The sequence below is a fragment of the Nelumbo nucifera genome, chromosome 1 (genome assembly GCF_055504915.1).
Source record: "Nelumbo nucifera cultivar China Antique chromosome 1, China Antique-T2T, whole genome shotgun sequence".
Classification (NCBI taxonomy): domain Eukaryota; kingdom Viridiplantae; phylum Streptophyta; class Magnoliopsida; order Proteales; family Nelumbonaceae; genus Nelumbo; species Nelumbo nucifera.
This window is the reverse complement of record NC_142649.1, coordinates 208,512,459-208,784,516: the sequence shown is the minus strand read 5'-3', so window position 1 is coordinate 208,784,516 and position 272,058 is coordinate 208,512,459. Positions and strand designations below refer to the sequence as shown.

The 272,058-nt window shown below is 38.8% G+C and overlaps 5 protein-coding genes, 1 long non-coding RNA gene and 2 pseudogenes across 7 annotated transcripts in view; 7 read left to right on the top strand and 1 right to left on the bottom strand.

The window, feature by feature from the left end:
* Positions 1-16,382: 16,382 nt before the first annotated feature.
* Positions 16,383-19,138, bottom strand: LOC104585646 (uncharacterized). Its single transcript, XM_088896029.1, has one exon. The coding sequence runs from the start codon at positions 17,529-17,531 to the stop codon at positions 16,602-16,604; it is 930 nt and encodes a 309-aa protein (XP_088752155.1). The 5' UTR covers positions 17,532-19,138; the 3' UTR covers positions 16,383-16,601.
* Positions 19,139-39,786: 20,648 nt separating this feature from the next.
* On the top strand, positions 39,787-45,853 carry LOC148804436 (protein FAR1-RELATED SEQUENCE 5-like; annotated as a pseudogene).
* A 25,182-nt stretch (positions 45,854-71,035) lies between these two features.
* On the top strand, positions 71,036-72,582 carry LOC104585613 (uncharacterized). The gene has a single exon (XM_010242547.3). The coding sequence runs from the start codon at positions 71,067-71,069 to the stop codon at positions 72,414-72,416; it is 1,350 nt and encodes a 449-aa protein (XP_010240849.2). The 5' UTR covers positions 71,036-71,066; the 3' UTR covers positions 72,417-72,582.
* A 3,609-nt stretch (positions 72,583-76,191) lies between these two features.
* On the top strand, positions 76,192-81,860 carry LOC104585611 (uncharacterized). Of its 2 annotated transcripts, XR_016081004.1 has the most exons (4): positions 76,192-76,460; positions 76,530-76,600; positions 76,722-76,775; positions 80,181-81,860. It is a non-coding gene; the product is annotated as an uncharacterized LOC104585611 (long non-coding RNA). The 2 variants fall into 2 exon arrangements; XR_733327.2 differs by having other exon boundaries at positions 76,193-76,600.
* A 6,352-nt stretch (positions 81,861-88,212) lies between these two features.
* Positions 88,213-99,654, top strand: LOC104585610 (signal transducer, putative (DUF3550/UPF0682)). The gene is made up of 10 exons (XM_010242545.3): positions 88,213-88,853; positions 88,940-89,534; positions 89,745-89,987; positions 94,065-94,131; positions 94,223-94,438; positions 94,643-94,734; positions 96,839-97,027; positions 97,306-97,442; positions 98,280-98,571; positions 99,180-99,654. The coding sequence occupies exons 1-9, from the start codon at positions 88,747-88,749 to the stop codon at positions 98,560-98,562; spliced, it is 1,929 nt and encodes a 642-aa protein (XP_010240847.1). The 5' UTR covers positions 88,213-88,746; the 3' UTR covers positions 98,563-98,571; positions 99,180-99,654.
* Positions 99,655-113,622: 13,968 nt separating this feature from the next.
* LOC148804435 (gibberellin 20 oxidase 1-like) lies at positions 113,623-114,912 on the top strand (annotated as a pseudogene).
* A 2,518-nt stretch (positions 114,913-117,430) lies between these two features.
* Positions 117,431-250,194, top strand: B73 (molybdopterin biosynthesis CNX1 protein / molybdenum cofactor biosynthesis enzyme CNX1 (CNX1)). The gene is made up of 13 exons (XM_088896028.1): positions 117,431-117,849; positions 145,699-145,825; positions 151,473-151,603; positions 164,421-164,522; positions 164,600-164,683; positions 192,350-192,577; positions 192,791-192,981; positions 193,151-193,255; positions 193,337-193,642; positions 212,123-212,280; positions 212,387-212,493; positions 246,991-247,047; positions 249,255-250,194. The coding sequence occupies exons 1-13, from the start codon at positions 117,631-117,633 to the stop codon at positions 249,468-249,470; spliced, it is 2,031 nt and encodes a 676-aa protein (XP_088752154.1). The 5' UTR covers positions 117,431-117,630; the 3' UTR covers positions 249,471-250,194.
* An 18,307-nt stretch (positions 250,195-268,501) lies between these two features.
* The window catches only part of LOC104610345 (ubiquitin carboxyl-terminal hydrolase 21), a 5,065-nt gene continuing 1,508 nt past the window's right edge, over positions 268,502-272,058 (top strand). The window contains exons 1-6 of the mRNA XM_010276905.3: positions 268,502-269,055; positions 269,150-269,270; positions 269,354-269,464; positions 269,812-269,984; positions 270,308-270,646; positions 271,547-271,669. Of these exons, the coding sequence (XP_010275207.2) occupies positions 268,723-269,055; positions 269,150-269,270; positions 269,354-269,464; positions 269,812-269,984; positions 270,308-270,646; positions 271,547-271,669 (1,200 nt within the window). The 5' untranslated portion in view covers positions 268,502-268,722. The remainder of the gene's footprint in view (positions 269,056-269,149; positions 269,271-269,353; positions 269,465-269,811; positions 269,985-270,307; positions 270,647-271,546; positions 271,670-272,058) is intronic.

Here is a 272,058-nt window from a genome sequence, read left to right as displayed (position 1 = left end):
CAATAGTTGAACCTCCAAGTGGTTTTTTACCAAGTCAACGGTCTTTGACAGTTATAGTTTTGGTTTCTTTGCGGATTGGTTCTGATGGTATGCAATCTAGATGCTTCTAGCTGGAGGACGACCTAGAACTTGGCTGCATGGCGAGCTGGTTTAGTCTGTAAAACAATGAAGCTTAGAGAACTTGGGGTGGTTAACCCAGCGAGGTCGCTCTGATACTTAAGTTAGTATTGCGAGCTAAAAATTGAATGATAAGTGTACTAGTGAGCAAATAGTCGCGTGCACTTGGGCCCTGGAGGAGTTGTTGCCCTTATGTAGCTGAGCTGCCATGTGTCTCACGAAACGGTTCCGGGATCTTCGGCCTGAGTGGATGGGATCCCTTTCCGACTTAGTTGGGGAGTAACATATCAGCTAATGAAGTCTATCATTTCCGCCCGATCCGGGAGGGGAGAGGATAAGGCCAACCATTATGCGGCGTGATCCTGTGAGGTTCGGAGTCTGCTAGGAAGCTTCTGGAGTTGATTACGTGTCGCTTCGGTTCTTGGGCCCCGAATTAGATTAGGTACCGAGGTGACTTTATGCCGATGTGGCTTTGTGCCGAGGTGACTAAACACCTGAGCTCTAAAAACCACTGATTAGGCTCCTTTTGCTGAGTTGTCATCCTTCGGGTAGATCATGTCCACGTGACTTTTACTTATTAGGTCGTGCCAAATCACCCTTCATCAGGTTCGGAGTGGGCGGAAGTTATAGATATTGGCTTATGGCTTTGGAAACCTGCCTTGTCAGTTATGCTCGCCAGTTATGGTGGTTTAGAGATGTACTTATCCACTTCTGTTGGTGATTTTAAGTCACCTTGCTTCAATTGTAGGTTGCAGAAGGTCTTTCAATTCTCCTACTTCCATCTTTTTATTTTGTTCTTCTTGAGATTTGTCTTTGTACTTTAATTAGCCTTGTTGGCGTCTCTTTGTATCAATCTCTTGAATGAATGAAATATTTTAAGACTTAAAAAAAAAAAGACGGTCCATGTCACCATGCCTCTCCTTGCTCCATTACTCCACCTTGCGTTCTTCTTCACTCACTCTCTCTCTCCTCTCCCCTTCCCACCACTCCCAATAAGCCAAGTCACCAAACTCTCCCTCTCTATTCCCAACCCAATTGCCGAAAAATATTCTTAGAATCTCTCTCCTAAGATATCTCCTCTAAGTTATTAGGAATTATACCACTCCCCAATCAATTCCTAAAATCTCTCCCCCTAATCTATATCTACTTTCTCTCATTTAAAATATTCATATTAATTAATTAATAAAATACAGTTAATATTTAATCCAAGCCATATTCAATGAGTATTAAATATTATTATTACCAAAAATTAATAAATACTATTAGTAAATTACAAAAAACTAATAAATACTGTTATTAATTAATTCATCATGACTTTTTAATGTATTTTGGGTAAATATTGTTATACTCATATTAATTAACAACATTTTATAGAAATTGAAAACTCTTTAACTAATTTATATAAAATTTAGAGTTATATTTAACAACTATCAAAAAGCATAAAATTTTAGTTATTCCTACTATTATAGTTAATAACCAAATGTAGATAGGGGAATAAAATATTATAATTTTGGAAAATGAAATTATTAATTAATTTATATTAGAAATAAAAGATATATTATTATACTTTTGGAAATTTTTGAAAGTTTATTTAAAATGTAGTAAATAATTATTGGAATGTTTTGGAAATTTTAGGAAAATTTATTACATTTGATATATTTTAGAAAATTTTTGAAAATTTGTGTAATTTTCATTATAAACTATTGAAAATTATTAAATCTGAATGAGTATGGGAGAGGGAAAACTGTAATTTGAACCAATAATTACACAATTTATTAAGATAAATTAGTATAATATTGGAAAAATGAAATTATTGATTAGTTTATATTTGAAACTATAAGATAAATTAGTTTAAATTATAATAATAATTTAAAAATAAATTTCAATAAGTTTTCAAATTTACAAAAATGTAATAAATTTTCCAAAATTTTCATAAAATTATATTTTTGAAAATTAAAGATAATTTACTATACTTTTGGAAATTTGAGGATTCCCCCTCCCTAACAGGGAGTGGTTGCCTTGCCTTGAACCTGCTTTACAGCGGGAATAGGGCGATGATGGGTTAGAGTGTCTTCATTATGGAACTGGGACAAGGAGGGGGTGCCCTGTCCTGAACCTACCTCATTGCCATTCCTATATAATTATTCATTATTAGTGAAATTAATAAAATTAAATGTTAGCTTTTGTAATTAATTTTATTTATTTGTAGTAAATCAAATTTTTATTTAAAAATAATAACAATTATTAAAATTACTATAAATGATTAATAAAATTAACTTTATTGAAAAATATTTATTTTTATTAAATTAACAATAATTATTTTTTGTAAATCAACAATAAATAAAAATATAATTATTAAAATTTTAAACATTAACAATAACTTTAAATAATTTTAGTTAATTAACAACAAAATATTATTATTAATTTATCAATTAATTAATAGTAAATAAAATTTATTCAATCTTTCGGATCTTCCCATGCCTCCGCTAGTGGGAAATAAGACCCCTCTCCCTTAATTGATGCTGCATGCACTCTCTACCACCACCTCCATTCTTTTGTGTTCCTATCAACACTATTGTGGGAGAGAGAAAAGAGCCATAATCAAGTGACTATCTTGGTGAGTGGAGATCTACCACCAACTTTATAGTATTTTTTATTTATTTAAGTATTCGATCGTGGCATTGTGGATTGTATGACCGACTTTCAGATATACCATATTTGGATTTTACTTCTATAATCTTCACGTAATTGAACGCAAATATTTGCTTCATGAGATTGATGCATTAATGTTTTGCATTACAAACAAAATACACCTTATTGCCTAATACCTTATATATATATATATATATATATATAGTTGGTCTACCTATTAAACCAATAAGAAAATCACCTATGTTTAACTATTTCTAACAACCATAAAGAAAGAGGGATTTTCTTTTCTAATGTTTAGCCAAGTGACACCACTTTCCCCCACTTCCTCCTAAATTGTCTCTAATTCCTATTTATCTCCTAAATTATCTCTTAAATTATCTCTAACTTAGTAGAGAGATTCTCTCCTAAACTATCTCTTAAATTCATATTTATCTCCTGCCCACAAGAACTCTGCCCACGTTTATCGGAGCCACACATGGAGAACATCTCATCCTTTGCGTAGTATTATGCAAGGGGAGATGTTCCCAATTCAAGGGGGGTAGTGTATTGTGGGTAGGTGTGGGCAGAGTTCTCGTGGGCAGGTGATCCAGACTCATCTATATTTATCTAAAGAAAGTTTCAATTAAAAAATTTAGAACTATTTAAATGTTATAACGAAATTATATACTAAATTTAAAATATTTATTCAAAACACAAAAAATTAATATATTTAATAATATTCATATTATTAATAATTCAATGTTTTTACAAAATCCATCATCAAATTATGTAGTAACAATATAAATTATAATTTTACGAATTATTCAATTTAAATTTTATTCAAAAAATAAAAATTTAACATTAAAAATAAAACATTATTTAAATATTCCAATAACTAAAAATCTTAAATATAAAACATTAAAAATATCTAAATAACATAAAAAAACATTTAATATTACATAAAAACATTAAAATAAATAAAATTCAAATAATGAAAAATTTTAAATATTTTATATATTATTTAAATATTTAAATAAGAAAACATTTAACATGACAAAATTTTTAATAGTTAAAATAACGAAATTATGTAATAAATTTAAAAAAATCATAAAGGTAGAAAAATAATTATAATAGAATTCATAATATTCATATTAATAATAATTTAATATTTTACAAAATTAATAACCAATTATGTAATAATAGTACAATTATAATTTTATGGATTATTAAATACAATAAATAACTAATATTTTATGAATTTAAAAAACAATATTATTTCAATAACTAAATAATATTGTAAATAACAAATTTCACTTATATCAATTAATAATTATAGAAAATAACTGTCAACAAAATTATATTTATTAGTTATAATTTTACAATAATAGTGTATATTCATTATATATTTATATATACTATAATTAATATTTATTTTATTTTCAGTAATTATTTATTGTTTTTTATAAATATGCTTTCAATAATTATTTATAAATGTATTTTTATTATTGTTATTTAATAGAAAATTAACAATAATTATTGGAGATTAAACAACTATAGTTTAACTTTTGAAATTTAACTTATCGTATTTATTGTATTTTTGTTATAAATTTATTTTTAGTAATTATATACTTTTTTATAATTTATTGATTAATACTTATTATAAATTAAACTATTTATTGACTAATTTAGTATATTTTCAGTATTTATTATATATATATATATATATTATATTTTCATTATAAACTTATTTTTAATGATTGTGTATGTTTGCTATAAATTTTCAATAATTATTAGAGATTAAACTATTGTTATTTATTAGAGATTAGACTACAAATTTAGTTGAAATTAGGAGTGTTCAATGATTGGTTCAGTTCAGTTGGAGGTTGTTTCGCCAACCAAATCGATCTAGTCAAGTCTGTAGTTTGTCACTCGAAACCGATTGACCATTAGCGAAAACCCACCAAATCTGGTTGTATCGATTTGGGTTTATTTTTGGTTGTTATTTATTAGAGAATAGACTATAAATTTAGTTGAAATTAGGAGTGTTCATGATTGGTTCAATTCAGTTGTACGCTGTTTCGCCCACCAACTCGGGTTGTATCGATTTGGGTCTATTTTCAGTTTAGTTTGTTTTTTCAAAAGATTTAACCTTAAAAATTAACTTTAAATTTCACAAATTACAATCTCTCTCTCTCTCTAATAATTTTTGTGTATGGATTTATTAGTGGAATTTAATGATGATAAACAAAAGTATAAATGTTGGATTCAATGAGAGAAAATATGATTTATTTAATGATTTAAAAGTGAGACTTAATGAGAGGTAATTGAATGTACTTAATGGTATTCTTTTACTTACATTTTCTACCCTTTCAACGGAGATGAACTAAATTCAAGAGGAGGGGTATTTTAGTAAAGAAAAATTCCAAAAGCCAATACCTCCTCATTCACATTTTTGTAAGTAGTATAGATATGTACACATATATCTATGTGTTAATATTTTTAAAAATATGGTTGAATATGTTTGAATCCATTCTAATAGGATTGTAAATTTTAATTATTTTATTTTATTTTATAAATAAAATAAAAAAACATAATGGTTAACATTATAAAGAATCAATCAATCAAGGGGAGTGGGGATCCCCGTGGAGATGGGGATGGTGATAACTTTCTCCCCTTTAGTGGGGATGGGGACAGGGACGTGGATGGGGATTTTCATGGGGACGGGAATGGGGAAAGGCTCCTTGTCCCTGCCCTGCCCCGTTGCCATTCAAAATCAAACTAATGAAACTGACCAACCCGATTTCTAGTATTTCTAGTCAGCTTTAGTTCAATAATTTCCCAACCCGACTAGGTTGGATCAGTTTCGCTTTGACCATTTGTAAACTAACGAAAATTGAACGACCCGACTATAGATATATATATTAATATTTTATATTTTAAATATATTTTTTTAATACGGGAAAGTGGGAAAATTCCAATATTTCTTAGGATAAAAGTTTATATCATAAATTTAATTTTTAAATAATGTCATTGTAATTTTTCTTAAATATATTTTAAATGTATTTTTAAATTTACTATTTAAATAGTGTCATTGTAATTTTTCTTAAATTTTTTAATTGACCGACCAAACCAAAAATTGACCCAAACTGATATAACCTGAGTGACCAACCCTCCAACCTGACCAGGTCAATTTGGTTGGCAAAACAACCTACAACTGAACTGAACCAACCCGTTCACAATAGTTTAATCTCTAATAATTATTAAAATGTTATAGCAAAAATACACAATAAATTAAAATCAAAAAGCTAAATAACAGTAGTTTAAACTCCAATACTTATTGAAAAATTTCTATTAAATAACAAAAGAAAAATAGATTTATACATAATTATTGAAAATATATTTATCACAAAAAACAATAAATAATTAATGAAATACAATAAATATTAATTTTAGTATAGATAAATATATAATAAATAAAGATTAAGTTTTTAAAATTATTATTAATAAACAATAATTGTTTTGAAAGTTATTTTCTAGAATTATTAATTGGTATAAATGAAATTAGTTATTTACAATATTATTTATTTATTGAAATAATATCATTATTTATATTTTAAAATGTTAATTACTTGTTGAATTTAACAATTCATAAAATTATAGTACTATTAAAACATAATTTTTTTATTTTAGTTATTTAGCTGAATATTTAAAATCTTAATCTATTTATTATAATTGAAAGTTATTCATTAACTATTTAAAATATACTATTAATTGATTTAAAATATTAATTTTAAAATTTTGTTATTGAAGATATTTAGTTATTGAAATATTTAAATAATATTTCATTTGTAATGCTAGATTTTTATTATTTGAATAACATTTAGATTGAATAATCCAGAAAATCATAATTTATATTGTTTGTACATAATTTCCTGATGAATTTTGTAATTATTAATAATATGAAAATTATTAAATCAATTATAATTATTTTTGTCTTTTTAATAAATATTTTAAAGTTATTATATAATTTTGTTAGAAAATTTAAGTAGTTCTTAAAATTTTCAATTCAAACTTTCTTTAGATAGATGTAGACAAAAAGTGGGGGAGAAGATAAATAAGAATTAGAGATAATTTAGGAGAGAAACTCTACTAAATTAGAGATAACTTAGAAGAAAGTTGGGGATAATGGGGGAGGTTGTTTAGGAGAAATTTTAGGATATTAGATTATTTAGGTTATTGGAACTTGTGTGGAGAGAGAGAGAGAGAGAGAGAGAGAGAGAGAGAGTGAGTGAGAGTTTAGGAAGATTTTTTGGGGAAAGTAGAGTTTCTAATTGGTAGTTTAAAACGTGACATGGATTAAAAAAATTCAAAAAAAGAGGAAATTTTCTAGACTTCCTTGTTTTTACTGAAACTTTCTTTAGATGGATGTAGATAAAAAATGGAGGAGAGGATAAATAGGAATTAGAGATAATTTAGTAGTGAATCTCTCTACTAAATTAGAGATAATTTAAAAGATAAATAGGAGTTAAAGATAATTTAGGAGATAAATAGGAATTAGAGAGAATTTAGGAGAAAGTATAGGAAAGTGAGTGCCACTTGGCTAAACATTAGAATAACAAATTTACATTATGGTTACTATAAGTCATGAAGCCTATTTTATTTCCTCATTGGTTTAATGTAATTACTAGTGAATGACTCCGTAATGTTAAATTTACATTATGGAATCAATAATGTTAAATTTATATTTATTAATATTTTAAATAATTATTAAAATTTTAAGAAATATTTATTTAAGCGGAAGTGGATGTGGATAACCACTTTTGCATTTTTTAGGAATGGATTGAAAATGGTGGTAGTGGGTTGTGGGCTTTAGCAACATTTCTCAGAAAATGCCACGTGTTTAGCTTTACAGAAAAATGAGAATGCCATGTGTCTGAATGGTGGGTTTTAGTAAGAATTTCTCAGAAATTGCCACGTGTCTAACTTTCTATAAAATGAAAAGGCCACTTATTTGAATGGTGGTAGTGGGCTGTGTGCTTTAACAACAACTTCTCAAAAGTCTTCCTTATATATATTAGATGTGAAATTAAAAAAAATAAAAAATTCAAAAAAATAGGAAATTAGGATGGGGTTGGGTTAAAAGTTATGTATATGCACCCACAATTGTATGCTAAAAGTTATGATTCTTTTGGTCTTAATAGTTAATATAGTATTCTTTTGGTTTTGCGTTATACATATTTTTATTCTTTCCAAACTAAGCCTTAATTTATGAACAAGTGAGAGCATTCTTTTAAGGTTATGTTTGGTTTAAAGGAAAAGGCAGGGAAAGGAAGGGAAACCTATATAGGCTTGTAAAGGTTTTCCTACATTTCCCTTCCTTTCCCTATTTTTTCCTTCAAAGCAAAGACAATCTAAAGGCAAAAAGAAGTGGATAAGTTGGACTAACCTTAACACAATCCAACCCAATGCCACCTTTAGGTTGGGTTGGGTTAATAATAAGAAATTTTAGATACATTGGATTAGATTAGGGGGGCTGTTCTATAGTGTGGTTGAGAAATTGAGTGGTGTGTTCCAACTACACCATAGGTATAGCAAAATAGGCTTTTGTACTGTGGTCAAAATATGGTAACTTGAAGCACACCACACCTGTATAGACGTTCTACAAGTTGTTGTGTGGTTTAGGCCACACCTTGTATTTTGATTCCGCGTATCTCATATACATAATTTGAGGTGATCTACACCGTCAATCAAGAGAAAACTTTTTTAGTGTTTTTAAGCAAAATGCAAATCAATAGTATGAATTCTTAAAAACAATAATAATAATACTAATAATAAATTTAAAAAACTAAAAGTAATATAAGATATAAAATATAAAATACATACATAAGAGCAGTGTTTTAAAAACCAACCTGGAGGCCAAACTATTTTTGCCTTCGGATTACGGGTCACCAGTTCAACTATTTGGGTCAAATGGGTCAAACCGTTCCACATTAGCAATACATTAATTCATACATACATACATACATACATACATACATACATACATACATACATACATACATACATGCATATGTGTGTAGGTATGTATGAACATGTATTTTATTAATAAATAATGTATAATTATGTTCTATATAGGACCATCAATGATACCCAAAAATCTGAGGTCCGATTTAGTTACCTCGGATTTGGATGAGGTACGATTATATTATAATATTTATTGATTTTAATATATGAATTTTATATAATTAGATTTAAAATTATAAAAAATATATTTTGATATAATATATTATATATAATTTTGTTTTAATTTTTTGGATATTTTAAAAATTAAAGTGGAGCCGGATTAAATCCAAATCCACTCCGAGTCCAATCTGATTACAACCCTAGTACTATATGTAACATATGTATTATTTTATTTAACTTATATTTTTTAATTATGTTTTAATTTTTATTTGTAAAAAATATTAAAAATTGCATTTTGAGGCCCAAAAGGGTTTTTTTTTTGACAAAAACAGTAGGGCGGTGCCTATGGCATCTTGGGACGTATAGATATCAAAAAGTTACCAAAAAGAAAAAAAAACCACCTCAATTGAACATCAAAATGCAAAGTTATGGCCTCCCAAAGTTTGCATACACAATTAGTGTGCAACCCGTGACCTGATCACTAGGTCGAATGGGTCAATGGCCCAACTGTCCAAGTTAGGTTGGGAAATTGCTGAACCAAAACCCACTAGAAATACTAAAAAACTGACCAACCCGAGTCGAGTTTGTCGATTTTATCGGTTTGATCAACAACCTAACTGAAATTAATTATTGTTATTTTTGTATTGTAAAAAAATATTAAAAGTAGTATATAAAATATAACTAATTGTTAATTATTTAAAAGTTTAAAATATAAAACAATTGTCTACTCTTATGTGCTTTTATTGATTAACTTTCGCTTAACAAAGCTCGTGCATCACTCGGGTCCTTGCTAGGTGCAACTTGAGTGGGTTGGGTCGGGTTCATGGTCAATCCAATCCTATGTCTCAAACCTCAAGCTCAAGCTTGGTCTAATCCAAGGTTAAGCCTGAGTTTATCAACCTAGGCCAACTCAAACATAACTAAGCATCTCAGGCTTAGGGAAGGCAATTTCTATCCTACCTGGTAGGTATCCACCCCTACCCACCTCAATGGGGCGGGCTTTTTCGTTTGAATGATGGGTTTGGGGCAAGTCAGGTTTTGGGAGTCTACAATCCGTACATTATGGGTTGGGTACGATATTAAGTTAAACCCGACCACCTCAACCTATTTATTGTTGAAAAGCATATAAACTTTATGTACTAGGTTTTGAATTTAATAATAATAATATTTTGAAATAGATGTAAAGGATAATTGATAGTTTGTGTGTTCTTTTACATATTAATCAAATAATTGGAAATTTTGTTGTTTACTTATGTTATTTTACTTATTTATTACTTTTATATGAGAAGAAATATTAGGAAATTAGATGAGGGTTTTAAACCCAACCCACCCCTACTCTTGAATACGGGGAGGGTTTTGCATTTTCATATGCGGGGAAGGCTTGGATTCTCAATATATATATATATATATATATATATATATCATAAAATGTTGGCCAAACTTAAATTGCATCGGATCAGTACTCGAGGCCTCATCTTAAGCCTAATCTGAGTTTATTTTAGGCCCAAGTTTTTTGGCTAAAGTCCATCTTAAAGTTAAAAAACTCAAACCCAACCTATGAAAAAGCTTTGATTGAACCGGGTCGGGCTTGAATTGGGTATGTCCCATTTGCACCCCTAGCTCTATTGCTTGAAACTATTTTAACAAAACTCATCACAGAGGTCCCCACTAGTTTATATATATTGACATGTGTTAAGAAATAGGTGTCACCAAGCACCAAATATGGCTTTTTCAAATTTAGACACATGTCATTTTCTGTGCTGTTAAAGCCCACAACCCACTACTACCATTCATATAGGTGGCTTTTTCATTTTTTAGAAAGCTAGACATGTGGCAATTTTTGAGAAATTCCTGTTAAATCCCACAACCCACTACCAAGCTATAGTTCCTCACCATTCACACACATGGCCTTCTCATTTTTTTGGAAAGTTAGGCACATGACATTTTTTGAGAAGTTGCTGCTAAAGCCCACGACCCATTACCACCATTTTCAATCCATTCATAAAAAAATGCAAAAAATGCAAAAGTGATTATCCATAACCACTTACGTCTACATTCTATCAATTTCAATTAATCATTAACCCTCTATGTATCATAATAAAATAAAACTATCCATATTCTAATAATTATTGAAAAGTTATTTTTTGAAATAAATATTTCTTAAAATTTTAATAATTATTTAAAATATTAATAAATATAGATTTAACATTACTGATTCCATTCACTAGTGAAAACTAAATCGTGAGAGATACCCATTAACAAGAACATATACTATATCCTTAATAAACTAAAATTAAGGGGAAACCATAATCATATTTGATTATGGTTTATCACTCCTAAGGTATTGAGCATAGGCCCCATGATCATCTTTAGCGTCGCTCCCACCACCTCTGCTATACGCTTATAACCAAAACCACCATGTACCCTGCAGCAACCATCACTACCACCATCACCATGGCCACCTTCATGTTCTCCTCCGGCACACTACCTTCAGTGTCTCTACCAGCTCTCTTACCACCACTGCCGTAATCACTACCATCGCCACTAGCAGTATTACCACCACCACTAATTGTCCACTATCATAATTGCTTCCATGTTTTCCACCAGCACCATAGCCACCACTATGCTCACCACCACTATCCCCACCATCTCCGTGTTCTCTATCAGTTCCATAGCCAACGCCTCCACCTATGCTAGGGTTGTAATCCGATTGGATCATATTCAATTTGATTATCAAACCCTTAGATTCGAATCTGATCTAAAACCCGAAATGTTAGTTTCAGATTGGATTTGGATTTAATGTGTCTGACATTTTATGCTTAAAAATGATAAACAAATTAAAATTTTATAAAATTAATAAGTTCTAATTTATAAATATATAATGGATATATATAAATATAAAATATTAAATTTATTAATTATAAATTTTATATAATTGTACATAAAATCTGTATACATATTTATATTACATATATATAACAATATCTAATCAGACTCGAATTTTAATGGGATTGAATAGGGCTAAATCTGCATCCAATGCAATTAATCAGATGTAAGTTCTAACGATAATTGAATTTATGTCAAATCAGATATTTGACTTTCACCACCATTGCCACCATCACTAGCTATCATATCCAGTATAACCATGTTATCCTACAATTCCGTAGCCACCTTCTTCGTCCAATTCAAAGTAAAGAAAACACCTTTGCTCAATAATGGAAAGGAAACAAAAGTAAATTGCTGAAATCAAAGTAAAGAAGATGTTCCACTCCCCACAAATGGATTAATCGGTATGAATTTATAGGGTAAATTGCTGAAATCTCCCCTGGAGTTTAATAATTGCAATCACATTCTCTAAACTTTCTGGTACAGTTGCAAGTAATTCTCTTTGGTAGAATTTTTTATAAAATGTCCAAAATGCCCATGAAGGTATTATTGAGGTTAGTTTCTACAGAAAAAATAAACAATGCAAATTTTATGAACAATAAAATAAAGAAAATTAATTTAAAATTGCAACTTTACCTTTGATTGATATGAAGGAAAAATTTGAAAAATAAATTGATTTCAGAAAAGAGATGGAAAAGGCTTGGGGTAGTGATTCATATGAATAGAAAATTTGGAAAATAAACATTATTGTCAAAACTCAAGTAACTGCATAAGTATTTTTGACAATTTTATGTCATTCTTAAAAAATTCTACCAGATGGAGACTACTTGCAACTATGTTAGAAAATTAAGGAGAGGTAATTGCAATTACCAAACTTCCGAGAAAGTTTCAGCAATTTACCCAAATTTATAAACTAAAGAAGGTCAAAAACCGAGTGGATGCTTATGGAGTGGTTGTAACCTTTATTTCAATTCTCAACACATACAGTCTTAAATAACTTTTAGTTAGCCATAACAAATTAAAATCTACCTCTTCCATACCTTTCCATACTTCTATTAGAATCCCATCAGGTGTCTTCACAAATATTTTATATTTATATTACATGTCATATAACATAAATTATTATATATACTAAATATGATGTATTTAGTAACATGGGCCTGAATCTTGATCTGACTCGGATCAGCTTAAGCTTGCATGCTTGGTAGATCGTTCATGGGCCAATAACCTGACGGGCCCGTCCCTGCCTAGCCATTATTTATCAGGTTTGGACATGATTTTAGGTCCCTGGGCTAAGGCTTGAGCCTAAAACACTAGGCTTGACTTTTTTTCTAGGTCGGATTTAGGCTTTCCAAAAAAAAAAAAGTTAGGACCAAGCCTAAGCTTAATCTGATAATATTTTATATAATAAAACATAAATTTTATTTAGTAAAAATATATTTTATATTTTTTTTCTTTGTTATCACTTTTCTCAAGCCATAGTGAGATCTTTCAATATTTTTTTGGCTCCAAGGTTGTTTAATATAAATAAATCAGTTTTGTACTTTTGATGTTGAGTAAAAAAAAAAAAATCTTCTTGACCAATTTCTATATTGGGCTTCGTGTTTGGACCCAAACTTAAAGCTTTATATGAGGGTTAGGCTCGGGCTCAATATCTAGGCCTGATAGTTGGATTATGCTTGACCTCAGGCCTAAACACATCATGTTAATAGAGACAAAGCTCAACCCAATCCGGCCCAGCTCAGCCATGAATAGGGATGGCAACTTTCCCTCTCCAACCCCATCGGGTTGGGGTCAAGGACGGGGAATGAAGTCCCCGCCCTGCCCCGATCCCGGTTATATATATTATATTAAATATTATTTATATTATATATATCAAATTATATTTAAAAATAATATTTATATTTTAAAATTTTCTTTTATTTAATTAAGTAAATTTAATTTTCAAATAAAATTTGTTAATTAAAAATTTTAGGGATTTGGATCCCATGGAGAACCCACCTTCATTGAGGATCAAGGATAAAGAACAATTTTTATTCCCAATGGGAATCAAGGTCAATAATAAGAATTTATCTCTAAATCAAAATTAGAAACAAGGAATATGATCCTGCTCCAAACCCACCCTGTTTCTATTCCTACACATGAACAGGTCTAATACTCATAGTCTCAGAGTTCTTACTCCTTTGATGATCCTTTACTGAGCAACGGAGATCCAAGAATCCTTGGGGCCATGCAACATGTATCACCTGGCATTTATCATATGAAGTATTATAGCGCTACAATCCTTTTTATCTACTTGCATGTAGGGGTGTCAATTGAACTGGATTTGGTCCAATCTAATTCAGTTTAATGTGAGTCCATTATAAATGGACCAGGTCCAACCCACTCCAATGAATATTTTGGACCATTTCGGACCGGTCCAGTTCAATGTCTGGACCATTCAATTTGTTTAAATTCATTTTGATTTAGATTGGTTTCAACCCAAACCTGGTCCATTGAGACCTATATTCTTATCTTATATCAATGAATCAGATATTGGCTTAATTCCACCCAATCCAATATAAATTTATTACGGATGGACCAGGTCCAATCCAATCTAATAAATATTTTGGACCGAATTGGTCCAATCCAATATGTCTTGTTGGTACTTTCCAATCCGTCCAAATTGATTTTGGATTGGACGGATATAATCCAAAACCGGTTTAACATCGTACACTGCAGGTGGATCTCGTCTCATTTTACCCACCCAAATTTCCATCCGAGAAGGGCTGCTTGATACAAAATATTTGTATAATTTATCTTTCTATAGAACAAGATCCCAGCTATTTCTTTACAAGTTTGTTAACAAATTTTTACAAATCCAGCTGGACCTCTCTCTCGTTCTCTCTCCCCTTTATCACCAAAACCATCCTTTGATTTTATCTAGTAACGACGGTCTCATTGCCATCATTCAAAACCACAAGTCAAAAGATAGAGCCTTATCTATATTATTTTAGACCATTTTGGATCGGTCCGAATCAATATCTCTAACTGGACCAATCAATCCGTTCAAATTGGTTCCCATCCAAATCTGATCCATTAACATCTGTATTCTTATCTTTTATCAATGAATCATAATCTTATTTCAAATATGATCTAATCCAATATAAATTCATTAGGAATGGATAAGATCCAATCCAATCTAATAAATACTTTAAACCATTAAATATAAACCGATCCAACCATTTTGATTTTGATTTAGACATAGTCCAACCCAAAGCCAATCCCTTCTCACCCCTATTTATTACATGCTCTATTCATTAATGGTTCTTGGCCCGGCTAAATGTCCCCACTGTAGTTTCTCTTTGCAATACTACTATTGTTTTTCACATTCATATATTTAGCATCTAAGCAGATAAAATCTTATAATACTACTATTTTGTTTTTTCACATTCATATATTTAGCATCAAAGCAGATAAAATCTTATAGCTAACTGAGGGATAATTCGATAGTTAGATGATTTGTCTTAGCAAAGATGTGGCTTCTTCAACTCTCGCTATCATTGTCTTTGAAAGAAAAGAATTGAGATCATTGGCGCCCTACTGATACGCGTTTCAGCGTGCATTGAGAATATTTCCCACACTATCTTTGAGAGATGTTTCCAATACACATCTTTTAATACACAGTTGAGATGTATGTTAAAAAGTTTATGCAAATTCAAGAGGGAGGATATAAAGCATGTTTTCTTGCACTTCAACATTGCTAAGCATGTTTGGGGTTGTGCTGATGTCAATCCTATAATTTTAATGGGGAAAGTAATCATCAAATGGTTCATTGGTGGATTACTATTCACAAGAGGGACATTACAGAGAAAGATATGCTGAAGGAAAAGTGTGTGTTCATTCTATGGCAAATATGGAAGAATAGAAATGGGAAAATATTTGAAAACAAAGAGGATGATCCCCTGCTTATTGCTGAGAAAGCAGACAAGGCGTTTGCAGAGTTCCAAGAGCTTTTAGATAAGTTGGATCACAGCATAGAAAAGAAAAAAATGTAATCTTTTTACTTGGATCCCCCCGCCCCCCAAGTATGGTGAAATTAAGATAAACTTTGATGCCTTTCGTTTGATAAATGATTTTTGTTCTGTTATAGCAATTGTAAGAGACCATTTGGACAGGGTATTGGATTCCAAATGCTTCACTCTTGACAATACTTCTATTAATGCGGTTGAGGCTTGGGCTGAGTGAAAGGCGGGGACTCAAAAATTGTTATTAGCTACTTAAAATAGCAGATATCTTCACTGTAAAATTTTAGGAACATCATCTTAGATTGCTTAAAGTTGAAGCAATTGCTGGAGCGAGGTGTTCAATATAGACATGTGTTTAGAGAGGCAAACCTAGCGGTGGATTGGCTCACTCACAAAGCATGTATTCTACTCATTCTGTTTTTACTTTTAACTCTTGTAATCTTTAGAAGGATCTTTGTTTTATTTGTTTCAGTGACTTTTGGGGTCGTGCTTCCCCCGGGTTGTGTAGCACATATGACGCGTGTAAGGAATTCAGGCGTTGATTAATACCAAAAAAGGTTAATAAAATCTTCTTAAATTGAAAATAAAAGTAGATAATAATTCATGCATAACAGATCCAAGCACAACTGAGTTGATACAGAATTACTACAATGCTGCCCACTTACTCAAGACGTAAACCCTTTGATTAGGCTACGTGTGTGACCTTCCTCTTACTTATAACAACTTTATTATATTTGAAAAGAGATACCACTTGCTTAGGCTTCCCGAGGGTTTTTCTCAAGGGGCATATCCACCATGGCCACCTCCGGCTCCATAGCCACCACCGCCCCCACTACCATAGCCACCTCCATGTGCTCCTCTAGCACCATAGCCAGTACCACCACCGCCTCCACTGCCACCTCCACCACCATAACCACCACCACTTCCCCCTCCCGCTCCCTCTCCACTACCATAACCACCACCATGTGCTCCCCCAGCACCATAACCACCGCCACCACCGCTACCACCACCTCCACCATAGCCACCACCATGTTCTCCTCCAGCACCAAACCCAGCACCTCCACCAGCTCCTTCTCCACTACCATAGCCTCCACCTTGTGCGCCCCCAGCACCATAGCCGCCACCACCGCCGCTACCACCACCTCCACCATAACCACCACCATGTTTTCCTCCAGCACCGTACCCAGCACCTCCACCAGCTCCTTCTCCACTACCATAGCCTCCACCTTGTGCTCCCCCGGCACCATAGCCGCCACCACCGCCGCTACCACCACCTCCACCATGTTCTCCTCCAGCACCATAGCCAGCAGCACCACCACTTCCAGCTCCACTACCATATCCACCACCATGTTCACCTCCAGCACCATAACCAGCACCAGCACCACTGCCAGCTCCACCACCACTACCAGAGCCAGCACCACCCTTTTCTCCTACAGCTCCATACCCAGAACCCCCACCCGAGCCTCCACCCCCGCCAGAGCCTCCTACAACTCCTCCCCCATAACCAGCACCTCCTCCACCTCCATAGCCTGAACCGGCACCGATGCCAACACCAGCACCAGCACCAGCACCATGGCCGGCAACACCCTGTGAGCCCAGATCATAGCCAACCCCCTCCTCTAGAGTGAGAAGGGACCTAGCGGCGGAGCATATGCACATGCCCAACAACAAAAACAAAACAAAACTAGAAATTCTGTGAGTAGCCATGGGAAGATGTTCAAGTCCCACAACCACGGGATGGGAAGAGAGGATCGGTATTTATAGGGATCGCGAGGGTGTCCAAAAACCGCGTCGCATGATCTAAGCAATGGTTGAGGCACATGCAAAGGGTCCCACAGTGTGGTCCATTAGACCAAAATATACACTCACTCACTCACTCATGCTAGGAGTCTCTCGCTAGTGTGGTTTCGCTGTCGTCCATATCGGATCAAATGTATCAACTTTTGTTAGGTAAAGCTTCGGACGTCGTCATTTTTCTTTATTCTCTACTTTCTGATGAATGTACGTCGATCGACTTATTTCCATATCGTTTCACACCAAAACTTCATGAACTTGAGTTGTTAGTGCACAAATCTCCCAGTGCTTCTGCATATATGGCATTTTGGGCCCATCGTATAGCCACTTCTTCACCATGGATTCTGTGTTTAGAGCCATAGATGAATTCATGTCTCAGTCGTTGTTCGCAGTTTTTGGGTCTTTTTAATGTGAACCAGTTTTAGATGAGCTTCACAAGGCAATTGATGATGAAGAAATTTGGCCTCTTAATCTTGGATTGAGGGTGACTAGAACATTATATTCTACTACTGCCTCATTAAGAAATCAAATATATGCTTTCCCGTCCTTTCGAAACTCGACCATGATCACAATTCACAACTCAATTGAGTTTTGTGTGGAAGGAATACAAATACAATTATGTTGCGTGTAAATACAAATAGTACTATACATATTTTAAATACATTTGTATTTATATTCTTAACGAACTGAACCTCGTACAAATACACAAATATGTAGGTGCAAAATTTTGTTTTTTATATTAGGGTTATTTATTAAAATACCCTTATAGTTTTATTAATTTACTAAAGCCTACCCTATATATAGTTTGTGTTTTATTAAAAACATCCCTTACAGTTTGCAATCAATTTATTTAGTGGACCTTTCATTAGATGAAAATAGAAAATGATAGTTTTAATCCTAATACCCATTCAATAAAATTTAATCAAAAGAAACTAACAATAAAAATATTATTTTTGCCCCTGTTAAAACATGGACAATCACACTATCATTTTATACAAAAAGTGTTTTAATCTTAATGACTAAGTACTTGGTCAATTTTGTTTTTTATACAAAAAGTGTTATGGGTACTTTTGGAATAAACAATCATGGATCTATATCCTTGAACATTTTTCACTCAGTTTAGGGGGTACTTTTGGAATAAACAACCATGGGTCCATGCCCTTAGCATTTTTCAGTTACTTTAGGTGATTATTTTACTATTTTTAAATGGAAAAACAAATAGTCCTTCAAAGATCCATTATACAAATAGGTTGCATACTATAAGAGGTGTTTCAGTAAAATGCAAACCATAAGGTAAGCTTAAGTAAATTTGTGAAACTATAGGAGTTATTCTAGTAAATGACTCTGGCCAAATTTCTTAAATTACCTCTATGTTATTAGCTAATTGACTAATTCTACCCTTACTGTTTAACTATTATCTTAAAATACCCTAAGTTGTGTGACAAATGACTAAAACCTCCTGTATTATTAACTTTCTGTCACACTCAGTCATATATGACATCAGGTGACTAATATTTTTTCAAAAATTTTAAAAATACCCTTAGTATCTCCATGTTGAAAAATTCCAGCTTTCTTACATACGAGTATCTCTCAAATCTCAGATCTCAGACTCCATGCTGTCTCTCTCAGACTCCATGTCGTCTCAAATATGAGATCTAGTGAGAGAGATGGCATGGAGTCAGTCCAGATCTCAGACTCATGCCGCTCCTACGGTATCGTTTGAAGCTCACCAGAATTGTTGGTCGAGACCCAGATCTTAGTCCAGACCCCCTTTCCGATTTGCACATCGCAACCCAGAAACGGGCATCAACATCGGACTGAACCTCCTTTCTTATCTCTTTCTCTTGCACAAATTGTCGTGACCACCCCCTTTTCCAATTTACACATCGCAACCTAACCGGGCATCACACTCCCTGTTCTCGGACGTGCCTTGTTCTGTGGCAGTGGATTGTTGCTGCTGTCACCGCTAGTTTGAGTTGTAGTTGCGGTGGTTGGAATGAGGTCGGTGGTGGTGAGGAGCAAGGGCGAGAGAGAGAGAGAGTGTTGAGAGAGACAGCTTTCGGTAGGAATAGGAGGTGACCCGTGAACGTGAGGAGAATGGTTGGCACTAGGGTGATGGGTCAACGTGCCTCACGTTTACCGAAGGACATTAAAGAATGGGATTATTCTCCGGCGAAGAATCATGTATGGTTGGCGTTAATAAAGGAACAATGGTCCAAATTCTCTATCTTCTGGGTTCAAATGAAGAAGACAGTGAATAGTAGATTTGTTGATGGAGAGAGAGACATTGATGCAGGAAAAGGCAAATCTGGCAGTTACAACTTCTAGATGATAAAAGCAATGTTTAGAACAGAGGTCGTTCAGGGATGATGGGTTCTTTGCCCCAATTCGTTCCCAATAATAGAGGTCATAAACATAAGTATACGTCTCAACGTTGCCTCCACTTCTCCAAGTGGATTCTTCGTCAGAGAAATTGGGAGGGTACAGATCCCCTGTTAAAATCAAAACGTTTTACGCACTAGCTAGGCAGTATTCTGGGCCACGCAATGGAGAATTTGTAGAAATCAACACCCATGTTCTTCAACAACTGAACATCTTCCTGTTAATAAAGTGGTAAGAGATTGATAGTTATTTTAACTCGATCTGATTTAGAACAAAATGAGTAATTTAATTTAGAAGAACTGACGTCTTCCTGTAAATAAACAGTCCAGATTTTATATTATGAGACACAATGGGAGAGAGGGAGAGAAAAATGAGAGAATGAGAAGAACATGGGGAAGAGGGAGTTCATATCTTAAAGAGCAAAAATGACATTTTGTCCTTTTCCTTATGATTTAAATAATAGCAATTATCAGAAATAGGGGTATTTTAAGATAATAGTTAAATAGTAAGGGTAGGGTTAATCAATTAGCTAAACAGTAGGGTCAGAAATTTGCCCTTATATTATTTGTGTGTATTTATACAATGCTATGATATTGTGATATTATTGATATTTGTACTTTCCAAATTGAACCAATGCCATAAGTAGAGGTGTAAATGGGGTTGTGCCGCTCGCGGCCTGACATGATGATCCGTGGGTCATGCCAGGTCCAACATGATCATGCGGGCTGTATTGGACTTGGTGTTTTAGGTCCACAGGCCGGCACGACACGACATGACCAAGAGGCGGCATGACCATATATATTATATATATTTATATAATATTATATAAATTATAATTATATAATAATATATTAATAAAATAAATATTTTTTTTATTTTATTATACTAATTTATTTAATTATTGTATATATAAATAATTTTATATACAATAACTATACTAATTTATTACACCTCTAGCCACAAGTCTCCTAATGTCTCAGCCAAGCCAATATGGCAACTTACGAATCTACTACATCTGAATGTACATTTCCTGAATACGTCTCATGAAATGACTTCCCCCATCACTGAGCAGACTCCACAAACTCGACAAGTCAGTATTTCAAGCCAACTCAAGCCTTTAGGCATTAAATCACTATTGTAGGATGTAGCAAATATTTTGATTCTCTCAGAACCGGGTAGACAGTCAAAGTAATCTTTGATTTCAGTGCAATAACAATGATAATTTTTTATTAGAAATAGGGTAAATTGTGCGAAGAAGTACGGATAGGCTAAATGCAGATTAATGACAATTTTTCCCATCCTCGGCGGGATCCGACTTCCCCAATCTCATGGGGATTGTTTTGGCGGAGCGAGGACGGAGACGGGGATTAATAGGGATCCCCGATTAGGGTCGGGGTCGGGGATGGGATTGAGGTCCCCGTCCTGCCTCGACCCCGGTTATATATATCAAAATATATTTAAAAAATTATTTATAATTTAAAGTTTTTATTTATTTTAAGTAAATTTGTTCTTCAAATAAATACTGTTATCTAAAAAACATTTTTGGGATTCGAGTCCCTACGGGGAATCCATCCCTGTTGAGGATCGAGGATGGAGGACAAATTTTATCCCTGGCGGGGATCGAGAACGGGGACAGGGGTTACTTTTATAATTAGGGTTGGGGATGGGGAATATGATCCCCGCCCCATTGCCATTCCTAATGCAGATTCCTGATTTCCATGCAGAACTATAAACATTCAAAAGGTCAAAAACCCACACTTTATGCACCCATACCCGCCTGTGAATTGGCATCAATTCTGAACTGACGCCTACCCCAAATGTACTTTTAACCCACAAATTCTGACCTTGGGCTGAATCGTCATTCTCCCTAAATTGTGAAACCTCCCTTAAAGTTTTTGATAGTTGCTGAAAGCTTTCTTAAATTTAGAATAAAGGCAAATTTAGTAAATAAATCAATTTTGGAAAAAAGATCTGAAGAATTTGAGGTAGTGGTTCATATGAAAAGAAAATATGGAAAATAAACATTTTTATTCAGGAGAGGTGATCACAATTACCAAACTTCAAAGAAACTTTCTGAAGGGGATGAGAGATCCATCGTATGGACGCCCAAATCTTGCGGAATAAAGGGGCGAATTTCAAAAATTTTTCTCTCCCTTTCAACTGAGAATCGCATTCCCTGTTTAGAAAATCATATTTTCAAGGATCAATCTTGAACTATAAACTGAACCAGATTTGAACCAAAAGAAGTAGGAGAGGATTATACTTGATACGGAGAAAAAGTATCTCCCAACGAAGGTGTTCATGCCCAAGGAAGGATCCAAAGACTGCTCCCACTGAAGATGGCGCAGTGTAGGATGGAGCAGAATCAGCAGTATTCATCTTCAAGATCTGGTTCTGTGGGCAGATGCAAGATTAGCCCATAAGATATTATCCTCAATGGTCTTGCACTTAATCTCTTAGCCCATAATGATCATACACTGCCCGACAAGAGAGGACATCGTCCTCGGCTGCAAGGAACAATGTTGCATTCTCTACTTATATGGATCCCAGGAATTAAAACCTTTTGCAAACATTTTAGAAACCATAATATATATACTTTTATATCTCATATAAAATATACTTTGCAAAACAAATCTCAACGATTGAAATCGGCTGCCGGCAGTCTTGGTTTCCATCAGTGAGAGTGCATCCGCGATCATTACCTTTGTCCGACAAAGGGGCTGATCCTGTCACTATGATCACCCACTCAGATGAATTCTCAGACTGTCCCAACATACCCAGGTTTTGACCCCCACTAAGGATCTCACTGATTGGTACATCAAAGACAGCCCAATCCGACACCTAGTGCAGTATCATAATCGAGTCTAGGGGTCGAGTGTAACTTTCCAGTTTTGCCCATCAATCTCAAAGGTCCAGGGCAATACTGAAAATCTGGTCCAGTTCAAAGATTCAATTAATCATACACTGTATGTGCCTAGGGTCTCACCCTGGCAGCTGAGACAGGCCACCCCAACCGGCTTGGTGGCACAACAGTGTCAGCCTTATCAGGATAGGTCTCCCTAGACCGACCCACTGGCTGTGAACATTCTAAACTAACACGAGTCTCATTAAGTGTCTAGTTTAAGGATATTACACAGAAACATACCAATAGAACATGAATCAAATATGCATTTTTATTCATTTACAATAAACTCATAAAGTACATCATTTTGATTGAAGCTAAGGGCATACAAAACTGTCCAACACTTTCAGTAACAACCAGAAACATCAAGGGAGGTTTCAGCAATTTACCCAACAATAAAGAAAAACAATATCAATTTGTTCATGATGTGGATCATGTACTTCGATCAGTATTATCTTGTAATTAAGTCAATTAGAGGAAACAAAGAAATTTTAACTTTCAAGGGAGACAACAGCAAATCAATTGTTTATCGGAGAGTCTCTTGTTAGAGAAAAAGTGGAGCTCCCACTGTCTCAAGAGGGAGAATAATTTCAATGGGGTGGGCCTTAAAAGTAAAAGAAAATCTGGAATAAAAGCTGTTATGGCTTATGTAACCTTTCTTAACCGACAGTTTTTTTTTTTTTTTTAAACCCGACAGAGTTGATTTATTCTAAGAGAGAGATGCTATACATCCGACCATATTGACTTAGGTGAAAAGAGATTTCCGTGTACGACTCTGGCTCATGAGATCGCATTTGTATCTTTTACAGACCTTTTAAACTTCCAACCAGAATAAAAGCTGGCTCCTAGCTGCAGCCTCTATGCCTGCTAATTTTTGCTTGTCTTGGGTTTATGTTTGAAATTAAAGGCAGAATTAGATTTATCATACTTGTAACAAAATTACTACAAAATTGATCGGATTTAATCTGATTAAAATTCGAATCCCATTCTTATATGGGATGGGACAGGAATGAGGAAAATATTTTTGTTTTAAATTGGGGACGGGTGGAAATGGGATTTGTATATAATTTCCTAAAATCGCCTTGAACCCGGTGGTGAACTATTAAAATATTATTAAGTATAATATTAATTTTTAAAATACCTTGAATTTTCCCTAAATTTCAAAAGACCTAAGATCCCATTTTCACATTTTTAAAATATCCCAAATTTTCATAGTCCCATATCTATAACACCCCTGAAATTTAATGTATTTTTAGGTAATTTCTTTTGAGTGGGGAAAATGTGGAGATTTCCCATCCTTGACGAAGAAAGGGTGGCCTGCCTCGAACCGACCCCGAACTCACCCCATTGCTATTTCTAGATCTGAATGTCCATTTAGCTAGGGATGAGCAAACGGTTTGTTCGGTTGAAAATCAAACTTTTCAAAGCCGAACTACTGGAATTGAAAACTGAACCGAAACCGAAGTTTGATTAAACCGAACCAATTGTTTTGGTTAATTCAGTTGTTTTGATTAAACCGAACTTCAAGCAGGTGGGTCATTCACTGAGAAGTGAAAAAAAAAAGAATAATGGTTTAGTCTTGCTCACCATTGCAGTCTCAAAGATTCACAGATGCTCACCGTGGAGAATAACAGTTCAGTCTTGCACTCTTGCTCACTATTGTTATTGTAGTTTGAAGATTCACAGTTGCAGTCTTGTAAATTCGCAGATGCTCACCATTGTAAAATAACATAAAAAAAAAGAATAGATTCTTATATGCTCACTGTTGCAGATGTTCACAGGGTGCGTGCAATTGTAGAGATAGGTGGGTTCACTCCTCAGTCTTCACTCTCCACTAGAGAAGTTAAACTGGAACTCGCCGCTACCGTCCGCTGCTGGATTAACTGATGTAGCTGCTCGCTGGTGGTAGATGATGGAAGATGAAGCCCAGCCAAAAGGTCGCCGACACCTGGGTGGGAAGACAAAGTCTCAAAGGGGAAGCAGGAAGGGGTTTTGCGTTCTCACCGCTTTCACCCGCTGCTAGATTAACTGATGTCGCCGCTCGTCACTTGCTGGTGGTAGATGACAGAAGATGAAGCTCAGCCAAAAGGTCGCCGACGCCTGGGAAGGAAGACAAAGTCTCGAAGGGAAAGCAGGAAGGGTTTTTGCGTTCTCGTCGCTGCCGCCCGCTGCTGGATTAACTGATGTCGCCGCTCGCTACTTGCCGGTGGTAGATGACAGAAGATGAAGGCTGAAGCCCAGCCAAAAGGTCGCAGATGCCTAGGTGGGAAGACAGTCTCGAAGGGAAGCAGGAAGGGGTCTTGCGCTTTTTTTTTCGAAATTTCTATTTCTATTAGGATAGGATTTGGGAAATTACTAATTAAGAGTTAAGACTAAGACTTAAGAGGAAAACTATTTTACCTACTTATCCCTATAAATTTTTTCGGTTAACCAAATTGCTAAATGCCATAACCGAAACCGAAAACTGAACTTTAAAAACCAATATTTAAAATTGAAACCGAACCAAATCCCTGAACTAACCGAGCCGAAATTCCAGTTCGGTTATTCAGTTTTAACCGAAGTATGCTCATCCCTACATTTAGCTACAATCAAATCAAATCAAATATGAGAGACATGATCTATTTATTAATTAGGTTTAATTCCAATGCTACTTGATTTGATCTGATCCAACCCAATTATATTTATTAAAGGCAAAACCAAAGGTGTAGGAACTGCACCTTAGAACAAAAATGTGAATTAGTAATAAAATGATACATCATATATAACACCTTTAATGTTGTTAAGACTGAATATACTTTGTAAATCATGAATTAATAAAAAGCAATTAGATCATATGACGTTTTTAATGTGATTGATTGAAACCTTGATTTAATGTACATTAAATATTAGTAAATACATTATAAAAAAATCAGATTTGAATCTATGTTTTATATATCTATTAGATATTGGACCAAATCTCGGTATAATATATTTGCAGCCCAACAAAATAAGATTGATGGGTGGTTTATATTGAGGCTAAGACATACATGAACTGGTCGGTCATCACTATAATTCACAAGTCTGGATATTTTGCTTTTGAGTAATCTCTCGTTTTATGCTGCGGATGCATAAGGTCCTGTAGTGAAAGAGTCTATTTATTACTTATTAGTACACAAATTTTAACTAAGTGCTGAGTTTGGAAACGGGGAAAATAAAGTATAAATCCTGGTTCAGGGTAAATTAATTTGCACTTTGATTCATTTTTGTCTGTGTTTGGTAATATTATATTTATGCATTAACAAATGATAGACCAGTGTATATTTACATTGATAATAAGATGTATTTGGTAAGAAATATATGTTTTATTGATAAAAAAAGCATATGCTTTATTGAAATTCATGTTTGCATTCATTACAGCTAAAAATCTATTTGGTAAGAAGATAAATTTGTCAGTCCAAAATTAACCCAACTTTATAATTTATATAAATCATTTTACACTCTACATATTTGCATCGTTTCCAAACACAGCCCAATAAACTTTGCAACATGTATTAAATGAAGGATTTTAATTATACAACATTATCAGTTCATCATCCAAAGTGGATTCGTTTTTAGATGGTATCGGCACTCTTGTCTTCCCCTACACTAAATTGTGTTTTTAAAGAGGGCGACAGCGAAAAGTGGATACCACATGAGGCTTATTTTTTTAGGGTGCTCATAAAAACCCAAAAAAAAAAGTCAAACAGAAAAATATGATTAATTGAATTAATCGGTTCTGTGTTCTGAAAAAATATCGAGGTATCATTTTGGTTTTGGTTAAAAACGATTATCCAATATATATATATATATATTATTATTATATAATTATGTATTTATTTATAATATATATTTTCTCATTTTTTGATCTGTTTGCATTGTAGAGGAAGCATAATATAAAACCTGAATCAAAGTTCAAATCAACGGGATACCGCCGTTGTGTAGTCTCTTGGAGGATTTGATTAGTTACCACCTATTTTACCAACTCCCCTCCCCCAGGGGTTGAATTTGGTGGACAGCAGCTGATTGTTCATAGGTGGACTAACATTATCAGTATATCGAAGAATGGAAGATAATAGAAATAGACTCTTTTCTTTTGAGGTTTGGGTTATGGAAAAGTCTTTTGGTAAGAATCACTTTCAAAATTTGATGTGGTTTCAAGTCTAAACAATTCTTAAGCCCACATGGACATAAATATTTGATGGAAAAGTATTTATACTATAATTAAACAAAATAAGCTAAATTTTAAAATAAAAATAAGTTAGAATTTACACTCAAATCATTTACAGTGCCATAATTTTGCATTAACACAACCTTTATATGTACTAGGAAACAAAAGGCAATCCAACTATGGCTATATGCATTGTGGATAAGGATAAGCAATGCAGTGGTGGATCATTATGTATCTAAGCTAAAAGAAAAAACCACCTATTTCCTTAAAAATTCCCACTGAAAGAAAAGACTGAGAAATGATAGAGACATTCCATAATACATACAATGAATTCACTCCCTAACCAATTCGCCCATTAAGCGGGGTGTTTGGCATCAATGTATTTCACAACCGATTCATTTCTCCTGATCTGTCATGTGTGTCACATCAACTAAACGGAATTGGCTAGAAAATGGCATTTTGGAGTCTTAAGAAATATTTTTGTATTGATTAACTTTGGAATTCGGGAAAGGAGGGGTTTCTTGAAACATAAAAAATGCCATATCTTGAATCACCACCGTGATTCCGAGTGGCCCTAATGATATGACATATAAAAATTTGAAAAAGATGGTTACTTTTTTGAAATATCTATAATTATCATTATATATATGTTATAATATTAATGTAAATCACTTTAATCGCCCCATCAGCTTATATCCCAATTTTTCTGCATTTGTAATGGAATAAATTGTTTACATTTCCTCAAGCGTTTTCGATTTTCCAAAAAATGGATGGTTTGTGAAACGCCTCGATGCCAAACAACTAGTAATTGTCCCAGTACTTATGGTAGGAAATGAATGCCAGTCAGATCAACTACTCGTATACTGTATGTTCATGCTGGTTTTTCTTTTTGGTGGCCTAGATTGAGACCTTACGATTGAGGTATGGTGTCTCACCAGCCATTTGAAATAACAGATGGGTTGGGTTCAATTTCAGTATCTGTGATCAGTGGATGCCTCTCTAATTCTCATGGTGGAACCATGCATTCGAATCATGAAAAGGATGCAGATGCATATATAGAATAGAACAAGGATCCTAGCAACTCCCTACGTCTAACTAATTAATAAACTGCTTGGACATGAAAACAAATCTGGGTTCTCATCCTTTCGGATCCAAACATTTCATGAATCATGACCCTACTTGTTTTTTTTTTTGTCTGTTAAAGTCGACATGGGTTCAAACTTCGTCTTCACCTTTTTCTAGTTGTTAACAGGTCGACCACAGGACCACTGCCCACAAGCAATGCTCGCATGGGCCATCTTACGCAAAAAGCAAATGGGCAGAAGAATTACATTAAACGGCACCAAAATGGAATTCCAAGTTCGCCTTGGCTGACCAGGACTATTATATATAGGCGATCGAGTCAGGTACATACCAACGAGGGGTGGCTCATTGATATTTTAGCCGGTTCGATCCAGAAGAAAAGAGAGAGTTATTAGTGGTGCATAACATAGCTTAAATATCAAACAAAAAACATAGCTTAAATATATAAAAATAAATAAATATATTTATCTCATCTCCACTAATGGAAGACATAGAAATATTGAACAACTTCCTTACCAAAGGCATGTGGGCCTGATCTGTTTCTTTTTGTTTTGTATAGTGGGAACTACTTTCTCCGAACTTGAAAACTAGGTTCCTTTTTCATACATAAACCCGGCTTGGTACCAGCTTTTCTTCTCCATCTAGATCTTATATGGTAGACCCAGAGCATAAATATTCATAATTCACGAATCCAAGCCAAGTAGAAGGACGACAGGACGGATGATTTTCTTCTGATGGGAAGACAGATGTATTTAGTGAAAGATTGCTAGCCTTTTTCTCTTTCAATTCCATATCTGATTAGGTTGTTAGTGGGGTCGTGTCAGCTGTCAGGAATGAAGTATAAAGTTATCACCACAGGGCATCTCTTCTCATAGGGCCATTTAAAATTTGGCTTGCAATTTGCAACTTGGGTTTGGTCAGCGTATAGGTATAATGTGAGCCGTGTCAGGCCGGCATGAAACGGTTTTATCGTGCTTCGTGCCGCCTGCATCGTAATGGGCCATGTTGGTATGGCCTAATAGATCAGGGATGGGGCCCATGGCCCCTGGACCGGTACTAATTTTTTTATAAAGGAAAATCAAAAAATATATTCATACATACCTCTCTTTCTCTTTCTCTCTCTATATATATACACACACGTGTGTGTTAAAACTGGTCCTGCCATATCAGCATAGCTCTCATTTGAGAGAAGTTATTTATCTATTTTCTCTATTTTTGTATTTTTATATTTTCTTTTTTTTTTTAAAAAAAAATATAAATCAGTAATCATTCCTTATCTTGATTAGATTAAACAACCAATGATGTCACTTTTCCAAAACCTAAATAATCTCTTCTCCTAAAATTTCTCCTAAACTACCTCCCCCACTTTCCCCAAAATTATTACTAATTCTTATTTATCTCCAAAATTATCTCTAATTTAGAATAGAGTTTCTCTCCTAAATTATCTATAATTCCTATTTATCCTCTGCCGTACTTTTTATCTATATCTATCTAAATAAAGTTTGGATTAAAAAATATAAGAATTAATTAAATACTCTAACAAAATCATATAATCATTTAAAATATTTATTAAAAAGACAAAAAAAAATTATATTTTAACAAAATATATCACGAAATTATGTACTAACAATCTAAATTATATTTTTCTGGATTATCAATTTAAATGTTTTTCAAATATTTATTAATATGTAATAGCTTTAAATAAATAAAATTCAAATAACAAAAAATTTTAAATAAATAAAATTCAAATAACATTAATATAGTTAAAATAACATAATTATGTAATAAATTTAAAAAAATTCTTCAAAGTAGAAAAATAATTATAACATAATATTGAAATTACTAATAATTTAATATATTACAAAATTAATATGAAATTATGTAATAATAGTATAAATTATGATTTTATGGATAATTAAATTCAATAAGTAATTACACAAATTATTAAGATAAATTAGTATAATATTGGAAAAAGGAAATTATTGGTTAGTTTTTATTAGAAATTATAAGATAAATTAGCATAATTCTGTAAGTACACCATTTAAAAGAAAATAAATTATTTAATAAAAATTTAAATTAATTTGAATAAATTTTCAAAATTACACAAGTACAATAAACTTTCTAAAATTTTATAAAATTAAATTTTTGAATATTAAAGACAATTTAGTGTACTTTTAGAAATTTACCATGTGGTTGATACTCAATATATCCTTTTGATCATTTCTTTCATCAAATTGAAAATTGGGTTAACGGGGACAGTGTTTTCAAAACTAGATCAAACCAGATGGTTAGACCGAAAAAAATGGGGAGCTGGACACCGTTTCACATCAAAACCGCTTTTTGTCCAAAGACCGTTTATTTGGTTAGCGAACCGCTGACTTGGGCAGTCGAACCGTTAACTTGGACAGCAGTTTTTGGCCTTTTATTGTTTTTCTAAATTTTTATTTTTTTTGTCAGAACGGGTCATCCGTTCGAACCAAACAATCAGATCCTTTGACCCCAGAACGGTTCCTTATTCGGTTCAATTTTAAAAACCTTGGAAAGGGAGTGGGTCCCTTGCCTTGAGCTTGGCTTAGTATCTGGCATGGTCTAGCCCAAGGTCTGGCCCATGGACCACCCCAACCCATAGCACAGCACGGGTCCGTGCAGGCTCGAGATATGAAATTATAACATAAATTATGTAATAATTATAACAGAATTACGTAATAAATTTAAAAAATTTCTTCAAAGTAGAAAAATAATTATAACATAATATTGAAATTACTAATAATTTAATATATTACAAAATTAATATTAAATTATGTAATTATGATTTTATGGATAATTAAATTCAATAAATAATTAATAATTTAAAATTTAAATATTTTACATATTATATTAAAATATTTAACATGACAAAATTTTAAATAGTTAAAATAACGAAATTATGTAATAAATTTAGAAACAACTCTTAAAAGTAGAAAAATAATTATAGTAGAATTCATAATATTCATATTAATAATAATTTAATATTTTACAAAATTAATAACGAATTATGTAATAATAGTACAATTATAAGTTTATAGATTATTAAATTCAATAAATAATTAGTATTTCAAAATTTTAAATAAAAATATTATTTCAATAACAAAATAATATTGTAAATAACTAATTTCACTTATATCAATTAATAATTATAGAAAATAAATTGACTAATTTAGTATATTTTTATTTCCAATGACTAATTTAGTATATTTTCATTATAAATTTATTTCCAATGACTAATTTAGTATATTTTCATTATAAATTTATTTCCAATGATTGTGTACTTTTGCAATAAATTTTCAATAATTATTGGAGATTAAACAATTGTTATTTATTAGAGATTAGACTATAAATTTGGCTGAAATTAGGAGTGTTCAAGGTTTTGTTTAGTTCAGTTGCAGGCTATTTCGCCAACCAATTGATTTGGTCAAGTCAGGAGTTTGTCACTCGAAACCAATTGACCATTAGTGAAAATCCACCAACTCGGGTTGTATTGATTTTGGTCTATTTTCGGTTTAGTTTGTTTGTTCAAAAGATTTAAACTTAAAAATTAACTTTAAATCCATAAATTAAAATGATATTATTAAAAATAAATTAAAAAAAATTAAATCTATGATATAAAATATTTTAGACTAAGAGATATGGGAATTTTCCTACTTTTCTGTATTAAAAAATTAAATATAAAGTATAAAATATTAATATTTATTTATGGTCGGGTCGGTTCAGTTTTGGTCGGTTTACAAATGACCAAACCGAAACTAATCTAACTTGGTCATGTTGGAAAATTGCTAAACCAAAGTTGATCCGAAATACTAGAAAATTGACCAACTCGATTTGAGTTTGATCGGATTGGTTATTAAAAAGTTAAAATATAGAACAATTATATACTCTTACGTATTTCTATTGTTTAACTTTTTAACTTTCGCTTAACAAAGCCCATACATCGCATGGGTCCCCGCAAGTATATATATATATACCAAGACGGTCCACGTCACCATGCCTCTCCTTGCTCCATTATCCCCACCCTACATTTTCTTTGACTCTCTCTCTTCTCCCCTTCCCACCACTTCCATTAAGCCATGTCACTATTCTCAATCCAACTACCTAAAAATATTCCTAGAGTCTCTCTCCTAAGGTATCTCATTTAAGCGATTGGGAAAGTATCATGTTGTCGCACTCCCCAATTAATTCCTAAAACGCATCCCCCAATCTATATCCACCCTCCCTCATTTAAAATATTCATATTAATTAATAAATAGTTAAATTGGTTAATATTTAATCCAACCCATATTCAATGAGTATTAAATAATGTTATTACCAAAAGTTAATAAATATGGTTAGTAAATTACCATAAATTAAATATTCTTATTAGTACAGTTAGTAAACTACCAAAAATTAATAAATATTGTTATTAATTAACTCATTAACAACATTTTATAAAAATAGAAATCTCTTTCACTAATTTCTATAAAATTGAGAATTATATTTAAAAAATGATAAAAAAGTATAAAATTTTAGTTATTGATATTATTATAGTTAATAACCAAATACAAATGAGGGAATAAAATATTATAATGTTAGAAAATGAAATTATTAATTAATATAACATACAAGATAAATTAGTGTAATTTTGTTAGCAAACTACCAAATAAAAATAAATATTTAATAACAATTTAAAATAATTTTCAATAAATCTCCATAGTTGCACAAACGTAATAATTTTTTCAAAAAATTTCATAAAATTACATTTTTGAAATTAAAACATATATAATATTTGAAAATTTATTTAAAATAAATTAAATAATTATTGAAAATTATTAGAATATTTTGGAAATTTTAGGAAAATTTATTACATTTGATAGATTTTGGATAATAATTGAAAAATTATGTAACTTTCATTGCAAATTATTGAAAAATATTAAAGATAAATGACTATGGGAAATGAAAAACTGTAATTTGAACAAATAATTACACAAATTATTAAGATAAATTAGTATAATATTGGTTAAAGGAAATTATTGGTTAGTTTATATTAGAAATTATAAAATAAATTAGTATAATTCTGTAAGTAAACCATTTAAAAAGAAAATAAATTATTTGATAACAATTTAAAAATAAATTTGAATAAATTTTCAAAATTACACAAGTGTAATAAATTTTCCAAAATTTTCATAAAATTATATTTTTGAATATTAAAGACAATTTAGTGTACTTTTAGAAATTTACCAAGTGGCTAATACTCAATATACGCTTTTGATTATTTCTCTCATCAAATTGAATATTGGGTTGACGGGGACAATGTTTTCAAAACCGGATCGAACCGGATGGGTAGACCAGAAAAATGGGAACCGGACACTGTTTCACCTCAAAATTGCATTTTGTCCAAAAACTATTTATTTGGTCAGTGAATTGCTAGCCTAGGCGGTCGAACCATCAACCCAGACAACGAATTTTGTTCATTTTTTTTTGTTTTTCTAATTTTTTATTTTTTTTTGTCAGAGCGGGTCATCCGTTTGGACCGAACAATCGGACTGTTCGACCCCAGAATAGTTCCCTATCTGGTCCAATTTTAAAAACCTTGGACGGGGAGTGGGTGCCTTGCCTTGAGCACGCTCGACAATGGGGACAAGGTGGGGAAAATTCAAGGATTCCCAATCCTTGATGAGGAGTGTCTGCCTTACCTTTAACTCATACGACGTTGAAGACGAGGCGGGGAAATTCGAGGATTCCCCGTTCCTAACGGGGAGTGGGTGCCTTGCCCTAAACCCACTTGACAGTGGGGACGGGGTGAAGATGGGGTAGAGTGTCTTGACTACGAGGTAGGGAAAGGGATGGTGTGCCCCGCCCCATTGCCATTCCTATATATTTGTTAATTATTAGTAAAATTAATGAAAATGTTAGCTTTTGTAATTATTTTTATTTATTTAAAGTCAACCAAAATTTTATTTAAAAATAATGAAAATAATAACAATTATTAAAATAACTACAAATGATTAAAAAAAATTAAATTATTCAAAAATATTTGTTCATATTGAATTAACAAAAATGATTTTTTGTAAATCAACATTAAATAAAAAATATAATTATAAAGTTTTAAATATTAACTATAACTTTGATTACTTTTAGTTAATTAACAACAAATTTTTATTATTAATTTATCAATTAATTAATTGTAAATAAAATTATTCAATCATTCAGATTTTCCCGTGCATCACACAAGTCCCCGCTAGCTAGTATATATATATATATATAGCAAGATAGTTCACATCACCTTCTTCTTGCTCCAATACCCCAACCCTGCATTCTCCTTGACTCTCTCTCCTCTCCCCCTTTCCACCACTCCCAATTTGCCATCTCAGCACCCTCTCTCTTCATTCCTCTTCCTTCCCATTAGGTTTTCTCTCTCCCCCACAACTCATGTCTCTCACTTTCTATAACAACCTAACTTCTCTCCTTAATAAGCTCAATATATGTTTTATTTCCCATAAAAATAGGGCTGTAGATTTATTAAGATTTCGTTTTCCAAATCAAACAATATTTATACCCATAGACGAGATTTCAAGCAAATTAAAGAGAGGCGAATAAGGGGAGTTTGATATTTCCTATATATTCATGACATCTTCCATTATTGTTAAATAATCCATTAGTTATGAAAGTTATTCACAATTTTTGGAAAATATTCAACCAAAAATTCTGAAATAATTATTTTAGAAATAATCCATTATTTGACAAATATTAAGTAATTTAATAATCTACCAAAAATTAAAAAATAATCAATTATTTAATAATTTTCATTAAATTTTTACAATAATAATTTATTGATAAAAGATATTACTAATTAGCGTAATTTATGAATTTCTATAAAATCAATAATTATACTTAACAATTATCAAATAATTTTGGGGAAACTCTTTAACTAATAATCCATAATTATTTTTTAAATAAGTAATTAACAAATTAAGAAATTAATCTATGAAAAAAAATTCTCCAAAACTATTTAAATAATAATCTATTATTATTATTATTCAACTAAATAGTTATTAAAAAAATTAGTAAAATTAAATTAGAAAATTAATCTATTAGAAATTGTTTCATAATTTTTAAATAACAACCCATTATTATTATTTCAATAAATAATTATTAAATAATTTAGGAAAATTATTAAGTCTATCCACACTGATCTAGACCACTTGGTTGACTTTGATCATACATGGTTTTACATTAATTAACAACAAATGGTTTACTTTTAATTAAAAATAGTGTAATTTACCATAATTACATTAATTTACTATAATTACATTTACTTTGATTAATAGTAAATAATGTTGGCTTAAAGTGTGAATAATTTACATTAATTTATTGTTATTGTAAATAATTAATTTACTATGTATTACTACTAATCAATAGAAATTTCAATATTTTTTTGGAAACTATCATAAAATATTGTAATTTAATTTACTGTTAGTTAATTAGTTATAGAAACTTATTAGAATTGTAGGGATGGCAATTTTCCCTATAAAACTGGGACCCTACCTTGCCTCACCCCGAATGGGGCATGTTTTCTCAAATCTTAAACGAGGATGGGGTAGAGATGGAGTGGGGACAGGAAAAATATTGTTGCCCCAAATTAGGGATGGGGTTTGCATATAATTTCCTAAACTCGATGGTAAATTAGTAAAATATCCATAAATTTAATATTGATTTTTAAAATATCTCTATGTTTTTCTCATATTTTTATAATCCTAGGATCCTATAATTTCTTTTATAAAATACACCCAAATTGTCATAATCAAATTCCTAAAATACCTCTAAATTCCCATAATCCTATTTGTAAAATATCCATAAATTTGATTTTTTTTAAGCAGTTGCCTTGGTGGGGAAAATTTGAGAATTCCCCATCCCAATGGGGATTGGGTGCCTCACCTCAAACCTGCCCCACCACTGAGGTCGGAGCAGGGATGGAATAGAGTGTCTTGGCTTATGGGGGCGAGGGACAAAGATTGGTGTCCCATCCCGTGCATCACATGGGCCCCACTAGTATATCAAATTTTCAATCCAAGCTTTTGGCCCAAAGATCGGATGATTTTGGGTGAAAAGTTGAGTTGAGATCAGGTTCAGATGGACTTAGGAAAATCCTAGAATAGACCCAACCATAGCTTTTAGATAATATTTATTATTTGGGTCGGACCTCTGCTTGTTTGCGAAACTATTATATTATATTAATTAACTAGTGGGAACCCGTGCGATGCACGGGATTTATTAAGCGAAAGCTAAATAATAGAAATGGTCATTTACTAAAATACCCCTTATAGTTTCATGGGTTTACTAAAATCTACCATATAGTTAGCATTTTACTAAAACACCACTTATAATTTGCAATGGATTTAATCAATCTTCCATTAGATGACAATGGAAAATGACAGTGTTGACCCTAATGCTCATTTAAATAAATTTAATCAAAAGAAAATAAAAATTAAAATACCATTTCTGTCCTTAATAAGATACGGGCAACCACTCTATTGTCAATTTTGTTTTATGTACAAAAAAAGTGTTAAGGGTATTTTTGGAATAAAAAATCATGGGCCTAATGGCAAATAAGTTGTAAAACTATAAGGTGCATGTGTTCTAATAAATGACCCTAATAGAAACACATAAGAGTAGAGTTCACGTCTGTGCCCCACGAGGGGGTGCCCCACAACATCCCACATCATATCTCCACCATGTATTGGGAACATCTCCCGATGATAGTATTAGAACCGATGATGTCATCATCAAGAGATGTATCCAATAAATGACGGGGATATGTTGTGGGATGTTCTCGGTGCCCCCTTGTGGGTGCAGATGTGAACTCATAAGAGTATACAATTGTTTTATATTTTAAACTTTTTAAATAATTAATAATTATTCAAAATTTGTATACTACTTTTAATAAATATTTTATAATACAAAAATAACAATAATTAATTTCATTTAGGTTTATTCATCAAACTAATGAAATCGACCAACCTAAACAATTCGACCCGAGTTGGTTGGTTTTCTAGTATTTTAGGTTGTCTTTGGTTAAAAAATTTCCCAATTCGACCAAGTTAAATAAGTTTCACTTTGGCCATTTGTAAACCAACCAAAATCGAACGACCTAACTATGGATATATATAATATTTTATATTTTAAATATAATTTTTAATATGGAAAAGTGGAAAATTTTCCATATTTCTTAGTCTAAAATGTTTTATATCATAAATATAATTTTTAAATTTATTTTTTAATAATTGCACTATAACTTTTAAAATTTAATTTAATTTTTAAGTTTAAATCTTTTGAACTGACCGACCAAACAAAAAAATCGACCCAAACCAATACAACTTGACTAGGTCGGTTTTCACAAAAGGTTAGTTGGTTTCAACTGACTAACTCCCCAACCTGACCAAGTCAATTTGGTTGGCGAAATAGCCTATGACCGAACCGAACCAACTCATGAACACTCATAATTTCAACTAAATTAGTAGTCTCATCTCTAATTAATAACAATAGTTTAATCTCCAATAATTACTGAAAATTTATAGCGAAAATACACAATTATTGAAAATATATTGATAATGAAAAACAATAATTACAAAAATACAATAAGTACTAAAAATATATTAGCTTAATCAATAAATAGTATAATCTCAAATAATAGTTTAATCTCTTATAAATATTAATCAATAAGTTATAACAAAAATACAATAAGTATAATAAATTAAATTTAAAAATTTCAATAATAGTAGATTAATCTCCAATAATTATTGAAAGTTTCTATTAAATAACAAAACAATATAAATTTATACATAATCAATAGATTTATTACAAAAAGAAATAAATAAATACTGAAATACGATAAATATTAATTTTAGTATATATAATTATATAATAAATACAGATTAAGTTTAAGATTTTAATAAATATTAATTTTTTTGAAGTTATTTTCTCGAATTATTACTTGATATAAGTGAAATTAGTTATTATATACTTTCATGATATATTTTGTAAAAATATAAAATTATTTTTTTGTGTTTTTAATAAATATTTTAATGTTATTATATAATTTTGTTAGAATATTTAAATAACTCTTTTAAATTTTTTAATCGAAACTTTCTTTAGATAGACATAGATAAAAAGTAGGAGAGAGAGGATAAATAGAAATTAGAGATAATTTAGGAGAGAAACTCCCTACTAAATTAGAGATAATTAGGAATTAGAGATAATTTAGAAGATAAATAGAAATTAGAGATAATTTTGGAGAAAGTAGGGGACAGTGGGGGAGATAGTTTAGAAGAAATGTTAGGAGAAAATATTATTTAGGTTATTGGGAAAGTGCATCTAATTGGTTGTTTCAAAAATAACATGGAATAAAAAAAATAAAAATTCAAAAAAGGAGAAAATTTCTTCACTACCTTGTTTTAATATATACTAGCGGGGACCCGTGCGATGCACGGGATTTGTTAAGGAAAGCTTAATAATAAAACACATAAGAGTATACAATTGTTTTATATTTCTAACTTTTTAAATAATGATTAATTATTTATATATTTTAAATACAAAAAGTGAGGAAATTCTCATATTTCATAGTCTCAAATATTTTATATTATAAGTTTAATTTTTAATAAAGTTAATGTAATTTTTAAAATTTAAAATTAAGTTTTTAATATAATCTTTTAAACCAATTGAGCAAACCAAAAATCAACCCAAACCAATACGACCCGATTTAGTTGGTTTTTACTAATTATCAATAGATTTCGGGTATCCAACTCTCCAAACTGACCATATCGATTTGGTTGGCCAAATAGCCTACAACCGAACTAAACCAGGCCATGATCAACACTCCTAATTTCATCTAAATTAAATAAAAGTAGTTTAATCTCCAATAATTATTAAAATTTTATAGCAAAAATGCACAATAATTGAAAATATATTGATAATAAAATAAAATAATTACAAAAATACTAAAAATATATTAAGTTAGTCAATAAATATTGTAATCTCAAATAATAGTTTAATCTCTAATAAATAAATATATATATATATATATATATTTGTGTTTATTAGGCAATAAGGTTACATTTTGTTTGTAATGCAAAACATTGATGCATCTATCTCATGAAGGAGATATTTGTATTCGGTTACGTGAAGATTATAAAAGTAAAATCCAAGTACAGTATATCTGAAAGTCGGCCATACAATCCTCAATGCCATGATCGAATAAGATTTTTGCTTTTTTCTAATAGATTTTGCTTCTCCGGATTGAACCATTATACCTAAACCTTATCTATTTTTTTTGCTTCACTATCCAAATTCAATGAAGTTAATTTTTTGAAAAAAAAAGAAAAATCATTCAAATGTTCTTGATGAATAAATTTGCCTTGTATATGCAATTTTACATAATTTGCCTATATCTAATGTAGCTGAATAGCTAATGTCCTTGTTGAAATTATCCAAATATGTTCTTTTGCATACTTGATTTTAGTTGTTCATTGTTCATAATTATAAATGGGGCGACTGTTTGATTATACTATTCTTTACTTGTTTATTGTTTATAATTATAGAACCTTGACATGAGTACCCAAGTTGAAGATTGCACTCAGCCATGTAACAAATATGATGATTTTATAAATGATGGGTGCCAAGCTGTGCATAAATTGGAGTTTGACGATGAGATAAATGATAAGAAAGAAGAGCCACAAGTGGGAATACTCTTTGAAACACTGGATGGTGCATAATACTTTTACAATGAATATGATAGAAGTAAAGGATTTAGTATTAGAAAGAGCACAGGCCATAAAACAAAAAGTGGGTTAATAAAAGATAAGTTATTCTGTTGTTTTTCCGAGGGTCTTCGTCAAGAAGTTAAATGATCAATTAATGCAAAACATCGTGACAACACAAGAAGTGGTTATAAGACACACATGTTGGTTGTATTGCAAAAAAATGGTCAATATGGAATAACCAGATTTGTAAATGAACACAATAATGAGGTTGTAATTAACCCCAAATAAGACATTCATGTTAAGGTCACATAGAAGGATGACAGTGGACCAAAGTTCTTAGATAGATCTTACAAATAATTCAAGGATAACCCCAAAAGAAATGATGGAATATATGGCCAATCAAGTTGGAGGAGTAGGGAATCTAGGATTCACTCATGTTGACTACTATAATTATTTACGTACAAAGAGGGAGAAAGATATGGAAATGGGAGGAGTTGAAGCTATTTTAAAACTTTTTGAGAAGTTGCAATTGGAGAACTCATCATCCTTTCACTTAATACAACTTGATGTTGTAGATTAAATAACAAATGCCTTTTGGACAGATGCAAGAATGGTTGTTGACTACCATTATTTTAGGGATGTTGTTTGTTTTGACGAGACTGAAGAATCTTTTAAGTGGGTATTCAAATATTTTCTCAATGCAATGAGTGGAAAAATGCCAAAACAATTTTGACAGATCAATGTGTAGCAATGGAAAAAGCAATACATTATGTCTTCCCAAAAGTTAATCACCGTCTTTGTATTTGGCACATTTAACAGAATGCATGCAAACATTTGTCTCATATTTTTTGTGGTTTAAAGACTTTTGGAAAAGACTTTAGTAACTTGATATATGACTTTGAAGATGAGGGTGAATTTTTAACATCATGGGAAGAGATGCTTTGTAAGTATGATATAAAAAAAAATACATGGTTGAAAGGATTGTTTGAGGTGAAAGAGAAATGGGCATTAGTTTATGGGAGGAACCACTTTATTGCCAATATGAAAAGTACTCAAAGGAGCAAGATAATGAATAGTGTCTTGAGAGGTTATTTGAGATCATCATTGAATGTATCTCGATTTTTTTATCATTTTAAAAGAATCGTTAAAGAAAGACACAAAAAATAATTGAAGATGGATTTCGAGATGATTCATAGTAAGCCCTATTTAAGCTTACTAGTGGTAATTCTACAACATACCATTGAGGTTTATACTCCTATGATATTTAGGGAATTTGAAAGGGAGTATTTAACTTCTTTACATTGTGTCATAAATGGTATTTTAACTTCTTCCGGTGGTTACAACAGCACCGGTGAATGCAACGGTGGCCTAGACAGAGTGCTAGGTTGCCGATTCAGAGGAAGAGGGAAGAAGAGGAAACAAGAAAACTGGGGAGAGAGAGAGGAGTAATCGTCACCGGCGGTCAGTGTTCGGTGGAGCAACTGTCACTGGTGGTTGGTGTGGAACAGGGAGGGCGAGAGAAAGATAGAGAGGGCAGAGAGGAAGCATCGAAAAAAGACTAGCGAGTTTTTCAAAACATAGTAAAAATAATAAAATAAAAAAATGACCATTAGTTTCAGCCTTCCACACCTCCATTACAAGACAAGATGTGTTAAATTTGCATTGGTGGTTGCAGAGTTTTTTTTTTGCAACCACGATGTAGAGGATGTGAACCCGTGGGGTAACTCCTAATAGCTTACAGGAGATATCTTAGGAGAGATGTTTTAGGAATATTTTTAGGTAGTTGGGTTGGTAATAGAGAGGGAGAGTCTAGTGACTTGGCTTATTGGAAGTGGTGGAAAGGGGAAAGGAGACAGAGTCAAGGAGAATGCAAGGTAGGGGCAATGGAGCAAGGAGACACTATAAGAAAAACGGTCAAACGGCTTAGGCCTTCAGACTGCCACCATAGATCTAAGGTGACGGTTAGGCACCCGCCCCCTATTCCACTGTCGGCCTAGATCAAGACTGCCGATTCAGCTGAAAAAGACCACCACCTTTGGTGGCCAGTCTGAGATGGTTCAAAATGCGCTAAAGTGGTGGTTAGTCAGAACTGCCGACTTAACATGAATAAAGGCGACGGTTTTCGACCACCATCTTAGGTTGTGCCAAACTACTCACACTTTTAGGTGGCAGGCAGAACCGCCGGCTTAGGTCCCATGTAACCACCGCCTTAGGCTATGCCATACATCACTTATGATTTTAGGTGGCAGTCTGAACCGCCAGGTTATGTTTCATATGACCACCGCCTTAGGCTTTGTCAAATGTCGCTTGCACTTTTAGGCGGCAATATGAACCGCCCGCTTAGGTCCCATATGACTGCCGCCTTAGTAAACCTAGAATTGAATGACCACCGGTTTAAATCTCATGACAATTGATACATAAAAACAACTTAAATAAAAAATGTAATTTAAAACAAAATCTATTAATTTAAAAATTAATTTTTATAATATCCAAAACAATTTGTTCCAATACAATAGCCAATTGACATATAAAAAGTAGGACTTTAAAAAATCAATTTATTGAATAATGCAGCACATCTTCCAATGCAAATCATTGTTGAATATTGCAGTACATCTTCCGATGCAAATCCACGTAACATAATGGTTAAACCTATAAATCATAATATATAAATATTAGAATTTATATTGAAGTATTTTAACTACAAAGATAGACAAAAATGACATGACATTTTTTATAAAAGAAATGTCATCTTCGAGATACACATCACTCCAATTTTAATGGATGAGGTCACTAAATTGATTTCCCAAATTTGGTGCATATTTGAAGGTGTATATTCTATGATTACTTGATTAGTATTAACAAGTAATCCTAAATACAACCATTCTAAGAAAGAAAACAAAACAGGTGGTAAATGCAACAAAATAGCCATAGTATGCATGCATTTGACAACTGTAGCCCTCTGTAAGAGTTTTTGTTGGGGGTGTGATCTTAGGAGAAATAGTCTCTATATAGAAGAAAAAGAAAATTAGAAGTTATGACAAAAAGGTAAAAGGACTATCCTAGATGCCAACTCTTTTATAAAGAAAAAGACAAAGCAAAGACAATAAGCCTTTGGAATCATCAAATACAATAGCACATTCTTTTACAACGTTAGAGAAGAACTACCATATATGTTAGATAAGAGCAAAAGAAATGAAAATCATGGTTTAGAAATTTAGACATGAGCCCCATGTTGGCCCTGTCTACTTCCATGGAGATATGAAAATTCTATAGTGAATTTCCCTTGTTCTGTATTCACAAGGTGAAGGTTTCAGATTTGTAAATTTAACAAGAGATGTAGAGTTTAGTATTCCAAATAAGTCCAATGTTGTTTCAACATAAGCTTTGAATAGCTTTGTTGTTTGCTAACATGATAGTTCATGATTTTCTTCTTCATAGTCACGTTAGTTCATGATTTGTTTCAACACAATCATTATCAATAAGTAGTTGGAAGAATGTTATGCAAATCATCATTTAACTAGTAGTATCATCCCCTGAATAGAAATTCAGCGTTTAGTTAAGACAAAGTGGAATGACAAAAAGAAGATTCTTGCAAACACAACTACCTTGATTGCCCCAGCCCCGAGTTGTCTAAGCACAACTATCAAAGTTAAATTTTATCAAAAACATTTTCTGCAGTACTCCAATCTTGAATTGGTCTTTGCCTTTGTTGTCAGTGTGCTATAATCACCTACTATCCTTCTAAAACACTCAATTGTCTATGGTGTATTCCCTTCCTTTTCCTTTTAAGAAAATCTATCAATTCATAGCTGCATTTAAACGGGTTAGAGAATAGAAAACAACCTTTAGATTTTCTTGATGGAAAGTAGGGTTGATGATCCTTCTATATTTAACCCATTTTTCTCCCTCATATCTTACAAGTCCACCTACTAACTGATGCGAATAAAATTTATCATATTTTTATCTATGAAAATTCAGTCTTTCTACACTTAATTTACATTTAAATGGACCCATTACTCTTGTATTTCGGTTCAGGGCATGAAAGAAGACATCAGGAGAAAAGCAAGGCAAATCGAATGATTTTTCACAGTTTTGGCACCGATCAGTAATCTGAGCCTAACTCTCGTATCCGAAATCCGATTGGGCTGATTCAAGACTCACTGGAAAGATAAGAGAGAAAGCTACAATTTTCATGTTTTGGAATTTCGCAGATTCGGCCTACATCGAAGTCAAATCCGGGCACAAAGTCGGGCCAAATTCGTAGAAAGGCCCGATTCGCAACTGAAGCCCAACTGGTAGAGAAGACTTGCAGCAGCCCAATTCGTAGAGGAAGCCTAATACGAATACAAGGACAAGAAACTGAGAAGAATCCTACCAGATTTAAATTTGTGATGTAATTCTAGAAAGTTAAAGATTGAGATCATTAGATAAGAGATAAGATAAGATAGGATAGGATGAGTTTAACATGCATTATCTATTCTAGAGATAACTCCAAGTGGTTGTAACAGCCCCCTCTCCCTAAACTATATCAAGGGTTGGGCGAACTAGCTTTGGGGATCAGTCATTCAATAATTGAATTAATCAATTACTGAAGTCCCTCTGAAGTGAATCAAGAAGATCATCAAGAAACTCCAAGAAGGAGATCAGCAAATCAAGAAAGCTTCAAGAAGGAGGTGGCGGCAAGAAGAAGAGGAGATCTCAGCACCATGGGCGAATTCATGAGTTCTTTCTTTCCTCTTGTTTGCTTTATTTCCTTTATCATGAACTGATTTGTTTTTAGGTAGGGCTGTGGAAAGTCTAACCATGACAATGGATATATTTTTATCATTATGATTTATCCAAGATCGTGATTTTCATATATCCTATGAATTATTTGCTTAATGCGATTAGGAGTGGCCATCTCTTAATTGATTTGGTTTATATGAATGAATCGGGAGAGGAATTTATATATTCGACCACATAATTCATGGTGTGAATTGAATGGTATATAGGGATATATACACATGATTCATCTGAATATATGAGTTTTTCTTGCACTTAATGCATTCCTATCATTGATAACTCTTGTCGAGGGATCGAGGGGTTACTTGATAGAAATAGGTTTAATATATCTTGGGAAAGAATATTAAACAAAATTGGGAAAAACTTCAGCTTATGGAAATGACAAATGATCTTGGTTAATCGCATCCATTAATATTCATTAGAATGGTTAGGTGGACCAATGGTCCTAGCGATTTCACTCATTGCATATTCGGTTATTGATTGCCTTTTCTTTTATTTTCTTTTTCTATTTTTATTTTCAGTAGTTCTTACTCTTAAATTTGAATTTCAATTGTCCAAATAATTAGGGAAGACTGTAGTTCTAATACTTATTTTGTTAAATCCCCGTGGGAACGATATTTTTATACTACTTGATAACTAGTGCACTTGCTAGGGTTATAGTCATAGCTATCAAGTTTTTGGCGTCGTTGCCGGGGATTTAATCCTAAAATAATATTAAAACTTGTTAACTTTGGTTAATTTGGATTTTGCTCTTTATTTAAAGAGATGCTTAGGAAGTGTCCTCACCATGGAATACTAGTTTGGCATCAAATTCAAACTTTTTTATAATGGTATTACTCCATCTAATCACTCCATTATTGATGCAGCTGCAGGAGGCACAATCATGAGGAAAACTCTAGAGGAAGTCTATGATGTAGTGGAAGAAATGGTATCAAACAGCTACCAATGGAATAATGACCGAGCTGATCGAAGGGGAATGCATCATATAGATTTTTTTTCAGCTTTATCTGCTCAGCTTGCTAGTTTGAATAAAAAATTAGACAATCTTAGTGTTGCTTCAATAAATTTGTCATCTTATAATCCATGTGATCTTTGTGGCCAAATGGGACCAAGAACCAAGATACAATGGTGACTGCATTTTAGTCATGGAAGCATTACTTACCAGCAACACTATAGACTTTGAATTGGACTCCATATTGTTGTTTTTTGTGATAAATATATTTTCAATAATTATGTATAAATCTATTTTCCTTTTGTTATTTAATAGAAAATTTTCAATAATTATTAGAGTTTAAACTACTATAATTTATCTTTTTGAATTTAATTTATTGTGTATTTTTACTATAACTTTTTAATAATTATTGGAGATTAAACTATTGTTTAAGGGTTGGTTCGGTTCAGTTATAAGTTGTTTGGCCAACCAAATCGACATGGTTAGGTTGGAGGGTTGGTCACTCAAGTTATATCAGTTTGGGTCAATTTTCAATTTGGTTGGCCGTTCAAAAATTTAAATTTAAAATTTTCATTTAAATTTAAGAAAAAATTACAATGATATTATTTAAAAAATAAATTTAAAAATTAAATTTATGATATAAACTATTTTAGCCTAAGAAATATTGGAATTTCCCACTTTCCCAGTTGGGTCATTCGATTTTCGTTAGTTTACAAATGGTCAAAGAGAAACTAATACAACCCAGTCGGGTTAGGAAATTATTGAACCAAAGCCAACTAGAAATACTATAAATCGGGTTGGTTTGTTTCATTTTGATTCGAAATGGTAACGGGGCAGTGTGGGGACGAGGAGCCTCTCCCCATCCCCGTCCCCATGAAAATCCCCATCCAATTCCCCATCCTCATCCCAGCTAAAGGGGACAAAATTATCCCCATCCCCATCTCCACAGGGATCCCCACTCCTCTTGATTGATTGATTCTTTATAATGTCAACCATTATGTTTTTGTTTTTTTATTTTATTTATAAAATAAAAATGAAATAATTTAAATTTACAATCCTATTAGAAAAGATTCAAACATACTCAACCATATTTTTAAAAATATTAACATATAGATGTATGTGTACATATATACATATATAAACATATGTGTATATATACATATATATTAGCAGGGATAGGGGTCCACATGGGGCAAGGAGTGCTCTCCCCATCCCTGCCAATGAGGATGAAAATTTCCCCATCTCCATCCCCGCCAATGGGGATGAAAATTTCCTCATCTCCATCCCAGCGAGGGAAAATTCATCCCCATCCTTGCCCCATTTGGGGAAGATCCCCATGGGGATCAAGGAAATGGGGGAAATTTCCATCCCTAAGTTTGATAAATAATCCTATCTAAAAAATTATTGTTATTTTTATATTGTAAAAAATTATTAAAAGTAGTATATAAAATATAGATGATTATTAATTGTTATATAAAACAATTGTATACTCTTACATGTTTCTATTGTTTTTCTATATATATATATATATATATATATAAAAATATGTAGAAAAACAGTCCATGTCACCATGCCTCTCCTTGCACCAAACCCCCTTCCCAATTTCTTGTTTTTTTTAAATTTTTTTAATTTCATGTAATTACCCATTAAACCAATAAGAAAATAACATAGGCTTAACTATTTCTAACAACCATAAATAAAGAGGGATTTGGTTTTATAATGTTTAGCCAAGTGGCACCACTTTCCCCCACTTTTTACTAAATTCTCTTTAATTTCTATTTATCTCATAAATTATCTCAAACTCCAATTTATCTCTTCAAATATCTCTAATTTATTAGAGAGATTTCCTCCTGAACTATCTCTAATTCCTATTTATCCTCTCCCCAACACTTTATCTACATCCATCAAAAGAAAGTTTGAATTAAAAAAAAAATCAGAATTATTTAAATATTATAACAAAATTATATACTAACTTTAAAATATTTATTCAAAACACAAAAATTAATTATAATAGATTTAATAATATTCATATTATTAATAGTTCTATATTTTTACGAAATTCATCATGAAATTATGTAGCAACAATATATACTATAATTTTATGAATTATTCAATTTAAATTTTATCCAAATAATAAAAAAATAACGTTAAAAAATAAAACATTGTTTAAATATTTCAATAACTATATATCTTAAATAACAAAACATTAAAAATACCTAAATAATTATATAACAAAATATTTCATATTACGTCATAACGTTTCAAATATTGAAAATTTTTAAATGTTTCACATATTCTTTAAATAAGGAAATATAACATGACTAAATTTAAAGCAGTTAAAATAACGAAATTATGTAATAAATTTTCATATTAATAATATTAATTTATTATTTTACAAAATTAATGATACTAATTTCACTTATATCAATTAATAATTATAGAAAATAGCTTTCAGAAAAATCATATTTATTAGTAACAATTTTACAATAATAGTGTACATTCATTATATATTTATATATATACTAAATTTAATAGTTATTTTATTTTCAGTAATTATACATTGTATTTTTCATAAATATATTTTCAATAATTATTTATAAATATATTTTGTTTTTTTATTTAGTACTAAATTATCACTAATTATTGGAGATTAAACAACTATTATTTAGATTTTGAAATTTAATTTATCGTATTTATTGTATTTTTGTTAAAAATTTATTTTTGAAAATTATGTATTTATTATAATTTATTGATTAATATTTATTAGATGTTAAACTATTATTTGATATTAGACTATTTATTGAGTAATTTAATATATTTTTAGTATCTATTGTATTTTCATTAAATGGTCATTCCCTCAAATGGGGGAATGCCATTCCAGAAGGAATAGGAATGGAATTCTGATTCCATCCAACTAAACATTTAGAATTGGAATAGCTCATTCCGACTCCGATTCCTGACCCTATTCCATCCAACCAAACAGAGTCTTATATTTTTACTTGTTTTTTATTTTTATTTTGATTAAAAGAATATTGATTGTAATTATTTTTGACTCCACACGCATGCTTAACGTGTCCTACAAACTTATGATTTTCCACCCAAAGTGGGATTCAACTTCTCTCAAATGTCATTAGAAGTAATTTTCAAAATCTATAAATAAATACTTTAACTCTTTATGTTGTCTTTGGTTTGAAAGAAAAAAGTAAAGGACTGCTGGATCACATCCTTTTCCTACATTTTCTTTGAAGCGAAAGACAGCATTAGGGTAAGTAAGCAAACAAAAATAAGCAAAGGAATGTGGATTTATTACTAAAGCACAAGAAAAAGAAATAATATAAGAAATGGTGTCAAGACAAGTAAAGATAATTTTAAGAAAGAAAATGAATAAAAATTGTGTAAATTACACTTGGCTCCCTAAGTTTTCATTTGTAGCAAAGACCCACCTTGAATTTTTCAGATTTCAACAGTTCATAGGCTTGGTGGTAGAAGTAAATTTACTAAAATGCCAATATCAAAATAATGAAAGTAGGCGTGCATATTAAAGCATGGCATGTCTTGGTTGTATTTTCTAGAATACTCTGTTTCTCTATGTGTCATCTTTCTTCATTTTTTGTTGTATTTCTCTATTATCTTATTATCTATAATTTCCTACCTTTCTTCTATATCCCATTTTTTGTTATTATTAGTTTTTTGTAAAAGGGTTTTAAAATGTTAAAACCACTCCGAACAGTAGTCACATAAGAATATTTTCTGAAATTAATTGATATACTAATGGCAATGGCAGAGCGCTTAGAAAAGCTAAGTGTTACTGCCCCCAAAGTGTTGAGTGGCAGTCTGTAATTCATCCTAAAAATTTGTATTGAAGTTTTCAATTCAAAAATTATAGAATCAAAAGGAGAAAAAGAAATAATAGGTGTGCCACTACTTCCCCAACATATTTTAATAGACACAACCCAGGGATCGTGGTTGATTCCTCAATCCTCATCATAGCCTATGTATCCTACCTTCATGTGTGATAAAAGCAATCAGTTAGAGTGCTGGAGACCATTATTTTTATTCCCTTATTGTACTAATTATCATACGGAGTTGTAGGCATGTACATATTGAATCTCTATAATGGTTGGAAAAGAATTGGGATCCAACTGCACAACCTAGGATAGACTCCTTATATATGCCTGCCACTAGTTGTTGGAAATTTGGAATAAAGTCAATAGACCCTTATTATTTTGGGATGCATAGCTTATACTAATTTATATACATATAATAATCCTGCCTTTAAGTATTGATGAAGGGAAATTTGGCCCAATCTTGCGATCGCCCGACACGTGGCAAGGGCAAGCAATTCAGGACAGTGGAGCGCCCAAAGCGAACATTGGAAGTAAGTCCAAGCTCACTACCGAGCCCGAACTCCAGAACGCTATACTTAGTTCGAGCTCCTTGTTAAGAGCGAGCTCCCTGTTAAAGGTCCGAGCTCCCTATGAACCCGAGCTCCCTAAGCCCGAGCTCCTTGTTAAGAGCGAGCTCCCTGTTAAAGGTCCGAGCTCCCTAAAAACCCGAGCTCCCTAAGTCCGAGCTCCCTACTAGGAGCCCAAGCTCCCTGTCGAGCGAGCTCCCTGTTAAGAGTCCGAGCTCCCTATTAAGAGCGAGCTCCCTACTGAGAACCCGAGCTCCCTGCAAGGAGCCCGAACTGTACTGGGCCCCGAGCCTCACAAAGCTGACCCGAGCTGGCCCATGGCAGCTCAGAACGCCCCAAACCGAACTCGAGGCACCTCGCTCGCCACTCCAACACTTCACTTCCAAAGCACCAGGCCAGCCAAACGTACTCGACACCAAGGACGTCCGTATCCAAGGACGACGCACCTGACTGATTTGGGATCTGATGCCTGACAGCCGAATTTCAAACGGCTTCCTGCCACCGCCACCTGCAACCATCGTCACTAGCCGCAGAGACGGCTCCGACAAAAGGAACAGTGGCGGTTCCGTCCGGCCAGAGGAAATGACACCCGAACTGGCAGGAGTTCAGAATTAATCATGCCCGACCTGACGGAGGCCTGGAAGTGAGTGCGCGAGGTGGTTATAAAAGGCTTCTACCCCCCAGGAACGAAGTATGCTAACTTTTGCGCTATCTGGTTTATCTTGCCTTTGGAGGATTCTAACTTGAGCTTTGGAGCCCTTACGCCGGGTTCTCCCCGGAGCTTCTCTTCTCCTTCCGTTTCAGGTCCCGGTTACTCAGTTCAGAGGCAAGATCATCGACAGCTAAGACCGGCCAGATTGTGCATCATCAATTGGCGCCGTCTGTGGGAACGCTTCAAAAGGCCTCCCTCCAAAACTTTCATACCCTTTTCTTCTTCTCTGAGAAACTCAATACCCATGGCCTCATCCAGCAACGTCGGACGCGGCACAGAGACAAACACCAACGGGGAACAGCCCCAAGTTCCCGTGGTGTGTGTTGGGCAGTTCACCATCCCCCTCTCGGTGGATGGGATCCCCAATCTGACTACGCCACAAGCAGTGGCACCTGTAAGCCTACCTTTCGCAAACATCCCCTTCCCTCTTCCCATCGAGACTACCTTCACTGAACCAACCGCCGTCCCCCTGGCAGCCAACCAAAATCGGTTGGACGACTTAATGCAGTGCATGCGGGAAATGCAAGCCCAGATGCAGCAGTTCCAGCAACACCAGCTTCACCAGCACCAAGTGTTGCACAACCTCTCCCAATACCACTATCAACAGCAGTTCCCCCAACTGACACCGAACCAACCACTGCTTCCACCTCGCCACCCTGCCCCGAAGCCAATAAAGGCCTCTCCGCAGGATGGGCGCCTCCACCAAGGAAAGGCCTCTAGGCCACAGAATCCCCCGAACAGCCAAGCCTCATCCCCAGGCCGGAGAGAAAGAAAAGTCATCCCCGCCTCGCGCCTCGCAGGCGGATCAGGAACCTCACCCGCAAGGTCGGCACCTCGGGTCTCCAAACCATAGTCCCCACTGGTGGAAAACCGATTCGGCGCACTGGCAGCAGCGGACTACCAGCACTCAGAGCCCATCGAGCTCGGCAACACGGAGGCCAGCAGCGCCAGTACAAGGCCCACTCAGCAGCGAAGCCGCCGTCGAAGTCGACAAACCGCCACCCGCGTCTTATCCGAGCTCAGAGGCAAAGGCGAGACGAGCTCGGACGAGGTAGGAGTCGCCCCGATTCTCTCAGTGCCTTCCCCCCTCGCCTCAAAACTCCTGGCAGTCTCCTTGCCCAGAGATTTCAAGCTCCCGCCCCTAGACAAGTATGACGGGTCCTTCGACCCCAACGACCACGTGGACGCTTTCCAATCCCAAATGCACCTCGCCAGAGCCAGCGAATCATGCATGTGCGTGGCCTTCACCACCACCCTCAAGGGGGTAGCCCGCACTTGGTACAGGAACCTGGCCCCCGGATCGATAAAGTGTTGGGCTCAGTTCGTGCCGGTCTTCACTGCACACTTTGTCACCAGCAAACGGTGCCCCAGAGCAGAGGAGAGCATCTTCACGGTAGTCCAGAGAGAAGGAGAACCCATATGGGGCAACATCAAGCGATTCAATGAGGCATGCTTACAAATACTGCGTTTACACCCCGCGGTGCAGCTCGTCGCAGCAAAAAGAGGGGTGACGCACAAGGAGTTCAAATGGCACATGGTAGCCAACCAGCCCGCGACCGTGGCCGAATTCCTCAAGCTCGCGGACAAGTTCATGAGAACGGAGGAGGAAATCAACCAGCGAACCGAGGGCGGAAACGAGAAAAGAAAGAGGGACGGCGAGCCATCTAGCTCGCCCGACCGAAGAAACCCGGCCCGGGATCCAAAACCGAACCAGCCGTTCCGAGCCCCCCTGCCAGTTCAGACGGATTACACGCCCTTGAACACGAGGCGGACCGAGATCCTAATGACGATCAAGGACGCCCCATACGTGAAATGGCCACCTCGCCTAAAGGGAAATCCGAACGAAAGAAACAATAATTTGTATTGTAGTTTTCATAGGGACCACGGTCATAGTACGGAGCAGTGCAATAACCTCCGAGACGAGATAGAGGGGCTCATCCATCGCGGATACTTAAGAAACTTTGTACAGCACAACAATAATAGCAATAAAGCGGACCAGTCGGGCGAACACTTAAAAGATGCCCCGGAGACTAGCAGCAGGCCTGCCGAGACGATGCAGCGACAGCCTCCGGCCGAAAGGCCAGTTCGGGGAACCATCCATGTGATTGTGGGAGGTTCGGTGGTGGCGGGGTACACATCAGCGGCAGCCCGGACCTCAGTTCACGAAGCGGTCCTCGAGGAGCGGAACCCCCCAAAAAGGCCGAAGACCGAGGAGCCAATCCTCTTCACAGAAGACGACGCGCGGGGAGTTCGCTACCCTCACGACGACGCACTTGTCATTAAACTCAGGATCAGCGACTTCGAGGTTAGGCGCGTGCTCGTAGATTCAGGCAGCTCGGCGGACATCCTATTCAGGTCGGCGTTTGATCGGCTACAGCTGCCAAGGAGCGAACTAAAACCTGCAAGCACTCCCCTGGTGGGCTTTAGCGGGGAGGAAGTCAGGCCCCTTGGAAAAATAACGGTGCCCGTGGAAGTCGGCACATGGCCTTGTGCGGTCAGACTCAACCACGATTTCCTGGTGGTCGCGACCCCCTCCCCATACAATGCCATAATAGGGCGGCCAATCACGCATATCCTGCGAGCGGTGGTCTCCGCCTACTATTTGGCGATGAAGTTCCCTACGGACTTCGGTGTGGGGGTAGTGCGGGGCGACCAGCTCAAGTCCCGCAAGTGCTACGTTGCCGCCCTAAAGGACAAGTCCAAGCCGGCCGGTGACCTCGATCTGGAGCGGCCTACGGAGCAAGGCGGAGAACGAGCCTCGCCAACAGAAGAAACAGTCGCGATCCCGACCTCACCTACGGACCCAACTCGCGCACTCCAGATTGGTGCTTCTGTCAAAGAACCCCTACGGACCGAACTGGTAAGTTTTTTACTCCAAAATTTAGATATTTTTGCATGGTCCGCGGCCGATATGCCCGGTATTGACCCTAGTCTTATAACTCATAAACTTAACACTGACCCTTTCGTCAGACCCGTTAAGCAGAAGAAACGGAACTTAGCCCCGGAGCGCTGGAAAGCGGTCGACGAGGAAGTCGAAAAGCTCATCGCGGCAGACTTCATAAGGGAAGTCCATTACCCGAACTGGGTGGCCAACCCTGTGCTGGTGAAAAAGGCGAACGGCAAGTGGCGCATGTGCGTCGACTACACCGACCTGAACCGAGCTTGCCCGAAAGACTGCTTCCCCCTTCCTAGGATCGACCGCCTAGTGGACGCGACCTCGGGACATGAACTGTTAAGCTTCCTGGATGCCTACTCAGGCTACAATCAAATCCGGCTGGACCAATCAGACGAGGAAAAAACCAGCTTCACAAGAATTAATACAAGACTTAGATTCCGTCTTCCAAATCCTGCGTCAGTATAACATGAAATTGAACCCCAACAAATGTGTCTTTGGCGTCACCTCGGGCAAGTTCCTGGGCTACGTTGTCAATCAACGTGGCATCGAGGCCAACCCAGACAAAATAAAAGCCATCCTAGATATGAGACCACCTCGGAAAATAAAAGAAGTCCAAAGGCTAAACGGCCGCATAGTCGCTCTAAGCCGCTTCATGTCCAAGTCGGCAGATCGCTGCCTACCCTTCTTCAAAGCAATCAAAGGCAAAGGGTTCGAATGAACCCAAGACTGTCAGCTTGCGTTTGACGAACTAAAAGGCTACCTCGCCAGTGTGCCAACCTTAGCTCGGCCCGAGGAAGGCGAAGTCCTAGAACTGTACCTCTCGGCTAGCGACGAGGTGGTCAGTTCGGTACTAGTAAAGAAGGCAGACCGGGTCCAACGACCCATATATTATGTTTGTAAAATCTTGCAGGGAAAGGTAGCCGCAGATAGAAAAGCTAGCATATGCCCTGGTGGTAGCAGCACGGAAACTCCGCCCGTACTTCCAGGCCCACACCGTCATCGTCCTGACCGACAAACCTCTGAGACAAGTTTTACTCAAACCCGAGGTTTCCGGCCGGCTGACAAAATGGGTCATCGAACTCGGCGAGTACGATCTCCAGTACAAGCCAAGAACTGCCATCAAGGCCCAAGCCTTGGCAGACTTTATCGCAGAGTGCACCTTTAGCCTCGAAGCCCCTGAGCCGGTCGAGCCCGAGATCCCCAGTTCAGGCGAACTCGGAGCTCCCAAGCCAAACGAGTCCGAACCCCGTGAAGTAGCAGCCAGTGTGGCTTCCCTCTTGGTTAGACCAAGCGCGAACTGGGATGAGGAGCCCTGGATCCTTCACGTAGATGGCTCCTCGAACCAACAAGGCAGCGGGGCAGGAATAGTGCTACGCGGCCCGGGCGGAACAAAACTGGAATACGCACTACGCTTTGAGTTCGCGGCATCCAACAACGAGGCGGAGTACGAGGCACTGATAGCCGGGCTAAACCTACCGCGCAAGGTCGGAGCAAAGCACATGGTCATCTGTAGTGATTCCCAGCTCGTGGTCAACCTAGTTACAGGCGAGTACGAAGCACGCGAGCTCACTATGATTGCGTACTTGGCAAAAGTAAAGGAAGCTCTGCTCAACTTCCAATCACATTTCATCAAGCAAATCCCAAGGTTAGAGAACGCTGAGGCCGACGCCCTGTCCCGACTGGCTAGCACGAGCCACAACGCTAGGAGAACCGTGTACATAGAGGACTTGCCTCGGCCCAGCATTCTCGGTGGGGCAGAAGAGGTCGCTCCCGTCACTGAAGCAGAGCCGAGCTGGATCGACCCACTCGCGAGCTTCCTGTTGGATGGAATCCTCCCCGCGGGCCGCAACACAGCCAAGAGGGTGCAGTGCCAGGCAGCCAAATACGTCATGATAGATGAACGGTTGTACCGACGATCCTACACGCTCCCCTATCTGCGATGCTTGCGCCCAGCCGAAGCCAAGCGGGTACTCCGCGACATCCATGAAGGCTTGTGCGGCGGACACCTAGGGGGCAGAGCCCTCGCCCAAAAGGCACTTCGATAAGGATACTACTGGCCAACGATGAAGACAGAGGCAATCGAGCTCGTCAGAAAATGCGGCAAGTGTCAGAAGCATGCCAGCATCCACCATCAGCCCGTTGCCGACCTCAAATACCTCACCAGTCCATGGCCATTCGCCCAATGGGGCATCGACCTCCTGGGGCCATTCCCACCAACGACAGGCGGGAGAAAATTCCTAGTGGTGGCAGTAGATTATTTCACAAAGTGGATAGAAGCCGAACCCCTAGCAATAGTTACAGCCCGAAACATACAAAACTTCTTTTGGAAGAACATCGTATGTCGCTTCGGGCTACCTCGGGTACTGATCTCCGACAACGGCAAACAGTTCGAGGATATCAAGTTCCAAGAATGGTGCCGAAGTATGGGAATTAGTCAGAACTTCACATCGGTCGCACACCCGCAGGCAAATGGCCAAACAGAAGTAATGAACAGAGCCATCCTCCGCGGACTGAAAGCGCGATTGGACTGAGCCCAAGGTTTGTGGGCAGACGAACTACCAAGTGTTTTATTGGCACACCGAACCACGGAAAAGACCGCCACAGGTGAGACCCCCTTTAACCTCACCTACGGCACCGAAGCAGTGATCCCGGCGGAAATCGAAGTGCCTACGTTGCGACTAGAAGCTTACGACGAACGGACAAACGAGGGCGAGTTACGCACCAACCTCGACCTACTGGACGAAGTGAGAGACCTCGCGCACATCCGAACTGCGGCCTACCAACAAAAGGTAGCTCGGTACTACAACGCGCGAGTAAAGAAGAGGAACTTCCGCGTCGGCGACCTAGTTCTCCGTAAGGTCATGGTGCCCGAACCCGGCGTAGGGAAACTCGGACCAAACTGGGAAGGACCCTACAGAGTAATGAAAACACTCGGTGGGGGAGCATACGAGCTCGGAACCCTAGAAGGGAAACAAGTACCCCGAGCATGGAACGTTGTCAACTTGAGAAGGTACTATCTATAGGCCACCAAGGCAAGTACGCCGAAGCCATTTCATAAAACGAACTGAAGGACCGAAATGGTCAATTCGGCAAAAAATATAGCTCGAAGACCAGTACATGAACAAAAAGCCATTTCATTTCAAAATAGATGTGTACAAAAAAAATGTACATTCACAAGCCAGGGGCTACTTCATCGTTATCAGAAGCCGCTTTGACAACACCCGAAGGACCTGCCTCCCCCTCGGAGTCCGGTTCGGCATCCGCAGCGTTAGCCATCTCTTGAGTGATGCGCGAAGTGGATATGGCGCTGGTATCGAGGTCGGGGTACGTATTCCGGATCATCCACCGACTTAGCTTGAAACCCCTCCTGTAGGAGTCTACCATCAGATCATCGAAATCCGGCGAAGCAATGTAATCGCTGACAGCTTTCTTCTTCGCGTCTTCGATGCCTTATGAGAAGATTTGAGTCCTCTCCCTGATATCCTCCTGAAGATACTCGACCCGGTGCTCCAAGTCCAGCTTCATTTCCGCCATACGCTGCACCACCACTCCCATGGCCTCAGCATCCCTCTGAGACCTCGCCTGCCTAGACCACGCAAGGCGAGCAGCAGCATCAGCAGCACGAGCATTCTCCTCGGTAGTCCGAGCAGCCTCCTCAGCTGCCCGCGCCTGCCTCGAGCATTTCTTCACCTGGTTCGCCAAGGCGTGAATGGAAGAGTTCACCTATCAAAGGAAAACGGGATCAAAGAAACGAATAAAAGAATAAAAGCCGAGCTCTAAAGAAGGGATCACTTACCACCATGGCATGAGTAACGGCACGGCAGGCCACTTGGTGCAGAGGGAGCTCGGTCCATGCCGCAACTTCCTCGGGAAACATCGCCTCCTTACTCCGTTGAAGAGCATGAACAGGCGACAGCACGCTCCTGAAGTCCCCCGGGGCCTCCGAGCCCGACGGCCCAGCTCGCATATGAGCGGACTCGGAATAGGTGGGAGCCCCCGTGTGTGTGGTTTCAGCATAAGGAGCCCCCGCCGGCTCCTGCATAGGAGGAACCATCTCAGGCTCCTCTGCCGGATAATCCGGCACCTCGGGCTCCGCAGCCCGGGATGGCTCGGCGCGAGCTCGCTTAGCCACCCTCTTTCTCCTCCTCATGCCCTCGAACAAGTGCCCACCTCGGGTCCCCCGAGAATCCATTGTACCTGCGAAAAGGAGTTCGGCATCAGTAAGACACGTAAAAGAAGAGCAAGACAGGATCACTAGGGAAAGAACCTGCCCGAACTCAGACCCGCAGCAATAAGCTTGGCCTCCGTCAAATACCATTGGCAATCCAGCCCAAGCCGTGTCCATTGCCGGAGGCCCTTCGTCGTCTCCTCATCAAGTGTGATGCCAGAATCAGGAGCGGCCATCCCCCAGCCGGTCTGAAACGGCCACCCCAGCGCACTTCGCACCCCGAAATAGTCCCGCTTCCACGCCGGGACCTTATTGGGGAGTCCATGTAAGAGCTTGAAGCCTGGGTGAGGGGACAGGTAATATGCCCGCCTACGCCCAGGAAGGGGACCCACTTGCTTTTTCAGCATTAAAATGGAAGAAAAAATCTCCAGATCCAGAGGAAAATTGTCGTCACAAAATAAAGAGATCGTCCCCACTAAGTTCCTAATGGAGTTCGGGTGAAGCTGGCCGACCGTCACACCGAAGTGGTTTAGGACCTCGACAAGAAGAGGGTGGAAGGGCAGTCGCAGCCCCGCGGCGAGTTGTTCCCGGAAAATCACGATCTCATCAGGACCGTGTTCCCAAGCAAAGCTGCCCGTAGGGATAAAGTAACCATACTCATTGGGCAAGTCGTAGTAGTCCACGAGGGTTTGAAGTTCCTTAGGCGTCATAGTCGAAGGGCCGAACTGATCTACAACCCGGCCACGACGGGAGGTGGACGCCGACCTACCCGAAGCACCTCGGGCTGTAGGCCCGACCCCCTCCTCAGGACCTACATCGGGCTCACTTGAACTACCGGGAGACGCAAACTGGTTCGTAGAACCTACATCAGACCCGCTTGAACAATCTGAACCCTCCAAACCAGACATCGGGAAATGGAACGGGATTCCAAACACTCACCCGGGAAGAAGACTGAAGCAGACCGCGAGAGCTCGAACAAACAAGGAAACCGGGGACGCGAGCTGAAAAGCCTGGACGCGAGCTGAAACTTTGGCGCGAGCTCAAGATGTACAACAGTAGCAAGGACGAGCCCCCCCCCCCCCCCCCCCCCCCCCGCGCACTATTTATATCCACAGCGGCCGGAAAGCGGCGGCCCAGATCGGAGCCAATCCAATGGCCCACAGCCGCGCTAAGCCGCACGTCTTCCAAGACCAATCAGCGCACGTCTTTCCGAAACTGACGGAGCGTCGCGCACGTCTTGTCAGGGGACAGGTGTCGGCACGCGTCTTCCCGAAACTGACGAGGTATCGGCGCACGTCTCCTCGCAATAAAAGCGTCTGCAGCGCAACTCCCGAACAACTGCCGTCACGACTCCCAAACGCGCCCCTTTTTTTTTTGAAAATCAAATTAGAGCAAGCGCGCTCAGCACGGACCAAAACCCTCCTACTGCCTTATAAAAACTCCCCGCGCCAAGATGGGACCGTTGTCGCAGGGAGTGGGGGTCAATTGATGAAGGGAAATTTGGCCGACCTCGCGATCGCCCGACACGTGGCAAGGGCAAGCAGCTCAGGACAGTGGAGCGCCCAAAGCGAACATTGGAAGCAAGTCCAGGCTCACTACCGAGCCCGAACTCCAGAACGCTATACTTAGTCCGAGCTCCTTGTTAAGAGCGAGCTCCCTACTAGGAGCCCGAGCTCCCTGTTAAGAGTCCGAGCTCCCTATTAAGAGCGAGCTCCCTACTGAGAACCCGAGCTCCCTGCAAGGAGCCCGAACTGTACTGGGCCCCGAGCCTCACAAAGCTGACCCGAGCTGGCCCATGGCAGCTCAGAACGCCCCAAACCGAACTCGAGGCACCTCGCTCGCCACTCCAACACTTCACTTCCAAAGCACCAGGCCAGCCAAACGTACTCAACACCAAGGACGTCCGTATCCAAGGACGACGCACCTGACTGATTTGGGATCTGACGCCTGACAGCTGCATTTCAAACGGCTTCCTGCCACCACCACCTGCAACCATCGTCATTAGCCGCAGAGACGGCTCCGACAAAAGGAACAGTGGCGGTTCCGTCCGGCCAGAGGAAATGACACCCGAACTGGCAGGAGTTCAGAAGTAATCATGCCCGACCTGACGAAGGCCTGGAAGTGAGTGCGTGAGGTGGTTATAAAAGGCTTCTACCCCCCAGGAACGAGGTATGCTAACTTTCGTGCTATCTGGTTTATCTTGCCTTTGGAGGATTCTAACTTGAGCTTCGGAGCCCTTACGCCGGGTTCTCCCCGGAGCTTCTCTTCTCCTTCCGTTTCAGGTCCCGATTACTCAGTTCAGAGGCAAGATCATCGACAGCTAAGACCGGCCAGATTGTGCATCATCAAGTATTATTACCACCTTAGCTTGTCAGGTAAGGCCCCGTTTGGAAGCGATAGCATTATTTTAGCTTGTTACTAATTGCTTTCTTCAGCTGCTTTTAAGATGTTATTAGCTTGTTACTAATTGCTTTCTGCTTTACATTTTGTGCAAATCCAATACAGAGAGTTTAAGCGTCTCTTTTCTCAATGCAACGGTTGCAACCTTCTTAGCTAGGTTGATACATTTTATATGCGTAACCTAAATCAATTTGTTCATGATGTCATACTGAGCAGATGAAATGTGTCGACTGATGGAGTTTGAAACTTCGGAACCATTACTTGATTGTCCTTGTCTCCATTAATCCTTTGGCGAGTCCACATACAATGATACAATATGCTGTCACCTCAAAACCAGTGCAAACTGCATATAAAGAAGAATACATCACACGTTACGTCTGCACTTGTTTGTGAAGATTCCTACGAAATTCACTCTTTCCAATCAACCATATACAACGCTAGTCAATAAACCAATTTTTGTAACATTTGAATTAGGTATACTAGTTAATTAATGTTTTTTTCTGATTTGTGTTCAATTAGCTATTTAATTAAGAACATACATTATACGTAGACCAAATAACATTCCTCTATATATGGACAATATGCAGACAGATTTCGCTGATGAATTTCTTATTGATTAATCCTTATTACTACATTTTTACGGTGGCCATGCGGTACACCGGGTTGTTTTTTAAAAATATACTTTTAAGGGAAATTTGAAGTAATAGTGATTTACTGAAATTGTTATCCATTTTTTATTTTTTACATATAAAATAGTAGAAAAATAATTTTTTTTCTTTTTAGTTATTTAGTTTTAAATTATATAGTCAAAAAAATTTGTTTAACATGAGATCAATAACCAAGTTAAAATTGAACTGATGAAGATAACCAAAACTTTATTTTAAATGCTTTTTATTGTTAAACCAGAAGAATCCATGAAACAAATCTATATTAAATTAATAAAAGAATAAAGAAAAACCTAATAACCTATAGAAAGGAGAAATGATTTTTTAAATTGTTATATAAGAAGAAAATTGATTCACCCCTGTGTATTGATGGGCAAATTTAGGTTTTGACTATTTAGGGTCAAAGCTATGATATATGAATTTTATGAGAGACGATAAAGACCCATAAGGATTAGAAGAGATTTAAGAGGAAAAGAGAGATTTAATAAAGAAGGAAATGCATGCTACAAACATAAAATATTGTAGTGTGTCTATGTGTGTGTGTTAGATTGAGAAAGAGAATAATGGTATAAATATATACACATATGAGAAATTAGAGTAGGAGAGGGCACATGTGAGCTTTGTGATGAAAGGACCCATCACCTCTATGTCTTTCCTCTTTCTATTATATATTAGCGTAGGAGAAGGCACAGATTTTAAAAAGGACAAATTTCTTAAATTATTCTTAGGATTTAGGTAATTGACTAATTATACCCTTCCTGTTTAAGTAATATCTTAAAATACCCCTTATTTTTGACAATTGTCACACACTTATGTCACAAACCGTTTATATGTCACTTCACATATTTAGATTAATTTTAAATTATACCCAAAATACCCTTTGACAATTACAACACTGTCTCAAACATTTGATCCTCCTCCTCTACCAACTCCACGTATCCGGCCAGCATCACACCTTATCCATGGCTTCCACCACTTTCCCGAAACAAAGCTCGAAAGTAGACACTCCAAAGAAATCGAAGACAACCCACTTGTACATTCTCTTTGTAGTCCTTTTCTTCACGTATATCACATATATTCTCTGCCTGTTATCCGGTGCCGATGCCACCGCCTCCTGCACCGTCTTTAGTTTCTGCTGCTATCTTTCGCCACCACAAGTTGGCTTTCATGTTCTTAGGCCAGGAACTACAAAAAGTACAGAATAAATTAAAGTGTAAGACAACTGTAGAGCAACAAAAAAGTACAGAAGATCCCGACTCTTGACATTTGTCTTGCTTCTCAGACAATGGGAATCAGACACAGACAACTCCCAATAGATCCATTGTTGGAGCCTGGGCTATCTGTCCCGAGGTGATATTAGTAATGTCTCTGTTAGAATGGAAGATTGAAGCTGATACAGTTGTAGCTTTTGGCGAGAGAAAGTATTTTGCGAGTGATAATTCAATTGTATGGTGGTAGCTAGCCTTCAATTGTCGGAGCCAGAGCAACACACCCCACAAGAAATGCAAACGAATACTCCATGACTATGGAGCATGGTGGGTAGTGATGGACGTAAAACCCAAATATGAACATGAGAGAGAGGGAGAGAGAGAAAGAGAGAGAAGTGGGGGGGAGGGGGGCATAGTTCTAAATTGGAATGGAGGTTGGTGTGGGATGATCATGCTCTTCTCTGTTTTTATCGGTTGTCACCGATCACTGCATTCGATCTTCTCCTTTTGGTCCTGTAACAAATCACTTTCTACTCTTTGGCTGATTGGATTCAGTTGATGGTTGTCTATGATTTACGTTATTTATAGCCCGATACCAAGGAGGTGACCATTAAAGAACATTATCAAGAGTCGAGATCTTCTGTCTTTCGCCACTTTAATTTATGCTGTCTTTTTTATAGTTCCTTTCCTAATGTCTTCTTTTTCAACACCATGGAATCGTTGCCAGGGAACACAGAAGCTGATGAAGCCGTCAACATGATCGGTCGGGTTCTTTTTCAACACCGTAGCCTCCACCTATGACGTCGCAGTGTTACGACTTAAAGGGCAGTCGGCGAGGTTCAACTGCTCAACAGTGTTACAGCTTTGAAACTGCTATGGCAATCCATCATTCTTCTTCCGGCCATTGTTTCCGACACCTTCACCTTCTGAAGGTTTCTAGTTGCAAGAGACGAATTTTGCTCGAATTGGTTCATCGTATCTCCAACATCAGACAAGTTTTTTTTGTTCTCACTTTCAATAAGGTTTCAAAAGTTTCATTTCGAAATTTTAAAGGAGAATGATGGCAAAATAGTCTCTTTAATGATTTTTTGGCTAATAAAAGCCCGTCAGATTGGAAGACAAAATTCCAAAAAGACCATAAAAGCCAGAATGGTCTAGATTTGATAAGCTCCACATGAAGCTTATAGTCTTTTTGAGGTTTGAGCTTCCCGATGTATGTGGCAAAAATTTGAAACTCGTGATACTTTTACGACAGAACAGGGGAGAGAAGAGGAAAGAAATTTGCAGGAGAGAGAAGAGGAAAGAAATGGTTCGGAAGAGGTGATTTCTCCCCAATTCGTCGCTGCAACTCGTTGCAGCAGCAATGACAGAACAGGGGAGGGAATGTCAGACGAAGAGGAAGAGAAAAATATATATAGAGAGAGAGCGATAGATCAGCGAAAGGGAGAGAGAGAAATGGGGATCTATCGCTGGGTTCAGATCTACCGCCGTTGCAGCGGCGGTAACGAAACGAAGGGAGAGAGAGAAATGGGGGAGAGAAGAAGAAGAAGAAGAGAAAAAAAATATAGAGAGAGAGCAAGAGATCGGCGGAAGGGTAGGAGCAGGATTCAGATCTCCCGCCGTTGCAATTTGCAGCAGCGGTGACGAAACCAAGGGAGAGAGAGAAATGGGGGAGAGAGGGATGACCGAGAAAAGAGAGGGAGAGATAAAAAATAAAAAGAAAAAAACTAGAGAGGAGGAGAGTAGAGATCGAGGCACACCGTTCCGCCGCTCTGAAATGAACAGTATATTAGTTGAAATTAAAAAAGTTAGTTTATATTTATATTAAGGTATTGGTAATTTTATAAAAAATTAGGGGTTACTTTATAATTTTAAGAAAGTTCTCTCAAATTGAGGGAAAGATGGAAACATGAGGGAATCTTTGGGGCTTTTGAGCATTCTGGACCTATTTGTGGGTAGACCTATTAATGGGACAGGCCAGGCCGGGTTGGGCTTTTACTCTACATTAACAGATTTTTTTAAGGCCTAACCCCAAGCTTGGCTTGGCCATTGGACCTACAACTTCAGCCCGAGCACAGCTTTCATAAAAAGCCTAAAGCCCGGGCCTGGGCCTGAGCCCGAAATCTAGCTCATGCTGCTGCTATTGCTGAAGCGGCTGAATAGAGAGAGATAAATTATATAGAAAAAAAATAAAAAAAAATGTATATATAAATTATTAAAATATATTCTAATAAATATTATATATTTTATATAATATAAAATACATATTATATATTTTATAAAATATATAATGTTGAGTCGGGCTAGGCCGGGTTTGGGTTGGGCTTTTTTGATAAATCTCAAGCCCGGCCCGAAACACAATCGGGCTTGCTGTTTTGGGCCCGAGGTTAGGCCCACGAGCCTAGTTACATGTCCAACCCCGACTGAGGTGCAGGCTGGGCCATCGGGCTACCCGACCCATGAACAGGTAATATTTGCATGTTTGAATGTGTTATTGGGTCCCACACATAACATTTAACTAACATTTTCGAACTGCCGTTGACCCAGATGGTCGAACCGTTCGACCTAGGAACCGTCCAGGCAACTGGTTCTGTTTTTGCCTAACCCGGAATCTGGTCAAAAACCGTTGATAAAGTCAACAAACTATTTTGACCGTCGACCCATCGACCCGTTCAACGGTTTTGACCGTTTTTTATTTTTTAATTTTCCTATTAGAATGGATCGTCTATTCGAACCGGTCGGTCGGACAATTGACCCAGAAACCGCTGACCAAAACAGTTCCTTTTCCTAGTCAGTTTTTAAAACATTGCATTTAACATATATGTGAGAGGGACAACAAGTATACTTGCCAAACGGTCTTTTGGTCTTTCTAGCTTTTAAGATCTTTGAAAAAAATTGAAACCAAACGGTCTTTGGTCATCGAAGATCTATCTATGAAAGCTCATCAGTCTTTTGAGGTCTTGAGCTTTTAGAAAATCTTCCTAAAAAGACTTGCCAAACGCCTCCTTAGTTAATTGTCATAAACAGTAAGGTACTTTAAGACAGTATTGAAACAATGGGGTATAATTAGTCAATTTTCTAAACTTTAAGGGTATTTTAATAAATTTGCCCTTTCAAAAATGTATTTTTAAGGGAAAAACATTGAATCACCAAAGTTTTTATATATTTCTAATTATTTACATATAAAATAGTTAAAAAAATCATTTTCTTCTCCTTTTTAGTTATTGAGTTTCAAACTTATTCCTTTTTATATAGCCAAAAAATGTGATTAACTTTAAACCAATAACCAATTTAAAAAACAATTTTAGAATTGAATTGACGAAGATAACCCAAGGAATCCATGAAGCAAATTTACATTAAATTAATAAAAGAATAGAGAAAAACCTAATAACCCATGGAAAGGAGAAATAGTTTCTTTAGACTTTTATACAAGAAGAAAATTGGTCCACCCCATGTATTGGTGGGCAAATTTGGGTTTTGATATTAGTTTGGGTCAAAGCTAGGATTAATAAGGTTGGCCATTAACCTAACTCAATCCAAACTTGATCCATTAACACATGTATCCTTATCTTCTATCATCAAACCAAATATTAATTTAATTCGACCCAATCTAATATAAATCCATTATAGATGGACCATGTCTAATCCAATTCAATATTTGGACTATTAAGTCTGGACTGGTCTATTAATACCCCTACTACAGATTGAGATTTCTGAAGCATCATTGACAACTTTGATAGTTCAAACTTTCCATATATAAATAAGCTGACTCCTCACGTTCCAATGAAAGTTATTGAAGGCACTCCCGTCTGTTGGTTACCTATTAATGGCATCACTCAGGATCTACTGCTTATTGCACCAACATGTATCACTTGCTACATAATCAATCATGAGTGAACACACACTAGTATTAATGAGTGAACACACACCAATGTACTGTATACATCAGTATACAGTACATTGGTGTGTTCACTTGTGATTGGCTACGTAACAGGTGATACATAGCAGTGCAAGCTATGAATCTAAGATTGATTGTTGGATCTCCAATAGACATGCACCTTATGCAGTAGTTTGTTTTTACACACTGGAAGGTGTCGATCACATTGCTAAAAGGTAACCAGCAGATCCTAAAGCATTGGAGGTATGGTTTGCAGTTGACATCTTCCCCCCCACAAGGCCATATTTGTTCTATGGGTACCAACTTTTTGGAAATATGAAATTCTTATTTCTTACGAAGGGAGTCAAGAGAAACAAAAGAAAAAAAAAAAGAAAAAAGTGGAAAATAGAGAGCTCAAAAAAGTTGTGTTTGTTTTTACCTAAATCGTTTTGGGTTGATCAAATATAAATTGGCATACGACTGTTATCTATGGCTGCTCATAATTAAAACATATATACCTTAAAAAAAGCATATGTGCGAGTAGGGGTGTCAATGGACCAAATTCGGGTTAGACCCTATCTAAATCAAAATTAATTTGGACAGATTGGATGGACCAATATGACATTGAATTAGACCAGTCTATATTTTATGGTCGTAAGTATTTTATTGGATTGGATTGGACCTGGCCCATCCCTAATGAATTTATATTAGATTGGGTCAGATTGAACCAATATCTTATCCATTGATAGAAACAGGTATCAATGGATCAGGTTTGGGTTGGAACCAACCTAAATTAAAACCAAATTAAACAGATTGAATGGTCCAAATATTGAATTGGATTGGTTCAAAGTATTCATCAGATTTGATCGAACATGATCTATTTGTAATGGATTCATATTGGACCAGATCGGATTGGATCAAATCTGGTCCAATTAACACCCCTATGAGAGACTATTTGTCAAAACATCAAATTGGCATTTCTTGCTCCAAGAGAGATAAACTCTAATCATTCTAGTTGGAGTGATTCTCATATGGATGTGACAATACATACTTTTCACCAATTTTGTGGAGTTCAACATTTTTCTGTGCCTTCCACTATTCTCAGTTCAACAATATAGAACCCCAGCAAATAAGATATCATCAAATTAGGTTTACTAATTCGGATACAATTGAAAATACCCCTGCCTAGGAATTGCAACGGGGTAGGAATCATATTCTTCATCCCCAACCCCAATCCACCTAGAGATAAAAGTTGTCATCCATCATTGATCCCCAATGGAGATGGGTTCTTTGCAAGGATGTGAATCCCCAAAAAAAATTAATTAATAGTATTTTTGGAAAAAATTACTTAGAATAAAGGAAAATTTTTAAAATATAAATAATATTTTAAATATATTTTGATATATATCCTATCTCCATCTCGAATCCCTAATCAGGGATCCCTATTAATCTTTATTCCCATCCCCGCCCTACCAAAATAATCTCCATCCCCAACCCGATGGGGTCAGGAATGCCAAGTACCTAACAAGGATGGGGAAAATTTCCATCCCTACCATTGTCTTGCTTAACCTATCCTTTTTTAATACAAGGCACCATTCTTCAATCTCGCAGCAACAACTGAGATATGGGTAATTTGGATGCTTGAGAAAACTTACGATACATTTTCATTCTGCCTCTATAACCTGGTAGAGATCAACTTTATCTACCTTTTCAAAGAGAAAGTTAAACATAATAGCCTTACACCCTACATATATGTCAAGGTCAATATTGATGTTGCAGCCAGGCTGGTTGTACACAACAATAAGGCCTTGTTCGTTTTTCAGTAAGTTACTTACTCGGGTAAATGCACTTAATTACTTGGGTAAGTGTTTCCTAGGAAAGACTTACTCGGATAGTCTTTTATTTCCCATGTAAATAAGGCAATGACCATTTTAGTTATAAAAATTCATTATTTAAAGGGGCATTTTTGTCCCATTCAAGTGTTAGTGACTTTCCCCCAGGTGGGAAAGTTATTTACCCACTTAGGAAATGGGTATCACTTTTTTGGATAAGTGATACCCAGGAAAATAAACTTTCCCTAATCCCCACATATATCTGATAAAAGAACATAGGTTTCTTGATCAATGGGAATCAAAATCCCATTGACCAACTTTCCTCCTCTCAAAATCCAAGAAAAGAATAGTGACTTTCCCCCAGGTGAAAAAGTTATTTATCCACTTAGGAGATGGGTATCACTTTTTCGGGTAAGTGATACCCAGGAAAATAAACTTTCCATAATCCCCAAATATATCTGAAAAAAGAACATAGGCCCTAAGGGTAATCAAAAGCTTATGCATTCTTTGAAGGAATACTTTTTGTTGATTCCTTTAAATTTACACATTATTTTTGAAGGCGGTGCTCTTTCAATTGTAAGCCTATTGTTGGTGGCTGATTCTATTCTATTCCATTGTGGAGATTACATACGTGATAGTCAATTGCAGAGGTCTTCTTCCTCACCAACCTTCATTATCAATACATTTAGTTCTCTGGCGGCAAATTCTGTTGCACATTGTATTTCCCGTCATGGATTAACTCTCAATTGCCCTTGTACTTGGCCTGTGGTCCCTAATTTTTTAAAGCATGTATTAGTATCTGATTTAAACTGATAATGAATATATTGCCTACGGGCTTTCCTCAAAAAAAAAATAAAAAAAAGTCTTATACCTCTACAATATGCCGTCAACTTTTTGAAAGAAGCCTGTAGGCAGAATTCCATTAACCCGATGAAGAGTCCATTTCAACAGTATTACATAAAAAATCTGGAATAGTAGACCAAGTAAAAAAGTCTAGACAGAGATAAACCCCGTCTAGCAACTAAATGAGCAGCAACATTTGTCGTCCGTCGCACACAGTTCATCGAGCAAGAATGGGTTTGATAAAAGGCTCTTGCAAGCAGTAATGACATGGATCAACTGCTACGGTGGACGGATATTATCCACCAACATGAGTTTAAAAATACTATAAGCAACACCTTAAATAATAACATATGATGATTGAAGCTCTGGGACTAAAGCAGACCATGATAAAGAGCCAAAGCTTCAGGCTTCAGTCATGATGGAACTTTCACATTTAATAGGCAAAGTTCTTGCAAGAAGAAAAGTACCAATATGATCCTGAATGACTAGTCCAACAGAATCCACACCATGTTTAAAAGTATCATCGACTTCACTTTTAAAAAAAAATTATAAGGGCTAAGAGTGTCGAATTTCAGTGTGAGCCTTGCGTATAACAACAGTAGGATCGAATTGAACACCATCAAGTAAATGAGCAATTCGGGCATACCATATTTGCTTCATAATAATTCCACCTTGAAATAGATAGCCATCTATCAAATAATTGAGTTGGCGATCTCGCTGCCACCAACAATAGAGAAGCGTCGGTATATCTGTAATTAGCAAATCATCAATTCTGAAATTCAAACATGACCCAAGCCAAATTGTTTGAACCGCTGAACATGACAATAAGGAGTGCACAATATAATAGTGTCTTGTGAATGATTACAGAACGGACAGCTTATATCAATATGGATATTGTGCTTCCATAACAGCTCAGCCGTAGATAGAATATTGTGTGTACAACGCCATAAAAACAGTATGACCGATGGAGATAAGTACTTCTGTGACCAAAGATGATTCCATTGCAAATCAAGTAAAATAATAGTGGGAGAGGAAGAGCTGGGCATGCTTTATTTTTACCCAAAAAAATATTGATGAAGTGTTAGTTGTTACAGGCCCGAGTCCTGCAGTGAAAGTATATGCATTTCTCCCCACAAACGTCGGATTCTGCCGGAGTAGTCCAACAACTACTGGCAATATTGAATTTGTGCCAATCATCATGGAGTATCTCAATTCTATGACCATTTAGACTGATTGGTCCAATAAGAACATGACTTGAAATGATGTGGTGGGTAATGGTTGGCCCAATACTATGATCATCTAGATTTTCCCATTTACTTTTTCTACCTCGGTGCCCCAACCCATCCTATCAGCCACTTTGCGCTAAAAACCACAAACACTATATGAGAAAATGCATGATGCCGGAAAAGTATGATACCGAAAGAACATTGATCAATCAAAATTCACTGTGAATCCTGATGAAAACCACCCTAATTATCACTTAATTTCATGATATCATGATACCAGTTGATTGGTTCTAAGGTTTTTCTATATCATAATGTAGTAACGTTTTCATTTGTGTAATTCTTTTAAAAATGGATGAAAAATCATAAATCATGTTTGCTAACATCTATGTTATATGAAAATAAAAAATCCAAATTCTGCTAGGCAACGGTTGTCTCAAACTCTTGAATCAGCATTTTTTTACGATATCGGAAATTGGGAAGAGACACGGCATAGGTGTTATTGGAGAAGGGGCTATGACCACATGAATCTGGCCCCATATTTTTTCATAGAAAATATTCTTATCCCGTATATATTTAAATGGGCTGTGATGCAAAGAAGGCAACAAAGCCATGATTTAATTACATATTATTGCCATTGAAAGTAAGGCTGAGTTTGGAAGGAATACAAATGCAAATATGCAGAGTGCAAAATCTTATATTTTGTATATATTTACGCTGTACATATTTGCATTTGTACTGCTTCCAAAATGAGCTTAAGGGATAAAAACATGAGTGTCTCTTGTTCCATAATCTAGATAGCAAATTTAGTGTGAACGGGGTTCAACTAAAGTCCCCATCAATCACCAACTAGATAACAAGGAAAAGAAGGGCCTATGCTATGGAAACTTTGGGCATAAAAAGAAAATGGAGATCCTATATGGACGACAGCAAAATCACACTTAGTAAGTATACTATTGTGAGTTGGGGAATATTGTGTGTGTGTGTGTTGGTAGTATTGGGCCACCAGTGGGGAGCACAATCTCCATCTGCATGTGCCTCAACCACTCCTGTCCGGAGCCAACAACGCGGTATTGGACCCCCTATATTTCCTTATAAATACCGAACCTGTCTTTCTTTCGCATTCCATGGTTTTGTAACTTAAAGACATCTTCTATGGCTACTTGTAGAATTTTCAGCGTTATTTTCTTTGTTTTGTTATGTGTAGGCATATGTTCTGCTGCTAGAGCCCTCCTTACTTTCGAGGAAGGAACAGGCTATCCTGGCTATGGCAATGGCCATGGCATTGGTGGTGGCTTGGGCTATGGTGGCGGAGGTGGTGCTGGTTATGGGGGAGGAGTTCCAGGAGGCTATGGGGGTGGTGGAGGCTCTGGCAGTGGTGCTGGCTACGGAGCCGGCGTGGGAGAACATGGTTTTCCTGGTTATGGTGTAGGGTATGGTAGTGGTGGAGGTGGAGGTGGAGGTGCTGGTTATGGCGCTGGTGGAGAACATGGAGGTGGCTATGGTGGTGGTGGCGGTGGTGGTAGTGGTGGTGGTGGTGGTGCTGGCTATGGTGCTGGAGAAGAACATGGTGCCGGTTATGGTAGTGGAAGTGGTAGTGGTGGTGGCATTGGCTATGGTGCTGGAGGAGAACATGGCGGAGGTCATGGTGGTGGTGGTGGTAGTGGTGGTGGGGTTGGCTATGGTGCTGGAGGAGAAGGAGGTGCCGGCTACGGCAGTGGAAGTGGTAGTGGTGGTGGCATTGGCTATGGCGCTGGAGGAGAACATGGTGGGGGTTATGGTGGTGGTGGTGGTAGTGGTGGTGGGGTTGGCTATGGTGCTGGTGGAGAGCATGGAGGCTATATACCTTACTATGGTGGCTATAGTGGTGGAGCAGAACATGGGAGTGGGTATGGTAGTGGTAGTGGGAGTGGTGGTGGTGGTGGCTATGGTGCTGGTGGAGAGAACGGCGGGGGTTATGGAGGTGGTGGAGGATCTGGTGGTGGTTCTGGCTATGGTGCTGGAGGAGAACACGGTAGTGGCTATGGCAGTGGTAGCGGCAATGGTGGTGGTGCTGGCTATGGTGCCGGTGGCGGTGGAGAGCATGGTGGTGGATACAATAGTGGTGGCTATGGTTCAGGAGAACATGGAGGTGGTTATGGCAATGGTGGTGGTAATGGCGGTGGTGCTGGTGAAGAGCAAGGTGATGGTTACGGTAATACCGGAGGAACTGGCTATGGCATTGGAAGTAAACATGGTGGTGGCTATGGAGGTGGTGGAGGAAGTGGGGGAGGTGGTGGCATTGGCTATGGTGCAGGAGGAGAGCATGGAGTTGGCCACGGTAGTGGTAGTGGAACTGGTGGAGGTTCAGGATATGGAGCTGGTGGTGAACATGGTGCTGGTTATGGCGGCGGTGGTGGCGGTGGCTCCGGAGGTGGTGCTGGTTATGGAGCAGGTGGGGAACATGGAGGCGGATATGGAAGTGGAAGTGGTGCAGGAGGAGGTCATGGTGGCTACGTTCCATGAGAATGGCTTCAAATTGGCCAGTCAAGTTATCACTCTCCTTACAAATAGGAGGAGTGTGATAGTAATAATAAACTTAGAGTATTGGTACAAATATATTGTGAGCAAGAACTTATCAGCGAAATTAGGTGTCTTAATTAAATAAGATGCTATCTTCTTGTCGTCGCCTCGTCGATGTATTTACGTGTGATGGTCTTGATTCTTGGGCTCTTGGGTACCCTTTTGAGAGTCCTTAATTTGCATGGAACGTTTGAATTAATGCTAAATGTCTGTCGTTTTTTAATGGAGACTATATATGTTCTTTCGGTTTTGTTTTTATTTTGTCTTTTGTTTTGGAGAATGTTCTAACTTCCTTTTCAGTTATTAAGTATTGTGTTGTACTTAATTTTCAATAGTTGGTTGGTGAGCAAGAACCAAGAACAGGGTGCCTACTGTACTGATGATAGCTTCTCTGTCACTTCTTCTGTCTTCTATTACAGTAATACTGTCTTGCTTTTAGCGCGCATGAGCTAGGAAACTAACTGAGCCACTTTCTTAGTGCGTTAGAAAGTCTGACTAGAGATTACATGGTGGGATCTTTAGTCGGTTGGTCCCCAGACCCCACCATATATAAAGGGTCTCTTCAACTTCATTCAACCCTTCAACCAAATCAAAGAGGTGGGAACCATTACTGGTAGATGGTTGAGGAAATTAATGATGCTTTGTCAATTTGGATGAATGTCTCTGCAGGGATTTTCGATCCATATTTAAATTTCTGTTTTGAATATAATCTGGAAACTAAAATGAGAAACTGCCAGTAGCCTGGATGGATCAGAGTTTCCATCTAAATGGTTAAACAATCCAAAGAGTCCATCTCCACCTGGTCAGATATTTGGGGAGTTTAACTTGCCGAATTCATTATTCTATATAACCTGTTTATGAGTAGATTAGTTTTTCATATATTTCAAAATTCATATTTCTATTCTACAAACATTTGAGTTAAAAAAAAAAAGTCATACATTTTTGCTAAACTTTTCACTCAATACTTCTAGCCTTTCTGTCAAAAAAATATGCAAAGTTCATTGTAATACGCATTCTACATAAATTTTCCAAGGTTGACCCCTTAACACAATGAAACAAGGGATCCATGCACGGTTCTGAACCAATTCAGCATATGGGTTGGATTTGGGGCCTAAAGACGATCTAAGATGGCTCTGTAAACAAATTGTTGCCAGTCGGGGAGAGAGAGAAACCTTTCTTTAATCTATATGGGTTGTTCTACCAGAACATTGTACATATCAATTAAGATAAGGATAACTGTACTAATTAGGATCAATATTTGGGAAAATTGCTGAAACCTCCCACAAAGTTTGGTAATTGCCATCATCTCCCTTGAACTTTCTAACAGTTGCAAGGAGACTCCCTCTATTAGAATCCTCTCCTATAATAAGAAGCATGTAAATGTCCAAAATACCCATTCAGTTCCTATTGAGCCTGGTTTCTACAAGAAAAAAAAAACAATACAAACGTTATGAACAACAAAATATAAAATGTTTAAGGTTTCAGCTTTACCTTTGAGCAATTGGTATAAAGGGTAAATTTGGAAAATATATCAATTTCATAAAAGAGACAATAAGGGTTTGGGGTGTGATTGATATGAAGAGAAAATTTTGAAAATAAACATTTTGGTCAAAAAATAATTGCATGGGTATTTTGGACATTTTCATGCCTCCTGTTAGAGGATTCTGGTATAGGATGTCTACTTGCAACTGTGTCATAAAGTTTAAGGGAGGTGATTGTAATTTGAAAACTTCAGCGGAGGTTTCAACAATTTACCTATATTTTTTAGCCCAAAGTATAATACATATATACATATATAAGAAGGAAAAATCTATGATATTGGAAAAACATGGTACAAAAGAGCTTTGACCAATCAAAACACCCTATGAATTTTGATGAATACCACCTGATCTTTTATCATACTGGTTCATTGATTGTAAGTTTTTCCACTGTCATATCTTATAGGTATCATATAAGAAGGTTTTATAGATTTTCTGGAAAACTTACCCTTTAAGTATTAGCTCTTTTGTGAATCAGAGAACCAAATTTCTTACTCATTGGGAGAATGGGAGTGCAAATTTTGCATCTCAAAAATAATGCGAAATTTCCACCACCTTCCACCTACTTCAATTCTCTTTCATATGAAGTGGGGACCACATCATCCAGCTCCCTTCCTCACAAACATCATTTTGCTTCTTATTTTACTCCACACAAACAAATAAGGCAAAGTCAAATTTGAAGGAGATCCAACAATTTGTGAATAGGAGATCCAAAGTGCATTTAAAGCAAAAGTAAACCAGATTTTTCATTCAGCCTATTTGCACTCTTATGCATTTACACTAGTTGAGCCTTAGGAGTACAAATACAAATATATACAAAATATAAGGTTTTATACTCTACATATTTGTATTTGTACTCCTTCCAAACTGAGCTTAGTTTGGAAGGAGTACAAATATAAATATGTAAGAGTGCAAATACACATATAATAATACAAAATATAAAAGTTTTTCACTTTACACATTTATATTTGTACTCTTTCGAAACTGAGCCTTAGCATTTAAGCAGCACTGCATATTTTCCTTAAAGAAACTAGAAAGATCATCATTAGCATCAAAATTGGTTAAAGACCTGATAGTGGTAGGCAAAGGACGTCTCTTTCAGTCCTCTACAAAGCTGGACACAACTGACTGGCAATCTAGTGGCTGAGAAGATCCAATTGGCAGCCATTCATAGTCCTTATGGTGGGAAGAGAAATTCTGTATGGTCCCCTCCCTCGTCATTAAAAAGAGTAGTTGTTAACATCAAGGTCTCAAAAAGGCCAGAGGTAACAGTTGAAACTCAAAAGAGAGGCATAAAGCTTAAGACATACCTCAAGATATCACTAAATTCAAGTGTAATCCTATAGGTCAATTGGTATATGGCAAAATCTATGGTGCAAAAACTGCACTGTAAAACAAAAACATAACTAGTGGAAAGTGAGACATTACAAGTGATATATTTAACATTATTAACGTTTTATTGTGATTGGTAATTACATAACATGTTTAATATGATTGGTTTTTCTGATTTATTGGGCAATTTTTGCAGGACTCTATAAGGATTAATTACTTGAAAGCGGTTCATATCTTTAACCAATAAGCTTTTTTTAGAACACCTAAGTTTAGTCCAGGTGGAGGGGCAGCCCCCTTTAAATTTTATTAACCATTGTCAAAAGGGAGGAATCTTAGGCCATGTTTGGGGCTGTTTAAAAATAAGTGCTTATTTGTTTCATTAAGTACTTATTGGTATTTTGGGAAATAAGTCCATAAGTGCTTATTTTAAAAATAAGGACTTATTTTTTAAGCTCAAATTTCTATCTTTTTTAAGTGTTTAACAAAAAGCACTTATTCAATTTTTTTCTTCCAAAATTATCCCTACTTGAATTTTATAAAAGTACTCTTATGAAAGCATTTTTACAAAAGTACTTTTCCGAAAGCACTTTTAAGAAAATGCTTTTATGAAAGCACTTTTATGAAATTACTTTCGTAAAGTGCTTTTATAAAATTACTTTCTAAAAGTGCTTTTGTAAAAATACTTTTATAAAAATATTTTTGTAAAAATACTCTTATAAAAGTATTTTTGTAAAAGTTCTTTCATAAAAATATTTTTATAAAAGTACTTTCATAAAAGTATTTTCCAATGAATATTTTTCCAAGAAGGATTTTTACTAGACATTTAGGCCATGTTTAGTTCACTGTCACTGGCTTCATTCTTTTAATTCTTGCCCATTTTGAAAAAGAATGGGCAAGAATGAATGAGATACAGGTGTTTGGCTAATCATTTCTTGCCGCAAGACTCATTCTTCCCAAAATGAAATTTGGGTCTCAGCAAAAAATCTAATATATTTTGTGGCACGAAAATTTTTCATGCTCCATCTTACCAATTCTTCTTTTGTTCAAGTTTGAAACTCGAATCCTCTCGGCTAAAGTCACTAAACCCTCGTCCCCCCTCTCTTTCTCTCTATACAAGGTAAAGTTGAGATTGATCTCGATCTTTTGAAGTCCTAAAGCTAAGATCGACTCTCTCTCTCTGTACCAGGTAAAGCTGAGATCGATCTCAATATGTTGAAGTCCTAAAGCTAAGATCGATCCAAAGAGCTCAAAACCAAGGTAATCTCTCTCTCTCTTCTTCTTCTTCTTCTTCTTTCTCGTCTTCTTCTTCATCTCTCTGTGATGGATACCTCCTCTTCTTCTTCTTCTTCTTCTTCTTACTCTGTTTTTCCCCTTTTAGGTTGACCACCAATATCAGTCCTATAACCATTAAGAGAAAGCAGCATCGATTAAGGTAATTACTTGAAAATGAGAAAATTACAGTGTCAATTTTACATATGTTGTTTTCACGATGCTAAGACGTTTCATCCAAAGGATTGATCAGATTCGTTTTACAAACTTACTCGAGTTCCTTGTTGGAAGACATGGCGTTGGATGTGTTACCTCCTCTGTGAAAAGTTGTTTGTATTTTTCTTTGTTTTTTGTTCACAGAGTGCTCAAATGATCATTTAGCAAAAACAGAGAGTGCTCAAATGATCATAGAGATCCAAGTGGTTAAAGAGAGTGTGCAATTTTCACCCAATTAGAAACCTTGCCACCAAGACCGGATAAGGAAGAATTGGTGTGGTATGAGAGAATAGTCTTGGATTTTATGTCCATACAATTTGGATCCAGAATTTCATCAGAAAGGTGCATTAGTTTTGTGAAAAGCATTTTCATTGACTATTCTTGTTGAAGAACTACAGCATTTATGTGACGAATTTGGTGAGGGTAGTTAAAATATCATATATCCCCTCTTCATGATTGAAACTAATATTATTGACTAAGGTTAACTTGTCTATTTTTTATTGGTTGTCCTATGGATATTTTCCTATTTAAATAATGTGATATATTGCTCTTTCCATGGCCAAACAAAATAAGGAAACAAAAATGGTAGCTATTGTTTATAGAGAAAAGATAGTCTAATTGAACCTTCTAGATTGGCCATTTTTTCCAGGAAGAAAGATGATACTGCCAAAATTGTTTTGCATCCTTTAGTTATCTAGAGTAGTCTAGACTTTGATGGTTGACTATGAATAGTGTGCTATGCTAGGATTTTGAGAGTGTAAAGGCTGTTAGTTGACTGAGGAGATAAGATTTATCACAGAATTGCTTGCAACACAGAAGCTGTAGACTTCCAAATGCAGCCTTTAAATTATTTTCAGTCCCTTGTCTCCACCATTCCATGTATTGGAACTATTACTGAATTGATGCTTAAGCATCATGAAGATTGTTAGCTTGTTAAGATCTTTTTCCCTTTTACTTTTTACCTTCAGTTGGATGACTGAAGAGATCCAGATGTGTGCCATAGCTATTGTCTAGAGAAGGACCATTGTCCTATGCCATAACAAATTCCATCTTATAGCCAAAACCCAGTGAGTTGCGGTCCTTGAATATCCTAAGAGAGAAGGTTGTAGAGATAATAGCACACCAAGCAAGTAGGGGATGCCTACATAGAACCCTTCCCATGTTGTTGAGTGGCAAATGATGCTACGTGTCATTGAATTGTTGACTTGTAGGGTTGATGTTCACATACAATTGCCTGTTGCATCAGAACTCAAGCACACAAACTTACCAGCCTCATCAAGGAAAAGAAAACAGGATCAATGAAGTTAAAGAGCTTGCTTCTAAAAGCTAGATAGGATTAGAAGCATAAACATGGTGGTAGGTGAGAGAAAGATCATAAACAGACCCCATCTTTCATTTGTGCATATATAGGTGTATTAGCAGTAACTTGTCTTTAGTGATTGATTTATCTGAGAAATCTGGTCTTTCATAGGATCAAGCAGCATCAAACGTGAATGTACTATGACATCCACTTGGTTGAATGTATTTGAAAATTGTGGCCTTTAGGCAATTTGTTGGTGACAACAAAGATGCCTTTTTTTTGTCCCCGCCTCCTTTGAAAATAATAAAACTAAAAAATGATGCCAAGGGAGAAGCAACTGGGTTGACTAGAACTATTTGACCAAGAATAATCCCAAAAGTGGTGAAAAGATATTTCAGACATGAAAGAACACAACCGAGGAAAGAAAAAACAACTACTATATGTTAGTAACTTACCAAGTGAAGACATCTAGATCTCTGATCACAAAAAGCAGGTCACCTTTCACCTTGGTAGTGAAACAGGCATTACAATCCCCTTAAAATAGTAAAATGTTCCACCATTTCTATCTTGATATTGAGTAAGGCCTTTTTCCCACACATTGTAAAGGAAATGGAAGATGAACCTGCTTTTCATCATCCTCAATCCTAATCTTGTATAACAACCACTGCCTTGATAAATGATTATTTAATGAGTTGCATGAAGCTCCAGATTGTTGGATATCTTCTCTGCTTAATGAGGTGTAGGTTCTAAAATAATGGCCTACATGAAGCACCTAAACAAAAGCATTGCCTATCAACATTCCTCCATTCTAGAATTGATTAGTAAAGTGAAAAAAAAAATGTACAAATTTGTAAGCAAACATATCTCATACAGAATTTGAGTAGTTGCTTTAGTGGAAAAGCCTACCTCTCCCTTGAAAGGGGTTAGTTTTATTTCCTCATTATCAGCTTCAACATGTAATGGTCTACATATTTTTCTAGTATACAAACAAATTTTTGAACAAATTGTATTTACATATAATTAATTACTTTCACAATTCACATGGTCCTCTAATAGCTATGTTACACATCTGGATCTCTTCAATCAGCCAACTGAAGGTAAAAAGTAAAAGGAAAAAAAGGTCTTAACAAGCCAATAGTCTACATGATGCTTAAGCATCAATTCAGTAATAGTTCCAATACATGGAATGGTGGAGACAAGGGACTTAAAATAATTTAAAGGCTGCATTAATTTGGAAGTTTGCAGCTTCTGTGTTGCAAATATTAATGATCTACATGCCAAAAGGGTGATATCAATTGCCATCTTGGAAAAATTGTTTTACAACAGTATGATAATACAAATTTAAGCTTCAAAATATAGATAAAGCTAATCTGGTCGGTCAAGACTGTTAGTTGAATGAGGAGATAAGAATTATCACAACCGATGAATCTGAGATAAGTCTAACAGTATTTTGTATGTGTACTCTTTCCAAACTGAGATTAACTACAATGTAATTAGGTAGCTAGTTCAAATGATTATATACAGTTATGCATCGGTGTTGCCTTTTCTAGTTGGTGAGCAAATGTATAAGTGAGGTCATTACCTTTTCTAGTCAATATTGTGACTCTATTCAGTCTTTGTAAAGTGTAACATGATTAGGATTGTATCCAGAAACCTTTAGTGCTTCTCCTAAGTAAGGCCTTTTGTTTAATTATTTAACTCATTTAGTGATTTTTAGCTATCAGAAACCTTTAGTATTAATTAGGACTAATACATTGTATGTTCTCCAAAGCTATTAGAAACCTTTAATGCCATATAGTGTTATCAAATGCATCTTAATTCAATAAGATTATGCTCATGATTTTTTTTTTTTTTTTGAAAACCATGTTCATGGTTATTTTTGTTTGTATATTGAGATGAATTATTTATCTTTAAATTTCCTTGTAAGCAAGTAGTATGGATGCATTTTTGTGTAATGGATATGTCACATTTATGTTCAATTTTAATTATATAGAATATAAAATTTAAGAAAAAACTGTATAATTTTATATGTTTGTATTTATTGTGTTTTAGGTAAATATTATGTAGCGGATTTAGGTTTCACCACCATTACAGGATTTTCCACCCCATTTAAAGGTGATTGTTATCATTTGCAAGAATATAGAACAGTGAGACGACGACCGAATGATGCTTGTGAACTATTTAACCTTCATCATTCATCATTTTGTAATGTAATAGAACGATGCTTTGGAGTGTTTAAGGAATGTTTTCAAATTTTGAACCACATGAAGCCTTACAGTATTAACACACAAAGGCGTATAACCATTGCATGTTGTACACTTTATAATTTCATTAGGCAAGAGACATTACTTGATCAAGAAGATCCATTGTTCGGAAAATATGAAAATGAAGAAGCTATCAGAGATAGCAACACAATTGCATCATCAAGCACACAAACACTAAACTTAAGGGTTTGTTTGATTGCTGAGAAAATTGGACTGAGAAAGGATGGGATGAGAAATGTTGGGATGAGAAGAGGAAAATTTATTTTCTCAGTTAGTTATAATGTGTTTGTTTGCTGAGAAAATTTTTGTTAGAAAATCCACTCTCTAGTGTTGTTTTGCAAGAAAATTTATAGGAGAAAATGGTTGAGCTTCCAGCCATTGAGGGAAAAACATGGGGTTGGGGAAAAAAGAATATAATAATAAGAGTCTTCGATCAAACTAAAAGAGTAGGATGATCTTATTTTCCAGATATTGTTAAAGATTTGTTCAATCCTTTCGGTTGCAAGATTAAACAACATTTTCAATGTCTGGACTTGTGGAATATCCTTCACCAATAACGCCTTTTTCTAGATAAGAGTCTGTTGATGCCTTTTTCTCTGATCGTTGTGAAGACGCTCTTCACCAACGACGCCATCGCATGGCAAGCTGTGGTAGAGGTGCCGTCGTAGACAAACGCGGCGACGCGGGACACGGGCGACCGACCTTACGCCATCGCATGGCGTGCTTTGTCGATACCCTCTTCTCTTTGCTTTTGATTTTGGGAAGGTCGGTCGCCCACGTCCACGTTCGGCTGCGATTGGGAGGAGTAAGGTCGGTCTCCCTCTTCTGTTGTGCTCTGCAATGGTGATTTAGGGTCGGGACGTGGGCGTGGTGCGTTAGGGTCTTGGCGGAGGGCGTGGAGTGGGGGTTCAATACAGAGGCGGCGCTTCCGGTGGCGACGCTCAGCAGCAGCCTCCTCCGCTGAGGAGTAAGCGAATGAGCGAACAAAGAGGAGGTTATGGTTGGGATGCTGCAGGAGGATGTGGTGATGATCGGCGGCGGTGGTGGAGGTGCTGATAACAGGAAGAAGATGGTTAGTGGTGGAGAGGGAGAGGAGATGATCGACTTCTTGCTCTGACAAAGCCCGAGCAATTTTCTTAGCGTTTTCTTTTCTCATCGGGGTCGCACTGTTTTGGTGCGACCCCGCTCACTTAATTTTGGGATCCCGCATCTCTCTTGTTTCTCATCCCAAAATACTGTTTACCAACAAACAAACACAAGAAAGGGATAATCATTCGGGAATATTCCCTTTTCTCATCCCTTTCTCAGTAAACAAACAGAGCCTAAGTGCTCGTGATCAAAATGAAAATGTTAAGGATTGATATTGCTAACCAGTTGGTCGATAAACATGGATATGAATGACTTTCAACATGTTGATAAATAAATTTAATGAAACTAATAGATATTTTATACTTTTTTGTATTATTCATTTTGATGTTATACATTGCTTCTTTTCATTTTTTATATATATTTTTAATGCAACAAACTACAAAAGCTTCTCAAGTTTTTTGGTCCTTTTTCATATTGTGTTATTAACATGGGGCCCACATGATTCCATGATTTATATTTTCCATCAAGTGTTCTATGTAGGGGTGTCAATTGGACTGAATTTGGTCCAATCTGATCCAATCCAATGTGAGTACATTATAAATGGACCATGTCTAATCCAATCCAATGAATATTTTGGACCATTTTGGATCGGCCCAATTCAATGTTTAGATTGTCCAATCTGTTCAAATTCGTTTTGATTTAGATTGGTTTCAAATCAAACCCGGTCCATCGGCACCTATATTCTTACCTTATATCAATGGACCAGATATTGGCTTAATCCAACTCAATCTAATATAAATTTTTATTACGGATGGATTAGATGGTCCAATCCAATCTAATAAATTAGTCCAATCCAATATGTCTTGTTGGTCCATCCAATCCGTCTAAATTGATTTTGGATTGCATGGGGTCTAATCCAAAACCAATCCATTGATACCCTTATATTATTATTTTGATTAATGAAAAAATGAATGAGAATGAAATTTGTAACCAAATTTACTCTCATTCTTGCTGTAAAAAAAAAATCATTTTTTGGGAAAAAAACGCTTGGTTCGTAGCAATATTTTTTCATTCTTCCCATTTTTACTCATTTTTTCCATCTTGGAATTTCATCTTTGATAAGAATGAGAAAGAATGAGAATTGAACCAAACATGGCCTTATTATCACTCTAGCTCCAATTCTACCTCCCATATTCCTTTAGATAGAAATAAATTAAGCCCATCACAAAGAGCCAAATCTTCAGCAAGAATTGAATACCATCACCATAGTAGTTACGAAAACAAAAAAGAAAAGCACCAGAACCATTTCTCACAACACCACTTCCTCTGCTTACACCCAGATTCCCACAAAAAGCTCCATCAACGTTTAGGTTGAACAAAAGGATAGATGAGGATTGCCAATATATCCAATGAATAGTGATCCTCCTAACATGCTTGATAGGAATATGAAGAACATTTAAGATAAAAGTGTTGCTTTTAGAGGATGGGCTTGCACGAATCAAGTTTAAATTCATAAGGCACTTGTTGTTCCTTCTAATGATTGTTGGTGCAGGGGCTCCTTTCCCTTCAAATCTTCAACTGCATTTTTCTTTCCATATCAACCATATTATAATCGAGGGGAGGATTTTAAAGAAATGATGAACTTGAGAGTCATTGTTAGCAAGATTCCTCCACATATAAATTATTGGAACATTGAAGAGGCCACTATAATATCTCCATACTTTAAAAGCCACCGCAACAACAACATTTGGAAGCTAGCTGGATCCCTTTCTTCATAATCACATCATCAAGAGGTAATGCACCATGAAGAAATTTCCAAACAAAAATGGATACTTTAGTAGGAAGGCCCACTTTCCAAATATACTGAAACCAACTTACAACGTTATCATGGATCCTAATGAGATTCCAAACTAAAGAAACAGAAAAACCACCATTTGGGTTTATGTTCCAAATGAGCTTATCATCTTCATCATTGAGAGTGACTCTCAAATTTTTAGCTAAATCACAATGAATTGAGGAATAGAATCAATCAACTCAAAGCACCAATCACCATTAACACTTAGAACTTGGTTGACATTGAAATCTTGAACCTGCTCATTATCTAATTCAAAAATAAGAGGGCAAAGATCAGTCCAATTATCATACCAAAATGAAATTCACCTTTCCCACTCAACCATTGGCAATGAAGAAGAGATGTGTCTTTTAATTCAAACATATTTTGCCAAAATCTTGAACTAACTCTTGGTTTTGAAAGAAGAAGATGAGGGGTTGATTTAACATATTTGGAATATATGAAGTTAGCCCAAATGCTACTCTTCTGAATAAGTCTAAACTATACTTTAAGCATAAAAGCTTTTAATATATCATAAAGAGATTTGATACCAGGACCCCCCTCCTTAAGAGGTTTACAAATTTTGGCCCAACCAATCCAATGCATTTTGTTTCCATGAACAGTGGCTCCCCACAAAAATTTAGAAAAAATAGAATGAGTTTTGTTTATAACTGCTTTCGGATGTAAAACCACACTAAGAATACGTATCGGCATTGATTGGAGAACATGTTTTATTAGAATCAATCAACCTCCTGAAGACAATAACTTTCCTTTCCACTCTTCAACTTTATTTTTAATTTTCATCACTAAAGGCTCAACATCAACAATTTTCAACCTTTCGAAACCAATAGAAGCTCCAAGAAATGTAAAAGGAATTTGCTTTTACTTAAATCTGGTGACATTCTTGATCATATTGATTGTCAAACTATGCATTTTTTAGTGCACTATAAAGCAAGATTTCTTTTTACTTACTAGTTGACTAGAAACTTTTTCATACATAGAAAGAAAAGACTTGAGATTATAAGGCCTCATTTCTCTCCTCTAGAAAAGATCATTATATCGTCTGCAAAAAGACTATGAGAAATAGGCATACAACCCCTTCGAAGAGCATAGTAAGGAACCTAAGCATTTCTATAAATAGCATGAAGGCCTCTACTTAGCACTTTCTCAACATGGATAAAAATACTAGGAGAGATAGGGTCACCTTGTCTCAAGCCTCTTGTAGAGTGAAAGTATCCTTCTGGAGAACCATTGATCATCACAGAGAACCAACACATACAAATGCAGAGCCTCACCAAATTAATCCATATGCTATTGAAACCAAATTTATGAAGGATAGTGAATATAAAATTCCAATTCATCCTATCTTAAGCCTTTTCCATGTCCAATTTGAACATAACATTACCACGCCTTGATTTTCTAGTAATTTCAATAGCCATTTCCTAAACAATGCCAATATTATCACCAATGCTCCTCCCTTTAATAAAAGCACCTTGCTCCAAGGAGATTAACCTTGATAAGATAGTTGAAAGCTTGTTTGTGAAAATTTTAGCATAAACCTTGTAGCAAAAATTGCATAAACTTATAGGTCGGTAATCCAAAAAACTCTTAGGGGTATCCTTCTTTGAAATCAACACAATAAAAGTGGAAATATAATATCTAGGGAGAGATTTAGTGTAAAAAATTTCTCTAATGGAATTACAAACATCTCTTCTAACAATATCCCAACAATGAGTGAAGAAACTTCCACCAAAACCATCATGCCCATGGGCACTTTTAGGGTTCATAAAGAAGACAGTTGACTTTATTTCATCCAAAGATGGAACTCAAGTAAGAAACAAATTGTCATCATTGGAAACCAAGAAAGTTATAGTATCAAATAATAGTCATGCATTTCACTTCCTTCATAAAATAAGTAGTTATTGGTTAAGTGTCTCTTCTATCCAAGGATTAAAGTATCAGTATTGGGTATCATATTGGGCAACTTGGATACGGATACGCTTGGGAAGCGCATGGGAATGGACGAAAAAACCTGGAAACACTTGGATACTCTAAGAAAATGCACACAAATTCCATAAATATATTAATGGCATTAAGTTTAATGTCAAAACAACTATAAATAATATATAAATATATAGGAATTGTATATTTAAATATATAAATATATATATATATATTTAAATGATATATATACATACATATGAAGAAATATATTATAATTAATATAATAGGACATGTAGATATTATACAATTTTATTAATAATGCTTCAATCAAGAGTCCAAGGCAAATATTATATAGATTTTTATAAATTAATACATGCAAAAAGCCAATATTATTTTATCATCTATTAAAGTGTAAGGCATAAAGCATATGCAACTATTATATTCAAATTATTATGTCATTTTTTTCTAATTTACTACTTTTATTTTTTAACATTAACAAAAAACTCAACCAAAAAATTAATTCTTAAATGTTTGATAAATAAAATTTATATTTTTGTAAACAATAAATATGTTATTATAAATGTAAATTAAAATATCAATTAATAATTTATAAAAATATATAATATTAACTTAAAATATATCAAATCTATTAAAATTTTGAAAATGCATATCATATGAAAATTCATAAATTTTAATTACTAAAATAATTATTCCATTATTAATATTTTATTTTTATAAAATTTGGAAGTAAAAAATTATTTTTATATAAAATGTAGATCAATGGATTTGATAGATTCAATTTATATTATATTTTCAAATACTTTGTAAACAATACTTTATTTTGTAAATAATAAAAACATTGTTATTTAATGCAAATTAAAATATTAATTAATAATTTATAAAAATTTAAGATATATACCATATGCAAATTTGTAAAATTTAAGTATTAAAATAATTATTCTATTATGAATATTTTATTTGTATATATTTTGAGATTAAAATTAATTTTTGACATATATATAATACTGATTTTGAATATTGTTCTTTTTAATTTATAATTGAAGTTTTTGAAATAAATGCATGTTGTTTTTTATTTGCATGTAAACATTAAGTTTAATAAAAAATATTTTATTACACATATTAACATGAAATAACAAATGGCTTTGTGGTTAACGTTGAATGTTGAATGTTGAAAAGCATACCCCTAATGCTTGTTCGTTGCTTCTTAACATTGAATTTTGAAAAGCATTCATGCATTTTAAAAGGAAATTAGAGCGTTCAGTTGCATTTTTTAATTTCAGCCTTAACGTCTAATCCATCATTTATTTTCTCATGATTTCTTTTTTAACTTTCCAAAAAGTACCCCCAAAAGCTTTCTCCTTTTGTGTATGCTACAATTTGAAAACCCTATGTATGTTATTTAATTATTTATTATATAGTAATATTTATTTTATTATTCATTATTTTAATTAATTAATTGTAAAATGCATAATTATTAATTGTTAATTATTCAATTAATTAATTAATTAACTAATAATTATATAATTATTTTTGTTAAAATATTTATTAATTAATAATTGATTAGTTCTTTAAAAATATTTAATTATTTATATTTTTATCAACTCCATAATAATAATTATTATTAATTATTTAATAATTATGAAAAATAATAATAATTTGTCATTATTATTATTATTATTATTATTATTATTATTATTATTATGAGTAGTAGTAGTACTATATAGGAATAAATTGCTTAATTGATTTGTAAAATTTAAAACAATGTTTCTCACACGTCCAGTCAAAATAGTCAATTGCTACTTTTTCAGAAGTCAAACTTTAGAGTTTAAATCAACATGATGGGCTAAATGCTGAAATCTTAAAGTGCACAATAAACCTGCACTTTAGTAGCATTTGGTTCACTCTTTAATCTTAAACCTTAATGTATAGATCATACCAATTTTTTCAATAATATTATCAAAACAATGATATTAACAAAAAATAATAAAATTAATGATAAAATACTAGAAACAATATTAAATATTAACACATTAATAAAAATAATAAAATAATAAAACCATTTTATAAGTAATATTTACTATTTATTAAATGCTCATTTATTCAATTATTTTTAATAATTATTTACTAATAATTAGATCTAGTTATCGGGTCGGGTCAAGCTCGAATTGGATTATTAACTTAATTAATTTGTTAAATATGTAAACAACCTTTCTCATATTAGGGTCTAAATGGTCAATTATCATTTTTTAAAGCTCAATATTTCAAATAACATTCTTTAAATTCATAATTCAGAAAAAAAAATACATTTCTTAAAATAATTATTACAGCTTTAAAGACATTTAGTCTAAAATCCTAAACCTGTTTGAGATAGTGTATGATTTTGATAAGCGGTTTGATTGGGGACCCTAATCTATATTTATACTATCTAAAAGAGTGAATGTCCCTCTTCTATATAGAATTTTCATTGGATGTTTTCTACCCCTTGTGTAAAGATAGAGTAGACATAAAGATGGCATAGATGTTTTTACTCTCACTTAGTTAATTTTGTCTTAGATATAATGTCACTTGCACATTTACTAATTACTACAAAATTGTCGTCCCTAAATTAGGAGTCTGACTTTCGAGCAGCCTATACATCCTTCCTTGCATTGCCAATATCTCCCTAATTATGTTCTTTACTTCGTGGCGATTCTCGATGCAAGGTTGCAAAAGGCAAGATGCTGTTGTGACGGTGTGAGTACGGACTTCCCTTGACCGAAGCCGATACCCTAGAATTAAATCCGTTTGCATCCCTTTCAATGAGTCCGAATCTCAGAGGATTTTCTGGCCGCACATCGGAAAACATCTCCCATACTCATTTTTATTATCTGGGGAGATGTTCCCAATTCAGGGTGGGATGTGGATGTATAAGGTTGGTGTGAGGCGCGCTCTGTCAAGAACAGATCCCAATTCCTTGCAATGGTGTGTGGTCGTGTGGAGTGTCGACTATGCGATGAATTCGTACTCGCCGGACTCTGAGAGCTCATAATTAAATTGCGATTAGTCTACATTTCAAATCCGCATTCCATCATCTCAAGTCTCAACTCAAGTCTAACTATTTCCCTTTCTCGTCTTCAGCCTGAGAAAAAAAAAAAAACTGACGATTGCATCCTCCAGACTGCACCAGACATTCACCTTGAACATTCCAACCTCATTCTAACAGGATTTTTCAGGATTCTTTTTCAATATTTCCGTGACAAGTTTTACATTCCCTCGCTTTTTAAGATGGTCGATTCGGTTAAAATGCTCGAGGAAATGTCTTACGATGATTGATGAATTTCTGGCTGATCAATCTCAAAACCAGGAATATTCAATGCTCGATCTCTTTCTGGAACTCGTTCCAGGAATGACCTTTCCAGAAATCGATTAGCAGGAGTTTGACGGGAATTTCACGCGGGTGTACCCGAGTTCGTGTCAGAACCAAAGATTGATGGCCCAAAGCAACATTCCGGTCAGCGAAGCTTACTGGTTTCTGGTGGACAAAGCCGATAAGAAGTTCTCTAGGGTTAGGGATTTGCCTTGCTATGGTCGGAACAGGTGCGACCTCTCTCATCGCTCCTTTCTCGCTTATTTGTTTTACATATTTGAATTCGAGTAACCTTGTGATCCTATTTCTGTACCAGGTATGACACTTATTTCAATAAGGTCTTTAAGGTCTACACGGAACTTTGGAAATTTCAACAGGAGCATCGGCAGAAGCTAGTCGAAGCGGGGCTCAGGAGATGGGAGATTGGCGAGATTGCGTCTCGCATTGCTCAACTTTATTACGGTCACTATCTCAGAACGAGCGAGGCCAGTTATCTGTCGGAGGCTTATATCTTCTATGAAGCTATCTTGAGCAGGGAGTATTTCAAGGATGGTTCATTGCAGGAGCTCAACTCCGCCAATAAGCAGTTGAGGTGCATCGCCAGGTTCTTGATCGTTTGTTTGATTTTGAATCGGAGAGAAATGGTGCACCGACTGGTCAATCAGCTAAAGATGTCTGTAGACGACTACAAGAGGAATTTCCAGGATGCCGACTTTAAAGAGTGGAAGCAGGTGGTTCAAGAAATAGTTAGATTTCTAAGAGCTGACACAGCTTTTATGAACATAAGGCCTTTAAGATATAGTTTAGTGATTGACACACCTCCAGATTCTTTACCACATGTTGCTTCCTTAGAGGGCAAGAGAAATCTAAAATTGCGAGATGCAATACTGAGTAGCTATCATCACAATGAGGTTGGTTAACACACATGTTTTCTTGTCTTTAAAGTCTCAAAGTAAAACTTTCATTAATTCATAGTCTATCACTGGTTAAAGGCTATTCTTCTCATATTATGCTTTTGGAATTCATGGCTTTCCGCCTTTCTCTTGTATTTGCTTAAATGTTGTTAATCTGGTACACTGTTCATTTTTTTTTTTAAATCTTTCTTTCCCTCTTTCAATCAGGTCAAGTTCACGGAGCTTACCTTGGACGTATTTAGAATGCTCCAGTGTCTGGAGTGGGAACCTAGTGGTTCTTTCTATCAGACAAGTGGAACTCTTGCCAGCGGGAATGCTACTAGCATTGGCCAGAATGGAGGCTCAGGGCCTAATCGGATGAACTATTTGCAAGACATAAGGGACCAATCGTTGGAACCAAACCCACGAAAGGCCATTTTATATCATCCATCTGTTACCCATTTTCTTGCAGTAAGTATGACATGATGATTGTTCTTTCAGGGACATTTTGCCATTGCTTGGTGTTATATATATATATATATATATAGAACATGTGATAGCCTTTGAATTTATGAGTTTGAGTTCTAGATGAATCTGTTTATGAGTATATGATTGGCATTACAATGTTTTCTCCAGAGAACCACATAGTTTATATATGGGCCAGAAACCTTTTTTTTATCAGCGCCAGAAACAATTGTAACTATAATTAATGATAAAGAAGCAACTTACATAGGACACCTTGTGTCCAAGTTTACAAGTTTGTCTTCTAGATGAATCTGTTTATAAATTTATGATTAGTGTTTACAATATTGTTCTCATAGAACCAAATCATTGTACATGGGCCAGAAACAATTGCAAATGGTTAATGATAAAGAAGAAACCTACATGGAACACCTTGCACCCAATTTTATGTGGTAAGTAGTACAAATTTAATTATTTTTTTGAAAGGTAAGCATAAACATTGTATTATTGAAACTTATCATAAAAAAGAACATTGTATTATTGTAGGAAGGGGAACCTCCAAGATTACAAAAGAGACCCCAATGAGATGAGGGGGTGACACCATTGTGTGTTATACACAGCATTAAAAAGTTTCTTTTTTTGTTTTTGTAAAAGTCAGCAGTTTGACCCCACTGATTACATAATGCTGAAACAAGATACCACTAAATTCCTTTTATAGAGAACAACAATTTGCTAGTAAGCTCTCTGCTTCACTTATTATGGCCTACACTTTTTACCAAAGGAATAGACATGCTTCATAATGCCCTTCCAGCAGCTTGTTCCATAAGGTTGAGCGATTGGATTTGTAGTCTAACCCAACTCTGCTTCACCATATTTGCTTTGAATTGTTTTCCTCCAAAAAGCTTCCCTTTTAGAGTCAAAATGCCAAATCCACTTACTTAGCAAAGCAACATTCAAGGAGAATCTAAGGGACACAGTCCAATTCATCCTTTCGACTTGGGCAGACAGATCTGGTTCCAAGACCAAATTTAGCTTCTTTTGATCATCAACCCCTTCCCAAAGGAAATTGCATCTTAATTTCTCAAGTTGATTGATGATCTCTGATGGTCCTCAGAAGAGAGAGAAATAATAAATAGGTAAGTTTGATAAGGCACATTAATTCAGTTAACTTTACCTCCTTCTGAAAGCAAACCTCTCTTCCAGCTCGCTAACTTCCTATTTCTTGCACTGCAAAATAGGGTCCAAATCTCCTTCACTCTATAGCTAGCACCTAGAGGCATTCCCAAATATTTGGATTTTAGGGACCCAGTTCTGCACCCCCAGTGTAGCAGGAAAGTTTCAAATTTTGGTATCAGTGGAAGTGTTGATTGTCCAAATATTGGAAACATGTTGGAAATGTTGGAAATATCATATGTAAATATTGTAAAAATTATAGACATGGTGGAAAAAATATGTAAAAAAATACATAATGATGTTATATGAAATGATAAAAGATGCATGTGCACACCTTTTTAAATTATTATCCTGCTCCAAATCATTAGACAAAGCTAAGAAATTAAGGTTATAGAGAAAAGAATATTTTTTGAAGTTGCCCTGTAAACCTTAAGATTAAAAACTCCATGATAGAATGAGTGAAATCAAAAGTTAAACTCATAAAAAATGTAAATGGTTGTAATAGATCAACCAAATAATCTATTACACACACAAAAAAAAAAAAAAAAACTAATATTTAACTTCATGTTTGAAATGAATATTGAGATTTCTAAAAGTGGTAACCATGCAAGTTAGGCGGGCAAAAACATTGTTACTCCACACATCTCCAATATTGTCACCAACTTATGTTATATAATACTATCTACTGTACTCCTTATAATGCTGGTAGTGTTCACTGGGAAATATATCGATTCCTGTAAAATTTTATGTTGCTACCCATAGAAGTGCAAATGGAAATATGTCATGGAAACTATGTCTTGTACTCCACATAGTGCTAGTAGTGTTCATTGGGGATATGTTGATTTATGTTTACACCATGATGTCCAAATTAATCCATGCACACATTTTCTTCATATCCTTTTCCAATATAACCCAACTACAAGATTGATTCTTTTTATATCAATAATTAGAAACATTTTATTAATCAGAAAAGATTAAAACAAAATGCTCCAGAAAACTTTAGAGTGGTAACAATGATAATAAACAGCCAAAGGCTGGCAAACTGTTACAAGAGATATCAAAGACTATATGTCAGAAAATTACAAAGGGGCAGTTTGGCAAGTCTTTTTTGGGAAGATCTTCTGGTAGCTCTGACAGTCAAAAGATGCATTGAGCTTTTGCATTAAGATCTGAGCAGCCTGAAGCCCGTTTGGTTAAGGTGTGTCTTTCCGCATGAAGACGAATAAAATAAAAAACAAAAAAAAGCGCAAAAGCTCCATTTGGAGCTTCCCGAAAATCGCCTGTTTTGGGCTTCTCGCGTCTTTTCGGCGCGTCGGCTTTTGGTGGCTAGATCTACCACGAACCAAATGGGAAAAGACTGAATTGGGGCCTGCCGGGCTTGTAAATAGCTGACAGACCATGCGGAAAGTGGCGCCAAACGGGGCCAAACTTTTTCCCTATGCCTGGCATTACCTATTCTGAGGTATTTTTATTTACCTCCATTGCTAGACTGTTGGCTTAACTGTTTTCTGATTAGATGTTAAGGCTTTGACTTCCCTGATTGCAAATCTAGTGTCCAAGGCCCATTCATCCTTGAAAGGAACCAATCAACCAACTGATAATCGCTTGACAATCCTGACCAACAACAATCTTGTTCAATACTTCCATCCTACATTAACAGCTAAGTTGAACCCTTTGAAGAAGTGCAAGAAGCTCCACCCTCAAAGAATTCCCACTTCCTACTGATCCTGAATATCTCATTGAAAATTTCTCTTTATAGCCTCTGAGAAAACCTCCAGCTCCAGCCAAAGACCCAGTAGTTGAGATGGTTGCTCGGCATCACTCTCATAGTGGAGATGTGGGACCAAACTGATGGAACTGCAGCTTCTCCTGTATGGCCAGTGGTGTCGTACCCTGGTCTGTCCCAACCCTTGACCCTACTATGATACCCAAATACCTGTATAAGGGTGCTGTATTGTGTTGGATACTTCAACTTTTAGTGTAAATTTCATATTTGATACTATATCCAGCTGTGCCCTTCCTGTTTCTGGGTAACATAGGCTGCTAATCTTTGACTGACTAACCCAACTATTCACATTACCAAAAAGGTACCCCTGACTCCAGAATCTCGATTATCCTAGATTTCCAATGGAACAACTATCAAAGTTCAGTCTTATTTCTCTGTTCAGCTCCCAGGCTCTAGATACTACCTGTGTTTGTTGAGAATAGCTAGCCATCATAAATCACCATGTGGGATTGGATAAACTATAATCTCCTTTAACTATCCTCTAGTCATACTCAATGTGCCACACACAACGTGCATAGATGAATGATAAATAATGCTGATAAAAAATGATAAATAATTGTTTCTTGACTTTTGTTCTCTATTATACTTAAATTTCTTTTACACAATATGCCCCAAATAACCATTCACCTAGTGCAATGCCAAAGAAGCTTCTCCCTTTAGAGTGTTAGTAAGACAGATTCTTATTTACTCTTATGGTTTTATAATTTTTTTTTAATCTGCCACCTGACGAAAGTCATCTTTGTAGATTCTGTTTCCTGTCCTTTTTTTTGTTATTTCCCTTTTAAGATATTTCCATGTCACTGAAAATATACCTCTGATTATCATTGTGTCTCCAATGTTTTATAATTCACATGTGTGAACATGTAAAGAATGTCTGTGGTTGGTTTGTAATTGTCATACATTTTCATAAAGTACATTGGTTCATGATTAATAAATATATTATCTAAAAAAAATGTTAACACTTGACTTCCTGCTCTTCAAAAAATAATAAAGAGAAATTTCTTTAGAAATCCAAAAAAAAGAGACATGGAAAAGAAAAAAAATGTCAACTGAATATTGAAGAGCTGCTTTTGTCAGCATCTCAATCAGTACATAGGATTTACTTGGACGTTTTTTTTTATTGACAGGTTCTTGCCACGATATGTGAGGATCTTCCTCCTGATGGAATACTTTTAATTTATCTATCTTCATCAGGTATGCAGTCTTTCAATCAGTTTATTCTCTCATGTATCTTTTGTTCAGGATGTTGAGATTTCATGCTCTTTCATCAATCAAAATACATCAGGAAAGGGTGTACGGACTTTTTCTTTGCCATCAACTTCTAATGCTACTACAAACAGTTATGATATGGGAACCTCTAATGAAATGGCTTCTGATGCACAATCTACTTCTCTACCGGGTTCTCCATGTGACGCCCAGGCCTTTTCACCTTGCCAAAACAAGGAAAATCATGAGAACAGCAATGCTGGGTTTTTGCGTATGGGCACTCGTGGGAATGGAGGTATTCCTATAAATCTCCATTTAATACTTTTGTTATGATCATCTGGAATTGATCAAAAAAATGATCATCCGGAATTGTTTTTACTTTCTTGATATTGTTTTCACAATCTTGTATCAATGATGCATTGCATATCAATTAGCCCTTATTTAATCCATGAGGTTACTTTTAATCTAGATTTTAACATCAAGGTCATCTTTTTTACAGGTTTGAACTGTCTCTATCCTTGTGACTTAATTCCATTCACAAGAAGGCCTCTTTTTTTTATTGTTGACAGTGATAGCAGTCAAGCATTCAAGGCAGGTTCCTCATCTCTAATTTATCTGTTTTTTAGTCCTACAATTTTTGTTTTCTGCAGATATATAAATTTTCTTGTTGTTGGACTTGTGAATCCTGTAATTGGCGTTCATCAGATGGGCAAGTTATTATCTTGATGATGAAATGCCAATTATTTGGATTCAGAACCAGTGTTGTCAGACTCACACCAGACTAGGTGGTTAGCTTGTCAGTACTGGGAACTGGCATCCAAAATGATTTTTAGGCTGCCTGGTTCTCAGAAATGTTTGCTTGGTTGAACCTAGTACAAATAAATGATAAATGTTTTTCATACCTTGTTGTTTTAACTTTAAAAGACATTCTTGAATGTTTCCTTTTTTTTTCTTTTTTTTTTTTACATTTTGTATTTGAACTAGTCAAATGGTTGAATTAGATTATACCTGTGACCTAGTACAAGTAATTGTTGACTTGGTCAAATTAATGTATAAATGCTTTTCATATCTCATAATATCTATTGTTTTATACTTACTTTAATATAAAGCAGCTTTAAAAGACATTCTTGAATGTTTCCTATTTATTTATTTATTTTTTTTTACATTTTTCATTTGAACTAGTCAAATGGTTGAATTGGATGATACCTGTGGAAACTGGGCTTCTTCATCTAGAAAGAAGATTTCCAGAATGGAGACCAGACTATTGGAGTTGATTATTGAAATTATACAAGTTAGGATTCAATTGCTGGCAAGCCTCAATCAGTTTCTAGGAACAAACACAAAGAAGGTTGGTAAAACTCAAGAAGAAATGTTTTCATCAGAATAGTGCAAGCACTTTTTCTGTTTATAGATAATAGATCATTCTCTTACAATGTTGTCACAACTAGGAGTAACTATCAAAAGAATGGGTCATGTACAGTGAGAAACTATACACAATTAGGCTAGAGACAGAAAAAGGGCTCCTAATAAAACAGAAAAAGCCAGCGTCCTCAAGTAGAAATATATACAAATAGTGCTGTGATTAAAAAAAAAAAATTATGTGGAATCTTAGGCTGCCAGCCCAGAATGGAGGGTAAGCTACATTACCGCCCACATGACAACTTGGGGTATTGTACTCTAAAGGGCCTATCTTAAAACAGAAATTGGTATACAAAGGTAGTAGAAACCTATTATGGATGCTCAGTGTGAAAGGAAATTCAGAAAGTTTATCCCTTTTTATGAAGGTCTGAAGTACGAAGTTGTCAGTGGGCAGAGTCTTTTTTTGGAAGGATTGTTGGCGTGTGGTACTGTGGTTGGACCTCTTATTGGAAGATTGCTCTGAACAAAAATGCAACAGTATCCAAGTGTATGAAAATGCAAAATGGATGCAGAATTTGGAACCCTCAATTCCATATAAATTTAAATGACTTGGATGTGAATTCCCTAATTAGTATGCTGAAAATATTGTACAACATGAGGATAAGTGGGGCAAGAGAGGATAAAAGGTTATGGGACATTGAGAATCAATAAACTTACTATTAAATCTTTTTATAGCAGTTTGTGAAGGGAGGAGATTATTGATTTTCCAAACAATAAAATATGGAACAAGAATATGCCATCTAAATTGTCTTCCTTTGTTTGATTTGCTGTGCTGAACAAGATCTTGACTAGAGATAATCTGATCAGAAGAGGTGTAGAGGTGGATGATGAGGGGTTGTTTTGTGCAGCAAAAGTGAGGAGTCTGCTAATCACCTTTTGTTGCATTGTGACTTTGCTTATTGGATATGGAGTAAAATGTTGAATTGGAGTTATGTGAAGGGTTTTATTACAGCTTGGCACTTGAAAGGTTTGGGCAAAGTGGGTAGAGTGGTGTGGAGCACTGTTCTGGTTGCTGTCTTCAAGGCAGTATGGGGTGAAACCGTGAAAGAATCCTAGATTTTTTTTTTTTTTTTTGAGGGGAGACAAAGTACATGAGAGGAGGTTCTCAAGAAGGTGATGGAAATGGTGATTTCATGGTTGGCTAACCACAATTTATTTAATGGAAGATGTAAATCTTTAGAATGGTCTTTCAAGTGTTTTTTTTTTTTTTGTGTAAAGGTCTAAATATGGTTATATTTATGTAATATAGGTTATTCTTGCTTTAAAACTTGTGCAGGCTATACATGAAGCTGATAAAGGAGAACCCGCTGCAATACTTCTCTCTCCTAGCACTCTATCTCCTTCTGCTGCTACTATTGTTGATTCTTCTCGTCATCCAAGTGGAAGCCAGTTCACCATGTTCCTCACAGCTCCTTTGCAGGCATTCTGTCTCTTGCTTGGTTTTTCAGGCACTAACATTGAAATGGTGAGTTATCTCAAGTTGAAATTTGACTTTGTGGTATTCCTTCTGTCACATCGTATTGGTGAATGGTAGTTACTAGTATGCTGGGGCTGACGAGTAATGTGGATTCTAGTCTGAGAGTGTCCATTGTGTGCCAAAAATGCCAAAGGTTAGGTCAGCCCTCCCAATACCCTGGATAGAGCACCAATATTGGGTAATGGTATCTGTGGCCTTTTTTATACAAGTACATGAAAAAGTTTCCTTGACCTCTTTTGGTGAATTTGTTTTGAGAAATTGCACAGGATGTGTATTACAAGGCTGAGAAATTGCTTGCTTCATCATTAAACGACTGGGGATCAACTTTGGCAACATCAGACACACTGCATCCTGTTTGGGCACAAATCCTGTCTGATCCATTCTTAAGACGACTTCTTTTAAGGTAATTATTGGATCCTTTTGCTAGATTTTAATTCAAGGAGACCGTGTATCTGTACTCTAAGGAATACTGTTATTTCTGACACAGTAAAGGATGTAGGTGATTCTAGGCAAGGAAATTTTACAACGTATTGGCCTGTATTAGCAGGTCATCAATACTCTAAATAAGGGTCTTTTGGGTTTTTGACGAGTTTCAGTGGGTAGGCAGGCCTAAGACCGACCCCCCCCCCCCCCTGCAGAGCAACTGCATTTACATCATCCTGAACTTCAACTGGTGCAGTCAACTCAATCTATACTTTTTCAATCTTTAACCCAACCCAACCCAAAATTAGAAAAGGGTTGGGTTGGTACAACAGGTTTCTTCACCAGATTTTGCTTTTAAAAAGAGGTCTCCACCATGTAATCCATTATTTCTCTGAAACCTACTATAAGATACATAAAATATAAAATATTGTTGCACCAAAAATCAACATTTTTAAAATTTAAATTATTGGTGCATATATAATTATATTGCAGACCATTCTAGGTATGTTTCCCATGGTCTGAACGATCTATCAGGCCAGTTGACCTGTTAAACCACAAACTAGTGGGCTTTCCGGTTCTGCCCAGTCCAAGTCGGACAACACTTGTACAGGAACCATTGAAGTTTCACATGCTGCATTTTCGCATGTAAAGCCATGGTTTAATGTATTTCAGAAAAAATTAGATGACATAGCAGAGCAGTGATTGTTTTCAATGGTGTAATAGATATACAAGACAAAGCCACACAGAATTAAATTCCATTCTATCAAAAAAAAAAGGTTTTTTATGGTTGAATACCAATATGTCCTCATTTTTGCAGGTTCATATTTTGTCGTGCTGTGCTTGCACTTTATGCTCCAACATTCAACAAGAAAGAATTCCTTCCTGAATGCCTGCCCCCCCTCCCAGCAAACATACTTCCCACAACGCCTGCATCTCAAACTGTAATTCTGCAAATTTCTAGAATTTTTGGGGCAACTGATCATTTCATCTTCTCCGATGGAATTGTAGTTCCTGAAAATAGACATGACGTTGAAGATTCAACAGCCATAAGATCACCTGAAGCCCACAAGGCACATGTTGGTGAAGAAAATGGACATTGAAACTTGAAGGTAAAAAGTATTGTAAATAGGTTTCAGAATATGCTTTTCTTTTTCTTTTCCTTTTGGCCTGTTAGACACATTCTATAAGGTTTATAGAGACCATGACTACAGAAATGGCGATTTGGATGATCATGTCTTTGGGGAAGAAATGATCATGTCCAGTGGCAGGGGGGGTCACAAAATTTTGCCTCTATTGTGTTAATCACTTGCAGGCCAAAAGTCTTGATGCTAGAGTAGTAGTTGCCAGTGCCAGTGGGATTGAATCCATATTTGATATGATTATAAACGGATCACATTTGGATCACCTTTAGTGGGATTGAATTAGAATTTAGACAAAGGAATACCATTTGCAGCCCTACCTGACCGTCAGAAGTATTTTCCCTCAACTTTCTATTTCTCGTAAAATAAACATAGCTAGTTAAAACAGTACTAATAAAACACATACACATACACGTACAAATGTTTAAAGTTCAAACAGATTTTTGATTAGCCATAGGTTAGGGGGATTCCTGACCTGAATAAACCTATGCTCAGTTTCTTTGCAGTGTAAATGTATGCGAATTTAGCCAAGTATAAATTCTGATTTGCTCAGATTTGACTGTCTTATTTGTTTGTAGGAAGTAAAATGATGTGGCCCTCATCTTATATAAAAGAGAATGGAGATAGCGGAGAGTTATTTGTTTGGGATTGACGGTTGAGGTAGGAAGCAAGATGATGCGATCCTCCATTTCATATGAGAGAATCGAGGTAGAAGGGAAGTTGTGCAAATTGTGCATCAGTTTTTAGGATGCAAAATGGGCACGGTCAGTGCAAATGAGAATAAAAAAATGTAAATTCCGCATCAGGTAAGACTGTAAGAGTGCAGATTATAGTTACAAATAAATGGATATAAAACTGTACTGGGTGCATAATTTGTATTCAGTCCAGATTTGCACAAATTTGCTCTGCAAAACGATTGTTGTCAGATGGGTTTTGTGCAAATGTCAGGGCTGAGTGAGTACTAGCAACTTATTGGGTTTGGGCCAACTCAGCAGTGTCTATACTACTAATAAAAGAGCGAATAGTCTCATTTTCTGGACTTTTCATTAGACATTTTTACCCCTTGTCTAAGCAATGTACAATGGGTATAAAAAGGGCATATATGTCCTTTACTCTCACTCTAAAAACTGTCCGCTTATAACAGTTAAGAAATTATTCATTTGTAACTGTTCAAAAACTGTCCACAGTTAAGAAACTGTCTATTTATAGCTGTTCAAAAACTGTTCATGAATTGTAAATAGTTTTGTTTTGCAGATACCATCAAGTGTAAAATGCACATACATGTTTACTAGTGTATAAATATGTAATGATGTTAGACTGGACTAGCCCGAAGGCCTGCCAAGCATTGTCACCTACCCAACAAACAACCCTATCCCAGTCACAAGTTGGGCCAAGAATATCGTTGGGCGTGAAACCTTCTAAATAAAGCGTTCAAATGTGAAATTTAAGTTAAACATCTTGTTTGTATATGATGTCAAATTGTAAAAATATTTTAATCTTCAGGCTGTTTGGTTGCAGTTTGGATTTCATTTGCACTGGTGTCAATGCATAGGAATGCAAATTGATGTGGTCCTCACTCCTCACTTTATATGAAAGGATTAAGGTAAGAGCAAGTGATGTAAATTTTGCATCAGCTTTTCAGATGCAAAATTTGCATTGCTAATGGAGCATCTGGTACAAGCACAAATCATAGTTACAAACAAATGGATGCAAAAATGAACCTGGTGCAAAATTTATTTCCAATTACAAACACAGCCTTAAATTCAACAAATGAGAGCATTTAAAGAAACATTGAAAAAATGCCAAAATCTAAATGTTTTTTTCTTTCAACTTTTTAGTTATTAACCCTTCTACCTTTGCTTATTCAGGTATAGCTTGGGCCACGCACAAGCAATAAAAAGTAAAGACACATTATACTAATGAAAATGTTTGAAAAAATGAACCCAAGTTATTTGTAAACTTATTACCGTGAAAAAAGTTGCCTCTGGAAGTATGAAGGCAGCCATGTATGGAACTATCGCCATTCGCGTTCAATATTAATGTGTTTTCAAAAGTAAAAAGGCAGTTACCAGAAGTGTGTTTTTCCTTGTGCATCCAAACCCTGCACTCTAGGGGTTGTAACACTTTTCCCAGAAAATTTGTTTTGTGATATGGACCCCAAGTTTCTCGATTTAGGTACTTTGCCCCCTAACTTGTTATCAGGGGTATAAATGGATTGCATCATGATTCGATTTAAATTTGAATTTGATTCTGTTTCGCTGGATTTGGATGCCTTTTTTGTCCTTGATTTTGAATTGGATCGGATTGAAAAATAAGGTCTATTTAAAAAAAAAAGGATCAAATTCAAATCACCCCTATGGCCTGATTCCTATAAGATTTAATATTCTTGGATTGGATTGGATTTGGATATACCCCTATCTAAATTTGTCTGATCCATTTGCATCCCTACTATTGATGTTGTATCATCCCTACTATTGATGTTGACGGTGAAAGTAAAATTACTAAATTGTTTATTTGAGATTTTATGGACTGAAAGCAATAAATACCAAAATGATGAAAACAACCATTCTCAAACACAGCATTCTAAAAGCAAAATGTAAAGGAATATTTCATGATGTTGATGGTGCCAGAATTTTTACGTTAACCAAAAATAATACATGTGAAAGCAAATGACCGTTGACAATAAAAGCAGATCCCACAATTCATCTTTGCTCTTCTATTAATAATGAGTCAGGTTTTACGTTTTAGTTAATGACCCTCCAAAAATCAAAGCGCCTATGTTTCTCGGTAGAGGGATGACAAAGAACGAGCAGGAGCTACATCGCCTTTGTGTGTCCTGTTAAATCTCCAAACCCACCAAATTCTTCTTTTTTTTCTTGGTTTTATTCTCGGATTGATCCATTTGATAAGTGATAATTCTTTTTTTTCTACATCGTGATCGTGGACTTTGCACACACTGTTAAAGCTTGGCAATGTCACTCCACATTCTTCATGAATTTAAGATAAATGTAGGGGAGATATTATGTGAGCAGAATTTTTTGCTTGCAAGAGATTGGATATCCCCCTCATTGGATTTTTGAATTGAATCAATAGGATCAATTTAAAAAATGGATCAAATTTGAATATATAGACTGTTTGGATCTTTTTATTTTTCTTTGTATAAACTATTTTATTTCCTTAGTTGAAAAAAAAGGGAAATTGTCTAAATTTTCAGCATTTCTCTTAAACTCACTACAACTTTTCAAAACATCTAAAATTCATCATGTCGGTAAGTTTTTATTTTCTAAAACTCACTTCCGTTAGTGCACCGTTAATGTTTCTTAACAGAGGTGTCCACATAACAATTTTTATGACCAAATCACCCTTGAATGGCGAGTTAGAGGAAAATGGGGGTCTTTTTCATTTTTTTATTTTCTTTTTTTACATTTTAGTGTTTTTTTATAATGTCTAATGTTTTTTATAATTTCTTTTTTTTTACATTTTTCTATTTTCTACAATCTATAAAATCTTCTGTATTTTTTGTTATTTATTTGCAATTTTTGTGTTTTCTATAATTTTTAATGTTTTTTCTAAAATTTTTATTTTCTGGTTTTGTTTTTCAATTTTCTATAGTTTCTATAATTTGAAAATAACTTTTTAATTTGTGTGCAATTTCTATAATTTTTTATATTTTTTGCAATTTCTGTGTTTTTATGTATTTTATATTTGAAAATATTTTTTGAACTTTTTCCTTTTTTTCATATCTAAATATTAAACTATATGTATATATTTTATATATGTATATATTTTAATATGTATATAATTTATATTTTTCTATAAAGGTTAAAATGGTAATATATTAACAGTCGTTAGTCTCTTTAACGTCAAGTTAGTGGCATGGTGAGTTTTAGACATTTTGAAAAGTTGTGGTGAGTTTAAGAGGAATGCTGAAAACTCATGGCGAGTTTTTGACAGTTTCCCAAAAAAATAAAAAGCATAACAGTCCCTATGAATTTAACACCATACGAAAATTATTTATGCGAGTAGAATTTTTGTTTGCAACATCTGCCATCCACTGTTTGATGGGGATTGATTGGGCTCTTTTAGGTTTGTTCTCTGATTGTTATTCTATTAAAGGCTATTTCTTTTATGAAAAATGCAAATGGGGGTATGAACACCGGTGTGTTCACTGGTGATAGGTTGCCCATCCTGTTGTACACAATTTTGTTTTCAGTTAACCCAGATATCCAATTAAAACCCCTCAGAGTCCAAATGCCGAATCAGAATTCTTAGTCCTACAATTCTTTTTTTGTTTTTTTTTTTTGGTAAAAGAAAAAAACCCTCGGCTGGTCTGTAAGATCCACTCTATTAGATTTGATAGAATAGTATTGAATTCGATTTAAATATATGTGATCATATATACTTAAATTTTATATTGTATCTATTTGTAAAATTGATTTGAATGTTGTGTTTTTACTTAAATTGTCATAGAATTAAGTTTTATATAAATATTTTTCAATTCATTTTATTCATGAAATACAATATCAAAATCACTTCTAATTCATTCTATTAATAATATATAATGTTTTTGAATTAGTTTAGTTTAATTATACTGTTTAATATCTCATTACAATAAAAAAACGATTTTAACAAAATTGATTTGATTGTCATAGATTCAAGTAATTGCCAATTCATTTTGTTTGTGTAATACAACATTAAAATCATTTTTAATCTAATTTATTTATTCAAAATCTGATTAAATCCAAATTCGTTTTGAATCCGACCATGGCCAACATCCCATTTGAATTGGAATAAGTGATTCAGATTTGGATCTACCCATACCTGATTCAATCTGTTTGCACCTGCTCTATAGTTAGGGGTGGTCATGTGTCGGGCTGGGCTTTTATGATAAGGGTTATAGTTTAGGCCCCGGCTCAAGGTTTCGGGCCTAAAACATAACCTCGAGCCCAAGTTTACATGGGCTGGGGCTGGGCTGGGCTGGGCCTGATTCTGGGCCTATGTCTTTCATATATAAAACATCACATATATAATATTTTATATTAAAATATTAAATGACATATAACACGCATATAAATTATATGTCATATTATAATATTTATATATAAAATATATAATATAATATAATATAATATAACTTGTGTACAAATATATATATATATATATATATATATATGTACACTACTTTGAAAAGCACCAATGGCTTCAAGAAATATTTCTGGAATTTTCTAAGGACAAAATTTACCCCTCTATATTTATATTTATTGATAAAAAATGAGGGCAAATAGGGTAATCGATTTCTGATATTAAATGAGTTGAAAAGAGGTAATTTAAAGATATTCAATGCATTCAATTCCCTCTCATTAAATCCAACATTTAAGTTATTAACTTGCATTCATGTTCATGGAATCATATATTTAAGTCAATTATGTTTATTCTCATCATTAAGTTTTATTAATTAAATCCATACTTAATAAATCAATAGTTCCAATAACATAGAAGCTTATACTTTTAAAATCTACCTAGCATAAATAGTGTTTTCATCTAGGTGGTGGTAAAAAATTAAATCATTTTGAGTCAAATGGGTTAATCCATGTTGCCACAAGAAATTATAAAATTAAAAATAGATAAAATGAAAAAATTTTAAAAATTAAAAAAGTTGGGAGCATTTTTAACATACATATTAAATGATAATAAGTATGATAAATAAGAAATGTTTTTATTAATGATGGAAATGGAATGTAAAATTTAAAATCAATTGGAAATAAAAATATTTTCCTATTCTCTCTCATTAAATCCTATATTTAAGTTATATTTTTCTAATCATTAAATTCTTGTAATTAAATCCACAATATTAATTTTAATAGTATAAAAATAAATATTTTGAAAAGTAATTTGAAAATAAAACCATTTTCTTCCCTCTCGGTGGTGTGTAAGCAATTCGACCACTTGGGGTCAAATGGATTAATAAATAATGCCATAATTAAATAATAAAAAATTAAAATAAATAACTATAAAATGTAAGAAGTATTTTTATTAATGATAAAAATAAATGCCAAATTCAAATCTACCTAGAAATGAAATGATGTCATAGTCAAATAATAAAATTTTTAATAATAGAAAATGCAAGGAATCACAAAAATAAAAAAAAAAGATGGAGAAATTTTGGGCACATATCTAATGTTATATATTTATAAAAATAAAATATTGGGTACATCTCTAATATTGTGCATTCATTATATTGAATAAAATAAGTTTTATACTTAAGAAATAATTTTATCAATGATGGAAATATAATACAAAATTTAATGTTAATTTAGAAATCAAACAATTTTTACTTTTAGATGGTGGGTTAGTGGTTTGAGTCAAATGATACCATAGACAAACAAAAATTAAGTGTTATAAGTAAAAAATATTTTATATAATGTAAATGAAATATATATAATTTAAAGGGAAAATTATAATCAAAATCGGTTGTACATTTAAAATTAAATTTCAAGTTGGTCTAGAAACCAACAAAACTCTGACAAGGCTCTAAATTTCAAATTATAAAAACCCCCGCCATGTCATTAGAGGCTTATGTGGTTGTTTCCAACATGGGACTCCTAGTCCATGTTGGACACATCATAAAATCAATGCCGAAAATAAGTTTTCAGTTTCTCTCTCACTTTTTCTATCTCTCGCTCTCCCTCCCTTATCACTTACTCCTATAGTCATCTCTCGATCTCCCGCTCCCTTTGTCTCTCCCACTCTCTCAGCTTCTATAACCAAATCAAAACCTCTCTCTATTGTTCTCCCTCAATCTTTCTCATTCTTCTCCCTCACTCTCCCTCTCGATCAATATCTCCTTCTTCCTCAATCTATATTGTTCTCCAAATGATGTAAATTTCATAACCAAGAGCTTCTTGTGAATTTTTATCAAATTGGTGTAATAATTTTTGAACCATACCAAGTTGGTCTCACGTTCTTTTATATGATCTGATTAATACCATATAAGTGTGTAAGAAAATAAAAAAAAACAAGAGAGAGAGAGGGTAGGAGAAAAACTGAGGGTGAATGATAAAAATTAAGGAAGAATGAGAAATCGACCGAGAAAGAGAATGAAAGAGATTGAGGGAGAATGATAGATAGAGAGAAATCGCTATAGAGAATGTAAATATAGAATTCAAAAACCATTTTTATTTATTTTCAAGTCACATAGTCGTTGAGTAGATAAAGATGATTGTGAGTGAGAGAGTATGAGGGGGAGAGAGAGAGAGACTAAAAGCCTTTTTATTTTCCAGTCACCCAACATTAATGGGCATTTTTAGTATAAGTTTTTTGTTGTGTCCAATATGGATTAAGAGTCTCATGTTGGCAACAACCACGTAAACCTCCGATGACATGATGAGAGTTTTTATAATTTGAAATGTAGAGCTAGCTGTCAGAGTTGTTGGTTTATGGACCAATTGTAGCCTAATTTTTAATGTACAATCGGTTGTGACTATAATTTTCCCTAATTTAAAACTAATTCAAAAGCAAAACTATTTTCTTATCTAGATAGTGGGCCGGTGATCCAACTTTTCAAAGAAACCCATGATGTCATAATTGAATAATAAATATTTAAGTTTATTTTTAATCATTTTGTTACTTTTTTTAATTTTCAATTTCTATCTTAACCATGATACATTTAAAATTGAAGTCATTAATATGAAGAATAACTTCTCACATGGCTATGCTATGAGGGTCTTGGCTTCTAGAATTTTTATTGGACAGTTTTAGCCCTATATCTTGAGGTCTTTGGAGGTCATACATGTAACTATAATTTGGCAAAATGTTGCACATTAGTTGACACAATTAAAGAATGAATATAGGTGGCTTTTGGTTTTGTCTAAGAAAAATCCAACTAACAAATATAATTGGCGTTACTTTCTTCTTTATAATTGATGTGATTAATTGAGGTTGGTCGCTTTAACATATGAAGCCTAGGAAGAAGCACTTAATTCCCCCTTGCAACACACATGGAATAGTGTATATCCATTTAGGATTTTAAGCTCAAAGGAGTTGGGGATACGAGAGAGATCAAAGTTTTGAATTTTAATTGAGTAGTGAGTACTAGATATGCTATGTCAGAAAAGACAAAACTTAATAAAATCCTTGCAAAGTTGACGTGGAAAATGAGAATAGGTTGATGGAGAGAATACAAAGAAATGCACATGCATTCAAAGAAAACAAAATTAGTAAGTGGAAGAGAGGTAATGTTAAGTTGTTAACCTTTCTCATCATGGCTTGTTTGAGTAGTGATGGCCAGTTTTTGCAATTTGTCGTTGACTGGCCGATTGAACTGCTCAAATTGTCACCTAATCAAGATTCTGGGTCCAGTTTGAGTAAAACCTGTAGAGAGGTTAAAAACCATTAACTTGATCAAAAACCATCCAACCCAGGTGGTTGGATCGTTGACCCATTCGACCTAGTGATTGGGTCGTGGGTTGCATACTAACCATGTATGCAAACTTTGGGAGGCCTAACTTTGCATTTTGATGTCCGATTGTGGTATTTTTTATTTTGGGTAACTTTTTGATATCTGTGCATCCCAATGTTCCATATCTTTTTATTTTTTCCAGAACCCCTTTTTTGCCTCAAATTGCAATTTTTAATATTTTTTTATAAATAAAAAATTTAAAACTAAATAAAAACATAAATTAGACACCCCATTTTTGTGTCATTTAGTCTTTCTGCAACACTCCGAGCTTCAAGCATGCTTTAGCTAACCTCTCAACCGACTTGGAGGCATTTTTGGAATTTTACAAAAGTTAGGGCCTCAGAAATTTGAGACCATAAGTAGAGCCAAAAAATCCAAATTCAATGACACCAAGATCACTCGAATTCGACACCGCTTACAGTTTCATCCTAAGACTCGAAGCCAAAACCGATTCCGATTGTTCGATTGGAGTCATTTTCATCCTGAACCTCATTTCATGTCAAATCAAAAATCCAAAACCATAGGCATGTAGATCCCAAAATTCCAAATCCAATGACACCAAGATCACCTGAATCCGACACCGTTTACCTCTTCATCCTAAGACTTAATGTCGGAACCAATTCCAATCGTCTGATTGGAGTCATTTTGATCTTGAACCTCATTTTACGTCAAATAAAAAATCAAAGACCATAGTTAGCACAAAAATCCAAATCCAACACCATTTACCCCTTTATCTTAAGACCCAAAGTTGGAATAGATTTTGATCATCTGGTCTGAGTTATTTTGATCATAAACCTCATTTAACATTAAATCATAAATCTAAACCCATAGGTATGTAGAGCCCAAAAATCCAAATCTGACATTGTTTACCCCTTCATCTTAATACCCGAAGCTGAAACTGATTACAATCATCTTATCAGGATCATTTTGATCTTGAACCTCAATTCATGTTAAATTAGAAATCTAACACCATAAGTACATAGAGCCCAAAAATCTAAATCCAACGACACCCAAATCATTGAAAACTGACACTATTTACCTCTTCATCTTAAGACTCAAAGCTAGAGCCGATTCTAATCGTTCGATCAGAGTCATTTTCTGAACCTTAGTTTATGTCAGATCAGAAATATATATATATATATATATATATATATATATATATATATATATATATATATATATATATACTATAAAAGTGTGAATAGATGTATTTGACTTTTGGAATTTTAATTGGACCATAAATGCCCCCTCTCTAAAGTTTGAATTGGAAAATAATACATCTCCATTTAATGCTTTTATACTATTACTAAAAGTGCGAATAATGGTGTGGAACTTTTGTATTAGAATGCCCTTATTTTTTAATTTAATTCATCTCTAATTATGAGAGCACAAAATGTAATTTGAACTACTAAATTTCTTCTCATTCAATTCCCTCTCATTAAGTTGTATTATTAACTCCCATTCTTTTATTGAATCCTGTATTTAAGATATTATTTTCACAAAATAACAAATATAAATTTTATCAATTAGATCTACATCCAATGCTTTTAACGATATAAATACATGCTTTTTTAAATTTACCCAAAAATGGAACTATTTTTCCATCATGGTGGTGAGTAAGCAATTCATCCATCTAAGTCAAGTGGGCTAATCCATGATGTCATAATTAAATAAAAAAAACTTTTAAAATATAAACAAATAACAAATGTAGAAAAATTGGACACACACAGGATATAATTAAATAAAAATGGAAAAATATAAAAAGCACAAAAAACATCATGTAATGATACAAAATTTTGTAAATAACATTTACGTACCTATCTAATATTTATATTAATCATATTAAAAAAATAAATGTGATAAATAATAATTGCTTTATTGATGTTGGAAATAAAATATAAAATTTAAAACCAACCTAACAATGAAATTGTCTTCTTGGTGGCAGGCTAACAATTCAACCTTTTGGACAATATGTGTCAATCATTGATTTCATAATTAAACAATAAAAATACAAAAGATAAAAATATGAAAAAATAGAAACTCTATAGAAAACATTTGGACACATATCTAATATTGTATATTAATCATATTAAAAGTTAGACACGATAAACAATAATTGGTTCTAACTTTTTATTGATGATATAAATAAAATACAAAATCCAAAATTAACCAAAAAGTGAAATTGTTTTCCTATTTGATGGTAGATCAATTCAACATTTCAGGTCAAATGTATCAACTTGTGAAGTTATAATTAAATAATAAAATTTTATTTTAAAAAGATAAAAACACAAAAGTATACAAAAAATATATAAATTATGTAGAAAGCATCTAGGTATATCTCTATATTAATGAACCATACTAAGTGTGACAAATAAGAATAATTTTATAGACATAAAAATATAAAAAAAATGTAGAAAATTTTAGAAACATATTATATACTATCATAATTATAAAATTTGTCACGTGCAAAGCACGTACACAAATATACACACACACACATTATAAATAAAATGTGTATATTTAAATATATGTAGACCGGGCTTAAAGTACTAGCCCAAATCTAGCCCTAAAATTTGTAGGCCTGATGCAGGCCCAAAAATTTTTGGCCAGGCCAGGCTGAAATGATCACCCCTATCTATAGTATATCAGGAAGAAATGGTACTAGAAAAATTTACAACCAATCAACCGGCACCATAAAAGTAATAATCAATTAAGTGGGTTTTCGTCAAATTGTGATTGGTTGTAAGTTTTTTCGATATCATGTCTTTCCCGCATGATAGTTTTTCCTTATCAGATGGGGCAAATTTCTTAAAGTACCCATAGGGTTTAGGAAATTGACTAACTCCACTCTTTTTAATTTTTCAAATAATTACTTTCAGACAACTATTTGAAAGACTGGCATGTTATCAGGGAGAAGATGGAATAAAATACAATGACCAATTGAATTTTTTTTAACTGGTTTTTCTTCTTTGTCTTTCATTTGAGTATAATAAGAAATGTGAAAATGAGGATGAGGTTTAGACGAGGAGAATACTGGTGGCTTTTCTTATGCAATGGCTAGAGGAGAAAAAAGAGATTTGAATAGTTCCTTTGGCCTTGTGGCCAACACTGAATAAGGAATTGCAAGGGGTTTCGGTATGGTGTACAGAGGCATATTACCCACTTCCAAGAAGGAAGTTTGCAGACTTGCAGTGAAGAAAGTATCTCATGAATAAGGCAAGGAATGAGAGAATTCATTGTCGAGATTGTTACCATCGGTTGAATTGTGACACTAGAACTTAGTACAACTCTTAGGCTATTGCTAGCGTAAAGGAGAGCTTCTATTAGTCTACGATTACATGCCGAATGGAATTTTCAACAAGTATCTCTTCAACCAACCAAAGTCTAAACTGAGTTGGGGGTAAAGATTTCAAATCATCAAAGGGGTAGCGTCTGCGCTAATTTATTTGCATGAAGATTGGTAGAAGATTGTTGTTCACAGAGATGTAAAATCCAGCAATGTCTTATTAGATAGAGAATTTAATGGTAGGTTAGGGGATTTTGGGCTCTCAAGGTTATATGATCATAGACAGATCCTCAAACAACACATGTGATGGGGACACTAGGTTATCTTGCACCAGAGATCACTAGAACTAGTAAACCGACTCCAAGCGGCAAGCACAGATGTGTTTGATTTTGGTGCTTTTATGCTTGAAGTGGCTTGTGGGAAAAGGCTTATAGAACCACTAGCATCTGTTGAAGATCTTATTTTGGTTAATTGGGTGCTGTCGTTTTGGAGGAAAGGGACAATTCTTGAGACAACACTAGATCCAAATTGGGGGGGGGGGTGATTATGTAGTTGAGGAGATGGATTTGGTGTTGAAGCTCGTCCCTCTTTGCTGTAATTCAATTCCAACTGCTAGGCCGACCATGCCACATGTAATTCAATTCCAACTGCTAGACAGCACTAGATCCAGGAGATGCTCCTTTCCCAGATACACTCGTGCCCTTCCCTAGGGATTACAAGCACTATAGCCACACTCAATCATCGGTTGCAGGGTCTCTTCTCTCCATAGGTTGTTAATACAAATATGGTTGATTAATGAAGAAGCAACTTAGGCATTTTATTGGCTGTGAAAATTAAAAATAAAAAGAAGTGGTGCAATCAGTTTTCTTTTGGGTATTATTTTATCAGGGGCGGAGCCAGGGAATTGTTATAAGGAGGGGGGGGGGGCAAAACATAAATGAAGTATGGATGGGCCCATAGGGGGGGCCAACCATTGAGATGGAGAGTGGGGAGAGGAGAAAATTTACATGGAAAGGTGTTTTCCAGTGGGGAGTTTTTGAACCATAGGGGGGGGCCATGGCTCTCCTGGGTCCCCCTGGCTTCGCCTCTGTATTTTATCTTATTTGGTTTGAAGGAAAAGGTAGGGAAACTTATACAAGGTTTGTAAAGGCTTTCTTAACTTTTCCTTCCTTTCCCTACTCTTTCCTTCAAACCAAACACAACCTAAATGTTAGCGACAAGAAAATTAGGCAAGGTAGCAGCAACGAGAAGAGTGAGAGCAAGGGGTTGGTAGAAGGAGGGAGAAACGGTGGAACTGTAGCGGTGGGGATCGGTGGCTACTCTGGTTCTGTGTCAATGTTGAATGTGGATTGGTTGCTGACCAAAATCAATAGCCTTCTTCAACTCATTCAAACTCTCTGCATCTCTCCAATACGTTCTAAAATCTCCTTTGCTCAATAGTTTTGAAACCATAAATAATAACAAAACAAAGCCAATAGAGGGAAACAAAGACCACCCATTTCCTTTTTTGCTCTTTCCTTTCTTTTGGCCTTCTCTCACTATTTTCCCTTTGGAACATAAACAAGTTTTACCTTCATGCTTCAGAGATGCCAGAGAAAAGGGTATTTTAGAAATTTTTAAAAATATATCAATCAATCATGTAATTACATGTGGACTGAGTGTGATGGAAAATTAACGATAAATGAGATTTTAAACAATTGTAAGAAAACTTAATGATCCTTTTAAGACAATATGTAAATAGTAAAGATAGAGTTAAACAATTTTGTAGAGCATAGGAATACTTTAAGAAATTTGCCCTATCATATTGTATATGTTTAACTTCGATGCCGCAGATACAACACCATATTCTCAGAAAACTGTTGATGTGAAATGGTATTTTTTTTTGTTTGAAAACTTTGCTGCCAAGTATGATGTTTCCTGGAGCAACAACAGTACCTTCTGTTTGGTACCAGTGCTCCATATTTGTTTTCAGCACGGGTACCCATTATAGGAAGTCTATGTCACTGCCACATCATGTCCTTGTTGGCAGCAACAAGCTCCAATATGAGAAAACGTCGAATTTGGTGTTGCTCCAAACCATTCTTTCTCGATTTCCAAGGCATGGCTTAGAGCACCGTTTTTTATGGAAAAACGGTTCCAAACATGATGTTTCTTGGAGCACCATTTTTTCCAACGTGGCACTGATGTGTCACCGTTTTCTGGAGCAACGACATCGATGCCAAACAGACGCATTATCAATATCTCACTATGTGATCAAATCTAGTAGGCACAACATAGGAAGCACATTCTATGAGTACTTTATAAATATTTTGACCACTGTTAAATGTTGTCTTTAATCGTTGGGGGTATTAGAAATGACAGGTGCCAAAAATATTTTGGGTAAAATATAAAAATCTCTCCTAAAGTTTCTAACAATCATAAAATCCTCCCCTATAGTTTCACCGTAACAAATATCTCCCATGAACTATTGAGAAACTCAAACAAAAACCTCCTTTCCATCATTGACCCAGACGGAAAATGTATGTATTTGCGAAGTTACCCTTGATGCATCATTTAAAAAATCATAAAATAGCATAATTGCCCAATTGCCCTCAATCGAGTTTCTCAATAATGTTGAATTTCTCAAACTCCGTTGCTTAAAAAATCATAAAACGCCTCGATCCTTTGATACCAATCCAACATACCAAAACAATTTATGTGGCCCAACCATGAGAAACCTAGTGCCGACGCACTAGAACTCTAGGTTTCATTCATCAATTTAGGTGGGTCCCTTTCCAAGGACCCAACTGCAGCCTGGGAAGCGTCGAGGCTTGTGGGGGAGGAACGTAAGAAACATGGCTTCTTTCTTCTTGTGAATCACGGAGCGAAAGCTCGACTCATAGTTGATGCTCATCGCTACATGGTTTTGTTCTTCAACATGCCGCTCTATGAAAAGCATTGGGCTCAGAGGAAGCCCAGTGAGAGCTGTGGATGTTGGATTTTAATCTCATAAGAGATTAAATCCAATGGGTTTGATTGGTCAATTACATGAGAAATTGCACCTACACACTTGATTTAAAAATCTGTTTTTCTCTTAAAAAAAACCTGGTTTTGAACTTGTCCCACATTGGATAATTATAAGGTTTGTTTTCAGTATTTCAATAGGAGTTGATTTACACTCCTTAGAATTAGTAGAGGAGAGTATGGGGATTCGATACCGCGCAACGCGCGCACGCGTGTGTGCGGCGCAATGAGGCGCTTTAGAGGCGCACTTTGCTCGCACTTCGCGTGGCTCACGATGGGCGGCTCTGGTTTTGGTGCGTTGATGACCGTTGATCACCGTTGATGAGATCAACGATCACGATTCGATCGGGTGTGATCAAGAGGCACAATTCAAAATTAACAGTCACCAACTGTTAACTACTTTTTAAACAGTCACAATGTTTGAAATTGTGACTGTTCAAGGTGCCCTCTCTAAACCAACACCTACCTTTTCTTCATACCTCTTCACAAATTATTTAAGGAGCATGAATCAGACTCCAAAACACACAATTTCGAAATTCACTCTCTCTCTCTCTCTCTCTCTCAGTTTGGTCTGCTACAGTTTCACAGAAGGTTTCTCTGGAGACTCTTCAACTTTGTTGGTTGCAGATTCTCGCCCAAGGCTCTGTTGTATCCTGGGAACGAATTTGCCTGTAACCCAACAGCAAACTCAGTAAAACTGAGTGGGGGCAAATAACGTTCTAAAGACAGTGTCTTCAGACGCACCTCAGAGATTCTCCTCCAAATTTACAGTGACCCCATCTTCTCCAACAATGGATATGCCGATAGCTTTTTTGGCTACTTCTCCTTCAAGAGACCCTTTCTTTCAGCTATTGAGCCCACCAACAACCACACAAAACCGTCGAAGAATATTTCCTTAACGTCCTCAATGAATATTTCCTCAAACTTTGTTGCTTAATTAATTGCCTTACGTGTTTTCTTGTCGTGTCTATCCTCTATTTCGTTGGTTCGGTTCACATAGGAGGGTGTACCAGGAGTATTGTGAGGCTATATGAGTTCTCTCTCTCTTGATATCATGGAGCTCTTAGGAATGATCCTTGGAGTAGGTCCTACCCATTTCATGGATTTTTTTGAAGGAAATGATTCCATAATGAGGCTTAACTACTATTTCCAGTGCCAGAAGCCTGAACCCACCCTTTGAATAGGGGCCTCACTATGATCCAACCTCTTTGACCATCCTTCATTAAAACCACGTCAGCGACCTTCAAGTCTTCGTAGACAACAAATGGCATTCGATAAGTCCCAACCCTGAAGCTTTTGTCGTCAACGTCGGTAATATGTTCATTGTACCATAAATAAGATCAATAGTTATATTTATGTGCAGGAATGAAATGAGTGATTTATATTTTGTTGGATAATTTCTTTTGTTTCAGGCTCTGTCCAAGGGCAATACAAGAGTTGCTTGCATAGAGCCGTTGTAAACAACAAAACACCAATGCAATCTCTGATTTTCTTTCTCTGTCTAAGGGCAGATAAGGTGGTGAATCCGCCGAGAGGATTGGTGGACTCAGTGCATCCAAAATGAAGATCAATAGTTGAAGTTAAGAGCATTCAAAATGAAGGGTAAAATCGATATTTAAAAAAAGGGTAAAATACATAAACTTCCCTTAGAGTTTTTGATAGTAATAAAAACCTCCCCTTTAGTTTTAGTTTAACAAACAACTCCCTTAAACTTTTAAAAAAGTCAACAAAAACCTCCCTTTCGTCATTAATCCCAATAGAAAATGTATAAAGTTACAACTAAATCGTCGAGGTGTTTTTTAAGATTCTTACATTGGATCCTTTGGAGTTACAGACCAACATCACTCATCCACATGTATGGTCTAAAACTAATACTTACTGATATTGAAACAGAAAAATGAGGTATGAATAAAAGGTGAGAGAGATGGAGAGCGAGATTTGGAGTTTGGATGAACATAGAGTGATCGATGAAAAAGCTGTAACACTAGTCTCATGTAGAAGAAAGTTCAAAGAACTAAACTAACTAAACCAAAGGAAGAAACAACACTCTCAATTAAAGAAATTCAAATCCCAAATTTTCATAAGCAAATCGTCCATCATCAAGTGCATACACTGAAAGAATACATAGAATGAATTATCATCTTTTCAACATCATAAGGATCATCTCTAAAAAGAACATTGTAACTATCTCAGCCTCAGAGAAGTTCTCTCTTCGCGGCGTACCCGTAATCGCAAATGTTATCTTGGTGTTTCTTCACGCCTCATGAGTCTGATGGCTATTCCGGCCTTGTTTTAATTTTCTAGCTATAGCTGCATGCATGACTATAAAAAGGTGTTGATGGGTGGGTCATGAATTTTCTCATCAACAAACCATCCCCTCTTCTAGTTCTAGTTAATCTTTTGACTGTGGTTGGGATTTGGGCTCTCAACCACTCCTCTCTCATCGACACATAGCATGGCTTCCTACATCTCTATAGCTTTTCTAGCACTTTTTTTGTTCTTGTACTCACACCTCCCAGGGAGGCGATTGTGACCGGTTTAATCCTTGGTTTGATATATCTAACATGGGTGTAGCATGGTAATAATTTGTAGTGGTGTGGTTCTTATTGCAAGCAGGGTGTTGTCTTCCCAAGACCGGCCAACCTAAACGTGACTTCCTTGTGAAAGGCCTCCAGCTGCCTTACTCTAATGACGGGAAGGCTTTTACATAGTGCAATATGAGCCCATTCTATCTTGATGAGGTTGATTTACACTTTACATATCACACGCTCTTGAAGTTAAAACTATGTTTATATATGATCTCATGACTAGATCATTAATGGAACTAATTAGCAGAGTTGATCTAGCTCGTTGTAGGCATTAGCATCCTTTTCAAGGAATTTCTTACTAGACTATACACATTTAAAGTTCTCACTATGATTATATTCTCTTGTTGATCCAATGCAGCTCTTGGACTTGAAGGGCTTGTATAGCTATTGGCTTAGCATCAAATACCCAAACAACGAGAGTTTCCACCTGTGGAAAAATACATGGAAAACATATGGTGTTTGCTCTGGCCTTAGTGAGCATGACTATTTCAGCAAGGCATTGAATCTTCAGGCAAAGATGGACATGCTCTCAGTATTTAAGAGAAGTGATAATTAATTGAGCTCTTTTGTTTAGAATGATTTATGTAATCAAGATGTCAAATTATCCAAGTTGGTCCTCTGTTTTTTCAGTCCTAGAGGCTAGAGTTGATATGCCCAAAGTGAAGAGCAATTCACACGTATAGCTATTGGCTTAGCATCAAATACCCAAACAGCGAGAGTCACCACCTATGGAAAAATACATGGAAAACATATGGTGTTTGCTCTGGTCTCAGTGAGCATGACTATTTTAGTAAGGCATTGAATCCTCAGGCAAAGATGACATGCTCTTAATATTTAAGAGAAGTGATAATTAATTGAGCTCTTTTGTTTAGAATGATTTATGTAACCAAGATGTCAAATTATACAAATTGGTCCTCTGTTTCTTCAATCCTAGAGGCTAGAGTTGATCTGCCCAAAGTGAAGAGCAATTCACATGTAGAGGTGGGGGGAGAGGGAGCTGGGTTTTCGGTGTCAGGCATAGGAGCCGGTGAGATCTGAGGAGGATCTAGAGAAATAGTGAAATAGTGAAATCAGCAAAAAGCAATAGTAGAAGAGCAGAGATAGAGATTAAGCGCACTAGCCTCTCACCATGGTCTAGGGCCTCTGACCACGAAGAAAGATGAAAGAGGATAAAGAGATGGAAGGAGGTTTTTGTTGAGTTTGAATTAGGGGTATTTTAGTAAAAATGTATGTAAACTAATTTGCAAAAGGGTAGAACGGGTATTTGAAAAAACTAATGCTTCAATTTAACGTTTCCCTATGGAGAAGGGGGGTATTTATTGAATTATTTGAAAGTTTAGGGGAGGTTTTTATATTTTACCCTTAAAAATTATATATCAGCTAATGTTTTTTGTGTGGGTCAGCGACGAGAGGGAAGTTTTTGTTCAGTTTTTCAAAAAATTCTGGGGAGGCATTTGTTACAATAAAGCCATGGAGGAGGTTTTTATGATTGTCAGAAAATTGATAAGAAGTTTTTGCATTTTACCCAAAAAAATTTTTTAAAGTAGTCATTTGCATCGTAAGAACGAAACATCTGTTTCGGTCATTTTCTCCTTTGAGTCACTTCTGACTAGGCATTTCTGCTCGGAGCTGCACCGAAATACTTGTTACAGTTGATATTTGGGAAAATCAAAGGAAGTACTCGCCGGCTACAGATGGAGGCAAATGGAGATGACAACATCCGCAGTGCAAGCAGCTGTCCGGTGTCTTCTCCCTCAACGATGCTTTCAATGGAAAACGCTCTTCGCATCGTTCTTAGCATCGCTCAGCGTCTACAGACCGTCACCTTGCCGCTTCATGACACTCTTGGTAAAGTTCTAGCCGAGGACATCCGGGCTCCTGACCCTTTACCTCCTTATCGAGCTTCAGTTAAGGTAAATTACAACCATGGAATATGTGTCATTCTTTTCGGACCATTTTCAGTCTCAAAGGAATTAGGGCCTTATCTGGGTTTCTCGGGTTTGAACTTTGATAAAGTTCATGTGTCAAGGTGTTCGATTTCAGATTTAAGAAACAGAACACATGAATGGAAAACAAAAATGAAAAGAATTTCTACTGCTTTTTGTGTGTGTGTGTGTGTAATTGACTAACCTCCTGGATCTTTTTTTCGTGATAGGAAAGAGAAGTATGATTTGGGTTTTCTGTATTAGTCGCAAATTTTTGGCCCTTCAAGGTGACTTTGCTAAATTTAATACTTTGTGGGTTTGTAAATGCCCGCTCTGAACTAGAAGAACATACTATTACCGAGGCTTTAGTAAAGCAATCACTTTCGAAGATGTTATGGCTGTTTACCTGGTATAGCTGTTTTAGAAGTTAAAATGAATAAGTGAACAAGCTATTCCACTATGGGGGCTTCTTGTGATGAAGATTCTTCATGCATTTTACTTAGTAATGGAGAAGACAGAATTTAATAGAAAATTCTTCAAGTATTTCAATTAGTAATATAAGCTAAAATGAATAAAACGAACAAGCTCCAATGTAAAATGGGTAGATTTTTTTTTTTCCAGCTGAAATATTTGAGCTATATTTTTGCCCCTTGTACCATTGAAAACTTTGCTTTTCTTGCAATTTATATTTAAACAAATTAGAAGAGGTGAAAAAGCAAAGTTTTAGTCTTTTTGCTGTAGAACAAGCAAAAATAATAACCGAAATATTGTACTCTTAAAAATTTTAAGTCCATTCTACAAAGAAACAAATGCAGTAATGTAATATTATTTATTTATTTATTTTTGAGAAAGGGTAAGTGGGTAACGATTTTGTTCAACAAAAAGAGATGTACATGCACAGAAGCACAGGGCTTTGCAACAAAAAACAAAAAGCCCTTTCACACATCTGGAAATCTATCAGCGCTATATAGAAAAGTCATCTCAGAGCCTGATTTAGCTAAAAAATCTGCTCTTTGATTAAACTTTCTAGGGATCCATCTACTTGTAAATCTAGAGTTGTAGATCTAGGGTTTGTAAAAGAAGAGAAGAGAGGAGAAAAAGAATGTGTTGAAGAGGTGTGTGTTTCTTACTGTTCACACCCTCAAAAATGCTATTTATATTTTGAAGGAAAAATTACAAGAAAGCCCATACTTGGGTGCCCAGATACAAAACAGATGATGAAAAGACTAAAACACCCTTGCCCAAACATTCTCAACACTTCCCCCCTCAAGCTGAGCATATATGTCAATCATGCCCCTAGCTTGACAAGGTTCTTAGCAAACTTTCTTTGGATGGTGAACACCTTTAGTGGGGCAACTGGCTAGTTGGTCTTCCAACTTACAAATGGAAATCAAGTCTCTCCGTTAGCAATTCTTTCTCTAATAAAGTGTCTGACCACCTTAATATGCTTTGTGTGATCATGTTGAACAAGATTGTGAGCAATATTTATGGCTATTTGATTGTCACAATATAATCTAATAAAGTGTTTGCCTATTTCAGTCAATATGGTCTTCAACCAGAGTAGTTTATACACCCCATGAGCCATTGCCCTGTACTCTACCTCAGCACTAAAACGCACAATAACTAATTGTTTCTTACTTTTCCATGAAACGACATTGCCTCCAACTAAGGCACAATAACCAGATGTAGATCTTTTATTATCAATGAACCCTGCCCATTCAACAGCTATGTAAGCCTCAATCTTTAGATGGCTATGATTAGAATACAACATCCCTTTACCAGGGCATCCTTTCAAATAGGCTAAAATTCTATTATGGTCTGTTTGGTTACCGAGAAACAGTGGGATGGGATGAGAAAGGAAAATTTATTTTCTCATTTTTGGTACCCTGTGTTTGTTTGCTAAGATCTATTATCCTATAAAATCTGTTGTATTTTGTTGATGAGAAAATTTTGCAGGATGTTTGATTTTAGACCACTTGGATAAAATCCATGCTTTCTCCAACTCCACAACACAATCCTATTTATGGGGTGACATGGCATAGTATTATTTGAATCTTGCCATGTGGCATTGTTGACATTGCAATATTAGAAACAACATGGGCATTGAAAATATAGCATATTCGTAGTATTTAAGTTAGCAAAAGTAGCTCTCAAAGTCAAACACTACCATGTCATACTTATAGTTTCCCTATATATGTTCATAACAAGCAAATACTTGCAACAACATTTAAGCAAGTAAAAAATGGTCATAACCACCAAAATGACTACCAAAACAAAAACAACCATTGATTGTGAATGGGGTTTAGTGTCTTATTACATGTAAGACTATTTTGGAATTGACTATTTAGCTTGACCCTATCCTTGGGGAGGGAATTCAGTATCTTATTACATATAAGATGGAACAGTATGTTTTTTTTTTTATTGGAAACAGTAACTTCCATTAATTCTTTAAGAAAACTTAGTACAACTGTCACCTTCAAAAAACAGGGGAATAGTATGTTTCATGAGTGGCGGTTTGTCCTTTTGGAATTTGTGTATTTATTAGGTTGCTGATGATCTTGTGGGTGTGGTCATCCGAAAGATTAGGTGGGTCTTTATGTGATGTAGGGAATGGATCTTCTACAAGATGGCATTGTCATTGATCATGTTGAATTTAGGTCTAGGCTCATTTACTGTTTTGTGGAGCACATATTTTACATAAGAAGGAGAGAGGGTGTTGGAAGGAAGTAGTAAGGGGGAGGCGGACAGAATTTGGGAGATGATTTGTACAATGATGGAGGAAAAAAAAAAGGAAGAACTCTTAGAAAGATGCTGTAGCCAAAATAAGTGTGAGCAGGGTCAAATTCTTCCTCAAACATTGGTTGGAAAGGATGGAGAAAAGAAAAATGATGATTGTTATATTAGGAAGGGGGGGGGGGGGGGAAGGAACAAATAAGAAAAAAAGATCTGAAGTGGAAAGGCTAATTTCAGACATTGAGGGGGATTTAGAATTCAGTGGTAGAGGGGATAGGAGGAAGGGCCTAAAATGAGGAGACTATGGCCTTTTCATGGGTTTTTTGCTATGTTGTCTCGATGAAAATTATTAGCTGGAATGTAAGAGGGTTAGGGAGTGCAAGAAAGAGAAGGGTGATCAAAGACCTACTCCGGAGGGAAAAACCCGATATTGTGCTGTTACAAGAATCCAAATTGATGGAATTAGATGGGAGATGGGTGAGGAGTTTTTGGAGATCTAGAGGTTTAGGTTGGAGCTTGTCTCCTTCTTGGGGAGCCTCGGGGGGGGGGGGGGGGGGTTGTAACACTGTGGAGGGAGGATGTGGTGGAAGTAGTGGAAGAATTGATAGGCAGATTCTCAGTTTCCATTAAGTGTAAGAATGTAGAGAATGGGTGTGTATGGGTCTTAACCAATGTTTATGGCCCTAATTCCTATAGAGAGAGGAATGAGATGTGGGAGGAACTATATGCAATCAAGGGGCTATGGGATGGTCCTTGGTGCCTGGGCGGGGATTTTAATGTCATTAGATTCTTTGATGAAACCAGTAATCTCCAACAGGTAATTTCAGCAAGCATGAGGAAATTTAATGGTTTTATTGAAGAATGTGAATTGAAGGAAATACCTCTACTGCAAGCCAGTTACACTTGGTCCAACCTTCAGGAAACCCCTTTGTGTTCGAAGCTGGACAGATTCTTATATAACCTTGCCTGGGAGAATAGTTTGGAAAACTTGGTTGCTAGAGCGTTACCCAGGGTCACCTCCGATCACTGTTCTATCCAAATAGGTACTGAGTCATTTTCTATAGGACCCAAACCTTTTAGATTCGAACATATGTGGCTCACCCATCCAGATTTTATGAAAAAAGTGAAGGAATGGTGGGGTGAGGAGGAGAGGGGGGTAAGATGGAAGGGGATCAAGTTCCATAAGAAATTAAAAAGGCTGAGAGCCAAAATAAAAGAGTGGAATAGAGATCAGTTTGGTAGAATTGAGGAGCAAAAACTGTGCCTAATGTCTCGCATAGAGAACTTGGATGTAAAGGAATCTCAAAATGGGCTGACCGAGGAGGACAGAGTGTTAAGGAGACAATTGAAAAAGGATTTGGAAGAGGTGTTATTGAGGGAAGAAATCAGTTGGAGACAAAAATCTAGACACAAGTGGATTAAGGAAGGCGATGGGAACACTAGATTCTTCCATGATTTGGCAAATGGGAGACGAAGAAAGAATCTTGTGACCAAGCTAGAGATAGGAGAGGAGGTAATTACCAACCAGGATGACATAGCCAGAAAATTTGTGGACCACTTCAAATCAATTCATAGAAGACCTTTGAGTGAGAGAGCAGTCATGGAAAGGGTGGGTTGGCCAAGAATTGAGGATGGAGTGGCAAGGTGGCTGGAAAGGGATTTCGAGGAAGAAGAGATTAAGAAAGTTGTTTTTCTAATGGATAGATCCAAGGCTTTGGGTCCAGATGGCTTTACGATGGGCTTTTATCAAGACTGTTGGGAGGTGGTGAAAGAGGATTTAGTTGAAGTCTTTAAGGAATTTGCAGACAATCACACTATAAGCCCTGGAATTAATGCCACCTTTTTGGCCCTGATACCTAAGAAGATTGATGCCAACCACCCAAAAGATTTTAGGCCTATTAGTTTGGTGACAAGCATCTATAAAATTCTGGCTAAAGTGCTCTCGTTGAGGATCAAAATAGTCCTCCCTTCTATCATTAGTGAAACACAGGGGGCTTTCATTCAAGGGCGACAAATAACAAATCAGATCTTAATTGCGAATGAGTGTGTGGAGGAAATGCCTATGATTGGATCTTGAAAATGCCTATGATTTGGTGGACTGGAAGTTTCTATTAGAGGTTATGCAAAATTGTGGGTTTGGGGACAAGTGGTGTAATTGGATCTTTGGGTGTATTAGTACTTGTCACTACTCTATTCTGGTAAATGGTATGGTGAGGGACTTTTTTCCAACTTGCAGGGGTGTCAGGCAAGGGGATCCACTCTCACCCTTCCTTTTTACCTTAGTAGCTGATGTGATTAGTAGGATCATTACTAAGGCTGACAGCGAAGATGCCATTAGGGGTTGGAGAATAGGGAGACACCAAGTTCCCGTCACCCACCTTCAGTTTGCAGATGACCTAATGATCTTTTGTGAAGGAGGTCTTAGCAAAAAGGTAGCAAACCTAAAGGAGCTAATAAAAGGTTTTGAAAGTATCTCTAACTTCAGAATAAATTTGGAAAAGAGTTGCATTGCGGGTATAAATTTGGAGGTAGGGGAGGTCGAGGCTATTGCGGAGTGTCTTGAGTGTTCCACTTCTGTTTGGCCTATGTCATATTTAGGGCTTCCTTTAGGGGCAAATCCTAGGGAGAGTAGATTTTGGACCCCAGTGATAGAAAAGTTTGAGAAGAGATTAGCCTCATGGAAGAGGAATTATATCTCTTTAGGAGGGAGAATTACCCTAATAAGAGCTACCTTGGCTAACTTACCTACCTATTATTTGTTTGTTTTTAGGATACCAGTTAGGGAAGCTAGGAAACTGGAGAACTTGATGAGAGATTTCTTATGGGAGTCGGGACAAGAAAAAAAGGATCACTTGGTTAATTGGGAAATTGTGTGTAGAAGTAAAGAAGAGGGGGGTTTGGGACTTGGGAGGGTAACTAGAAAAAATCAAACCCTGTTAGGGAAATGGTTATGGCGATGGCCTTTGGAAAGAGAGAGATTGTAGCATGAGGTGGTGGGAAGCATTCATGGGAGGTTAGAGAATGGATGGGATGCTGGTGTATCGAGGTAAGCTAACCTAGCAGCACCTTGGAAGGCTATTCACAACACCCTTCCTCAATTCCTCAACTTGATCAGGTATGATGTTTGTTCTGGCAACTCTGTTCTTTTTTGGGAGGAGATTTGGGTAGGAGACACACCGTTAAAGGATTTGTTCCCTTCGCTTTTTTCTATTTCTTTGTACAAAAAAGAGGTGGTCTCAAAATTTCTCACCTTTGGGAACACCCTTAGGTCCTACTTGGGATTTTGGGTTTCGTAGAGGTCTTAGGGATGTTGAAATTGATTCTCTTTCTGCTTTGCTTGGTTGTCTTAATTAGGTTTGTTTGGATCCCTCCAAGCTAGATGAGAGGGTTTGGACTCCTAGACCCAATGGAACCTTCACTTGTGCTTCTTTCTTCAAGTCCATCTCTCAACTTTCTACTCACCAACCCTTTTCGTCAAAAGAAATTTGGTGTAGGCCAGTTCCCCCAAAAATTATGGCATTTTGTTGGGAAGTATTCCATGGGAAAGTTAACACTTTAGATAACCTACAAAAGAGAAGACCTTTCCTCTGTATTTCTCCTAATTGGTGTATCCTCTGTAGAGCTCACGGTGAGGATTGTTACCATTTATTAATATCTTGTCCTTTTTCTGCAGACCTTGGGACTTGGCTACTTTCTTTGTTTGGGGGTAGTTGGAGTCTACCAGCAGAAGTTCACATGCTCTTCAACCATTCTACCTTTTATTGGCCTACAAAAATAGGGAGAGTTATGTGGAGATGTGCTCGTGCTGCTTTGATTTGGACTCTTTGGGAAGAAAGAAATCTTAGAATCTTTCAAGAAAAGGAAAGGAGCAGCCAAGATTTGAAAGACTGTGTGTTAAATAGGGCAATACATTGGCTGAAGACCTTGGAAATCTTTCATCAATTCTCCTTTAATAACCTTTGGAGAAATTGGTCAGCAGTAGCGAGGTGTTCATCTCTAAAGGACAAATCAATTACAAGCTGGTCTCCTCCATCCGAAGGCTCACTAAAGTTGAACTTTGATGGAAGTAGCATGGGTAATCTAGGTTTATCTGGAATGGGGGGTGCTTTGAGAAATGCGAAGGGAGAGATTTTGTTGCTTTACTCAGGTCCCTTGGGATTTGGGAACTCCATCAGGGCAGAGCTCTTAGCTGCTGTACAAGGGGTGCAATTTGCAAACCAGCTGGGGGTACAACAACTAATAATTGAGGGGGACTCCAAAGTGGTGGTGGGTTGGTTGAAAAATTCTGAAGAGGCTATGTGGCGATACAAGAATGAAATGAAGAAATTTAGTTGGTTGACAAGGAATATGTTGGTCACTGTACAGTGGGTGTGGAGATCAGCAAATACTTTGTCAGATATGTTAGCTAAGCAAGGGGTAAATAGGGAAGAATTTTTTTGGGCTCAGTTTTATTCTTGTTTTTCTTTCCTAGTTTACTTGTAAGTTTCAAGGAGGGGCTGCAGCTCGCACCTCTTGCTGGGATGATGTATGAACTCACTCTAAATTTGTTTATGAATCAATAAATTTATTATTATTCATAAAAAAAAAACAACTAAAGTCTTGTAATGTGCAGGAGAGAGATGTAATCTGAACTGAAAACTATTGAAAAATGCCATGAAATTACATCCTTAACATGTTTCTTTGGGCAATCTAAATTGGAAATTAAGAAAAGATAATTAACTTTGTTGTAGATACAGGGAAACAAATCTAACAACAGACAGTAAGGAGAGTTGGGGGTAGTTCAAGAGTAAGAAGTCTAAAACATGGGTACATGGTATGAAGTATGGTAGGAGTTGGCATTTTGATCTCTGTTTTTGTTTTGAGGAACAAAAAAACAAAAAAACAAAAAAACATTGGCTTAATTTTAAATAACAAATTTTATGTTTCCAATACCATCAAAACAGTGGTGGTATCTCATCTTGATAAGCAAAGAAACCGAGTATTCATTCACAGTTTCACACATAGAAAAAATAAACAACAAATCAAGAAAAGAAAAATAAATGACAGATTTGGAACAATAATTGAGAACAATCGAACACAACACATCATTGTTGCAGTACGCCTCCCACGCCTTTTAAAACATTGAGGGCAACTATGGGATTTTGTAAGAGAACTAATTGACAACAAATTTTTATGTAATTGAGGCACATGTAGAACGGATCCAAGAGAAAGGTTATGGGTGAGTTTGACTTCACCCTGACCTGAGATAGGGGTCTGAAATCCATTAGCAATAGCAATCTTACCCTTCCCCGGGGTTAACTTATATGAGGTAAAATGTAAAGGCATACCAGTCATATGGGCACTAACCCCTGAGTCTACAATCCATGGGTTGAAAGATGTGGAACAAGCAAGTGCAATGCTTGTCTTAGCATATGAACTAGATGGATTACTAGGTCCATAACCAGATGAGGAGGATGTACCACCCTTTTCTAGTTGCAAGCCTGCAATAGGATATTCCAGAGTTTATCCATTACATTAGAGGAGTCAGGAGCATTAGAAGACTGAGCATCATTACCAATCATAGCCAAGTGAGCATTGCCCTTCTTCCCAATTTAGAGTTTTAAATGAGGATTGAGCTTCCAACACCTTTCCTTAGTATGTCTTGGCTTCTTGTAATAATCATAAATAACATCCTCAACCTTCTCAGTAACATGGTGTTTACTAGTATTTTGCTTGGGTTTGAGATGGCATGAAGGCAGAGTGATCAATCACAGGAGACTACATCATGGTGGTCCATTTACTCTCTTCTCCTTGTACAAGAGGGTATGCGGAAGCAAGAGTGATAGCGCCAACACTAAGAATATGTTGCTTAGTAAAGTCAAACTTTGGGTTCAAACCGGCCAAGAAATCAAAGACTCTACTCTCTTCTATGTACATTTGATATTGCTCACCATCTTCAGGGTCCTCCCATACTAGAGCTTTCAAGTGATCCATTTCTTCCCAAATAGACTGTAGAGAAGAAAAATACATAGCCACAAATCTCTCCCCTTGACGCATATTGCAAACTTCCCTTCGAAGCTGGTATAGTCTAGCAGTATTGTTAATTTGGGAATAGGTGGCAACAACCCTATCCAAAATATCTTTAGCAGTTGGAAGAAACATGTAGTTATGGGCAATATGAGGTTGCATTGACCAAATCAACCATGACTTTACAAGGGAGTTATCCTGCTCCCACTTTGCAAATTTTGGATATTCAAGATTTGTTTTCACCTCCTTTCCTGTAATGAATCCTAGTTTACCTCTCCCTGTGATGGTAAGCTTAGCAGATTGGAACCAGTCCAAAAAATTGGTTCCATCAAGTTTAATCGTGGTTATCATACCATTGGAAATATTTACATTTCCCAGAGCACACTGGAAACCATCTATACATCCTTGGATGATTCCATATTCTATCAAAACACTTTCTCGTCAACCGAAAAGACCCCCAATACTCAACCAAAGCTAAAGACCCAAGAAAGTAGGTCACCACACGGTTAAGAGACACAAGGAGGCCAAAAAACTAGGTTGGCGGCAAAATAGAGGGAGAAGAAAATCACCCAAAAATTGTATAGGGCTTAGAAAATTACGGGACCACTTCCCATCACTCCCAAAATGTAAAACAACTCAAATGGTCTAGGTTTTGCAGTAGAAAACCCCATTAAACATGTTGTATAAGGCTCGACATTAGATTTGGAATTTCTGCGATTTTCTTTCCGAAAAATCCACAAAAAACCATAGAAGCTTCAAACAACAATAAGAGTTATACAAAAAAACTTATAAAATCAGGGTGAACCAAACCATGTAGGATTCATTGACTACCACTGACACCCGTATGGACTACTGACATCATTCGGCGGCAGTCTGACGTCAGCAACTCATCTCGTGGGCAGCAGGAAAGGTATTCCCAAGAGCCTCTACCTGCTCTAATACCAAGTTGTAAATCTAGTGTTGTAGATCTTCAGTTTGTAGAAAAATAGAAGAGGGGAGAAGAAGAAGAAGAATGTATCAAAGAGGTGTATGTTTCTTACTATTCACACCCTCAAAAATGCTATTTATATTTTGAAGGAAAAATTACCAGAAAGGCCATACTTGGGCACCCAAATACAAAAAGATGATGAAAAGACTAAAACTCCCTTGCCCAAACATTCTCAACACATCTGAAACAGCAGCCTAGCAAGGAGGTGAGTTCACTTATTTCAAGAAGAAAATGGCTAAGTTGACAAGGGCTATTATCTGAATTGATGGCCCATCCAATCATGTTCTATCCAGAACATCATAGCTGATATCTGCAAAGTGCTTACTAGTGAGCATCCAAGAATTCACCATGGCTAGGATACGTCTTTTGATGCCTTCTATGGAGGTGCATTCAATCTTCTCAACTGCTTAAGTGCCTTCTCTTTTGATCCATTTCTGCATGATCAGTGGACTTTTTAATGGAGTGCTGACAGCATTTTTACAGTCAAGTCCTTTGCTGATGGTCTAAGTGGTTTGAGGGGGTCCAAGTTTTCCTGTAAAACAAATATGGATTCCTTCCTCTCCTTCAAAAATCAACTTCTTAGTTTGGGCATCATCTCTTGGCAAATGTCTGACTAGAGGCAACCTAGCAAGGAGAGGTGTTCCTATTGAAGATCTGAGTTGTGGGGTGCGTGGGCAACTCGTGGAATGCATTGATCATGTGTATTCACTGCCCAACTGCTTGGGTATTATGGTCTCACTTCCTGAAAGCGGTTGGGATTGGTTTGGTAATGCCAAGCTCGGTGAAGGATCTGCTTTGTAGTTGGTATCTCCTGGGGTTATCTAAGAAACGAAAATGCATCTGGAAGACTATTCCAGCCACTGTGATTGGCTCCATGTGGACAGAAAGGAATAACAGATTGTTTAGAGATCAAAGAAAGAGTAGAGTCCTGACGAGCCGATTTATGCACTGTTGCTAGGTTAGCTTCCTGGCTGTCTTCTGTAACAGAGTTCAGTAATCAGAATGTGTTCCTGGTTCTGAACACTTTCTGTTGGGTTTATGAGTGCTTGTCCAGGGGTTTGTTTATGCTTCCCTCTTTGGTTGTATGTTGTACCTTTTATGAACAAAATTACCTTACCTTTCTCAAAAAAAAAAAAAAAAATCCACATGTGGCAAGGGACCAAACTACCTTGTCTGGGGCTGAGGGAGAGAGAAATACGTTTTTTAGGACGGAAAATAGAGTGAAAACTTCCAAAATTTCTTGTTTGGTAAGGTATCTACGGAAGTTAAGTTATGGGTTAGGCCATTGTTGTCATGGGAGAGGACAGAGGAGATAGGGGCTTGTTTATTTAGGATGAGTTTGAAGAGCCTAGGGAAGGCTTCACTAAGAGGTTGGTGGCCCCACCAAAGTTCAGTCCAAAATTTGATGAGGTTGCCATCCCCTAAGCTGAACCAAATGTGAGGCAAAACCAAAGGGTTTGGGCAAAACCTTTCCAAGGGTGTAGGGCGGAGAAGCAGCAGAGCTACTGCGAGATACCCTACCAATTGCATCTTTCCATATTTACTGTGGATTATAGAGGCCCAAAGAGAGTCCAGGTCCTTTATAATATCCAAAGACACTTTCCAAGCAAGGCTAAATTCCTTTCCTTGATGCGACCTAATCCTAAACCACCTTTCCCTCTTACTCTTGCAGGCAATTCCCCAATTTACTAAATGATCCTTTTTCTTACCTACTTCACCTTTGTTTCTTCCCTTGGACAATTTAAACTTGTTTTCCTGATGAGGCATGTATTTTAGGCTTACTACAAGATCTAGGTTTTTTTATCACCGACCAGCAAAAATCCTTGCTTTCTAGGTCTCACGAGCAGTTATCCTATGGAAGGAAATTAGTTTAGTTTTCCCATAGCTACTTCGCAGTTTATTCATCAATCATAAGACATGAAGCTTTTCCTCTTAGTATGTCCGTAACTTTTGTTTGTATGTTTGCTTTTATTCACTAATCATTTTAGTGACCCATTGAAGTCTTGACGTTTGAATGGACACTGAAATTTACTCATCCATGTTACTTCCATTCTTATTGCCCTGATTTCTTTTGATAAGTTCAAGCATTTTATTATTAGTTAAAGAAGATGTGATATTATCATAGGTACAAGCCTTCCTTCACCAGTTGTGAGAAGAACTGTAAGCCAACAAAAACGGCAACTAAAGCTGAGCCACAAACATATCAGCTCTCCCTGCATTATACTAAACTGGCAGGTTCATTTCCATATATCAGTACTGTATCCATTGCCAAGCCATTTGGTCTTGCCTCCCTAATGAGGTGTTACAATGTCTAAAGGCCTTTACATGGTAATCTCATCCATCCTATAATCAATAATGAGTCTCACTCTACTCTCTAGGCCAAAGCAAGAAACACCTTAGGCAAGACATACACCTCATTTGAACCTAGGAAAAATCCCTGTCAAAAAGTGTGCTCTTGATGCACCTGGGCTAGGGTTCGGCCTTTTATAAGTTTGCCTTTTTTAAATGGTCTATCAACTTTTAAAAGAAACAAAAACTAAGACCTTTTGAATGCCTGAAGCCCTAGTTATTGAAGATAGGTTCTTATATGGAAAAGTTTCCATTAAAGATGCAACAACAATACAACTGATCTTTCTTTAGTTTAATTTTGCATTTGCAATAACAATAGATAGAAGAAAGAAATGTGCATTACTAAAGTGCTGGAGTCCATAGACTGGTTGAAAGACTGCACCTGCAACTATGAGATTTTAGATTTGTTTCCTAGCATTTCATCCCTTAGAATTGTATTATGTCTAGGCATTTTCTGCTTTCTTCTGGAATGGTCTTCCTTTATCTTCATAATTTTCTGCCTGTTTCTGGTTCTTACTTCAAGGGCTGTTAACGGGTTGGTTCGGTTCTGTTGCATTTAATTTGGTCAACCGAACCAAAACAATCAAGTTAAGTTTAAGGCCAACGGAAACTGACCAACCTCATGTTTCATTTTGCTTCACATCGGTTTAATCAGTTTTAATTAAACTGAACTGAAATCTATGCTTATCTATACTATTATAAAAAGTGTGAATGAGGGTGTGGAATTTTTTTTGACTAAAATGCCCATATTTGTGTATTTATTCCATCTCTAATTATGAGGTTTGAAAATGTAATTTCAATTAATGCTTTTCACCTCATTTAATTCCCTCTCATTAAGTCTTATATTTAAGATATTGACTCCCATTCTTTCTTATTAAATCTTATAATTAAATTATCTTTTCACTAATAAATGCTACTATGTCCAGTACTTTTAACAATATAAACTCATATATTTTAAAACTTATTCAAAGATAAAAACCACTCTTTATCCAAGTGATGATTAAGCAATTCAACTATCCATATCAAATTGGTCAATCCACGAAGTCATAGTCATATAATAAAATTTTTAAATATAAAGAAATATTAGACACATTTATGATATTTTATTAATCAAATTAAAAAATGAGTGTAATAAACAAAATTTATTTTTATTGATGATGAAACTGAAATACATAATCTAAAACTAACCGAAAATGAAATTATTTTCTTGTTTGGCGGAGACTAATAGTTCAACTTTTGGGTCAAATGTTTCAACCTTTAATGTCACAATTAAATAATAAAAATTAATAAAATATAAAAACACAAAAATTAAAAAATATACATAATTTACAAAAATAACATATGGATGCATGTATAATATTATATAATTAAGGTATTAAACAAAAATAAGTGTACATAACAAAATTATTTTACACACAAAAATAAAAAATAGAAAAATAGAAAAAATAGAACACATCTATAATTCTATATTTACACTACTATTAAAAATATGAATAAGATTGTGGAATTTTCTTTTGACTAAAATACACATTCCTTTGAATTTAATCCCTATTTAATTGAGGTTTAAAATGTAATTTGAATTAATACGTTCCACCTCATTCAATTCTCTCTTTAAATCTCACATTTTTTGATAAATGAACCAAAAACGATACACTAAGAAAAAAAAAACATTATAAAAAGAAGAGTCCAACCAAACATGTAGGCCTGCCAATAATATCCAAAACATTCCAACCCAATATGAGGTGTTTACATAATTGGATTTGGATTTTGCGGTCTACATGCGATTAGCAATGGAAAACAAAAAAAATAAAAAATACATGAATTTTGTATAGAAAAGTTTGAATATAGTATTACTATCATTATCATTATCTAGAATTTCCACGTGCACAATTACTAATTATATATAAAAGTGTGGATGCAATGTGAAACTTTTTTTGGACTAAAATTACCCTCTATTTCTTTATTTGAGAAATGGTATAAAAGTCATTTTATTATATCTTTAATGTCAGGTTTAATGGCTACTAAAATGTTCATATTTATGTACTTAGTCCATGTCTAATTATAAGGGTTGAAAATGTAAGTTCAGTTATTACTTTCTACGTCATTTAACCCCCTCTCATTAAGCCTTATACTTCAGGTATTAAATCCCATTTTCTGCTATTAAATCCTACATTTAAGTTATTTTTCACTAATAAATGCTACTAATTAGATCTATGTCAATTTTTGTAACAATATAAACCATATATTCAACCATCCGAGTAAAATAAATCAACCTATGAAGTCATACTTAGGTAACACAATTTTTAAAATGGAAATAAATATGGAAAATTATAAAAATATAAAAAATAAGACAAATTTATGATATTTTTATTAATCGAATTAAAAAATAAGTGTAACAAACAAGAATTATTTTTATTGATAATGAAAATGAAATACATAATTTAGAACTAGCCAAAAATGAAATATAAAAATTAGTAATAAATGGTCCAACTTTTGGGTTAAATGTGTTAACCTCTAATGTCATAAATAAATAATAAAAATAAAAAAAATATGCATAAATTTTGCAAAAAAAAGCATTCAAGCACATGTATAATATAATATTAAACAAAAAGTAAGTGTGACATATCAAAATTATTTTTACACACAAAAATACAAAAAAAATTATAGAAAAAATTCAGCACTTCTATAATTCTATATTTACACTACCATTAAAAATATGAATAAGATTGTGGAACTTTCTTTTGATTAAAATACATACTCATTTTTGAATTTAGTCCCTATTTAATTGTAAGGTTTAAATTGTAAATTGAACTACTACTTTTCACCTCATTCAATTCCCTTTATTTAAATCTTACATTTTTTTAATAAATTAACAAAAAAAAAAGATACATCGAAAAGATAAAACAACTTGTCAATGATATTTGGAGCTTCACAATTTGATCCAATTATCACATATTTGGATGAGGTATTTATCTAATCAGATTTAGATTTTGCAATCAACATCCGATTAATAATAAAAAACAAAAAATATAAAAATAAAAAATAAAAAATACATAAAATTTATAGAAAATTTTGGATACATTATTACTATCATTATCATCATCTAGAATTGCCACGTGCAAAGCATGTGCACACTTACTAGTAACGTAAAAATGTCAATCTTAAATAAGTGGGCCCGTCTACCTATGCTCCCTACAATTGCAATCGGCTAGTTGTAGTGTCAGTCTTCATTAATTATGTTGTCTCTTCATTCTCATAGAGTTACGGTTTTTCTTTTATTTATTGTTAGTCACCTTTTACTTTTTACCAAATTGAATGGAGAGAGACATGGCTGAAAAGACAAATAGGGAAAATAGCAGTTGTCAAAGTGTGAAATGTGTGTGTGTCTGTGTAGTGGTTTGGGTCGGTTTCACGTCAGGTTACAAAAGGTATAACTGGGACCAAACCGAGTAATTGGTTTTTTCCATCTTTCTAAACTGAGACGGACTGAAACATTTTAGAAATCAACCATATCGGGTCAAATCGGTTCGGTTTGGTCAGTTTGATTGGTTTTTTCTTTTGAGGAATCAAGAAGAAAGAAAATTTATTAAAAGAAAAGGTTACATCCTATCACATTGGTTGTCTAGATGACCCACCAACAACATCAAGTAATACTTCAATTACATGTCCAAAACATTAAACTGAGAATGCATCTACATTACAAGGCTGTAACTCAATTGAATTCCAGAAATTTTCCAATAAATCAACTTTGGAGACTTACTCCAAATTATCACAACCCCTCCTGACAAATCCTGTCCACCCATTCTCCACCTTCCTCTCCTCAAATATCCAATTTCAATCTCAAGTCAGAATTTTCCAGTATTGTTTCCTACAACAACACCACATCTGGTTTGGTGTTTCTAATTAGATTTCTTAACATTTCCCGTCTTTTCCATCCCTCAAACCTTTCACATTCCAACTGAGAATCTTCATCCCTCTTCCCCTCCCCCCCGTTGTCCTACTCCTCTTTACTCGTTCTCGTACAAATTTTCCTCTTCTTCCTCTTCCTCGTTCCACCCCTTGTTTTTCTCTTTTTCTCTCTTTCTCTTATTTCTTCTTCTATTTGAATTTCTCGAACACCATTTTGGGAAATCCAAGTGATTTCCCAATCTGAACTTCACTCTCTACAAACTTTTCTATATTTACCTCCCCATCTTGTATTACCTCTGAATCAGTTTGAACAATTTGAGGGGAGTGCACGGTTACCTCCTCTCCGTCCCCTTCCCTTGTTTTGTTAATCTTGACAATAAATCCGATTGAAATATGAGGAAGTAGAGAAGAGAAGGAAAGAAGAGAGAAAGGAGAAGGAAGAAAGGAAGAAGAAAAAGTTTGGAGCAATAGAACCGTGCTGGCGGCGCCAACTTTTATTATAATATATAGGGCGGCAGAAATAAGAAGGGAAAAGACTCTTGTGCCCCTGTTGTGAGTACAATAACAGAAATAAAAAAAAACGCTTTAACTAGCCAAACAAATCCTAACACAAATAACTAAATTATTTCAACACTCCCCCTCAAGTTGGAGCATAGATATCAATCATGCCCAACTTGTCACACAAATCATTGTGCCGCACATGATGAAGACCTTTGGTGAAGATATCTACAAGTTGTTCTTCTGAGCTGACATATGGAGTACACACTTCTCCATTTACAAGTTTCTCTCTAATAAAATGCTTGTCCACTTCAATGTGTTTCGTCCTATCATGCAGGATTGGATTAGCAGCAATATTGATGGCAGCTTTATTGTCACAGTAGAGTGACATAGGATTGCTCACTGCAAAACCTAGTTCACCTAACAGATTTCTTATCCACATGATTTCAGCAACCCCATGAGACATCGCTCTATATTTTGCTTCAACACTAGATCTAGCCACCACACTTTGTTTTTTACTTTTCCATGTGATCAGGTTTCCTCCTACAAAGGCACAATACCCACTGGTAGACTTTCGGTCATCGATTGCTCCTGCCCAATCAGCATCAGTATATACTTCCACCTTTAAGTGACCATGTTTCTGGAACAACAAACCAGCTCCGGGAAACTTCTGAGGTATCTAAGGATCCTCTCTGCAGCTTCAAAGTGAGTTGTCCTAGGATTGTGCATGAACTGACTAAGGACACCCACTGCATAAGCAATATCAGGCCTGGTCATAGACAAATACAAGAGTCTCCCTACGTGTCTCTGGAACTTCTTCACATCTTTCAAAAACTCTCCCTGACTGTCTCTCAGTTGATGATTAGATTCAATTGGTGAGTCAATTGGTTTTACCCCCAACTTGCCTGTATCTTCTAGTAGATCTAGTACATATTTCCATTGGGAAATAAATATGCCCTTGTGAGAGCGGACAACTTCAATTCCAAGGAAATAACGTAAGGGGCCTAGATCTTTCACCTCAAATTGAATGGCTAAGAATTTTTTCAGTCTCCGTATTTCAGCGTCCCAATCTCCTGTGATCACTATGTCATCCACATACACAATAAGAGCTGCAATTTTCCCTTCACCTCTTTTCACAAATAGAGTGTGATCTGACTGGCATTGTTTGAACCCCATCTGTTGAACTACTAAATGGAACTTACTAAACCAAGCCCGAGGTGATTGTTTCAACCCATATAAAGATTTTTTTAACTTGCACAACTTTTTTTCACTGCCTTTGGCACAGAAACCTGGAGGTTGGGTCATGTACACTTCCTCTTCCAAGTCACCATTCAAGAAAGCATTTTTGATGTCCAATTGGTGAAGTTCCCAGTCAAGGTTTGTTGCCAATGAAAGAAGGGTCCTGATAGAGTTCATCTTGGCTACTGGAGCAAAAGTCTCTGCATAGTCCACTCCATATACCTGTGTAAAACCTCTTGCTATCAGTCTAGCCTTGTACCATTTAACAGTTCCATCAGCCTTGTGTTTCACTGTGAACACCCACTTGCAACCCACTGGTTCCTTCCCTTTAGGTTGGTCCACTAACTCCCAAGTGCCATTTTTGTGTAATGCATCAATTTCTTCCTGCATTGCATCTGTCCATTCAGGTTTAGATAAAGCTTCTACCACATTCTTGGGAACGGGGACACTGTCCACAGAAGAGAGGAATGCACAGAATGAAGGTTAAACGTGATCATAGGACGCAAAATTAGAGATAGGATGATTAGTGGTACAAGATCTAACACCCTTTCTCTTAGCAATAGGAATATCAAGATCATTAATGACAGGTGAATCAACATTGAGAGGAATAGGCATATCAATAGGAGCAAGTGTACCTGGCTGATGAGACGGATTTGCCTCTGGTGAATCCGATGATGTTGGTTGCATAGTGTCAGGTTCCACGGCTCTTGAGCTTTGCTGGCTTTTATGGCGACGATAAAAAACCCGGAATGGAGGAGGATTGGGTAAAGGAGGTAGTTGAGTTTGAGCTGCCTGTTTCTCCTCAACCCTACTCTCCCCTTGAGGAGAAACTGAGAGGAAATGTTGATTCTCAAAGAATGATACATCAATGGAGACATAGTACTTGCGAGAGGTAGGATCATAGCAGCGATACCCCTTAGCCTATGGGCCATTCGGCCCATCTTCTCTACACTCCCCCTCAAGCTGAGCATAGATGTTAATCATGCCTAGCTTGCCAGTGTCATGCTGAAGCCTTGCCTTGGGAAGACCTTTGGTGAGGAAATCTGCCAATTGTCCTTCAGAGGTAATGAATGGAAGACACACTTCACCTGAAGAGACTCTTTCTCGAATAAAGTGTTTATCAACCTCAATATGTTTAGTTCTATCATGTTGTACGGGGTTGTGGGCAATGTTGATGGCAGCCTGATTATCACAGTACAACATCATTGGCTTGTCATAATCAATCCCGAGTTTTTCCATCAATGACCTTAGCCACAACAGTTAAGAAACTCCATGTGCCATGGCCCTGTATTCTGCTTTTGCTGAGGATCGGGCCACAACTGATTGTTTCTTGCTCCTCCAAGAGACAACATTACCAGCCACCAGACTGCAATACCCTGAAGTGGATCTTCTGCCATCAATATTTCCAGCCCAGTCAGCATCAGTATAGGTTTCAAGTTTTAGATGTCCATGCTTGGTAAACAGAATCCATTTTCCCGGAGAGCCTTTCAAATAACACAGAACTCGTTCTGCAGTTGCCATATAAGTATCTCTAGGTGCATGCATGTACTGGCTAATACAGCTAACAGCATATGCAATATCTGGCCGAGTCATGCACAGGTACAAAAGCTTCCCAAGAAGTTTCTGAAAAACCCCTTTGTCTTCCAACAATGTCCCATCTGAAGCAGATAGTTTGTGACTCATATCAATAGGAGTTGTAGCTGGTCTAGCACCCATCTTCCCAGTTTTAGAGAGCAAGTCAAGGATATACTTCCTTTGGGAGATAAGAATCCCATTCTTGGATCTAGCAACTTCTATGCCAAGGAAGTATCTCAACCCCCAGATCCTTAATCTCAAATTCTGTACGAAGGAAAGACTTAAGAGCACGAATTTCTGAGGCATCATTACCAGTCACAACAATGTCATCAACATACACAAAGAGATAGACTGCCACGGATTCACTTCTCTTCACAAAAAGAGTATGATCTGACTGTGTCTGAGTGTAGCCAAATTTAACAAGTGTTGTTCTAAATTTCTCAAACCATGCTCTAGGAGACTGTTTGAGGCCATAAAGAGATTTCTTCAATTTGCATACCTTTCCTTGAATCTCATTTCCATACATTCATGGAGGGAGAGACATATAGACTTCCTCATGTAAGTCACCATTTAGAAATGCATTCTTTACATCCAACTGATAAAGGGGCCAATCAAAGTGAGCTGCCAGAGATAAGAGAACTCTCACAGATGTCATCTTCGCAACAGGAGCAAAGGTCTCCAAGTAATCAATCCCATACGTCTGTGTGTACCCTTTGGCAACCAGTCTGGCCTTATACCTCTCAATAGTTCCATCAGCCCGGTATTTAATGGTAAAGACCCACTTGCAACCAACCGGATCCTTCCCTTCAGGCAAATCCACCACTTCCCAAGTATCATTTTTGTGTAGGGCATCCATCTCAGATTGCATGGCATCTCTCCATTTTGGAATCTCAAGAGCTTCTGGCACAGATCTAGGAATAGGGTTAGAAGCAACTGAAGAGAGATAGGCAAAGTATGAAGGAGAAAGTAGGTCATAAGAAAGGTGTTTGGAAATGCAGTGTGCAGTGCACTTCCGTTTTCCTTTCCTAACAGCAATAGGAACATCAAGATCCGGGGAAGATGGTTTCAAAGAGGTTAAAACAACACCTGTTGTCTCATCTGCGATTGGAAGTGTATGAGGCTCATCTGCTGTAAGAGAAACAACCTGCTCATTCCTGGACCTTTGCCTTTGATACACCTTGGGATTGTGGGTAGGACGAGGAGGTAAAGAGATAGGAGTACTAGGACAAGAAGAATGAAGTGACTGGTCCTCCCTTGATTCATTTTGTGAGGACATAGGCCTATCAAGAGACTCAACTGGGACAGGGAGAGGAAGAGCAAACACTTGTGACAAACTCTCCCCCTGTTGACAATGTCCTTCTTGAGAGGACCCATAAAAAGGAGAAAGTTCTTCAAAGGTAACATCCATGGAGACATATCGAGTGTCAGTCTTCGGATCAAAACAACAGTAACCCTTTTGTGTGGGGGAATAACCAAGGAAGATGCATTTGTGGGCTTTTGGTTCAAACTTATGTCTCTGGACACTTGGAATGTGAACATAACAGGCACAGCCAAACACACGGAGAGGAATCGGGAAGAGATCCTTGTCTGGATGAAGAAGACTGAAGGTGGATTTAAACCCTAGAACCCTGGATGGCATACGGTTTATGAGATAGGTAGCAGTGAGAACAGCATCACCCCAAAATCTTGTGGGAACATGTGAGGCAAACAAAAGTCTCCTTGCAACTTCAACAATATGCCTATTTTTTCTTTCAGCAACTCCATTCTGTTCAGGGGTTCTAACACAGGAACTTTGATGAACAACTCCCATGTCAGAGAGATACAATGATAAACTCTTCTCAAAATACTCTTTAGCATTGTCAGATCTGAAAATCTTGATTCTGGTATCAAATTGAGTTAAAACAAATTCATGAAATTGCCTCACAAGTCTTGGAACTTCTTCACGAGATTTCATTAGGTATATCCAAGTGAATCTAGGAAAGTCATCAATAAACAAGATGAAATATCTGTAGCCCCCCATAGAAGATAAGTGGTAAGGCCCCCACACATCAGAGTGCACAATATTAAAAAGAGAAGAGGATCTTTTATTGCTCAAAGGGTAACTGTTTCTACAATGCTTTGATAACTGACAAGACTAACTATTAAGACTGGACACACTGACTCCCTTAAACAGTTCAGGAAATAGATGACTTAAAGCAGAAAAAGACAAATGACCCAAACGACAATGACTCAACATGATTCGACTGACAGACTCTGACAAGGTAGATCCAAAGGCAGCATTCTTAGGATGATCAATTTATTGTCCAGGAGTGTCAAGCAGGTATATTCCATTCCCTTCATGGCCACTCCCAATCACCTTCCGAGACTCCAGGTCCTGAAAAACACAATGAGAAGGAAAAAATGTTACACAACAATTCAATGATTTGGTTAAGCTACTTACAGATAACAAATTAGTATTCAATCTAGGTACATGAAGGGTGGAGGATAGGAGTAAGGAGTTCGTAGCCTTGACAGTTCCCTTGTTAGAAATAGAGGCAAGAGAGCCATCAGCTAAGGTGATTTTGTCACGACCAGGAAGCAAATCATACGAAACAAGCAAGGTGGAAAGATTGGTCATGTGATCAGAAGCACCTGAGTCTATGATCCAAGGGATCTTAGGATTACCTGAGGTGGTTGCATGGTTAGCAAAAGCCCTTATACTTGAGTGAGCAAATGCAGTGGTGCCTGAATTTTCTAAAGGGTTGGATGATGAGGTCACTCTTTCAAGATGGCTGATCATCTTTCCAAACTTTTCATACTCAGCCTTCATGGCTGCCAATTGTGCACAGGCAGACTCAATTTCAGCATCTGTACCCGTGGTTGCATTTGCACTCCCTGTCTTCCTACTATCAATTTTCTTCTAAAATCGAGCAGGAACAAGTCCGGGATGTAATTTCCAGCACTTGTCCTTGGTGTGCTTTGGCTTCTTGCAATATTCACAGACAACCTCTTTCTTTCCAGTGCCACTGGGAGCCCCTATAACTCCTTTGGGTTTAACCCCCATATTTGCAAATGCATTAGTGCCAACTCCTTGTACCTGTACCTGTCTTCTGCTTTCTTCACTATTGACTAAAGCATATGCTTGTGATAGTGAGACACTTTCCTTGGACATAATATTTTGTTTTGTGATGTCATATTCAGGGTTTAGCCCAGTTAAGAACTCAAAAACCCCGTTCCTTTCAACTAATTTCCAGTAGGTCTCTGCATCATTGGGAGTATCTCATGTCACTGCCTCTATTAGATCAATTTTTTGCCACAGAGATTTCAAGGTGGAGAAATATGCTGCAAGGGATTTCTCCCCCTGTCTCAGATTCTTCACATCACTCCTTAGTTTCTAGGCTCTGGCTACATTCAGTTTCTGGGAGTACGTTTCTGCAACACTATCCCTGATTTCCTTAGCCGAATTCATCCAGAGATAATGCTGACTAATATGTGGCTGCATTGAATTCACAAGCCACCCAATCACTGTATAATTCTCTTGCACCCATTTCTCATAAGAGGGATCATCCACTGGGGAGCTTTCTTGCTCCCAGAGATAAACCCTCACTTTCCTCTACTGCAAATATGAATTTTTATGGATTGTGACCAGGCCAAATAATTGGTTCCATCTAGTTTAACTGTAGTTACAGCCAACAAGGAATCAGTTGTAGTTCCCGAAGTATGTCCATATTCAGCAGTACTCTTGTTCTCAATTTCTGAGAAGTCCATTATGTAACAACTTCAATTAGGGTTTCGGCAAGCCACCAATAGTATACTAATTTTAAAGAACTCAGATTGAGTTGAATCAACAACAAACACAGCAACTCACAAACTCGGTTCAGGCCTGACAGCCATGAGAACCAAGTTCGGTGGTAGCACTTTCAAGAAGAAGAAGGCCTGATTCAGCCTTCAAGGAACAATCAGCCGACCTCTGTATTCTTGGTTCCCAACAATATTTTCCCAAAGAGAACAAAAAATATAATCCACAATACTTAAGAGGCCTTTTTACAAACACTATGTATGCAGCAGTCAACACTTCACTGTTAACTAGCAGGAATCACTTCAAGAACACTCCGCATAGGTCCAAGAAGTAGCTGAACTAAAGTAGAGACTCGTACCACTGAGCCCAAACAAGTATCGGCCACTTGGCAGTCCAATAAGATAAGAAAATAACCCAGAAATCTCTAAGTAAAAACAGTCCAGCAACAGCCGAACAGTAGAGAGCAGATATAGAGGAGTTTCGAGTACTTTAATAGCTCCCCAAATCAGAAAAATAACCCAGTAACAACTCAGCAATAACTGAAGCAACTTACAGTCGTATGAATCTCTGATTTGAGCTTCAAATCAGGCCGAACAATCTATCTCTCTGATTCTTCCTGGTCACCGAACTAATCTCCAAGCGAATAGAGTCTTGGGCATCCTTCAATGACCTCCAAGAGTCAGGCAAGTGAGTCTAAACTTCCAACCCTAAAACACCCTCATGCAGTCGGCTGGACTGCAACCACATGAGAGCCACGCCAGGCTCAGTCCCGCTCTGATACCAAGTTGAAAAACAATCCTAGAAGTATGGGACTATGCAAGAAACCAGAAAAACTAACAAGAGAAGATTAGAGAAGGAGAGAGAGAGAGAGAGCTATGCCAAGGAGAGTTAGAGGATGAGGAGTTCGAACTAATCCTCCCTCTAACACACTAATACTCTTTTATTAAGTTAATCTTTTAGTAATTACAAGAGAGGTCCTTAGTTGGACAAGAAATCACAAAAAAGGAACATAGAAGAGTATGGTCCCAAAATAAGGCCCATTACAGAGAAAAACATAAAGATAATATAAAGTAACAGCCTATGGGCCATTTGGCCCATCTTCTCTACATGGACAAAGCAACGACACCCAAAAACACGCATCGGAATGGTGGACAACGGAGCTGTAGGAAATAGAAGCTGATGTGGGGCCTTATACTCTAGTAACTGAGATGGCATACGGTTGATAATGTATGTAGCACACAAAACTGCATCCATCCAAAAACATTTTGGCACATAAGCCACGAGCTACTTCGAGAAGGTGACGGTTCTTTCGTTCAGCAACACCGTTTTGTTGGGGTGTCTTAGCACAAGAGCTTCGCTGAAGTGACCCACTCGAAGCAAAAAACTCCGTGAGGTCACTATGGAAGTATTCCTTCGCATTGTCCGACTGGAAGATATGGATTTCAGTTTGGAATTGAGTGAACACCATGCGTTGAAAGTCTTACACAATTTTTGGCACTTCATCTTTAGGTCGCCTAGGGTAAATCCAAGTGTATCTAGAGTAATCATCAATCAAGGTAATGAAGTACTTATATCCAGCCTCAGTGGGTAGAGTAACAGGGCCCCAAACATCAGAATAAACAATATGAAATGGAAATTCAGATATTTTATTTCTCAAAGGTAAAGAACTTCTATAATGTTTACTCAATTGACATGTCTGATACTGTAACTGACTCACTGACAATGACTTAAACAACTTTGGGAACATAACTTTTAATGACTCAAAAGAAAGATGACCAAGACGACTATGCCATAAATAGGCTTGACTCTCACTTGACAAACTCATGGACTCTATAGCCACAAGACCAACTTTATTCTCCAACACGTAGAGACCATCTGCCATGCTTCCTCTACCAATCATCTTCCCTGAGGCCAAATCCTGAAACACACATGAAGACGGAAAAAAAGTGACTGAACAGTTCAAGGAGTGAGTTATACTACTAATGGACAACAAATTAATAGGTAATTTCGGAACATGCAGTACATTAGGAAAGGTAAGGCCAAGCGGGAGAGGTATGGTACTTCGGCCAGCTATGGTAGAGAAAGAACCATCAGCTAGTCTCACCTTATCTCTCCCAGAGAGAAGGTTATATGTCTGAAATAAATTTGACTTACCGGTCATGTGGTTTGAGGCTCCAGAGTCAATAACCCAAGGAGAATCAGTGGTATGAGATGACACATGGAAGGCAGTGGCAGTGTTACCTGATGTAGACGTGAAAGAGGTAGAGGGAGTAGGACTAGAATCCATCTGGCGGAGAGTCCTACCATACAATTCCAAATGGTCACAAAAGGAGTTGATAATTTCTTCCTTAGGGTTCGAACTGGGATGCTTCTCCCGAGTTACCAATGGACTAGTCTCTTTTGATGCCATATTAGCTGAGTTATACTTTTTCTTATTCTACTGGCTTGGTTTCTTGCCCTGATCAGGTGTTGACTTCTTACCCAAATCATATGCCAATTTAGGTTTTCCATGGAGATCCCAACATGTATCTCTCGTGTGTCGTGTCTTCTGGCAGTGAGTGCACCAAAGTTTACTCTTATCATCTGTTCTCTTCTGAGAGTCACATTTCTTAAAAGCACCTCCGACATTTGTATCTGAATTTCCCCGGACAGCTAGGGCAACTGACTCCCCCTCTACACAATTCATCACACTTCTTCTACTCTCTTCTGATTGCACTAAGGCATACACCTCTTGAATTGTTGGCAAGTCTTTACTACCCAAGATCTGCACCCTGATGGATTCATATGAAGGATTCAGCCGTAGGAGGAAGGCAAAGACCCGTTGCTAAGATACAAGTGACTTATATGCCTTTGCATCTTCATCACACTTCCAATTCACATTCTGGTAGTGATCAAGTTCTTTTCATATCGATGTCAAATCAGAATAGTACATCGAGAGAATCCTCTCCCCCTGCTTGCGAGTAGAGGATTCAGCTTGCAGTTGATATATCTTGGCATAGTGTCTCTGCTCTGAATAGGTGGACTTTGCTAGTTCCCATATCTCACAAGCAGTTTCAGCCCACATAAAAGTCTTCCTTACCTGTGGCAGCATGGAAACCAAGAGCCATGACATCACCATACTATTCTCTTGGTTCCACCTATCATATTCAGCACTTCCGTACTTCGGTTCCTTCACTCTCCCATTGATGTATCCTATTTTCCCCCTAGCAGTGATGTAGAGTTTTATTCCCCTAGACCACTCAAGGTAGTTCAGACCATCAAAGGGAATAACAGCCATGGGGAAACTCATATCCATTCCCCCACTCACTCCATTGTGGCTCCCTGAAATCTCTGAAGTAGTAGAATTCTCAGACGACATGGTAAGCACAAGATTTTTTTTTTTTTTTTTTTATCTAAACTCTCAACTTAGGATCCCTCCTTATATCGACAAAAGCTCCACACACAACAATTTAGTTATGGACTTAATCTGAGCACAAAAACAAACAACACCAACTTCCAAAGAAGAACTATGATGAGACTGATTTTCACCACAGCATTAATCAATAACGTGAAGTTCCACTACAGCATTAATCAATAAGAGAGATCCTAGCACATGAAATCAAACTAACGAGCGGAGAAAACAGGTCATCTACGACCTACAGTCACCTTTTCATAGGTACAGGATCACACGATCCAATAAATAAAAGATATAACCCTCACAAAAGTCTACCGACATTTACAGGATCACACGATCCACTCGGTACATGACCAAGGAAAGAAATAAAAGAAGAAAGAAAACTTTAGGGTTGTACTAGTTGCAGATCTGATTTGATCAGCCCAGATTCAGTCCTCTGTTCCGCCCAGATTCAGCAACTTGAAGAGAAAAAATTTGGTCGCCCAGATTCAACAACCTTGCTCTGATACCATCTTGACAATAAATCCGATTGAAATATGAGGAAGTAGAGAAGAGAAGGAAAGAAGAGAGAAAGGAGAAGGAAGAAAGGAAGAAGAAAAAGTTTGGAGCAATAAAACCGTGTTGGCGGCGCCAGCTTTTATTATATTATATAGGGCGGCAGAAATAAGAAGGGAAAAGACCCTTGTGCCCCTGCTGTAAGTGATTACAATAACAGAAATAAAAAACGCTTTAACTAGCCAAACAGACCCTAACACAAATAACCAAATTATTTTAACAGTTAACTTCATTCCTTTCCCTTCCTTCCCCCTCTTCCTAACTCTAGACCCAATTGTCTCCTTTTCCTATTATAAACCTTGTTCTGAGATTCTCCTCCTTCCTCCCCTGCCCTCTGTCTTCTATTTGCCTTTGTTTTCTCCCATTTGTCCTCCTTTTAAACTCTCTTTTTACCCTCACTAATCTCCTTATTTAACCCTTCTAGTAGAGGAGTGTCCAGTACGAAGTATTGACTCACCTTTCCCCCTTCCTCTGCTCCTTCCTCCGAAATAATATTCTTTGGAGAAGAGATATGCTCCTCTCCCTATTCGAAGGAACACTCTCTCAACCCCGTCCCTTCTCCTTGTCCGTCATTAAAATTTTCCTCCCTATTATGTCCCTTTTCTTTATGCGGTTCGCACTCCCTACAGCTCACCTGTGCAACCCTACTTATCTTGTGAACAGCCCTACTTATTTCTAATGGATGTTGAGAGATAATGCCACCTGTCTTATATAAGATTACTTGATCACAGAAATATGAATGGACTTGTAAAGTTCTTGTCATTTCCTATTTAATTGACAATACACAAGTCCTTTGAGTTGTTTTTTTTGCAGGATGGCTATGCTGTAGTTGCTTCAGATGGCCCTGGTGAATATCCCATAATTACTGAATCAAGAGCTGGAAATGATGGCATTGGTGTGACAGTTACTTCTGGAAATGTTGCATATGTAACAACTGGAGGCAAGTTTATTTATCCTTATCCTCATCCTCATTCTCATCATCATCATCATTATTATTATTATTATTATCATTATCATTATCATTTCTTAGTGTGGATGAATAACAAGTTAAGTTTGTGTATCTTTGATATTTATCTCTTAGTCATCGAACTGTAATCTTTTCATGTCCTTTCTTTCAAGAACTCTGTCTCATTGTTTCTTGTTTAAGGGGAGTGCTTGTTGGTTTTCTCTATTTCTCGATAGATTAGATACTTCATCAAAGATAAATTAAAGTGGATGCCTCATAAAAATATATAAAGCCCTTGTGGAAGTAAGTTTTCCACTTTCAGATATGACATGCAGTACTATCAAAAATTAATATAGCACATGCAGTTCCTAAGAAATGAAACTAAGGTCGCTGTTATGTGCATTATTTTTGGTAAGTACTTTGGTTATGCTAACACTTAACATAAACCTTCATTCAAGTCCAGATTATTTTCTCCAATTCAGTTTCTTTTAATCAAAATTGGAATGAAATATAAACATTCCAGAAAGACTCCTGACTAGTAAACTTATAAGTAGCCTGCAAGGATGCTAGGTAGGTAAAGAACACTGAGTTAACTTGTTGCTATATTCAGGTTATACCTATGATGTTTCAATTTTTTTTGATAATAAGAAAAACGCTTTGGGATTACAAAAAAAAGAAAAGAAAAGGAGAAAAGGGTCTGATCTGTAAACTTGACCTAGAAAAGGCCTATGATTTGGTGGATTTCTTGCTAGAAGTGTTGAGGAATAGAGGCTTTGGGGAGAGATAGTGTAATTGGATGAAGGGTTGTATTACCTCTTGTCACTTCTCAATCTTAGTGAATGGAGTAGATTGGGACTTCTTTCCTGCAAAGAGGGGCCTTAGACAAGGAGACCCTTTGTCACCTTTCCTCTTCACCTTAGTAGTTGATGTCCTAAGTGTCTTGATTCCTAGGGCTGATTCAAGAAATCTACTAAAAGGTTGGAGAGTTGGGAGGCAACAAGTGATTGTCACTCACCTACAATTTGTGTATGATATCATTCTCTTTTATGAAGGGGAAATTGAGGAGATGGATAATTTGAGATTGGTGGTGATGCATTTTGAGAGAGTTTCCAATCTGAAAGTCAATTGGAACAAGAGTTGTGTAGCGGGGGTGAATTTACAGGAAGATGATGTGCATTTGGTGGCTAGGGCTTTAGGTTGCGAGGTAAGTGGTTGACCTCTGGTATATTTAGGTCTGCCCCTGGGGGCAAATTCGAGAACAAAAAGCTTTTTTACCCACTCTATCCAGTTTTGGAAAGTTTCACTAAGCTAGCAGGGTGGAAGAGAAATTATATCTCACTAAGGGGTAGAATAACTTTAATCAAGTCCACTTTGGCCAAGCTTCCGGTGTATTTTCTATCTACCTTTAAGCTTCTTGCCAAGGTTTCCAATAAGTTAGAAAAGGTCATGAGAGACTTTTTGTGGGAACCGAGTGACTCAAAAAAGGACCATTTAGTAAAGTGGGAAGTAGTTTCTAGGAAAAAGGAAGGGGGGGGGGGGTCTAGGCATTGGCAATATCAGATTAGGAAATGTAGCTTTGTTAGGAAAGTGGTTGTGGAGATTTCCTTTGGAGCAGGACAATTTCCCTAGGGCTTCTCATTTCTCCCCTTGGAAAGCAATTGCTGGAGTCTTGCCTTCCTTTTAGCCTTTCATCAGATTTGATGTGTGCTCAGGTAATAAAGTTCTGTTTTGGGAGGACCTTTGACTTGGGAGCACCCCCCTTAAGGATAGATTCCTGGTAATGTATTCTCTTTCCCTAAATAAATTCAAAACCATCTCATCACTTTGTGTGTTTGAGGGGACATGGGATTTGGGTTTGAGAAGAGGGTTGAGGGATTCAGATTTGATTTCTGCAGATGAGTTGTTCACTGTGTTAAGTTCAGTTTTCCTAGATCTTTCATGCCCAGACAGTAGAATTTGGAAAGAGTCTCCTTTGGGGACTTTCTCTTGTTCATCTTTTTTCAATGCCTTAGCTCGGTCTGGAATTGTGTCTGTCTCCTTTCCTTCTAAAGAAGTTTGACATTTTCTCGTGCCGCCAAAAGTTAGGGCTTTTTGCTGGGAAGTAGCTCTTCAAAAGATCAATACTATGGACTTCAAAGAAAAAGGCTATATTGGTGCCTTTCCCCACATGTCTGTTACCTTTGCTTAAGAAATGGTGAGACGGTGACTCATCTTTTGGTTTCTTGTCCTTTTGCTTCTTATTTGTGGGATTGGTTCTCTTCTTTGTTTGGTTGCACATGGAATCCCTCCTCGGGTGTGCTGAACCTTTTTGACTCTAGCTTCTTCTGACAACCAAGAAAAAGAGGTAGGGTAATGTGGAGAATAAGAAGAACAACCATCCTATGGTCAATTTGGGAAGAAACAATAGGATCTTCCTAGGGCAAGAAAAATCCAAGGAAGCACTTGTTGAGTTTGTCACCATCAAGGTTATGCATTGACTGAAAGTACCTCATCTCTTCAAGGACTTCTCATCTGACTTAATTAGATATTGGAGTGCTATAGCTGTATCCTCTCCTTCCTCCCCTGTGGTACAAGAAAGTTGGGTACCACTGCCTCAGTTCAGGGTGAAGCTAAACTTTGATGGAAGCTCCTTGGGTAATCTAAGTCAGTCGGGAGTTGGGGGTGTGTTCAGAAACGAGGAAGGAAAAGTCTTGGCCCTTTACTTGGGCCCAATTGGAGTGGGATTCATTAAGGGCAGAAATAAGGTTTGAAACTGGTGAAACAATGGGGAATGTAACAATTAGAAGTGGAAGGAGACTCCAAGCTGGTAATAGGGTGGATGCAATCTGGAAACTTGGGAGTTTGGTCTCTTAGACAGCCTCTAAGAGAGATTATTAGCTTAGCAAGGGAGATTGGGGTGCATTTTAAATGGGTAAGAAGGTCAGCAAATGGAATGGCTGATACTTTCACTAAGCAAGAGCTACTAGGGAGGCTTTGTTTTGGGCTTGTTTGTAAGTTTTGTTTTTTTTTTTTTTCCATCCATTTTGTGGGTGGTAAGTCTGTAATCTTTTCAATTCTCTAATGAAAGTTACCATTTCCTACAAAAAAAAAAGAAGAAGAAAAGAAAAACGCTTTGATTATAAGAGAAAACAAAGATTACAAGTTCATGGTATAGAACTTTCACTCACAAAGATCACAAGTTCAAAAAGCCTATGATGTTTTGAGTTTGAAATAGTTTAGCCAATGTAAAACTTCTAGGTTGTACATTTTTGTTAATAACAGGATACTATAACCAATGAAAAATATGGTTAATAATTGGATGCTATAGTCAATGTAAAAATTCTAGGTTCTCTTGTGCCTCTTTCTTTAACTTGCTTGCTCGGTCTAACACTGTGGGGGTAAACTTCTCTGTGAGAAAAATATGGTGCAAACCAATTCCACCTAAAGTACAAGCTCTTTGATGGGAAATGTTCCTAGGGAAGGTAAACACCTGTGATTTGCTACAGAGAAGAAGGCCGAATACTTGCCTTTCTCCTCATGTGTGTGTTCTTTCCAAGGCTTGTGGTGAAACCCTTTCTCACTTACTATTTTCTTGCTCATTTGTATCTTGTATTTGGGACTACATCTGTTCTCTCTTTGGTTGCAGATGAATTCCCCCACGAGACATAATGAGCCTTTTCAACCCAAATTTCCTAAGGCAACAGGAAAAAAGGGGAAGACCGAAGATGTATGTGGAAGGTAGTACATGCAGCCATGGTTTGGTCTATTTGGAGGAAAGAAACCAAAGGATATTCAATGAGAAAAGTAAGTCGTTGGAGGAGGTGATCGGAGCCATTAAAATCAGATCAGTACATTAGGTTAAAACAATGGAGATGTTCAAGAGTATTCCTATTGATGACCTCTTAAGAAATTGGAGAGAAGTGGCATTATCAGAACCACTTAAAGAAAGTCCAAGAATGGAGTGGTGACCACCAGGTTTAAATAAGCTAAAGCTAAACTTTGATGGCAGATCCTTTGGCAACCCAAGAAGAGCAGGAATCAGAGGTGTCTTTCGGAACCATCAATTTGTAGTAATGGCCTTGTACTCTGGACCAATCGGTTTTGGTGACTTGGTTCAGGCTGAATCAAAAGCACTGTTGCATGGACTGAAGCTTGCTGAACAATTAGGGGCAAGAGATTTGGAAATTGAAGGAGATTCCCTTTTGGTCATAACATGGCAAAGCAAGTTGAGTCAGCACCCTGGAAACTCAGATTTACATTCAGACAAATTGACCAACTTGCAAAGAAATATAATTCAAAGTTTCAAACTTTGGATGGATCTGTTGCATGGACTGAAGCTTGCTGAACAATTAGGGGCAAGAGATTTGGAAATTGAAGGAGATTCCCTTTTGGTCATAACATGGCAAAGCAAGTTGAGTCAGCACCCTGGAAACTCAGATTTACATTCAGACAAATTGACCAACTTGCAAAGAAATATAATTCAAAGTTTCAAACTTTGGATGGATTAAAAGGGAAGCAAATGGGCTAGCAGATCTGTTAGCTAAGCAGGGAGCTGATAGACCATCCTTATTTTGGGCATTGCTGTAACCTGTTATTATCTTGGGCTTCATTTTTGTGCCTGTAACAAGTTTTTTTTTTTTTTCTAAATTAATAAATGATTTTTCTTTGCTGATAAAAAAAAGGATGCTATAACCAAATGAGCTAATAAGCTTTTTTGAAATATTTTAATTCTTCCAGAACGTAAGTTTGCATATTCATCTGTATTTGTCTTTTGATTTATTTTCAAAAGTGGCACCTCACTTTGTTCAGGCATGTGCCTTGTCTCATGTGTAGAAATTAATGAGGTTTCAGAAGGTCTTCCTTTGTTTGCTGAATAGAGTGAAATTTATTTGGTTTGGTTTGAGTTAAGAAGTTTAAATTGGTTTTATTTGGTTAGTTTGGGCCAACAAGTCTTATGCTTGGATTTGCAAGACATTTGGGATACATTGGCTTAATGAGTTTTTTTTTTTTTTGATAAGTAAAATTTTATTAATTATAAATAACAAATATGTACATGGCTTACATGCACCCTTTGGAGAGTAGTCACTACTTCCTTTCCCCTGAAGATTTGCTTTACAACTGTGGTTTGAGAAGGTATTCTTTTTTTTCCTGATTGCTTAGGGGGCTAGAGAAGGTATTCTTTTGTTTGCTGAATATTCTCCCAATGCTGGGAATTCTTCCCTTGTCACCCAAATTTGGGCTTACTACCAATTTCTTGGAAGGATTGTCGAATCTATCCATTGAAAACTTTGGTTTGAATCAACTGACTACACGAATTATATAGTTTTTTTTCCTGAGGAATGAATTAATGTACTTTGTGTACAGTAGGCATTTTAAGATGCTAGTTTATATTTTCTTTGAGTATTTTACTGACTTCCCTGAGTTGAAGACCTAGTTTCAGCCAGCAACTAGTAACAAACTTGCATATTCATAGAAAATAAAATAGGAAAAAAAGGTCGACTAGGAAGGCATGTTCTTTTTGGCACTATTAGAAAAGGAAATAAAAGAATTGATTTTTAGGCAAGATAATATAATTTTTTTTGAAATTTTATTAATTGATAATTTCACTGTATTCATGGGAAAACTTTATTTTTAAATATTAATTCATTTTTCTTTCCACCAGGGCCGATACCTAATGGTGCCAATGCTGTAGTGCAAGTTGAGGACACTGAACTTGTAGAAGGTGCCTTAGGTGAATCAAAGCGAGTCAAGATATTGGTGCAAGCTAGACAAGGCCTTGATATTCGTCCTGTGGTATAAGTTTATCACCTTTTCACTTTTACATTTGTGAAAGTAATCACAAATAGAGCTTGTTTGATGAAAATAACTTTTTTTTTCTCTTTCAAATTATGTGAAATTGGAGTAGTTTCTTATTAGGAACAGAGAAACCTTACTAGTAATATAATTGAATAGAAGAGGCTAAAATCTCCTTACCACCTCCTTAGCACACTGGTCCCAACTATATAGGGCTTTTATGACTGGATAGAGACCTAGCCCCTGGTATGTTAGCACATAGTGGTCCCTCTCAGACTCAAACCCCCTGTTTTCATGCTTGGAACCAAGGTTCAAAGTATCGGAATTGCAAAGTGTATCGGAAAGGCAATTTTAAGAGACGTATCGGGATACGCCTTGGATACACATGCACATCGGAGAAAAATTAAGATACGCATAAATATGCTTGGGAACACTATAAATACTTTAACAAATCATAAAAATACATCAATGAAACTAAATATAAGACCTCAATGAGGTGTACATACATTAAATTAATATATTTTAATGGTTTTATGAAGAAATATTTTGTAACTAATTATAATTTCATTAAAATCCTATGTTTAACTATAATTTATAAATTATAATTCTTAAGTTTTAATGTTTTATGGGATGAGAAAAACCCAACTCTCCTATCCAACCATAAAACATGCATTGGTACACTTCTATGTGAAAATATAATTATTAATGATTTATTATTTAAATAATTATTATTTATTATTCATTTCCAAAAATTATAAAAAATAAATAAACATTATATAATATATTCAAAAAACAGTTTTTAAAGAAGAAATTTCAATTGCTTTGTGGATATGATAGATCATCCATAGAATTATAATATATTCAATCATTGTGATCAAATGATTAAATATAATTAATTAATTATTTATTTTTTAATTCTAAAAATATAAAAATAAAAAATAATTATTAAAGAAGAAATTTCAATTGGTCTATGGATATGATAGATCATCCATAGAATTATAATATATTCAATTGTTGTGATCAAATGATAAAATATAATTAATTATTATTTATTTTTTAATTCTAAAAATAAAAAAATAAAAAGAATATATTAAAGAAGAAACTTCAATTGCTCTATGGAAATGATAGATAAATCCATAGATCTAAAACATATTTAGTCTTTATAGGTAGAGAAAAAATTACATTTTCAAATTTTTTGTCAAGTTATATTTTCCCCAAATTTCTTCATGAAATTTCCATAAATCTACTGATAACACAAAAAAATTGTGATTTTGAATGTAAGAAATGTAGATCAACATAAATTTCAACATTCAAGAAAAAAAAAGAAATCACAAGATATTATAAAAAATTGAAAAAATTTACCTATTTTTGCCATTTTTTTTTCAAAATTTGAAAAACTAAAAAATTAACGATTCACACTTGTTTCTTGCAAACGTTTGCAAATCTAGCACTCTAGAATGAAGTTTGGAGTTTTAAAATCATTTGGGGGTGAAAGAATGCTTATTTCGGGGAAAAGAAGCTTGCTTTTCCCCTTTAATTTTTTATTTTAGTTTTTGGCCGTATCTTTTTCGTCGATACGCTACCGATACACCCTGATACACCCCTGATACGCCCTCGATATGCCCTCAATACGCCTTGATACACACCCAATATGCCCTCAATACTCATGAAAAAAAGATGAAATGTCCGATTTCCATGCATATCCCGTATCTATTTTTCAAAGATACGATACCATACGCCCTATATTGGGTGTATCGTATCGAAATTTTAAACCTTGCTTGGAACCCCCACCTCCTCAAGGAAAAAAAGTGCAGGTACAAAAGAAAAGTGAGAGAAAAAAAAAAGTAAAATGGACCATTGAGTCTAAGAGTACAAGTTATGCTTATGTTTGAGTGTGAGGCGCCCGGGCCTGGGGAAAAACTGCTTGGGTGTCACACGCAAAATAAAAAAAAAATTTAAATGGACAGCATATACATCTTGGTGATGCAGGATCTTTATGATTCAGCACCATACTTGTAACCCATTTAGGTCTAAATGTGTAGCACAACAAGAACTAAGAGAGAAAGAAGAGAAGAGAAGAAGAGTGATGGAAATAAGATGGAAACCTTGGGCAATCACACGATTCACACCTAAGGGTGAGGGCAATCACACCCCCAACTTGGCAATCACACCAAATTCTGTAGAGAACTTTCTTTCATCATTCACAAAAACAGTCCCCAAATGAGCCTTACAAGCTTAATAAGAAGAGCTTCCAAAGGAAGAAACTTGCCCCCCAAGTTACTTTCCCAACAAGCCACTTACAAAAAGAAGCTAGAGTAGACTAAATCTGCCCCAAACAATTACAAACATAAATCCAAACAAAAGGAAATTACCAGACTAAGACCTGTTCCCAAACATAACCCCCTAAGCATGCAAAATTACAAAACTACCCTTACTGTCCAGAAATGTAAGAAAACCAAATAAGTCCTGTCCAGCGGCAAACTCATCCACACAATGAGCATCTTAAGGTGGATTGAAGGCTCTAGTCTTCCCAAGTTGATCCACTGCTAACCCAGCTCCCATGTGGGCCCCACGTCTTCATAATGGTGCCAAATGAGCATAGGAGCAGCTTTGGTTATCTTTTGGTATGCCTTAAGTTGATCCCCATCACATGGTTAAGATTCCTATTTTACTCTTAGATTTTCTTCAAAACCGATTGCTTATCCCTCCCAGAATCCTGTTCAGCACCAGTAATGTTCCAATAGTAGAGCCAAATCTATCAGATAATAGCTAATTAGTTCTCAATTTCAGATGAATCATATGATTTTCCCTTTAAAATCCTTATATTTGTTTCATTGCAAAATCCTGCAAGATTGCAAAAGGACCATAATAAAAGAAATGTCACCTTGAGCTCAAAAGGAACCCAAGACCAGGACATGAAAACATCATACAGATTACATGGGCATGTTTGTTCTACTATGAACAACAAAACAAGAAATGCTAAATGCTTGTTAGAATGAAAGAATAAGCTGCTTCCCATTTTCTGTGTTTCTTTTGCGCAAGATAGACCTATTAGCCATATGGAAGCCTTGATCTGTAAATTATCAACTGTGACTGCCTTGCATAAAGTTATATTCATGTAAAAGGTTTCACCACAGGCTGAGCCAACTTCCCTAAATTTTTTCCAATAGGAGAAAATTTGGCCCAGCTTGAAATTAATTAATTACAATAGGAACTTGCATAAATCAAAATATATAAGCACAACATGTAAAACAAATTCAAAGTGGAAGTGAAAGTAGAAATAAGTGCAACATACAAAACAAATTAAGTGTTTTAAAATTTTATTATCTCAAATCAAAATATATAAGCACAACATAGAAAACAAATTCAAAGTGAAAGTGAAAGTAAATGATGGGCTTATTTTCTCCTTTTTCTATGGATGACATTTCATGGAATTGGACTATGATAGCAAGAACATCTTCAAAAAAGAAGAAGGGCTGTCTGTGGATGAAATTGAGTAGGGCATTTGTAAAGTTGAATTTTGATGGTAGTAGTATTGGAAACCCGAGGCCTTTGAGTATAGGGGGTGTGTTATGGCGGCTGTGTTTGGTGTGCAGAAGGCTGTGGAAATGGGTGGTGTGTCCAACCTAATTATAGAGGGTGATTTAATAGTGATAATAAACTGCTTAATGAATGAGGAAAAAGTGATTTGGATGAGTAGAAATCACTGTTTGTAAATCAAGATGAATTCCTTGTGAAGAGAAAGAAGAAGAAGATGAAGAGTTTCAGCAGTAGAGAAGAAAAGAGAGGAAAGAAAGAGCGGGATGTTAACCAGAATTGAATTAGTTTTGGCTGCCAACCCTTCATTATATTTTATACTTAACTTAAAAGAATGAAAGATTACAGGAATGCCCTTAGTAGGGCGGCTAATAAAGTAGCTAAACAGTCACAACTAAAAACATAAGCTAATGGGCCTAAAGCCCAACAACTTCCTAACTTAACAACTTAAAATAAGAACAAAACAACTGGGCCCAATAACTAGAAATCGGCCCAACTCAACACTCCCCCTCAAGTTGGGAGTAAATGTCACACATTCCCAACTTGTGTAGATCATGCTCCAGCTTGTTCCTTGCAACACCTTTTGTGAGAACATCAGCATGCTGCAGATCAGAAGCAATGTATGGGAGACAAACTTCCCTAGAAGTCAACCTTTCTCTGATGAAATGTCTATCCACTTCAATGTTCTTAGTCCGGTCATGCTGAACTGGGTTATGGGCAATGTTAATAACTGCCTGGTTATCACAGTACATCATAGGTTCTTCTACCTGTACACCAATCTCTCCCAATAGGGAATGGATCCAGAGAAGTTTTGAAACTCCATGTGCCATGGCCCTGTATTCAGTTTCAGCACTTGATCTTGCCACCACTTTCTGTTTCTTACTCTTTCACGAAACAAGGTTACCCCCAATAAGGGTGCATACTCCTGAAGTAGATCTCCTGTCATCAAGGCATCCTGCCCAATCTGCATCTATATAAGCCTCTAGTTTCAACTGTCCATGCTCAGCAAACAATACGCCTCTGCCCGGGTGTCCCTTCAAATAAGCAAGAATCCTGTCAACAACCTCCCAATGCTGAACTCGTGGAGCATGCATGTATTGACTTACCACACTTACTACATAGGAAATGTTGTCTTGTCATACACAAGTATAGCAGCCTCCCCACAAGTCTCTGATATCTCCTAATGTCCTTTACTGGTTCACCTTTTGATGCATTAATTTTATGATTCTGATCAATAGGAGTACTGATTGCCTTTGTTCCAAGCTTCCCTGTTTCTTGAAGAAGATCCAAGACATATTTCCTCTGAGAGAAAAATTCCATGTTTTGATCTTGCAACTTCAATGCCTAAGAAGTATCTAAGTTCTCCAAGATCCTTAATTTCAAATTCTTTGTGTAAATTCTTCTTCAAACAATCAATCTCACTTAGGTCATTCCCTGTGACAACAATATCATCCACATAAACAATTAGGACTGACACCAAGGATCTCTTTCACTTCACAAACAAGGTATGATCGGATTGAGTCTGAGTGTAGCCAAAAGCAACCAAGGCCTTCCTGAACCTGTCAAACCATGCTCTGGGAGATTGTTTCAAGCCATAAAGTGACTTCTTAAGCCTACATACCTTTCCCTTTTCAGCATCACTGTAGAAGCCAGTTGGAAGGTCCATATACACTCCCTCTTGCAGATCCCCATTTAGGAAAGCATTCTTCACATCAAGTTGAAACAGGGGCCAAGAGTATGTGGCAACAAGAGAAAGAAGTATCCGAACAGAGGTCATCTTTGCAACTGGTGCAAATGTCTCTAAGTAATTAAAGCCATAGGTCTGTGTGTACCCTTTTGCAACAAGTCTGGCCTTGTACCTTTCTATACTTCCATCTGCCTTATATTTTACTGTGTAAACCCATCTGCATCGAACAGTCTCCTTGCTCTCTGGTAGGTCCACAATCTCCCATGTCTGATTCTTAATTAAAGCTTCCATCTCTTCTTGCATAGATGTCTTCCACTCAGGTTTGGAGAGAGCCTCATTGACACCCTTGGGTATAGACACAGAGTCAAGAGAGGAAAGAAAAGCACGATAGGAAGGAGAAAGTCCACTGTAGGATAAGTACTGTGAAATACAATGAGCAATACACTTTCTCTTCCCTTTTCTGAGGGCAATAGGAAGGTCTAGGTTATCTGTAACGGGATTAGTAGAATCAATGGGAACTAAAACAATAGAGGGATCAAGAGGAATACCTGAATCCGTGTCAGCTGAATCTGGAGTCTCCAAGGAACCGGCTGGAAGTGATGTGAGTTCTGTTGTAGTGGAATCAACCTCCCTGTGAAGTCTCTGTCGTGAGTAACGCTGAGAAGCAGGATGCAAGGGAGGTGGTAAGGTAGGTGACACAGGAGGATCAGGCACAAGAGTGGACACAGGGACTGGAACTGGGAGAGGGATAGACTGCTCACTCACTTCCCCAAAACACTCCCCCTAAGAAGGATTCTTCGAGAAGAAGTATGTGGAGGCAAAAAAAGTGACATCCATAGTAACATACCGACTCCCAGAGACTAGATCATAGCAGCAGTATACCCTTTCTGATTTTCTGCATATCCAAGGAAGACACTTCTTTGCCTTCGGGTCAAGTTTCGAGCGGTGAGGACCAAGGATATGTGCAAAGCAGACACACCCAAACACCCTGAGAGGAATATGAAACATCTCTCCCTCAGGAAAAAGAGGACTGAATGTGGTGCTGAATCCAAGTATACGAGAGGGCACCCTATTAATCAAATATACTGTTGTGAGAACTGCATCACCCCAAAACCGAACTGGAATTGTAGATGTGATCATCATGCTTCTTGCAATCTCAACAATGTGTCTGTTCTTCCTTTCTACAACACCATTCTGCTATGAATTGTAGGAACAACTGCTCTGATGGTCAACACCATATTCTAACAGATATGAAGCAAGGTGTTTTTCAAAATATTCCCTGGCATTGTCTGATCTGAACACCTTTATTCGTGTTCCAAACTATGTTAGCACCATTTGATGAAATTTCCTTATGGTACCTCATCTCGGGATCTCATCAAGTAAACCCAAGAATATCGAGAGAAATCATCCACAAATAAGAGAAAATATCGATAACCACCCATAGAAGGAACATGATAAGGTCCCCACACATCGGAATGAATAACATCAAAAGAGGAAGAACACCTTTTATTACTAGCTTTAAAGGAATGTCTACAATGCTTTCCAAGTTGACAACCTTCACACTCTAGATTTGACAAACTAACAGACTCAAATAGCTATGGAAACAAAAGACTCAAAGAAGAAAAAGGCAAATGACCCAAACGGTTATGCCAAAGCATAATCTGACCCACGGACCCTGACTCACTATCCTTGCTGACATGATGACTCTGATGAGGAGGAAGCACATCCAGGAGGTAGATTCCATTCACTTCATGACCACTCCCAATCGTCCTCTTTGAATCCAGATCTTGCAAGATACAATGATCAGGAGAAAAATTTACTGAACAATTTAGGTTCTTAATCAAACTACTAATAGATAACAAATTAGTGCTCAATCTGGGAACATGAAGGACAGAGGGAAGGGAAATGGAATCACTAATCTTGACAGATCCCTTCCCAATAATGGGAACATGAGATCCATCAGCTGTGGAGACCCTGTCTCTGCCAGAATAGAGCTGGTAAGAGGAAAAGATGGTAGAGCTATGGGTCATGTGCTCTGAGGCTCCAGAATCTATAATCCAAGGAGGTCCCTCCTTACCTGAAGTAGAAACATAATTTGCAGTGGCATGTGAACTACCTGTGTGAGAAAAGGAAGTAGAATGAACTCCACCAGAACCACTTGTACCTTGTTGTCCGCCTGTTGCTGAACTAGAACTGGCTGTATCCCACTGGTTCAGAAACTGCCCATACCTCTCAAGTTCGGCCCTTACTGCAGTAGCTACAATAGACTCCAGAGCAGCTGTAGTAGGAGGGGCCGAAATGTCACCAGTGATTGCCATGTGAGCATTTCCCCTCTTATTTTTGAGTCTATTCGGCACAAGATGTGGATGAAGCTTCCAACAAGTATCTCTTGTGTGTTTAGGCTTCTTACAATAGTCACAGATCAAATCTTTTTTGTCTTCCTTCTTGATTTCACTGCCACCCCGGTCTATACGTTGTTTAGGTCTCATAGTGCTAACCATGGCTGACTGATCAAACCCAGAGTTTTTCATCATCACATTTCTCCTGCTCTCCTCCCCTGACACAAAGGCATATGCTTGGGAGAGGGTAACACTGTCCCTGGAAAGAATGTGATGTCTTGCAATGTCATACTCGGGATTAAGGCCAGCAAGAAATTCAAACACCCTGTACTTCTCTAGGTGTTTCTGGTAGACAACTGCATCCTTAGTGGTTTCCCAAGCAAATGTCTTTAAATGGTCAATCTCCTGCCACAGAGTTTTAAGTCCTGAAAAGTAAACTTTAATAGGTCTATCTCCCTGCCTTGTAGCAATAATCTGATTTCCCAATTGACAAGTCCTAATAACATTCTCTCTCTGTGAATAGGTTTCTACAACCCCATCCCATATTTCCTTAGTTGTATTTGCCCATAAAAAGTTTTTACTTATATTGGGCAACATAAAATTACATAGCCAAGCCATCACCATATAGTTCTCCTGTACCCACCGGGAGCTGTTAGTTTCGGGTTTCACTTCTTCACCAATGATATACTCTAACTTCCCACGAGCACCAATGCCCATCTTTGCAGATTGTGACCATTCTAAGTAATTCGAACCTTCCAACTTAACTGTAGTAATGGTCCTAGCCCCGAAAAGGTCTCCAACACTGAAGGGATGAGAGATCCATCGTATGGATGCCGAAATCTTGCGGAATAAGTTGGGCGAATTTCAAAAATTTCTCTCCCTTCCAACTGGGAATCGAATTCCCTATTTAGAAAATCATATTTTCAAGGATCAATCTTGAACCATAAACTGAACCAGATCTGAACCAAAAGGAGTAGGAGAGATGTATACCTGATACAGAGAAATATTATCTCTCAATGAAGGTGTTCACGCCCAAGGAAGGATCCAAAGACTGCTCCCACTGAAGATGGCGCAGTGTAGGATGGAGCAGAATCAACAGTGTTCTTTTCCAAGAACTCTGTCCTTTGCAAGAAATAGCAGGATGGCACGTGAGCACAGCTTCCTATCAATCCTTTCACAAAGAATTGATGTCAAGATTGAATCTTGGCTTCTCCCACAACTGGAGATCAAACTGGCAAACTAGGCGGCAAGAACAAGGAGGCGACAAGAAAGAATTCTGTAGGGTTGCTTAATTCTTCCTTATGTGTTTTCATTTAGCACTAAAGAGGATGTGAATTATCTTTTTAAAGGCTGCCGCCCCTTCTTTCTCTTGTAACCCTAAAGGATTAGCTCCTAATCCAATTAGGACTTGATGATCCAAATCTGATTTGGATCAGACATCCCTTTAGGTGATAAGGATAAACCCTTATCTTATCTGCAGATTAGATTAGCCTTCTCCTAATCTTATTAGGAGGTTTCTAGATCTGAATCACATTCAGATCTGGACTCTCTGAGTGGATAGGGTCAAGACCCTATCCTATCTGCTAATCCATCTCAGAATTCGCCCCATAATTAACTAATTAAATAGCCCAGTTCGAAATGGGCTTTAAGCCCATTAAGCTTGTGTGCTCACTTAACCTTCCTAACTGCTGCCCAGTTGGGTTTCCTTGTATGGCGTGGGACCCAAGTATTGATCTACACATCAGCCACATGGGTTCGGCCCAGCCTTTGTTATAAGGCCTGGCCGAATACACTGTTATGGACAGTGCACCCCCTGAATCCCATCAAATGGGCTCTATGGGCCCAACACTTACCCTAAGTGCAGTATCATAATCCGACAGCCCAATGGGCTCTATGGGCCCAGCCTTTGGTATATCAAAGACAGCCCAATCCGACACCTAGTGCAGTATCATAATCGAGTCTAGGGGTCGGGTGTAACTTTCCAGTTTTGCCCATTAGTCTCCAAGGTCCAGGGCAATACTGGAAATCTGGTCCAGTTCAAAGATTCAATTAATCCTACACTGTATGTGCCTAGGGTCTCACCCTGGCAGCTGAGATAGGCTACCCCAACCGACTTGGTGGCACAACAGTGTCAGCCTTATCAGGATAGGTCTCCCCAGGCCGACCCACTGGCTGTGTACATTCTAAACTAACACGAGTCTCATTAAGTGTCCAGTTTAAGGGTATTACACAGAAACATACCAAGGGAACATGAATCAAATATGTACTTTTATTCATTTACAATAAACTCATAATGTACATCATTCTGATTGAAGCTAAGGGCATACAAAACTGTCTAACAGCTCCCACTTGCACTTAGGTCCAATCAGGTACAAGCCGGAGTCCCATGCTTTCCACGTGTTTCTCAAACACTTTCTGTGATAGTGGCTTTGTCAATGGGTCTGCTACATTTTCCGCTGACGCTACCTTCTGAATCAGGACATCCCCTCTACCAACAATCTCCCGTAGTACGTGGTACTTCCTCTCGATGTGCTTCGACTTCAAGTGGGCTCGTGGCTCCTTAGCGTGAGCAATGGCTCCATTGTTGTCACACAACAATGGGATGGGTGATGTGCTGGACGGAAATACTCCCAACTCGTGAACGAACTTCTTCATCCACACGGCTTCTTTGGCAGCCTCACTTGCGGCAATGTACTCGGCAGTAGACCCCTGTTTGCTGCTTTTCCAGCAAACAACACACGATCCTATCGTGAAAACATATCCAGATGTAGACTTTCTATCATCTGGATCCGACTGGAAATCGACATCTGTATACCCTTGGATCTGTAGTGAGCTACCATCGAATACTAGACAAAAACTCTTTTGTCCTTCGAAGGTACTTAAGTATGTTTTTCACAGCAGTCCAGTGGCCTGAAATCTGCTTACTACACTCACTACCTGAGCAATGTCAGGACGAGTGCACAACATGGCATACATGATGCTCCCTACGGCAAAGGCATAGGGAACGTCTTTCATGCCATCAATCTCCTCAGAAGTCTTGGGAGACATCTTCTTGGAGAGAGTGACTCCGTGCCTGAAAGGAAGATTTCCTTTCTTGGAGTTTTCCATGCTGTATCTTTTGACTATTTTGTCAATGTAAGCAGATTGGGATAATCCTATTATCCGCTTCAATCTACCTCTATAGATTCGAAGACCCAGTATATAGGAGGCTTCTCCAAGATCTTTCATGGAGAATTGCTGTGAAAGCCATACTTTCACCGTATTTAACATTCCTACATCATTCTTAATGAATAGAATGTCATCTACATACAGAACCAAGAATGTAACCTTATCTCCACTGTACTTCCTGTAGACACAGGGTTCATCCGGATTCTGCTCGAGGTCAAACGATTTGATAGCAGAGTCAAAACGGATGTTCCAACTTCTAGAAGCTTGCTTAAGTCCATAAATGGATCTATTAAGTTTACATACCATGTTTTCCTGACCTGTAGCAATGAAGCCTTGCGGCTGCTGCATACAGATATCTTCAGTAAGATCTCCATTCAGGAATGCAATTTTGACATCCATCTGCCAAATCTCATAATCATGGTATGCTGCTACAGCTAGCAGGATCCTAATGGATTTAAGCATGGCCACAGGCGAAAAGGTTTCCTCATAATCGATGCCCTCTTTCTAAGTGTACCCTTTCGCCACTAGACGAGCTTTGAAGGTCTTAACCCTACCATCGGGGCCCTTCTTCCTCTTGTAAATCCATTTGTAACCGATTGCTTTTACCTCGGAGGGCGGATCTACCAGAGTCCAGACAAAATTGGTCTCCATTGAGTCTATCTCTGCTCTCATGGCCTCCACCCACTTCTGGGAATCTATGTCCAATATAGCTTCCGCATAAGTCACGGGATCCTCCTCACTAGTCAAGGTTTCCACCAGGTAACTATCCTGGTCATAACCATAACAGATTGATGGCCTGGATACCCGAGTGGATCTTCTAGGTTGGTCACTACCTGGAACTTGTGGGACATCTCCCACTGCTCCTGAGCTCTCCTCATCAAGAACAACTTCCTAACGATGGGTGTCCAGGATGTAATCGGTTTCCAAGAATTGTACATTTCGTCTGCAGAACACTTTCTGCTCACTTGGGTCATAGAATAGGTAACCTACAGAGCCTCTTGGGTAGCCTACAAATAGGCAACGGCTGATCTTGGATTCCAACTTGTCTGCACTCGTTCTTTTAACGTGTGCTGGACAACCCCAAATCTTCAAGTGTCTGACACTTGGTTTATTTCCGGTCCAAAGTTCATATGAAGTGAAAGTGAAAGTAAACATGTGTGGATCATATCAAAGTGCTTTAAGCACTGAACAATTCAAACATGCAAAACTCTTGATGTGTTTGTCTATCTCCTAGTTGCATTACTTCAAGTATCTAGTGTTTGTAGGCTGCTTTCCTGCTCATATTGCCATAGTACTATGGCATGAATGGGTCTTCCAAACATTGATTCCCTGAAGGAGGAAATCAGTTGTACTTAAATTTTATTTAATGAAGTCATTTCAGTTATTGATAAAAAAATGGATGAAATCAGAAGTAATCTTTTTGGCTTGCTATGTTCTTGGCTGGGTGTACAAAGGTTATTTCAGGGTGTCCAACTGAATTCTTTTATGCAAGTTGAACCTTTTTTTAGATGAAACTTGTATATTCCCATTTCCCAATGCACAGGTCCTCTTTGTACATGGGCTGATGTACTTTTGTTTAATCTTCAATATAATACTTCACCTTCTTCAAAAGAAAAAAAAGGAAAGAAAAAAGAACGTCTAAGAGATTTCGGTAATAAGCTGTTATTGTGGCTCAGCAAGTTGGTTGCTTAGGGACATTGTTTTTGTACCCTTGAAATATTACACGACTCACAACACGCATTAAGACATACTTAAACCATATCTGCATATTGATCATTATTTAATTTGTAACAATGGCTTTGGCAGGTCTACCTCAGTTTCAACTCAATATCTTATATTTCTGCTTTTTCCTCAAATACAGTTACTCTACAAACCATAGAAAAAAAAAAAGAAAACAAATTAATCTAATATCCGAATTTCTATTAGATTTTAAAGTTTAGCCTAGATTGTTGATTGATGATTTCTCATCAGCTTTTCAGTTTGCATGCAAACCATCATAATCCATGAATAAGCTAACTTTTGTGTGTGTATTGTCATTTCTGTTTTTCCTAGTAATAAATTTTAAAGCTTTGCATATTATTGTCAGGGGTGTGATATCGAGAAAGATGCCATAGTCTTAAGGTCTGGAGAACGAATAGGCACTTCTGAGGTTGGCCTACTTGCCACAATGGGAGTAATGTTGGTGAAGGTATTCCTGATGGTTATCCCCTCTTTAAATTGCTTGGAAAAATTATTCATAATTATGCCATATACTTCTGTCCACAGGTATTTCCAAATCCAACTGTTGCAGTGCTGTCCACGGGGGATGAGCTTGTAGAGCCGACAAAGGAGTGTCTTGGTCGTGGCCAGGTAGAAATCTTAAGATAATTGCTAGCTTAAGCTATTCTGGATATCTTTAGTGTTCTTCTTGCCAACTTACAGTTCTAAACACTGAAATGATTTCTCAGAATGTTCCTCTTAATGGAATCCAAGGATCCAAGGTTACTTGGGAGGGTTGGAGAACAGCAAAGTGTTGCTACTGGAGAGGCTCCAGGAAATTGAGACAAATATTTGATTGGTTTGCAATGGGGTATTTACATCAGGATTTTTACTTGATTATATGATTTTAACAGTCTTGTCCTTTTCATTCTAATACTGCAAAGAGGGAAGAAAAGCTTATAGTCTATAAGGAATTTGTAGATGTTGGTACCTATGCTGAACTTTTCTTCAAGGTATGCCCTTAAAAATGGTAATGGATACTGATTGGAGCTCAACAGGAGCATTTGATAAGACAGATTTTCCATGATGTTTCAGAGGAATCATGTCATGGTTTCCTCTACTTCTTAGAGTTCTGTTTCTTCCACATACTGTTGGGAAGATGAAGATACAACTTTATGGAATTTCCCTTGGAAAAACTTTGTGGAGTTTTCATCAACCAGGATTTAAACATATCTTGGGTCTTTCAGTGAACTCCAATTGAGAATTTCTAAAGATCTGAGTTTGATTGCTGAAGAGTTGGCAAGTTTGGATGTATGGAGTCTTTTGGTATAATAGCTCACACCTGTAACTTTGTTTTTTCTTTGTTTGGGATGGTCTGTTTATATCCTTTTATATATCATTGTTTGTCCTTTCATGTAGATGTTTCTTTCTCTCACTAACATAATCATTCATGGTTACCTTCTTAGAAAGAGGAGGAACACATTTTGGTGTTCATAGTGGGAATTGGGATTTGGAAAGTTGCAATTGGCCTATGTGGTGGGGATATAAATTGGTGTCATGAAGGTATTTGAGGTCCTCTGTTGGGTTCCTGCCCAACACAGGAGCTTTCTTTGAAAGAAGTTCAGTCCTCCTGAGAAGGGAGAAGGGGGGAAGGGAATGATTTCAGGGGAAAATCGATCTGTCCTTCATTAATGAGAGATGGAAAATATATAGAGAGGGGTCATTACATATCTTAATGGACTGTCAGAATAACAACTAGAATATTCAAAAAGCTGTAACTGCCTCTGATTCGCATAACTAATTTGGAGGACCGTTAGGCTAGCGTGGCTAACGTGGCTTGTGGATGTAAACCTTCTTGATGGGGGGCTTCATTCTGGATTCAGCATTAGGTCCAGCCGTTACTTGTTCACTGGCTGGCTTGACCCGGCTAGGAGGAGTGTGGATGGTCCTAACATCCTCTCTGCATTCTCTCTCAACCTCAATTCTTCTTGTTTCGCTGATCTTTCCCTTGGCTCTCCATATATCCCTACAGATTACAAATAGAGTTGAACAGCTCCAGAAAATTTTTGCCTTCTTGCTACCTGATATTCAGGAAACTTAAAAAAAAAAAAAATTCCTTTGGATGAATTGGATCCATGTTTGGATTTTCTTAAAAGACCTGCAAAGAAATTCCGTAGAAATCCTGCTAACTTGCATTTGATGAATAAGTGTACAACAGATACCTTGTGCTCTCCACACATAGCATATCGGCTTGCTAAATAGAAACCCCTACTTTTTTATATGATCCACTCTGAGGATACTGTCAAGGGACAAAAGCCACATGTAGGGGTGTCAACGGACTGATTTTGGATTGGACCCCATCCAAATCAAAATCAATTTGGACGGGTTGGATGGACTAATAGGACATATTGAATTGGACCAGTGCAGACTTAATGGTCTAAAGTATTCATTAGGTTGGATTGGACCTGGTCCATCCATAATGGATTTATATTGGATTGGGTCAGATTGAATCAATATCTAGTCCATTGATAGAAAATAAGAATACAGGTGTCAATGGACCAGGTTTGGGTTGGAACCAGGTTAAATTAAAACCAATTTGAACAGATTGGACAGTCCAGAATTTCAAATGAGTTCATTTTTTATCCTATCCTTAGTTTCCCATTCATCTATCTCAACATTCATATTCCTTAATCTCTCTGTCTAGTAATTGGTGTCGGAAATTTGGACAGCAAATAGTCTAATTGTTTCTGATTAAAAATAATTGATAAGTCACTTCGCTGATATATTCTTGGACATAATTTACACAACTTCTCAGCCCCACACTATTCATCTTCACTCTATCGCATTCTCCCACCTTAAACTTAATGCAATTTGCAAATAGGTTTGTTCGAGAAAATGAAGGGTGGAGATTGGAAAGTGGGAGTGGGTTGTGACTAGGTTTGTTCAAGAAAATGTTTCAAACAAACTGGAGGAGAGTGCAAAAACAGGAGTTTTAAATGATGGCTCGAATTTGAAGATCAAGATGATTGGGAGCTTGAGCATGTCTCCTTTTCCTGTTTCATTGGTGATACTTGGTAGATGCTTGGTCAGTGAAGGAGAAAGAAAACATTGGAGAAGTGAAAGAGAGTGCTTAGGTAGGTCAACTGGGCGGAACAGAGAACTGAATCTGGGCTGAACAAAATTGATCTACAACTGGTACAGTCCTTTTTTTTCTCTTTTACCTTTCTTGGTCGTGTACCAAGAGAAAAATCAAATGAATCTGGGCTGTTGAATGTTGTCAAACCTTTGTGAGGTTTATACCTCTTTTTTCTTGGATCATGTGATCCTGTACCTGTGAAAAGGTGACTGTAGGTCACAGATGACCTGTTATGTCTAGTTTTTGGTATGATTAGTGTTTAAGGATCTCTCCTGATGGTTAATGTTCTTAGACATTTTGGAAGGTTGGTAGGTTGGGACTGTTAACCTGTACAGGTCTGAAATCAGTTTGATCTTGCCTTTTTTTTTTTTTCTGGAAATTGGTGCTGTTTTGTGCTTAATTTGAGTCCAAACCGAAGTGTGTGTGGACTGATTACTTGTGTGGAGCTATGTTTTTTTTTTTTTGTGTAAGGAGGGATCCTAAGTTGAGTGTTGAGACTGAAATTCTTTTTTGACCATATCCTCTGAGAATTCTGCTACTTCGGGGGTTTTAGGAAGCCAAAATGGAGTGAATGGGGGAATGGATATTAATTTTCCCATTGCTGTAATTCCCTTCGATGGACTAAACTACCTTGAATGGTCTAGGGGAATAAAACTCTACATCATTGCTGTTAGACAGTTTTGTATGCCCTTAGCTTCAATCCGATTTGATGTACTTTTGATATTTGGTGTAAATAAATAAAGTGCATATTTGATTCATGTTGATTGGTATAATTCTGTGTAAGACCCTAAAACTGGACACTTATTGAGGCTCGTGTTAGTTTTAAATGTTCACAGCCATTGGATAAGTCTGGGGAGATTTATCCTGCCAAGGCTGATACTGGTGTGCCACCAAGTGTTGGGATGGCATGTCTCGGCCACCAGGGTGAGACCCAAGGCACATGCAGTATGGGATTACTCGAATCCTTGAACCGGACCAGATTTCCAGTATTGCCCTGGACCTTGGAGACAGATGGGCAAAACTAGAAAGTTACACCTGACCCCTAGACTCGATTATGACACTTCACTGGGTGTCGGATCGGGCTGTCTTTGATAGGGAGATTCATATGATGAACTGTTCCCTCCAGCTAATATGAGTGCATGTGATAGGGAGATTCATATGATGAACTCTCTAAAGGCCTTCCATCATTAGCATGAGGATGGGTCCTTCAGTAATGGGGAAACGCACCAGAAAATGGGCTATCCATTTGCTGTTGGGCTTGTCTGAGTGTTTCATAAGATGATAGGGGCGTCATAGACCGATGTGGGAGGGGCTTCACCAGAAAATGGGAACTCTCTCACGGTACCTTGGCGTTCATGAATATGATGGGTAAGCACTCACTGGACAGAAAGGTTTACCTGAAAACGACTCTGAACCTTGTCTGACAGAGGTCAAAGGGAAAACTCATATGATAAGTGGATATGATCCTTCACAGAAAGGTGGTGGGGTTATGCAACTGAAACAGTTGGCTCCATGCACTCTATGTGATTTCCCACATTTCCAGAGACAACCCGTAGTCTTCGTCACTGAGAAAGGAGGGAAATCTCAGAGATGAATAAATGGAAATGGAACGTAGATTAAAATCTATATCTATGAAATAAACATGAATCAAATATGGTTGTGGACTGATGTTTGCTCTTTTATCAGAAAATGGCAAACGGATCATTTGCAAAATTGCTTGATGACAACAAGTTGAAGGGCCCAAACTGTGCCGACTGGTATAGGAACCTTATGCTGGTCCTAACTTCTGAAAAGTTAGACAAAGTGGCAAAGAATCTTGCCCCGGAGCGTCCGGGTGATAGGGCTTCTGAGGCCTGAAGGAGAGACTATCAGGAATGGGAGGAGAAGAACTCCCTTGCCCGATGTTACATCATTACCTCCTTAGACAACCTGATACAAAGGCAGTTCGATCAGATTGAACTTACCAAGGATATATTGGAAAGTCTCAGGACGATGTATGAAGAGCAGAATCGTTCTACTCGATAAAAGGTCTTGAAACAGTTCATGACCGCACAAATGTCCAAGGGCCAGCAAGTTCACGGCCATTGTCTTCGGATGATGGGATACATCAACGAACTGGAAGCTCTTGGATCCAGGCTGGACCTAGCGACCCAGATAGATGCTATCCTTAATTCTTTGCCTCATTCCTTTAATCCGTTCATCTTGAACTATAACATGAACAAGCTGAATGTCAGCTTGCAAGAGCTCAACAATATGTTGCAAAGAGCTAAAGAACTGATTAAAAAGGATGAGCCTGTAGCTATGCTTGTTGAAGCTGGCAAGACAGGCAAGAGAAAGAGGAAGGCAAAGAAACCTCAGAAGAAAGCCACTAAGGGCAAGAAGCAAAAGAATAAAGCATCAGATGCCTGTCACTTCTGCATGAAGACCGGCCATTGGAAAAGAAACTGTCCTGCCTACCTGGAATCTAAGAAAGGTAATTTCGAAACTTGTGTTATAGAAACCAATTTATTGGTAGCTTCTGCGTCCTGGTGTATTGACTCCGAGGCTTCAACTCATGCGTGTAACTCACTGTAGGGGTTCAAGGTAAGCAGAAGGCTGAGTGAAGGAGAAGTCACACTCTACTTGGGGACTACTATAACTGTTGCAGCCGCGACCATAGGAACCGTGGAGTTACTTTTTAGAGAAGGAACAATTGTACTGAAAGATTGTCTTTATGTACAAAATTTAAGGAGAAATTTGATTTCTGTCTCAAAACAGTGTGCAGATGGTTATTCTGTCTTCTTTAGTAATACGATTACTATTAAAAGAAATAACAGATTCGTCGCATACGGGAAACTGGAGAACGGTCTCTATGTTCTACATCCTTCTCTAGAAACTAACATAACTGAAACTACGTCGGCTGAAATCCCCAAGAAGAGAGCCCGTGATACAGTTAATCCCACGTGTTTGTGGCATTACCGACTTGGCCACATCGGTGTTGACCGAATCACAAGGTTGGTAAAGGATGGTCCTTTGGATTTTCTAACTGTAGAAGATCTCCCCACCTGTGAGCCTTGCCTACAAGGCAAGATGACGAAACGGCCATTTAACAGTAAGCCTGAAAGATGTACAGCACACTAGACCTAATACATACTGATGTATGTGGTCCCCTGAGTGTTAGGACACGGAATCAACACGTGTATTTCATCACCTTCACAAATGATTTTTCACGATATGGTTACGTGTACCTAATGAGACACAAGTCTGAATCCTTTGAAAAGTTCAAAGAGTTTAGACAAGAGGTCGAGAAACAGTTGGGGAGAGAAATTAAAGCCCTTCGATCAGATCGAGGTGGCGAGTATCTCTCTGACGAATTCAGAGACTACTTAAAAGAAAATGGGATAGTATCACAATTAGCTCCTCCTGCGACAACACAACTTAACGGTATTTCAGAGAGGAGGAATAGGACTTTATGGATATGGTTCGGTCGCTTCTCATACACTCAGAGTTACCCACATTCTTTTGGGGTTACGCATTAGAGACTGCAATTTACGTGCTGAATCGGGTTCCGAATACTTCATATGAACTTTGAACCGGAAAGAAACCAAGTGTCAGACACTTGAAGATTTGGGGTTGTCCAGCACACGTTAAAAGAACGAGTGCAGACAAGTTGGAATCCAAGACCAGCCGTTGCCTATTTGTAGGCTACCCAAGAGGCTCTGTAGGTTACCTATTCTATGACCCAAGTGAGCAGAAAGTGTTCTGCAGTCGAAATGCACAATTCTTGGAAACCGATTACATCCTGGACACCCATAGTTAGGAAGTTGTTCTTGATGAGGAGAGCTCAGGAGCAGTGGGAGATGTCCCACAAGTTCCAGGTAGTGACCAACCTAGAAGATCCACTCGGGTATCCAGGCCATCAGTCTGTTATGGTTATGACCAGGATAGTTACCTGGTGGGAACCTTGACTAGTGAGGAGGATCCCGTGACTTACGCGGAAGCTATGTTGGACATAGATTCCCAAAAGTGGGTGGAGGCCATGAGAGCAGAGATAGACTCAATGGAGACCAATTTTGTCTGGACTCTGGTAAATCCGCCCTCCGGGGTAAAAGCAATCGGTTACAAATGGATTTACAAGAGGAAGAAGGGCCCCGATGGTAAGGTTGAGACCTTCAAAGCTCGTCTAGTGGCGAAAGGGTACACTTAGAAAGAGGGCATCGATTATGAGGAAACCTTTTCGCCTGTGGCCATGCTTAAATCCATTAGGATCCTGCTAGCTGTAGCAGCATACCATGATTATGAGATTTGGCAGATGGATGTCAAAATTGCATTCCTGAATGGAGATCTTACTGAAGATATCTGTATGCAGCAGCCGCAAGGCTTCATTGCTACAGGTCAGGAAAACATGGTATGTAAACTTAATAGATCCATTTATGGACTTAAGCAAGCTTCTAAAAGTTGGAACATCCGTTTTGACTCTGCTGTCAAATCGTTTGACCTCGAGCAGAATCCGGATGAACCCTGTGTCTACAGGAAGTACAGTGGAGATAAGGTTACATTCTTGGTTCTGTATGTAGATGACATTCTACTCATTAGGAATGATGTAGGAATGTTAAATACGGTGAAAGTATGGCTTTCACAGCAATTCTCCATGAAAGATCTTGGAGAAGCCTCCTACATACTGGGTCTTCGAATCTATAGAGGTAGATTGAAGCGGATAATAGGATTATCCCAATCTGCTTACATTGACAAAATAGTCAAAAGATACAGCATGGAAAACTCCAAGAAAGGAAATCTTCCTTTCAGGCACGGAGTCACTCTCTCCAAGAAGATGTCTCCCAAGACTTCTGAGGAGATTGATGGCATGAGAGACGTTCCCTATGCCTCTGCCGTAGGGAGCATCATGTATGCCATGCTGTGCACTCGTCCTGACATTGCTCAGGTAGTGAGTGTAGTAAGCAGATTTCAGGCCAACCCAGGGCAGGAGCACTGGACTGCTGTGAAAAACATACTTAAAGTACCTTCGAAGGACAAAAGAGTTTTTGTCTAGTATTCAATGGTAGCTCACTACAGATCCAAGGGTATACAGATGCCGATTTCCAGTCGGATCCAGATGATAGAAAGTCTACATCTGGATATGTTTTCACGATAGGATCGTGTGTTGTTTGCTGGAAAAGCAGCAAACAGGGGTCCACTGCCGAGTACATTGCCGCAAGTGAGGCTGCCAAAGAAGCCGTGTGGATGAAGAAGTTCGTTCACGAGTTGGGAGTAGTTCCGTCCAGCACATCACTCATCCCATTGTTGTGTGACAACAATGGAGCCATTGCTCACGCTAAGGAGCCACGAGCCCACTCGAAGTCGAAGCACATCGAGAGGAAGTACCACGTACTGCGGGAGATTGTTGGTAGAGGGGATGTCCTGATTCAGAAGGTAGCGTCAGCGGAAAATGTAGCAGACCCATTGACAAAGCCACTATCACAGAAAGTGTTTGAGAAAGCATGGGACTCCGGCTTGTACCTGATTGGACCTAAGTGCAAGTGGGAGCTGTTAGATAGTTTTGTATGCCCTTAGCTTCAATCAGAATGATGTACATTATGAGTTTATTGTAAATGAATAAAAGTACATATTTGATTCATGTTCCCTTGGTATGTTTCTGTGTAATACCCTTAAAGTGGACACTTAATGAGACTCGTGTTAGTTTAGAATGTACACAGCCAGTGGGTCGGCCTATCTCAGCTGCCAGGGTGAGACCCTAGGCACATACAGTGTAGGATTAATTGAATCTTTGAACTGTACCAGATTTTCAGTTTTGCCCTGGACCTTGGAGACTAATGGGCAAAACTGGAAAGTTACACCCGACCCCTAGACTCGATTATGATACTGCACTAGGTGTCGGATTGGGCTGTCTTTGATGTACCAATCAGTGAGATCCTAAGCTGGGGTCAAAACCTGTGTATGTTGGGACAGTCTGAGAATTCATCTGAGTGGGTGATCATAGTGACAGGATCAGCCCCTTTGTCGGACAAAGGTAATGATCGGGGATGCACTCTCACTGATGGAAACCAAGACTGCCGGCAGCCGATTTAAACCGTTGAGATTTGTTTTGCAAAATTTATTTTATATGAGATATAAAAGTATATATATTATGGTTTCTAAAATGTTTGGAAGAAGGTTTTAATTCCCGGGATCCATATAAGTAGAAAGTGCAACACTGTTCCTTGCTGCCGAGGGAGAGGTCCTCTCTTGTCGGGTAGTGTATGATCGTTATGGGCTGAGAGGTTATGTGTAAGACCATTGAGGGTAATACCTGATGGGCTAATCTTGCATCTGTCCATAGTCCTTGGGTGTTACAAGGTGGCTTGGCCCAGGGACCACTTAGGGTAAGTGTTGGGCCCATAGAGCCCATTTGATGGGATTCAGGGGGTGCACTGTCCATAACAGTGTATTCGGCCAGGCCTTATAACAAAGGCTGGGCCGAACCCATGTGGCTGATGTGTAGATCAATACTTGGGTCCCACGCCATACAAGGAAACCCAATTGGGCAGCAGTTAGGAAGGTTAAGTGAGCACACAAGCTTAATGGGCTTAAAGCCCATTTCGAACTGGGCTATTTAATTAGTTAATTATGGGGCGAATTCTGAGATGGATTAGCAGATAGGATAGGGTCTTGACCCTATCCACTCAGAGAGTCCAGATCTGAATGTGATTCAGATCTAGAAACCTCCTAATGAGATTAGGAGAAAGCTAATCTAATCTGCAGATAAGATAAGGGTTTATCCTTATCACCTAAAGAGTCTGCTGATCCAAATATGATTTGGATAAGCAGCTCCAACAAAAGAAGGAGGGGGTGGCAGCCTTTCGAAGACACATAATCCTATCCTCTTCAAAGCTGAAATCACAGAAGAAAGAATTAAGCAACCCTGTTTGCCAGTTCTTGCCGTCTCCTTGTTCTTGCCGCCCTGTTTGTCAGTTCGATCTAGTTGTGGGAGAAGTCAAGATTCGATCTTGACATCAGTTCTTTGAGAAAGAATTGATAGGAAGTTGTGCTCACGTGCCATCCTGCTGTTTCTTGCGAAGGACAGAATTCTTGGAGAAGAATACTGCTGATTCTGCTCCATCCTGCATTGCGCCATCTTCAGTGGGGGATACTATTTCTCCGTATCAGGTATAATCCTCTCGTACTCCTTTTGGTTCAGATCTGGTTCAGTTTATTGTTCAAGAATGATCATTGAAAATATGATTTTCTAAATAGGGAATGCGATTCCCAGTTGAAGGGAGAGAAAAATTTTGAAATTCGCCCCCGTTGTTCCGCAAGATTTGGGCGCCCATTCGATGGATCTCTCTTCCCTTCATATATATATATATATATATATATATATATATATATTTGTACGGTTTCAAAATGTTTGCAAATGGTTTTAATTCCCGGGATCCATGTAAGTAGATAGTGTGGCACTGTTCCTTGCAACCGAGGGAGAGGTCCTCTCTTGTCAGGTAGTGCTTGATCATTAAGGGCTGAGAGGTTAAGTGTAAGACCATTTAGGATAGTACCTGATGGGTTAATTTTGCACCTGCCCGCAGTCCCTGGGTTTTTATAAGATGGCTTGGCGCAGGGACCACTTAATGTAAGTGTTGGGCCCATAGGGTCCATGTGATGGGATCAGGGGTTTACTGAGCTTCTCAGTGAATTCGGCTGGGCCTTGTAATAAAGGCTGGGCCGAACCCATGTGGCTGGTGTGTAGATCAATGCTTGGGTCCCACGCCATACAAAGAAGCCCAACTGGGCAGCAGATTGGAAACTAGTTAAGCACTAAACACTTAATGGGCCAAAAGCCCATTTCGAGCTGGGCTGATATGATCACTCGTTTATGGGGCGAATCTGGGATTGAAGTTAGCAAAAGGATTGGGCCTTTAACCTTATCCACTCTGGGAGACCTAATTCAAATTAGATTTGAATCTGGTAACCTCCTGATAAGATCAGGAGTAAGCTAACCTAATCTGTAGATAGGATTAAGATCATCCCCTATCCAAATACTGATTTGGATTGGGATAACTCCTAATTAGGAGGTTTCTTAATCAAGAAGAAAAGAGGAGAAACCCTAAGAGAAAATAATCAGATTTCGAACCTACGGTTGTGTGCAAGAAATCATTCTGCGAATTGAGATCAAATCTCATACACATTCCAGAGAGAAGAGAAGCAATTCAGTCATCTTCGTCTCAGGAGTTCTCTTCCAGCCGCCGCCATTCTTTCTTACAAGATTTGATCTTTGAAGAAGAAAGAAATCAAGAAATCAGTTCTTGACATCAGTTTTGCAGAAAAGACTAAAAAGATTTGGTGCTCAGAGTTTCCAGTGGATTCGTGCGAAGGATTCAATGTGTAGGATGCACTCTGCTGGTTCCGTTCCACATACAACTGTCATCTTTAGCAGGAGCGGATCTTGGTGTCCTCTTTGGGCGTGAACACCAACTTTGGGAGATACTGCTTCTCTGGATCAGGTATAATTCCTCCCATCCCTTTTGGTTCAGATCTGGTTCGATTATGGTTCAAGTAGGATCCTTGAATATTGTATTCTTAAATTAGGGAATATGATTCCCAGTTGGAAGAAGGTAGGAAAATTTTTTAAATTCGCCCACCCATTCCGCAACCTTCATGGCGTCCATCAGATGGATCCTACCATTCTTTCAATTGCTAGGGGGAAAATATGATATATTAATTGGAAAGTGAAGGAACTGAAGAATGGAACTGCTGAATATGATAGGTGGAATCAAGAAAATAGTATGGTGATGTCATTGCTCTTGGTTTCCATGCTGCCACAAGAAAGACTTTTATGTGGGCTGAAACTGCTTGTGAGATATGGGAACAAGCGAAGTCCACCTATTCAGAGCAGAGACACTATGCCAAGATATATCAACTGCAAGCTGAATCCTCTACTTGCAAGCAGGGGGAGAGGAGTCTCTCAGAGGAAGTACAAATTCTAATGTAGAAGTGTGATGAATTGTGTAGAGGGGGAGCCAGTTGCCCTAGCTATCCGAGGAAGTACAAATTCTAATGTCAGAGGCTCCTTTAAGAAGGGTGATTCTCAAAAGAGGGTGGATGACAAGATTAAACTTTGGTGCACTCATTGTCAGAAGACAAGGCACACTAGAGATACATGTTGGGACCTCCATGGAAAACCTAAATGGGCACAGGAATTGGGTAAAAAGTCTACAACTGATTAGGGTAAGAAACCAATCTAACAGAATCAGAAAAAGTATAACTCAGCTAATATGGCATCTCAAGAGACTAGTCCCATGGTAACTTAGGAAAGCCACCCTAGTTCTGACCATAAGAGATTATCAATTCCTTTCGTGACCATTTGGAGTTATATGGTAGGACTCTTCACCAGATGATTCTGGTCCTACTCCTTATACCTCCTTTGCATCTACATCAGGTAATACTGCCACTGCTTTCTATGTGTCATCTCATACATCTGATTCCCCTTGGACAAATGACTTTGGAGCCTTAAACCACATGACTAGTAAGTCAAATTTATTTCAGGCATGTAACCTCCTCTCTAGGAGTGATACAGTGAGATTGGCTGATGGTTCATTCTTCACCATAGCCAGCCAAGGAACCATATCTCTTCCATTCAGCCTTATGCTCTAATGTGTTGCATGTTCCTAAATTGCCTATAAATTTGCTCTCCATTAGTAGTATTACTCACTCCTTGAACTGTTCAATTACTTTCTTTTCGTCTTCATGTGTGTTTTAGGATTTGGCCTCGGGGAAGATGATTGGTAGAGGAAGCATAGTGGATGGTCTCTACGTGTTGGAGAATAAAGCTGGTCTTGTGGCTACAGAGTCCTTGAGTTCGTCCAGTGAGAGTCAAGCCTACTTATGGCACAATCGTCTTGGTCGTCTTTCTTCTGAGTCATTAAAAGTTATGTTTCTAGAATTATTTAAGTCTTTGTCAGTTAGTAAGTTGTAGTGTCAGACATGCCAATTGAGCAAACATTGTAGAAGTTCTTTTCCTTTGAGAAATAAAAGATTTGAATTTCCGTTTCGTATTGTCTATTCTGATGTTTGGGGCCCCGTTACTCTACCTACTGAGGTTGGACATAAGTACTTCATTACTTTGATTGATGACTCTACTCTAGATATACTTGGGTTTACCCTATGCGATCTAGAGATGAAGTGCCCAAAATTGTGAAAGACTTTCAATGCATGATTTTCACTCAATTCCAAACTAAAATTCATATTTTCCAGTTGGACAATGCAAAAGAATATTTCCATACTGATATCACAGAGTTCCTTGCTTTGTGTGGATCTCTTCATCGAAGCTCTTGTGCTAGGACACCCTAGCAAAACAGTGTTGCTGAAAGGAATAACCGTCACCTTCTCAAAGTAGCTCGTGGTTTATTACTCCATGTGAGTGTTCCGAAACGCTTTTGGATGGATGCTTTCTGTGTGCTACATACATCATCAACCATATGCTATCTCGGTTACTAGAGTATAAGGCCTCACATCAACTTTTGTTTCCTACAGCTCCATTGTCCCTCATTATAATGCGTGTTTTTGGGTGTCGTTGTTTTGTTCATGACTTGCCCCCTACTCTCGGTAAAATTGATCCTTGTGCTACTCCTTGTGTTTTCCTTGGTTATCCTTTATCTCAAAAGGGTTATCGTTGCTATGGTCCCACCTCATGCAAGTACTATTGTCTCTATAGATGTATCCTTCTTTGAGAGTAAACCTTTCTTTTCGGTTTCTCCTCAGGGGGAGAGTAGGGTTGAGGAGAAACACACCCAGGCTAATACTCAATTACCTCTTCTTCTTGATCCTTCTCCATTCCGTGTCTTTCTTTGCCCCCACAAGAGCAAACAGAGTTCAAGAGCTGTGGAACCTAAAACTATGCAACCAACATCATCGGATTCTCCAGAGGTAGATCCTCTTCATCAACCAGGTACACTTGTTCCTATTGATATGCCTGAACCTCACAATGTTGATTCCCCTATCATTAATGATCTTGATGTTCCTATTGCTAAGAGAAAGGGTGTTAGGTCATGTACTACTAATCATCCTATCTCTCACTTTGTGTCCTATGACCATATTTCACCTTCATATCGTGCATTCCTTTCTTCCATTGACAGTGTTTCTATTCCTAAGAATGTGGTAGAAGTTTTATCCAAACCTGAATGGACAAATGCAATGAAGGAAGAAACTGATGCATTGCACAAAAATGGCACTTGGGAGTTGGTGGATCTTCCTGAAGGGAAGGAACTAGTGGGATGCAAGTGGGTGTTCACAGTGAAGCATAAGGCTGATGGAACTGTTGAAAGGTACAAGGCCAGATTGGTGGCAAATGGTTTTACACTGGTATATGGAGTAGACTATGCAAAGACATTTGCTCCAGTCTCCAAGATGAATTCTATCAGGATTCTTCTCTCATTGGCAGCAAATCTTGACTGGGAACTTCACCAGTTGGACATTAAGAATGCTTTCTTGAATGATGACTTAGAAGAGGAAGTGTGCATGACTCAACCTCCAGGTTTTTGTGCCAAAGGCAGTGAGTAGAAGGTGTGTAGGTTAAAAAAATCTTTATATGGGTTGAAACAATCACCTCGGGCCTGGTTTAGTAAGTTCCACTTGGTAGTTCACCGGATGGGGTTCAAACAATGCCAGTCAGACCACACTCTGTTTGTGAAGAAAGGTGATGGGAAAATTGCAGCTTTAATTGTGTATGTGGATGACATAGTGATCACAAGAGACTGGGAGACTGAAATACAGAAACTAAAGAAATTCTTAGCCACTCAATTTGAGGTGTTTTAGTGTTCGGTCTGCCTGTTAGACTAATAACAGTCAAGGAAGAGAGAGAGAAGAGAGAAGGAGAGAAAGGGAGAAAGGAGAAGAGCAGAGGAGAAACAAGGAGAAAAGATTCTTGTTCGAATGAGAGAAAAAGTTCTCTCTCCCATTCGGCCAGATGTATTTTATATTACTAAAATAATGTGGAAAAGCCACATATGCCCCTACTTAAGTTAGGGACACTAAATCTAACATAAACTTACACATCAGCACCTAAACACAAGCACAAAGAAAAAATTACCCTTACATACTCGACACTAACACTCCCCCTCAAGCTGGAGAGTATATATCATATAATCCCAGCTTGTTACATATGTAGTCTACTCTCCCCCGACACAACCCTTTACTAAACAAATCTGCCCACTGGCTCCCTGTGTTGACATATGTAGTGTCTATCACTCCACTCAACACCTTCTCTCTAACAAATTGACAGTCAACCTCTATGTGTTTGGTTCTCTCATGAAACACCGGATTAGAGGAAATGTGAACTACAACCTGATTGTCACAGTAGAGCTTCATTGGAGTATCAACAGTGTATCCCATCTCCTGTAGAAGGTTCCTTAGCCACACTAATTCACAAGTAGTATGTGCCATAGCTCTATATTCTACCTCTGCACTGCTTCTTGCCACAACTGTCTGCTTCTTGCTTTTCCATGTCACCAGATTACCCCCAAGAAAAGTGCAATAGCCTGTGGTAGATCTCCTATCAGATATAGAACCGGCCCAATTAGCATCAGTATATCCTTCTATTTCAAGTTTTCCACCACTTCTGTATATCAAACCGCGACTAGGAGCCCCCTTTAAATACCTCACAATCCTTATAACCTCATCCCAATGTGGAACCAGAGGTTTCTGCATGAACTGACTTACCACACTAACTACGAATGAAATGTCTGGCCGAGTGATGGTTAGGTAGTTCAGTTTACCTACCAGCCGCCGGTATCTGCCAGGGTCTTCAAACACTGCACCCATATCACTGCTCAGCTTAGTGTTTGTTTCCATAGGAGTTTTAGTTGGTTTAGCACCTAACAAACCTGTTTCTTCAAGCAAATCAAGAGCATATTTCCTCTAACACAAGTTAATACCATGCTTGGACCTTGCTACTTATATCCCCAAGAAATATTTCAATTTACCAAGGTCCTTTGTCTAAAAATGATCCTGCAGAAAGATCTTTAACCTGTCAATGCCCATTTTCTCATTCCCGGTAATGATAATATCATCTACATACACCACTAATAGGATCTTCCCTGCCTGAGAGTCATGACTGAAGACGGAATGGTCAACTTGGCACTGTTTCATACCAAACTTCTTTACTACCTCACTAAATCTGCCAAACCATGCTCGAGGAGACTGTTTAAGCCCACAAATGGCCTTTAGTAGCCAACACACCTTACCGTGGCACCAGAGGCAAAGACTTGGTCACTGCGGGAACAAGAGGAACAGAGTCCACAATTGGAAGAGGAAGGGGAGGAGGTGATGAGGAGGAAGAAACATCACCGGACCCCAAGAAGAATGGAGTAGACTCAAAGAAAGTAACATCAGCACATACAAAGGAACGTCGAAAGCTAGGGTGATAACACTTATACACTTTCTGAGTCCGGGAATAGCCAAGGAAGATGCACTTAATAGACCGTGCATCTAACTTGTCCATTCCTGGCCCCGGATTATGAGCAAAACAAACACATCCAAAAACTCGAGGAGAGATAGGAAATGGAGACAAGGTAGGAAACAATGTGGTGAATGGGGAATGACCCTCAAGGATTGACGTGGGCATCCAGTTAACCAAGAAGCAGAAAGTAAGCACTGCATCACTCCAAAAGGATTTGGGAACATTCATGTGATGCACGAGGGACCGAGCTGTATCCAAGAAGTGTAGGTACATGAAGTCTGATGGATAATGCCATGTTGGTCTAGGTAGTCCTGAAATGATGAAGAGAGATATTCACGGCCATTATCATAACGAAAAATTTTAATGTGAACACCAAATTGGTTGCGAATCTCAGCATAAAACTTTTGGAAAATAGTAAACAATTCACTTCTTTCTTTCATTAAATAGAGCCACATCATCCTTGAATAATCATCAACAAAAATGACAAAATATTTATATCCATTGTATGACATCACTTTATAAGGACCCTAAACATTTGAATGAACCAAAGAAAAATGACTCAATACACGATTATCAACTCTAGGACTAAAGGGAACACGATGATGTTTCCCCAACTGACACGACTCACAATCCAAAATAGAAAGATGACTTAATGAAGGAACCAAAGACTTCAAAACTTTCAGTGAAGGATGACCAAATCGACAGTGCCACTGGAGAGGAGAGAGGGACGATTGGAGAGCTGTTGACGTACTTCCACCACCATCAAGATAATACAATCCACCAGCTTCATGCCCTCTACCAATCTTCATCCCCGTCTTGAGATGTTGAAAAACACACGAAGAGGGGTAAAAGGTAATGGAGCAATTAAGAGACTTGGTCAACTTACTAACAGACATAAGATTAAAAGGAAATTTAGGGACATACAAAACTAAGGATAGGGATATAGGGTCCAAGTCAACATTACCAACACCACAAATGGAGGATGTGGAACCATTAGCAAGGGTAACAGATTGTGATGTTGAGCAATGAGAGTGGGAAGAAAGCACACCTAGAGTTTCAGTCATGTGATCGGAGGCTCCAGAATCAATAATCCAGGGATGGGGTGTGGATGCCAGACAAGCCATACCTGAGTGTGTGAGAGTGGCCGTGTTCTGTTGAGATGTGGCCTGTACTAACCTCTCATACTCATCACAGGGAATACTCATCATCTCCTTACCAGCAGCATCTGTGGATGTAGGAGGTACCTGATCGGCTAAATGGCTCTCCTGTCTGAAGCTACCGTCACTGGTCACGGCATAATTGGCCCAAGTTGAAGGTGGACCATGCAAGTCATAGCAATAATTGATGGTATGTCCATCCATACCACAGTGTGTACACCTCCTTGGACCCGAACTACGTCCTCTACCACGGGCTCCCCCTAAATCTCGACCTCTAGTACAACCACGACCACGGTTATATGTACGTCCACTACCACCACTTCGGCCATATGCCGGTCCACTACTACCACTACAGCTAGACTGAACTCCCCAAGCTCCACCTCTAACACCACGACCTCTAGATACTGCTGTTAGGCAGTTTTGTATGCCCTTAGCTTCAATCTGATTTGATGTACTTTTGACATTTAGTGTAAATAAATAAAGTGCATGTTTGATTCATGTTGTATGGTATGATTCTGTGTAAGACCCTAAATCTGGGCACTTAATGAGACTCGTGTTAGTTTTAAATGTTCACAGCCATTGGATAAGTCTGGGGAGATTTATCCTGCCAAGGCTGATACTGGTGTGCTGCCAAGTGTTGGGATGGCCTGTCTCGGCCACCAGGGTAAGACCCAAGGCACATGTAGTATGTGATTACTCGAATCTTTGAACCGGACTAGATTTCTAGTATTGCTCTGGACCTTAGAAACAAATGGGCAAAACTAGAAAGTTACACCTGACCCCTAGACTCGATTATGATACTTCACTAGGTGTCGGATTGGGCTGTCTTTGATATGCCAATCAATGAGATCCTTAGCGGGGGTCAAAACCTGGGTATGTTGGGACAGTCTGAGAATTCATCTGAGTGGGTGATCATAGTGATAGGATCAGCCCCTTTTGTCGGACAAAGGTAATGATCGGGAATGCACTCTCTCTGATGGAAACCAAATTGCCGGCAGTTGATTTCAATCGTTGGAATTTTTGTTTTGCAAAATTTATATATATGATATATAGGTATTTTCGTTTTCAAGTTGTTTGCAAATGGTTTTAATTCCCGGGATCCATGTGAGAAGAGAGTGCAACATTGTTCCTTGCAGCCGTGGGAGAGGTCCTCTTTTGTCGGGCAGTGCTTGATCATTATGGGCTGAGAGGTTAAGTGTAAGGCCATTTAGGATAATACCTGATGGGCTACTTTTGCACCTGCCCACAGTCCCTGGGTTTTTATAAGATCGCTTGGCCCAGGGACCACTTAGTGTAAGTGTTGGGCCCATAGGGTCCATGTGATGGGCTCAGTGGTTCAGTGAGATTCTCAGTGAATTCGGCTAGGCCTTGTAATAAAGGCTGGGCCGAACCCATGTTGCTGGTGTGTAGATCAATGCTTGGGTCCCACGCCATACAAAGAAGCCCAACTGGGCAGCAGATTGGAAACCAATTGAGCACTGATTACTTAATGGGCCAAAAGCCCGTTTCGAACTGGGCTGATATGATCACCCACTTATGGGGCGGATCTGAGATTAAGGTTAGCAAAAGGATTGGGCCTTCAACCTAATCCACTCTAGGAGACCAAATTCGAATCTGATTTGAATATGGTAATCTCCTGATAAGAGCAGGAGTAAGCTAACCTAATCTACAGATAGGATTAAGATCATCCCCTATCCAAATGCTGATTTGGATTGGGATAACTCCTAATAGGATTAGGAGATTTCCTAATCAAGAAGAAAGAGGAGAAATCCTAAGAGAATTAACAAAATTCGAACCTAGGGTTTTGAGCAAGAAAATCTTCCTGCGAATTGAGATAGGATCTCATACACTCCAGAGAGAAGAGAAGCAGCATTCGCCATCTTCATCTCAGGAGTTCTTCTCCAGCTACCGCCATTCTCTGAAAAGATTCGATCTTTGATAAAAGAAATCAAGAAATCAGTTCTTGATATCAGTTTTGCAGAAGAAACTGAAAAGATTCGGTACTCAGTGTTTCCAGAGGATTCTTGTGAAGGATTCAGTGTGTAGGACGCACTTTGCTGGTTCCGTTCTACAGATTGTTGTGTCATCTTCAGCAGGAGCGGATCTTGGTGTCTTTTTTGGGCGTGAACACCAACTTTGGGAGATACTGCTTCTCTGGATCAGGTATAATTCCTCCCTTGGCTTTTGGTTCAGATCTGGTTCGGTTATGATTCAAGTAGGATCCTTGAATATTGTATTCTAAATTTAGGGAATATGATTCCCAGTTTGAAGAAGGTAGGATTTTTTTTTGAAATTTGCCCACCCATTCCGCAATCTTTTTGGCGTCCATACAATGGATCCTACCATTCTTTCAACTGCTAGGGCTGATCTATCGAAAATATTAGGGTTCTCGGTAGATCCAATGGAAATCCTCCTGAGTCGAGCAAACACCTCTTCTAAGGAAGGGAGAGCTGACCCTCCTAGTATCTGAGCCCGCACTGGTTCATATTCAGATTTCAGCCCCACCAAAAACCGAGTCACATCGAGTTCTCTCTGTTGTTGCTGAATTTTGACATCAGAAGTGAGGGGGTGATAAACATTCAATTCATTACGAATGTTTCTCATACTAGCATAGTACTTCTCAAGACTCTGATTACCCTGTTGTGGATTAAAGTATTCCTAGTACAACTGATATACTCTGGTTGTGTTGTCTTGACCCAAATACAACTTCTTAGCATGGTCCCACACTTCTTTGCCAGTATCAAGGAACATGAAATTTACACTAATCTTGGGTTCCATACTATTCCATAACCATATGATGATCTGTGCATCTGCTTGCTCCCAATCATCATACTCAGGAGAATCGGTGGAAGGTTTTTCATCCCTTATGTGCTTCACCTTCTTCTTTGCCTTAAGAAAGACTTCTACAGATTTGGCCCAAGGTACATAATTTTCTCCATTCAGCTTAGTGGAGGTCATTTGAGCATTCAGGTAGTCAGTAGGGACCATCACACTAGTCTTGCTATCACTGTTGTCTCCCATTGCTGAATTTTGATATTGCTGAATTCGGCAAACTGCACACTAGATCACACTACACCCTGATTTCAGCACTTACTACTGCTGCAAATTGCACTCTTTACACCACAAACCCAACTCCACGATTGCCTGAAACTTCCCAACACTGTTTGAGGAACACCCCCCCTTCGAATCACACTGAAGGGTGCACAAACCCTAGCACACTACAATCTGAAATCCCACCATACAGTCTGAAATAGATTTCTCATTTGATTCACACAAAAAAAATGCATAAAACCTCTTCTCTTCATCGATTAGGGGAGGGCTTCTTAGAAACTGCAGCAACCGACCACAAACACCACAACTGGAGGCTTAGAAATCTCCAAGGGAAGAGGGCGATCACTCCTTTTCAGCCCTGTCCCTTTTCTCTAGCTGATGGCGAAGAAAATAAGAGAAAACCCTAGGTTGGGTGTGTAGATAACAAAATTCTGGGCAGATCCGATTTGCTCATTTTAGCTCTGATACCATGTTAGTGTTCGGTTTGCCTGTTAGACTGATAACAATCAAGGAAGAGAGAGAGAAGAGAGAAGGAGAGAAAGGGAGAAAGGAGAAGAGCAGAGGAGAAACAAGGAGAAAAGATTCTGGTTCGAATGAGAGAAAATGTTCTCTCTCCCATTCGGCCAGATGCATTTTATATTACCAAAATAATGTGGAAAAGTCACATATGCCCCTACTTAAGTTAGGGACATTAAATCTAACATAAACTTACACATCAACACCTAAACACAAGCACAAAGACAAAATTACCCCTACATACTCGACACTAACAAGGTGAAAGATCTAGGACCCTTATGTTATTTCCTTGGAATTGAAGTTGCCCGCTCTTAAAAGAGCATCTTTATTTCCCAACGGAAATATGTACTAGATCTACTAGAAGATATAGGCACGCTAGGGGTGAAACCAATTGACTCACCAATTGAGCCTAGCCATCAGCTGGGAGACAGTCAGGGGGAGTTCTTGAAAGATGTGAAGAAGTTTCAGAGACTTGTAGGGAGACTCTTATATTTGTCTATGACCAGGCCTAATATTGCTTATGCAGTGGGTGTCCTTAGTCAGTTCATGCACAGTCCTAAGACAACTCACTTTGAAGCTGCAGAGAGGATCCTTAGATACCTCAAGAAGTTTTTAGGAGCTGGTTTGTTGTTCCAAAAACATGGACATAAAGGTGGAAGTATATACTAATGCTGATTGGGCAGGGGAAGTCGATGACCGAAAGTCTACCAATGGGTATTGTACCTTTGTAGGAGGAAACTTAGTCACATGGAGAAGTAAGAAGCAAAGTGTGGTGGCTAGATCCAGTGTTGAAGCAGAATACAGAGCTATGTCTCATGGAGTTGCTGAAATCATGTGGATAAGAAACCTGTTAGGTGAACTGGGTTGTGCAGTTAACAACCCTATGTCACTCTATTGCGACAATAAAGTTGCTATCAACATTGCTGCTAATCCAGTCCTCCATGATAGGACGAAACACATTGAAGTGGACAAGCATTTTATTAGAGAAACACTTGTGAGTGGAGAAGTGTGCACTCCATATGTCAGCTCAGAAGAACAACTTGCAAGCATCTGCACCAAGGGTCTTCATCACGTGTGGCATAATGATTTGTGTGACAAGTTGGGCATGATTGACATCTATGCTCCAACTTGAGGGGAAGTGTTGAAATAGTTTATTTTATTTCTTGTTTATTATTTTCTATCTTGTTAGGGTCCGTTTGGTTGGTTTAAAGTCTTTTTTTATTCTGTTATTGTACTTTATTTATAGCAGGGGCACAAGGGTCTTTTTCCCTTTTATTTTAGATGCCCTATAAGTATTAATAGAATATGGCGCCACCAGAACCATTCCATTGTCGCCGTTCTCTCTTCTTCTTTTCCCTTCTCTCTCTTATTTCTAGTCGGCTTTACTGTCAAGAAGACTAAAGGGAAATTTAGGAACATATAGAACCAATGGTAAAGTGAAATCAAAATGTAAAGTAACATCATCGGTACTAGAAACAAGAGGGGTAGTGCCATCAGCTAGAGTAACCGATTGGGCGGTAGAGGGAGGGGATAAAGATGCAAATAGGTCTGAGGACCCAGACTGTGATCTGAGGCCCCAGATTCAATAATCCATGGTTTAAAAGAGGAAACAAGACATGTTGTACTTGACTTTGCAAGAGTTGCAGTATTGCTGAAAGAAGAAGATGAAGTTTTTCATACTCTTCTCGAGTGATGGAAACCATTTCCTTCTCCTTCCTAGTATCTAAAGCAGTGGAGTCATCTCCTGTAGCACCACTATCTCCTTCTACAGTAGCATGATTGACCCAAGTAGATGGTGGGCCATGCAAACCATAATAGTAGTTCATAGTATGTCCTTCCCGTCCACAATAGTTGCATTCTTTGGTCATTCCTCGACCAGCAACACTAGCACCACGACCTCTAAAATTCCCATCTCTACTCTACTACCACTGTGACCTGGGATAGCTGCTTCTACCACGTGAGCCACCTCTACCACCTCTGGTTGCAGCTAGGGAAAACTTCTCTAATACTGGAGAGCTATCTGTATGTGGACTCGTAGCCCTTCTTACTCTAGAGAAAACTTCAAATAGTGTAGGTATATCACTGGTACCTAAATGGGCACACACCGGTTTGAATTCAGACCTCAATCTGGAAAGAAAATGTTGTTTTTGCACTTTGAGATCAATTGAAAGGGGTTGATATGAATCCAATTCATTCCGCAAACTCTTCAAGCAAGCATAGTACTCTTCCACACTCCTATCACCTTGCTGTAGTTGAAAATACTCCTGATACAATTGATAGATTCTAGTTACATTGTCTTGTCCTGAATACAACTGCTTAGCATGTTCCCGAGTTTCTTTCATAGTATCAAAAACATCAAGTTCACACTGATATGAGGTTCCATACTGTTCCAAAGACATGCCACAATTTGTGCATTCTCTTGGATCCAATCTTTATACCCTACAGCTCCCGGGTCTGGTTTATTTTCTTTAATATCTTTTAACTTTCCTCTCGCCGTCAAATTTACCTCAACTGACTTCGCCTATGGTATGTAGTTGGTACCATTAAGTTTAACTGACGTCATCTGTACAACCATGAAATCACGTTGTACCATCACACTTGTTTTGTATTAACTGCCAGAAGCTGCCATCAGTTATTTCTGCAACACTCTCCCAAGTTGAACACCTTCCCGACTCAACAACAGCACTCAACTGACTTATTTAATGGTTCTGAAACTTCAACAGCATAGCCGCAACTCCTAAACCTGGAACATCAACATAAGAACTCCTTCTATGAGTCAACTAGCCTCACGGTTCACAGTGAACTACCCACCAAACACATCAACCACAGATATCAATCAACCAAACTTCACATTCACAGTCCCTTTTCGAACTGCCGAGTAGAGGGGGTCTAAAACACCATTAAACAGTCAACCAACGAAGCAACTTATGGCATAGAAGCCTCCTAACCTTCTAGGCGATCAATCCTTTTAGGTTCTTCCCTTTCCTTTCTTCTCGTATTAGCAGAAAACCTCAGCCAAACCAGTTCCAGACGTCCTTCACTGATGCAGTCAAGAAACTTTATCAACCAAGCTCTGATACCACGTTATCAGGACTGTATTTAATTAAATAAATAAACAGAAACTACTGATATGAGCCTAGAAGGAGAAGAGATGGAGAAGAAGTCGAACAGAATAGGGTTAACTAGTCTCTATCGAGAGAGAGAACTGCCACCCTGTATGTTTAATACATAATGAAAAGTAAAATTACAATACTACCCCTGTATACAGATACTTAAGAATAGAGACAAAACACTGATTTAAAAAAAGGGAAAAGACTAAAATAACCCTAGAACAAAACTGTATTTTAACAGTTGAAAGGTTGTTGGAAACAGGGGATAATCATTCGGAATCTGCTGTCTTTTGCACTTTGTTGGACAATCTGAACAGAGCAAAATAGCAGAATTTTTTAGGGGAAGATTGGTACAAAGGAAGCTAGGATTGGTAATATTGAGAGGAGTATTATGCATTGGGCTTTGAGCTTAAAGAGTTTGCTGGTCTTAAACAAGGCCACTTTAGGAGATGATGGGTGTTGGAGAATACAAACCTATTCGGGTACTGTCTTTGAGGATCAAAGAAGTTCTCCCTTAATCAGCAAATTTCATGGGACCTTTGTAAAGGGGAGACAAATTACAGACCAAATTCTGGTAGCTAATGAGTGCCTGGAGGACACGAGAAGATCTAAGAAGAAAGGCTTTGTTTGTAAACTAGATATGGAAAAAGCCTATGATTTGGTGGATTGGCATTTCCTTTCACAAGTGTTGAGAAACTGTGGGCTTGGAGAAAGGTGATGTAAATGGATTCATGGTTGTGTCAGTTTTAGCCACTTCTCTATCTTGGTTAATGGAGTGGCAAAGGATTTCTTTCTAACATGTAGGGGTGTAAGGCAAGGAGATCCTCTCTCACCCTTCCTTGTTACCTTTACTAGCATATGTGCTTAGTCAAATGATCTCAAAGGCTGATAGGGAGAACATTGTAAAGGGGTGGAAAGATTTGAAAGGATCTCCAATTTGAGAGTCAACCTTGAGAAGAGTAGTGTAGTAGGGGTAAATTTGGGAAATAGATTGTTGGATGTTTAGAATGCTCTATCTCTAATTGGCCTATGACCTACTTGGGACTTCCATTATGGGAAAACCCTAGGGAGAGTAGCTTTTGGCGCCCGATTGTAGAGAAGCTTGAAATTGAAAAGAGATTGACCTCGTGGAAGAAGAGTTATATTTCTTTTGGAGGTGAATTGCATTGTTTAGAGCTACCCTTGCTAACTTACCAACCTTTTTTTCTGTCTGTCTTTAGGATTCCTTCTAGGGAAGCTAATAAACTAGAGAGGTTGATGAGGAGTTTCCTTGGGAACTGGGGGAAGGTAGAAATGATCATCTTCTAAAGTGGGAGGTGGTGTGTAAAAGTAAAGAGGGAGATTTGGGAATAGGGAATATTAGGCAAAAGAATATGACACTTATAGGGAAGTGGTTGTGGAGGTGGCCTCTAGAGAGAGAGAGAGAGATTGTGGCATGAGGTGGTAGGAAGTGTCCATGGTCACTCAAAGAATGGGTGAGATGCTAGGGTATCTCGGCGGTAACTTTGGCAACACCCTGGGAGGCAATTCACAGTATTTCCCCCAACTTCGCAATTTTATTAGGTATGATGTGTCCAATGGTAATTCAGTTCTTCTTTGGGAAGATACCTGGGTCAAAGAAACTCCTTTAAAGGACCTCTTTCAATGATTGAAAAGGCTCAAAAGGCTGTGTCAAAATTCCCCTTGGAATCTCCTTTGGCACCAGTTTAGGATGTTGGATTTCATAGAGGTTTTAAGGGATTAAGAGATTGAGAGTCTAACCAGCCTTTTGAGCCTTCTTGAAAAAGTTTGTTTGGATTCTTCTGAGCCAAACAAATGAATTTGGACACCTTTTCCCTTGGGTTAGTTCTCTTGTGCTTCCTTCTTAAAGGCCCTTTGTCATTTTGAATCTCAACTAGTCTTCCCTTTTTAGGAGGTTTGGTGCAGGCCTATTCCCCCTAAGATCTTGGCTTTCTGTTGGGAAGTGTTTTATGAGAGGTAAACACCCTGGATAATCTACAAAAAAGAAGACCTTATCTTTGTCTTTCATCTAACTGGTGTATTCTTTGCAGGTCTCATGGTGAGGATTGTTACCATTTACTAATTTCCCGTGAGGTTACTACAGATTTGTGGGATGGCTCTTCTTCATCTTTGGGTGCAGGTGGAATAGGCCAGCAGATGTAAGCATGCTTTTTGATCCGTCTACCTTTGCTTGGCGCCAACGAAGAGGAAGATTAATGTGAAAGTGTGCAAGAGCAACTTTGCTTTGGACAGGGTGGGAAGAAAGGAATGCCAAAATTTTTCAAGAGGAGAGAAGCAAGCAAGAATTTAAGGAGTGTATCTTACATAGGGCTATCTTGTGGCTAAAATCTTTGGATTTATTTCAGTAATTCTCCTTCAATGATCTTTGGAGGCATTGGGCAGCAGTTGCAACTTGCAAGTAGCTCCTCTAGGAAGAATAAGGTGTATATGAGCTGGGCACCCCCTCCTGAAGGATTTGTGATATTAAATTTTGATGGCAACTGTCAAGGTAACCCAGGTCCCTCTGGGAGTGGGAGGGGGGTTATAAGGAACGGAAGTGGTAATGTGGCTCTCTAATACTTTGGCCCTCTACGTGTGGGGGACTCCTCTAGGGCAGAATTACTAGCTGCCCTCTAAGGAATACAGTTTGCAGTACAGGTAGGAGTGCAAACAAATAGAGGGTGACTCCAAGCCCCAAGGTGGTGTGGTGGGCTGGCTACAGAACCCAGAGAGTGTGGTCTGGTGCTACAAGAATGAACTGAAAATGTTCAAGTAGCTGACAAGGAATATGAGTGTCAGAATATAATCAATGAGGAGATTAGCTAATGCTATGGCCGATAGCTTAGCCAAAGCAAGGGGCAAATAGGGAACAATTGTATTGTGCACAATTGCAAATAGGTCGCAGGTTGTGCCTCTCCTGGAACACTTGTAACTGTTTTTTCTCCATTTTCTAATAAAAATCCTTTTATATATATATATAAACTATCTGGGTACCTCACCTAACAGTTTAATCTTTTAGGTTGAATTGTTCTTTGAGATGATATCAGACCCTATTTGACCAAATGGTCTAGTGTTCAATCCTCATAGCCCCAATTTAAATTAATTAAATTTCAGCACAAGGTTTGGGTGGGCCTGTGCTTATCCACACTTCAAGCCCAATAGGCTTTCACGTTTCAGGGACCTCACGTAACAGCTTAAGCTTTTAGGTTGAACGGTTCTTTGAGAATGAGGAAGAATCATCTTGATCGTTCTCATCCATTGTAGAAGGGTATCTTTGTATATGTATAGGATGTGAGATTTCTTGTGTTTAATTCCTGATATAATTGAACTTTTCTTTGAGGGAATTTCTCCCTCTTTTTGTATTAATACAATTATCATTTATCACAAAAAAAAATGATATTCAGTTCTACTTTCTAGGTGAGGCATTCTGTTCTCTTGCTGGTAGAAACAGGTTTTTTTCCTCCCCCTAGTGGTTGTTTTCTTTAGATTATGCTCTACTTTGTAGTTGATTAGGGACTATAGAAGGAGCAAATGCCAGTTTTCCTCACCCTAGAGGTTGTTTTCTTTAGACTATGCTCTACTTTGTAGCTGCTCTTCAACAAGGGGGTAGCCCATAAACCCCCAACCCAAGTGCAGGCAGGATTTGATCCCCAAGTCTCCGCTACAACCTGCAGCAGACCTTACCAACCAGCCAGTTGGCACCTTGCCAAATAATAAAGCATTTCAATCAATCATCTATGTAATTTGATTGTTTCTAGTTGACTGTGCAGGAGCTAGCATAGGAACAGAGATTTAGTAATCTGGTCATAACAATTTTGCATTCAAGAATTCCAAACTGTGATTTATCACAGAATGCACCAACTTTGGGTTTGGATTTCCTCTTAAGTTTATGGTTACTAATTATTTTGTTATCTTTTGCAGATCAGGGACTCAAACCGTTCTATGATAATGGCTGCTGCAGTACAGCAGGGATGCAAAGTTCTTGACCTGGGTATTACTCGTGATGACGAAGAACATCTTGAGAGGATTTTGGATGGTGCTATGTCTTCTGAGATTGACATTCTTTTAACTTCTGGAGGTGTTTCCATGGGTGACAGGGATTTTGTCAAGCCTTTGCTGAAAAAGCGAGGGACAGTATATTTCAACAGGGTAGACTGAAGTGTTCATCTATGTTTTTTCTTTTTTTTTTTGGTATTTTTTCTTGAGATTTCATTATGGTAATTTCTTGAACATTGATTTCTGGAGCAGTGCATATATAGTAAATAGGAATAGATTACAATCCATTGGATATTTTTTTCTTGACATGCTAATGATTGGATGATAAATTTTTATTCTTGTTAATTTCAATTTATTGATCCTCAGGTTTTGATGAAACCTGGCAAGCCTGTAACATTTGCTGAGCTTATAGTAAAATCAACAAAGGAAAAGGGAGCTAGGAAGATTCTTGCATTTGGTTTACCTGGAAATCCAGTGAGCTGTCTAGTGTGTTTCCATCTCTTTGTTGTCCCGACAATTCGTCTCCTTTCTGGATGGGAAAATCCTCACCTTCTAAGGTAAGAAAATTTTCTAAAAAGGCACTTAATGGTTTCTGTGCATCAGCCACTACCATATAGATGGGGTAAAGTGGACTAATCCATGACTTTTGACACAAGACCAGATATCTTTATTTTATATTTATGTATTGCGGTGGTCTTCTGCCTTACTCAATTATTTGTTGGGCAGATTGAATGCTCGCCTTGGACAGCCCATTAAGACAGATCCTGTCCGACCAGAATTTCATCGTGCAATCATTCGATGGAGGGTTAATGATGGATCTGGCAATCCAGGGTAAATTAAATTCACCTTAATCTATGTTGTCCCCTGCAAAATGCATAAAGGCAACTGATTGAACTTATTTGTTTCCTTCAGTTTTGTTGCCGAAAGCACTGGTCATCAGATGAGTAGCCGGCTTCTAAGCATGAAGTCTGCAAATGCACTGTTGGAGTTGCCAGCAACAGGAAGTGTACTTCCTGCGGGAACTTCTGTATCAGCCATTGTTATTTCTGATATTAGTGGCTTTCCTGTGAGTGATAACCCTTTAGCATTGGAGTCCAATATTTCCATCCAACATATATCGCATAAACAAACAGTTGAGGAATCACAAGCAGCTGAGGTTAGAGTAGCTGTTCTTACTGTGAGTGATACTGTTGCATCTGGGGCAGGGCCTGACCGGAGGTATGCTAATTTATGACTTTTTATCTTATTTGATCATAATTTTTTTAATCAATCTTACTTGATCATTTGCATCCAAAATTTTTATATTAGTTGTCTCACTAATTGTTTGTTTCTGTGTGTGTGTGTGTCTGAAACATTCTTTACATTAAACCTGATTATTTAGACTAGCTTGGTTCTTATTCTGCAAATGTGAGGGGATGTGGAAAGGCTCATGAGTCCAGTCCAATCCCTCAAGCTCAGCCCAACTAAACCTATTTATGTAGGCTTTTGGGGCCAGTCCTCCTGCTTAAGGTCAATGGGCCTCTTGAGCCCAGTCTTGGAACCAGAACAGAAAATGCTAAAAGAGTAATGAAGTTTGAATGAAATTGGTTTTCCACAACTTGCATTTTTAAGTTGCAAGTACAATAGGTAAGCTTGCTGCATCTCAACTGGCATCAGAGCAAGTTCTTTAGGCTGCGTTTGGAATCAGTGTAAACGTCATCAGTGTATCCATCAGTGTAAAATTACACTGATGACATTTTACACTGAACCAGGAAGTGACCGTTGCTTTTTTGAAAATAGTGATGGGTGGAAGAGTGTAAAGTTTTACATCGATAAAATCGATTTATTTTTTATTTCGATTATCGATGTAGAACCTTAGAGCTGATGAGGTTTTACATCTATTATTGACGTAAAACTACACTCCATCCAAACGCATACAAAACTGAACCGGAGTGCAGTTTTACATCGATAATAATTACACCCTCTTTCCAAACACATAACCGAACCGATGTAAAATTTACATCGCATCCAAATGCAGCCTTAATTGCCTTGGGACTGGATTTCCCCATAATTTGTACCCATTGAGTTGCATAGGACTAGATTGATTATTTGACCAAGAGTGGTATAAATAGATAATTTGTAATTCAAACTCTCTCTTATTCCTTCTAGGAGGTCATTGTGAGTAGTTTCATTGCGTTTATTCTGTAAAAGGTAGACAATGCATCTGGATACACCTCTTTGTGTCATTGTTTCAAAGGGGTCACTTTTTGATGCCAAAGTAAGGCAAAGCAGATGTTACTCTCTGCTAAAGTCAAACACTGCAGTACTGTATACTTTGCAACAATATCTAAGAATTCAGTAATTGAATGACTACTTTGAATCAAAATTTTTGGATATTGTTTTTATATTAGGATTGTCGCACTAAATGAGTTTTGCTTTCTGTTCTTTTGTTTCTCCAATATTGTCTCGGCCTGTAGGTTGTTTACTAACCAAACCATGTAAGTTTAGGATTGTTGAAATAATTTAGTTGTTTGTGTTAGGGTCTGTTTGGCTAGTTAAAGCGTTTTTTATTTCTATTTTTTTACTTCTGTTATGTCTGTTATTGTACTCACTTATAGCAGGGGCACAAGGGTCTTTTCCCTTCTTATTTCTGCCGCCCTATATATATTATAATAAAAGCTGGCGCCGCCAGCACTGTTACATTGCCAATCCCTTCTCTTCTCTTCTCCCTTCTCTCTTCTTCATCTCTTCTCTTCTCTTCATCTTATTTCTGGCCGGCCACACTTTCAAGATGGTATTAGAGCGGGAATACTGATTGAGAGAACAGATCGAACAAACTTCACTGAGAGAACAGATCGAACAGACTTCTCTCTTCCAACTTGCTGAATCTGGGTGGAACAGAGATCTGAATCTGGACTGAGGAAAACAGATCTACAACTGGTACAGTCCTTCCTTTTTTCTCTTCCTTACCCTCCTTGGTCGTGTACCAAGTGAAAAAACCAAATGAATCTGGGCTGCTGAATGTTGTCAGATCTTTATACCTTTGTTTTTTGGGATCGTGCGATCCTATTCCTATGTTAAGGTGACTGTAGGTCAAGGATGACCTGTTATCTCAATTATTTGGCTTGATTATAAGTGTTAAGGATCTCTCTTACTGATTAATGTTCTTAGACATTCTGGAAGGCTGGTAGGTGGGGACTGTTAAATCGTACAGGTCTGAAATCTGCCGAATATTGCCTTTTTTTTTTTTGTCCTGAAATTGGTATTGTTTGTGCTCAGACTGTTTTCAAACCCAAGTGTGTGGGTGTGGACCGAGTGGAGCATTTTTTTGTGGCGTAAGGAGGGGTCCTAAGTCTGGTGTTTGGGACTGATTGTCTGTTTTGACCATGCCGTCTGAGAATTCTGCTACTTCAGAGATTTTAGGGAGCCACAATGGAGTGACTGGGGGAATGGATTTGAGTTTCCCCATGGCTGTTATTCCCTTTGATGGTCTGAACTACCTTGAGTGGTCTAGGGGAATAAAACTCTACATCACTGCTAGGGGGAAAATAGGATACATCAATGGGAGAGTGAAGGAACTGAACTACGGAAGTGTTGAATATGATAGGTGGAACCAAGAGAATAGTATGGTGATGTCTTGGCTCTTGGTTTCCATGCTGCCATAGGTAAGGAAGACTTTTATGTGGGCTGAAACTGCTTGTGAGATATGGGAACAAGCGAAGTCCACCTATTCAGAGCAAAGACACTATGCCAAGATATATCAACTGCAAGCTGAATCCTTTACTTGCAAGCAGGGGGAGAGGAGTCTCTCGATGTACTATTCTGATTTGACATCGATATGGAAAGAACTTGATCACTATCAAAATGTTAATTGGAAGTGTGATGAAGATGCAAAGGCATATAAGTCACTTGTATCTCAGCAACGGGTCTTTGCCTTTCTCCTAGGGCTGAATCCTTCTTATGAGTCCATTAGGGTGCAGATCTTGGGTAGTAAAGACTTGCCATCAGTTCAAAATGTGTATACCTTAGTGCAGTCAGAAGAGAGTAGAAGAAGTGTGATGAATTGTGTAGAAGGGGAGTCAGTTGCCCTAGCTGTCCAGGGAAATTCAGATACAAATGTCGGAGGTATTTCTAAAAAAGGTGATTCTCAGAAAAAAACAGATGATAAGAGTAAACTTTGGTGCTCTCACTGCCAAAAGACACGACACACGAGAGATACATGTTGGGATCTCCATGGAAAACCTAAATGGGCACATGATTTGGGTACGAAGTCAACACCTGATCAGGGCAAGAAACCAAGCCAGCAGAATCAGAAAAAGTATAACTCAGCTAATATGGCGTTGACAGAGACTAGTCCTTTGGTAACTCAGGAGAGGCATCCCAGTTCTGACCCTAAGGAAGAAATTATCAACTCCTTTTGTGAACATTTTGTTAGACAGTCTTTGTATGCCCTTAGCTTCAATCAGAATGATGTACTTTTGACGTTTATTGTAAATGAATAAAGTGCATATTTGATTCATGTTCCTGTGGTTTGTTTCTGTGTTATACCCTTAAACTGGACACTTAATGAGACTCGTGTTAGTTTAGAATGTTCACAGTCGGTGGGTCGGTCTGGGGAGACCTATCCTGATAAGGCTGACACTAATGTGCTACCAAGTCGGTTGGGGTGGCCTGTCTCAGCCGCCAGGGTGAGACCCAAGGCACATGCAGTGTAGGATTAATTAAATTTTTGAACCGAACCAGATTTCCAGTATTGCCTTGGACCTTGGAGATTAATGGGCAAAACTGGAAAGCTACACCTGACCCCTAGACTCGATTATGATACTGCACTAGGTGTCGGATTGGGCTGTCTTTGATGTACCAATCAGTGAGGTCCTTAGCGGGGGTCAAAACCTGGGTATGTTGGGACAGTCTGAGAATTCATCTGAGTGGGTGATCATAGTGACAGGATCAGCCCCTTTGTCGGACAAAGGTAATGATCGGGGATGCACTCTCTCTGATGGAAACCAAGACTGCCGGTAGCTGATTTCAATCGTTGAGATTTGTTTTGCAAAATATATTTTATATGAGATATAAAAGTATATATATTACGGTTTCTAAAATGTTTGCAAAAGTTTTTAATTCCTGGGATCCATATAAGCAGAGAGTGCAACACTATTCCTTGCAGCCGAGGGAGAGGTCCTCTCTTGTCGGGCAGTGTTTGATCATTATGGGCTGAGAGGTTAAGTGTAAGGCTACTAAGGGTAATGTCTGATGGGCTAATCTTGCATCTGCCCACAGTCCCTGGGTTTTATAAGGTGACTTGGCTCAGGGACCACTTAATGTAAGTGTTGGGCCCAATAGAAGCCCATGTGATGGGTTTCAGGGGGTGCACTATCCACAACAGTGTATTCGGCCAGGCCTTGTAATAAAGGTTGGGCCGAACCCATGTGGCTGATGTGTAGATCAATGCTTGGGTCCCACGCCATAGAAAGAAGCCCAACTGGGCAGCAGTTTGGAAGCAGTTTTTGAGTACATAGACTTATTGGGCCTGAAGCCTATTTCGAACTGGCTTAATTTGATTAGTTAAATAGATGGGGCGGATCTGGGATTAAATCAGCAGATAGGATAGAGTCCTACCCTATCCACTCAGAGAGATTAGATCTGAATTCAGATCTGGAAACCTCTTGATAAGATCAGGAGAAGGCTGATCTAATCTACATATAAGATAAGGGTCTTATCCTTGTCACTTAAAGAGAGTCCAAATTCAGATAATGATCTGAATTAGGAAACTCCTGATAAGATCAAGAGCTGATCTCTTTAAGCCTATAAAAGCAGGAGGGGGCGAACCATCCAAAACATACTAGAAGCTCCAGAGACACTAGATCTCGAATTACAGAGAGAAGAATACACAGTGTGACTGCGCCTTCTCCCTGTGATCCCTTCCTGCTGCCGCCATACTGCTAGCTCGTTCTCCAACATTGTAGGAGTGGTCAAGATTGGATCTTGACATCAGTCTTTGCTGAAAGGCTGATAGGAAGTTGTGCTCACTACCTCCATTGGATTCTTGCTGAAGAATTCGGTTCGTGGGATGGACCCTGCTGATTCTGCTCCTCCATCCACTGTGTCATCTTCAGTGGGAGTAGTGAAGCTGGTCTTGTGGCTACAAAGTCCATGAGTTTGTCAAGTGAGAGTCAAGCCTATTTATGGCATAGTCGTCTAGGTCATTTTTCTTTTGAGTCATTAAAAGTTATGTTTCCAAAGTTGTTTGAGTCCTTGTCAGTGAGTCAGTTACAGTGTCAGACATGTCAATTGAGTAAACATTGTAGAAGTTCTTTACCTTTGCGAAATAAAAGATCTGAATTTCCATTTCATATTGTTTATTTTGATGTTTGGGGCCCTGTTACTCTACCCATTGAGGCTGGATATAAGTACTTCATTACCTTGATTGATGATTATTCTAGATACACTTGGGTTTACCCTATGCGATCTCGAGATGAAGTGCCAAAAATTGTGAAGGACTTTCAACGCATGGTGTTCACTCAGTTCCAAACGGAAATCCATATCTTCCAGTCGGACAATGCGAAGGAATACTTCCATAGTGATCTCACGGAGTTTTTTGCTTCGAGTGGATCACTTTAGCGAAGCTCTTGTGCCAGGACACTCCAACAAAATGGTGTTGCTGAACGAAAGAACCGTCACCTTCTTGAAGTAGCTCGTGGCTTATTAATTCATATGAATGTGCCAAAACATTTTTGGATGGATGCAGTCTTGTGTGCTACATACATGATCAACCGCATGCCCTCTCGGTTACTAGAGTATAAGGCCCCACATCAGCTTTTGTTTCCTACAACTCCGTTGTCCACCATTCCGATGCGTGTTTTTGGGTGTCGTTGCTTTGTCCATAACCTGTCCCCTACTCGAGGTAAGCTTGATCCTCGGGCTATTCCCTGTGTTTTTCTTGGTTACCCTTTATCTCAAAAGGGGTATCGTTGCTATGATCCTACCTCTCGCAAGTACTATGTTTCCATTGATGTATCCTTCTTTGAGAATCAACATTTTTTCTCGGTTTCTCCTCAAGGGGAGAGTAGGGTTGAGGAGAAACAGGCGACTCAAACTCAACTACCTCCTTTACCCGATCCTCTTCCATTCTGGGTGTTTCATTGTCGCCATAAAAGCCAGTAGAGTTCAAGAGTCGTAGAACCTGACACTATGCAACCAACATCATCGGATTCACCAGAGGCAGATCCGTCTCATCAACTAGGTACACTTGCTCCTATTGATATGTCTGTTCCTCTAAATGTCGATTCACCTGTCATCAATGATCTTGATTGTTGGAAAACGTGGGGTTACTGGTTTAAATCTGAAAATAGAATTGCATATATTCCTAGGATTGTGGAAGGATTGATTTAGAAAGTTTTTTCTTTCTATTTTTGTACTTTCTATTTTCTCTTCTTTCTATTTTTTCTTCTATTTTCTTTTCTTTCTATTTATTGCAGCAGCTTACTGTATAAATATGCCCATTGGCAATAGATTGAAACATATCAGTATTCTACCATTCTAAAACATGGTATCAGAGCTCTAGGTTTGTCAACCTTGAGATTTTTTCGGCCTTCATTGCCAGTTTTTTGTGTTTTTCTGTTCTGGCCTTCAGTGTTGATCTGTAACCAAAAGTGTTCCTTTATTCTCCTTTCCTGCTGGCCTTATTTTTCCTCCATTAACAATGTCCAACATGACTGCAACAAGTGCTCCCGTCCAAACCGATGAAGGAGCAACAAATTCTCATCCTCACACTAGTGATTTGCAGAATATTCAGGCAACATATAGACTGAATGGCCAGAATTACTTGAAGTGGTTACAACTAGTGCGTACCTATTTGAAGGGAAAAGGAAAAATTAGTCACCTCCTTGGAACAGGACCAAGGTTGGGCGAGCCAAATTCTGATGCTTGGGGCGAAGAGGACTCCATGATTATGTCATGGTTGTGGAGTTCAATGACACCCGAGATCAGTGATACTTGTATGTTTCTTCCCTCTGCAAAGGCTATTTGGGATGCTGTCCGACAAACCTATTCCAAAGCCCATGACGCTGCTCGTGTCTATGAGGTCAAAGTGAAGACTATGGCGGCCAAACAAGGGAGCAGGAGTGTTACAGAGTATGCAAATCTGCTGCAAAATTTATGGCATGAGCTTGATCATTATCAGGTTCTTGAGACAAAGTGCGCAGATGATGTTGTTATCTTGAAGAATTTTATTGAAAGAGATAGGGTGTATGATTTTTTGGTCGGATTGAATGCTGAATTTGATCAGGTCCGAATACAAATTCTTGGCAAAGAAGAAGTGCCTCCATTGAATGAAGTCATAGCCCTTGTCAGAGCTGAGGAAAGCCGCTGTGGAATCATGCTTGAGCCTAAAGATCCCGAAGGCTCAGCCATGGTGGCAAGGGGAGGAAGTTACAGTGGTTCAAAGGGTGAGAACAATCACAACTTGGCTCGTGACACAACCACCCGTGACTCTAACGATAACCTCTGGTGCACCTATTGCAAGAAGCCCAGACACACGAAAGATCGGTGCTGGAAACTTCATGGGAAACCTCCCACATCCAGCAAGGAATGGGGAAATCGAGGAGTTTCAAAAGGAGTTCAACAGGCTCATAATGTCTCCACAACCCCGCAACAAAAACACTCAAGTCAGGGACCATTTAATGATGAAGAAATTGAAAGGCTAAGGTGCTTCCTGAAATCCTTGAAACCAGGAAGTGGTTCTACCTCTCTTGCTCTCTCAAGTGAGTCTTTATCTCTAGGATTACATGCCTCGGCTAGTGTTTTTCCATGGATTCTTGATTCTAGAGCTACTGACCACATGACACCCTCTTCACTACATTTTCTCACCTATACACCCTGTCCTAGTAATAGAAAAATTTCTGTTGCTGATGGTTCTTTCACCACAGTGGCAGGGATTGGGAATATTCAAATTACTCCATCCCTATTACTTAAAAATGTGCTTCATGTTCCTAAGTTATCCACTAGCCTTATCTCTATACATAAACTCACCCAGGATGTGAACTGCAATGTTGTGTTCTTCCCTTCTTACTGTGTATTTCAGGACCAGGTTTCGGGGAAGAAGATTGGACTTGCTAAGGAAAGAGATGGACTCTACTACCTTGAAGCAACCAGCAAATCATCTCACACTGTTATGCATGTCACACACGAGTCATTGTTATCTACCTCCAATAAAGATTTAATTTGGCGTCATCATTTCCGTTTTGGTCATCCTTCATTTCCTATTTTCAAAACAATGCTTCATTCTTTGTTTAAAGGAATTGATGTTGAAACCTTTCATTGTGATGTTTGTGAACTTGCTAAGCACAAAAGGGTTTCTTTCCCAATCAGCAATAAAAGATCTTCAACTCCTTTTTATTTGATTCATTCAGATATATGGGGCCCTTCTCAAATTCCCAACATTACTGGTTCCAGATGGTTCGTCACCTTTATTGATGATTGCACTAGGGTCACATGGATTTTTCTTCTTAAGTCTAAATCTAATGTGGGTACGATTCTTCCCAACTTTCATTACATGGTCCAAACTCAGTTTGTGCATGAATCCTCCTGTGTTAACACTCCCCAACAGAATGGGGTAGCTGAGAGAAAAAATGGCCATCTTTTGCAAACCACCCGAGCCTTTCTCTTTCAAAATCAGGTACCAAAACAATATTGGGGGGAAGCTGTCCTTACTGCTGCCTACACCATAAATAGACTACCATCTAAAGTTCTTGACAACCGAAGCCCAATACAAGTCCTTTCTCAATTTTACCCTGATATTCGAGCCTCAAATAATCTCACACCAAGAATTTTTGGCTGCACTGCCTTTGTTCATGTCCATAATAAGGGAAAATTAGACCCACGAGCAATCAGGTGTGTCTTCTTGGGATATTCCCCAACTCAGAAAGGTTATAAATGTTATCATCCAACCACCAGAAAATTCTACACCTCCATCGATTTCACATTTGAGGAAGGAAAATCTTTTATCACTCAACCTTATCTTCAGGGGGAGCCCTCATTAATGGAAGATAAGGCCTCGGATCTACTCTCCCTAGATGTATTACCCTCCTCACAGACATTCAATCGTCAAGAATCACATCCCTCTGAGTCACATTCCTCTGAGCCCCACATTCCCGAGTCTCAAGAAGAGTCAAACAACCCGACCATTGAACCAAATTCGGACACTGTCAACCCCACGAATGATGTGCATGATAATGTGAGATATATGCAGGTTTACTCTAGGAGGAAAAATCCAGATCCTCAACCTATGCAAGTCCAAGATTCAACTCATAATCCTAGAACTGAGAGATGCTTAGATCCTGAACCTACACCTTCACAGTCTGAGTATGAGTATGATGTTAGACAGTTTTGTATGCCCTTAGCTTCAATCAGTATGATGTACTTTATGAGTTTATTGTAAATGAATAAAAGTGCATATTTGATTCATGTTCCCTTGGTATATTTCTGTGTAATACCCTTAAACTGGACACTTGATGAGACTCGTGTTAGTTTAGAATGTTCACAACCAGTGGGTCGGTCTGGGGAGACCTATCCTGATAAGGTTGACACTGTGGTGCCACCAAGTCGGTTGGGGTGGCCTGTCTCAGCTGCCAGGGTGAGACCCTAGGCACATACAGTGTAGGATTGATTGAATCTTTGAACTGGACCAGATTTCCAGTATTGCCTTGGACCTTGGAGATTGATGCGCAAAACTGGAAAGTTACACCCGATCCCTAGACTCGATTATGATACTGCACTAGGTGTCGGATTGGGCTGTCTTTGATGTACCGATCAGTGAGATCCTTAGCGGGGGTCAAAACCTATGTATGTTGGGACAGTTTGAGAATTCATCTGAGTGTGTGATCATAGTGACAGGATCAGCCCCTTTGTCGGACAAAGGTAATGATCGGGGATGCACTCTCACTGATGGAAACCAAGACTGCTAGCAGCCGATTTCAACCGTTGAGATTTGTTTTGCAAAGTATATTTTATATGAGATATAAAAGTATATATATTATGGTTTCCAAAATGTTTGCAAAAAGGTTTTAATTCCCGAGATCCATATAAGTAGAGAGTGCAACACTGTTCCTTGCAGCCGAGGGAGAGGTCCTCTCTTGTTGGGCAGTGTATGATCATTATGGGCTGAGAGGTTAAGTGTAAGACCATTGAGGATAATACCTGATGGGCTAATCTTGCATCTGCCCACAGTCCTTGGGTGTTACAAGGTGGCTTGGCCCAAGGACCACTTAGGGTAAGTGTTGGGCCCATAGAGCCCATTTTATGGGTTAAAGGGGGTGCACTGTCCATAACAGTGTATTCGGCCAGGCTTTGTAACAAAGGCTGGGCCGAACCCATGTGGCTGATGTGTAAATCAATGCTCGGGTCCCACGCCATACAAGGAAGCCCAACTGAGCAACAGTTAGGAAAGTTAAGTGAGCACATAAGCTTAATTGGCCTAAAGCCCATTTCGAACTGGGCTATTTAATTAGTTAATTATGGGGCGAATTCTGAGATGGATTAGCAGATAGGATAGGGTTCTGTCTCAAAACTGTGTGCAGATGGTTATTCTGTCTTCTTTAGTAATACGATTACTGTTAAAAAAATAACAAATTCATCGCATACGGGGAACTGGAGAACGGTCTCTATGTTCTACATCCTTCTCTAAAACTAACATAACCGAAACTAGGTCGGCTGAAATCCCCAAGAAGAGAGCCCGTGATACAATTAATCCCACGTGTCTGTGGCATTACCGACTTGGCCACATCGGTGTTGATCGAATCACAAGGTTGGTAAAGGATGGTTCTTTGGATTTTCTAACTGTAGAAGATCTTCCCACCTGTGAGCCTTGCCTACAAGGTAAGATGACCAAACGACCATTTAACGGTAAGCCTGAAAGATGTACGGGCACACTTAACCTTATACATACTGATGTATGTGGTCCCCTGAGTGTTAGGACACGGAATCAACACGTGTATTTCATCACCTTCACAGATGATTTCTCACGATATGGTTACGTGTACCTAATGAGACATAAGTTTGAATCCTTTGAAAAGTTCAAAGAGTTCAGACAAGAGGTCGAGAAACAGTTAGAGAGAGAAATTAAAGCCCTTCGATCAGATCGAGGTGGCGAGTATCTCTCTGACGAATTCAGGGACTACTTAAAGGACAATGGGATAGTATCACAGTTAGCTCCTCTTGCTACACCACAACTTAATGGTGTTTCAGAGAGGAGGAATAGGACTTTATTGGATATGGTCTGGTCGCTTCTCATACACTCAGAGTTACCCACATCCTTTTGGGGTTACGTGCTGAATCGGGTTCCAACCAAATCGGTTCCGAATACTCCATATGAACTTTGGACTGGAAAGAAACCAAGTGTCAGACACTTGAAGATTTGGGGTTGTCTTGCACACGTTAAAAGAACGAGTGCAGACAAGTTGGAATCCAAGACCAATCGTTGCCTATTTGTAGGCTACCCAAAAGGCTCTGTAGGTTACCTATTCTATGACCCAAGTGAACAGAAAGTGTTTTGCGGTCGAAATGCGCAATTCTTGGAAACCGACTACATCCTGGACACCCATCGTCAGGAATTTGTTCTTGATGAGGAGAGCTCAGGAGCAGTGGGAGATGTCCCACAAGTTCTAGGTAGTGACCAACCTAGAAGATCCACTCGGGTATCCAAGCCACCAGTCCATTATGGTTATGACCAGGATAGTTACCTGGTGGAAACCTTGACTAGTGAGGAGGATCCCGTGACTTACGCGGAAGCTATGCTGGACATAGATTCCCAGAAGTGGGTGGAGGCCATGAGAGCAGAGATGGACTCAATGGAGACCAATGTAGTCTGGACTCTAGTAGATCCACCCTCCGGGGTAAAAGCAATCGGTTGCAAATGGATTTACAAGAGGAAGAAGGGCCCCGATGGTAGGGTTGAGACCTTCAAAGCTCGTCTGGTGGCGAAAGGGTACACTCAGAAAGAGGGCATCGATTATGAGGAAACCTTTTCGCCTGTGGCCATGCTTAAATCCATTAGGATCCTGCTAGCTGTAGCAGCATACCATGATTATGAGATTTGGCAGATGGATGTCAAAACTGCATTCCTGAATGGAGATCTTACTGAAGATATCTATATGTAGCAGCCGTAAGGCTTCATTGCTGCAGGTCAAGAAAACATGGTGTGTAAACTTAACAGATCCATTTATGGACTTAAGTGAGGCTGAGTACATTGCCGCAAGTGAGGCTGCCAAAGAAGCCGTCTGGATGAAGAAGTTCGTTCACGAGTTGAGAGTAGTTCCGTCCAGCACATCACCCATTACTGAAGCCGTCTGTGTGACAACAATGGAGCCATTGCTCAGGCTAAGGAGCCACGAGCCCACTCGAAGTCGAAGCACATCGAGAGGAAGTACCATGTACTACGGGAGATTGTTTGTAGAGGGGACGTCTTGATTCAGAAGGTAGCGTCAGCGGAAAATGTAGCAGACCGATTGACAAAGCCACTATCACAGAAAGTGTTTGAGAAACACGTGGAAAGCATGGGACTCTGGTTTGTACCTGATTGGACCTAAGTGCAAGTGGGAGCTGTTAGACAGTTTTGTATGCCCTTAGCTTCAATCAGTATGATGTACTTTATGAGTTTATTGTAAATGAATAAAAGTGCATATTTGATTCATGTTCCCTTGGTATATTTCTGTGTAATACCCTTAAACTGGACACTTGACGAGACTCGTATTAGTTTAGAATGTTCACAGCCAGTGGGTCGGTCTAGGGAGACCTATCCTAATAAGGTTGATACTGTGGTGCCACCAAGTCGGTTGGGGTGGCCTGTCTCAGCTGCCAGGGTGAGACCCTAGGCACATACAGTGTAGGATTGATTGAATCTTTGAACTGGACCAGATTTCCAGTATTGCCTTGGACCTTAGAGATTGATGAGCAAAACTGGAAAGTTACACCCGACCCCTAGACTCGATTATGATACTGCACTAGGTGTCGGATTGGGCTGTCTTTGATGTACCGATCAGTGAGATCCTTAGCGGGGCTCAAAACCTGGGTATGTTTTTCATAGCTGTACCGATCAGTGAGATCCTTAGCGGGGGTCAATACCTGGGTATGTTGGGACAGTCTGAGAATTCATCTGAGTGGGTGATCATAGTGACAGGATCAGCCCCTTTGTCAGACAAAGGTAATGATCGGGGATGCACTCTCACTGATGGAAACCAAGTTTTGACCCCCGCTAAGGATCTCACTGATCGGTACATCAAAGACAGCCCAATCCGACACCTAGTGCAGTATCATAATCAAGTCTAGGGGTCGGGTGTAACTTTCCAGTTTTGCCCACCAATCTCCAAAGTTCAGGGCAATACTGGAAATCTGGTCCAGTTCAAAGATTCAATTAATCCTACACTGTATGTGCCTAGGGTCTCACCCTGGCAGCTGAGACAGGCCACCCCAACTGACTTTGTGGCACCACAGTGTCAACCTTATCAGGATAGGTCTCCCCTGACCGACCCACTGGCTGTGAACATTCTAAACTAACACGAGTCTCATTAAGTGTCCAGTTTAAGGGTATTACATAGAAACATACAAGGGGAACATGAATCAAATATGCACTTTTATTCATTTACAATAAACTCATAAAGTACATCATTCTGATTGAAGCTAAGGGCATACTAAACTGTCTAACAATGAGAGCGGAAATGGAGGCATTAGAAAAAAACAACACATGGGAAGTTGTGGATCTACCAAGAAACAAGAAGACGGTAGGTTGTAAATGGGTGTTCACAATTAAGTACAAATCTGATGGGTCATTAGAAAGGTACAAAGCACGCCTGGTAGCCAAGGGATATACATAGACTTATGGGGTAGATTATCAGGAGACTTTTGCCCCAGTAGCTAAAATGAATACAGTAAGGGTGTTACTGTCGTTGGCTGCTAACTATAATTGGGACTTGCAACAGTTTGATGTAAAAAATGCATTTCTCCATGGTGATCTAGAAAAGGAGATATACATGGACATTCCACCGGGTTTTGGAGAAGGCATTAAAGGGAACAAAGTTTGTCGGTTGAAGAAAGCACTATACGGTCTCAAACAATCTCCGAGAGCATGGTTTGGAAGGTTTACGAAGGTAATGCTGAGTACAGGTTACAAGCAAAGTCAAGGTGACCACACACTGTTTATCAAACACACAACCTCAGGGGGAGTTACTGCACTATTAGTCTTTGTGGATGATATAATCGTTACTGGGAATGATAAAAAGGAGAAGGAAGCATTGAAAAACTGCCTTGCCAGAGAATTTGAGATAAAAGACTTGGGGAGAGTAAAGTATTTTCTCGGAATTGAAGTTGCACATTCTAAACAAGGCATCTTTATCTCTCAACAAAAGTATGTTGTTGATCTTTTGTGAGAAACAGGAAATATGGCATGTAAACCAGCTTCCACGCCTATAGATCCCAATCATAAACTTGGAGAAGCCAACGAGAATGCAAGTGTAGACAAGGAGATGTTCCAAAGACTAGTTGGAAAACTCATTTATCTTGCACATACACGACCGGATATTGCATATGCCGTAAGTGTAATAAGTCAGTTTATGCATAATCCTAAAGAAGTTCATCTACAGGCTGCTCATCGAATTCTGCACTATTTGAAAGCCAATCCAGGAAAAGGAATTTTATTCAAAAGAAATGGAGGACTGACTCTTGAAGCATATACAGATGCCGATATGCAGGATCTCCAGTAGATAGACGGTCCACTTCTGGTTACTGTACCTTCTTAGGAGGAAACTTAGTCACTTGGAAGAGTAAGAAGCAAAATGTAGTGGCTCGGTCAAGTGCAGAGGCAGAATTCAGGGCTATGGCACAAGGAGTGTGTGAATTACTCTGGTTGAAGATAATTTTAGAAGACCTGAAGATTCCACGAGAAGAGCCTATGAAACTATATTGTGACAACAAGTCAGCCATTAATATTGCTCACAATCCTGTTCAACATGACAAGACGAAGCACATCGAAATTGATCGACACTTTATAAAAGAGAAACTGGACAGCAAATTGATCTGCACTCCCTATGTGTCTACAAAAGGACAACTAGCCGATGTACTTACGAAAGGGCTCAATAGTACAGACTTTCGGAGAATTATAGCCAAGCTAGGAATGAAGGATCTCTATTCACCAGCTTGAGGAGTGTTGGAAAACGTGGGGTTACTGGTTCAGATCTGAAAATAGAATTGTATATAATCCTAAGATTGTGGAAGGATTGATTTAGAAAGTTTTTTCTTTCTATTTCTTTCTTTCTATTTTTGTACTTTCTATTTTCTCTTCTTTCTATTTATTGCAGCAGCTTACTGTATAAATATGCCCATTGGCAATAGAATGAAACATATCAGTATTCTACCATTCCAAAACATTGATATTCCTATTGCTAAGAGAAAGGGTGATAGGTCTTGTACCACTAATCATCCTATCTCTAATTTTGTGTCCTATGATCATGTTTCACCTTCTTTCTGTGCATTCCTCTCTTCTGTGGACAGTGTCCCCATTCCTAAGAATGTGGCAGAAGCTTTGTCTAAACCTGAATGGACAGATGCAAATGCAGGAAGAAATTGATGCTTTACACAAAAATGACACTTGGGAGTTTGTGGACCTTCCTGAAGGGAAAGAACCAGTGGGTTGCAAGTGGGTGTTCACAGTGAAACACAAGGCTGATGGAACTGTTGAAAGGTACAAGGCTAGACTGGTAGCAAGAGGCTTTACACAAGTATATGGAGTGGACTATGCAGAGACTTTTGCTCTAGTAGCCAAGATGAACTCTATCAGGATCCTTCTTTCATTGGCAGCAAATCTTGACTGAGAACTTCACCAATTGGACATCAAAAATGCTTTCTTGAATGGTGACTTGGAAGAGGAAGTGTACATGACCCAACCTCCAGGGTTCTTTGCCAAAGGCAGTGAACAAAAGGTGTGTAGGTTAAAAAAATCTTTATATGGGTTGAAACAATCACCTCGGGCTTGGTTTAGTAAGTTCCATTTAGCAGTTCAACAGATGGGGTTCAAACAATGCCGGTCAGATTACACTCTATTTGTGAAAAGAGGTGAAGGGAAAATTGCAGCTCTTATTGTGTATGTGGATGACATAGTGATCACAGGAGATTGGGAGGCTGAAATACGGAGACTAAAAAAATTCTTAGCCACTCAACTTGGGGTGAAAGATCTAGGCCCCTTACGTTATTTCCTTGGAATTGAAGTTGCCCGCTCTGACAAGGGCATCTTTATTTCCCAACAGAAATATGTACTAGATCTACTAGAAGATACAGGCAAGTTGGGGGTAAAACCAATTGACTCACACAATTGAATCTAATCATCATCTGGGAGACAGCCAGGGAGAGTTTTTAAAAGATGTGAAGAAGTTCCAAAGACTCATAGGGAGACTTTTGTATTTGTCTATGACCAGGCCTGATATTGCTTATGCAGTGGGTGTCCTTAGCCAGTTCATGCACAATCCTAGGACAACTCACTTTGAAACTGTAGAGAGGATCCTGAGATACCTCAAGAAGTTTCCCGGAGCTGGTTTGTTGTTCCAGAAGCATGGTCACTTAAAGGTGGAAGTATATACTGATGCAGATTGGACAGGGGCAGTCAATGACCGAAAGTCTACCAGTGGGTATGGTGCCTTTGTAGGAGGAAACCTGGTCACATGGAGAAGTAAAATACGAAGTGTGGTGGCTAGATCTAGTGCTGAAGCAGAGTATAGAGCGATGTCTCATGGGGTTGCTGAAATCATGTGGATTAGAAATCTGTTTGATGAACTGGGTTTTGCAGTGAGCAATCCTATGTCACTCTACTGTTACAATAAAGCTGCCATCAATATTGCTGCTAATCCAGTCCTACATGATAGGGCGAAACACATTGAAGTGGACAAGCATTTTATTAGAGAGAAACTTGTAAATGGAGAAGTGTGTACTCCATATGTTAGCTCAAAAGAACAACTTGCAGATATCTTCACCAAAGGTCTTCATCATGTGCGGCACAAAGATTTGTGTGACAAGTTGGGCATGATTGACATCTATGCTCCAACTTGAGGGGGAGTATTGAAATAATTTAGTTGTTGGTGTTAGGGTCTGTTTGGCTAGTTAAAGCGTTTTTTATTTCTATTTTTTACTTCTGTTATGTCTGTTATTGTACTCACTTATAGCAGGGGCACAAAGGTCTTTTCCCTTCTTATTTCTGCCGCCCTATATATATTATAATAAAAGTTGGCGCCGCCAGCACTGTTACATTGCCAATCCCTTCTCTTCTCTTCTCCCTTCTCTCTTCTTCTTCTCTTCTCTTCTCTTCATCTTATTTCTGGCCGGCCACACTTTCAAGAAGGATTCTAACCAAATCAAGTGGGTTGTGGATTCTAATCAAATCATTTAGGATTAGGAATCTAACCAAGCCCTTTACCCATGTTGTCAAGGCTTTAACTGGTTCTTGACAAATTACCTTATTTGGCATTCAAAGATGCTAGCAACCAACCTGTGTCCTAGTTGGATGATGTATAGTAGTTGGTCACTTAGATGATGCACACTATCTTTTATTTTATATTAAAATTCCTTTCTGATAGGATTCTACTATCTCTCTTTGTTGATCATGTACAATGGGAATTTTATATTTTATTTCAATGATGTGATAGCAGTATAATGATAAATACTTTTCTCAGTAGCAAATCAATTAATTAAGGAGGAAGATAGAGGTACAATCTGTCTTCTCCCATAGCATAAGGACCAAGAAAGCATTGGTGAGTTAAACAATAGAAAGACAACAAGAAATCATTCCCCAAGAAGAGTTGATCCTCAGTGTGACTTGCTCCTCCTAACACCACCCCCAGCCCTGAAGCCTGCTAAAGAATCAGCTGGTCTTGTTATCCAAATGAACAAGGTTTCTAGTTCTCTGATATGATGTCATAGCATTCAAGGATGGTTAGAGGATTTTAAAATTCAACTATAAGCAATCAAAGGATCTCTCCTTCCACATATACTCTATCAGAACCAAAGGTAACCTCAAAGAGATGGTTACCCTCATTAGAAGGTTCCTTTCCGGAATTTAAGAGGAGTAAAAATAAAAGTTGGTTACAAAAATCAGAAACTACTTCTCAGTCAACAAAGAGGTTTTTGTGTCATCATCCAGCTGTAGCTAGGGGGCATTCCTTGGTGCTATGTAAAATCTCAGGCTAACAAGCATAGTAATGTAGGCTCAAGTCTGAGAGCAGCCACTTTTTGCTAAAAGGATATAGGTTAGTTCCATATCCAGTTCAGCCCTCCCATATTCACTACAATTTTCTTTTTTGGTGAATTACTTTCAATGACGTTTCTGATCTTGTTACCAATCAAAAAAGTTTTCTATACCTTCTTGCATGGAAGCATCATAACCGTCAAAGACTTTTAGAACTGTTGAATGGTTTGATTGTTCAATGATCTCGTTTGATGGTTCTGTAAGTAGATTCTCAGTTTATAACTCAAAGCAATACAGAGATTGAGTCAAACCACTATTTCTACTGGTTGATAATTTAAACAGTTGAACTTTAGCACGAGTATTCCCTTTTGTGTGTTTTGCCAGAAGAGCAAAGTCTATTATATTTGTGCATGTATGTGAAGCTTATCTAGATCTGCCATACCTAGTTTCCTATTGTCAAAGAGATGGATTACTCCAGATTAACCTCTGCACCTCTCCAGTGGTCCAAGGGCAGTTTCCGTAGTAAATTCATCATCAGAAAGATTGGGAGGAGCAAGGGTGGTTGCAACAGCTGTAGTTCCAGATGAAGTAGGCAAAATTAAAGATGTTCTGCAGAAATGGAGTGATATTGACAAAATTGACCTTATCCTAACTCTTGGTAAGGATCTTGATTGTTGGTCTTCCATCTTATTTGGTTGAAAATGGAAGTTATTTCTCTTGGTTTATTCAAGTTTATAATGTACAGTTCTTAAGTTTTGTTCTAGGTGGTACGGGTTTCACTCCGAGGGATGTTACTCCTGAAGCTACAAAAAGTGTAATAGAGAAAGAAACACCTGGTCTTCTGTTTGTGATGATGCAGGAGAGTCTTAAGGTATAAATTTCTTCATATTGTGGTCTGAATGTTCATATGCATGTGCATACTCATGTACACATATGTGCCAATACATTCTACCCTGCATTCACATGAATTCCTGATTGTTTCTAATTTCTCCAACCTGCTTTCTAATCCATTTATAATGCCTTTAGGCGGTTAAATGCTTGTGTGTATGCATAGAAGATCTAGCATTTTGCATGCTGATTCTTTCAGGAAGTATTTTCTCTAAATTTTTTGAAGGTCAAAATAAAATTTATTAAAAGAAAAAGAAGTTACAAGGAAAGGTGATAAGCAATCACTTGAAAGAAATAATAGTCCCACTATAATCAACCCCAAGGCAGGCGCCCACGCACTACCACTTGCCAATACAAACTTAGACCCTTTATCCAGCCTACCCTTACAAATTATCCCCCTAACATAAACAGATAAAAAACAAAATCCCAAGCTGAACTCCACAATCCAAGAAACCCAAATTAAACCAAAATGAAATTCCCGCAATCAAGAAACACCAATCCATACCCATTCCACAAAAAACATAGCTGCCTTACTTTGTAAGTTTAGTTCTGTTTCCAGGTGAGAGATATCAGAGAAGGAGAACAGGAGGGGAGAAAGAGAGAAGAGGGAAGAGAGACAAAGAAAATGGATTCAAACTTGTAGCTGGTGGTTCTAGCTATTAGCATATATATTAGGGCGACCCAACTCATAATAAAAAGAAAAGAAAATTACAAAAGTGCCCCTGCGTCACTAAAGAATAGAAAACATAAATAAAACACCTCAGAGAAGAGGTTAACTGATTCCAACACTCCCCCTCAAGTTGGGACATAGATATCAATCATGCCCAACTTGTCACATAAATCATTGTGCCGCGAATGATATAATCCCTTGGTAAAGATGTTTGCAAGTTGATCTATGGAACTGACATATGGAGTGCACACTTCCCCATTTATAATTTTCTCCCTAATAAAGTGTTTGTCAACCTCAATATGTTTAGTTCTATCATGGAGCACTAGGTTGGTAGCAATGTTGATAGCAGTTTTGTTATCACAATACAAGGATATGGGACCATCAACAGGAAATCCCAACTCATTCATCAAGTTCTTTATCCACATGACTTCAACCACTCCATGGGACATTGCTCTATATTCAGCTTCAGCACTAGACCTTGCCACAACATTTTGTTTCTTTCTTCTCCACGTGACTAGGTTTCCTCCCACAAAGGTGCAATACCACTAGTAGACTTTCTGTCATCAACTGATCCGGTCCAGTCAACATCTGTATACACCTCAACCTTCAAGTGACCATTCTTTCGAAAAAGTAAACCAGCCCCTGGGAACTTTTTCAGGTACCTGAGAATTCTATCGGATGCTTCTAAGTGAGTAGTCTTAGGAGTATGCATGAATTGGCTAAGGACACCCACAGCATAAGCAATGTCTGGCCGTGTCATAGACAAATATAATAGTCTACCCACAAGTCTCTGGAATTGTTTCACATCCTTGATAGTCTCACCTTGACAATCACCTAATCTGTGGTTTGGATCAATAGGGGAGTCAGTAGGCTTGACTCCAAGCTTTCTGTATCTTGTAATAAATTTAGGGTGTATTTTCTTTGAGAAATGAAGATCCCCTTTTTCGAACGGGCCACTTCAATTCCAAGAAAATACTTCAAGGGACCTAGATCCTTCACCTCAAATTAAGTGGCTAGGAACTCCTTTAGTCTCTGAATTTCCACCTTTCAGTCGCTTGTGATCACTATGTCATCAACATACACTATCAAGGCTGCAATTTTCCCTTCTCCCTTTTTCACAAATAGTGTATGATCAGTTTGACACTGTTTATAACCAATATGTTGTACAACTAGGTGAAACTTGCTGAACCAAGCTCTCGGTGACCGTTTTAGTCCGTACAAGGACTTCTTTAACTTGCACACCTTTTCTTTTTGATCTTGGGCATAGAAGCCAGGAGGTTGCACCATGTACACTTCTTCTTCAAGATCACCATTCAAGAAGGCATTTTTAATATCTAACTGGTGGAGATCCTAATCAAGGTTAGTAGCAAGAGAAAAGAGAACTCTGATAGAATTCATCTTAGCAACCGGAGCAAATGTCTCTGCATAGTCCACTCCATACACCTAAGTAAACCCTTTCGCCACCAACCGAGCTTTGTACCTTTCTACTGCACCATCAGCCCTGTGCTTTACTTTAAAAACCCACTTGCACCCTACCGGTTCCTTTTCCACAGGGAGATCCGCTAATTCCCGTGTACCATTTTTATTTTAGGCACCCCTCTCTTCTTTCATTGCATCTGTCCATTCAGGTACTAAAAGAGCTTCTGCCACATTTTTGGGGATAGGAATATTGTCAATGGAAGAGAGAAAAGCACGAAAGGATGATGAGATGTTCTCATATGAGATAAAGTGGGAGATAGGATGTCTGGTGGTATAGGACCTAACTCCCTTCCTTTGTACAATAGGGATGTCAAGGTCATTGGCAGAGGAAGAATCAATAGCAATAGGATCAGGAATGTCAACGGGCATAATAGTACCTGGTAGAATGTGATCTGTCCCCGGTGAATCTGATGATGGTGGTGGTATAGTTTCAAGTTGCTCCACAGCTTTTGAACTCGGCTGGTCCTTGCAGCGATGGAGAAAGACATGGAACGAAGGAGGGTCAGGTTGGGGAGGTAGTACTTGAAGTTGTTTCTCCTCCACCCTATTCTCCCCCTGAGGAGAAACCGGGAAGAAGGGATCACCCTCAAAGAAAGACACATTCATAGAAACATAGTATTTCCGAGAGACGGGATCGAAACAACGGTAACCCTTTTGAGAAGAAGGGTAGCCCAAGAAAACACAAGAAAGAGCATAAGGGTCAAGTTTACCACGGGTAGGAGACAAGTTTTGAACAAAACAACGACAACCAAATACACGAATGGAAATAGAAAAGAGGGGAGCTTTGGGGAATAGGAGTTGATGAGGGGCCTTGTACCCTAACACCCGAGATGGCATAAGGTTGATGAGGTAAGTAGCACATAACACACATCCAACCAAAAACGTTTTGGAACACTCATATGGATGAGTAACCCATGAGCCACTTCAAGTAGATGGCAGTTTTTTCTTTCTGCAACACCATTTTGTTGAGGAGTTTTGGCACAAGAACTACGATGGATAGACCCACACGAAGCAAAAAACTCCGTGAGATCACAGTGGAAGTATTCTTTGGCATTGTCAGACTGGAAAATTTGGATCTGTCTGAAATTGGGTGAATATCATGTGTCGAAAATCTTTTACAATCTTTGGTACTTCATCTCTGGACCGCATGGGGTACACCCATGTATATCTGGAATAGTCATCAATAAAAGTAATGAAATATGTATAAGCAAGCTTAGATGGTAAAGTAATAGGGCCCCAAACATCAAAATAAACAATATGGAAAGGAAAATTGGATTTATTATTTCTTGAAGAAAAATGATTTCTACAATGTTTGCTCATCTGACAAGTTTGACATTTGAACTCAGACACTGACGCTGATTTAAATAAATCTGGAAGTAAGACAATCTGGAAGTAAGACCTTTAACGACTCAAACGATAAATGACCCAAACGACTATGCCATAAGTAAACTTGGCTCATACTAGATTGACTCGTAGACTCAATGACCGCAAGACTAGCTTTGCTCTCCAGCATGTAGAGACCATCCACCATACGACCTCTACTAATCGTCTTCCCCGAGTCCAAATCCTGTAGAACACAAGAAGAAGGGAAAAAGGTCACTTAACAGTTTAAAGAGTTTGTAATGCTACTAACAGAAAACAAACTTATAGTTAATTTCAGAACATGTAATACATTAGAAAGGGTAAGTCCAAAAGGAAGGGTTATGGTTCCTTACCAGCTATTGTGGAAAAAGAACCATCAACTAATCTCACTTTGTCCCTACCAGATAAAAGTTTATAGGATTGGAAACAATTTGACTTACCCGTCATATGGTTTGAGGTTCCAAAATCAATTATCCAAGGGGAGTCAGATGAATGGAAAGACACATGGAAGGTTGTGGCAGGATTACCATTACCTAAAGTAGATGCAAAAGAAGTCGAGGCAGGAGAAGTAGAATCCATCTAGCGGATTGCCCTCCCATACAGATCCAAGTGGTCATGGAAGGAATTAATGATATCTTCCTGGGGATCGGCAACGGATGGGTGGTCCTGGTGAATAGCAGTAGATGACTAAGACTCCTGAGAGGCCAAGTTTGCTGCATTAAACTTTTTCTAACTCTGCTGTCCCGGCTTCTTATTTTGATCTGATTTCTTACTCAACTCTTGGGCCCACTTTGGCTTTCCATGGAGGTCCCAACAAGTATCTCGAGTATGTCTGGCCTTCTAGCAGTGAGTACACCATAACTTATCTTTATCATCCGCTCTCTTCTGGAATTCACCTTTCTTAAAGGAATTACTGCCTCCTACACCCATACTCCCTTTAGACACTAAGGCAATCTGCTCCCCCTCGGAGCTATTCATCACACTCCACCTGCTCTCTTCAGATTGAACTAGAGCATACACTTCTTGTACTGAAGGAAGATATTTACTTCCTAATATCTGAACTCTGAGGGACTCATATACAGAGTTCAGCCCCAAGAGGAAGGCAAACACCCACTGTTGGGAAACCAAAGACTTGTAGGCCTTAGCATCAGCATCACACTTCCAGTCAATGTTCTGATAGTGATTTAGTTCTTTCCAGATTGAGGTCAAATCTGAATAATAGGCTGAGAGGGTCCTCTCCCCCTGCTTACAAGTAGAGGAGGCAGCTTGCAACTTGTATATTTTGGCATAATGACGTTGCTCTGAATAGGTAGATTTTTCCTGCTCCCAAATCTCAACAGCTGTTTCAGCCCACATGAAGGTCTTCCTAACTGGAGGCAACATAGAATGTAACAGCCATGACATTACCATGCTTTTTTCCTGATCCCACCTATCATGCTCCACCCCCTAGGGCTTTGGTTCTTTTGTTTTACCATTAATATAGCCTACCTTCCCCCTGGCTGTTATGTATAATTTGATTCCCCTTGACCATTCTAGGTAGTTAAGACCATCAAAAGGTTTCACGGCCATGGGAAAACTCATGTCAAAACCCTCACTCATTCCACTTTGACTGGAGGGCCCGCTAGGCAGGATAGAATCCTCAGATGACATGTTAAAGGATAGTTCTGTTAAAAAGAAGTTCAGCCACTGTTCAATTTCAGTTCATCCAGTTCAGACCCCAGTTCAGTCACAGTTCAGTCCCCAGTTCAATCCCCAATTCAGTTCAGACACAGTTCAGTCCCCGGTTCAGCCACAGTTCAATCCCCAATTCAGACACAGTTCAGTCCCCGGTTCAGCCACATTTTTTTTTTTGTTTCCAAGAATTATAATCAACCACTGTTTTAGTTACAGGTCATTTTGACCTATATCACCCAGCTATTTGGGTACAGAAATGGATCACACGATCCACAAGACTGAGAACCGAAACTCACTGCACTTACAAGTCATTCAGACCTCCATAACTCCCTTACCTGGGTACAGAAATGGACCACGCGATCCACAGAAAACAGGTGGAAGAACCTTCACGGCATCAAACTTCCCTCTCTTTAATTTGTTTCTTGGCACACGACCAAGAGAGAAGGGAAGAAAGGGAATAGAAAACTTCAGATGAGTCCAATGCATCCTTGACAGGTTCAATCTGCAGTAAGAAGAAACTGAAAAAAAAAAAGTACTGAGAGAAGAGAGAGATCTCACGGCTTCTAATCTCAGAAGACCTGCTCTGATACCATGTTTCCAGGCGAGAGATATCAGAGAAGGAGAACAGGAGAGGAGAAAGAGAGAAGAGGGAAGAGAGACAAAGAAAATGGATTCAAACTTGTAGCTGGCGGCTCCAGCTATTAGCATATATATTAGGGTGACCCAACTCATAATAAAAAGAAAGGAAAATTACAAAAGTGCCCCTGATCAGAGCTCAGTGGGTAGGCAGATCAGCAAACTCAATGGCTGATTCACTTGCAAAACAAGGGGTTCTTCGGGCTACTTTATTTTGGGCTTTTGTGTAATTTCTTTTGTACTTATAATTCTGTAACTAGTTTTAAAGGAAAGGTCACTGTCGGCAAATTAAGAAAGACAGGATTTGCGGCAAATTAAGAAAGACAGGATTTGAGATTTTAATAAATTTAGGAAAGATTAGATTTAAATAAATTTAGGAAAGTCAGATCCTAGGATTAAGGGAAAGATTTAGTCAATCCCTGATTGAGAGAAATTCTAGGAGTTTGTCTCTCCTATCTTTTCTTATTTAAGGTGTATTCTCAATATGTTTTGAATTATCAATAAAGAAAATCTTCTTCTTTTCTCCCTCTATATTTCTCAACATGGTATCAGAGCCATAGGGTTCGATCATGAATTTTAAGGCCGCCATGGTTGGCTCAAGTTCAGCATCTTCGGACGCTACCAGTGGTGTGATGTCTTCGGAGGGAGGTATTCAGCTTGCGGCTATTTCTCTTTCTGAGAATTCCCTTCAAATTACCATTCACAAACCAAATGGAAAAAATTATTTTGAGTGGTCTCAGTCCGTGCGGTTGGTGATTGACGGCAAAGGGAAACTCGGCTACTTGAATGGCGAAGTGAAACCACCAGCAACTGATGATCCAAAGTACAGGCAGTGGCGTTCTGAAAACTCTATGGTTACCGCCTGGTTTATCAACTCTATGGATCCGGTGGTTGGAAAACCATTCATGTTTCTGCCAACGGCTCGCGATATGTGGGAAGCTGTTAGGGAAACCTATTCAGATTTGGACAATCATTCACAATTGTTCGAACTGAATACCCGAATGTGGAAGTTGCAGCAAGGTCAATGTGAAGTAACAGCCTATTATAATGAGATGATGGCTGTTTGGCAGGAGTTGGATTTATTTGAAGAAGAATGGGAAAGTCCCAGTGACAGTGCTCGGTACAAAAAGAAGATAGAAAGAGGCCGGGTTTTTGTCTTCTTGGCTGGTTTGAACAAAGAACTCGATGAGGTTCGGGGACGTATCTTAGGACGAAAGCCCTTGCCTACTATAAGAGAGGTTTTTTCAGAAGTGCGTAGAGAAGAAGCATGGCGGCAAGTGATGTTAAAGAATGTTAGTGAAACAAAAACAGAGAATGAAGGGTCCGCTCTTGTGGCCCGAGGTGTAGACTTAGACGGAGAGAAACGAGGAGGAAAGCAGAGGCCTTGGTGTGATCATTGTAGAAAGCCATGGCATACTCGGGAAACATGCTGGAAGCTGCACGGGAAACCGGCGGGTTGGAAGAAAAAATCAGGCAATGACAACAAGTCAGGGGGAGATGTCCGCGCACTTCAAGTAAGCAACTTAGATCCAGGGCAGTAGTCATCCTCAGAGTCTCTTCCTTTCACAAAGGAACAAATAGAGCACTTATATAAAATGTTTAAATCTCAATCGTTAAGAAACTTTAACCCATCCTGTTCTCTAGCTCAGTCAGGTAATTTCTTCACTGCAGCCATTGCTTGTACCAAATCTAATGGCTCCTGGATACTAGATTCAGGTGCCACTGATCATATGACCGGCACTTCGCAATTCTTTTCTTCATATACACCCTGTGCAGGAATTTTTTAACAATGTGTTAGGGAATTTTTTTGCTGAGAAAGGAATTGTACACCAAAGTTCTTGTAATAATACACCTCAACAAAATGAGGTGGCTGAAAGGAAAAACAAACATCTCCTTGAAGTTGTTAGAGCCCTAAGTTTTCAAACTAAGGTTCCTAAGTATCTTTGGGGAGAAGCCGTTTTAACAGCCACTTATTTGATTAACAGAATGCCTACACGAATTTTGGATTTTAAAACACCCATACAGGTTTTCATTGACTGTTTTCCAAACTCTCAGCTAGTGACAAACATTCCCTTAAAAATTTTTGGAAGTGTGGCCTTTGTTCATAACCATGATCCTAAACGTTCAAAACTTGATTCAAAAGCACATAAATGTATTTTTGTAGGTTATCCCACTAATCAAAGAGGGTACAAATGCTTTGGTCCAGTTTTGAAAAGGATGTTTGCGACTATGGATGTCACATTCTTTGAAGGAACCTCGTACTACAGCAACTCCCATCTTCAGGGGGAGAGCAACACTAGTGAAGATGGTTTTTTAGATGGTTCTTATTTAATGTTTGAATTTGTCCATAATGATGTTCCTCACAACCAGTCACCGAAAGAAAGCGAGGCAGAAAATACAAAATTAGTGGAAACAAATGAATTAAATATTGAAAATGAACAACCTTTGGTGATGCCATCTCAAAATGAAAAAGCTGAAACAACAGAGATGCGTGTGAAACAGTATAAAGGCCTTGTATATTCAAGGGAATATCTAGCACAGAAAAGGAGAGGCACTACTCCGCAACATCAATAAGAATCTGATCTAAGGTTGGATCATGAAACTCACGATAATTCTCCAAAAATCCCTGAAAATATTCCTCCAGGTAATTCTAATTCTTCCAGTCAGCTTGATCTTTCCATTGCTCTCAGAAAGGGTGTTAGGTCTTGTACAAAACATCCTTTGTCAAATTTTGTATCTTACAAAAATATTTCACCTTCATATTGTACCTTTATTTCACAAGTGTCTAGTGTATCCATTCCTAACAGTATCCAAGAGGCTCTAAATGTTCCTGAGTGGAAAGAAGCTGTTTTTGAGGAGATGAGCGCTTTGGAAAAAAATGCTACTTGGGAGAAAGTGGACCTGCCGGATGGAAAGACAGTTGTCGGTTGTAAATGGGTGTTCACTCTGAAGTACAACTCAGATGGATCCTTCGAGAGATACAAGGCTCGCCTAGTAGCGAAAGGCTTTACTCAGACATATGGAGTAGACTACTCTGAGACCTTTTCTCCAGTGGCAAAGCTAAATACAGTTTGAGTACTCTTATCTGTTGCAGCTAATCTTGATTGGCCACTGAATCAGCTGGATGTGAAGAATGCCTTTTTGAATGGAGACTTGGAAGAAGAAGTATATATGGAGCCTCCACCTGGTTTCACTGAGAAGTTTGGAACTAAGGTATGCAAGTTAAAAAAATCTCTATATGGACTTAAACAGTCTCCCAGAGCCTGGTTTGAAAGATTCACAAGGTTCGTCAAAAGTCAAGGATATAGTCAAGGACAATCTGATCATACTTTTTTCACAAAAAGATCCACCAAAGACAAGGTTTCGGTTCTGATTGTCTATGTTGATGACATAATCTTGACTGGAGATGATATTGAAGAGATGAGCAGACTAAAGCAAAGCCTAGCCAAGGAATTCGAGATTAAAGACTTAGGCTAGCTAAGGTACTTTCTTGGAATGGAAGTGGCAAGATCGAAGAAGGGCATTGTGGTTTCGCAACGAAAATATATTTTAGATCTCTTGAAAGAAACTGGAATGAGTGGATGCAAACCTTCAAACACTCCGATAGAAGTTAATACTAAACTTGGAGAAGTTAAAGATGGGGTTCCAATAGATACAGGAAGATACCAAAGGCTGGTAGGAAGATTGATTTACTTGTCACATACACGTCCTGATATTGCCTTCGTCGTGAGCATGGTGAGTCAACTTATGCACTCCCCGTACGAAGAACATCTTGAAGCTGTGTATCGAATTCTTAAGTACCTAAAAGGCACACCAAGAAAAGGACTCTTCTTCAAGAAAAATGAGAAGAGAGGGGTTGAGGTGTATACAGATGCGGACTGGGCAGGCTCGATCACTGATAGAAGGTCAACTTCGGGGTACTACACATTTCTTTGGGGCAATTTAGTTACTTGGAGAAGCAAGAAGCAAAGTCTAGTTGCTAGAAGTAGTGCTGAGGCTGAATTCAGATCAATGGCTCAAGGAGTGTGTGAGGTGAAAGCTAAATTACTGTAGCCGAAGTAGCAGAAAAGAGAAGAAGAAGAAGAGATGTTGGAATGTCGAACGGCACTGCTCAGTCAATGATACAGGAAGTTACTAGAATGCCCCTGATTAGTGATGGGACACCCAGACAACTTAAAACATTAAACAGGATTAGGCCCATTAACAAAGGCCCAGTACAGGACAACTTAAACTTAAGTATAGGCTAATAAGAACTCTTATCAGCCGAATACTCATACATACAAAGACTTCAATCCAACACTCCCCCTCAAGCTAAGCATGGATATCAATCATGTTTAGCTTGCCAAGCATGTCCCTAAACTTTGCTGCTACCAGCCCTTTAGTCAGTACATCTGCAATTTGCATCTCAGATGGAGTATAAGGCACACAGAGTTCACCCGAGACAATTCTTTCTCTAACAAAGTGCCGATCAATCTCAATATGTTTTGTCCTGTCATGCTGCACGGGATTGTTGGCAATGTTGATGGCAGCTTTATTGTCACAATACAGCCTGAGAGGACCTTCAGCCTTAATGCCAAGTTCATTAAGAAGAGTTCTGAGCCATAAGAGTTCAGCAACCCCGTGGGCCATAGCTCGATACTCTGCTTCTGCACTTGATCTAGCCACTACATCCTGCTTCTTACTGCGCCATGTGACCAGGTTTCCTCCCACAAATGTACAGTAACCCGAGGTTGACTTCCTATCTCCAACAGACCCAGCCCAATCTGCATCAGTGTAGGCTTCAATTTCAATTCTATTGTTTTTCCTAAAGAGAATTCCCTTCCTTGTGCAAGTCTTCAAGTACCTGAGAATCCTTTCAACTGCTTTCATATGAGGGATCTCTGGAGAGTGCATAAATTGACTGACAACATGCACAGCATAAGCAATATCTGGCCGAGTGAGGGATAAGTATATCAGCTTCCCTACCAATTTTTGGTATCTCTCTTTATCACAGTAGTCCTCCCCTACTGATTCTTGCAGGCCATGATTCTGTTCCATTGGAGTATCTACTGGCCTGCACCCCATCATGCCTGTTTCCTCTAGGAGGTCAAGAACATACTTCCGCTGACATATGTAGATTCCCTCTCTTGACCTGGCAACTTCAATCCCAAGAAAATATCTCAAATGACCCAAGTCTTTGATCTCAAATTCAGAAGCTAGAAACTCCTTCAGTCTTTTTATCTCTTCCAAGTCATTCCTGGTAATTACCATATCATCCACATAAACAATGAGTGCAGTAAGTTTGCTATTTTGTCTCCTTATGAACAAGGTATGGTCTGCACCACTCTGAGTGTACCCCACTTTCTTCATGGCCTCACAGAGCCTCTCAAACCATGCATGGGGAGATTGCTTCAACCCATATAATGCTTTCCTCAGTTTGCACACCTTTCTACTAAAGTCATAGCCTGGTGGAGGTTCCATAAATACCTCTTCATGAAGGTCACCATTTAAGAAGGCATTCTTCACATCCAGCTGATGAAGTTCCCATGAAAAATTTCCTGCTAGTGACAATAGAACCCGAATTGTGTTGAGCTTTGCTACTGGGGCAAAGGTTTCTTTGTAATCAATCCCTTCTTTCTGAGTAAACCCCTTTGCCACAAGTCTGGCCTTGTACCTTTCAATGGACCCGTCCTCCCTGTGCTTTACAGTAAACACCCACTTGCACCCAACAGTGGTCTTCCCCTCTGGCAGATCCACTAATTCCCAAGTTCTTGCTTTCATTAGGGCTTTCATCTCTTCATTCATAGCTTCTTTCCACCTTGGATCAGACACAGCCTCTGAGTACCTATAAGGAACACACACAGAGGAAAGAGCAGACACAAAGGAGTGATAAGCAGGAGATAAATGTGAGTAAGAAACAAAATCAGCAATGGGGTATCGGGTGGTGCAAGAGCGGATAGGCTTACGGAGAGCAATAGGAAGATCCAAATCAGAAGTATGAGAGTTGAAATTACCTTGGATTGTAGAGACAGATTGATCCGAGTCCAACTGGTTGTTGTCATGAGAGTGAGGGCCCCTTTTTCTTCTGTTGTATGTAAGTATCTCTTTTTGTTGCCTACTGGTGAAAGAATGGAAGGATCCATCTAATGGACGCCATAAAGGTTGCGGAATGGGTGGGGCGAATTTCAAAAATTTCCTACCTTCTCCCAACTGGGAATCATATTCCCTGAATTTAGAATACAATATTCAAGGATCTACTTGAACCCTAATCAAACCAGATCTGTACCAAAAGATAAATGGGAGGATTATACCTGATCCGGAGAAGCAGTATCTCCCAAAGTTGGTGTTCACGCCCAAAGAATGCTCCAAGATCTGTCCCTGCTGAAGATGACACAGTTGTGGATGGAACTGAACCAGCAGGGTGCGTCCTACACACTGGATCCTTCACAAGAATCCCCTGGATGTACTAAACACTGAATTCTTTCAGTCTTTCTTGCAAGACTGATGTCAAGAACTGGTTTCTTGACTTTCTTTTCTGCAAGGATCAAATCTTGCAATAATGCAGATGGCGGCAGCAGGAGGAGATTTCCAGAAACGAAAAGGCTGAACCGTTTTCTTTTCTGGAGAGAATGAGATCTAATCTCAATTCGCAGGAACCCTTCTTGCTTACAAAACCTCTTGGATCGAAATCTGATTTCTCTCTCTTGGTACATTCGAAAATCTCCTCCTTTCTTCTTGATTAAGAAATCTCCTAATTAGGAGTTATCCCAATCCAAATCAGTATTTGGATAGGGGATAATCTTAATCCCTTTCCCAGATAGAGTTAGCTTACTCCTGATCTTATCAGGAGGTTACCAGATTCAAATCTGATTTGAATTTGGTCTCTAAGAGTGGATAAGGCTAAGAGCCCAATCCTTTTTGCTAACTTCAATCTCAAATTCGCCCCATTGATGGGTGATCATATCAGCCCACCTCGAAATGGGCTTTTGGCCCATTAAGTATTCAGTGTTTAATTAGTTTCCAATCTGCTGCCCAGTTGGGCTTCTTTGTATGGCGTGGGACCCAAGCATTGATCTACACACCAGCCACATGGGTTCGGCCCAGCCTTTAATACAAGGCCCAGCCGAATTCACTGAAAATCTCAATGAACCCCTTGAGTCCATCGTATGAACCCTATGGGCCCAACACTTACATTAAGTGGTCCCTGGGCCAAGCCATCTTATAAAAACCCAGGGACTGTGGGCAGGTGCAAGATTAGCCCATCAGGTATTATCCTAAATGGTCTTACACTTAACCTCTCAGCTCTTAATGATCAAGCACTGCCCGACAAGAGAGGACCTCTCCCTCGGCTGCAAGGAACAGTGCTGCACTCTCCTCTCACATGGATCCCGGGAATTAAAACCATTTGCAAACATTTTGAAACCGTACATATATATGTAAATATATTAATTTTGCAAAAACAAAATTCCAACGATTGAAATCAACTGCCGGCAGTTTGGTTTCCATCAGAGAGAGTGCATTCCCGATCATTACCCTTTGTCCGACAAAGTGGCTGATTCTGTCACTATGACCACCCACTCAGATGAATTCTCAAACTGCCCCAACATACCCAGGTTTTGATCCCCACTAAGGATCTCACTGATTGGCATATCAAAGGCAGGCTGATCCAGCACCTAGTGAAGTGTCATAATCGAGTCTAGGGGTCAGGTGTAACTTTCCAGTTTTGCCCATCTATCTCCAAGGTCCAGGGCAAGACTGGAAATCTGGTCCGGTTCAAGGATTCAAGTAATCCCATGCTGTATGTGCCTCGGGTCTTACCCTGATGGCTGAGACAGGCCATCCCAACACTTGGTGGCACACCAGTATCAGCCTTGGAAGGATAAATCTCCCCAGACTTATCCAACGGCTGTGAACATTTAAAACTAACATGAGTCTCTACAAATGTCCAGTTTTAGGGTTTTACATAGAATTAAACCAAACAACATGAATCAAACATGCACTTTATTTATTTCCACTAAATAACAAAAGTACATCAAAATGATTGAAGCTAAGGGCATACAAAACTGTCTAACAGCTCCCACTTGCACTTAGGTCCAATCTGGTACAAGCCGGAGTCCCATACTTTCCACGTGTTTCTCAAACACTTTCTGTGTCAGTGGCTTAGTCAATGGGTCTGCCACATTATCCGCTGATGCTACCTTTTGAATTAGGACGTCCCCTCTACCAACGATCTCCCGCAGTACATGGTACTTCCTCTCGATGTGCTTTGACTTCGAGTGGGCCCGAGGCTCTTTAGCCTGGGCGATCGCTCCATTGTTGTCACACAACAACGGGATGGGTGATGTGCTGGATGGAATCGCTCCCAATTCGTGTATGAATTTCTTCATCCACACGGCTTCCTTGGCAGCTTCACTTGTGGCAATGTACTCGGCCTCGGTTGTGGAGTCTGCAGTGGACCCCTGTTTGCTGCTTTTCCAGCAAACAGCACACAATCCTATCGTGAAAACATACCCAGATGTAGACTTTCTATCATCTGGATCCGACTGGAAATCGGCATCGGTATACCCTAGAACTTGCAGTGAACTACCATCGAATACCAGACAAAACTCTTTCGTCCTTCGAAGGTATTTGAGTATGTTCTTCACAGCAGTCCAATGCTCCTGTCCTGGGTTTGCCTGGAATCTGCTTACCACACTCACCGCCTGAGCTATGTCCGGGCGAGTGCACAACATGGCGTACATGATGCTCCCCACAGCTGAGGCATAGGGAACGTCTCTCATGCTCTCAATCTCCTCAGAAGTCTTGGGAGACATCTTCTTGGAGAGAGTGACTCCGTGCCTGAAAGGAACGTTTCCTTTCTTGGAGTTTTCCATGCTGTATCTTTTGACAATTTTGTCAATGTAAGCAGCCTAGGATAATCCAATTATCCGCTTCGATCTATCTCTATAGAGTCGAAGACCCAGTATGTATGAAGCTTCTCCAAGATCTTTCATGGAGAACTGCTGTGATAGCCATACCTTGACCGAAGTCAACATTCCTACATCATTCCCAATGAGTAGGATATCGTCCACATACAAGACTAAAAAGGTGATCTTATCCCCACTGGATTTCCTGTAAACACAGGGCTCATCCGGATTCTGCTCAAAGTCAAACGTTTTGACTGCAGAATCAAAACGGATGTTCCAACTCCTAGAAGCCTGCTTAAGTCCATATATGGATCTATTAAGTTTACATACCATGTGTTCCTGACCAGCAGCAATGAAGCCTTGCGGCTGCTGCATGTAGATATCTTCACTAAGATCTCCATTCAGGAACGCTGTTTTGACATCCATTTGCCAAATCTCGTAATCATGGTACGCTGCTACAGCTAGCAAGATCCTAATGGATTTAAGCATGGCCACCGGTGAAAAGGTTTCCTCATAGTCGATGCCTTCTTTCTGAGTATACCCTTTCGCCACCAAACGAGCATTAAAGGTCTCAATCCTGCCATCGGGGCCCTTCTTCCTCTTGTAGATCCATTTGCAACCAATTGCTTTTACCCCGGAGGGCAGATCCACTAGAGTCCAGACTCCATTGGTCTCCATTGAGTCCATCTCGGCTCTCATGGCCTCCACCCACTTCTGGGAGTCTATGTCTAACATAGTTTCCGCGTAAGTCACGGGATCCTCTTCACTAGTCAAGGCTTCCACCAGGTAACTATCCTGGTCATAACCATATCGGACTGGTGGTCTGGATACCCGGGTGGACCTTCTAGGTTGGTCATTACCTGGAACTTGTGGGACATCTCCCACTGCTCCTGAGCTCTCCTCATCAAGAACTATTTCCTGACGATGGGTGTCCAGGATGTAATCGGATTCTAAGAATCGGGCGTTTCGACTGCAGAACACTTTCTGCTCACTTGGGTCATAGAATAGATAACCCACCGAATCCTTTGGGTAGCCTATAAACAGGCAACGGCTGGTTTTAGATTCCAACTTGTCCGTACTTGTTCTTTTAACGTGTGCAGGACAACCCCAAATCTTCAAGTGTCTCACACTTGGCTTCCTTCCGGTCCAAAGCTCATATGGAGTTTTCGGAACTGATTTGGTTGGAACCCTATTCAGCACGTAGATAGCAGTCTCTAATGCGTATCCCCAAAAGGATGTGGGTAATTCTGAGCGTACGAGAAGTGACCGGACCATGTCCAACAAGGTCCTATTTCTCCTCTCTGAAACACCGTTGAGTTGAGGTGTAGCAGGAGGAGCTAGTTGTGACACTATCCCATTGGCCTTTAAGTAGTCCCTGAATTCGTCAGAGAGATACTCGCCACCTCGATCTGATCGAAGGGCCTTAATTTCTCTCCCTAACTGTTTCTCGACTTCCTGTCTGAACTCTTTGAACTTTTCAAATGATTCAGACTTATGTCTCATTAGGTACACGTAACCATATCGTGAAAAATCATCTGTAAAGGTGATGAAGTACACGTGTTGATTCCGTGTCCTAACACTCAGGGGACCACATACATCAGTATGTATTAGGTCAAGTGTGCCTGCACATCTTTCAGGCTTACCGTCAAATGGCCGCTTAGTCATCTTACCTTGGAGGCAAGGTTCACAAGTGGGAAGATTTTCTACGGTTAGAAAATCCAAAGGACCATCCTTTACCAGTCTTGCGATTCGGTCGACACCGATGTGGCCAAGTCGGTAATGCCAGAGGCACGTGGGATTTACTGTATCACGAGTCCTTTTCTTGGGATTTTCGACCGACGTAGTTTCGGTTAAGTTAGTTTCCAAAGAAGGATGCAGAACATAGAGACCGTTCTCTAGTTCCCCGCATGCGATGAATTTATTATTCCGTTTAACAGTAATCATATTACTAAAGTAAACAGTATATCCATCAGCACACAATTTTGAAACAGAAATTAAATTCCTTCTCAAGTTCTGTACATAAAGACAATCTTTAAGTACAAGGACTCCTTCTTTAAAAACTAATTCTACGGTTCCTATTGCCGCAGCTGCAACACTTGCAGTTGTTCCCAAGAACAGTGTCACTTCACCTTCACTCAACCTTCTGCTAACTTTGAAACCCTGCAGTGAGTTACACGCATGAGTTGAAGCCCCGGAGTCAACACACCAGGACACAGAAGTAACTAACATATTAGTTTCTATGACACAAGTTTCGATATTACCTTTCTTAGATTCCAGGTAGGTAGGACAGTTCCTCTTCCAGTGGCCGGTCTGCTTGCAGAAGTGACAGACATCAGATGCCTTGTTCTTCTTCTGCTTCTTGGGTTTGGTAGTCTTCTTCTGGGGCTTCTTTGCCTTTCTCTTTCTCTTGCCCGATTTGTTAGCTTCAGCAAGCATAACCACAGGCTCATCCTTCTTGAGTAAATCCTCGGCCCTCTGCAACATATTGCTGAGTTCCTGGACGCTGACATTCAGCTTATTCATATTGTAGTTCATAGTGAACGCATTGAAGGAAGAGGGCAAAGAATTTAGGATGGCATCCACTTGCGTGCCAAGATCTAGCCCGGATCCAAGAGCTTCAAGTTCGTTGATGTATCCCATCATCCGAAGACAATGGTCATGAACTTTCTGCCCTTTGGTCATCTGCGCGGTCATGAACAATTTCAGGACCTTCTGTCGAGTAGAACGGTTTTGCTCCTCATACATTGTCCTTAGACTGTCTAATATGTCCTTGGCAAGTTCGATCTGATCGAACTGCCTCTGTATTGAGTTGTCTAATGAGGCAATGACAAAGCAGCGGGCTAGGGAGTTCTTATCCTCCCAATCTTGGTAGTCCCTCCTACGGGCCTCAGAAGCCCTATCACCCGGACGTTCCGGGGCAGGATTTTTCACTACCTTGTCTAACTTTTCAGAAGTTAGGACCAGCATAAGATTTCTGTACCAGTCGGCATAGTTTGGGCCCTTAAGCTTGTTATCGTCTAGAAGCTTTGCAAATTGTCCGTTTGCCATTTTCTGATAAAACAGCAAAATCATTAGTCCACAACCTTAGTTTGATTCATGTTTACCTACATAGATATGGCTTTTAATCTATGTTCCATTTCCATTTGTTCATCTCTGAGATTTCCCTCCTATCTCAGTGACGGAGACGACGAAATGTCTCTGGAAATGTGGGAAATCACATGGGGTGCGTGAAGCCAACTGTTTCAGCTGCATAACCCCACCACCTTTCTGTGACGGATCATATCCACTCATCAAATGAGTTTCCCTTTGGCCTCTGTCAGACAAGGTTCAGAGCCGTTTTCAGGTAAACCCTTCTGTCAGTGAGTGCACACCCATCATATTCAGGTTACGCCAAGGTACCGTGAGAGAGTTCCCATTTTCTGGTGAAGCCCCTCCCACATCGGTCTATGACGCCCCTATCATCTTATGAAACACTCTAACAGATCCAACAGCAAATGGATAGCCCAATTTTATGGTGCGTTTCCTCATTACTGATGGACCCATCATTGTGTTAATGACGGAAGGCCTTTAGAGAGTCCATCATATGGATCTCCCTATCACTTGCATTCATATTTGCTGGAGGGAACAAAATTACGGCCTAGTTCTAATTTAGGTCAAACCAAAGTGGCTCCCACTGACTTTCATAAAGTCATATTTCTGGTGGGCCTTAATCGGCTAGGGGTTCCGTACGCATCCCTTTTCAGGGTTGTGGGGCCCACCAGGCAAAGAGGGGGTCATCCAATGACCTTCAGGGACACCATGGCAATGATGTGCATTCAGCCATGGTGTGCGCAAGAGCCACTAACGAGTCATCACGGGCCAAGTACTTATGGCCCATGGTCGCAGCACATCAAACATCCAAACATCACATGTAAAGGAGGAATTGATCCAATCAATTAATTGCTGTAAAGCCCATTCAACGGCCCATTTAAAAACCAAGTCATTAACGATTAATGTCCACTAGGTGTATGGGCTGAATCGCAGATAGCAGTTCGGCCCATACAGCTTATCTCACAATAATGGGCTTTTGCAGTTTTAACCCTTTAAAACTGGGCTTTACAGGTGGGCCGAATTAATCCCTGTAATTGAACATCAGATTTGGAACAAAAGTGTGAGACAATTGGACTGAAAACAGCCCCTTTCGAAACCCAGATTCGGTCCAAACAGTTTTGGTCCAATCTAGTCCGAAATGGTCCAAAAATGATTTTCAATTCAAGAATTAATTATTGAATGATCTGAAATTAATAGTTTTGATTTCTAGCAAACACAAAACAATTATGGACTGTTCGCACCACCTGCAAAACAGAGGTTAATCACAAGGGTTGCAGTTTCATAAACTGCAAATCGCAGAAAATGATTTCTCCATCTGCAAATCTCCAGCGCCGCCATCTCCTTCCATCTTCTTTAATCAAGAAAAATAACAGAAATCCTATTTCTATTAATTACATTCTTGATCAAATCCTATACATTCAATCTAAAAATAAAAAAAAATTATTTACAGACCGAATTGAATGAAATAAATAAATAGAAAAGAAAAAGGGTGCGCAGACCATCTGCGCTAAAACTGCACTGCGATCTCCAGGTTTGAACAGTCCATTAAATCAAAAAAAATAAAGAACAATTCCAAATAAATTTTGGATTTAATAGAAATTAATTTCAGATCAATCGCCCTTAACAGGAAACAGTTTCTTGAAAAAAGAAAACAATCTGCGCAAATCTTGAAAGAACACCTTCTATCCATCTGCGCAGGGTCAGATCTGATTTTCTTTTGGTTCAAGATTCGAACCTGTGGCTCTGATACCACTGAAAGAATGGTAGGATCCATCTAATGGACGCCATAAAGGTTGCGGAATGGGTGGGGCGAATTTCAAAAATTTCCTACCTTCTCCCAACTGTGAATCATATTCCCTGAATTTAGAATACAATATTCAAGGATCTACTTGAACCCTAATCAAACCAGATCTGTACCAAAAGATAAATGGGAGGATTATACCTGATCCGGAGAAGCAGTATCTCCCAAAGTTGGTGTTCACGCCCAAAGAATGCTCCAAGATCTGTCCCTGCTGAAGATGACACAGTTGTGGATGGAACTGAACCAGCAGGGTGCGTCCTACACACTGGATCCTTCACAAGAATCCCCTGGATGTACTAAACACTGAATTCTTTCAGTCTTTCTTGCAAGACTGATGTCAAGAACTGGTTTCTTGACTTTCTTTTCTGCAAGGATCAAATCTTGCAATAATGCAGATGGCGGCGGCAGGAGGAGATTTCCAGAAACGAAAAGGCTGAACCGTTTTCTTTTCTGGAGAGAATGAGATCTAATCTCAATTCGCAGGAACCCTTCTTGCTTACAAAACCTCTTGGATCGAAATCTGATTTCTCTCTCTTGGTACATTCGAAAATCTCCTCCTTTCTTCTTGATTAAGAAATCTCCTAATTAGGAGTTATCCCAATCCAAATCAGTATTTGGATAGGGGATAATCTTAATCCCTTTCCCAGATAGAGTTAGCTTACTCCTGATCTTATCAGGAGGTTACCAGATTCAAATCTGATTTGAATTTGGTCTCTAAGAGTGGATAAGGCTAAGAGCCCAATCCTTTTTGCTAACTTCAATCTCAAATTCGCCCCATTGATGGGTGATCATATCAGCCCACCTCGAAATGGGCTTTTGGCCCATTAAGTATTCAGTGTTTAATTAGTTTCCAATCTGCTGCCCAGTTGGGCTTCTTTGTATGGCGTGGGACCCAAGCATTGATCTACACACCAGCCACATGGGTTCGGCCCAGCCTTTAATACAAGGCCCAGCCGAATTCACTGAAAATCTCAATGAACCCCTTGAGTCCATCGTATGAACCCTATGGGCCCAACACTTACATTAAGTGGTCCCTAGGCCAAGCCATCTTATAAAAACCCAGGGACTGTGGGCAGGTGCAAGATTAGCCCATCAGGTATTATCCTAAATGGTCTTACACTTAACCTCTCAGCTCTTAATGATCAAGCACTGCCCGACAAGAGAGGACCTCTCCCTCGGCTGCAAGGAACAGTGCTGCACTCTCCTCTCACATGGATCCCGGGAATTAAAACCATTTGCAAACATTTTGAAACCGTACATATATATGTAAATATATTAATTTTGCAAAAACAAAATTCCAACGATTGAAATCAACTGCCGGCAGTTTGGTTTCCATCAGAGAGAGTGCATTCCCGATCATTACCCTTTGTCCGACAAAGTGGCTGATTCTGTCACTATGACCACCCACTCAGATGAATTCTCAAACTGCCCCAACATACCCAGGTTTTGATCCCCACTAAGGATCTCACTGATTGGCATATCAAAGGCAGGCTGATCCAGCACCTAGTGAAGTGTCATAATCGAGTCTAGGGGTCAGGTGTAACTTTCCAGTTTTGCCCATCTATCTCCAAGGTCCAGGGCAAGACTGGAAATCTGGTCCGGTTCAAGGATTCAAGTAATCCCATGCTGTATGTGCCTCGGGTCTTACCCTGATGGCTGAGACAGGCCATCCCAACACTTGGTGGCACACCAGTATCAGCCTTGGAAGGATAAATCTCCCCAGACTTATCCAACGGCTGTGAACATTTAAAACTAACATGAGTCTCTACAAATGTCCAGTTTTAGGGTTTTACATAGAATTAAACCAAACAACATGAATCAAACATGCACTTTATTTATTTCCACTAAATAACAAAAGTACATCAAAATGATTGAAGCTAAGGGCATACAAAACTGTCTAACAACTGGAGCCTTCAGGAACATTTGCAGCATCAAGAGAGGTAATCGGCACAGTGGGAGCAAAAAAGGAGGGAGAATGAGAATCCTCTTCCATCCCACTAGTCTCCCCCTGAAGAGGATTCTGAGAAGACTGAAAATAGGGTTGAGACTCAAAGAAGACCACATCTCTGGTGACATACTTTCTCTTGGAGACAGGGTCATAACACTTGTAACCCTTTTGTGTAGGAGAGTAACCCAAGAATATTCCCTTTGTAGCCTTAGGATCCAGCTTGGTCTTCTTTGGATCCTTCACATGTATGAAACATATACAGCCAAAGACCCGAGGAGGAAGGGGAAAGTCTGGAAGAGTGGGGCACAAAACAGAGAAAGGGGTTTTTATGCCAGCATCTTCCATGAATAAGTTCAAGGATTTTTCAAAGTATTCAGCAGCATTGTCTGACCTGAATTGCTTAATCTTCTTATTAAACTGTGTTTCAATCATCTTGCAAAATGCCATGGTTATCCGTGGTACTTCATCCCGTCTTTTTAACAGGTAGATCCATGTACAACGAGAGTAGTGGTCAATAAAACTGATAAAGTACCGGAAGCCATCAAAGGAAACAATGGGTGAAGGGCCCCAGACATTAGAATGAACCAAATCAAAAGGAGCACAATTTTCATTGCTGGAAATTGGATACACAGTTCTACATTGTTTTGACATTTGACATACTTCACAGGTTAGACTCTGACTTGGAATGCCCTTAAACAATTCGGGAAACAACATTTCTAATGAGGAGAAAGACACATGACCTAGCCTAGCATGCCAAAGATGCAGCTTAGCTATTGACTCCACACTTTCCGGATTACTAGCAGCAGATGCTTGTAAGGCTGAGCTGATGTCTGCATCAAGGTAGTAGAGGCCTCCATACTCATGACCGCACCCAATCGTTCTCCTTGTCAATCTGTCCTGGAAGACACAATGAGTAGGAAAAAGGTTATACTACAGTTCAAATTTTTGGTAAGTTTTGAAACAGACAAAAGATTTGAGGTAAGACTGGGAACATGTAAAACTGATTTAAGAGAGAGGTCCTTGCTTAGGTCAACAATTCCCTTTCCAGAGATAGTGGAGAAAGACCCGTCAGCAACTCTCATCTTATCCTGACCAGACAACAAATGATATGAAGAGAATAGGGAAGACATATGTGTCATATGGTCAGTAGCACCGGAATCAATAACCCAAGAAGTAGAGTCAATAGAGCCAGTGGCACTGAAGGCAGAGGCTGTACCTGATCTAGCAAGAGATGTAGAAGCAAAAGAATTATTTCTTAGACGGGCTAATGCCCTGCTAAGGACCTCAACCTCACTAGCAGTGAAGCCCAAAGTACCAGTTCCAGAGGAATCAGCAACCTGTCCCATAGGAGAAGAAGACACTGTTGGTGTATTTTGTGAGTTGTCATCATTGTTGCTGGTGACAAAATTCCCACTTTCCTCAGGCCTGTTATCTCTAGAAGAAACATCTCTGGGTATTGAAGACATCTTGACTGCAGCCACTGTGTAGGTGACACTGATTAAGACTAGCCGAAGCAGTTCTGAAGGTTCTGAACCAGTTCTGGAGCAGATCTGATTAACTGAAATGATCACAGCAGGTTCTGACAGCACTCGACACAGTTTCAGACTTGCCGAGACTGTCACAGTTCTGAAGCAGTTCAGTTACAACAGCAAGCAAGGAGTTCTGGGCTGGTAACCGACCTGAAGCTAAGGGTTCTCAACTATTGTGCTATGCAGACTCCACTTGAACTTCGAGTACTGCAACTGTAAAGAGAGTGCCCTTCCTTGCGGCCAATACTAGGACTGCTGACATCAGTCCTCAACTAGGGTTCACAGTGCTGAACAATCTGGAGCTGGCAGTTCCCTAGGTAATCTCACAGCAGTGGTAAGGGGTTTCGGACTGATAACCACCCTGAACTTGGAGCTGTTTGCCACATTGCTATGCTGTTAGAAATGTTCACAGTGCTGGTAGAACACTAGATAGACTTCACTTGGGCTGAACCAAAAACTGCAACAGTTCAGGTACAGTAGCGAGTGAACAGTTCGAGGCTGCAACAGTAGCAAGTGAACAGTGGGCTCTGTAGAAGAAGCCAAGTCTGTGCGAGTCTTGCTGGAGCACCGAAGCTGCAACTGTAGAAGTAGCTAAGCCCCTTTCGGCTAGTGCTAGGACTGCTGAAATCAGTCCTCAACTAGGTCTGTCCTACACAAACCTCTCTTAGTAGCCAAACAGCTACTATTTGCTGGAAATAACCTAGTAGGACATCTACTTCTGGGTCTTACTTCCCTTGAGTCCTACAACCAAGAGAAACCCTAGGTTTGAACTTGCTTTACTCTCTTACACCCCTAGGTCTTCACTGCAGCAACCCAGAAAAGGAAGAGAGAAGATGAAAAGACAGCAAGAGAAGAGAGTGTGTGCCGGCTGAAACCAGGAAGAAGCTAATGCTCTGATACCATGAAAGCTAAATTACTATAGCCGAAGTAGCAGAAAAGAGAAGAAGAAGAAGAAGAAGAGATGCTGGAATGTCGAACGGCACTACTCAGTCGACAGTACAGGACACCCAGACAACTTAAAACATTAAACAGGATTAGGCCCATTAACAAAGGCCCAGTACAGGACAACTTAAATTTAAGTATAGGCTAACAAGAACTCTTATCAGCCGAATACTCATACATACAAATACTTCAATCCAACATGAGGTTCTTTGGCTAAAGAGGGTGCTGGCAGATCTCAAGATACCAGTGAGCTTTCCTATGAAACTGTATTGTGATAACAAGGCAGTTATCAGCATTGCTCATAATCCGGTTCTACATGACAGGACTAAACATGTTGACATTGACAGACACTTTATAAAGGAGAAGCTTGAAGAAGGTGTTAGACAGTTTTGTATGCCCTTAGCTTCAATCAGAATGATGTACTTTATGAGTTTATTGTAAATGAATAAAGATACATATTTGATTCATGTTCCCTTGGTATGTTTCTGTGTAATACCCTTAAACTGGACACTTAATGAGACTCGTGTTAGTTTAGAATGTTCACAGCCAGTGGGTCGGTCTGGGGAGACCTATCCTGACAAGGCTGACACTGTAGTGCCACCAAGTCGGTTGGGGTGGCTTGTCTCAGCTGCCAGGGTGAGACCCTAGGCACATACAGTGTAGGATTAATTGAATCTTTGAACTGGACCAGATTTCCAGTATTGCCCTGGACCTTGGAGATTGATGGGCAAAACTGGAAAGTTACACCCGACCCCTAGACTCGATTATGATACTACACTAGGTGTCGGATTGGGCTATCTTTGATGTATCAATCAGTGAGATCCTTAGCGGGGGTCAAAACCTGGGTATGTTGGGACAGTCCGAGAATTCATCTGAGTGGGTGATCATAGTGACAGGATCAGCCCCTTTGTCGGACAAAGGTAATGATCGGGGATGCACTCTCACTGATGGAAATCAAGACTGCCGGCAGCCGATTTCAACCGTTGAGATTTGTTTTGCAAAATATATTTTATATAAGATATAAAAGTATATATGTATGGTTTCTAAATTGTTTGCAAGAAGGTTTTAATTCCCGGGATCCATATAAGTGGAGAGTGCAACACTGTTCCTTGCAGCCGAGGGAGAGGTCCTCTCTTGTCGGGCAGTGTATGATCATTATGGGCTGAGAGGTTAAGTGTAAGACCATTGAGGATAATGCCTGATGGGCTAATCTTGCATCTGCCCACAGTCCCTGGGTGTTACAAGGTGGCTTGGCCCAGGGACCACTTAGTGTAAGTGTTGGGCCCATAGAGCTCATTTGATGGGTTTCAGGGGGTACACTGTCTTCAGCAGTGCATTCGGCCAGGCCTTGTAACAAAGGCTGGGCTGAACCCATGTGGCTGATGTGTAGATCAATGCTTGGGTCCCACGCCATACAAGGAAGCCCAACTGGGCAGCAATTTGGAAGGTTTTTTGAGTACATAACCTTAATGGGCCTTAAGCCCATTTCGAACTGGGCTGATTTGATCAGTCATTTAAAGGGGGCGAATTTTGAAGTGGGTCAGCTAAAAGGATTGGGCTTAGACCCTATCCACTCAGAGAGTCCAAGATCTAAATAAGATTTAGATCTGGAAACCTCCTAATTAGATTAGGAGACAGCTGATCTGATTTGCAGATAAGATAAGGATTATCCCTTATCACTAAGGGACTTCTAACCCAAATATGATTTGGATTAGCAACTCCTAATCTGATTAGGAGCTGATCCCTTTGAGATTATAAAAGGGGAAGGGGGCGGCAGCCTTTTACATCATCAACAGCATTCTTCTCTTAAAGAAAGAGAGATTGAGAGATTTCCTGCATACTGCGAATTCTCTCCTGCCGCCACCTTCCTGCCATTGCCATTCCTTCAGTTCGATCTCCAGTTCTAGGGAGCAATCAAGATTGGATCTTGATTTCAATCTTTTGGGAAAAGATTGATTGGAGCTGTACTCACGAGCCGTCCAGTTGATTCTTGCGAAGGGTCAAGTTCTTTTGAAGAACATTGCTGATTCTGCTCCATCCTTCACTGCGCCATCTTCAGTGGGAGCAGATTTTGGATCCTTCCTTGGGTGTGAACACCTCCATTGGGAGATAGTATTTCTCCGTATCAGGTATAATCCTCTCCCACTCCTTTTGGTTCAGATCTGGTTCAGTTTATGGTTCAAGATTGATCCTTGAAAATATGATTTTCTAAATGGGGAATACGATTCCCAGTTGAAGGGAGAGATAAAATTTTTGAAATTGGCCCCTTATTCCGCAATCTTTGGGCGTCCATAGGATGGATCTCTCATCCCTTCAGAAGGAATAATCTGGACTCCGTTTGTACCAACCACACAGCAAGTTAGCAAGTTGAGACAGCCATTTGAACTAAGGGCTTGTTGAGACAGCCATTTGAACTTCAAGTTAGCAAGTTGGGCATGATAGATATCTTTGCACCAACTTGAGGGGGAGTATTGGCAAATTAAGAAAGACAGGATTTGCGGCAAATTAAGAAAGATATGATTTGAGATTTGAACAAATTTAGGAAAGATTAGATTTGAATAAATTTAGGAAAGTCAGATCCTAGGATTAAGGGAAAGATTTAGTCAATCCCTGATTGAGAGAAATTCTAGGAGTTTGTCTCTCCTATCTTTTCTTATTTAAGGTGTATGCTCAATATGTTTTGAATTTTCAATAAAGAAAATCTTCTTTTTTTCTCCCTCTATATTTCTCAACAGTCACATCTCGTGCCTTTCCATGGGCTACATGTAACTCTTATTTGCTGGTTTAATAAAATCATACTCATTTATCAAAAAAAAAGCATGTTTTACAGAAACTGTATACAGAGGTTCCATCGAGGAGAGAGAAGGCCAAAGAGGGGAAAGAGAAGACTTCCTGGAAGTACCTACTGCAAGAAAAAATCCCTAACCCCAAGTAAACAATTCAACTACACCTAAAATAGGGAGAGGGAAACAAAGAAAGAGGGGGCAAGTTAGAAAGCAGAACTCCATAAGGATTTCAACAAGAAAATCCCAAAAGATTACAAAAGATCCACTTCAGTCCCAATGGCAGCTCAATTGCCAGATGAAAACAACGATAGAAAGGAAAAGATCTGAGAAGAATTTAAAATTTTTGCAGACTTAGGACTTCTTTTCCATTTCCTTTTCTCGCCCTGTTGATGCTCTTTACCATCTCTTGTTCTCCAAGAACCCCTTTCCCCCATGTGCATCTCCTCCTAAAAGTTTTTTACATCATCAAAGGGATTAAGTGACAGAGGCATGGATGAAGGTTAGGTATGTACTTAGTTCACCCCTCCCAAGACCCTAGATAGCTAGGACTAACATTGGTAATGGTATAGATGTGGAATGTCAATGACAAGCTAATGACTACTTATTGTGAAATATTTGGGCCTTGGGATGTGTAAATAAACCCTAGTTGTTTCTAGGTCAAAGTAGAGAAGAAAGAAAAGAGAAAGAAGAAGAAGGAGAGGAGAAGAGTGTCCGGCCAGACTAGAAGAGAGGATGTTCAAAAGTCACTCTCCTAGCCGACCCACTTGACTTTTATTCATGAAAAAACTTGAGTTACAAGAAAGACAATTTTGCCCCTCATAGAAGATGGGACACATAACTTAAACTCAGATACAATAGACATTTCACTTACAATAAGATACACCAGAATGACCAAATACCCCTGAATCGAGCATTCTAACACTCCCCCTCAAGCTGGAGAGTATATATCATATAGTCCCAGCTTGTTACAAATGTAATCTATTCTTCCCCGAGACAATCCTTTTGTGAAGATATCTGCCCACTGATTTCCTGAGCTCACATGAGATGTAGTTATTACCCCACTTATCACTTTGTTTCTCACAAAGTGACAATCCACCTCAATATGTTTAGTTCTTTCATGGAAGACAGGATTGGATGAGATGTGAACAGCAGCTTGGTTATCACAGTATAGTTTCATGGGTTTGTCAATTGAGAAACCCATCTCCTGTAGTAGGTTCTTCAGCCATACTAGTTCACATGTGGTATGGGCCATAGCCTTGTACTCTGCTTCCGCACTACTTCTTGCCACCACTGTTTGCTTCTTTCTCTTCCAAGTTACAAGATTGCCACCCAGGAAGGTACAATACCCTGTGGTTGACCTCCTGTCTGATATAGAGCCAGCCCAATCAGCATCTGTGTACCCTACTATCTCAAGAGGTCCTCCTTTTTGGTATAACAAACCACGACCTGGAGCACCCTTTAGGTACCTAACAATTCTCAGAACAGCTTCCCAGTGAGGAGCCCGAGGATGTTGCATAAACTGACTCACCACACTCACAGCAAGTTAGGTAGTTCAACTTTCCCACCAACCTTTTGTATCTTCCAGGATCATCAAACTCTTCACCTGCATCCACACTTAACTTGGCATTGAGTTCCATAGGAGTCTCTGTTGGTTTAGCACCTAACAACCCTGTTTCTTCAAGTAGATCAAGAACATATTTCCTCTGACATAGGTTGATCCCCTGTTTTGACCTCGCAACTTCTATTCCTAAGAAATACTTTAGCTTCCCCAAATCTTTCGTATTGAAGTGGTCCTGTAAGAATTTTTTCAGCCTGTCAATTCCATTGCTGTCACTTCCAGTTATGACAATATCATCCACATACACGACTAGCAAGATTTTTCCATCTTTTGAGTTATAGCTAAACACGGAATGATCAACCTAACACTGTTTCATCCCAAAGGCCTTCACCACTTCACTGAACCTGCCGAACCATGCACAAGGAGATTGTTTCAGTCCATAGATTGCCTTTTTGAACCTGCACACCTTACCAGCCTCCCCCTGAGCAACAAACCCTGGTGGTTGCTCCATATACACCTCCTCAACAAGATCACCATGTAGGAAGGCATTTTTGATGTCAAGTTGTAGGAGAGGCCAATCATACATAGTAGCCAATGAGATCAACACCCGAACTGAACCAACTTTAGCCACAGGAGAGAATGTCTCCATATAGTCCACACCATATAACTAAGAATAGCCCTTGGCCACTAACCGTGCCTTCAATCGTTCCACACTGCCATCGGGAAGATGCTTCACTGTATAGACCCATTTACACCCAACAGTGTGCTTACCATGAGGAAGGGTGGTGAGTTCCCATGTATGATTATGTTGTAGAGCAGAGAGTTCTTCTTCCATGGCTTGCCGCCACCCTGGAGAGGCAAGGGTTTCCTGTACAGTCTTGGGAATGGGAACCGATGAGAGTAATGATATAAACTTGCAATGAGAAGCAAAAAGGTGAGCAGTGGAAACATAGTCTGAAATGGGATGAGAAGTACAAGTACGTTTACCTTTCCGCAAAGCAATAGGGAGATGAAGATCTGAGGGAGAAGGAGCAGTAGCAGGATCTGTCAGCGGGTGCTGAAGTGGAGGAGGAGCTGAAGCACTTCTGCGAGTATACACTTGAGTAATTGGCGGCCTCTCTGTAGTAACTGGCATATGATGTGCATTTGCAGTAGGAGTGGGAGCTACGGGAAGGGGGTCCACAACCGGAACAGGAAGAGGAACCACAGAGGGAGAAGAAGAGACCCCGGCATTGGAGAAAAAAGGAACTGACTCAAAGAAGGTGACATCAAGGCACACAAACGATTTATGAAACTTAGGGTTATAACACTTGTACCATTTTTGAGTCCTTGAGTAGCCAAGAAAAATGCACTTCGTAGCCCGAGCATCTAGATTGTCTACTCCAGGCCCCAAGTGCTGAACAAAACAAACACAGCCAAAGACTCTTGGGGTGAGACGAAAGGGAGATAAAGTGGGGAGCAACACGGAGAAAGGGGATTGACTTCCAAGGATTGACATGGGCATCCGATTTATTAAAAAACAGGATGTAAGAACAGCATCACTCCAAAAGTGCTTTGGGACATGCATATTGATCATCAAGGACCGAGCAGTTTCAAGAAGATGTCTATTTTTCCGTTCAGCTACACCGTTTTGTTGCGGGGTGTAGGCACAAGAAGTTTGATGAATTATTCCATGATGTTCTAGGTATTGCTGAAATGATGAGGAGATGTATTCTTTGACATTATCGGAGCGAAGTATTTTCATATGAACACCAAACTGAGTGCGTATTTCAGCATGAAATTTCTGAAAAATAGAGAACAATTTACTACGGTCTTTCATAAGATAGATCCATGTCATCCTTGAAAAGTCATCAACAAAGATTACAAAATACTTAAACCCATTGTATGACACCACTTTAACTGGACCCCATACATCAGAATGAACTAAAGCAAAAGGACTTGAGACACGACTATCAGTTCTTGGACTAAATGAGACTCGATGATGTTTTCCCAACTGACATGACTCACAATCTAATGATGAAAAATGACTCAAGGAAGGAACTAGCAGCTTCAAAGCCTTGAGAGAGGGATGACCAAGTCTGCAGGGCCATTGGAGAGGAGTAAGAGACGACTGAAAAGCCACTGGAGGGCCACCACCATCAAGGTAATATAAACCACCGGCTTCATGCCCTCCACCAATCTTTGTCCCCATCTTGAGATCCTGAAACACACAAGAAGAAGGATAGAAGGTTACAGAACAATTAAGGGACTTGGTTAATCTACTAACAGACATAAGGTTAAAAGGGAACTTAGGAACATATAAAACAGATGCTAAAGACAATGAGGAGAGATCAACATCACCAACACCACAAATAGGAGATGTAGAACCATTAGCAAGTGTAACTGTCTGAGATGTGGAGGTGCGAGAAAGGGAAGAAAATACATCAAGAGTCCCAGACATATGGTCCGAGGCGCCAGAATCAATGATCCAGGGTGAGGCTTTGGAAGCTAAACAAATCATACCTGAATGGGCAAGTGTAGCTGTGTTCTGATGAGATGTTTGAAGGAACTGCTCATATATTGCCCGTGGTACACTCACCATTTCCTGCCCAGAAGCACAAGTGGGTGTGGAGGGGGTTGGTGCAGTTTGCTGGCTTTCAGTAATTGTGCTACTACTCTTAGATGTAACATGGTTAGCCCAAGTGTTGGGTGGACCATGCAAATCATAGCAGAAATTAACTGTGTGCCCCTCTAAGCCACAATGTGTACATTTTCTCTGAGCATTAACCCTTCCTTTTCCACGGCCTCCCCCTGACTCACGACCTCCAGTCCGGCCACTGGCCCGGTTAAACATGTGTCCACCACGGTTGCTTGGAGGACCACTGCTACCACCACCACTTCTACTTTCACGACTACTCCCTTTAGTCACTACCAAACCAGATCTATCAGAGAAGGAAGAATGTTCCACTGGCTCAATGGATGTCCTCTTAAGACGGGCAAAAACTTCTTCAAGTGAGGGGAGAGCTGATCCCCCCAATATTTGTGCTCTGACAGGCTCATACTCAGCCTTCAAGCCCACAAGAAACCTAGTCACATCAAGCTGTTCACGTTGCTGTTGTTGGATCTGGACATCTGATGTTAGAGGGTGATACACATTTAGCTCATTGCGGATGTTTCTCAAACCTGCATAGTACTCTTCTAAGCTTTGACTTCCTTGCTTCAAATTGAAGTACTCTTGGTATAACTGATATACCCTAGTTGTGTTGTCTTGTCCAGAGTACAACTTTTTAGCATGATACCAAATCTCTTTGACTGTATCTAGGAACATGAAGTTCACACTAATCTTTGGTTTCTCCTCCCTCACATGTTTTACTTTCCTCTTGGCCTTCAAGAACACCTCCACAGATTTTGCCCATGGTACATAGTTCTCACCATTTAACTTGATGGATGTCATTTGAACACTTAGATAATCTGAAGAGAGCATGATGCCTGTTTTGTTGTCATTCCCAACTACAGTTGAAGCCATCTCAATTATGTCTCCTCTGAATATACACCACAATCTCACACTTGTCACAAGACTTATCTCACTTACAATACCACCAACCCACTTTCTTCAACTGCACATTACACACTACACTCTAAAGCTGAAATCATTCAGTCAACACATCAAACACTTGGACTGCACACTGCAGGACCATTTACCACCAACACACCACTACTGAAATTACTCAGTCATTTCATCGAACACTTGTTCTGCATACTGCAGAACTGATTACACACAAGGTCTAGGGGTTCACTTTTAAGCATTTAAAAACATAGATATGTCAGCCACCACAACACAATCAACACCACACCACTGCTGTCGTGGACATCAGCAGTCTACCACTCTTCTTTCAGCACACATGTGAGCAAGAAAACACAAAAAAAAAACATGACTGATATGTATATCAGTTTCACCCAGCACCACAACAACCAACTTTCGAAACACAAAAAAAATCAGCATTCACAGTCCATTTCTGAACACACGACAGCAGTGTCCATACCTGTATACGACCAGCCCTCTTCGTACACTGAATAGAGGGTCTAGTATACCACTTCAACGACCACCACAACACTGGCCAGAGGCATTCTCACCTCCAGGCCCTCAAAACGACAACTCCTTTTCAGCCCTTTATCAAGTCTTCAATCAGATCAGCTGTAGGATGATGAAAACCTACTGTGAAGCTGGCGGCGAACCCAGGAAAAAGACAGCAGCAAGACAACGAACACCAGAACTTAATGCTCTGATACCATGTGAATAAACCCTAGTTGTTTCTAGGTCAAAGTAGAGAAGAAGAAAGAAAAGAGAAAGAAGAAGAAGGAGAGGAGAAGAGTGTTCGGCCAGACTAGAAGAGAGGATGTTCAAAAGTCACTCTCCTAGCCGACCCACTTGACTTTTATTCATGAAAAAACTTGAGTTACAAGAAAGACAATTTTGTCCCTCATAGAAGATGGGACACATAAACTCAGATACAATAGACATTTCACTTACAATAAGATACACTAGAATGACCAAAATACCCCTGACTCGAGCATTCTAACAGGATGGATTGGTTTGACCTTTAAAGGTTCTATAGGGATGGGCAATTTTCCATAGGGATGTCCATGAATGACAATTATTATAGGCAGATGTTTGAAAGAAGAAACAAGAGAATGTAAAAATTATTATAGGTGGATGTTTGAAACAAGAAATATCAATGACAAACCTCTTTTTATGGACTTCCCATAGGTGATCACCTAGACAATAGAATTTTAGAAAGAACTAAGTTGTAGGTTACTTTCCTAATTATATATTCCAATTAGCATTCATATAAATTGGAAAAAGTGCTCCTTACTAATAACATTAATTTTCCTCTACATGGTAAATCATCAGATATAAAAGATGGTAGCATTTTAAATCTATTAACTTCAATATGTCAAATACAGCACTATAAGGTGATAAGTACTTAATATAGCAATTGCATGTAAAAAATTATTAGCAACTAGAGAAAGCTACAAGCATATATACTAACAGATAAGTTAAAAGAGAAACATAACAAAAAGGGGAAAAGATGGGGCTGAGCCCTCTCTTCCATTTAATATAAGAGAGAGTAACTTTCTTTTTTTTTTTTTTTTTCGGGGGGGGGGGGGGGGGGGAGGGGGGCACATACACTGGTTGGTAACAATAAACCCTATTGATTTTGAAAAAGGATTAAATGTATCTTTACAAGATTGATTATGTGCCAAGCACCCCCAGGCCCTAGAGAGATAGAGGGAGAGGGAGTAACCCGCACATACACTGATTGGTAACAGAGAGAGAGAGAGGTTGGCAAGTTTTCTCTCTGCTCTTTTCATCTTCCCTTTTTTTAACAAAGTTTAAATGGAGATAACAAACTCAAAAGATGTTATAACTAGGCATTTTGTTGGGCTGAATGAGATTACACTTGTTACAAGGTAGGGTATGCAAATGAAAGCTGGGCATGTAAATGGAGACACACACTCCATACTCGCTCCTAAAGTGCAACACTTCTCAATTTTGTTCCTCCTGTTCCAGCTCCCACTCAACAGTTAGGTTACTTAGATTTTAAATATATACACTCCTGACTGATGGGCTAGCTAAAAAGGGTTTTTGGAGCACTCTTGATTTGCATCCTTGTAATAATGACTCTTTTTCAGTTTGATTTCTAATATGTATCTGGTTTGTCAACTTGGCAACCATTGGTTATGAGATGTACTGTCTTTTTCAGTTTAATGAAAATTCTTTTTATCCTTCAAAAAAAAGGGGTAAATCAGACAAACTTGTTTTAGGGAGTAATATATCAAAGGTGGAGACTGTTCATGTATAGTGACTGTAAGAAGACTAACTGTGGCTAGCCATCGTAATGGATGTAAAGAAAATCATGCTGTAAATATTTACTTGATTATTGACCTATCAAAGAAATGTTTTATCAATTACTAATAAAATTAATTATGACTGATCATACGCATACACTCATGGCATTGTTTCTTGGGGTAACAAGAGGATTGTTACATCTTCCTGCCATCATAGTTCCTTATTTATTTGCTTCGTGATTCCTTTTTTTCCTAATACTGAAGACTTGATCTTTCTATAATGAGAAATAGGTGACTCCATTTGCTATGTTGTCACGCTCTGCAGCTGGAATAAGAGGATCAACATTGGTAAGGGCAATCTTGTTTTATTTCTTCTCAGCTATCAAGCATGCTTTGTCAGGTCTTATTCCATGTGAAGGACTTTAATGCCCAATCCAGTTCTGGATAAGCCATATACTCAGTTTCTTTGCCGAAGTTGCCCCATACTTCCATCTTATATTTGTAGTTATGAGTTTAAGGGGGTCAATTTTGAATTGGTATGAATTTTACCTGATACATCATAAATTTGAAATTTCATCAGATCTAAATCCAATCTGTTTAGGATTAGGCATACATATCTTACATGGATCCAATTAGAGAATCTAAAAGAAATGAAATGGTCCAAACGAAATTGATGGTGGAACAGAAAAGGTACAAAATATAATCAAAGCAAAACAAGCATGTCACAAAGATTGGAAAAAAAAACTAAAAATGTAGAAAACTTGTAAGAATATAAAACACAAAAAGAAGTTAAAACTCAGCACAGAAAGGGATAAATGCAATTTATAAACTTACTAAGATGAAAGAAAGAAAAGAAAAGGAAAGGCAGAGATCTAAATCATGTGAAATGCATCAAAGTGGAAGGCCAAAGAATCTTGATAAAAAGATAAGGAAATCAAGGAAAGATGGACAATCTATTTTGAAAAATTACTAAATGAAAAACTTGTATGCTAGTGGAGGAGGGTACCTTCATTAAATTAGAGTTTCTGAAGTGGGAGAGATAGACCTATTATGGCTAACTAAACTATTTAAAACAGAGAACATGCCAAATGAATAGAGAAAGAGCTCTTTTGGGGGGGGGGGGGTGAGAGAGAGAGGCCACGACATGAAACAAGTATATTAGAAAACCAATTCACTTCTATGCCTGGAAGATATACCATGGAAACCATCTTTCCGTAGAAACAATTGATAAAAAAGTTCAGAGAAAGGGAGATCTTCATGTAGTATTCATTGATCTAAAAAGCATATAATATGGTGGGTTCTGGAAAATGAGAGTTATTTATAGAGATAATATGGTGGATTTTAGAAAGTGAGTACCAAATTGGTATGCAGACCTAATCAAGGACATATGTGGGTACAACAACCAAAGCTCAACATTAGAATTTCCATTTACAATGATACTTCACCAAAGCTCAACATTGAGCCCTTGGTTATTTGCATTAGTCACGGATGAATTGACTAAGCATATTTAGGAGGCCCTTTGGTATATGTTTTTTTTTTTATGGCATGGTATTAAGTGGTGAAACTATAGAAGGATTAAATACAAAATTAGACTCAGAGACAAATACCTTAGGCACAATAGGTTTTAAAATAAGGCCAATATAGAATATATGTAATGTAAGTTTAATAATAAGAATAATAATAATTAAAATCAGGGTAAACTTACAACTGGAAACCAAGAGATATCTCAACATGACCTTTCCGTTACCTTTATTCAATAATCCATGATAAAGGAGAGATAAATTAAGAAGCTGCCCATTTATCAAAAAAAAATTAAGAAGCTGCCCGCAGAATCAAATCAAAATGGGAAAGATAGAGGCGTGCATCCAGAATCTTATGCTATGAGGGTGGATCTTGGTGCAACAGTTGGGTTGATCCATTGCGACCTGAGTGACCAGGGTTCAAATCTTTTGGAACAGCCTCTCTGTATGTGTGGGGGTAAGGCTGCGTACATCTGCCCCTTCCCAGACCCTGCCATTGGTGGGAGCCTTGTGCACTGGGCTGCCCTTATCCAGAATCTTATGTAGTCAAGAAACATGTCCAACTGTAGTAGAAATGGAAATTTTAAGATGGATGAGTGGGAAAAGTAGAAGGGATATAATTAGAAATGCAAACATAGGAGTGGCTCAATAGGTGATAAAATGAGGGAAAGTAAATTAAAATGGTTTTCACTGTTACAAAAAAAAAAAAAGTGATGGTTTTGTCACATGGAGATCTGACTATTTACAGCACCAATAGAAAGAAGTTACCTATTACAAATTGAAGGGTTAGAAGACCTAGGGGCAAATCAAGGCTTGGATTCTTATGATGAAGTTAGATGATTAGATGATATAACCAAATCAATGTAATATTAATTGGTTAGGCATTAAAGTATGGACAATTTTGGGCAGTTTTCATAATGGTCCAAAAGAATTTTTCAGATCATTCTCATCTTTGTGATTACAACATGATGAAATATGATCTCTTGATACTGGTAAATTTCTACTCTTAATTTGATCTCTTTTTTACTGATTTAGATAATCAACATGCCCGGTAATCCTAATGCGGCAACTGAATGCATAGAGGCCTTGATGCCTGCCCTTAAGCATGCGATGAAGCAGTTAAAAGGAGATAAAAGAGAGAAACATCCTCGTCATGTTCCCCATGCACAGGCAGAGCCTGTGGATACTTGGGAAAGAAGTTATATGTTAGCTTCTGGGAGTTCTGAATCTAATTGCTGTTGTTCACATTGAAGCTCTTGGAATTGGAGGAATTGAAACAAGGCATTCTTCATCAAACCTGACAACTCTTGGGGAATGAACTATTTGGGAGAGTCATTGGATACTTGGAAAAGAAGTCATCTTCTGGGAGTTCCTGAGTCAAAGTTGTTCTTGTTTAGATCGAAGTTTTTGAAATTAAAATGAAGTATTCTCCATCAAACATGGCAATCCTTGGGGAATGAACCAAGTGAAGAAGCTACTTTATACAAAGGCATATGCAAATCCCCACCTATTACTAATAAAGGTCGTTAGAACGAACCCTGATACACGTTTTTTTCGGAAAACATCAACTACTGTTCAGATTTGAACTCTAAAACAAGGGAAATCGAATTTGGTCCCCACAAGACCATCTTCACACTGTCGTCGTAGTCCCTTGCAGCCGTGCATTGGGAATATCTCTCCATAAAAAACGGCTATAAAAGCCTGTGAGGACCAAATCTGAACTCAAAACAAAATAGTTTACGGAGCTTGCATGGATTGAGACAATGGCTTAAATATCATAATAAATAGTTTACATCTGCCATGTTTTCTCTCACTTGGCAGAAAGAAAGCAGTGTTGTTGTACTTACTGGCTCATGAGTCATGTCTACCTATTTGGTTTTATCAGATGTTAGTTGTATATACAGTGAGACTTTCTTTATGTAATGAAGTTGATTGATGTTGTAATAATAAATTAATAACATTCCTTGTATTTAAAGAGTAAGGCTGCCAACCATTCATGGGAGTGACTGAAGACGGCGGAATATAATTAGATGATGATATGGACTGTTTATAGACGCCGGATGACTAAAAACTCTGTTCGCATAGCATCCACCCATACATTGAAAACATCTCCTATGTATGTATGTTAAATTCATGAAGAAATGTTTCCATTGGATTACATGATTTCAGAGTTTTTACTTGGAAAGAATCCCAGGCATCCTTTTTGGAGATCGGGATGAAACAACCCCTGCCATGCGAAGCAAATTTTTGTTTATAGGAAGCATGGTTTGAAATTCTTTTGGCATGTATTCTCTCCAAGAGAGAAATTCTGAATTTTTTATTATTTAAATGGCATATGCATCAACGCTGGCTGTTGTTAGGGGTGCTCACGAAAACTGAAAAGCGAAAAATCCAACTAAAATCCAAAAAATCCAATTAACCAAATCAACTGGCATATGTATATATATAGAGAGAGAGAGATCACATCAAAAGCCCTCTCTTGCTCCATTACCCTAATCCTGACTTTTCCTAAACTCTCTCCTTCCCTTATCCCTTTGTCAGTTCACTCGTTCATTCTCTCCTATTATTCCTATCACCCTTATTAGCATTTTCATTAAGCTACATCAGCAAGGTTTTCCTTGCTCCTATTAGTTCCCACTTCCCAATTACTTATAAATATCTCTAAAATCTCTCTCCCTCCCCTAAAACCTCTCAAAAATTATAGTTATTAATTAATCTATGTTTTCTTTTAAAACACTTTTTTTAAATATCTCCTCAATCACTTTGTCAAGGTTTTAAAAGGTTAAAGGTGTAGTTAAGGCGTAATGGCACAAAAAGGTGAGGCGTAAGCCTCAAAGCTTAAAACTAAAATTAATTAAAGTTTATAGATTGATAAAAATAACATATAATATATCAAGTAGAATGATATAAGGTATAAATACCCATAAAATAAAAGTTTATAAGCAACAAGTTTCGGCATTTAAGCATTAAATAAAAATAATAACTAACCAACTAAGAACTACAAACATTTTACATTTCATGTTTCAAGATGCAAATTTCTCAAATAATTCAAATAACCAATTTAGAATTAAAGAAACATATGAAAAATCATCCACATAATTGGATATTAAATTATGATCATTCAATAATTTAGAAAAAATAAAATGACTTAGTTAATTTGATCTATGCAAAAAAAAAATATCAATAAAAAGAAACTAAAAACTTGATTGGTCCTTTTTGCATTGAACTCTCCTAAAACACTAAGAGAAACTAATAGAACTTGATTTTCCCTATTGTTTTTTCATTTTTACTCTTTTTATTTATTTGGCCTATAATTCTTAAAGTGCCTCTTTCATATATTTTGAACTATAAAAATGCATAATTTTTTTCATTAAATTGCTAAATTATCATTGATACTTGAGGCTTATGCCTTTTTACACCTCATGCCTTTGAGATTTGAGACGCCTCATTTTGACAAAGACTTAAGCCTCATATCAAAGTTGTGAGGCTTAAGCCTTGAGGCAAAATCTCTACACCTCGCCTCAAGGCATAAGCCTCACGCCTTCAATATCTATGTTATTGAAAAGCTAATAGAAAGGAGGTATTTGCATTTTTTTAAAAACTATATGAGAGATTTTTGTTAGGATCAAAACACAATGGTGGTTTATAGAATTGTTATAAGAGGAGGTTTTTCTAAACAACAAACCAATAAACTTTAGAAAAAATAATAAAAAATAGCATTAAGATACAAAAAAAAAGAATACAAATTTATGTACAGCATAAGAATTTGGCGACTCTCACTGAAGCGCAACTTGGATTGTGATTGGATAAATTAAATATAATCCAAAAAATAATGTTTTAATTGGACTTAGATGGATACTAAACTGGAAATGTCATAGAGCTCCTTCAAATTTTCTTAATAAAGCCTATGCATGACATGGGTCCCAAGTAATTTTAATCTTTATGGTTAAATATTTAAAGTACTGTTATGATTTAGCAAATAGACAAACTTACCCTATTGTTTGAAAAATTATTTAAGATACCCTTTAGTTTTCTGGCAATGGACAAAGTCCTCTCCTACTGTTAGCATGTCATTACAATCCATTCACATGTAATGTCATGTAACTTATATAATTTTTTTAATTCCAAAACTACCCTTTTGTGGTTGTTTTTGCCCTTCATTGTTCTTTAAGTTTTCAAAATAAAACCCAACGGTCAGAAACATTAGCGATCGATTAACATTAGTGCCTACTTAACATTTTACCCCATATAATCTGGGATTTTTAGACTTTCACCGAAGAACACCCTTTTTTAATTTAGAAGATGGAAATTAATCGATAAAAAAGGCTGCATTGAAGGTTTTGAATGGTTGAGTTCCTATTTACCCTTTATCTTCTATGCTTTCTGGGCAGGGAAACAGGTGTGGCTTTGGGTTTCTATGGAAACAAATTGGGGTAATTTTTCCTTTCATTTTTTATTCTTTGTAAAACAAGATTGAGAGTGTTCGAAGTCTATCAAATGTATAGATTGGTGGGTATAGATCTTTTCTATTCTTTTCAGTTCAGTTCCTCCGCTTTATCAAGAAAATGCCAAAAGCTAAGAAATCACGTTCAGAAATATTTAGGTTATTGGTCACTGTCATATCTTATTTTTCCTTCGAAATTAGACATTTGGAACAATGTTTTGTTTTGACATGCAACGTTCATTCTTCAAATCAATTTTCCCAATTAATCTTTAATCTTAATATAATGTATGCCATTTCAATGGAGGTAATAATATGACCCAGATCACCCAATCAAACATGGACACACCAACGCTTTGTTGAAATTCACAATCTTTCTATGCAATGGTCGGATTCATGAATTCTCTTATTCGCTCTTCCTTTTAGTCCACCCAATTAATTGATTCGCCTGAAAGCCTTTCGTAGCTTCCTATATGCCCAGCATTTCTGTTCAAAAGCAAAAGTTTTTTTTGTCATTTTCTCCCTAAACCATTTTTGTTGCTTTGGTTATGCAGCTCTATGTATTTCTTAAAGTTGCCATTTTTATCGCTCTGAGATCTATAAAAAATATGGGCTGTGAGTTACTCAAGGAAGGTGGGCATTCGAGCTGAGTAGTTAGGGAACGGTGCTGGTTCAAGCAGAGTAACAGTATGAAAATCAAGAGTTGGATCCTTTACCTTAAGCGGGAGATATCTTTTTATAGCCGAAGATCCATGTCCTAATCGGATGAGGCTTCCGAGGTTGTTGGGATGAGGTTAACCGTTGAGATCTTCGAGATAAGACATAATCCCCAACGGAGTTGTCCCCATCCATACGATGATCTCCTGTCTTGGTCGTGCTTATCCGCATGACGTGGTGCCGAAGTGGCTAAAGAGATAAGATGGGTCATGGTGCTGACGTGGCCGAGGAGATAAGGTCGGCCACAGAGGTGGCGTGGCGCTGACATGGCCGAGGAGATAAGATGGCCATGTAGGCAACATGTGACATCTGGAGCCAGTTCAACCAAAACCGAACACCACTCCCCCAGTTCCGAAGTCGAGGAGTGAAGTGCTCGATTGCGATGTGGTGTGGAAGAGTTCTTTGGTTCTCAGCTGAGGAACATGAAGTTGAAGTTTGGTTGAGCATTTAGTTTGGACCGAGTGGCTCAATGTTAGGTTGGTTTTTCTGGACGGATCGGACAGTTCAACGCAGATCCCATCTCCGAAATGGGTTGTTAGAAGCGTTGTTTCACTTCCAAAGGCTCTACACGTGCGAAGGGCAGTAACACCGATTGGCCCTCCCGTGCTTGTTAGAGCGGTGCTTGATCCACGCCGTTGATTTTGCCTTGATTTGGATTGTTGGGAGTTCTATAAATAAGGGAGAAGAGCATTTCCCCTTCATCATTTGTGAAAGAAGTCACTTGTAGAGCTCGGCGAAGAGTAGTCTTCGATGCTCGGTGTTTGCTTCAGTTCCGCAGCCTTAACCTACAAGTAAGATGTCTTCCTCGTCTTTCCGTTCTTCTTCCTCTTTCTTCTGCTTTTACTTTCTCTTCCTCCGATTTCAATGCTTCCTATTTTGAGTCCAAGTCAGGGTCTTTCACCAAGGCTGTCGCGCTCGATGTTACTGAGGCTAATGGCCAAGGCCAATGCCGAAGACTTTGAGGCATTTGACCCTGAGTGGGCCACTGAATGGGGGGTCGAGACCGAGTCGTCAACCAGGGAGGAAGCTGCCCTCCCGCCACGGGCTAGTCGTCAATTTGGGACCACTCCATATTGTCTGACCCCTGGGGATATGGCTTGGATCCGGGCTTTGTTCGAGGACCGGTGAAAGGCCCATAGATGCTCGATCGGGCGAGCTCTGTATGTATGAGAAGAGTCTAGAGTTCGGGCTGAGGTTCCCATTGCACGAGGGGGTAGTCGAGGTGTTTGAGTGGTACCGGGTACTACCGGTGCAGCTAATGCCCAACTTGATTAGGTTCCTGATCGGTCTCATGTCCTACTACTTCATCCACAATGTCGAGCTTACCCTAGGGATGGTCACATACTTCCTTTAACTAAAGCATCACTAGCAAGGTTACGGCAACGCATCAAGGTGCTGGCTGGGACCCCACCCTCGATGAAGCACTTGAAGGAAAAGTTCTTCTTTGTGCGTTGTCCTGGAGGCTCACCTCTGTCGGTTGGGCTCTAGAAGCTGAGGACTGAGGTGAAGCAATCTGAGTTGGCCCGGCTTTCCAAGGAGGAGAGGGCATAAATAGGCATGACCGAAGAGATCGACGTGATGCAATACACGTCCTTCTCGATGTTGATCCGCATTGGGCTGATGAACGAGGAGGTTGGTCGGTTTTGTCGCTTTGGTTCTTCGTTTGCCTATCTCTTCTTTTCTGAGCTTATGACTTGTAAATTAGGCATTTGTTTTGGTGCAGGTGTTGGGATGGCGAGCCAAGAAGAGATTCTTCGATGGATGAGGGCTAGGCAAGACAAGCACAACCGAGGTGCTCAAGGGGCCCAGCCCCAACCCGAAGTGGTGCCGTCGAGGTCTGCCGAGAGGTCTCCCCGACAGTAGAAGAGAGCTAGGCAACGATCCGAGGAAGAGGTCGTGGTGGTTGACCCAAAGGAGGGAACCTAGGCCATTCACCCCCCTTCCCTGTGAGTGAACGTGCCAAAGGGCGGTAGTGCGCCCCTCTACATGTCGTAGTAGAACGCCCGTTCCAAGGATGGGCTTGGAACGGAAGGTGAAGGGATGAGAGATCCATCATATGGATGGCCGAACCCTGCAGGAAGGTAGGGCAAAATTTCAAAAATTTATCTCTCTCCCATGTGGGAATCACATTCCCTGTTTTAGAAAACTGCTTTTCAATGATCAATCTTGAACCAAGAACCAAACCATATTTGAACAAATTTAGTAGGAGAGGGATATACCTGATACAAAGATGCAATATCTCCCAATGAAGGTGTTCACGCCTAATGAAAAAACTCCAAAGACTACTCCCACTGAAGATGACACAGCGAATGGTGGAGCAGAATTAGCAGGGTTCGTCCAACGAACCGAATTCTTTAGCAAGAATTCGATGGAGGCAGAGAGCACGACTTCTTGTCAGCCTTTCTCCAAAGACTGATATCAAGACTCTTCTTGATCGCTCCTACAATGGAGATCGAACTGGCAGTATGGCGGCAACTGGAGGCGAACGCAAGAGCAGAAGATGGCGTAGCTGTCTTCTCTCTTGGTGATCTGAGATCTGATCTCTGATTTCTTGGATGGGTCTAGGATGAACAGAATGGTTCACCCCCCTCCTCCTTTTATAGCCTTAAAGAGAGCTCCTAATCTCATTAGGAGTTTCCCAATCCAAATCTGTATTTGGATAAGGAGTTCTCTTTAAGAGATAAGGATAAGTCCTTATCTTATCTGCAAATTAGATCAGCTCTCTCCTAATCTTATTAGGAGGTTTCCAGATTCAAATCCTTATTTGAATCTAGACTCTCTGAGTGGATAGGGATAAGACCGTATCCTATCTGCTGATTTAATCCCAGATCCCCCCCCCCCTTATTTAATTAGTCCAACTAAACCAATTTGAAATGGGCTTTAGGCCCAATAAGTCTGTATGCTCATTAACCTTCCAAACTGCTACCCAGTTGGGCTTCCTTGTATGGCATGGAACCCAAACATTGATCTACACGTCAGCCACATGGGTTCAGCCCAGCCTCTGTTACAAGGCCTGGCCGAATTCACTGAAAAGACAGTGAACCCCCTGAATCCCATCACATGGACTCCTAATGGGCCCAACACTTACACTAAGTGGAATTTGGGCCAAGCCACCTTATAAAAACCTAGGGACTGTGGGCAGATGCAAGATTAGCCCATCTGGTATAACCCTCAATGGCCTTACACTTAACCTCTCAGCCCATAATGATCAAACACTACCCGACAAGAGAGGACCTCTCCCTCGGTTGCAAAGAACAGTGTTGCACTCTCTACTTACATGGATCCCGTGAATTAAAACCTTTTGCAAACATTTTGAAACCATAGTATATATATATATATATATATGTATGTATATCCGTATATAAATATATTTTGCAAAACAAATTTCAACGATTGAAATCAGCTATCGGCAGTCTTGGTTTCCATCAAAGAGAGTGCATTCTTGATCATTACCTTTGTTCGACAAAGGGGTTGATCCTGTCACTATGATCACCCACTTAGATGAATTCTCTAACTGTTCCAACATACCCAGGTTTTGACCCCCGCTAAGGATCTCACTAATTGCCATATCAAAGACAGCCCAATCCGACACCTAGTGCAATATCATAGTCGAGTCTAGGGGTCAGGTGTAACTTCCCAGTTTTGCCCACTAATCACCAAGGTCCAGGGCAATACTAGAAATCTGGTCCAGTTCAGGGTTTCAAGTAAACCTACACTACATGTACCTTGGGTCTCACCCTGGCAGCTGAGACAGGCCACCCCAACACTTGGCAGCACATCAGTGTCAGCCTTAGCAGGATAAATTTCCCCAGACTTATCCAACGGCTGTGAACATTCTAAACTAAATCGAGTTTCATAAATGTCCAGTTTAAGGGTGTTACACAAAAACCCACCACTATAACATGAATCAAATATGTACTTTATTCATTTACAATAAATGTCAGAATGTACATCAATCTGATTGGAGCTAAGGGCATACACTGTCTAACAGCTCCCACTTGCACTTAGGTCCAATCTGGTATAAGCCGGAGTCCCAGACTTTCCACGTGTTTCTCAAACACTTTCTGTGTGAGTGGCTTAGTCAATGGGTCTGCTACATTCTCCGCTGACGCTACCTTCTGAATCAGGACGTCCCCTCTACTAACAATCTCCCGCAGTACATGGTACTTCCTCTCGATGTGCTTTGACTTCGAGTGGGCTCGTGGCTCCTTAGCTTGAGCGATAGCTCCATTGTTGTCACACAACAACGGCATGGGTGATGTGCTGGACGGAACTACTCCCAATTCATGAACAAACTTTTTCATCCACACGGTTTCTTTGGCAGCTTCACTTGCGGCAATGTATTCGGCTTCGGTTGTGGAGTCTGCCATGGACCCCTTCAGCAAACAGCACACGATCCTATCGTGAAAACATACCCAGATGTAGACTTTCTATCATCTGGATCCGACTGGAAATCGGCATCAGTATCCCCTAGATCTATAGTGAGCTACCATCGAATACCAGACAAAACTCTTTTGTCCTTCGAAGGTACTTAAGTATATTTTCCATAGCGGTCCAGTGCTCCTGCCCTGGGTTGGCCTGAAATCTGTTTACCACACTCATTGCCAAAGCAATGTCAGGACGAGTGCACAGAATGGCATACATGATGCTCCCTACGGCTGAGGCATAGGGAACATCCTTCATGCCCTCAATCTCCTCAGAAGTCTTGGGAGACATCTTCTTTGAGAGAGTGACTCCATGCCTGAAAGGAACATTTCCCTTCTTGGAGTTCTCCATGTTGTATCTCTTGACAATTTTGTCAATGTAAGCATATTGAGATAATCCTATTATCTGCTTCGATCTATCTCTATAGAGTCGAAGACCCAGTATATATGAGGCTTCTCCAAGATCTTTCATGGAGAATTGCTGTGAAAGCCATACTGTCACCGTAGTCAACATTCCTACATCATTCCCAATGAGTAGAATGTCATATACATACAAAACGAACAACGTAACCTTATCCCCACTGGACTTTTTGTAAACATAGGGCTCATCTAGATTCTGCTCAAAGTCAAACCTTTTGACAGTAGAGTCAAACCGGATGTTCCAACTTCTAGAAGCTTGCTTAAGTCCATATATGGATCTATTTAATTTACATACCATGTGTTCCTGACCCATAGCTATGAAACTTTGTGGTTGCTGCATGTAGATATCTTCAGTAAGATCTCCATTCAAGAACACAGTTTTGACATCCATTTGTCAAATCTTGTAGTCATGGTATGCTGCTACAGCTAGCAGGATCCTAATGGATTTAAGCATGGCCACAGGGGAAAAGGTTTCCTCATAATCGATGCCCTCTTTCTGAGTATACCCTTTCGCCACCAAGTAAGCTTTGTAGGTCTCAACCTTACCATCGGGGCCCTTCTTCCTCTTATAGATCCATTTGCAACCAATTGCTTTTACCCCGGGGGATGGATCTACTAGGGTCCAGACTCCATTGGTATCCATTGAGTCCATCTCAGCTCTCATGGCATCTACCCACTTCAAGGAATCTATGTCCAACATAGCTTCCGCATAAGTCACGGGATCCTCCTCACTAGTCATAGCTTCCACCAGGTAACTATCCTTGTCATAGCCAAAATGGACTAGTGGCCTGGATACCCGGGTAGATCTTCTAGGTTGGTCAATACCTAGAACCTGTGGAACCCTCCCACTGCTCCTGAGCTCTCCTCATCAAGAACAACTTCCTGATTGTTCAGGATAAAGTCATCCTCCAAGAAATGTGCATTTCAGCTACAGAACACCTTATGTTCTCTTGGGTCATAGAATAGGTAACCCACAAAGCCCTTGGGGTAGCCTACGAATAGGCAACGACTGGTCTTGGATTCCAGTTTGTCCACACTCGTCCTTTTAACGTGTGTTGGACTACCCCAAATCTTCAAGTGTCTGACAGTTGGTTTCTTTCCGGTCCAAAGTTCATATGGAGTATTCGGAACCGATTTGGTTGGAACCCGATTCAGCACGTAAATCGCAGTCTCTAATGCGTAACCCCAAAAGGATGTGGATAACTCTGAGTGTATGAGAAGCGACCGGACCATATCTAATAAGGTCCTACTCCTCCTCTCTGAAACACCATTAAGTTGTGGTGTAGCAGGAGGAGCTAATTGTGATACTATCCCATTGTCCTTTAAGTAGTCCATGAATTCGTCAGAGAGATATTCGCCACCTCGATCGGATCGAAGGGCTTTAATTTCTCTCCCTAACTGTTTCTCGACCTCTTGTCTAAACTCCTTGAACTTTTCAAAGGATTCGGACTTGTGTCTCATTAGGTACACGTAACCATACCGAGAATAATCATCAGTAAATGTAATGAAATACACGTGCTGGTTACGAGTCCTAACACTCAGGGGACCACATACATCAGTATGTATCAGGTCAAACGTGCATGTACATCTTTCAGGCTTACCGTTAAATGGTTGTTTCGTCATCTTGCCCTGAAGGCAAGGCTCCTAAGTGGGAAGATCTTCTACAGTTAGAAAATCTAAAATACCATCCTTTACCAACCTTGTGATACGATCAATACTGATATGGCCAAGTCAGTAATGCCACAGGCACGTGGGATTAACTATATCACGGATATTTTTCTTGGGGATATCAGCCGACATAGTTTTGGCTATGTTAGTTTCTAGAGAAGGATGGAGAACATAGAGACCATTCTCAAGTTCTCCGTATGTGATGAATTTGTTGTTTCTTCTCAAATTTTGTACATAAAGACAATCTTTCAGTACAATCGATCATTCTCTAAAAATTAATTCTACGGTTCCTATGGTCGCAGCTGGAACACTTGCAGAAGTTCCCAAGTAAAGTGTCACCTCTCCTTCACTCAGCCTTCTGCTTACCTTGAACCCCTGCAGTGAGTTACACGCATGAGTTGAAGCCTCGAAGTCAATACACCAGGACGCAGAAGTTACCAACAAATTGGTTTCTATGACACAGGATTCAAAATTACCTTTCTTGGATTCCAGGTATTGAGGACAGTTCCTCTTCTAGTGGTCGGTCTACTTGCAGAAGTGACAGGCATCAGATGCCTTGTCTTTCCTCTGTTTCTTGGGTTTGGTGGCCTTCTTCTGGGTCTTTCTCTTTGCCCTCCTCTTCTTGCCCTTCTTGTCAGCTTCAACAAGCATGGCTAAGGGCTCATCCTTCTTAATCAGTTCTTCGGCCCTCTACAACATATTACTGAGTTCCTGAACGCTGACACTCAGCTTATTCATATTATAGTTCATAATGAACGGATTGAAGGACGGAGACAAAGAGTTGAGAATGGCATCTATCTGGGTCGTATGATCCAGCCTGGATCCAAGAGCCTCAAGCTCATTGGTGTAACCCATCATCCGAAGACAATGGTCATGAACTTGTTGCCCCTTGGACATCTGTGTGGTCATGAACTACTTCAAGACCTTCTATCGAGTAAAATGATTCTACTATTCATACATTGTCTTTAAACTATCCAATATGTCCTTGGCTAGTTCGACCTGATCGAACTGCCTCTGTATCGGATTGTCCAGGGAGGCAATGATGTAACACCGGGGGAGGGATTTTTTCTCCTCCCATTCTTGATAGTCCCTTCTCCATGCCTCAAAAGCCCTATCTCCCAAACATTCTGAGGCAGGATTCTTAGGCACCTTATCCAATTTTTCAGAGGTCAAGACCAGCATTAGGTTACAGTACCAATCGGTAAGTTCTTGCTTGCACTTAGTTTCCTTTTTGGTTGACTGAAGTTGTTGTGCTAACACTTGGTTTCTCTTTTATAGAATGCTTGTTTGGAGGTCGCAGTGGTTGACCGTCTTCGGTCAGTGCGGCGCCTCTATGAGGCAAGTCATACCGAGGTCCTGCACTTGAAGGCTTGGTTGGCTGAGCTCGAGGCGGCTGGTGCGCGAATGGATGCACTAGAAGATGAGGTTGTCGAGCTAAAGCACAACATCAATGAGCGGTCTGAGACTGTCCGCAAACTGAAAGGGCGAGTCGCCGAGTTAAAGGCGACGCGGGAGTAGCTAAAGAAGAAGGTCACCGAGAGGGAGGCCTGGGCAGGTTAGGAGGCAATTGCTCAGTTCAAAGCCTTCCAAGAGTATCGGTATGAGATGCATGACTTTATGGCACGGTCCTTCAAGACAAGGTTCAACCTTTGCCGAGACAGGCTTCTAAGGTGGTTTGCTGATAGTGCTGGGACTGTGCAAGGCTTGGGGCCTTACGACCTTGATACTCCAAACGAGGGTGACACCATTGCTACAAAAGTGCCCAGGGAACCCTAAGGGGTCGTGGACCGCACCGCCGAGGACTGAAGTGCCTGTCTGCTGTTGTTGCTGCTTGTCTGAATTTTTGTTTTGCTTTGTTGACGCCATTTTTCCCTCTTTTTTTAATGATGTAAACGGCTCGGTATGTCGAGCCTAAAACCATGTACAAACTTTTTAATTAATGGAAAGGATGCTTTTTGGTTCCGAGTTTTTGTACTTTTCTCTCTTATTTTGTCAAAAGTAATTGTAAGCCTTGATCTTATCTTGACCGAGGTCAAGGGTAGCCGAAGTCTTCAGTCGTCGGCTTTCGCTAGCCGAAGTGCTTTCCAAGCTCTCGTCTCTTTGGGGGATGCTCAGTTACACTTGGTCTCGGGGAGCTTTATGCTCTTCGCAAGCCAGCCATTCCTCAGCTAGTTCTAATCTAATAGTCCGTCACCAGGGTGTGCGGAGTTCGGTGATTGCCCTCTGGCCTTGGGAGGTAGGAGCGTTCTTCTCCATTTTGGGCTGTAGCCATCAACAGTCAAGTCATCTTGATTGGTCGGCTATGCACTGTCAAGCTATGCATTATAGGCTCTGGTTGTTCAAGGGTCAGGCGAGTCGATGCGCGGGCATTCCAATCATTGTGAGTTCGGCTAAGTGACGTGCGTTGCATGGTGTATGCTATGTAGTGTGTGCCTCGCAGTTTGTGTGTATGATGTGTGCCCTATAGTGTGTGTATGTGTGTGTGCGCGCGGCGTGTGTTATGCAGTGTGTGTTGAACAACCACTTTGTAGAAAAAAGCTCTTTATTGATGTTGAATTATTGATAGTACATCCGGAGGTTCCCGGTATTCCAACTCCTCTGTATGGATCTGTCATCGAGGTCTTCCAGCCTAATAGGTACCGGGTCCAATCACTTTGATGACTCTATAGGATCCTTCCCAATTTGGTCTGAGCTTCCCTTCTCCTGGAGCGTGACTTTGCGAAGAACGAGATCACCGGTCTTGAACTCCCTTCTTCGGACTTTGGAGTCATAGTACTTTGCCATTCATTGCTATTGGGCTGCCATCTTGATGAATGCTCTGTGTTTCCTTTACCAAGTCGAGCTCTGTGTGGAGGTCTTCGTTACTCTGCTCCTCATTGTAGAATTCAGTCAGGAGAGTTGGTGAGCCTATTTCCATAGGTACCATGGCTTCAGCCCCATAGGTCAGGCTGAAGGGTCTCTCCAGTAATCATCCACGATGTAGTCCTGTATGCCCAGGGAATACTCGGCAACTCCTTAACCTACCTTCCCTTTGCCTGGTTAAGTTTGGTTTTCAAGCTGTACAGCAAGGTTCGATTAGTCACTTTGGTTTGCCCATTACTCTGAGGTTGGTGTACGGCTATAGTCTAGTGGTTGATCTTTAGGTCGGTGCAGAGTACTTTGAACTTTCAGTCAGTGAATTGTGTGTTGTTGTCAGTGATGAGAACCCAAGGGATACCAAAGCGGTAGACAATACCTTGCCAAAAGAAATTTCGAGCATTATGGGCGGTAATGCATGCAAGGGAAACCTCTTTTGCCCAACCGCGATAGCGAAGGGTCCGAGGATGTCCATTCCCCGCTGCGCGAAGGGCTATGGGCTGGTGATCGGCTTCAGAGGGACTGTAGATGGTGATGAAGATTGAAGTGTCTCTAACAGCGATCGCACTTTCGAACGAGATGGGTTGCATCCTGTTTCATGGTTGGCTAACAGTAACCTTGCTGGAGTGCCTTGTGAACCAAAGTTCGAGCACTGGGATGGTCTCCGCAGATACCTTCGTGTATCTCCCTGAGAACATAGTCAGCCTCGGAAGGGGGGAGACACCTCAGGTAGGGAATAGTATGTGACTGATGGTAGAGTTGTCCCTAGATAAGGCAATATCGAGCTGACCTGTGTGCAAGTTTCTTGGTTTATGCTCGGTCTTCTAGTAGTGTGTCATCCTGTAAGTACTGTACTATGGGGTCCATCCAGGACCGACCTTGCTGAACAAGGAAGGATGAGGAGAGCTATTAGTGCTATGCTGAGCTGGGCCAATGCGTCCATCCATACCATTGGGTCGAGCTTGGTCCGCGGCGAACTAGCCAACTTTGAGAGTGCATCGGCTCGGATGTTCTCAACTTGAGGGATCTGCTAAATAATGAAGTGATCGAGTTGTTGGATGAGCTCTTGCACCTTTTGTAAGTAGCTTTCCATGGTCGGAGTCCGTGTCTCGAACTGGTCGTAGATCTGATTGACTACTAGTTGGGAATCTTTGAAGGCTTTGATGTGCCGAGCACCGAGGTCTAGGGCAAGTCGAAGTCCGGCGATTAGAGCTTCGTACTCAACTTAGTGGTTGGAGGCCTTGAACTCGAACCTGAGATCATGCTCTAGCACTGTGTTATCTAGGCTAAAGAGGAGGAGGCCGGCCCCACTACCTTGCTTGTTGGATGAACCATCCACATGGAGAGTCCATATCTACGATGTTGGGGTCGGATCTTAAGTTGTGAAGGTGCACTCCGCTAAGAATCCGGCCAGGGCTTGGGCCTTGATGGTAGGCCAAGGTGCATATTCGATGTCGAATTCGCTTAGCTCCACACTCCACTTGACTAAGCGGCCAAATGCTTCCGGTCTCTATAGTACTTGCTTAAGAGGTTGGTCGGTGAGTACTCAAACATTGTGGGCTTGAAAGTATGGCCTAAGCTTTCTTGCTACGGTGACTAGGGCTAGGGCTACCTTCTCTAAGTTTGTGTACCGGGTATCCGTGTCGTTGAGTACCTTGCTGGTGTAGTAGATCGGCCTTTGTACCCGAACTTCCTCTTTAACCAATACCGAGCTGACCACCTCGTCTCCAACCGAGAGGTAGAGCAACAGCTTGTCCCCTAGGGCTTTTAGCTTTGTGGGGAGAGATGGTGGGCTTAGGTACCTCTTCAGTTCTTGGAAGGATTGTTCACATTCTTCGGTCCACTAGAAGTCTTTGATCTTTTTCAGGGCCTTGAAGAAGGGCAAGCACCAGCCCACGGGTTTGGACATGAACCTGCTAAGGGCGGATACTCTTCCGGTGAGGCGTTGCACTTCTTTATAGGTCCGAGGTGACTGCATATTGAGGATGGACTAGATCTTTTCTGGATTGGCTTCAATTCCTCGTTGTGTAACCATGAACCCCAGGAATTTTTCAGAGCCAACTCCAAAGGCACATTTGGTCAAATTCAGCTCCATCCTATATTTCCTGAGGGTGCCGAAGACTTTTCTTAGGTCGGCTAGGTGATGCTTGGCTTTCTTGCTCTTCACCAGCATGTCGTCGATGTATGCTTCAACATTACGGCCGAGTTGATCCTTAAATACCTCGTTCACCTGCCACTGATAAGTGGCGCCGACATTCTTGAGGCCGAAGGGCATTATGCCTTGTAACAATAAAGTCCGCGGTCTGTGATGAAGGCAGTCTTCTCCTAATTGTCGAGATGCATCTGGATCTGATTGTAGCCGGATAATGCATCCATAAAACTTAGGAGTTCATGCCCCGTTGTTGCGTCGACGAGCTGGTCGATCCTCAGCAGGGGAAGCTATCTTTGGGGCAGACTTTGTTCAAGTCAGTGAAGTCGATGCAAATTTTCCACTTTCCGTTAGCCTTCTTCACCATTACCACGTTGGCCAGCCAGTCCAAGTACTTTACTTCTCTGGTGAAGCCGAAATCGAGTAGCTTCTAGACTTCCTCGTTGATCACCTGCCACGGCAAAGCTCCTCTTCTTTTCCCCGATTGTTCGATAGCATGGGTCAGCGTTCAAGCGGTGGGTGATGACCTTGGGGTCGATCCCTGGAATATCCGCTACCAACCAAGCGAACACATCAGCATGGTCCCTCAGCAGTTATACTAGGTCTTCCCAAACACGATCATCTAGGAGAGATCCGACCTGGACTGTCTTCTCGGGGTCTTCCTTGGAGAGCAGAACTTGTATCAAATCTTCGATGGGCTGGCCATGCTATGTCTTCAGCTCTTCTCGTAGGTCTATGTTCTCTGTGGTTAACGTCTCTACAGTTTGTTGCTTTCCTCGACAAGACGTCAGGTAACATTGTCATGCCGCCCTCTAATCTCCACGTGCCACTCCCACTCTATATGGGGTCAGGAATTTCATGGCAATGTGGAATGTAGAGACAGAGGCCCGCAGGGCATTCAAGGTCGGTCGGCCAAGGGTGGCGTTGTAGGAAGAAAGACATTGGACAATGATGAAGTCCACCATTGCCGTGGAAGTAATCTCACCATCTCCAATCAACAGGGGCAAGGTGATCCTCCCCGTAGGCATGAGTGACTCCTCGGAGAAGCCCATCAGGGGAGTGTTGACTGGTGTGAAGCGATCTCTACCGATGTTGAGCTGATCAAAGGCTTCTTCAAATATGATGTCAACTGAGCTCCCTGTGTCTACTAGGATGTGCCGAACTTCATAGTTTGCTATCTCGGATATGATCACCAAGGTGTCGTTATGCGGGGTTTGGACGCCCCTGAGGTTGTCTTCGGTGAACGTGATCGAGTCCTGCCTTTTTTTCTGTTCTCTGTTGTTGATCTCGAGCAGTCGTGCATCTCTTTCGATTTGAGTTGCTCTCCCCTCCAAAGGCCATCCCTCTTGAGATCACTGCAATGACTCCGGCCGGGGGAGCTTGGCCTGGGGGTCTAGGGCGCAGTTCTTCTTTCGGCCTATCTTCTTTTATATCGATAATGCCCCAAGGTAGTTGTGCCGAATCAGGTCCTCGAGGGGGTGCTTCAAGTCGTGATAGTTGTCGGTGTCATGTCCGTGGTCTCGATGGAACTCGCAGTACTTGTCGCAGTTCCTCTTGTTGCTCTGAGTCTACATCTTCTCGGGCCACTTGACATATTTGTTATCATGGATTTGCATTAGGATTTCAGACCGCGGTGCAGTCAGCGGCGTGAAGTTCTTGAAGGTCAGAGGCGGTGCCCTAAGCCTCCAATCTGGTTGTCGGTCCTATCACTTGTTGTCCCGGTCTGCCCTCTCTACCTTATGCTCCTTGAGATCTCGTCTCTTCCTATCGGGTTGTTCCTCCTCGTCTCTTTTTTGTGCTTGTGCTTTTTCTGCGTTGATGTACTTTTGTGCATGGTTCATCAGCACGACTACGGTTTGAGGTGGATTCTTTAAGATGGAGAAGTTGAAGGGAGAGGAGCAGAGGCCGTGTTGGATGGCGATGAATGCCACTGATTGGTTCAAGGACTAGACTTGCAAAGCTTCGGTGGTGAACCTGGTGAGATACTCCCTGAGAGACTCTCTCTTCCTTTGCTGCACTTGCATGAGGCTCGCCAAAAATTTCTAGTGTTTTTTACTGGTTGTGAACTGGGCCAGAAACTGGTTCTCCAGTTGCTCTCAAGAAGAGATAAAGCGCGGAGGAAGGGAGGAGTACCATGTCGGGTCATGTAGCATCATCTGGGCTTTAAAGACTTCAAGATGATCGTTGGGGTCTCCATTCTCGTTGTACTTCTCAAACTGTAGTGCTCACCAACCGATCGGGAGGAGCTCGTCCACAATTTCTTGGGTGAAGGGCTGCTCCTTGGCGGGTTGGTTGTTTGGATCCATTGGTTGGATCATGGGAGGGGTCATGCTTTTTTGAGCCTGGTTGCTCTCCAACTCAGTCAACCTCTGTTAGAGTTCTCGGATCTCTGCGTCCCTGTCGTCTGGAACTGCAGTAGGCGTGGCTCTTCCCTTCTTGGGCTCTGCCAGGCAATCTTTGACTGAGCTGGACTCGGTGACAAAGACTGGTTGCTACATCCATTTGTCGAGCCTTTCCTTTGTTGGAATCCGAGCAAACTGATGAGTTCTGCTGCGGTTGTCATGTTCGCGTGACCAAGTTGATGAGCTCGATCTTCTTGAAGTTTGTTGCTTTTCTTGATCAAGTCGCACCCTGTCCTTGTCTGACCGGTGCATTTTGGGGTCCTCAGCCGTAGTATGCATTGGGGCAAGAAGGGGGACGGTTTGAGGAGGTGAATATGTGCAATGCAAAGTCTTGCACCTTGAGTGTCCTTGACCGTCCCAATCAGGACGGTCTGGGAATACAAATGAAAAGAATGCAAACTCTCGTTTAATTTTGTTTTGGGTTTTACTTTATTCTGCATCATGTCTTAATTTACTTCATTTATACTACAATCAAACAAAATAAGTTAAAATTTAAAACAAAAATAAATTATAATTTACACTATCATAGTTTTGGATCAGTGTAAATTTATTTACATTGCAACCAAACACATCGTACACTTGGTTTTGTCATCCAAGATGTTCCCAATATATTGCTGCGATTTGCTGTGTAGTTGGTGTGAGACGCGCTCTGGAGTCGAGCAAATCCGAAACTCTCCCTCCAGTCATCGCCTTTTCTTAGACAGTCCTAAAGAGTTATGATTTGGTGCAACATTGGTGTAGCATATCTTTGAAAGTCCTAAAGAGTTATGATTTAGTGTGGCTAGCTATAGCCTCCTTTGGATGATGTGCTTTTACATTACAAATTATAATTTACAAAGCGTCCCCACTTGGTGGTGGTGGACAGTTCTGATTGGCTTCATTATCCCGCATTCCCTCCACATGGAAAAAACATGACAAATTAAAAAAATTAAGGGAACCTGTTCTGACCGCCCTTTAGCCCCGACCGCTAGACCGTTCAACAGATGGACCGGGATCGACCCAAGCTCACGGTGATTTCACATTTGCCTCGCAAGCGCAACCAGTCAACCACAAGACAGTAGATGGTAGAAAGTAGAAAGTAGAAACTACGAAAGCGAAGCAGTTAAAACTTGAAACTCTCACATTCTCTCTCTCTCTCTCTCACAGTTTCTCTCTCACTGATTCGATTCGCTCCTTTTCAGAAATTCAGATTTTAGTTAGAGAGCCAAAACAGAAACCCCAAAAACAAAAACAAATGGCGGTTAACGAGTTTTCCCTCCCTTTTCAAAACCTTGACCATAAAATGGAAACTTCTCTTCTCCTCAATGCCAAAGCCCTACAACAAACCCACCACCACTTCTTCAACCCCACCAGCCACCACGATCTCTTCTAAGCTCTACCCATCTTCTTCTTCTTCATCTTCTTCCCCGCCTACTACTGCATCTCCATGGAGTCCGGGCCCTCAAAATCCCTAGATGACGGCCACCTTTTTTCCTCTCCTCCTACGGCCGAAACCCTAGATGATGTTGCATTGCCTTCTCCGCCTCCGCTTTCCCATCAAGAAACCCTAGATGATGTTACATTGCCTTCTTCGCCTCTGCGTCCTCAGGCGCAAACCCTAGATACTGATTCGTCGGTTCTTGTTAATGCTTCAGGTGATGCCTCACCATCTTCGCTTCCCAATTCTTTTGCGGACATCGGACCTTTGTCTCCCAAGAGGCCCTTTGCTTACTCTGACCCTTCTTACTCCCTATCTTCCTATGGAGAAGTTTCTATGATGGTGTGTTGTTTTTTCGTTTGTTGCATAATTTGCTTCCATCTTCTCAGTTTTCTTCCTAATTTGGGTAATCTTTTGTATGGTTTGTCCCTTCCAGGGTGCGGGTCTCGAAAATCTCGGGAACACTTGCTTTCTCAATGCAATTCTTCAATGTTTCACCCACACGGTCCCACTCGTGCAGGGTCTTCGTTCATGCAATCATGCAACTCCATGCGAGCGTAATTACTCTGCCTAATGTTATTCTCTGTTTATAGTTTGTTGTGATTTGGGGTATCTGACTGGAAAATTGGTGAAATTGCAGGCGGGAGTAAAGAGTTTTGTGTTTTATGTGCTCTCCGTGACCACGTTGAGCTCTCCTTGGCTTCATCTGGACGGATTATCTCGCCCTCAAAATTGGTGGACAATTTGAGCTGTATCCTTTTCTACTTATCTTTACGGTTTCCTGAGCTTGCATTTTCTCTTTATTCCCCATCGGGCTCTAATCCAGCTTTAGTTTGATATTCTTCATTTGGAGTATTAATAACATGACATTAACTTTGATCTTGTTATCATGCTGCTAGTTTTGAGTTTGAACCATCATTTAATTGTTGTTAATTTCATGCCATGCTGGATTGTTGTGTTTGCTAATAAATTTGTATATCTCCCTCTTTTGCAAACCCAATTTTATTTGAATAATTTTATATGATGTCATAATATGCCAAATTTTGTTAAAAAACCTTTCTATTCTGAGTTTGTGATTCTTGACCTGGAATCATCCAGATTTATCTTCCTCTTTCCGGAGATTTGAGCAGGAGGATGCCCATGAATTTCTACAATGCTTGCTGGATAGGCTTGACAGCTGCTGTTTGGATCCTACCTTGCAAAATCAAAATTTATCTTCGCAAGAGGTTACTTTTGTTAAGCAGATTTTTGGTGGTCGTCTAAAAAGTCAGGTATGAGTTGAAACGGGACACCCAGTCCTCCCCTTTATAGTAGCTTCTTGCCTCAATTTGGGGTTTTTGAGTTATTTACTTGCCTTAAAGCTTAGATGATAAATAACTTTATCCCCAAAAGTTAGGTCCATATCTAGTCTACCCCTCCCAAAGCTTCAGATATCAGGGACTAACATTGGGTAATGGTCCTTTACTTACCTTAGCGTTTAGATCATAAGTAGCTCTATTCCCACTTGTGGAATTTGTGTTTTTTTTTTGTCTAAAATTGAGTAATGCCTTTCCTTTGGATTGCCATTTTTATTATTTTTTTGTGAAAACTTCAGCTTCGATGTTGCAACTGTAGTCACCGTTCAGACACTTTTGAGCCCCTGATCGATCTAAGTTTGGAGATTGATGATGTAGATACACTACCAAATGCTTTGCAATCTTTTACAAAGGTTGAAAACATTGAAGATCCAGAGACAAGATTCACCTGTGAAAACTGCAAGCAGAAAGTATCAGTAGAGAAGCAGCTTACCCTGGACCAAGCCCCCTTAGTTGCGGCATTTCATTTGAAGAGATTTAAGAATGATGGTTCATATGTTGAGAAGATTGACAAGCATGTGGAGTACCCATTGGAACTGGACTTGCATCCCTACACTGGCTGTGATCAAAAGAATAATGTAAGTTTCTAGATGTCCAGCCACCCACTTCAATATTATTGAAATATTTTCAACATAATCTTGTATGAGAACGGTGAAACATAGACTATAGCAGTAGAAAGGGATGTGGATGGTTCTTAAACCCTACCATTTGATGGCTAGACCTGTTCATGGGCTCGGGCCGGGCTTTTACTCATCATTAATGGAAATACGCTAGGCCCGAGCCCGAGCTCGAGCCCGGCCTGACCAATGGCCCTCTAACTTGGGCCCGAGCCCGGCCCTAATAAAAAGCCCAAAGCCCGAGCCTGAAGCCCGACCTAATAAAAAAAATTACAATTTTCCCTATTCAAATTAGAATTAAAAATTCAGATGATTTTTTTTCTAATTTAAATGAACAATGGGCCTACAAGATGGTTTTTTTCCCTTTCTTTTACGTTTTAAAACACAGTTTTACATTCTTAAATCAAAAAATTTATTCAAATGGACATAATCACATAACCCATTTTAAGTCTAATTTTAGGTCGGGCTGGGCCGGGCTCGGGCCGGGCTATTTTGACAAAACCCGAGCCCGGCTCGAATTTATTTTGGGCCGGGCTTTTTGGCCTGAATTTAAGCCCGCGGGCCTATAAACATGTTCAAGCCCATCTGGGGGCCGGGCCGGCCCGTCGGGCCACCTGGCCCATGAACAGGTCTATTGATGGCCTAGTTGGATGATCATGTCCATCCTATCCTATCTATTGAACATCTCTGTTGGAAAATAAAAATCCAATTGGTGCATATCCTCTGCACATGGTTCATGTGTTATACTATTTGGCTTGTAGGCTGTAGAGAACTTTATACTAAATGGTACCTTTCATCCTCCTTTACTTTTTTTCCACTACATGGATAAATAAGCTTTTATGTTTATGCCATTTTTGACAGGTTAATTTAAAGTATGAATTATATGCAGTTGTAGTGCATATTGGATTTACACCTTGGTCTGGACATTATTACTGCTTCATTCGTTCCTCTCCACACACATGGCACAGGTTGGATGATTCAAAGGTAATAATTTCTAAGAGGGATGCTAATTATATTCTTGTGATTTGAGGACTCACAATTTGACAGAAAACATGGCTCTTGATGAAGCTGAATTTTAGGACTGGATTCATGTAACCAACTCCAAATAATCGGGGTTAAGGCTTAGTTGTTCTATTGTATGCTAATTGTATCCTCCTGAGTATGATTAGAATCTACTTTCGCCATTGTTTTTTTTTTGCACATTTCAATGTCAAGGGCGGTGTCTTTTCATATTGGTGTTTGGTAATTAAAAGTCTGTAAAGGCAATGGTGAGAATGCATCTCTAATTTTACTTGCTAGGGTAGGATTAGCATTTTTCTATTTATAACTTAGTAAAGAGGAATTGAGGCTCAGTTTGGAAAGAGTACCAATGC

What these genes read in the sequence shown, in the direction of transcription:
- LOC104585610 (XM_010242545.3), top strand. Translation starts at nt 88,747, where the DNA reads ATGGCCCAAAGCAACATTCCGGTCAGCGAAGCTTACTGGTTTCTGGTG. An exon ending in GGGCACTCGTGGGAATGGAG is followed by an intron (nt 94,439 to 94,642) that starts GTATTCCTATAA and finishes TCTTTTTTACAG; the next exon opens with GTTTGAACTGTCTCTATCCT. An exon ending in CAGGCACTAACATTGAAATG is followed by an intron (nt 97,028 to 97,305) that starts GTGAGTTATCTC and finishes GAAATTGCACAG; the next exon opens with GATGTGTATTACAAGGCTGA.
- LOC104585646 (XM_088896029.1), bottom strand. Translation starts at nt 17,531, where the DNA reads ATGGCTACTCACAGAATTTCTAGTTTTGTTTTGTTTTTGTTGTTGGGC.
- LOC104585613 (XM_010242547.3), top strand. Translation starts at nt 71,067, where the DNA reads ATGGCTACTTGTAGAATTTTCAGCGTTATTTTCTTTGTTTTGTTATGT.
- B73 (XM_088896028.1), top strand. Translation starts at nt 117,631, where the DNA reads ATGGAGGCAAATGGAGATGACAACATCCGCAGTGCAAGCAGCTGTCCG. An exon ending in CTTATCGAGCTTCAGTTAAG is followed by an intron (nt 117,850 to 145,698) that starts GTAAATTACAAC and finishes TTTTTTTTGCAG; the next exon opens with GATGGCTATGCTGTAGTTGC. An exon ending in GGGGCAGGGCCTGACCGGAG is followed by an intron (nt 193,643 to 212,122) that starts GTATGCTAATTT and finishes GCACCTCTCCAG; the next exon opens with TGGTCCAAGGGCAGTTTCCG.